The sequence below is a fragment of the Uloborus diversus genome, chromosome 3 (assembly GCF_026930045.1).
Source record: "Uloborus diversus isolate 005 chromosome 3, Udiv.v.3.1, whole genome shotgun sequence".
In the NCBI taxonomy this organism is placed as follows: Eukaryota; Metazoa; Arthropoda; class Arachnida; order Araneae; family Uloboridae; genus Uloborus; species Uloborus diversus.
Window position 1 is genome coordinate 153,707,076 of NC_072733.1, and position 288,358 is coordinate 153,995,433.

The 288,358-nt window shown below is 33.2% G+C and overlaps 1 protein-coding gene across 3 annotated transcripts; it reads right to left on the reverse strand.

Moving 5' to 3' along the window:
- Positions 1-44,872: 44,872 nt before the first annotated feature.
- LOC129219195 (orphan steroid hormone receptor 2-like) lies at positions 44,873-241,972 on the reverse strand. Of its 3 annotated transcripts, none has more exons than XM_054853524.1 (17): positions 241,725-241,972; positions 180,663-180,790; positions 157,257-157,414; positions 153,965-154,214; positions 151,186-151,365; positions 148,865-148,947; positions 112,288-112,321; positions 110,826-110,980; positions 109,073-109,145; positions 98,731-98,887; positions 85,149-85,288; positions 80,846-80,983; positions 71,441-71,567; positions 58,426-58,562; positions 52,579-52,632; positions 52,315-52,357; positions 44,873-46,423 (listed from the first exon to the last, which is right to left on the reverse strand). In XM_054853524.1, the coding sequence occupies exons 2-15, from the start codon at positions 180,703-180,705 to the stop codon at positions 52,583-52,585; spliced, it is 1,725 nt and encodes a 574-aa protein (XP_054709499.1). In that variant the 5' UTR covers positions 180,706-180,790; positions 241,725-241,972; the 3' UTR covers positions 44,873-46,423; positions 52,315-52,357; positions 52,579-52,582. The 3 variants fall into 3 exon arrangements, with proteins under 3 accessions (XP_054709499.1, XP_054709496.1, XP_054709498.1); XM_054853521.1 differs by having other exon boundaries at positions 148,808-148,947; XM_054853523.1 differs by lacking the exon at positions 52,579-52,632 and having other exon boundaries at positions 148,808-148,947.
- Positions 241,973-288,358: the final 46,386 nt, after the last annotated feature.

A 288,358-nucleotide genomic window follows, 5' to 3' on the forward strand; every position in this document is an offset into this window, starting at 1 on the left:
ATTTCCCTGAAAAATTTATCTATTAGGCCTACTTTAATGGAAAATTCTTCACCTCCGTGGCAGACCTTATTAATGTCATTTTTTTGAGGTGAGAATAAATGATGAAGGGGAGGAAATACCTCAATTTTTGAAAATGTACCAAAATTATAAAATACCAATGCATTCTCAAATTTACTAATTTGAAATTATATTAATATTATACAATTTTTAACACAAATTTGAACTCAAAGGATGACTGATGTTTAAGCCGTACTTTAATTAAAAGAACTTAATATTAGATTCACAATAATCAATAAAATAACTGATTGTTTGCACATTTGACAGAATTTCTCCTATGATATTAAATTGACCTACATTTTCAAACATAAGTTTCTTTTTTTTATTTTATTTTATTTTATTTATTTTATTTTATTTTATTTATTTTTTTTTTATTTCCGTGAACACGGTATTTTATTTTTTATTCTTATTTATGAGTAAAATAATTGGAATTTAGCCGAGCCATTGTTTATAGTTACATCTGGTAGGTAACACTTTCATGTAAGACTAGAAAAAAAAACACACACACACATGTGACGCATGAAGATAAATTCAAATTTAGGAAAAAAAAACCTCCTTCATAAAAAAAATAGTAAAGACAATTTTTACATCAAATGTAATACTTAAAAAATGTGCTTACTCCGGTTAAGTTAAAATATTTAGTTTTTGGTGCAAAATGTTAGTGAAATAACTTGATCTTGCAATAGCTTAGAATGTTTCTGAAGAATTCAGACACGTTCCGAGCGATAGCCAGGCAAGTTTATTGAATAAATCAGGAACCTTCGACGAAAAATTAAATATGTTTATACAGTAATAGCTTGGCACCTTCCTGATTTCTTCCTACTTCCTCTCAGGGCCTGAATACCACACAGGTCAAGTATGTCTGGGCCAAGGGAAACCAATTTCCTAAGGGAACCCAAATTTTTGAAAAACCTATGCATAACATAAAAAGATCGTGTATTGTTTAAAAAATAATTAAAAAAAATCAATGATTACTTCATTAAAAAAAAAAAAACTTCTTGGATGCTTGGTTAGCATTTGTCTCATTTAGATGTTCTGTATCAGTACGAAAGCTTCATTCCTCAAATTTCATCCAAAGTATAAGTTTATTATCATTAATAAACTGATAAGTAGAACGAAGAAGACTGAAAAAAAAAAAAAAACTGTTTGGTACATGACCATTTTTTTCTTTTGAACATTAGCGTGAGAGGAGACGGATATACCCCTTCACGATTTGATTGAGCTATAATATACTTATAAAATGAATATAAAAAAGCAGTATAGGATTAATTTATAAAATGACTATAAAAAAGCAGTCCTGGTGCTAGACATGGGCAAACAGCGACTGCACAAGACCCCAAGGTGGGAAAAAAAAACAAAAAGAAGATCCTCTCCACTGAGGAGAAGTTAAGCAATATTTTGTGTTGATATAAAGTGATAGAATGGAGAAGGATCTTCAAATTATTGTGGGCCTTGGGCCTCACTTTCACTTAGTCGGCTCATTTAATATAAAAATATATGTTTTCCTTCATCGGCAAAAACACACACGAAGGAAAAAAAAAATTTAAAACCAACATTTTGGATGCCTGGAAAACAATTAAATTAGTTTTTGTTGAAAGAGCGTAAGTCAACGAACAAACTTACGTCTTTTTCCCAAAAGTAATTCAATTTTAGGCACTAAACTCCCTCCCCTCCCCCCCCCCAAAAAATCGTTAGGCATAATAAAAACTCTGAACGGGTTATGACTTCCAATTATACTTTCAAATTGTCCTTTACTTAAAACCACACTTACTCTGCAGTTTATAATGCTAGTGCATTTTCAGTACCTTCTATTCGTGGATTTATTGCGAATCCTGTATAAATATTCGTTGTGTAATATTAGTTTCCCTCCGATTAAATCGATGAATCTAATGCTGTTCATTTTCGGACTGAACAACGATTTTGGAAAAAAAAAGGAAAAGTCCGAGTAAAAATACGCACGTGCTCGGAACAGGGAAAAATAATCCGCATAGAATTTCCCTCCACCGATTGTCCCCTAAACCAAAATCCCTACAACTAGTTTGAATTCACATACCCCACACTCCCCACTGAGAGATTCCCATCCATCATACTCTCAAGCAGAAATCCCCTTGGGGATTGGGGCGAAAGATAGTAGACACGTGAAATATAGGGGTAAACAATACGGAGGGGGCCCGTAAAAGTCACTTGTGACGGGCCCCAAAATTTCTGTTTACACCCCTGAGTTCAAAATACACTTCCAGGGGCGCAATGAACTGAAATTTTTGGGAGGGCAGAAATTCTCAATTTGCCGAATGGAGCTCCAAATTTCACGAATAATGAAAATTTTGCCGAATGGAACTCCAAATTTTGCCGAATTATGATAATTTTGCCAAATAAAGCTCCAAATTTTGCCGAATTATAATAATTTTGCCGAATCACCAGACAAAATTTGTCCAATAAATTTTTTTGGGGTGGTCACGGTGACCTCCTATGACCTCCCTTAGAGGCGTCATTCGTTATGATTTATATATTTTTAAAAAAATAAAATTATGTTCCTAAATCAATGTAATTTTTTTTTTATTTTTGAAATGATACTATCAAGCTATGCAACGCTTCTGATATTCAAATTATTGTGTAGATCTCATGTTAATGAGTTATGCAGATTTCGTGATTGTATTAAAATCTAAATATTGTTGGAATAGGGATACGATTGTAATGCAAAATTCAACTTATATTCGCAATGGAAAAATGATCCTAAAACAACATTTGTAGGAAAAACTGCTGAATTTGCTGAGAGAGCAATCCAAGAGATACGTGCGGGTAAATCTATAATAAACGTTTAACATGAACAAGTTTAAGAATGTTATTTTTCACCAATGTAAAGATATGTTAAGAGTTTATTGCAAAGATAAATTTCAACCAAGTCAGTAGTTTCTAATAAATGCTTGTAATAGGTGTTTAAATGTTCTAGTGTATCATAAATTACATCACGCAATTAATGTTTCAAAATGTCGCTTTTGATTCATCTGGAAACAATGAGTTCCCATGCGCTTAATTTATTTTGATTAAGCTAACTTCGTAAGCAAATTTCAACCGAACTACAATCCATAAAATAATCATAAAAATTGACTTTAGATTAAGAGTAGCAACTCCCAACTATTTGTAGAATACTTTCTGTCGTTCACACTGAATAAGAAAAATATTAGCTTGAAATTAACACCAAATTCAGATTAATTGGTTGAAAAATAAAGAAATTAGAGAGATTTTCTAAATTTATGCCAAAACGGTGACTTCGAAAAATGATCAAAAATCGAATTTTTGAAAAAGTTCTCCAAACGTAATCTTCATTCAAAAAATCTGACTTTTCTCATGGGTATCAATTCGTAAAAAAATAATGGACAAAATCGGAGACATGAAGGCACATACCATTAGGCCATTTGACGACGTGAAATGACCCATTACATATTTTACGTTTTAGTGATTTTTTTTTTTCATACAAATTCCATACTGGGTCATTTCACTTCAAGTCGCCTAATGCCATGTGCCGTCATGTCTCAGATTTTATCCATAATTTTTTTTCCAAATAGATATCTACGAGACAAGTCCAAATTAACTTTTTTTAGATTTTCTGAATAAAAATTATGCTTTGGAGAATTTTTTCAAAAATTTGATTTTTGATCATTTTTCGGAGACATTGGCATGGCATGAATTAAGAAAAATCTCTCTAATTTCTTTATTTTTCAACCAATTAAGCTGAATTTGGTATCAATTTCTAAGCTAATACTTGTCTCTTTCAGAACAGAAAGTATTCTGTGAATAGTTGGATGTTGCCACTCCTTATCTAAAGTCAGTTTTTATGATTTTTCAATTGGAAGATTAAATAAGTCATATCCCCGGAGCATTATGATCTGCATCAATTTTTTGTAGCATATTTAAATCACTCTCTTGCTATGTAGAAAAAAAGTAGAAGGGTGTTTTTTGTTGTTTTGAAATAAAAAAATTAAGTTGTTATGCAGAAAATACCAAGTTTTTTATTACTTTAAAGCCCTTTTAAGCTTAAAAAAGCGCAAAAACTTTTCGGAATAAGTACTACTGGATTGCCAAAGGATAAAAATTGATTTGTATGAATAAATAAGCGTTAAAAAGTTCTTCACTTTGGAAACGAGTCGTGCAATAACCTCCGCTTCAGACTTAACAAATACATAAATAAATAAATAAAATAAAACACACTTTTAATTGAAAGTATAATAAATATTATGGATAATAATTTAAAGAACATATAGTGTAAAAAAAAAATTTCTAATGGCGTTATTTTGCATCATTTTCGACATTAAAAGATTAATAAACAGTAAAGAATTACTACTGAAAGTTTTCATAATATGAACTTGTTTGAATTACGTAACACCTGACAATGATCCTCCACTCTTGCAGTACTCATGCAGCACAAATCTAGATTTCTCTGAAGAAGATTATTTTTGCTGATTGAAGTATATTTTAAAATATCTTTGAAACTTATTTAAAAATAGATAAAAATTCTGATTTTCTCATCTTTTGATACAAAGGAAATGTGTTCCACCTGCCATCTTTTTAATGAGATCAAACAGAAGATATTGATGGAAATTTTGTAAGCTTTTCGGAAATAAAGAAAAAAGTGAGATAATTTTGAATTGGAATTAAGAAATAGAGTAAATTTTTAAAAGAAATGCAGTGCTCTTAAGCAATCCTTTCATTTAACATTTTATAACCGACTAAAGCTATGTGTCGATTCACTTTCAAAGCATTAGAAGAATGATGTGTAATATAGCCTACAAACTGTGTTGCTTGCATTATGAAAGGAATCCAAACAACTGCTTGTTTGGATTCCTTTTATAATTATTGGTTTGTACCAGGTACAAACCTGGTCATTTTTTAACTATAGTGGCGAAATCATTAGTTCCAGAGGTTTTTCATTTCGTTTTGCAGTAGCTTCATTGTTACCTAAATGATCTGATTCACACTGCCTTGAAAATTAATTTATTATCACTCCTTTGAGAAAAAACTGAAAAAAAATCATTTCGGTTAGAAGTACGTAATTTTTGTATTTGGTATGAGTACAAGCAATTGTTTACGTTGCGTTAATAATGCAAAATATACTGCTGTACACACATTATACAAACATCATATTTTTTCTTTTTTATTTCAAACTAGCCGCCTGCGGCGACCAGCTGGTCCGCCTTTTTACGCCATTCGCCTTTTTGCGCCAGGGTTGCCGCCTTCGGCGACTGCTTAGACAATTTAGCGACGGTATTAATCAATGTGTTTCTCTATATATCAATATTATCATTCACCTTTTTACGCCGATGTTGCCGAGGAGGGGAGACACAAACGACGTACTTTTCATGCAAATTTTGTAGAAAAATAACAAAAAGCACTTCCACTTTTGTGTGAAAACATTGTTCTTTCAAAGTCATGGTGTGTGTGGGGGGGGGGGCACTGACACCCCGTTGAAATTCCTAAAATGACTGGCATGCCTCTTTCTTGCTGTCCATCTACTATATCAACCTTTATATTTGTCTATCTATCAAGCTATACGATCTAGGCATATCTACCTCCTGACAGTGCAATCTTTTTTTTTTTTTAAATGAGTACTAATTCAAAAACATTTTTTGTCCACTCAACCTCTATCTATCTCTGTATCTACCTAACCTAACCGCCAATCCGTAAACAAAAACAAAGATCATGCAAAAGATCGCGGGCTTTATTTATTTAATCAAAATAGGCCGCAAAAAAAAAAAAAAAAAAAAGGGCTCTATGTTCCCCGTAGTGTTCAAAAATTAGCGCTTGCAAAAGGATAAAAAACTAAGAAAAAAAGAAAATTAATTTGAATTCTGAAATTTTGAATTCAAATTATGTTTTTCGCAATCACGAACTGAGACAGGACCCTACTCATTGGAGTTATTGTTTCTAGAAACGGCTCCTGTCCCCCCCCCAGGTCTGCCTCTCCTCCTGGGCGGTTGTGTGTGTGCGTAGACCTGTGTGTATGCACGTAGGTGCGTGTGAGTGTATGTGTTTGAAGTCGTGTGTGTGTGTATGTATGTGTGTGTGTGAACGTGCGTGTGTGTAGGACATGGACGCCTCCGACCAGGAGAAGCGGATAGCTCAAAACCGGAGCAGCCGCGCCACGCCGCCAGCAGAGGATGGTGCTGCAAAGGCTTCTGGTCCAAGTTGAAAAAGGCACGGACACCAAAAACGGTCAAATGAGAACAATAAGCAATCGTTATTGCTCAAAAAAAAAAAAAAAAAAAAATGTAAAGAGAAGGCAAACGATTTCAGTTGGATCACGTGATGAGGTAAGTTCGGAACTCATCCGGCAAACGAACAGCTCGCGTTGTGTTCTGCCATTAAAAAATTGTAAAAAAAAAAACTATTGCGTATTTTTAAAAACTTTTTTCTTCTGAAGGGGGCAGAATGTTTTTACTATTACCAACTAAACTTTTAGAACTTAGGGTTCAATACTTTTTGCAGGATGGGTTTCGAAAAAAATTAAACCCAGAAAAAAATGCAAAATAAAGGTTTTTTCAAAAATTTATAAAAAATACAAAAATTGCTCTATCTTCAAAATTTTCATTCATCATATTTAAAATTAAATTTCCTACACTATATTACAAAAAACATTTGTGTGGTGCGATTGGTTCGGGGTCTGTGAGGTAAAAAGTACTAAAAAGTGCAAAAAAAAAAAAAAAACACATAAAACATTAAATAACTTTTTTTCTAATTAAAATATCAAAAATCAAAGCCCGAGGTGCACAACTTCAGCAAAATCTACACCTGTATACCAAATTTCATCTTTCTAGGCCTTACCATTTTCCCGGGATGCGCGCCACACACACACACACAAACATCTTATTTTATTATATGTATAGAAGATGGCAGAGAACGTGACATATTGGCAAAATACAAACAGAACTAAAACGAAGAGCAGGGAGGAAAAAAAGTCATTGTCTCATTCGGCTTCTTGCCTCCCAGCCGTACCGTTTTACTAAGGAGCTCGCTCGGAGTGCTCTACAGTGGGAAATGTGTGGCCATCCATACAAACATTTTACACATCAATTATTCGTGCATGTGAAAGTGAATCGACACCTAGTTTTTGTCGATTATAAAATGTGAAATGAAAGGCATGCTTGTGCGGACTGCATTTATTTTAAAAATTTACTCTATTTCTTAATTTAATTAAAAGTTATATCACCCTTTTTTTTCTTCATTGAAGAACAACTTACAAAATTTCCATCAATATCTTCTGTTTGATCTCTTTAAAAAGATGGCAGATGGAACACATTTCCTTTGTATCAAAAGATGAGAAATCAGAATTTTTATCAATTTTTAAGTAAGTTTCAAAGAGATTTTAAAATATACTTCATTAAGCAAAAATAATCTTCAGAGAACTCTAGAGTTGTGCTGCATGAGTACTGTAAGAGTGGAAGATCATTGTCAGGTGTTACGTAAGCCAAACAAGTTCATACTATGAAAACTTTTCAATAGTAATTCTTTTCTGTTTGTCAATCTTTTAATGTCGAAAAACATGCAAAATAATGCCATTAGAAACAGTTTAGAACATTTAGAAATATTTAGAAACCATTTAAAAACCATTAGAAACATTTAGAATTATTTTTACACTATATATATATTTCAAATTATTATCCTTAATTAGTATACTTTCAATCAAAAGTGTTTTTTATTCATTTATTTATTTTTACTTCCTTTTTCCAAAAAAAGGAAGTATTGTATTCGCGAAAAAAATTTCACTCAAAAATCGGCCTTAATTTCCATTTTTCTCACCCCCGAAAGAATGTTGTTTTTTTTCGACCCGACCACACGTGGATATATGCCTGGGAACCTACAGACACCCGAAATATCCATTTTGATGACCCCCGAGTTAATTACAACGATTTTTCTCGTGACGTACGTGTGTATGTGTGTATGTATCTCGTATAACTCAAAAACGGTATGTCCTAGAAAGTTGAAATTTGGTACGTGGACTCCTAGTGGCACTTAGTTGTGCACCTTCAATTTTGATTGCATTCGGATGATTCTAAGGGGGTTTTTTGCCCCTTTTTTGGGGGAAATCATTGTAAATTTCGATGTAAACTCAAGTGGTGTTATAATTTGTCGGGCACTTGGCGATATATCGCCAGTCTTTAGGTCGCCAAGTTTTGTCGCCAACTTGGCGTCAAATTTGGCGTTTTTTTTTTAAATTTTAAATTTGATTTTAATTTGGCCACTGTTGGTGATATTTAGAGAGTAAACAATTGAATCACATTAAAATTGCCAATGATGGGGAAATGACATTAAATTGGAGTAAAAGGAAGTCATGTGATGCGCACATCAGCTCGTTTTTTTTTTTTTATAAGTCAGAAGCGGAGGTTTTTCACGACTCTTTTCCAAAGTGAAAAACTTTTCAACACTTAACTATTCATACAAATCAATTTTTATCATTTGGCAGTCCAGTATAAATTGTTCTGAAAAGTTTTGGGGATTTTTTAAGCATAAAAGGGCTTTAAAGTAATAGAAAAGTTGTATTTTCTGCGAAACAAATTTTATACTTTTATTTCAAAACAACAAAAAACCCTTCTAAAGTTTTCTTCATAGCAAGAGAATGATTTAAATATGCTACAAAAAAAAAAATGCAGATCATAGGACTTTGGAATATTAAAGAAAATTTACCAAAAAAGGATAAGCTGAGCTGGAAGTCAATAGAAATTTTATGAATCACAAAAATATTGCTCGCTTTAAGCAGGGTTTGCTCGTTGAAAGCGAATTATATTTATGCTCCAATAGACTTACTATCGCACCAACCAAGTATTTCTGATTTCTTCGCTAAATCCAGGTTATCGTTAAATCAGGGCTCGTAATAAACGAGTTCGACTGTAGATCTAAAATATATTTACAATAAAAAGGACAAAATGGAACAATTGGAAAAAGGAACAAACTTACCGCATTTAAGAAAATAATCTAACTACCATTCATGTAAATTGAAAATTACTCAAAAAATGCAAAAAATAATTAATTCTTTAAACAACATCGATACTACTTTTATACATAATTTTTCAAGTCTACGTGAAAGGATAGTAAAATCATGTGTGGGCACATTTTTCATACACCGCTTGAAATAACGAAGAAAATGTGTATCAGTACAAAAAATGCTGTCAACAAGAACTTGGATTCATTTATATTTGTTGTGATTTGTGGTTACGTTTGATTTTGTCTATCGCCTTTGCGCCAAATTCAAAAATTGCACGTAAAAAAAGTATTGATGGTGTTTGAAAAATGGAATTATTTTTTACTTTTTAGAGCAATTTCCAGTTATACGAACGGTAGTTGGATTATTTTCTTTAATGCAGTTTGAAGTCGTATAAGACAATTATTTTCACATTTAACTAAGCAAATTCAGCAATAAAAGAACAGTTAAAGGGACAAAAATTGCAATTACCCGCTATGAATATTCTGGAAGTTTTCCTTCTTAAAAGTCAGGATGAATGCATCCGTAGTGGATGCATTTCAAAATAAAAAGAGCAACAGAAAGTGTAACCGAAAATTTTCAAGCTGCGTTTAAGAAAAGAGGTCATTTTTTGTGCTTTTCGCACTTTGTGGTCGGGAGGGTATCGTAATTGGAAGGGTAAGAAAGGTTATCTCTACACGAAAGGGGTCATTCGGGACATTCAAGAGCAAAAAGAACAATTCAATCAATCATTTTGAAATTAACGATGAACTTAAAACTAAAAGAGTTTGTTTTAAAATCAATATAGACCAGTGGCGGCTGGTGGGAGGAGCCAGAGAGAGCCCGGGCCCCCTCACTTTTTCAGGCAATAATTTACAACTTTTTATTTATTTTCCTTTTTTTTTTTGTGCGTAATGCTTGAAATTGAAAAATACAGTACAAAATGGATTGTACTGTATTTTCCTGCGTATAATCCATGGATTATCTGTTGAAAAAGGGTAAAATTAATGAGGTGCGGATTATACGCTGCCACAGATTATCTGTGTGTGTTTTTCCTCAATACCAAAGCATTGAACTTCATTATTTATAGCACGATTCGCCGAACCCGTTACCCTGCCTGTATGTTGTTTATTTTACATTGCTTGAAAGTTCTCACTCGATTCAGGCTATGTAAGATAAACAACATACAGTAAAGGAAATAGCCTTCATTTGCACAAGATTAGACCGTTTGCTCCTTTCTTTATTATTTTTCTTCAAGTAATTAGCGTACTATAACGACAATTTAGAGAAGAAATCATTATTTTTCCCAATACCTTACAGCGTTGCTTAAAATTGGGTTCGAAACTCACTTTAAAATTACGTTTTTAGAGCTTCAATTTTGAAAAATTGCTGTCCTTAATGTTACCAAATATGGTCTTACAATCGCATTTTTAAGACCAAATTTTCAGAAAATATTCTGGCAAGGGCCTCCGAACCGCCCTTCTTTAATATCATCTAAAAATAGGTTTTTTAAACAGCTACTTATGAAAAATTTAAGTGGAATAATCTCCGGACCCCTCCTCATAATATCATATAATATTGTGCTTCAATTTATTTAGGGTTCAATTTATTTCTTTTTAGGACTTCAATTTTGAATAAAATTCCAGGGGAAAGCTCCAGAACCCTTTTCCATAAAAATCTTTGAAGTTTGTGTACAATTGCGTTTTTAGATCTGTAAATTCAAAAAGTAGAGAGGGGAGACGGAATTGATTTCTATTTACTTAAAAAAAAAAAAAAAAAAAAAAAAAACTAATAGGGGAGAGTCTCGGAGCTCCCTCCCTTCCCTAACGTCAATAAATATGGCCTATAACCGTGTTTTAAGGTTTCAATTTCTATAAATTTTCTCGGAATCCCTTGTACCGTTCTTTCCAAGGGCGCCCATAAGCAAAATTTTAAGGCGGGGGTCCCAAAAATTTCCCCCATGGTTTAGCAGGATATTTCCCCCATGGAAACCGATTTCAGTTCAGATTAGAGATATTAAAATTTGATATTTTTCATAACTTATTCATTAATTGGTGGAAAAGAAATTTTTATGCATTTTTGCAATGAAAAAAGCACTAAAAGCAAGGAAGTTTTCATTTCAAAGAGGGGCTACTTGAGCCCCCCTTGCTCCCCTATATAGGCGCCCTTAGTTCTTTCCCCTAACATCGTAAACGACCGTCTACAATTTAAAATTGCATTTTTAAAACTACAAGTTTCAAAATTGAGAGATTTGATAAGCAATCAAATCAATCAAATTATGAGATTTTTTTCCTATTGTGGTCCCCCCCTCCCCTTAAAAATTATTTTCTAGTTGCGCAATTGTTGGTGTTGTGTTGTATGTACGTGTGTGCATATATTGTTACAAGACTTTTTTTTATTCAAAAAATGTCTTCCCATTGTTGCACAAAAATTATTACTTGTTTTAAATTACTGCTCATGTAGTTTTAAAGAAAAATGTGACAAGTTATCAATAATTTGAAGAAAATAAAAAGAGTTCGATATTTTTTTTTCTTTGTATGCATTAAAATTCTGAATCTGGCCCATGGGCGCATGTAGATTCATATGCAGAAGGGTACAACCGCATGTATATCGAGACTTTTTTACTAGTTTTTTTTAAAATTATTTTTGGTTTTTCAAAATTTATTTTATCTTTTTTAATTTTATTTATTTTAAAGCGAATACTGGGATGAATTCTCATCTTTATTAAAGTTAATTAATTTATAATTTTTACACATTTCTCTGATCATAATATTTTTGCACTTTTGTAATTTGGTCTTGCTTAAAATAAAATTAATTTTACTTATTCAAAATACTTAGCTGTTAAACGATTTAAAATAATGCTAATATTGAAAAATTACATTAATATTGTTTTTTTAAATTTATTTATTTTTTTTTTTGAAAAGTCATGGGGTGAAAGTGCCTCTCTTGCAGGCCCTTACTAGTGCTGCAAGGGAGGCGTACTGCAGCGCCGGAAAGCGTACTGGACATAAACGTGGGATTAATAATTCTCGTGATGTATTTTGTAGCTTTTCCTATCTGATTAATTAAATTTTAATTTTGAAAGTCTGGAGGTGAAAGTGCACCACCCTGCCGGCAATCATGAACATAAACATGAGATTGATATCTTTCGTGATTTACTTATAGTAGTTTAAGTATTTTGTAGTTTACCGTGTGTTTAAAATGAATTTAATTTTATTTATTTAACAAAAATAATTATTTTAAAAAAGTTTAAATATTAAGAAAATATTTTTAAAATTTTTTCTCTTTTTTTTAAACCTGGGGGGGGGGCGGAGTGGGGGGAGGGCGAGTGCACTTATGATCTGGCCCCCCTCACTTTTTTAATGCACGAGCCGCCACTGATATAGACTTAGAAAACAAGGAGAGAAAAAAAAAATACAAAAACAAAAAACGCCTAAAATGAACGTCCCTGAATCCCAAAGCCCGACTATGACTTTTGAGGACTCTTGGCACGAGCGTTTTTGCCCCCCCCCCCATTTTACTTGTAATATATTCAGTTTAACCCTAATTTTACATTGTCCATTATGTACCTTAGCCTGCTTTCCGAAGTCATTTTTTGTTGGTCTACGAAAATTGATGTTCCGAATTTTACGTCACCCTATTTCAGAAATTCCGTTTAATAATACGTTTTTCCCAAAACAGATCAAAATCAAATTTCCTCTACAAGACTCACATAAACTTTTTTCTGTTTTTTTTTTTTTTTAAATTCAAATATAAATTTGTATTTTAGCTGTTTGAAGCAGTTTTGGCATCTGTCAGTCCCGTCTTATTGCCATTATATTCAAAAGAAAAAAACTCTTTGAAAAAAAATATTTATAAATGCAAATCCAGAAACAAATATGCAAAACAGTATCAGTATAAAAAATGCTTTGAACAAAATTGTGCCTAAAAACGTAAAACAAGTAAAAATTAGATTTCTTCCGCGAACCTATTGGGAAAAGGTCAATTTTTGAACAATATGCTTTGATTAAAATAATCAATTATCCAACGTTTTGAAGCACAAAAATATTGCCCAGATTTGGTGCTCCCCAAGCTGTGGTGCCCTGGGTCTGTGCTCCATGTGCTTATGCCTTAATCTTGCCCTGCTATATCCTGATAGAGAGTGGTTTAATCCTTTCTCAGAACTACTGGTTTATAGTGTAAATTATCGTATGTTATTGTACAAAGTCCCTCACCAGTGGCGATATGTGCTCATGAATACGTAAATTCCCAAGGAAAACGGAGAATTAAATTTATTAAAAATTGGAATAAAATCTAATTAAATACACTACATCATAGATTTTCGGAAATTTCCGTAAACAGACTTCCCACTTCTTTTTCTTTCAGTCCCCTCCCCCTCAGCGCGCTAATGCTTTTTACTATGTTTAAAAAGTGGTCAATTACTGACGTACATTGTAAATTACTGGAAGTAAGTGGTCAATTACTGGCGACATCTCCTTTTTTAACTACTTTTGAAAATAGTAACTAAAAAAGAAAAATGATTAGAAATCGGAAATTTTGCTAGTTTTATTGTCACGGTAGAAAATTTTTTCATTTTTTTCCTGTGAAATTACGTAGAACTTCTATTAGAAAAACTTCCACTAAATGGTCAATTACAGGCGAACCACCTTACATAGTACAAATAATTTTTTATTTTGTAAAATTTATTCTAATTATATATCGCTTTTAAGCTTCATACGGAGTTTGATAATGTATATTTTAAAATTATTTTAAACTTAAGCTTTAACTGAATGAAAATATTTTCTTTTTATTTCACGTAAGTGTTACATAACGCTTAAGTGTAGACCAACTGTTTAGTAGCAAAGGAATTGGAAAAATAAAATGATAAAAATAAATAAATAAATAAATATCCTCATATATATAAATAATAGCCGATGATCGAGTGACCCGCGTGTTTCATCAATGAAACTCGCGCCACGGCATGATAATTTGATAATATGTTTTGGTAATGTTTAACATGCATGGAAAGGTTTTATTGTGACAAGGCTGAACTCGATCCGGTAACTTAAATAGTTTTACTGGTAAGACTGTCTATTCAGGGGAATGAAGAAACGAAAAAATGGTCAACAATGAACGCTACCTACTGGAGTTATGGTTAAAATTTCAAGTTAAAATATCACCAAACAGGCAATTGCTTCGTTCAAATGTAGAAGAGTAGAAGCAATTTTAACCCGTCATGCCTTGACGGGCGATTTTCTAGTTTAATAATAATAATGATAAGTAACAATGAATTTATAATCTGTGATTATAGAAAAATATAATAACTATAAATATTTACACGTTATTTTAACACTTATTATGGACCACACTAATATTAATATTACGGAAGGGATATGTAAACTGCTCACATGTGCCCCGAGATATTGGGCTCACAAGTGTCCCAACCTTAGAACTAATTTGCAAAAAAGGAGAATAATCATTGTCACACATTTACTTAAACATTCATATACTAGTTTGCAATTATAAAGTTAAGTTTAATAGTTACTTTAAAATTTGTTTTCACCAGAAAAATGCTGATAAAATTCACATAACACTAAGAAGTGACTACCAAAGCAACATAGTAAGGCCGTGCTCTAAAAGCTTGATCAACAGGTAGGACTGGTCTTGCCATTACTTCAGAATTTTAAAAGATTTTTTGCTTGAAGTTATCTTATTAAAACATACCATGTTCACATGTCCCCCCCTCCCTATATATACTATATATCAATTAAAACCTGTGCGCATCTGTGTGTCTCTAAACTCTATCTCCTCCAGACTACCAATATCTACCAGGGTACTGGTATCTTTGGATACAGGACAGCAAGGGGACAGTCCTTGCGCCCATTAAGACACCGCCGGTGGCGAACGGTAGTTGGCGAGCGAAGCTCCCTAGTATATATATGTAATGTGCGTGTGAGAGAGAGAGCATGAATTGCCCATCCCCCAAAGGGCCGTGGTCCACGCCCTCCCAAAATCCCCCCCCCCCACCGAAAAATTTCAGTGGTGTAGCCTGCTCCATGACATCCTAGTGAGCACCTCTGGTGATAGACCCCAACCTCAATGCAGTTATATCTGTAGAATTTTCACACGACTTACCCCCCCCCCGAGACCCACGTGATAACAGGCCAGACAACTCCCCTCCCCCCCGCTCCGTTACGCCACCAGTCGTCGATCTATGAACTTGGCGCGAAACTTAGAAAGCAGTGCAGTCTACCAGTTAAACAATAGTGCTTCTTGCTCTGGTTGAAATAGATGAAATAGGAAATATGTAACTTCGGCTGCACATTTTTGAATACAATACTGTTAGATTTATCTCATCCTTTCCACGTACCGGAATGTAGAAGCAATTAAAAAAAATATATATAATATAAGTGTCTGCTAAACGAAAGTGAGTCAGCGATTCCCGCTTCCGAACAACCTGCATGTGAAGAAAAAAGCGGGGCGCCTCATGGAATAAATTTTAAAGTTCGGAGGTAAGTACTTTTCTCAGATAAACAAATTTACATTTTATGCAGTTAAGATTACTTAAGTTTTCCTCCATTACACAAACAATTGTCAGTTTCCTTTCTGATATCTTTGTCTGTAATTTGTAATTTCAGTATACTGCTTTAATATTTGAAACGGTTAACTTGCAACTTTTTATTTCCTTATTTCTTCAACTTTGTACACGCATTTATTCGAAATGGATTTTCCAAGCTGACAATATACATATGTCAAAATTTTCTGCAAATATACTTGTTTCTATCAGAAGCAACGTAACTTGGTGTTGATATTCAGTTAATATGTAAACAAGTTTATTGAAACAGGCTTTTAACTGAACTAATCTTATATTTTCCGTTTCGATTAAATTATTTCATACGCTAGGATGTGTTATTTTGATCAAAAAACATTCCTTGATGGTCTTCCGTAGTTCTGAGATAGAAGATTAGATTTGAACGCCGGAGGTCGTGGGTTCGATACTCAAACATTTCCCACCAACTACGCCCCTGCAATGTTATTCAAACAAGCTGGTTCTGTGCGTAAATTAAAAAAATATATATATGGTTTTTTTTCACTGTTGTCTTTAAGTTTTATGATATTTATGCACACATTGTGGTTAAGTTAACGGTATTCATAATTTCTGGGCTTGCGAAAGATTAATTTTGAGCAGTGGATACACAACGTGTTTTTGCCAAATGCTCTGTGCTTGTTTGTTTATGCTTAAAAAGGGCAAAATATCTTGAACTACATATTTTTTTAACTCCTTGGTTTTTCTGTTAATAAGCTTTCAGGAACTCTGAAACTGTAACATAAATTGAATTAAGGGGCTGTCTATAAAGTATTATGCAAACTTTTGAACAAATTCACCCCCCCCCCTCCTCCTTGTTACATGTAACGCTGTTCAACATGAGCATATTGTTATAAACAACGCGTGATGTCACACTTCTTGTTATCCCCTCCTTTCCCCCTGTCACAAAACTGTCACATTGATTTCCTAAAAGAGCATATTCAGCAAAATGTTGATCTAAATTTAACGTATACTATGAGGTTTTAAGTATTAAAGTTGCTAAAATGGTCATTCTATGAAAAGTTCTTTGAAAAAGGTTACTTTGTCATCAATTAATGCTTTTTAAAATAATTTTTCAAAAGCCTAAAATGATGAACTATTAAAGCCCCCCCCCCCCCCACAAGAATCATTAGCAGCAGAAAAAGCTGAAAATGGTAGAGTAGCCGAATGACAAAAAAAAAAAAAAAAGGCTGTTTAGATATTGAATACATTTTTTTGATGTACAACATACATTACTCATGATGTTGTATATTATTCATTCTTTAATTAACGTTTTTCAAGTTGAATTCCTGTGTAATTTTTCGAGAGTGCCCACCGAAGAGGGGGGGGGGGGGTCGGAATCATAGTCTCATAGTATTGATAGCTTTTCATCGGCTATAGTTATAAATAACTGTGCCCATGAAATTTTAAGGGAGATGGAGATGTTTTGAGTATTTTTTTTTTTTTTTTTTTGAAGTTTTCATAATTGAAGGGGGTAGGGCACCGTCTACTTTGGGGGGTGGCACCCAAGCATTCACGTCTTTTTAAAAGCATAAATTTGCTCAGCTAAGTTAACATTAATAATCTGGTATTATGTACTTTAATTTGATGTTATGTCTTTGAAACATATTGCAGTCATGTTTCCTGTTTTCTTAAGTAAAAATGGTTATTTATTTTTTAAAATTTCATTTAATTCTTATTCAAATACAATAGTAATATTATTTTTTGTTTTGATGTAATTGTGAAATGAAAGTTCATTTATTTATTTGAATACTTCTTAAGACTTAATGTTTCAATACAATATACGAGTAGTTAAAATGCGATTAGTTAAAAAACAATTTCTAATGAAAAATAAAACTGTGTTTATTTATCACTTTGTTTTAACATGATTGTAAAATAAAATCGTGTTTAGTTATTTGAACTCTTTGTAAGACTTATAAATGTTTTTATGTCAAATACTATGAATTAAGCTCAGTGTATTTTTTAATGTATGATTATCGGTTCCTTTTTATGTTTTCAAATGAAAAAGTAGAACTTGTAATGCTACTAAAATAACAGAAGTCAATAATAAATAAACCAAATAGTTTTATTTAACCAAAATATTAATCGAAGTGCTCACTTCCCAATATCATTGTGGATCGACAAACGATGATGTCATTTGCTAGTTGGATGTTCTTCCTATCTCGAAGGCCTCGCCCCCCCCCCCCCCCAAAAAAAAGCGAGAATTATGTTCTATACGTAAGTTGGTTGATAGTGCTGCCCTCTCTCGCCTGTTACCTTAACTAGACTCTTTCGAGTCATTTAGTCACGTATCGTTTACGTTTTATGGGTTTTACGAGAAATAATCACAGTGGACAGACTCAGAAACTTTGGGCAAATCTGCAAAAAAATATCAGGATTCCTAATCTACCACAAATGAATTGCTCCCCCCTCCCCACGAGTAACAATTTTGTAACCGAGTGATTGTTGTTTGCTTTTAGCTGCTTCAATCTTTATGACTAAATTTTGAATTCATTTGTTTAAATGTTTTTCTTTATTGAGCAATGACGAATTGCTTATTTACCTCATCTGTCAGTTTTTGATGTTCCAATGATTTTTTCAGATTATCTTGCGACGAGAATAAGTCTAGCTCATTGTTTTAATATTTATTTGGAGAGACTCGTCGCAATAGTTACAAATCGTCTGCGTTCATTCAAGGCTTAACTCAAGCAGATTTTACATTAAAAAAACTTTTTGTGTGTATCACGTTTTTTCAGGAAAAACTCGATATTGATGAACTTATTGCAAAACTCCATATAAATACAAAAAATTCCCTTGATTAAAGATTGATAAGAAATACAAATACCATAACTGTATACGCTGTCAATATAATCTTTATGATATGTGTACGAGTGCAAATTAGCTATAATATCTATATTTTCATTACCGCATTCTAACCATTGCCATTTCCTCTTTTATGGATATGCTTCGCATTACCTTATCTAGAAAATCACCAGTCATAATGATGGGTGCGAATTTCTTCTCCACACTGTCAAAAATGAAACGCTCAATGGGATACTTTCACGCCGAGAAGAAGAACACCGCGGATACGGCTCCTTATGCAAAACAAACGCATATGGTAATGTTAATGGTATTGGGAGCGTGGCGTTAGCTGTCGAAACTAGGGTTTTTCGTAAAGAAAAATGCTAACAAGCTGTTGTGCGTGTAGATGAACGAATAATGATGATAAAGAAGAATGCAAGGAGCAGGAAATATCCGTGTATATTCTTCCACATTCAGCTACAGAGCTAAAAAAATAAATCGGTTGTCAAGATCAAATCACGATATTCAAGGTTGTCATGACGGCCATGTATGACCACAAGGATTTTATCGGACTAAAAAAGAGTACTGAAAAGTGATGCTGTGTCAACTTTTTCTTTCTTTTTGTGCAAGCCATCTTGTAAAAAGGAGGAATACAGATTTTAAGCCTCGAGCTGCTGAAGCATAGTAAGTTATTTCTTCATTAATCTACACTTTATAGTCGTTATGTTTCCATCAGTTTTTCCCATGTAAAGTCGTTGAATGATATCTATAATAACTCTTGAATTTTCATTTACTCCCGTTAAAAAAATCAAATAATGGAATTTTTATAAACAAACCATTCAATTTTTTTTCACTTATTTATTTTTTTAGCTTTGAGTATTAAAAAAAATGTTGTAAACTTGTCTCACTTTGTGTACAAAAAAAAAAAAAAAAAAAAAACTATACCACCAAGTGCAAAAGAACCATAAATTACTTTCTCTTGTTGAATACAAAGGTTTATTCTACTAGTCCTGCAATAACCTGAATTCATTCTTATTTCCTTCATCCCCGATCATTAGTTCTCAGGTTAAATAAATTTTCAACATTCAAACACAGCTCATGCATTCCATTGATTCAGGTATATTAGTTGTAAATTCATGTGATATTTGTCAAGTAATATAAATACTGTACAAAATTTTAATGATTAAAACTAGTCTTGGAGCTGTGCCATATTTATATCTTTTAAATCTTAGTAATTTCCTGCTGAAGAGATGAGGAACACTTATCATTCTATATTTATCATTGGATGATTAAACATATTTACTATACTGTATACATATTATGTAATTTGCCAAATCTCGTACCATAAATTGAATGCCAAGCAGTGCACCTATGATGCAAAATTACTTTTCTGAGTACCTACAGGTCTGCTTTACTGTTAGGCTATGTTCGGTGTGACGGCCCACGGAAGATACAAACATTTTTGACAAAGCTGTTGAAATGAAATTAAGAAGTGCATTTCAACCATTGCACAGTACAATAGTCTCGTTAATCAAATTTAAAATTTTTTTAAAAACCCTGTTTTTACAAATATAATTTTAAGTTATGAAAGTAAAAATATAACTCCGAGTGCAGGAAAGATTTCATTTATATTTTGATCTATTAATAAAGCATTTTCATGACCGTGCTTCATTGAAATGTCACTTGTGTTTGAAACAGAAGACAAGTAGACTAATTCTTTGTTAGGAAATACAGTCGACTCTCGACAACTCGAAGTCCCATGGGCTAAAACGTTTGAGTTGTTGGTAGCTCGAGTTGTGGGGAATTTCCACAACAATCTCAAAAGTTTGGTATCTGATGAAAACTTCAAGATAAAGGAATATTCGAGTTATTGAGATTTGACTGTAATGTGGAAAGTTATTCATATATTTTTAAATGTCTTGTGAACAATTCTAATTTTTGTAACAAAACATAGTTTTTTTTAATCTCGATACAAAATTGTTATGCTTCTTTAAGGATCTCTTTCACATTTTATCCGTAGTATCCTGATTTTTGATTCTCCAGCGTTACGAACGCAACATTTTTTTCGAAAATCGCTCATTTGTTGTTCATTAATATTCTTGCATTTTCAATAATTGCTTATTTGTGTTATTTTTTTGCCAAATGTTGAATTTTGATAACTTTTCTACAATTTTATTCATTTTTTAAGTGTTCTAACTCAATGAAGGCTTGCACTCATGAATATTTTTGAGAACCAGTCAATTCAAGTAAATGTTTTTCTTGTGGACATTAAAGTATCACACTAGAGGTATTACTTTTAATATCTTTTCTGTTTATAAATGATTTTTTTTTTCAAAGTAAATAAAATATTTGTGTAATGTCCTTACATAAAATTATTGATTTTCCAAACACAATTTTGTATTTTTTAGTTTCCTGCTGCATTTTCAGATGGATGAACATTTATAAATGAAGAAATGTTCCAATTCATACACCTTCATATTGGATACATACCTGGTATAAAATTTTCCCATTAGTTAGAACTATCTAACAACTCTTGTAAATGATTATTACACCATCAATTCTTAATGACATTTTAAAAATAGTAGCAAATAGCTTTTCTTTTCTGCAATGGAAATATACCTCCTGGGGAACCCGCCTTGCTTCTGCAAAAAGGGGTAATGCGCTTATTGCATCATACCTCCAAAGTGGCATCCACACTAGAGTGCTTTTGATCTTAGGTCATGTTCAGAAGCTGTTTTACGATGCTCTAGTCTGGATGCCACTTTAAGGTAGTGTGGAAATTGATGCAGAACTTTATCTTTTTTAAAATCCTTTCATACTCAAACGAGAAGGATTTGCATGCAACATGTATTTCTAGGTTATCACAGTTGAAGTGGCTAACATCCCATCAGATTCATTGGCATAGAGAAAAATTTTGCACACAAGAAGGCTGATTTTCATAAAAGCAATGGATTTTTTTTTGAAAATAAAATTATTTTATTTGAATGTGTCATTGTTATTTTTTATACAAACTGTTGAACATTCAAAATTGTTTTTAAGACTAGTGAGTAATATGTATTTTAAGCACGAATGTTTTCCTCCCAAACAATAGGCAGTCTGATTACTAGTAAGTAGTGAATAGTATGGATAAGAGGGTAATTTTTATCAATTTACTAGTAAAGAAGCAAAGTTTACCAGGATAAAGTAAAATAAAAAATTACAACACACACACATAAATCTATATATACTCAACAATGGCTTGATGTGTCCATGTGGTAAAACTATACTTTGTATAATCCATCATTTGCTGTAGTGAGAGATTTTATACTTAGAACATGCCACTATGTTGTTCTCCATGGCAGAGTAAAATATTGAAAGTCTGAATACTTTTCAGTAAGTTACCGCCCTATAGCCAGGGTTAAGGCGGAAATACGCTGCCAGCTCAGCCGAGGACTGCAGTTTCGTGCTTATTAGCACTCATCAGCCCGGCATAGGAAGTGAGTGAGCTGGAGGTGGAAAACCTCTTAAGGAAGCCTAGAGTGCCAACCAAACTGGTAGCTAATATAGAATTAGCACTGACCAGACGAGTGACCGAACCATTGCTTCGGTCACTTGTCTGCTAGCTAGTTTCACAGCTTGTGAAACAAAATGTGTAAACAATATTATACAGTGAATTTCCATATATCACATTTTTTTAAACTTTTGGTCAGCTTATCAAGCAATTCATGTCTTACAACTGAAAACAATCAATATAAACAATCATTGATAAAATTCTTTATTAGAATCCTATAATATACTATGAATCAAGTGAAAAATAATTTAATCCATTAAATACCAGCACTTAGTAGAGGAAAAAAAATCCTTAAATGGTATCATGAGAAGTTTTTTCAAAGAAATGTCGAGTTCAATGCTAAGCGGAATATCACTGAAAGGCAAGGTTGTCAGATTTTGTCCACCCTGGGAAAAAACCGCCCTATCCACCTTTTTACAGTACATTAAAATTTTCAAATCGAAAACGCTGAGCTTAATAATAATAAATAAATGTGTAATCTGTGTAAATGATGAATCTGTAATGTAGCAGTTAAATTGTCAATTAATGCAATTAAAAATTAAATCGTGATACAAAAAATCATAAATTTTGGGTCCAGTATCAAAAGTTATTAAATGAATTAAAAAGTTGGTGTTGAGAAAGAAAATATAATAGTGTGGCTCTGATAAGTGCTAGCTTGACCTTGAATACTTCTTTTTGGGAACTTCAATGAAAAAGGGACGTGTAATTGCTGCACGGATTTCCGTTGGAATACTTTTGAGAAACTTCTACAAAAGCAACCCAACTCAATTTGGTGCCAGTTACTCTTCCTTGATATCCTAAAAGAATATAAACATTATCAAGGTCAATCTTAAACTTATCAGAGTTGCAATATACATTGAAGTGAAACCAGTACTTAGTAAGACATTAATGTAAATTTAAAGTTAAGCTTTTGTTCCGGTTCAAATTTAATGCATTTTATATGTTTTCACTTTTGGTTCAATATCTGAAGCAAACTTAATCAATCATAACTTCCTGTGATATCAGCCTAGGCTGTTTTAAAGTGAATATGGATTTAAATAGAAAAAATAAATTCATTAAATACAAACAAATATTTTTATTAAACAATACAATGATACAGACATGTACTATTTTTACATTTGATTGCCTTATGATTCATAAAAACTAATGTAATATTAGTTTTCAATGAATGATATTTATTTTCCAATACTCATGCTATGAGAAAATAATCCTTTTTTTTTTCTTGTAATAAGCAATAATATATGAGTTTTAAAATTAAGGTTGATGGTATTATCATAAGATTTAAGAAAAATATAAAAGCAACAAAATGTAACACTGCATCATACAGAAAAATCTATTATGCCGTAGACATTTTGGAAGGTTAAGTCATTATTGGATGGTGAAATTGTAGAATATAAGTAGGCTTGCCAGACGTCCTGGTTTGACCATGACAGTCCCAGTTTTCAAACAAAATCTCGGTGTCCTGGCTGGCTTCACGTCGCGGAAAAAGATAAATTTGATTACAGATGACCGAAAAAGTCCAAAAACTCATTTCTGTACCTCAGAGCCAGACTGACACGAGTCTATAAATCGCGATTTTCTGCATTGTATGTATAATTCTAGTCCATATCGAGTCATGCAAATGTAATTCTAAAAAAAAAAAAAAAAAAAAAATCCACTGTTATAATTTACCAGTGTTAAAAGAGCGCACCCCTTATCCTTTGCATGATCCAGAGACAAATGTTCCTTCTTTTTCCTATAAAGTAGCGATTGAGGACTTAAGTTAGTCTTGCTCTGAGGTAAAGTTGACCTGTAAAATTAATATTGGATTAGCTTGTGAGGAATTTTTACAGCGAGATTTAAAACAAAAAAGACTTTCTAAAACAGTCCTGGCCAATGCAAAGAATTCGTAAATACTGTTCAAATTTTTATTCCTCAATCAAAGTCTTCCTACCTACTAAAGTAACTTAAAAATATTAACGTGTAGGAACTAAAATATTTAAATGTATCTGATTGTGTCATGTATTATTTATTACCCCTGATTTATCCTTAGAATTAGTAACCATTTATTCATAGCATTGAGAATGAACCACCCTCTAAAACTCTAAAAATCAACCAGGGGTGGACAATGTCCTTCTTTTTAATGATCTGTTCACACACATCAGAGGATCGTTCATTCAACTCGTTCATTTGAACTACTTCGTACATTTGAAAAAGTTGCAGATAATCTCTCTGCACAACATATTCACTTAGACTCGAAATGTTTCATTAGATCAGTAATATTCTTTGAAGAGAAAATAACTGAAATTATTTTAAAGTAATAAAAAATGCCTATGAAAAATTGATCAAAAATTTTTATTCAGGTTTAGATGTATAAAGCAATTATAAATTTTTTTTGATCAGATACTCGGCCAATACCGAGTAGTTGCAAAAAATTGAATATTGTCCAAGACAGATACTAAACTTTATAAAAAAAGAGCAAGCACTATATTCTGCAATCATTTACAATTAAAATTTATAAGTCAAATTTAAATTTTGAGAATAATGAAGTTTGTAATGCTTCAATGGAATAAATATTTATTTTAATGTTCCCAAAGTTAATAAAACTTATTTATTAAAATTTATGCAAAAAAGGTAAGTATAGAAAATATGGAATTTTTATATCAAAAATGGATTTTTGCTACAAACAAAAAATATAGTTATAAAAAATATAAAAATACCTTTGCTTAAAAATGAAATAAAAACGTTAAAAGCACAGTGCAGAAACACTGCAGAGACGTGTTTTAGCGTTACAAGGAATTCCTTTTTCAATGCACAAAATGGGAGCTCGTGGATTTAAAGGCATCCGACAAAAGTCGGATTTTTTCGTCAAATATCGTTACATTCTTTAGCTCACATGTTATGACTGAAAAAGACGTTCCTTGCAACGGGGGGAGGGGGGGGGGCAGAAACACGTGTCTGCAGTGTTCCTGCACATTTGTTTTATCTGCTTTTAAAATTTATTTATGTTTGGCGGATTAGAACTATAATTGATTGGTTTACAGTAAAGCCCCTCCTAACGGACACCCCCTCTTATGCGGACAATTTTTAATTTCCCAGTTCCAATGCAAATAACATTATTAAACCCCTGTCCTGCGGACACCTCTCTATTGCGGACAAAAAAAAATTGCCCTGTTAATGTCCGCATTAGATAGATTTTACTGTAATTTGTTTTAATTCCAACTTGATTAATCATACCTTTTATTTATTTATTTTTAATTTTAAAAATAATTTTTTTGCAAAATTTTTGACACAAACAAAATTGTTTATATAATGCGTAACTAAATTTCAGCAGGAATTTAGTTTTAAAAACTATTATATGGACAAGGAGGTCTATACTACTATTCCAATAATTTCAAAATTCATCATATGTCTGTCGCTAGTTCTTCTTAAAACATAATTGGTACTTGGTAACTCGGCCGAGTAGTGAAAGCCCGAGTACTCGGTAACTCGGTACTAGGTTGTGTACTCGGTACTTGGCTACTCGGTCAAAGTGCCACTCGGTACGTCTCTATTTTTTTGTAAGTCATTTCTCAGTTGCTGAAACGAAAAAAGTAACAACAAATGTATCGGTAGCTCAGCCGCAGTACTGAAGAACTTAATTTTAAAAAAAGGTACTCACCTAAATATTAGAGAACTTCAAAATTATTCCACAGTACTGATGGGAATAGAAGAAAAAAAGGCAACACTTTTTTTAATGGGGAACTAATTAGACAATCTTCATTAAAAATCCCTGGATATTAAATGTAAAATAAGCGACTTGAAAATCGCCAAGCAAGTTAAAAATAAAGTAAAATCAATATAGAATGTAGTTGATAGGAATGTTATAGAAGATAAAATGATCACCAGAAAAGTGATAAAAAGTATTTTTAGAAATAACTTTGGTGACAGAAAGCATAAGAAGGATTTTAGCAGGTGCGTGGGACAAAAAGTGGAATGTCCAAACATGTTGTTAGTAGCCCAAACCAGTTACACAAAACATTACTAATGAATACTACATTGGAAAATAGCAAATTAACTGCAATGGTTAAAGAAAAATGATGAATAACGCAGAAAGTAAAAAGGTTCGAAAAGAAGATATTGTACTGCATTGAGAAAAAGGAAATTTGAAATTAATTACCCGTTAAAAAATTAAAGATGAATGTATTTTTGCGATTAAAATGCGATTTTATCACAAGTGCATCAATAAAATTTTCCAAATGCTCACCGTTCAAAGGAATGGTTGTTCACTTTTTAGTGAACAAACGGATCTGTTCATTTTAAGGATTCATTCTTTTTGACTCGTTTGTTCATGAACAAATCCCTACCTTTTTGTATACTTGCTACGCTGAAGGGGGGGGGGAGGAGTTTTTCGATGTTTCGGTTGAACAGTACAAAAATATGGCTCGCCTTAACATAAGCCACATTAAATTCAAGAAAACTGAGGGTTCTCCGCAACAGATTGAAAATTGCTTAGCAAAAAACAGTTTGCGGAATAATGATAATGATCTGCTAGCATCATTCACTGCAGTTTGAATTTTTCAGCTATCAAGGAATAAAGTCCTTGTAACATTGGCATAGCCAGAAAAAAATTGGAAGGGATGTCGCTGCATTTCCGAGGGGGAGGGGTGAAGTTTGTTTCAGTTGTTTTGTATGGTCATAAAAGAAGCATTTCTGCTTTTCCGAGGGATGGATAATCACCAAATGTCACTGTAACGTGACTACCTAACGTCATCCATTACACTCCAGTTACAGAACAGAAAAAGTGGTTGACTTTGAAAGACAAAACCAGCAGAGAAAAATAGGCAACTTGTTTATTAGTTGTCCATTTCATCATAAAATCAAAATTCTGACTCTTTAATGCTTAGAATATCGTCAATAAAAAAGACCCTGTACATAGAGTAAATAAGAAACCTCATGCACTATATATCGATTTACAACTCTAAAAAAACATTATATTGGTTAGGAACAAAAAATCAACTATTTATTTGTGATCACCTTGCAGTTCTTTTTTATTTTATAAGGATGTTTGCTTAATTAAACACTTAATATCATCTCATGATTCTTCTGTAATGTATTAAAAAAAAAAAAAAAAAAAAAATACGGTGCAAAATCTCAGGAAGAATAACTTTTCATTATTTCCGTTCGTAGTTCACTTACATGCTGGTTCAAAACAAACTTTTCTTTACAAATTTCCAAGCCTTTCATTAGTTTTGCAAATTATATTCATTTCGTATGCATCGAAAAAATTTTGCTGAAGTTTTCAGAATGATCATGTATTTCTATTGATCTAAAATCTTTAAAATATTACGGCGAGACTAATAAAATGCTAGTTTTACCCAATTTTTCACTGGTGATGACAAGTAGCTGAAGCTGGGTCGTCAGCAATGGCTTCCAAAACAAAGCGCAAAAGCTGCATAGATCACGTGTCCTATGCTAAAGTCACGTGTCTTATGGACAACACAGCTGCTGTGATGTCACGTGAAAGTATCCCATTTTGACGATTCGGCAATCCTCGAGCACTATTTCGTTGTTTTCGACGATCCTTTCGCCACCAAATCACGTGATATTTGACGAAACCAGAAATCTCAAATTTTTGACGAAATTATTTTGTCCTAATTTCGTTGCATTGCAGTGCATTCTGGGAGTTTTCGTTTCACTCTTGTACTTGCTCGTTAAGTAATCCAATTATCCTAAAGGATTCATAAAAAAGGTTAGTATTAATTGAAATTTATATGTGTGATGCGTCCTCTTTTGTTTATTGTTACATTTTTGTTTATTGTTGTATTGAAAACACATTAAAATTGAAAACGAACCGTTCGATTTGGTTTGGAATTCCGTATAAACTAACTTTGAGTCACCTCCACGTTAGGCTTAACTAGCGTATTTTTTATTTGCAAAAGAAAATGTGTTTTTGTTGACATTTGTTTCCGAAAACGTAGGCCTTTATTTCGTTAGACAATTGACAAAGATGACCAAAGCATTTTTACGAATTTAAACTTACATAAAAAAATTCCACCGTAGCTACAGTAACGCAGATGATAAATACAGCGCCTTGATAAATTAGCATAGAACGTTTGGAGCTTTTAATTTCGACGTTGAATTTGTTACATGGTTATGTGTTTTCATTCCGTCTTCATGAATTTTCTAATATAATTCTGGTCAACAAAGTGTTTTTGTTCAATAATTCAAAATTGTTTTACTCTGCATTTTTATTTTCTTAAACAAATATGCCGCCCCCACCCCCTCTCTAAGTATTGATATTTTTTTCTTCTTCCACTCTACATGTAATATTTTATTCTATATAATAATTTATACAGTAGCCCTCCAAAACGTGTACGTAACACTTATCATTTTCAATGAAATGTCGCTCTACCCATTAAGTAAGATTAATATTTTGGAATGGGTAAACAATAGATCTACTATAGTTAATTCTTAACAAAACTGCATGAAATATGTTAATAGCAAAATAAAATATGATTTTGAAGAAATTAATAATCAAAAAGTACTAAGAACTTTATCTCACAAAAGTGTTCATAAAAATACTTTTTAATAATTGATTAGCAACCTTTTAAACAAAGCCATAAAAATCAAGGGAAAAAAGCTCTTAACGCAATAAAAAATAAATGCAAACTGGCTATCAGCTTTTAGTTCGAACATGATCGATCCCCTTTTTTTTTGTTAGGCTAGTTGACCGGACGTATTAAAGTTGCACCCCATGTTGTTTATGTAATGTCTTTCCCTTCTGCAGCTGTCTCCTGTTTATATTGTATCAATATACTTCATTATTTGTTAATTCTGTTTCTTTCTCTTTTTTTGAATGGTTTTACTTGCAAAATAGAACATGAAGTAAAGTAAGTATTAATTTAATACAAAGCATTGTAAGTTACAAAGAAAATATTAATTTCCATAAAGAACTATATCTTTGTGCTTTGCAGCTAAATATTTTCAATATTTTTTTCAATTTTTCCCAAATTTAAAATAAGAGTTTGAAAGTAACCTTGATTTAAAAAAAGGTAAGATAGCAGCAGGTTGAAAATAATAACAATTATAAGGCGTTCTTTGTTGTTTATTTTCACATTTAGTACGCTAAATTCTATGTTAATTTGTGTTACTTGATTTGTGATAATTATGAATTTTTCCATTATACTTAGTTTTTACAGCTGAAATAAATGCGGCAATAATTTTATTGCCATATTTGCTGCCTCAAGGAATTGTCAACAAAAAAAGGGCAAAACCCTTCAGAAGCACTTCATAGATGAACTACCAGTAAGTCCAAATTTACGTTAGATTAATGATTTTTGCTGTAGACAAAGTAAAATGTTTTTGTAAAATTTCAATTGAAAAATTGAAAGGAAAATAAAAACTATATGATAAAAACTAGCAAACTTTGCTCGATATGCTAGTCAATATTTTCATTACATATCTTTGAATCTCTTACTTGCAATTCTGTCTTAGCGTTGGCCATGGTTGCATTAATGCTTATGGAGCTATCTTAGTAAATCAGGAAGGTTCTAGCCAATTAAGTTACTAAAAGGTACCTAATTTCCCTTGAAGTTCCAGACAGTTAAGTATGAAGTATGTACCAAAGTACTTCAAAGTATGAAGTATGTACTGCATGCAATAATACAGTTCCTGTATTATACATAAATTTTGCTAAACAAGCATTCTACATAGAAGCAAAATTAATATGACAAATAATCGATTGAAAAAAGAAAAAGGTAAGCTTTTTCTCAAGGTAAGCTTTCAGGTAAGCTTCAAGGTAAGCTAAGGCAAGATTATCTAATTTCATTTTCTATGTCTAATTTTCGAACAAAGATATACAAATTTAAAGCAGTCCATTTTATTGCACTATTTCTTTAAAATTTATGGTATTAGTTTGATAAAAATCTTTATTTACTATTATTATTATTATTATTATTATTTTTTTTTTTTTTTTTGGTGGAATTTTTTCATGCAATGCAATGAAGAAGTAAATCCCCAGCAATTTTCCCATGAGCAAATATTGATGTAACTGTGCATAAAAGTGACCTATGTTTTATTCTTCTAGAATCCAATGTCTGCTGAGGAAGTAGCACTTCTATATTCCCAGTAGGGCTGGGCGATGTAGGAATTTTTACATCGTGATGCATCGCCAATCTTACATTGCGTTCAAGCAGTTTGACTTATTCTTCTCGCTATAGGCGGCAAATCCAGCATTAGGCGTGTTTTCCTTGCAAAAATCCAAGCTTTTGTCAGATCTTTCTCAAATTTGGCACGAAAACTACATTATGGAAATTCACAAACATCAAAGGACAAATGTACCAAATTTGGAATAGATCCGACAAAAACCAACGCGAGGGATTCCCCCTGCATAGCGGGACTAAAACGGGGGAATTCTCGAGCATCAAAGGAATTCTGTGCCGAATTTGGAAAAGATCTTATAAAAACTGGTTTTTGAAAAAAAAACCCAGACCCCAATTAGCTGGACAAAAACTACCCAATGAGAATTCCTGAGCATCAAAGAAGTTCTGCGTCAAATTTTTGAAAAGATCCATAAAAACTTGTTTTTTATATGGAGAACCCCAATGGGGGTTGCCCCCCTCCCCCCATAGAGGAAGGAAAATTACCCTGCTTGAATTCCCGAGCATCAAAAGACCTCTGTGTAATTTGGAAAAGAATTGACAAAAACGTGGTTTTTATAACGAGCACCCCCATGGAGATCCCCCCCCCCCATATAGGGACGATAACTACCCTTCGAATTCCCGAGCATCAAACGACCTCTGTGCCAAATTTGGAAAAAAATCCGACGGAAACTTGGTTTTTATAAGGAGAACCCCCATGAGGGTTGCTCCCCCCCCCCCCCCCATAGCGGGACGAAAATTGCCCAATGAATATTCCTCAGCATCAAAGAATGAACCTCTGTGCCAAGTTTGGAAAAGATCCGACAAAAACTAGATATTTTACAGAAAAACCCCCTTTATGGGGGTTTAGTTAGATATCATGGGGAGTTTATGGGACCGGACTAACATGCGGGTTTCCGTTCTTTTTTTTTTTTTTTTTTTGCTTGGATAAAGAAGAAAGCTTGGATGTAAGCAAACTGGTGGAGCACACCGATCTATTGGTTTAGAGGTTTTTACTCTAAACCGGTAATGATGTAGGGTGTACTGTACGTCGGTGTTTTTTGTGATGTATCAATGCACCGCCCAGCCCTAATTCCCAGACATCATTTCACATTGTTCTTTAACTTGAATCTGCAAAAATTAGTTTTATATTTTAAAGAAATTGTCTGCTTGTAATTTTACATTAATAAAAATTTGTTTAACATTTTTTATGTGCCTCTTTTTTCAACAAATACTTGTGTTTTGCTTTAGGCGGGGGAAAGAGGTGCAGGCCCGTTATTTCGATTATTTTTCCAATTTTGGAAGAAGGTGTATACTCTTCCAAAATTTTATAGAAAACCAACTAAAATAACGGCCTTTCGTACGTAAAGACATAAATGTTCAAAAATCAAAGAGGAGTCAACCCCCATTAATGACCCCCCGTAAATGACGGGTTTGTGAGCGTGACTATTCGCATCAAAGTGGGAATTATGGTGGTAAGATTCTGAAGTAAAGATTTGACTAAATCTTACAAAATACAGTCGAACCTCGTTAAAACGAACTTTAATGGATCTTTAAAATCGATTATTCTTAACAGAATTACAGAATTGGTCTTATCCAAAAAACAATAAACAATGGGACAGGACTTACAAAAAAGTCCGTTTTAGAAGTAATGCTTTTTAAGCGTGGTCGAATTAACGAGGTTCATCTGTATTCTCAAAATAATAATAATAATAAGAAGAAGAAGAAGAAGAAAGAAAACTAATCAGCTCAAAAATGAAAGGAAATAAACTCAAAAAATTACGAAATTAACATGCTTAAATATGACGAAATTAATTTGACGAAACTAATACTCTCAAAACTACGAAAATGATTGTCGATTTGACGAAACTAGAATGAAGAAATATTTCGTTACATTTGACGAAATTCGCATCTTCAAACCAGAGACGAAAGCAGTTTCCTCAATTTGACGAAATGTTCGCTCGGAGCATATCCCTGGAAGCGGTTTCGTCAAAAACGAAGAAAGTTCCTTGAAAGTCCATTTCTGAGAGTGCACTTCCATTCCATTTGCAAAAACAAGAAACCTAAACAAGTATGATCGTATCGCAATTCGTTATTGCGAAAAACAAAAGTTGAATTCAAAATTGAAATGAACGCTAGGGGGTTGAATGTTTTTGAGCAATCACGATTGCTTATTGTTCTCACTTAACCGTCCTTGATGTTCCGGTTCCTTTTTCAGCTTAGACCAGGGCCTCTGCAGCACCACCGCTGGCCGTCCTCCAGGCGCGGCTGTCCCCCGGTCCTGAACTTTTCCTGGTCGGAGGCGTCCATGTCCTACACACACGCACGCTCACACACATACAAGCACACGACTTCACACATTCCTACACACACTCATGCCTGCACACAGACAAAAACACACATGCCTACATACACACACACACGAACGCCTACACGCCCACGCGCGTACACAACACTCACTCACACACACACATGCATACATACACTTACCCACACACGCACCCACACACATGCGCCTACACAAACACACACATGCGACTACACAAACACACACGCTCGTGATTGCGAAAAACATAATTTGAATTCAAGAAGCCAAAAATTCAAATTAATTTTTTTATTATTATTATTACTTCATGGGTTTGTTTAACTTGTCTAATCGTTACCACTTCTGAGTAGTTATGTGCGAATTCCTCCCCCCCCCCCTCCAGGACCGGCTCTAGTATAGTTCTGCCGCATGGGTGCAAGTATGGTGATGTGTTCAAGACGGAAAATATTTTCAGCCCCCCCCCCCCTCCCCCGCCCGCATGCGGGCTTAAGGAAAAATTTGTGTATAAATGTTGTAGATTTTAATAATGCCAGTTTTGGAATCTGTGTTTGATTTAAAATTTAATCTTTAAATTGCAATATTTAAGCATTTTGGCATCATAATTCCAAAAAACCTAATATCCGGCAATAAGGGGAAGGGGTCTGGGGGCTCTCCCGCAGACATTTTTCCAAATTTGAGTCCAAAAAACGCTATGGTAGGCCATTTTGATAAAGTTCCGGGAAAGGAGGGGTTCAGGGACTCTTATATCAATTATTTCAAACTGATAGTCCGAAAATCACAATGCTGGGCAACCTTCAAAAAATATTAGGGAAAGAGGGGGGGGGGGAGGCGCTCTGGGCTCTCCCCGAAATTGTAGCTTTAAAAACGAAATTGTACTCCATCTTTCATAACGTTTGTACTCCCTTTTGAATGCACTATTGAAGGGATGGAGTTCAGGAACCCTCCTTCGGCAATATTTCGAAATTGAAGTTCAAAAAACGCTATTTTAGACGATGTTGGATAATGTTAGGGGTAAAAGTGTTCGCAGCTCCCCACCATTAGTTTTTTATCGATCGTAAACATTTTTATTGTAGCAATAAAATCGCTGGACATAAGATTTTCACTTTTGCAACATAAATCAGTTCTGATCGGTAAGTCTACCCAAGGTAGCGCCAACAAAGCACAAAAGAAGGAAAGGTGTGGGAAGAGTATGGGCAACTAATGATAATGAACTGGCACCATTCCCCCCACAGTCTTCATTTGAAAAAGAATTCTTTTATAAGATAGCAGGTGGTGAAATTAGCAATAAAAAAAAAGCTTCAGTGAAGTAGATATATATTTTTTGAACAAGGTACCCCTTCCAATATTCATTAATTAAAAAAAAGTAATAGGGGAACTGAATCCTAACCCCAGGCAGGGTCCCCGAATCGCATCCCTCTTAAGGCACTCAAATATAGCCTAAAGTGGCGCTTTAAATATTTCAGCATCAAAATATTTTCGCTCTGAGTTCAGTACAAATGTCCTAAATTTCAATTTTTAAGGCTTCAGTTCCTATTTTTTTTTTTTTTTTTTTGTAGGAATAGTACCCCCTTTACCTATAAACATGACTTATGACCGCCTAAAAAGTTTTAATACTTTGATTTCGGAAACTTTTTGAAAGAATCTTCCAACACCCTTCCCCTTAAGTCATCCAAACATAGCCCAAAACAAAGCTCTAAAAATTTCAGAAATGGAAATATTTCGGGCTGGGGTGCGGAATACCCCCCCCCCCTTCCATTGTGTTTACTAAACGCAGTGTAAGTGTTTGTTAAGATTTATTTTTCTATTGAGAAAGCAACTCCCCTCCACACATCGCCATAGACAACCCAAAGTTTTAAGATCTCAATTTCGAAAATGTTTCGAGAAAGGCCCCTGAATTCCCTAACTCTTAACTCACTCAAAAATAGCCAAAATAACATTTCAATACTTCAGCACGGAGAAATTTTTCGGGGAAAGAGACCCCCCCCCCCCCGAACTCCTTCCCCTAGGTTCACTAAATTTGACTTCAATTTGCAGTTTCCCACTTTTCATCACTGAAGATTTAAGAATTTAAATTATAAATTTATTGAGATAAAGGCTTCCAATTCCCTCTTCTTCAGTCTTCCTAAGATTACCTAAAGCTGAGTTTCGAATACTTCAGCTTTGAATATTTTTTGGGGAAGAGGAACCCCGAACCCAAAGACGGTTTTAAAGTTGCGCTTTTAAGACTCCAGTTTCGGAATTTCGCCCAAAGAGAGCCCCCTCCCTCCCTCTTGACATTGCCAAAGACAGCCTAAAAGTTCTAAAGGCTTCAATTACAAACACTTTCCGGGAGAAGGTCCCAAATGCTCTTTCACTTAAGTCATTTAAGTATAGCCTCAAATAGTTTTAATACATCAGCTACAAAACATTTCCATGTTAGAACACCAAAACCTTATATCATAAATTCCCCCAAAAATTGCCTAAATTAGTGTTTTTAAGACCTCCAGTTTGATTTTTTTTTTAAACTTCCCCCTCCCCACTTTTACATCATTAAAGAGAGCCTAAAACTTTTTGACTTTTAAATTTTTAAGAGTTTTGCAGAGGAGAAATATCGAACCACTCCGAGGCTTCAAAAAAGGTTTTCAATTCATTTTCGATATTTTATGCTGGAGTCCTTGAGTAGCCCCCCCCCCCCCTCCCCTCAGATTGTCCAAAATATAAACGTTTTAAGACCTCAGTATCGTGGGTCAATTTGCGGACTTACCCTCTTTGCAAGAGCAGCGTTTTTTTCAAACTCGTGCTGCCTTTATTTTTCTCCATTCCTTTCTCTCCCCCCTCCCCATATTTCTATTCTAGCGAGTATTAGATTCAATGACATTGGAATTTAGTGATTCCTCAAGTCTTTGTCAAAAATGCAGGAACGGTTGCCCATCGGTGTTTCCAACCAGCTTGAAATTTTTCCTCGATTATTTCCAAAATTCCCAATTTCATTAAAGTATAAAAAATCCCTGAGTTTCCGTTTTACCTGGTATGCGGATGCCCTTTGCTGTGGCGAAAACATTTCATCTAGTCAGCAATCACTCTCATTCGGTTGTTCAGATTCAACTCTTAAGACATTTTAAGAGCGTACATAGCTTTCATAAATGCGTGTAAAGTTTGCAAAAAAAAAAAAAAAAAAACACGCACAAATGGAAAAAAAAACCGAAAAGATGATCGAAAATAGCATAAGAAAAGGCTAAGTTTTCAATTAGAGCCGATTATTTCGAAAATTCAGGAAGAATAGCGAGCAACTCCTCGGTCTGCAATGCAGTGAGTTTGAAATAACACAGCTATACCAAAAAAGAGACAAACGGCGCGAGTCGAAAAGTCACTCCTCCAAAAGCACGTTACAAACAAAACAAGCTCATGGCGGAAAACCGAGAGAATGTCGATGTAAATTCGTGGTTATGAACGGTCCAGTAATATATTAAAGCATATTATTTTTCAAACACTCAAATTTTCTTTTTTGAGTAAAAACTTAAAGAAAGTCAGCGAATTTATTTCCGTCCCGACCTCCGTCTCGGAAATTTTGTCCAAGACGGAAATCCGTCCTGAGACGGAAGGTCTTGCACCCATGTTCTGCCGCCCTAGGGAATATTGACAAGTGCCCCCCCCATTAAATAATAATAATAAAATAAAATAATGATATTTTAATAAAATAAAAATAATAGTAAAGTGTTCACAATTAGGGAGTTTCTAGTTAAACTCCAAACTGGGTTTTGCATATCCAAGCACTGATACACACTTTAAATTACATTTTTATTAATATCAAAGTAATGCATCTTATGGCGCTGAAACAGATATTAATATTTTCAAATGCTTTTTAAATTGCGCAATTTTCCGCCTCTAGAAGTAAATTGAATTTCTAGTTGAATTCCGAACTATGTTTTGAATATCCAAGCACTGGAACACAATTATTATTATTAGCATTGAAGCAGTGAATCTTATAGCGCTCTCATACTTTTAAAAACATTTCAATTTCGAAATTTGCCGCCTCTAAAATCTGCCACCCTAGGCAGTCAACCTCCAAAGAGCCGGGCCTGCCCCCCCCCCCCCCCAAGTTCCTCCTAAACTTTAATTTCGATTCAGGATTTAAAAAAAAATAAAAATAAAACTGTTCTTCCCTGTTGATCTCAGTTTTGAAAGTGTTTTAATTTTTTTATGAAATCAGCTTAATTTGGTTACGAATTCAGCCTTCGCTTCGTATTTCTTACAAATTTGGCAAATGTTTTTGAGACTGCTTTTCATTTTAATATTTTCTTGATTGTTGCCTGCTGTTTAACTGCTTGAATTTTTCTACGAAGTCTTTTTTAAATTTTGTTCTGTGGTGAACTGAAATTCATGTTAGTTCTTTCGAAGTTCAAATATTTTTTTGGAAAATTCTCCGACCAGTTTTGTTGGTATTTCTGTGGAATTTTATTGAATGATTTGAATCTGCTTTTTGAATTTCATGTTATTCCTCTATTTACAATCGTTAATTTTTAGCGGTTGCGTGCTTTTTTTTTTTTTTTTTTTTTGTCTGAGCAGGAATTTGAACGATTTGTTCTAAAATGTTCAGTTTTGAAGATTTAAATTCTTTTCATCCTTATTATTCTGAAAAGTTCTTGTTATTGAATAATCAAACCCCAACATTACCTCTTCATTGGTTGGCCTCATAAGGCGCTGAATTTTTGCATGAATGACGCTTAACTGTTTATTTACAATTGTATAATTTCAACAACGAAAATTTTATGCAGTTTTTATCACTTATTTCCGATTTTATTTCATGTTTTTCATTTTCCGTAGGTTTGCTCACTTTTGTATCTCGATCATTAGAGTCATAACATTTGGTCCAAAATGCCTGTTTTAAGGCATTTGGACCAAATGCCTTAAGGCTCAATACGACTTTTTTTGAAAATTCGACTTTTTTGTATACCTCCTCTGCCCGCTAACAGGCTGAGCATGTAGGAGGGATCAGAAGAAATTATCCCCCTAGCTTTTAGAAATTAATTTATTTACATAAACGTGGGCGTTGTTTTTGGAATAATATGCATTGAATTCATAACCTTGCCCCCCCCCCCCTTCTCGGAATTTTTTTGAAATGTTGGGCTTGCCTTTTAACATTAAAGCCTAAGGTAGCATTTCTAGAATGCCAGTTTCGAAAAATGTCCAGCACAGAACCGACTTAAAAACATTTTTTTTTGGTGACGTTAGGGTAGCCCCTCACATCATCAAAGATAGCCTATAATCGCGTTTTTAAGATTTCGGTGCTGGAAACAGCACCTGAGGAGTCTTCCCTATTCCCTAAAACCTCCCAAAAGGTACCTTTAAAATTGATTTCTATCTTGGAAACATTTCTAGAGAAAACCTCAGCAGCTTTCTCTCGCCTAAAAGTTGGAATATGATTACAATTGTCAAGATAAAGATTACAACTCGTTCCGCTGAGATCGAAGTCGAAGTATTTCTGGAGCGAGTGCACGAACATTCCCCATTTTCTGCACGTCTCCTAAGATAGCCTAAAATTGTTTTTAGAACTTTAATTTCGGAAAATTTCCTTGTGGTGCCCTTGACCCCTTCACGGGACCAAAGAAATCCCAATACAGACTTCCATTTTGAAAAAAAATCGGGAGCTCTCTCCAACCGGCCCTTTTCTACGAAAAAATTGCGATTCTCGACGAAAATTTGGTAAACTTTTCAAGGAGCACCCCCTCCCCCTCTTTCTTTTTTGCATGAATATGGAATATATGTTTTCTTCCTTAATACAAGTTTTACTTTTAATTTAAACAGCTTTGTTTTATATATTAGCTGTTTCTCAACGAAAGGGCAGCGAAAACTAGCTACTACACGGCATGCGCAGAATGTTAAAAGAGATGTAGATTAGCAGATTTAAACCTCAAAATAACGGCTGCTTGCCCACGTGATTGGCCATGCCCAATAATAATCGAAAGCGGCACAAGACAGTAGAGGAAAACCTTATCGCTAATTAATGTACGATCCAGGTACCATACCCGAGATAACACTTAAAAACCGAAGTCTGACCAGGCTAAAACCCCGGACGCCTGGCAAGAGAACCTACAATTGCGTTTTTCATAGTTCAATGCCGAAACATTTCCGAGAAAGTCCTTGAATTATTTCCATTGCTTAACGCGTCACCGAAGATAACATAAAATCGAGTTTTTAAAACTTCAATTTCGCAAAATTTCCAGGAGGAGCCCCTGATTACCCAACGTTACTAAAGATAAACTAAAATTGATTCAAATTTTGAAAAAAATTCGGAAGGGAATCCCAGTTCCTCTTTTCTCTTAAAGTTAACTGCTTAAAACAACGGTTTTTGGTCTCGATTTAAATAATTTCACTTCAGACGGGCCTTAATTTTCTCTCCGACCCTCTTCATCTAACACCACCAAAGATTGATTAAAACTGCGTTTCATACGTCTACAATTTCGAAAAATTCTCCAATGTCATAAAAAGGATCCTAAAATTGCATTATCAAGACTTCTGAATTTTTTTCAAAGCAATAAATAACATAAAAAGAATTTCTCAGTGAAACTTCTCAGAAGTTTTATATGTTCATTTAAACTCTATTTTTTCATTTTCAAAATTAAAACTTGACCATTTCATTGAATATAGCTACCAAAGAATCAATTCCCAATTGCTGGTGATCATGTGTGTGTGTGTGTGTGTTTTTTTTTTTTTGTTAAAAAAAAAAAAAAAAAAGACAATACGCTTCCAATCCTATTTGTGCCCTTCTCTATGAGTCTCTGGTTAGTGTTATCTTTAGTTCGTGTACAAATAATTTCTTTTCGTCATTTATTTCAGTTCAGATCGAACATTTTCAAATAAAAGAGCAAAATCAATGGATTCCTGGTGTTTTTACACCTCCTACTATAGTATTAAAAATGGGTCCGTTTTTACAATGGCATTTTTTTTTTTTTTTTTTTTTGTGAAGCATTTACGGCTTTTTACAACTCTAAATTCTATGAATAAAAAATATCGTGTCAGGGACACACATTTTCGAACTTATAAATTTAAACCAGTACGACTTCTTACATACTCATTAAGTTTATAATTCCCTATATTTGTATTGTATTTAAAAATTTGTAAAATGTTTCCTTTTGTCGTATGCTAAGGTTTTTAAACTTAAAAAATATGTCCAATGAAATTTTGTTTGTTGTCTTTGTAAAGTTTCATAATCTTTAAATTTGTCGTAAATGTTACTAAATAGCGAGTAAGGTATTTACTTTTTGCACTGAGTGCATAAATTTAAAAAAAAAAAAAAAAAACGCTATTATAAGTGCAAAAGTGGCTACTATTTTTTGTGACTTTGGTAGACAGAGGCTACCAAAATTCCTAGTCTAAAGCTTTAGCTAAAGTGAACAACTACTGGTAGATCACCCTATTTGACTTTCTTTCAGTAAATTCGTCGTAAATGTAGAATGACAGTGAAGGCATTTAAAGTTACTTAGAAACAAATTACAATTCACTTTCCATAAAAATTGATGCATAATAATTCAAAAAAAAAAAAAAGTGCTTATGCTTTAAAAACAAATCCTTCTCAGGGAATCCAATTTTACACAGTCCTGTAATCTTTTTTGCAGATATTTTCACAAAATCTTCTAATACTTAAAGTTATGTTAGGAAGACTTTCTCACTCTAACTACAACAAATGGAACCAAAAATGGAATGGAACCAATGGAACCTTAATCAACAGATGAAATGATAGAAATTCAACTCTTGGTCAGATTGCAGAACGAGAGCATACAACAAAGAATATATTTATCACAAAAACAATCACGAAACTTTCAAAGAATTTGTGAATGTAAATGATTCAGATAAATGATTAAGACCAAAAAAAGGTTTCTTCCTTCATTGAAGCATTTTATAACTAGCAAAAACAGATTCAAAAGAATTAATTAAAAGAAAAAAAGTCTTTGAAAATAGTGACCGAAAGTTCTTAAATGATAAATGTTTAAAAATACCTTTAGTGAAAATGTGACTTACAGTGACCTTAAAGCTGAAATATTTTTAATATATATATATTTCAACTTTTAGGTATTAAAGAGTTCAACTTTTAACACTCATTTAATTTTTTTTTTGTAAAAAACAAGTTTTCAAAGTACAGAGTTACTTGATTCAAATGATCTGACACGGTTCATGAATCTTGTATAAAGCTATTTAGTATTCTGTAGAAGTATAACGCAAATTATTTTCGGAAAATGGGAACAAGAAATTTTCTTCAGTTCAAAAAAAAAAAAAAAAGAGTATATTACATTATATAGGCGAAGTACTTCAACTGGATTAACTAGAGAGAGAGAAAAGTGATACATAATGATAAACCTTTTATTTTTATTATAATACAGTCTAAAAATCACAGAAATTTAACTAATAAAATGAGCAATTATTGAAAGCTGTCAGACACAATGCTTAATTATTTAAATTGTATGTAAAATGCAAATTCAAGTCCAGGATTATTAAAAAAGTCAATTTCATATGTAAGTGATGAATTACACAAAGGATTTGAGACTAAAAGAAACTTCAATCTAACAGAAAAATTACTGAACTAGGAAAAAATTTGAGATCATAAGACTCCAACAAAATTTGTTTTCATAAATGATTTGTTCCCTTGTAGTTAGAACAAAAATCTTAGTTATAAGCATTTTGTTTCGCACATAGAAAATGTCTGAAGTTCATTAGTAGCAATTGTAATTTAGATTAAGAGTTCAAGATAATTTCAAAATATTTCACAAATATGAAAAAGCTCTAGTCTGGCATCATTTGCGGTACTTTTACAACTAATGAGAATAAGTATGTTTTTAAAATGGATAAGTAAAAATGCGCTTTAGTACACGGCTAATTACATATATATATTTTAATACTTTGTATGATTTCAAGGAAAATGAGACATTCATGGAGAGAGTGCATCTTGTGAGAGTAGGTAAAAATACCGCAAATAAATTTAACAAAAAAATCACAACCATAAAAATGTCTTTTATTCAGAACTATTGAAGGGATTTTAGTAAAATATGCCACACATAAAACTTCTTATCCAGAACGAAATACTGAGACCAGGTGATTCTTTTATACAAGGTATTTCAAAATATCAGCATCATCTAAATAACTTGCAAACTTTATAGATATATAACATAATGAAGAAATATTTGTGCTATTAACAAACATTAAAAAATTCATACTTATATTGGAAGTAATAAAAGTTTTTGATTTAATATATGGACTTTTAATGAAAATAGATTCTAAAAAAACTCATGCTAACATCAGAACTTTATGTGGAAAAACCTCGAAAGTCATTTCAGTTTTTCTGTTATTGAAGAATTTCCAATATAGTTCTCTTTCTATTCAACTTAACATTGACTCTCGTCGAATTAGTGCTTTATAGTAAAAGGCTATGAAAGGTTAGGGCTCTCAAATTTAAACCAAAATTAAGAAGTAAACTTACACCTTACCCCCCCCCCCCCCCTTTCACAGTTACTAACAAGGATCACATCAAACATATGTAAAAAGTAATGCACATAAAAAATGTTCCAATATATTGCAGAATGAGCCATTGTAATTTTTAGAAGGGAGGGGTGATTTAGGGGTATTTTTTCAGTGCTCTTTTTTTGGTGTGTGCTCTTTTTGTATAAGGGGGAGCACCATCGTCCTTGAGAGATGGTGCACCTCTGAATAAATAGTAAAATAATACTGTCTCTAACCATTTTGTTAATTTTTTTAGCTTCTTGGGGATTTACCATTTATAATTGCAATTTTGATTAAGATTTTTCTGCTACATTTGATGGTTATTCTATTCATTTGTACTTAATGAATCTTAATAGCTAGATAGACAGACAGATGAAATTAGCATAGATAATCACATCACATTATTTTAAAATTTTGATGACCATTATAGAAGAAGGCAGATAAGAATTTTTCCTCTTGTGATCAACAAAAGGTTGGGACCTCTATTTTAAAAATAAATGCAGCAAATAGTGGTTGGTTAGCATTAATCTGTTCATTGCAGCAAGAGTTCTTATACGCTATGTTGCATTCAAGTAATTGTTGAAGGTCTGAACAAATGGAAAGATAGTAAAAATCTGAAAATGATTTTAAAAAGGCATTGAAACTTCGACTGGAAGTCAAATTGGAGAAGCATAAATTATTATGGAAAAAGAAAACAGAAAGACAAAATAAACACAGGACAGAATAAGAACAGGATTGAAATAATCGAATAAGTAAGCAAAACTCTCGGGAGCCTATATCGAATTTAATTTGGGGGGGGGGGGGGGACCCTAGAGTCACAAATAGTATGAGAACTTTCAAAATGTAAGAAAATATAAATTATAAATCAATTAGAAGCTTGAATATACTAAAATCTTAATTCACAATGAGTAGTTTAAAATAAATTTCAAAACTGAGGACTATGTTCTTTTGGCTTCCTCATTAAATATGCCATTACACGTCCAATGGCTTCGCATTTTTCAGAAACATAATTGTTTCTGCATGAAATGAACTATTAGATGACACCTAAAAAAAATAAGAACAGCGGACAAGAACAAGTTGTGGGGGAACATATTCATTAGAGTTATCTATCGTTGTATTCTATTAATTTTAATGGAAACTTCAACTGCACCAAATTTTTATAGACTCTTTCATTTAAAAAAAAAATCATTGCAAAATTCATGTACAACTCAAGAACCACACCTAATTTTTAAGTCCTTAAGGTTCCTCCAAATAGGGAAAAAAGAATTTGAACTTTTTGAGCCCCATGAAAACTTAGCAAAAATACTAATTGAAAATTCTGATTAACATAACTAAATAGGCAATTTAAGCATTTTAAAAAAGAAAAATGCAACTCATGTACCTGATAATAATTTTCACACAAAACCATAACTTGTTTTGAAGTAGAAACGAACATTTTTCAAATTAATTCTTATAATATAAAGTTAAATCCTCTACATTCACCTTCATTGCAAGACAAAAACAAGTTTTAACACATAAAAACTAAGTATTCTATGTTTAAAATTTTGTTGATATCATAACACACGAAAACCTATTAGTTATGAAACTAAATGAGACAATCCTAAATAATTTCGCTCTAACAGACATGGCATATCTAATATTTTTGCTGTTTGCTTATAAAACATAAGTTTCTAGCATGAAAATTTAGAACTCATTGCATTTCAAATAATTTACAGAAAAATTGCACTTTGATTCAACTGCAAATAGTTATTGTTTCAGCATGTACAGTTCCAAATCTGATCTATATATAATGTAATATTAGTAAGGAGTTCCCTAATATTTAACATGTACTACGTAATAAAGTAAACATCCAACAAATGAATCATTGAACTGAATTACTGTATTAGCAACTGATTTTTATAACTGTATTTTAATAATTCAATCAATGAAAACTTGTTCTAAGCGTTTTTGGTAAGCTTTTCTGCCAAATAGATCAAACATTAACACCCCTATATAATAATACAAATTGTAATTTTTTATTAGTATTTGATTAAAATTGTAGTTCAATAAATAACTTAAGCTTTATAAATTAAGGCTTAGTGATCCATTTATTGTAAGGAACAATACAAATATTTATGAGATCTAAGTAGTTCAAAATAAAAGTATCCCACATTCCCTTATTACTGTGTTTCTGTACTAGCGGATCAGTGTAAGTTTTTGCCTTCAATTATTCACAGATTGAGTACTTTTAGTGCTCTAATTTAAGTTTAAAAAGGTTATCTTTTGTACCGACAGTCTCAATGAGTCAAAAGGAAAGATATTTTACAAAACAAAAAAAAAAAAAAAAGCTTTAGGCATAAATAAGAACATGGTTCGCCGATATATATCACGATATATATCCAATATTTATTTTGAAAATATATTTTCAATATTTATTCAAAAAGTATATTAATCATAGTAATATTGTTCATTTATTAAAAATAACCAAAAAGTTATGTACTATATTTTTATGATGCATTAATACATCATCAATATAACAAAGTAATATAATATTCCTTTTTTACTTTTATTTTATATTCATAAAAGTATTAGTAATATAATAATTTTAATGCATATTAAAAGTGCCTAGTTAAATGTTAAACATAGCTTAGAAAAAAAGAAAATGTCTCATGACTGTGCACCAACTAATGCATATTTTTTATTTTTGAATCATACAACTGTTAATTATAAAGTAAGAAAATAAAGAGTGATTTGAGGATGCATTTACTATTTTGAAGACTTCAGTTTGTGCTAATTGAAAATATCAGATATGTATCAAAATATAGGATATTTTCGAACCCTGAATAAAAATAAATTAAAATTTGTGGTATAAATCTAGTCCAATATTGGTTTATGCTTCTGTGTCTTTGAAGTTGCAATGATACATTGAGTTCAATACAATTCCTCAACAAGTATGCTCATTTGCAAATGCAAGGGTAATTTAGAAACTCTGAAAAAATTAATTTAAAACATCGTTTTATGAATTTTTTAGAACAAATTAGAGACACACAATTATATATACAATATTTATTTACTTATTAGCATGGTTTTTATAGCACAAAATTGCAATTAGTTACTTTTTTCTGGAAACATAATGGTACGTATGGGGTCTAAATAAAAATATCATGACAAATACTTGGCAATTTTAATTTATTTCAAACTAGGATTTTTTAAAAGTTTTATTTGAAACTATATTTTCAGAGGCTACTTAGATGATGGATGTCTTTTGAATCACCTGTATGTATAGCACGTAATCTGATATTGCACAAAATTGTTACAATGATGGAAATTCCTAAAATAAAAAAAATATATAAAAACTTATCATCATTTCACAATTGAATATTGCTTCGATTTCCCAGAGAAAAGGATACATTTTCATATAAAGATGAAGAATTTCGTTTTTATACTATACAAATGTTAAATTCAGTGCCATTTGGGAAAAAAATTAAAAGAACTTTGGCATTTTCTAGGACTAGTAACAGAGATTTTTTTTCTCCCATAAAAAAAAGTAAAACTTAAGGTTTAATCATTCGTTAGATAGTTGATATACACGCAAATGGTATGAAAACAATGTTTTAATTTATTAATTAACTAATACTTCAAATAAATACGTTTTAGTCTCAGAAAAAAAACATTTAAGATACAAATGAACTTGGTTATTTGACAATAAATGAACATTTATGCAACATCTTTGATGTTTAAGATGGTTTTATTCGTAACATAACATACATCTTAGGAATAATACTTCAACAAAATATGTGTAGCACATAATATCACAGATATACAGTTAGTATATTGAATGTGCTTTTCACTATAAGAATTTAACAGAAAAAATACTTCATATTTACCTATATTACTAACAATGATGCTTTAAAAAAATGATTTCTAAAAGAAAGACACATGTTCTCATTTTCAGAGCTAAAAAGTTGAGATAATGGATAGATAATGTAGTCAACAATATTGTGATTCATGAAAAATTTAAAAGAAAAACTAAGCAATTGATGCTCAGCATCTACTTCCATAGTCATGAAAAGAACATGTGTACAAGAATAGTAAGCAATTACATTTTGAATTACCAGATTTAAGTACTAAAGTGAGTGAAAAAATCTCTTTGTAAGTTTTAACACTTCAAACCTGTTGCAAAAATGTACAAACTTAGGACTGTAAAAGTGAGTACATATTAAAAAAGTCGACTTTCAGCAACAGAGTTATCTTATAACACTAGAAAATTTTTATCACAATGTAACTTGCTATCGTCATTAGAAAAAAAATTAAGCTTCAACAAATAAAATTATGAACTAAAAGAAAACATTTTCCACCGGATTTAACAAAAATGAACTTTAACAAAAAAGTAACAAATACTATGCAGCAATCTTTAACATAATTTGTATAAATTAGTCAGCCAACTCCATCGCTACTGTACAATGTAAACACACAATGACTTACTAAAATACACTTTCATATAGAAAACTGGGCATGAACAATGTATTCTTGCTTGGCTACCATGAAGCAATAATGTATGAACAAATTAAGTTCAAAATTATGATTTTACAAGTAAAATATGAACATGATGTCTTGATAGGGAAGGACACTTCATAAAAATCTGAAAAGAAAAAGAAGCTCATAGAAAAAAAGTAAGTTTTCATACATTATGCATATACATGTATTATTGCAATTTGAAGTGAATAAATAAAACTGTTGCAAGGAAGTGTATGTATCAATACTTGATTAAAAAAAAGATATTTGAGAACAGCCCTTAGGGAACCTTTTGTTTAGCTCAACTGTAACATAAAATAAGATATTTAAATAAAATGTAATGCTTTTGTTTATTTTTTTTCCAAAACAATGCATAAAACTTAAATACTATGATAAAAGTTTTATGATAAATAATAATTGAGGTCAGAACTTGTGCTCACAAATGTCTTTTAAAGTTTGCACATTATTAAAAATTTCAGTACACCACCAAATAAATGTATGTCTTGCAAGAGAAACTCTGTATTTGCAGTGAGTTTTTAGTCTTTCAAGAATTTTAACACAGCAAAAACCTGACAATTTGCAACTGCAGAAGCAAAATGGAAAAAAGAAAAACTTAGAACTAGATCTTTCCTTGCAATTTAACAAGACATTTTTGGCAGCATTAAGAAAAATTAAACAAGAATGTCTTTGTGCTTAATATTATTTAGTTTATTTAAGCATTATTTGTCTTGCATATAAAAAAATATTTCACAGGAGAAAAACATAACTTGGATTTGGGATACCATAAACATAGGGAGGATTTTGCTTGTGAATGAAAATCAAAGCTTCGTTGTCTGACACTTAAGTTCCTGGCGCCCCTGGTTGATTTCTGTAAAACTAAGTTTTTATGAAGGCGGTAATTCTCAACTTGTCGAATTTTGTTCCAAATTTTGCCAAATTATGATAATTTTGCCAAATTGTAAGACAAAATTTTTGAACTAAGGAAATTTTTGGGCGGTCACAGTGACTTCCCAGCAGGCCACCCCTGAAATCAACACATATATGTTCCATTACATTCACTGCTTGGTTTTACATGCTTCAAAATAACTATATTTTAGTATCTTAGCAATTGTTTTTGTTTTAAACAGATTGAATTAAAATCAATAACAAATTTTGTTCTTAATAATTTTAATTTATCATGTTATCTTTATACATCAAAAGGATAATAACAAGCACTAAAAGTAAAGTGTTTCTCCTCTATGGGTCATTATACAAAAAATTTAAGTTTTTGAAGTTGGAATTGATGAAAAAAAAATCTTCAATTTTTTTAATAGTTGATTTATATTGTTCCTTTTAGGCACCTTTTTACTCTCACAAAGTTAGTCATATTCTTTATTGGTTATTTTGTAACTTTCTTTTGTAGTTAAAATTTCGGATGTGAACAGAGAGAAATGGATAGTAAATATGTTTTAAATGTTATGTTAAAACTTTTCATTTAAATAAACTTGCATCTTGTATGAGGAACATGTTTTGAACTGATTAAAATGTACACATCTTTCTTAAAATGGATTTTAAAAAAAAAGTTGTACGCTCAATTTCCGATTGTATATCTTCCATTACATCTGTACTGTAACGGAGGATACAAATACTTATGTTTTGCTATGCACATTGTGTTGATTTAGGGTTAATGCAACATATTATTTAGAATTTACTAAAAAAAGTGATTCAATTATAGCTTTTTTTTTTTTGAACACAAGCAATTCTTTCCTTTTTAATCAAGAATGGAGGATACACAAAGTTAAGGACCTATTTGACTTCAAAGAGAATAATGCTGAAATTCTTTCATGCTAAGTTGTTTAGCTTCACTATGAAGACCCAGAGTTGAAAAGGGCTAACTTGCGATTCTAAACCTCTGTAATGAGCTGCAAGTATTGCCGTCTATAGGTATCTATTACTTAAATCCTGAACGGAGGATAAAGAAATACTGTGACAGTGATTCAAAAGATTATGAATGCTATATATATTTTTATTTTATAACACAATTTTTTAAATCTATTAAAAAAACATCAAATGATTCAAATTTCACTATTAAATCTGTTGCATTTTTTGTATTGAGTATATACACTGGTGTAAAAAATTAAGAGAATTTTCAAATATAGTCAATTATCTCCAGAGCTACTGGGCCGATTTTAAGGAAATTTAGTACGTACATACATTGAAACAATGCAAAACAAATAACTGTCCAAGATTTAAAATACACACGCATGATCACAAATAACACTCGTTACACTTAAATGGTATGAAACAGCGGTTGCAAAATTGAACAACAAAATGGGTTAATGGGGGTGTGGCCCCCTCAAACAGACCTATAGACCTTGCAGTGTGGCTCCATACTTGAAATGAAGTAGTTTATGGGATCCTGGGGCAATTGTTTCCACTCGTTCAACAATGCTGTTCTCAGACTATGGATGGTCCCCGGAGAGATGTTGCGAGTTGCTGTTGCTCTGCCGAGAGCGTCTCAGACATGCTCTATAGGATTGCAGTCTAGAGATCTGCTTGGCTAAACCCTCCAGTGAATATCCTCCCCTTCCAGAAATTCGTCGACCAGAAGAGCTCTATGTGGCCTTGCGTTAACATCCATTAAAATTACCCCAGGACTAACAGTACCTCTCAAGAGGTGAGCATAGGGCTCCAAGACCGCATCTCTATTCCTCGCGAGTATCAAAGAGTCTCTCTCAAAGACATGGAGGGGTGTGCGGCCACCCAACATAATGCCTGTTCAGACCGTCAAACCACCACCGTCATAATGATCGATTTCGCGCATATTGGAGGGTAGGTAGTGGGTTCCTGTTTCTATCCAATGAACGTAGGACAATAATAGTCGGTTAAGCTGAACCGGGAGCCACTACCTGCCCTCCAATAACCGCGAAATCGACCATTATGGATAAGGAGGTTTGACGATTTGGACAGCCATCATGTTGGATGGATGCACGCCCCTCCATGTCTTTGAGAGATGCTCTGTTACAGTTGTGAGGTATAGGGATGTGATCTTGGAGCTCTACACTCACCTCTTGAGGAGTGCTGTTAGCCCTGATTTTAATGGATGTTTACACAAGACCACATAGAGTTCTCCTGGCCCATGAATTTTATAAATGGGAGGATATTTACAGGACAGATTGGCCAAGCAGATCTCTAGACTCCAATCCTATCGAGCCTGTCTGGCACGCTCTCGGGAGGGCAATAGCAGCTCGCAATACCCCTCTGGGGACCTTCTACAGCCTGAGTATAGCGTTGGTGAACAAGTGGAAAAAATTGCCCCAGGATCCCATAAACTGCTTCATTTCAAGTAAGGAGTCACACTGCGAGACCTACCCTTACAAAAATAGTTGATATAGCTTAATAGAATTCTATTGAAAACTATATAGAAGTCGATAAGAAAGTTCCTAAAGAAATTATTTCTATATAATTCTATAGATATCCATGTAGAACTTGAGAATAAAGTTTCTATAGAGAATTTATTCTATAAAGTTCTATAGAAACTGCTATAGAATTTGATCATAAGGTTTCTGTAGATGATAAATTCTATAGAATTTGATCAAAAAAACTTCCGTTACTGTAGAATTTTGTAAAAAGTTGAGAATTCGTTCATTTTGTTTACAATTATAGTTTTCATTAGTGTTCATACAATACTTCTAGTTTGGAAAGGCTAAAAAGCCCTAATTAATTAGGAAGTTTAATCCCTAAAATGAAATAGTTTAATTCCTAATTAATCTATTAAATTTTAAGAATAAATAATTTTAACAATTAATTATTTGTTAAGGTCATATTTTTTATTACAATGGCGGATTTAGTATGGTCTTTAATAATAATACTGTTGAATTTTGTAATAGTTCAAAGAAAAAAAATCAAACTTAATTAAATAAAAAAAATCATAAAAGATAAAAACTATTTATTATTTACAATGTTTAAGTTATAGTAATAATAAAACTTCTAAACATTGAAATTAATTCTAAGTGTGTGAGAAATCGTATAACTTCTTGTCACTGTTTAGTAAATAAAATAATCAAAATTCCAAGATGCAATCTCCATATTTTGTTGTGAGAGCTTCCAGCAATATTTCTCTCAATCTCTTTGCGCATGCGCCAGTCTGTTTGTCTGTTTTCCCCTTTCTGCCCCGAACGGCGAATCATCCATTTTGCATTGCACGTGCGATCCAACATAGCGCTGAAAATGGCCGAAACTTGCGGAATTCGTTAGAAAGTATGGATTATTTTTGTGTTGTTTTGTTATATTTATATTTCTATTTTAAGCCAATTGGGAATGAATAAATTTATGAATAGTAGTTATAAAACAAAACTTGAATTTTAAATCCAGAATGAATTTCATTATACATCGGCAATAGCATTTGATTTTACTACATAAATAGAGCTCATGACTGAGTAATGACATTAATTTACTAGTGATTTTTGCATTATTAATTTATATGTAAGTAACAATAACCGAAAGTTTAGACGTGTTAACATTGTTTTTTATACTGATAGGGGTTTTAATATTTAATCAGCACTCCCAAATGGTACCACTGTCCAGTTTTATTAAGTGTCTTTATCTAACAATGATGTGTAATCGTTGTAATAAATTGCTGTACCTAATATTTTTAGGCATAATTTGGTTTTGTCAAACGTATATTAATTATGTAAAGCATTGTCATTGTGTATTATGAAGCTCTTAATAGGATCTAGAGGCTGTATAGGAAGATCTGTAGAGGCTCTATAAAAAGATCTATAGAAGTTCTATAAGAAGATTTATAGAGGCTCTATAAGAAATACCTGTATAGAGTTTTACAGAATTATGGCCCAACTTTCTATAGGACATTTCTATAGGATTCTATAAAAAATAACTCTATAGAATTCTATAAGAAGTATATAGAATTCTATAGAACTAATTTTATAGAAACCTATAGAATTTTTCACTATAGAATTCTCTAGAAAACAACCTATAGAAAATTGGGCCATAATTCTATAAGATTCTATATAGGTATTTGTAAAGATTTTTTTATAGAATTCTATAGACCATTTTCATAAGGGTATATGTCTGTTACAGGGGATCATATCCCCAATTAACCCATGTTTTTTCTTTTTTTTTTTGTTCAATTTTGCACAACCGCTGTTTTATACCATCCGACTATAACGAGCGTTTTTTTTTTTGACCATGCGTGTGTATTTTAAATTTAAGATGGCTATTTAGTTTGTATTGTTTCAATGTATATACATACCAAATTTCATTGAAATCGGTTCAGTAGTTCTGGAAATAATTGACCAAATCTGAAAATTCTCTTAATTTCTTACACCAGTGCAAATGAAAAAGTACATGGGAAGAAATGTGTTGGAACATGTAATAGAGGCATACAAGTATCCCTCCATTCAATGAAAAAAACATTTCGAAAAAAATATTATAACTTTATTAATTTGTATTGATCATTTTCAAAATTTGTTATACTTTTCTAAATCTCATAAAAAAAGTGCTCAAAAATAAATATTAGAAGAATTTTTTAAACTAACCACCCTCGACCTAAAAAAGTGCGTTTTTTGTAGAATGAGCCCTATGTGCTTTTAATTTCTCAAACTAATTTAGAACTTATTACAATGCATATACAAAATTTACAAAGAAAAAGAATCCCCTTTTAAGCAGATAATATTCACTTTTAAACTCAGTTTTATGCAATGATAAGTTGGTTCCATGTAGCTGTGTAACATAAGTTCACAATTTTGTTTTATTACTTTATAACTCAAACATTTTTCTCATTTGTAATTTTAACATATTATTTTTCTATTTTGTCAATTCTGCACTTAGGAAGAACTAAATTAGAAATATACCTAACTTAACCTAAGTTATTCCAGTAATAAAACCAATTTTGGATAAGCAAAACTAGCATAAACCCTGCTCATAGTAAAGTATTGGTATTAATGCTTAGTAATCTAAAAAAGTGAGAATGCTTTAAACTAAGCAAATAATTTCTTTTAGAATAGATTAATTACTTACCACTGTGGAAGATTACTCCCTGGCACATGTCCTCCAACAGAACCTGAAAAATTGAGACAAGAAAATGCTTTAAAAAATTAACAGTAAAGATCCTTTCATCAGCTGATAAAATTTAGCAATATAAATGCACAAACATAAAACAGTCAAGCAAAAATCTATGTAATTTCTATCATTGTTGTGCTTTTGTACAACAACAATTTATACTTCTCAATAAAAAAAGACAAAAATTCATCAATACTTCGTAAAACAGCAACGAGTTATTACCACATTATTTGAAGAGCTTGTTTCCAAATAGCGTTAAGTCAATTTTTTCCATTTCTGAAAAAAAGTGATTTTGTTATATAATATTTATTACTGAATTTTAGGAAAACATAATTTTCCCCAATAATCTATAGCTGGTAATAACACTAAATTATAGGGTTAGAAAATCCTGACAATATAGTTATTTTGAAATAAAAAAGGAAAAAAGACAACCTCTTTTGTGACAAAACTATAAGACTTATTTTCATTTAAAGGTAATTCCAGTATTTTTTCCTTCATGCAAATACAGCATAAATTTTAGACAATTTTAGAAGGTAGTTGACATGAACTTTCATGCATATATCTTCTTTCCTCATCACTATCAGTATTAATATTGTATTACTAAATAGAAAGTAACACTAAGACCCAATTAGCTGTGAATTTTTCACACATGGAGTAGAGCAGGCTGTGGATCTTCTGGTGCTGGTTGCATGAATGTATTTTTGTAGTTTGATTTTAACTTATTTCTTTATTATTCATGTTTATTTCACTTAGAAACTGTATAATGCTCCTTTTATTATCTGAATGGCACTAGATCAGCACAAAAATTTTGTTCTTATTGCTATTTGCTTAGTAGTAATACATTTTTAAGTTGTAGACTAAACATTTTTTAATCATTTCTTTTTGGTATTGAAATCTGATTTTTTATACATTTTAAAAAGATTTCAGTTATGAATCAAGTCAAACTTATTAATCTCTAACCCGCCTATCTCAAACCTGTTGGTTCAAAAACATCCCAATGTCAAAATTTTATAATTTGCTTGCATTTACATCATAAATTCAATATTTTCCCTTGTGTTCATTTCTGATCAATTTTCCCCGAACGCCTTTATGTTTCGAATTCTGGCCACGATGATTTTCCAATTCGATCCCCAGTGATAGTCTTCCAAATCTTGTGGGACATGTAGCTGAGGATAAACTATTCACAAGAAGAAAGTTTTCCAGGAATTGCAAATAGTGCTCCCCCCCCCCCCCAAGACCTTGGGCTCTTGGATTTTTTTCCTATTTTTCTTAAATTCTGACGTATTTAGTTCCGTTGACAAAAACTCTAACGGTGATTCTCTCCAAATGTCCGAAGCCTGTACCTCATTAGCTAATCATTGTTTTAAAAATAAATTTAACAGGCATGCATAATATGATGTTTAAAAGTTATTTTGGTAGTTTTTATAATTTAGATATTTATAAATTAATTAATACTGTAATTCTAATTAATCATTTGCCACTCAATGATACTGTCTCCACACAAGATTTCAAGTTTTAAAAATAACTTCTGCAATATTGAAGTATGAATGCATTATTTACTTTTTGATAATTTGATTTTATGTTCAAATAGGGACTACAATATGACGTTCTTGTGATTTATTATTAAAATTAGTAACTTTAATATCATTATTGCATGATGTAACCACCTTATGTCACTCCCTCACTAACCTATCAAAATTCCTTTAACTGCTACTAGAGCGCACATGAAGCTAGTTGATGAAAAGATAATGTTTGGGTGTCCGTCACAGGACATTGCATCAAAAGAAAGTAACTTAATTTTTAGTTCTACTGTTCCAAGAGAGAAATTTTGAATGAGTGGACTGAAAGTTTTTTTTCCCCTCATCAGTCACTACTGAATACAGGTAAATAGAGTACAAATTTCTTATTACTATTGAGTTATAAGTAAGCTAAAGTTCACCAAGCCTAATCTCATTTCAGATGATTATAAAAAAGTAAATTGCCATTTTGTTAAAATTCAGCACTCCCTCACATTCTTTTATAAATGAGTGAGTGATATAACTTATGAGGGAGTGATGAATTTTGGCTAATCATTTACTAATATATGCTTATCCTTCATATTTGTTCTAAGTAAATAAGACATTGCATTTAATAACTCACCATTTATGCTTGGAATCAAGAGATATCAATTACTGTTTGTCTGAAATGCAATCACTGCCAGTAATTGAACAGAACGGTCAAGTGATGAATTTATTTTTGTTTTAATGCTATTTTCTTAAAACCAAAGAGATTAGGAAAATTTTTGTGCTTAAGATAAAATATAATCAAGCTTTTATTCAGAAAAAAAAAATATTTTTACCAGTAATTGACTTGTAAGGGTAATTAATAAATGCTTTAGGTAAGCCACCAAAAAATTGCCATATCTCTATAATTTATAGTTGCTTTTTTAAAAGTAAAGTTGGGTATTAGTTAGGAATACAATGAGGACTACCCACACAGTATGGCAGCAAGTCTGGAAAGTAGGGTCTAGCTCAGAATTGGAATTATACATCCACATAATCATGCTCCATGTGAGAAACATCACATGATCTCAAAGCAGGTTGTAATTGGTTAAACTTGACTTAATCCTTTTTGGCAGAAAACTTGCTACTAACAATTCCTTCTGCAGAAGTACTTGAATTTCACTGCATTTTCAATACAATTAAACTTAGCTTCGAACTTTTACTTGTTGTAAATACATTGTTAGACATGTGCTGCTACTTTTTCCATTTAAAAGTGTACTTTTGAAAAATTTTATTACACGCCCTGTTGGAAACAAGCTCGTCACTTAATGCTTAAATCCACAACACTGACTTCGCTATATATTTTTAAATAAATTTAATATAAGTTCACTAGTAGATATTGATAAAGGATTAGCTGATTTACAAAGCATATGAAAAGGTCAGAAATGTCTCTTGAAAGTGAAATTTTGAAATGAATCATAAGCAAAAAACAGATGGCCTGCATAAAATCATTGTAAATATTTTCTTCAGTATAGTTGTAAAGAATAGTTTTACAGACAAGAAAAATGAAGTTAAGTGAGGGATTACATTAATAGAGGGAAATATTTGATAAAAGTAACATGTTAGCAACTTCAAATTATATTATGAACTTTTAATGTTCATTTTAACTTATAACACTATTTCATAATTTTTGGCATTTTGTAAATTCCCATAGTTATCTTGCATAGTCACACATGGTAATTCTATAAGTGTGACGCATTTCACTATTTTATGCACATACTTGTCTTGTGTCATGCAATGACAAAATTCTCTTTTCATTTGATTGGCCGCCGTTCTAACATCGTGAAATACATGAAAATGACTCTTGCTGGCTATATAACATTTCCGGGGATGATTTTTTTCTTTCTGTGTAAGGTACCATTTTTTAGTTATTGGGCTAGCCGAATATGTTATTTGTGCTCTCAAATCGGCAATTTAAAAATGTAAACTTTAATAGCTAATCTAATTTTAACTTCATTGGATTTTGATCTGTTAAATGGCTCTACAGTATGTGTCATATTACAGATTGATTATAAAGGTGGTGCAAATTTACTGTATTAGTAACAAAACAAAAATTAAAGTTTTAAGGGCCATTTTTTCAGTATCGGAGGGGGGGGGGGACATTTAAATCAGCTGTGTTTTGTTTTTTGGAATGCTCAATATGGAATTTAACATTGAAACTGAATTTTCAATACTGAATTCCCTAAACATTATTATACCAGCTTCATATTATAGAGGCATTAGTTGCTACAATTGCTACTACACACATTTACTTTGACTATATACAGTACTATATATCACAAGCATCCACATTTGAGATTATCCTATGTGACAAGAATTTTCATGACACCAGAAGTCATCAGATAAGGTCTACACATAAACATTTTAAACCTATTTTCTGAAAAGCCAGATTATAGAATGATAATACTGAGTGCATAAATACAACATTTTATATTCCCCTCTTAAATTCACAAGTATATGTTTTTTAGTTCCATGCACATGAACTTAAAGTTGAAAGCTAATAAACTGTATAGTTGTCTGTTTGGATTGCTTTTATATACATTGGTGGACAAAATTAAGAGATGGAAGGCATTTTCACACATTTCTCCGAAAATATCACATAAAACCTGGACAGTTTTTTGCCTTTTAATTGCACAATGGTGCTGGTGTTGCTGAGATGAATTTATGTATTCTTGTGCGCTTTGCTAAAGCAGCGAAGGTATAAAAGTCTGCAGGCAGCTGCTCAGCTCATTCCTCTCTACAACACAGTTGCCATTTGTATTATTTCTTGAATAATCTTGCTGTTTTTTTGTTGATTTTTAGGTGAAGTAAGTGAAAATCATCATTTAGACGAAAGTATGAGATGGAGAATAGTGGGTAGGAATGAGGCAGAACAGTCCCCAACTCAGGTTGCTAGAGGAATTGGTTACCTCAGCTAGGGAGTTGAGGGTAACTCCAAGCAATGTTTTGAATTTGTGGAGTCAGTTTAAAAACAGTGGGACGGTGTCCAGAAGACCAGGAGAAGGTCGTCTGATAGCAACAATGCCCAATAAAGACCAGAATTTCTTACATACAGCCAAGCGCCAGAGAACGTCTGCAGTAACACAAGTGTGTAGGGACCTTGCATCTGCCACAGGAACATTATTTTCAAGAAAAAAGTTGTCAGGAGTCTTGGTGAAAGAAGATTGTATGCCAGGAAGCCTGCCGTTTCCATCCCACTCTCTCCCTCCCACAAAAGAGAGGGTGTACAATGGTGCAGACAGCACCAACACTGGACACAGATCCAATGAGTAAATGATCTTATCACAGATGAGTTCAGATTCAGTCTACAACCTGATTCTTGATGAATATTAATATGGATAGGAACCAGGGACCCGATACCATCCCAGTAAAGGGACCATTCTGCTGGTGGAGGAATGATGGTTTGGGCAGAGATCATAAAAGATATCCGCACACCACTCTATTTGTTTGACACTTGTGCCTTTAATGTCCAGAGGTACAGGCAAGAGATCCTACAACCCTATATGCGTTTTTTCATGGGTGCTGTTTGCCCTGAATTTGTTTTTATGGACGACATTGCCCGACCACATAGGGCTGTTTGGGTTGAGGAGTATCTGGAAAGTGAAGATATTCACCGAACGGATTGGCCAGACAAATCTCTTGATCCTATCCCCATTAAACATGCTTGGGATGCTCTTGGGAGGGCTATTGCGATACGTCAACCCCCACCCAGAACCATTCTGGAGTTAAAAACTGCTCTGGTGGAAGAGGTGGAGGGGGGGGGGTCTTCCAGAAGCACACCTTAACTCTCCTTATTAATGGCATGCATATTCGTTGTACTTGTCAGAGGTGACTACACACCATTCTAGTAGTGGAAAAACAATCGTACAAACCTCACTTTCATTGCCATCTTTCATTGTGAAGTTCAGTTCATATTGGACTGTTGCCAATAACTCTTGCCAATGAATGGCACTTCAGTTTTTGCTTTGCACACATTACTGTCATACTATAAGTTATATCCATACCAAATTTTCCATTTATTTCTATCCCAGTATTTCCCGAGATATTTGGGAAAATGCCTTCAATCTCTTAATTTTGTCTACCAGTGTACAAGAAAATAGTACAATGATGAAAGCCTCCCTGTCTTTTACGTTGACATTAAGCAATTGTCTATTATTAATAAAGTAGCACTTTACTTATTACAAACACGGTAACAGTCAACATTAGATAGGGAAAAATTATTATTAAAAATCAATCATGAAGTGTCAATTTTAATTTAAATGCATGCATTAAATGAAATATTTTCATAAGTTTGTTACACAAAGAGTAATTTTAATTTAAACATAAAAAAGTTCCAAAGCTATTAAATCTCCAAAACTTAAGCTTGTCTCTCTAGTCAAGTTAGGGCCCTTTGTGCAGTCCTATATAGTAAGAATTATAACAAATAGTAACGACGTTTCTTAACCAGATTGTGTAATCAAACTGTATGAAATATTTCTCAATTATATAAATTTAAAAGATTTCAAAAACTAAAAATAATAGTACAAACCCATTTCTGGGGTATATTCACTGGAATCCATATTTAATATGTATGGAATTATGCTGTCAATCTGAACACTTCCTATAAGGCCCGAAAAGAATAGTTCTTCTGTAATTGATGGGGTTAATGATCGCAAAGCTGGCAATCTACATTCAGGGTAAAAACATTTTATTAGTGCTTATATATAAGAAAAAAATATTCCGAAATTAAAAACCATATCATTAAGTGAGAAATTCTGTAAACAATGCACCTGTCTCCTCACAATACTATGACTGTTTGAGAAACAATCGATAACTTCATAAAATCTTTCCCTTAAGAAGGATTGAATCACAAGTTTATTTTATTTGGTACATCAATGAAACACCTATAAAAAGTGCTTTCAATGTTCATTGCACAATTAACTTATTAGGCTTTGCAAAAGGTCTACGTACCAGTTACTTTATAGACAGAAATAAGTATACATAAGAATGTTCAATTAGGCTCTAACCTTGGTAAATCAGAATGTAATGGAGCACAAAAAATTGCAAGACATTCACATAATTCAGCATGTAAGTTTTCTTTATTTAAAATAACTGCCCCTTTTTTACATGTTATGTCATGTTTTATTCTCACATTATTATGCACAAAATCATTTTAAATACTTATCATATGGAAATTGCAATGGTTAGGGCTGGCATGGAAATTCTTAAAAGCTGCACAAAAAATCTATATATATATAAATGGATGTATGTTTGTGGGTATGTGTGTATGTTCCTTATACAAATCCACAGTTTTCGTTGGATTTCTTCCAAATTTGGCACAAAGGAAAATTGTTGCTCAGGAATTCATATAGGCGGGTTTTCGGAATTTTAAAACGACCCAAAGAGGACGAATTTCTTATTTTGAGTCATAAAATTACTCTTTTCTGCACGAACGAATTTTTGTAGTTATAAATTTAGTCTAAATGAAAAGCCAGTAAAAAACTGCCTTGGGGATGAAGTTTTTTCAAAGATTAACTTTAATCATTAAATTTTGTGAACCTTAGTTCAAAGCAAATGAAAATGGTTGTCAACATCTAACCACCAGGAGCTATTTTAAATGCAATCAACACAAAATGTATCCTGAACAATTGCCGTCAATGCTATTTAGCGAGAGCGTTAAAGCATGTTTGGCGACAAAGCTGTACATCGTTTCTTAAACTGCGACCTACGAAGCCCCAGGGGTCCATTGGTGCTACTTAATTTGAATGCTACCGTTAAATTATAATTTTTAAATATTGTTTCACTATAAAATCCACAACAGTAAGGGTTGCGTGTAATTTTTGAATAGTGTTTTTCCCATTAATAGCAGAGAAAATACGAACATAAGTAAGGTAGTAATATTGCATTCAATATTGACGTACAATCTTCGAATGTTTCAGCATTAGACTACTTCTATTAAAACCACATCTATTTCTTCCTTGCAACAGAAATTTAATTTAATCTATATATATATATAAATGGATGTATGTTTGTGGGCATGTGTGTATGTTCCTTATACAAATCCACAGTTTTCGTTGGATTTCTTCCAAATTTGGCACAAAGGTAAATTGTTGCTCAGGAATTCATATAGGCGGGTTTTTGGAATTTTAAAACGACCCAAAGAGGTCGAATTTCACATTTTGAGTCATAAAATTATTCTTTTCTGCACGAACGAATTTTTGTATAGTTATAAATTTAGTCTAAATGAAAAGCCAGTAAAAAACTGCCTTGGGGATGAAGTTTTTTCAAAGATTAACTTTAATCGTTAAATTTGTGAACCTTAGTTCAAAGCAAATGAAAACGGTTGTCAACATCTAACCACCAGGAGCTATTTTAAATGCAATCAACACAAAATGTATCCTGAACGATTGCCGTCAATGCTATTTAGCGAGAGCGTTAAAGCATGTTTGGCGACAAAGCTGTACATCGTTTCTTAAACTGCAACCTACGAAGCCCCAGGGGTCCATTGGTGCTACTTGATTTGAATGCTACCGTTAAATTATAATTTTTAAATATTGTTTAACTATAAAATCCACAACAGTAAGGGTTGCGTGTAATTTTTGAATAGTGTTTTTCCCGTTAATAGCAGAGAAAATACGAACATAAGTAAGGTAGTAATATTGCATTCAATATTGACGTACAATCTTCGAATGTTTCAGCATTAGACTACTTCTATTAAAACCACATCTATTTCATCCTTGCAACAGAAATTTAATTTAATCTATATATATAAAAATGGATGTATGTTTGTGGGTATGTGTGTATGTTCCTAATACAAATCCACAGTTTTTGTTGGATTTCTTCCAAATTTGGCACAAAGGTAAATTGTTGCTCAGGAATTCATACAAGCAGGTTTTTGGAATTTTAAAAAGACCCAAAGAGGTCTAATTTTATATTTTGAGTCATAAAATTGCTCTTTTCTGCACGAACGAATTTTTGTGTAGTTATGAATTTAGTCTAAATGAAAAGCCCGTAAAAAACTGCCCTAGATGAAGTTTCTTCAAAGATTAACTTTAATTGTTAAATTTGCGAACCATGGTCAAAGCAAATGAAAACGGTTATCAACATATAACCACCAGGAGCTATTTTAAATGCAATCAACACAAAATGTATCCTGAACGATGTCCGTCAATGCCGTTTAGCGATGAGCGCTAAAGCATGTTCGACGAGGAAGCCGTATAGATATAAGAAATGATGCTGTACATCATTTCTTAAACTGCGACCTACAAAGTCCCAGGAGTCCATTGATGCTACTCATGGTGCTACTTAATTTGATTGCTACCGTTTAATTATAATTTTTAAATATTGTTTAATTATAAAATCCATAACAGTAAGGTTTCGTGTATTTTTTTATCAGTGTTTTTCCCGTTAATTGCAGAGAAAATACAAACATGAGTAAGGTAATAATATTGCATTCAATATTGACGTACAATCTTCGAATGTTTCAGCATTAGACTACTTCTATTAAAACCACATCTATTTCATCCTTGCAACAGAAAATTAATTTAATGTTCTATAATCTTTATGAAACCAATTTGCAATATATAAATTTTCTTTATACTATTCCTTGATTTACGTCGAATCTTTAAGTAATTCGGTTCAACTATAACCGATAACTTAATTCGGTTTAATAGAAGTCGCTCCAGGCGGTCAAAGAACAGGGGTACCAATAAAGCAAATAAATTGCAAAATAATCATAGTAAGGCACAATAGCACATTCGGAATTTATCTTTCAAAGGGGAGGGATGTGGTCAAGGCTTTCCTTACATGCATCTATATATATATAAAAATGGATGTATGTTTGTGGGTGTGTGTGTGTGTCCTTATACAAATCCACAGTTTTAGCCGGATATCTTCCAAATTCGGCACAGAGGTAAATTATTGCTGAGGACTTCATATAGGCTGGTTTTTGGAATTTAAAAAAGATACAAAGAGGTTAATAGGCCGAGGACTGCTGATGGCCTTTGAAAAAAGCGAGAAAGGTGACAAATTTGAAAACAAAGGTGACTAAAAGGTGACAAAAAAGTAACTAAAAGGTGACCAAAAGCAATTTGTTAATAACTCAAAAAACTTTTACCTTATACTTTTTGTAAAGATTTCTTGACAATTTTGAAAATCAATATTATAAGGCTAGAAGTAGCAAAATAAAAATTTTAAGACATTTTCAAAAAACTATCAGTGTAAACTCTATTTAACCTTTCTTTAACTGTATGCTGTTTAAAAATCTTTCGGTCGTTGCTGTCTTATTTTCACCAAAAAGGTGATTTGAAATGGAATGTCAATGTCAGCATTACCATGTGATAATGCAAGTGAATCTTTTATCACCTTAGAAACATTAGGGAACTTTAGATCGTTGGAAGTTGAGTCTTTTTTTGAAATGTGCTGCTGCCAGTAGTTATTAGTTATTAATGGTTTTGTTTTCAGAAGCTTCATCATCTTTTTCCAGCTGCAGAGGTTTCCATTCATCTTGCAACCTATCGAGTGGAACATTAAAGGGCATGATTTTGGCAACCTAACCTTTATCAAATCCTTACAGCTTCTAGATTTACTTCTCTCTTTTGGATCCTAAAATTTAAAACTTTTCAGTAACCTGTATGCTATGCAACTTTTTTCTAGTACACACTTGCATGCAGTCACACAACGCTTTTGAGCAGCTCTTAAAAACGTAACCTTTTTATTTTCTTTGAGTTTTGACAGTTCATCTGTCACCTCCCCACTAACAACGAGATCTTCAAGAGGTACTCTGTTACCAACTGCAAACAACTCATCCGTGTCTACGTTTGAAAAATCAACTTTCTTTATAACAGGCTTTTATAACCCGAGCCATAAAAGTCTGAACAATGGTCTCTATTTCTTGGTACAATTTATGTATCACAGGCACTTGGCATTGAAAGCGTTTTGTGAACTGCATAAACAAATCACCAAATGAAATGATAAAATGCAGCTCAGCTTTTATAGAAGGTCTTTTTAAAACATTTGCAACAGCTTTATATGATCTGAATTGCATAGCTGAATTATTTTTTAAAGGCACATGTTTAAAAAAATAATACTGAAGAGCATCCCACTGTTCCAGTAGTCTGTTTGTTGCAGGTACAAGGGTAAGCCAACAGGTACTTGTGTGTTTCAGGAACTTGTGATGAGGTGGATTTAGTTGAGCTTGCACTTCTTCGAAGTCCTCCCAACGGGAAGGCCAACCATCAAAATAGCTATAAGTACTAAGAAGAAGTTCAGATGCTTCTTCACCTAAATACTGCAATGCTTTGACATTTGCATTATTCATTGTATGAACACTGCAAGTACCAATATTTATTAGATTTTTTTCTCATGTCTCAAGGATAATAGTGTCAAACAACCTAAAAACCTTTTTATTAACATAAGGACCATCTGAGGCAAGCATGAGACATTTATTCATGGATAAATTACTCTTGGTAAGTGCTTCACATAGCTTCTCAATCAAAATTTCACCAACTGCCTTGCCCAAGAAGAAAGTTTTGAGATGCCTTGTTGTGATGCAACATTGGCTTTCAGACCAATATTTTATTATTAGTTACAGATCTTTTTTGTCTTTGATATTGGTAGTTTCATCAAAGCTCAAAGTATAATAGGATAAACATGCTTCTTTTAACATACATTCCTGAAAATAAGGAGCAAGTCCATCTGTAATTAAATATCGCACTTTATTAGGTGAAAGTGAGAAATGCTCAGGAAAGTTATTAGGAAACATCTTTTTAAAAACATCACAAATATCTTGCGCTAAATCCATTGAATAGTTGCTGCACACTGATTTCATCGTCCAAATTAGTTCAGCAATAGTCAGAGGCGTAGCTAGACCCGACTTTCGGGGGGGGGGGGGGGTACTTTTATATATATATATATATACATGTGTGTGTGTGTGTAAAATTTTTTAGTATTAAAAAAAAGGGAGGTGAATCTTACATACTTTGGAATAGAGTGCCCCAAGTCCGATATTTGTGTCAAACAAAATAAAAGCAAAGAAATTTTTTTATATATTTTTTAATGTTATGGAAAATTTAACTTTTTTTTTCTTTTCCCCCATTTAATTTCAAGTGAAATTTTTTAGGAAAGGGGGTGGGATCTTGTCAAAACCAGTCAATCCAAACCAATGAGAGTGTTCGGTTCATTTCAGTGTGACTGCTTAATTTAGAGGCTAACACACATCTACATAAGCTAGCATCCCTGAAAGCTAATAGATACTTCCATTTTCCACCTGTTAACTGGATGTTTGACTTTCAATCTCATCGGCAGTCAGACTATAAAGACTATTTTTACTAACTTGGTTTGCACTAAAAGTATGAAAAAAAGAGACTTAAAAAGAAAAATAAAAGAAGAAAATAAAAATATCTAAATAAGAAAATAAAAATATCAGCGCGCTCAAAATGTTCGTAGCGAAAACAAAGGATCTTCGGCGGAAGGCTGCTTATTAGTGCCCTGTGACGTAGGCTCGTGACGTTTCAGAAGAGCGCACTTATGCGCGTGGATTTTTAAAAATTCATTAAAAATCAATTGCGGTGTTTTAAAATTTGGGGATGGTGTATTTTTTAGTTTTGAGGGTAAATTAACAATATCCAATAGTCAAAATATGAACATTTAATAGGTTGCAACTTCCCTATTGGCTTTCTAGGAAGATTAACAAAAAGACAGTCGTTTCGCGCACTTTCTTGGAAGAAGAGTAAAGGGGTGAAATTCACTGTTTTACATTTAGGATGAACATTTCAAGTTCATGGTTAAAGGTCATTCAAGTTAAAAGTCATTTTGCTCTGTTATTTGGATTAGTACTGTTCTTTGGTTGTTCTCTTTCTTAAAATTGTGATTCCTTAGAAAACCGAAATAATAGGAGTAAAAAGAAAGTATAAGATTTTTTCAAGTGATGAAAAAGGAAAATCGTAGAATATTGGCCAAGTTAGATTTGCAGCAATTGCTAACCTCAAGAGGATAAAAAAAAAAAAAAAAAAAAAAAAAAAAATCAGGGACCAAAAAGCAATAAGACTTTTTCTTGAAAAAGATATTCTTAAAAGTTTCTTTTACTGTCGAAATGATTCCTTAAACTCACACTAAAGCACATAATAATATAATAATGGAATAAATACCTAACAAAACTAACACAGAGGAATTTTAATCAAGAGCCCGCATTGTCTTTAGTATCGATTTCAAATTTTCATCATCATATTCCAAATTTCTATGAAGTTTCTTAAAGCTCCCGTACCTCAAAACCTCTTTTTCTTTCCTGTGAAATTCGAAATATAGAGATTCGACTGTATGCAATATTCCCACTGCGCCACTCACAAAATTAAACATATTTAACAACTTGCAGAATCGATGACGAAGAAAGACAACATATTCGTGGATTTAACAAATCCATCTCATTTCTAAAGCGAAGTGTCAAATTTCAGTCAATTATCAAAAAATTGTCACAGCAGAGGGAGGTGTCTATGCTTGAGGGTCACTCATGGAGCAAATTTTCAGTCGCATTGGGGGGGGGGGAGCAAAGTGAATTCTTGACTTTTGTTACTCAGAAAAAGTCGTTTCGATTTTTTTTTCTTCTTTTTTTTTCTTTCTTTCTTTTTTTTTTGAGACAAACGTTTCGGGGGGGGGGGGGTGTCCCCAACCCCCCACCCTAGCTACGCCCCTGGCAATAGTGTAAATATCTTTCGTACTAAACGTGCGAAAGCTGGGTGAAATGGTTGAACACGTAGCTGTTAAATTGTACACGCATGCAGGGGGTGGCGCAAGCTCTAAATGTAGCTGATTTACTCCATTTTTGCTTTCAAAATTTAATTTGTGCTTCAATGTAGCAGAATGCTTGAATACTGTTTGAAAACCTTTAGTTTCAAAATATATATTACTTAAGCATACGCAGCAGAACAGTTCTGTTTCATTCACTTTTCTCCCTGAGGCTGAAACCTTGGTTTTTAGGTGATCTTCCTTTTCTATCAAATCATTGAGAAATTCCCTTTACCATTTTGAAGTTTGTCCAGAAAACAAAAAAAGGACATTAACAATCTGTAATCTTCCTAAGCACACAACGATGAACATATCAATTGAAAAACGCAAAAATGAAAAACATAACTGCAGTCCGACCTTGAAAGCGGCGACTAACACTATTGAACCACTCCATTTTAAAAAGGGGGTGACAGCTTGATTAAGATAATGCACCATGGCAGCATTCCTGCTTATTTGATTTTATTTTATTTTCCATAGGTCTGATTAGCAAGGGGAATAAATTACTAGAAAAAGAAACCATCAACCTATTCCCCATACTTATCAGGCTTAGGAAAAAAAAATAATGCCGAATAAGCAGGAATGCTGTCATGGTCTTTTCTGATTTGACCAATATAGGGGTGATAAAGATAACGATGTGAGGGTACTTTTTTTTTCAATCGGGATTCATTTGTTAGATGGATTCATTTGTTAGATGCGCTGGTTGGCTGTTTTTTTTTCTTTTTTTTTCAAACATAAATTTATTCCTTACTGAATCTAGGAAAATAATATCGCATTTATCAAAAATACTGTCGTAGTGCATTTTGTTTCAAATAGGTTTACAGCAGTTTTTTTTTTTTTTTTTGTTCAATACAATAAATTATAAAATCTCTGGATTATAAAATCAGCTGCCTTTTAAAATAAATGTGGAAGAACCGAATCATTACATTACCAAACCATGTTAAAACCGTGATTGAATAAAATCAATCTCGCCGTTACATAAAATAAAGCTTTTGGAAAGCATCTACTTCTAAAAGCCTAGTTTTTACTGGAAGTAGCCATATTAAGCGTTGAATCCTAATAAAAAAGACTTTTGGAGATTCTCCGAGACACACCAAAAAAGGAAATGTTAAGAAATGTTTACACAGACCAAGTTCACTTCGCATTTGCGCAGCAAAAATGGAACCCGAACCATTTCTGTGCAAACACAAAGTGAAACTATAAACACAAACCAAAACTTTTCTTTATTCCGCGCTCAAAGAAGACATCGAGGCATGCCTCCTTAACCCATCACCCCTTTTTCAAATTGAACCGCTTGTGGGTGCTTAGTCGCGGCTTTAGAGGTCAGTAAAAGTAAAACTGTCAGGAGGAAAAACTAATTAAAGTTCTTGGTGGACCTCACAAATGTGTCTTGGTTGAGTCAAATTAAAAAACATATTTAAGTAAATCATTAACATTTATTAGTACTAAAATACAACATGTTAACAAGAAAAAAGGCTTCTTAAAAATATATTATTCCTGTAGAATCCTATCCAGCAATAATAAAAATATTTCAGCGAACATGAACAATAAATAGAATAGTTATACCACAGGTGCTCCTAAAAAAGTTCATCTTGATAATGGAAGAACAGTCCAGCGATCTCAAATCATCTTCCGCCAGTTGATTCCAAACAAAGTCTTGAAACATCCACGTAAGGCCGGCCGGCCTAATTCATTTGGCATGTAGATCAAGTGGAACGTGATTCCATCATCAACAGGACGGTAGATCTCTGGGCTGGTAGCCCACTACCACAGCTTAGGCAGGAGGAGACATCCAGGTAGTTGAAACAGGGGAAAGAGAGAGAGATCGATGGACGGATGTCCACCACTTAAATACTGCTTCGATGACGTTCCACACAATTTACATTTTCTTGGTTGCAAGTTCGATGAAATTCACTAAGAAAACTCAAAAAAAATATTCTTGGCAACACTTAATTTCGTTGAAACCGTTACATTGACGGACAAGATTTTTTCACTGTGATTTTTAACTGAACCGTCAATCAAGCACCGTGCGGTTTGTTTACATCTCACTTACTACACATGCAGGAAAGAACGAAAGTCTTGGGACTGTATTTAATTAGTGCGGCGTCAAGATATGGAGAGTCCCCTCACATAAAAATAGGTAAGTATTATTAATATCATTTCCCCAGTACCGGAAAGTCAAGAAAACAAATTAAAAAATATCAAATATTTTGACAAAAACAAGCAAGTAACGCGCTCGGCTCTAGAGATGAGCGTGAGATTTAGAGACTCCAGATGACATCACTTGACAAACACAGAAGACAACTTGCATTCAATGACCGCTCACTCAACCAAGTGTGCAGAAACGAATTGCGCAGCTGAACTTTAGTCGAAAAACGCTCTACGGCCAGAAACACGATAGGAAACAGAATGGCGTTTAGACGAGACTTGCAGAAAACGCGTCTGAGGGTCGAAGGGGGATAGAAAGACTGGTTCTGCTCATAGGGTGCAATTGCAAGCGATAAAAAAATCCCCCGATTTCCTGGGAGCATAGCTATTTTTCTTAAACAACAAGGTAGGGGGGGGCATATTTAATGCTACTTTTTTAATTAATTTCACTGTTAAAGCTATCATTCAGATACTTTTCAAGGATTTAATTATTTAAAAAAAAAATTCCTAAGACACATTTCAAGAAAGGTGAGAAAGGTGACAAAAGTTGCAAAAGGAGACTAAAAGTAACCAAATTTTTAAAAGGTGACTAAAGGTGAGAAAGGTGACTGACTCCTCGACCTGAAATAATCATATTTGTGCATAGTAGCGTGTCTGGAATTTGTTTTTCAAGGGGGAGGGGGGATGGTCATAACGTTTCTTACATGCACATAAACTACCATACTAGGATTGCCAATGTGTGCTAAAACTAAAGGTTGTGCACCTCCGCAAAACCACGCGGAAATATAATTCGGCGAAATTCTTACAGTTTGGGAGGGTTGGAGTTTTAAGTTTGAAAAAAATGCAAATAATTATTAATTTAAATTTAAACTGTATTAAACTGCAAAAAATTGCTAAGTTTTTTATGTAAACAAATTTCTTCATTTGAAATTTTATCTTACCTTAACACTCGAGTAATAATACACCTGATGAAGCATCTTCGCCAACTAGCAATAATTTTAAATCTGTTAGCTGGTATGATGATGCTTTTGACAGAGATTACTATTGAAAAAGGCATGATGAAATATTGCTCCACAATATGAAGTTTTTTCTTCATCGTGAAATAAACTGAACAAAGCTACATTCGCAATTACAAAGCTCAGTTCGATAACTGTTATTGTAAACAGTCGAAAAATATTGGAAGTTTGTAGCTACCTCTAAGCATTTCAACCGTCTTTGAAGAAGTGCTGTGAGATATGAATGGAAAATTATCACTGTAATAGTTTAAATTCTCTTTAGCAGTATAGGGATAAGGTGAAACACTTTGTATCTCACGTGTAACCACAATGAACCTTTTTTAAACTTCAAGAGATTGTAATCTTCAGTTAGACTCTCGTTTTCTATCATGAACAACAAGTCATAAGAGCAGTCGATTAAGTGCTGTAGATGCATTTGAGATGTAACTATTTTCGATATAGATAGCTTTATGTTACTTGCTCGATTGGTTTCACTCACAAATGTAATTCTTCTTGCTGCTGGGAGGGGGACTAAGAACAATATTTAGGAGAAAGTTTTGAGTTAAATTTATGGATCAGAAAAATTTGAATCATTTAAGTTTTAAATTTTTAGACTATGTTTCAAAACGGAAAATACATTTCGTTTACTTTTAAGCTGTGGATAAGGGGAACAAAATATGCAACAAGATTCTGTAAAATATAAACAAAAGATTTGTCTATTAGGCAGTTGTAAGTACAAACAAGACGATTTTTTTAATTTCATGGACTGCAAATAATATTTTTAAAAAAATCTAACACGGATATTGACCAAAAAGCGTACGCCTACTTCTTTCTCTATAACGCAGTTTAATTAACGGTTTTTAAATAGTTCCTGCAATAAGTTCACGTCCACTTACTTCTATTTTTATTGTTTTAAATATTTAAAATAATAACTGTAATGTAGTCAATGGATCCATTCCCACCTCTCACGACCACTGTCTCAATAAATTAAAATTTTGGATGTTCTCTAAGGAATACTCTGTCTAAAGCAACAAAACTTAAACACGTGCTCTCTCTACCTGCATCAGTCTGAGATATCATGCATAACATTTACAGCAAGTATTAGGTTTTAAAAATTTGAACAAGAACTAAAATCTTGACAAATTTCAAATCGTTACAAGACATTAATATTACTGTCTAACTATCATTTTTACCTACGAACATAGAAATTTGACGTCAATATAAGAAAATAAAATGTAGCTGACGTGCGTCTTTTTAGGCAAGTTACACTTATCCAATTTTACTCTAATGCATGGCATTAAATCACCATGGAAAGAGTGAGCATACACATTTTGTAAAGTTTTTTATAGTAAGCAGACTTTTTCTGCGAAATGTGCTTGCCTGAAAACATACAAAATAACCTATCACTTGGTCGCTTCATTCGAAAAACATCGCCAAAAAATCCGTAAAAAGGAGTGTTATCGCCTTTTAACAACACAGACTGAATTCTTAATTTTGGACATTGAGGATGATTTTAAATTAATCTGAAAATATTGTAACTATGTCCAAGAAGACTATTTTGTATATATTTGTGCCTGATAATAAGGATTGACTTTTTTTTTTTTCAAGCTCACGACTCTTTCTAAGGAAACATTTAATGATTTATTTCCGAAAAAAATGTATGTGAAAAGAACTGTTCTATTTTTTGATGTATTGGAGAAAACAAAACCTACAAAGGCCGCACAACGCTTTTCTTTCGAAGCATCGCGTAAAAGATTTTCCCACAAGATGTGCGAAAGACAATCATTTGTCTTTGCATTAAGACAATTTATGTACCGCTCGTCTGATTTAACCTCAGACAACGTACCAGTGGACACTACAGAGCCCAAACAATATTCCTCGTACTTTTTTGCTTTAAGTTGATGTTGCTTTTTCGGCAAATGCTTAATTTTCTGTGTTATTTAAAGTATTTTGAAGATTTGAACTTAGAAAGCGGTGTGAATGTAATTTTTTACGTTCATTCAGATAGAATTCGTTCATTTGATTATCCAAAAGATATGTTGCATTGAAAAGCACCCGGGCAACGCCGGGTAATAAGCTAGTGTAAGAGTAAAAATTTTGCATATTCATGAGAAATGAATTAGTTAAGTTGACTTCATTCTTTCTTGTTCTACCTTTACAAGCATAACATTGGATCATGAATGTTTAAGCCTTTCAACTGATCACTCACAGATAAACGTATGGTAAACTAAAAAATCATGAAACCTATGCAGAAACCTAATGCATTTGTTCTTGTTGGCTTTTATTGAAAAACTATTAAGACATTCTGGGGGGGGGGGGAGGGGGGTAGAAGGCAAATAAGCATATCTGTGCACATGTTAGCATTACTTACAAATGCAACAGTAAGTTATCAATTCTAGATCTAAAAATTTAATGAACATTAATTAAATTTGTTTAAGTGTTTGTACATACATTTAAATTTTCATTTCATAAAAAATATTTTTCTATGCATAAAAAGAAAACCTCCTATTACTCAAAAGAAGTTTGTGTTTTCTTATACAGAAGCAAATAAAGAATAAAACAACTATGAGATACCAAAATATTTGACTGGCTAAGAGTTTTTATCTATTCATTCAGTCAAAATAAACTGGTTATCATGCTCACCTCAGCAAAAGCTTTGGAAATCTATCATTACTTTCAGGAAAAGTCTGCCCAATATATGACCGTAATTCCTGATAACCTTTTTCTTGAAACTTCTCTACCTGACGTGCACTTGGTAATGCAGGATGATCTGTAACAAAAACATTTATACATATACTTGTTCATTTAGAAAGTTTATTTATTTTGTACATTGTCCAAGTTGTATCAAGTCAGAAAAAAATGCAAAATTTGTTTCATACATTACATTTTTAAGACTTGAAAATGATTCATATTCATTTAATATAAAACTATATAGAAGAAACAAATGGCATCCGATATAGATCCTGGATTGTTTTAGCAAATGTAGAGTTTGGAATAAAAGCAGACAAAATGTATCGACAATAACAAATTTCTTTATCTACAACTGAATACCTTTTTCAGCTAGTGTTCCAAGATTTAAAAGAAATCTTAGAAAAATAGCTAAGTGTTTCTTTCTCCTTGAAACTCATAAACCGAAAGAGAGATGCCACTGTCAATCAATTCAAAAAATTGTTGCTGATCACACATTATGTATTAACTTGCTGTTGGGTCATATGGAATATTTTTTAAGAACTTGAAGAATAGTTGTATCTAATGCATTCTCTTCAATAATCTTATAACAAATGGCAGAAATTTTATCGCTACCACCATTTAGAAAACTACTTTCTTGCCTATAAGATGATGCATCAATAAGAGTTTTTCAATACATTCTTTATGTTTTACTCCTATTTTGATGATTACATTTTGCTACCTCAACATTCATGGCTGACTACAATCAAGAAATTCTTACATTGTTTTTATTACATATTTAATCCCTGCTGTTATTTCTTTTTCATTCAGGTTTTCACTATGATCACAATTTAAAAAAGTTTCAAGAGCAGGAAAAACTTTTGATTCTGTTGAAACACATATTAACTCTTAATAATCTATACTTTGACAGCAGTATAATTCATTATTTTATTTTATTTATTAATTAATTTATTTTTTAGTTCAGAGATTATAGAACCAGTATACTCGGTCTTGTAAGTTAAATGCAAACTATCTTGAGCAGCTCAATTCCTTTTTTTAAAACTTCCTTGAAACAACAAACTAGCCTAGCATTAACCACATTTCGCTACAAGATCATTTTGGCACATTGGCTCACCAATTTACCCACTATACACAAGCAGTGAACAACTGCAGGATTGTTAGCTGTCTTTGCTTTGTTCAGGTGACTTCCCGATATCATGAATCAAATCAGGAATGAAAAATACCATCACTGCTAATTGCTTAGAAAACGTTACCTAACAAGTAAATACACTCATGGTTAGGTTTATTTAAAAAACCTTTTTGACAGATTGAAATAAAATACACACTGCCTGCTTCCAAAAGTGCAAAAATCGAGTCACATTCTCAAATGATAAAACAAATAATATTTAACAACACTGAAATTTCTCAGTAATTCAAATGTTTAAAAAATGAAGAATCACATAACTTTGCGTTGCTAATGCCATAAGAAGCATAAATTTTACATTTGGGTGGGCAAATGCTTTGAGTTAATGTTATGAAAATTATAGGAACTGCAAATAGTACTATAACAGTTATAAAACTGCAAATAGAAAAATAATTTGGTCATAACTACTTCAATGAATAAATAAATAAGGAATAATTAAATAAAAATAAATAACCCAAAAAACACAATTTAAAAAATTCTAAGAAAAATCACATCTAAGACATTTATAATTCATATTAGAAATAGCTTCAAGTTAATAATTTATTAAATGGCTCATTTACAGATCAGATATGACTTGGGGTGACATTGAATAGTTTTTTTTTATTCTCTAACACTGCATAACAGATAGAATTTGTAATATTATCATCTAAAAGTGATTTTCATGCTATTTCTAAAGAATTTATCTTCAATCATTTGAAGCACCCAAAATTACTTAAACTTTGTTTGGTATATTTATAAATATTTAAAATATAACTCACACATGATTGGTCAACTGTTCAAATGTTCTATGTTGTGTACTATTTAGTTAACATTGGGAATTTTATTCCAAGTGGGATTCAAAGGTTAAAAGTTATCCAAAAAATCATCCTTCAAAAAGAGAGAGAAATGCTCAACACCAAACCTAATCTAATCTAATGCTATTACAGAAAAAAATCTGACCTTAATTATAAGACATTGCTAAGATATTCAAAAGGTATCAGTAGACTAAAAGGACAATGTCGCAAATACAGATGAAAGATTAGAGTTGAAAATCAAGTCGGGGAAGAAATAAAGAGAAGGGGAGGAGAAAAGTTCAAGCAAGACGTAAGATTCAAGGGAAGAACAGATTGTGAGTAATATGCCAAAAAAACACCTTATTATTTTTCCAGGTTTACAGTAGCTCCTACAGGCTAGGGTTTCCTTCTAGGGTTTGCATAAAATTGTAAGATTTTTAAGCTGCTTTATGTATTTCCGAAATTTATACCCTGGTTCTGAAGATCCCAGTAACAAACTAGTAAATATAAAATGATAAATCATAACAAAATTTAATTAGAAAACTAGGACTGAAAAGTTACCAGTTTTGAAATTCTAAACAAAATACAGCTTGATGGTTAAGAAGAAAGGGGAATAAACTGAATTGATTTTTTCCCTTTAAAAAAGGACTTTCGGAAAAAGATAAAGAATAAAGCACAGTGTAAAAATAATTAAAAATTTTAGTGCAAAATTAAGCATTTTTAAGGCTTAATTTTGCACTAAAAGAGAGGTTATCTTCTTCTTCTCTAACTTCTATTTAAGAGGTCATTGAAATAAAATTTTCAAGTACTTCGAAGGACCGACGGGAACCCTACAGGCAAGTGTGGAAAGAATTAATTTCCTTAAAATTTAGATCAAAAAGTGTGCTGTGTTTCACTACCGTAAACTGGGGTAAAGTTCGGACACTTTTAAAAGTTTTACTCTGTTTCCTGTATTTTTCACTTTTTGGGTGGTGGCTCTTGCTTTTTTTTGGGGGGGGGGGCTTTGCAATATTTAGGGAGTGGGCACCCCTGGCATAATTAATATCATTTAAACACTTTATGAAGCTTAGTTTTTGTCACTCAAAGCCAAAAGATTGCTGTAAATATTGCAGCTCTTAAACTTTAAAAATTTCTCAGTCCCTAAGTTACCCCGGGAAAAGATGAAAATTTACAATGTAGAGGTTCTAAAACATAAAACTTATAACATGGTTACTTCTATATTAATCGGTTGAAGAGATGTTGATCAATGTGTATGTTGGCCTGAATGCGATTTGGTGTGCAGTTCTTGGGGGGGTACTAGCAAAAGTTTCACCAAAACAAGAATTTTGAAAAACAAATGGTGAGAATAACTTTGTTGTCACAATAAGTACAGTGGATTAGGGTTCTGACAACTGCCATCAGGTAGAAGCACAATACAGGTTTACATCCTTACTCAGGGCCGACGGCAAGGGTAGGTGTGGGGGAGGGTTGCTACACCCCCCAGTTTTTCAGAAGTGGGGCCGCCAATTTCATTTTAGCGATGCAACAAACAAAGAAAAAGGCAAACTCTTCATTGTTTAAAAAAATTAAAATAGTAATTGTATAAATTAACAATTGAAATAAAAGTGACAAAAAGTATCTTTTCTGTAAAATTTGAATATATAATCTTAAAATACAATTTAGGAATATCAATGATTCTCTTTTACTACGATTATCTAAGTAAGGGCCGCAGAAATGTAAGCTTCAAACATTTTTCAACGCAAAAAAGAGTATTCAGTGCACTATTCACTAGGCCTCAGAGTGGGTATGTCTTGTCTAATCGGAAACTATGGGCCTGGCTCAAATTAAAGTATTGTGCATATAATAAAATTAGCATAAGAGAGGGAGGACTGGCGACAAAACTAACATATTGTACGCCTTGTCTCTCGGCCTCCCAGGTTATACAAAACCATGTTTCATGGTTCTTCAGTTTGCAAAAAAAAAAGATAAATAAATAGAATGGCTTCATAGAGGTCGCCGAAACATTTCCACATGTGATTTTCTTGGTGAAAAATATCGTCCTGAAAATCATTGCTTAATATAGAAAATTGCATGGGTCACCAAAATATATTTGATATATATATATATATAGAGACAGAGAGGAAAAAAAACAGTTTGATGCAAAGAGAGATTTAAAGTATTGGGGTGAATACTCACACAAGAAGTTCTAAATGTTTGAATGTAAAAATCGTAAGTAAATTAAAGTTTGATCAAGAGATGCAGGAGGCACATTTAAAATAAAATGAAGTGGAATAAAAAAGACCTAAGGTATCAGAGAAAATTATCACATCTGTTTAAAATGTTTAAAGTTCTTTTTCTGGTGCCGCAGACGCTTGTATTTCAAGGTTGGAAATTAAAAATTTTACTATGGAAAACCCAAGCAAATAATCGTGTTTGGAAAAGGAAAATTGGAGCACAGTATTACCACAATATGTTGATCAACAATCAAAATTTATAATGAAGATATGGATAAAGCCTAACCGAGGGAAGAGTGGGGAACTCCAAACTCTTCTTTTTTTACATTCCCAAAGCTGGCCTGGAAGTGAGTTTTTAAAACTTAGGGTTGAAAAAATTCCGGGAAAACGTTCTCAAACCCCATTCCTTTCCCTAACATCATTAAAGATGTCCTACACATGAGTATTCAGGACTGCAATTTCTAAAAACCATGAGTGTGCTACCAACGTAACCCCCCAAACCAAAAACGCCCTCTCAATTAATCATTCATGGTTGAATAAATTCTGTCAATTGAACTTTAATTTTAAAAAACTCCATGAGTCTCCCTGAGGTCCTCTTCCTAATATTACCGAAGACCCTTAAAAATTTAATTGTTAAGGCTTCAATTCAGAAAAATTTTAGCGGGAGATCTCCCAAACCCCTTACACCTCTAACAGTATTGAAAGCTACAATTGCGTTAATTGAATTTCAATTTTGAAAGTTTGTCAGGAGAGGAGTTTGAATCTCTCCACCCATAAACCTTGCTGAAAATCTTCTTACTCTATGTTTTCTACAGATCGAAATTTTTTCAAGAGAATGCCCATCTCTCTCCTGCCAACATCATCGAAAAACATTTTAAATCTCATTTTTAGTGCTTCGAAACTACAAAACATTTCTGTGCGCGAGCCCCTTCAAAACTCCCCCTCCCCTTTTATCGAAGGTTGGTTTGTATTACCTTTTAGGAGCTTTGATTGCAAGAAACTGGTGGTGCACTCAATTTTAACGAAAAAGCCTACAATTGCGTCTGTAAGGCTTCAACTTCAAAAAACTTCTGGTGGGTGGCCCCCCATCTCTCTTCCCCTTAATACCACCATAAATAGTCTAAAACTGCATTTTTCGAGCTGATATTTTCAAATTTTGCCCAAGGAAGAGTCCCCAGACCCCCCCCCCTTTACCTGCCACAATCAGAAATAATCACAATTGCAAGCTTAGAGTTTCAAAACTTGGAAAAATAATTGAGGCTGACCCAGAGTCTCTTCCTTCCTTAACATCACTATAGATTTTCTGAAAGGGTGTTTTTAAATAACAATCTTGAAAAATTCCCGGGGGAGAGCCCCCGAACCCTCTCTCTAAAACTTAAGCAAATATAATGTACGATTGTGTTTTAGAAACCTAAATTTGGGTAAAAATTGTCTGGAGAGGAAATCCTGAACCTCCTTTCCCTTTCCTCCCAAGTAAAATAGTCTGAAACTGCATTTTTAAATTTTCAATTTCGAAAAAATGCCCCCGACACCCCCTATTTCTGATTTAATATTATCTTTACAATTTATATTGCTAGTACTAAGGTCTAGTAATATGATTATCCCTGCTAAACCAGAAGCTAAATCTCTCTCTCTGCATATTGGAACATGCGTTTGAAAAAAATTAAGGGGTCGCCAAATACATACCACCCCACCCCCATTTTTTTACCTAGCGACGGCCCAGTACTTGCTTAACAGACATGACTTCAGACTGAATCAAAGCAGCGTGTCTCACAGTGAACCACATAAACTAAAAATTACCAACTATCCCAAGTTAGCCACCCAGTCCCAAAGTTATGTTTTACAGTAGTTAAATAAGGTGGGTGGACCACTGTAATGAAAAAAATTTTATGAGTTCAATTACTGCATAAATGAAAGAAACAAATTATTAATTAACACTTTGTTTCATTGTATATCATATTAATTACCTTGTTTAATTCTAGATATAATGACTACTTACTAAACTTAACTTTTGTTAAGCTCTTCCAAATGGCCTTGCAAGGAACAGGGTTCCTTACAAGGCCAATATTATAAATCAACTTAAAACTACAGTTGTAATAATCAAACTATCAGCGTTTACTAAAACTAAATAAACAGCTCTTTCATTTAAACAAAATATTTAATACTTAACATATTATAATCTTCTTCAAAAAACTAAACGAATATCTCTTCATTGAACACCATCGTATAACTAAGAATATATTAATGGAAATTATTTAAAAACTACAGTAATGAGTATTATATTGATAATAAATAAGTTGCCAATGCATGTTTTAGAATGAAATTATTTAAAAAAAAAATTATCCCAGAATAGCCTTTTCATGGGTCCGTTCTTTATAAGGCCAAAATGTTCCTAAGAAGGCCAGAAAAACAATTACCATCTATGACAAGGTTTTTTTTTTCATTTCAAAATTATTTTAAAAACTACTTAATAAATGGTTTCTAACACTGCATCTTGGAATATTGAATTTTAACGCTGCAGCATTTATATTAAGTTGATTATTTTGTACTGTTTCCATGGCGGGTTTTAAACTATATTCATCTCATGTACTTCCTTTTCTAGGTTTTGATCCTGACATTCTTGAAATCAGAAACTATACATAAAAAATTGAATCATATATACTACTACAGACATATTCTTATAATCATATTTTCAGAAATAACCTTTCCACAAAAGAAATTTAGATATAGCTGTAATAACATAATTGAAAACGAAATTTATATTCAGTCTGACTTAAAAAGTTGAATAACCCCTATAAAAAATATTATAAACATCAAACATTTTTTCAACTTTCCTGGTACTTATTTATTACTAAAAACTAAGTGTTCATATTTCCATGATTTGTAAATGTTTCTAGCAAGGTCTATGTACCATAGCAAGGCCAACTGTTAAATTTTTGATTGGCCTTACATTGAACCACTGGCTTTCATAGGAACACTATTTCCTATGCCTTCAAAGGAGCATGGCCTTCCATGGTCCACTCACCTTATGATCAAGCAGCTATATCATCTCAAAATGATTTTAGTGCTATACAAATTTCTACAAAATATGTTTTAATTTATCTTTCAGTAGTAATATGAAACATATCTAAAAGCAAAATAGCTATAATTGTCCTCTTTGTGTAGGGTCTGAGGCAAACTTTAAATTGATAATCAAGTCAAGTAGAAGCGTAATATGGGTCATTTTTCAAAAAGTAACTTTTCTGTCACATGCCTTTTACAGTAAAAACTTTAAGGAACAATTCATTTAACAATGATGTTTAATTTTATCAAAATATATCTATTTAAATCTGCCAACAATTTTTTAATAATAACTTTTATTTTAATATATTTTTGGTTCACAATATGGGAATTCTCACCTCTGTGGCATGTCACACACCTTGTGTGACTGTTTATGTTGCTTAATAACTTGTTTAATCATAAGTATATACTTATTTATTGATTATTCCTTTCACAAGCATCTCAAATACTAATCGTATATTTAATTTTTTAATATTGTGTTTTAGTTCGTTTTAGTAGGACAAGACGTCATGTCACACAATAAATTCTCACCTCCATTAATTTAAACACAAAATGCCATTCCTCATTAACACGTGGCAGTAACAACATCAAATTTTATTTTTCATGATTCAAGGGAGCCCCGTTTCTATTTTCAGCCATTGCTGAAGTTGTGAGATTTTTGTTGAAAAACAAAAAGATAGATTTTGCTTCAAAAACTTAGTATGGTTATTCTGACTTCTCACCTCCATGAACTTGAATTTCAAGGATGTAAATTAACGTAAAAAAAAGAAGTGAACATGTTTTGATATGCTTAACAAGTGCAGATTGTAGCAAAAGAAAAAAAAATTCCGCCTGAAGAATGTATCTATTAGGCCTATATTAAAGGAAAATTCCTCACCTCCGTGACAGCCCTTTTCAATGTCATTATCTCTGTGGTGAAAATAAATGATGGAGGAGAAATACATAAATAGGCATTCTACAAAAATTAAAAACTGCCAGTATATCCTCAAATTTACTAAATACTATTTTTTAACATATATTTGAAACTACTAATTAAGGCATACTTTAATTAAGAGAGCTTAATATTTTCACTAATCATTAAAATAGCTGATTGTTTACACAATTAACAAAATTACTACTTTGATATTAAATTGGCCTCCCTTTTTAAAGATTAAAAGTTTTTTTCTTTTTTTTTTTTTAATTTCTATGAATAAGGTATTTCTTTATTTTTTTATTTATGAGTAAATTAATTGCAATTTAGCTGGGCCATTGGTTTATGGTTACTTCTAGTAAGTAACACTTTTATCTAAGAACAAAAAAGAAAACTAAAGGTTTCGAAATTGAAAAATATTTGTGCTCAAAAGTTACTTTTTCTGGAGAATGACCCATATAAGTCTACTCAACAGACATGATTTCATACCGAACCAAAACATTGTGTGGCGCATAGAGAACCATGTAAACAAAAAAATTACCTATTGTCCCAAGTTGGCCACCCAGTTTCAAAGTTACCATGTTTTACTGTAGTTATATATAATCAAACAGATATATCGTCTCAATATGATTTTAGTGGCCCATCAATTTTGACAAAATGTGTTTCAATTTATCCTTCAGTAGTAATATGAAACATATCTAAAAGAATAAGAGCTATGATTGTCTTCTTTGTCCAGAGTCACCTCATACTGAGGGAAACTTTGAATTGATAAACATCAAGTCAGTTTTTCGTTATATCAGTTGCAATTTTACATTGTTTATAAATTTTTACTGTATAAACATGTAGTTTTCATTCTGCTATAACTAAGATCCATGGAAAATCCCTAACCATTAAAAACTGAAGCAGCATAATTTCCCAAAATCATGATACGCATTGAAATACGTACTGAATAAAAGTTTCGGGAGCAGAAACTTGTTAATTACTCAAAATCTGCTATTTACACTTTCATTTAATTACATTTTCTGTAAAAAACAGAAGAAAGAAAACCTAACTCTTGAAAAATTCCTGAAGATTTCATTAGGTCATAAGTGCAATAGTTGGTTAATGTTATTCAGAAACAGCAAATTTAAATACCTTCTTACAAATTATGTAATTTCATTTTTAAAAAAAAGCATGGCATTCAGAATTATAAATACAGTTAACTTTGAACACTAAATTTACCTGGACTGAATAGAACTATAGCTTTTAGATAAGCGTATTCATGTTCATCAACTTGAAGTCTAAGCATTGAGTTGACAAACTCTTGCAATTTGCAAATATGATCAGTGACTTGCTTCACTCTTGATGCTGACAAGCGATCTAGAAAGTCAAATAATGCATTATGATAAATTGTACATATTCTTAGTGAAATGTGCAAACTTAAGAGTATGCATGATTTAGATTTTAAACATAAAAAACAATGAACAGGAAATATGCAAGTATTCATATAAAGTAATGATTTTAAGAATGCTTCGATAAATTCCCTGAAATTCGATTATGTACACTGGTGTGCAAAAATTAAGGACGAGACAGTTTTTTCAATATAACTTTGTACAAAAGCTTTCCAAATCAACACATTTAATACCGTAAGATCCCCAATACGTAAGACATGTGTAATGTAAGCAACACTTACTAAAAGAGAAATCAGAGGGATAAAAAGAAGCTTTATTGAAAAAGTAGCATGGAGCGCAATGCGACTGAAGGCCGAAACATCCCTGTGATGGGTGTCCAACAAGAAACATCCAGTCTTTAGTAGGGGATATGATCTCCCCCGACTGCTAGGCAGGTTTCACAGCGTCTGCCTATGCTGAGAATGAGGGTGTCAATGAGTTGTTGAGGCATTGCTGCCCATTCGTCTTGCAGCGCCAATCGAAGCTCCCGGATCGTTACTGGTGGTAAGGTACGAGCTGCCAAGCGTCTGCCTAGAAAATCCCATACATGCTCGATGGGATTGAGATCCGGTAGCTACTGTGCGATGACATGGTGCATTGTCGTCCATGAAAAGGAACTGCGGACCCATAGCGCCTCTAAAAAGACGCACATATGGAAGAAGAATCTCGTTACAATAACAGGTCTCGTTGACTGAACCTGCGTCGAAGATGTGAAGGTCTGTACGATTACCAAGCATGATGCCTCCACAAACGAGAACACCGCGACCTCCATACCTGCCCCTTTCAATGATGTTCGAGGGATGATTGCGGCTTCCCCGCTCTCTCCAGATGAGTATGCGATGAGAATTGCTACTCAGACTGAATCTGCTCTCATCTGTAAAGAGTACTCGTCCCCATTCATTGTCTCTCCAATTCCGGTGTTCCCGGCACCACAGAGAACGCCTTCTCCGATTGGCAGGCGTTAGAGATACACACCGTATAGGGCATCGTGCAAACAGACCCCACGGTGCAGTCTTCTGGCCACAGTAAAACGCGATATCGGTCGTCCAGTCGCCTGTATCGTGTGTCTAGCGATTTCTCCCACTGTCTGCCGCCTGTTTCTTCTGGCCTGTAAGACAATATACCGGTCATCTGCGGGTGTGGTTCCTCGTGGACGACCACTACTGAACCCCCGGATAGCTGTTCCTGTAGTTTTAAATTGTCTCCAAAGTCGTGAAACGATGCTGTGAGCAATTCCAAACTCTGCAGCCACACTTGTCACACTGCGGCCTTCCTCCAACTTCCCAATGGTTCGACCTCGGGTAAAAGCAACCAGATGTCGTTTAACAGATTGATTATTCGCCATTTCTTGCTGAGGCAGCAACTCGGTGTGATTTTAACTGCTATACGGCGTGCAATCTCTTTGCCAGAAATACTGATCTTACACCAACAACATGCTTTATACTACTCAGACACTCCCCCATTACGTCTGCCTGCATATCTGCGCATGTGCTACCGTACATCACCTTACTTAATCTCCTGATTGGTCTTTCTGTCCGCTCTGCCTCTTCGTTCAGCTGATATGCTAATTTTTCGACTTCGTCCTTAATTTTTGCACACCAGTGTACTTCAAGGATCTTACGATTTTTTTCTTGAGAAATAGCTTTGAACAAAGACAATAATTTCCACCTAAGGGAGCTAGAATTTGTAGACAAGCATTCAGTTGACAAGAAAAGAATATTATGATTTTGGCTGCTTAGCAAATTAAAGTATAAAAATAAGAGAGCTTTAAAAAATACCTGTTGCATTTATGGCTAAGTTGGAACATTCTTGATTACTTAGCAGATAAACATAAGAATAACCTTTTTGATGTATAAGTAAGCTTTTGTCTTCTGTTTCTAGATTAGATTCCAATGTTTAGGGAATTTCATTTTATGACTGCAATTTCCCCTCCCTTATCCAAAAATGCAGAGGGGTGTAAAAAGTCAACTTGGAAACAAGGTAAAATCTCAGTCTATTATTATTAAGTGTGTAATTATTAAGTGCATAACAAACAACATTCTGATATGCAAGTGCACCATTTCGAATCCCCCCCCCCCCCGTCCCGGGGAGTGAGGCAAAGGGTATAATACTCGATGTAAATTACACCATAAAAAAGAAAAAGCCGTGTCGACTTGTATGTAAATATATTAATTTCCCAAAGCCGGGGAGGGCGGGGGGGGGGGGGGCAATTGAGTCCCTTCCCTTACTAACAGGCCAATAGATATGTTTTCTAAATTTGTATAATTGTACATGTTAGAGTCTGTAGTTAGATCTAGAATAAAAAGTGATCTCTAACTTATGCATTGGTGAAAGATATTGCAAGAAAAAAACGTGCATAAATGAGACATACACCTAATGCAAACAAAATCTTAGAAATGATATATGACAGCAAAAACATACTGAAAATCACCTTACAATATATGAGGAGGTATCTAGCCTACTTAACGAGTAAATCTAGGATATATGAATTGCTAAAAAAAAGAAAAATACTTAAATAAAATTGATTTCAAAATTAAAATATAGCTTCTTCATTTACTTTTTCAGTGCGAAAAGAAAATGGAAATAGAAAATTTCATTTTTTCCCTTGAAAACAATGTATATAGTTTGGAACACAATATTTTTAAATTCAGATATCAAATGCACTTTAAGGAATTCTTTTTATCTCTGCAACAAATACGACATAAAACTTCATAAAATGCCTTATCAACATACAGTTGAAATTATTAGTATTCGATGTTATTTGTAACAACCGCGAATAAATAAAATTGTGAAAAAAAAATCAATGTACGCATATCTATACTTTAAAAACTATTATTTAATAAAGTATTCCTACTGTTTCATTATTGCTAATACACATCTTGTACTTGTGGTCTAATAACATTGAGAAAATTTTTGCTTACTTCTTAAAATTTATCATTTTGCAAAAAAAAATCCTTTTTCTTTCAGTTATTTTTAGGCCTACGAAATTTTACCATTCACATAATCTCAGTTAAAAACGATAGTGCAATTAGTATATTGCCATTTTCTGGGCGCATCTATTGGGCTTTCTACAACCACATAAAATGTGGAACAATTTCTGAAGGGAAAAAAAAGTTTTTAGTGAAGAGCTCAGAAATTTTTGTTTGTCTTAGCCGAAACTTGCATTTTAATGCAGGTGTTATGCATGAAATTTGTAGTGTATTTAAACAGCAAACCAAACTTTACTAACAGAATGTTCGTTATAGCTGTGATTTCATATTAAGAGAGTTCAACTGTATTATGAGACATATTCTGAATCAATTTTTTTATTAATATCAAAAGAAAATAAGTTTTCATGCACAAATACATTCAGAAAATAACAGTTTGTACAATGATTTTTCATTTAGAGGTTCCTTAACTTTAGTATGACTTTCCTTAAAAAAAATTAATAAGTCACTACAAATAAACTTCCAATATGTCCATTCAACAACTTTCCTTATGATATTGTCATTGTACCAGCGGTTTATTGGGAGGGGGCATATACCCTTTATAATGCAGAAAATTTCTTTTTTTCACAATAAAAAACTATATCCTTCCCACAAAATTTAAACACATCCCCCTTCAAAAATATTTTCTGGTTATGCCAATGTTTTGTACAGTTGCTCAGAAGCAACAAGTGTTTTCTTTTGTTGTTGACGAGCAACAACAATGGTTGGTATTTGTCATAGGTGCTTTATTTTTGTGAATAACCAAAATAAGTGTACAAGAATGATGCACAACTCTCTTTTCACTATATACTTTCAAACATTTTGTGTTTATAAACTTCATGCCTGAAAACAGAGGTACATATTTCAGCTGAGGAAAAAGAATCTTTAAGAAAACAGATAAGTAATTTAATTTTTGGAATTTTAGTAATAGATAAAAAGTCAAGCTGTTGACAGAGAAAAGTATTCAATTACGCAGAATGTAACAAACACACATTCCAAGCACTGTTGTTGCTAATTCTTAAAGTTTATTTCTGAAATTTAGATCAAGATGATAAATTTTAACTTAATTATCTTTAAACAGATCATAAAGCAACAGTTATGTACAACAAATAATAAAATAATACGTACCTTGCTGAACACTGGACTGTAAATGGCTGACAATAGCAGTAAAAATAGTCTTCACAGACATTATTTGGGAACATTGAGCTAATCCTAATGTAAACAGTTCACTCCAACAGCTTCGAACCAGTGTAGCTTGAACTTCTGGTCTATAGAAAGGTCAGAAAAAAAATCACAAAATAGAAACAAAATAAATAGATGAAAACAAAATTTAACTATTTTTGTGAAATTGTTTAAATGAATGAAATCATGTCATTATCATTGTACACAATTATGCATTTTGAAGAATTACTTTTTACTTTATATGAACAAGTGTAAAACAGGGATCTATATGTTGCCATTTATATAACATAAAAGGTGGTTGTTTGTTTGTACAAGGAAAATGGTTAAAGTCTAGGAACATAAAATTTGGCACAATTTTCCCAATAACTACCTAACTTTTAGTGTGAAGCCCTGGGATTGCTGTACAGCATGGGAGAAGTAATAGTTTCTTTTTATGAATGGCATACTGGTGTAATTTTTGTCAAAACAGACCTCTTGGTACAGGTTTTTGTTAAAGTAATAAAACCGTTTGAGCCTGACTTTTGCACGATAAAAATTTAACCATGAAATTGTTATGTCAAAAAATGCTAAAAGAAGTGTAAAAAGAGTTTTTGAATATTTCTGTTTCCCAGGAAACTCCAGGACAATGTTTCTCAACCTCATTCTCAACTGGGACTACTTGTCCTAACCATCTAGTATATTATACTAAAGTTCTTAACTGCATATGGTAAAATCATAAATATTAAATAAAATCATTGGATATTTTATTCTTACAATGCAAGTTACAGTACAATCCAACATATAAATGTTTCATAAAATTGATTTCAGTACCATAAACGCGACTACTTTATTCCTAGGGTCCTTCTTTGGTCCAAACAAAGAAAAAGATATAATGCTCTCTGTTAACCTTCAGAAAGAAACTTTTCAATTTCGACAGTATCCGTTAAGAGCGGCCCAAAGCTCTCAGTTATGAATACCAAGCACTTTGATAGCTCTCCACAAGGAATAACACTAGTGGTTTCGTGTCCATTCTGCTAACAATGTGTCTTAATAATCTCTCAAACTTTTAAGTATAGAAGCAGTTCCATATCTGCTAAGAGTTTGGTAAGTACCTATCTATGAACATTTTTTAATACTTTATAATGCAGTATAGTTATTTTTCTTATATATTTCTTATATATTAATTATATTTCTTATATATGTTAAGGTTTTATTTAAAAATTTCACAATGAGAACATATCTTGAAATCTAAAAATTACAATCAACCATAGTAAAATAAAAATATAAAGTATCTGCAAACAAAAGTAAAAACTATCGGCAGGTATGAAAATCAATACACATTGGGTAGGCAAAATGCTTAACCAGACAATGCCTTTTGCTTTCAATCATGTATCTATGAAAGAAAAAAGAGAATTTTTTCATTAATTTTATCACCTATTTTGAAGATAATCAATGTTTAATATTGATATTAATTTACAATTATCAGGTGATGTACATGTCTATAGCAAATATATATCTGCATAGCAGTAAAAGTATTTGCACATGGCGTGTGTAATAGTGTGTGTCTGTATTATCTGCCGCTGTGACCTACTTTACCCCAGTATAAAGCTTTAAAAAATTTCCTAGGGGGATTTTAAAAAGAAGAGTTAAAAAAGTTAATAGCAAACCTCTAAAAGGAAAAACACAAGAAAAACTCGAAAACTCTCATCAACGGATAAAGAGAGTGATTATAGCCTCAATTCATCAGGACAAAGTGACATGATTTTTACTATGGAAGATGACTAGGAAATGGAAATTTTTTGAGCTCCAGATGAAGTCTGTCCAAATGCATCTACATCTTACAAATTTTTGGAAATTTGTTGGCAAGTTTAGGGAATTTTGCTGTTGTAGAACAGAATGGCATGAGGTTTCCAGGGGGTAGCTGTTGATATGAGGGGTAAGGAACTATTGCTGAGTGCATAGAACACACATGCAAGTTTTGGAAGTGACTGATAATTAAGGGTCCTTTTTTGACAAAACACCATTTGTAAAACGAAGTTTTTCAACCTTCAAAATTAACAAAAAGATGATTGTTTCCCATCAGCAGTTTGTGAGACGGGGCCTACACTTAAACACACATGGGAAGAAAAAAAAAAAAAGATTTTCTTTTAACAAATATATATAATTCAAATGCAATGCAAAGAATGTATTTTTCTTTCAAATAAATAGATTTTCATATGAACACAAGCCTTTCTTTGGCGTTCTGATTAATTATACAATGATTTTAAACAGGGAAAACCATCTTGGGACAAAGTAACACAAATGCAAAGGTGACATTGGTCGAGAGATGCCCCTCCCCCCTAACAGTAAGGGTGCACCCCCTAAATATTGCACACACCCCCTCCAAAAATGAGAAAAATACCCCTAAAACAACCCCTTCCTAAAAATTTCAAAGGCACAGTCTGCACCATGACTACAGGGGTGCCCTAGGTGGGCACCCCTGCATTGGCCAAATAAAAAACTGAAAAGGGTGATAACACTATGAAAAAAAGATAATTATTCAAAAGTTCAATTCAGAGTCTTCTAGATGTGTAAAAAAATTCCACAGATTTGAATTGATTAGAAATAGGAATCGTAACAAAGTATTGAGAGAGAAAAGATGAAAAAGTATTCAAAATGTGAGACAAAGTAACCCATATTCACAGTTTTAAAAAATAGAAAAGTCTTTGTTTCTGTATTTTATAATGAACAGTAGCTATAGGGTTTCCTCTGGGTTTGTTGCACAAGAAATTGGTTCCTTTCATTGTTATCTAGATCTTTTCAGACCTGTCATTTCGAAGATTTCTAAAGGGAGGGGTATACATTCAGTGTAAATTTATCAAAAAACAGCAAAAACCATTCCCACTTACATGTAAACACAAATTATCCAAAGCCAGGGGGAGAGGGGCAAATTATCCCCTAAATTATGAGCCTGGTCTTATGTGCTGTAAAATATTAAATAAATAGACAAATCATAATTTTTGTAATCGGCATCCTCAAAAACGTAAGTACACCATTGCACTGCCAGAAGGCAATTGAAGAACAGCACTCAGTATTTCCGTGTCTTAATTTTACTACTCTCATAAAACTCACTTACACATCTAGTCCAGTCATATTAGACATTAAAATCGCAAAACACGATGTAGTTTTGATTTTTTAATATGTTATTTGGGTCAGTTAGGGTAGTGTAAATCTAAGTTTGCAGTTTTCGAAAACCTGTGCTCACTGTGTCATTTGCGAAAAACTGCAAAAACTTCGAACTTTTTTTAATTTTTCCTTGATAACTCTGAAACAATTCAACTTTTGATGCTAAATGTGCATACCAGTTTTAAAGCACATTAAATTTTGAACAATTTAAGCTCAAGTAGGGTTCTGTACGACCAATAGTTTAGGAGATATCGTACTTCCAAAACTGGCCATTTTTGGCGAAAAATGAAAAAATTATGCTTTGATCACATTCCACGCCAAATATGGACATGAATTCCCACTTTAATCGAAAAAACCTGGATATACTGATATAGTGCATTTAATTTGCTTTCATTTAAGCCAAAAACGAAGTCTGTAGATGCAATAGTTCTTTTACAATCGCAAAATAAACAAATAATCAGAAAATTCGATTTTTGAAGAAATGAGACAAAACACTTTTCAATACAATATGGAAGATCCTATTCTAAAAAAAGGTGGGCAATGAATGATATAAGACTCTAATGTGTGTTTATATAAGTTATGTGTGCTGGCAAAACACGGCGGTTAAGAAAAAAATAAATAGGCCAATAGTTGACAGTCCTGTGCAGGTAACGCAAACATTCCTTCCCCTACTTATTTATGCATTTCACATTGATGAATTTTCGGCCGTAATTCATTTTTGGACTGGAAACCGAGTTTGGTTTTGAATAGATAATATTTTTGAATAAAAGATTTTCAGTACAAAACACTTCCCATTAGAATGAGAGAAATATAAACAAAAGAAAAAAACAGAATGATTTCAAAAGGGTGAAACTATTTACATGTTAGTTTTATCATTAAAACATATCTTAGAAATTAACTACACTTAATATCTTGATAGTATGGTGCCTTTGATGGGTACGATCATACTCCGGAACTGGAAAAAAGAAGGATAGGTCGATTTTTTTTTTCATTTTTCTGTTTTTATTTTTGTCGGTTAGAATGGCAAAGATATTGTGTGAAGTCTTTTCAAATGGCAGATTGCACAAAGCTGAGCAGCTAAGATCAGTTTTGCAACAACAGTATACTCCCATATATCCCTTCTTGCACTAAGAAAAAATCTGAAAAGGATGGGTGAGGCTGGATTGTTTAATGTAGTGATTGGTGACAAACCAATATCAAAATTTATGTTGGTCTTCGACCAACTCCGTTCTGAGGTGTCCTTCTCCCGTGCCAACCATTTGTTTACTTGTCGGTACCTGCGATACAAATGGAATGAAGCTACTCTTTTGGTTGAAGACTAACAAAGACGATTCCCAATTGCATTAGATGCTGCTTTGAGGAACAGATGGAACTGAATACTGTCGCAGAATATCGGGGGGGGGGGGGAGGGGTGTCTCATTTCCATACAGAGCAACCAGCTCCATCTCTATAACTTCAGCTAAAGCTTCGGGAATCACTTCAGGAAGGAAAGCTATGGTGGCCAGGTCAACCTTATACCAGTTTGTTTGAACAACATCGCACAGTTATGCTTTTCTTAGCCAGACATGGGAAGATGTGGTATCACATCCACTAACTGCGTGAAGAAAAAGTACGTATTTAAGAGTCATTCCATTTTTCCTCTGTTGAAAAAAAAAGTATAAAGCTGAATACAAATTAACTGGACTTGGGCACTTTTCTGGAAGGAAATATTTTGAATGTTTAAGACAAAAACAGCACAAAAAAGTAGATCCACATCCTCTTCATCATCGATTACAATCTGTTGAAATGTACTTTATTCAATGGCGGTTCAGTTTCTCTAGTTGTTTTTATCTTTTAAGCCCTCAAGTCCAAACCTAGGGAGCAACATATCATTGAGGTGTCATTTATTACACTATTTGGAAAAGCGTTTCATCAGAAGCACTCTGATGTTGAGAAGTCAAATATAATCAGAATACACTAGCACCCAGTCGTTCTGATGTATCTGAAGACGCTAAACACGTCCCCCAGTCATTCCAGTTTTCCAAAATAATTTAACATGAACATAATTCATTAAATTCACCGAAAAAACACACAACTGAATTGTTTAATATGTTACAATTATGAATTAGTTCTTTCAGGCTCTCCTTTAGTTTCATTAGAACCAGTTCATTTATTACACATGTATGCTCACAAACTAGGCGAAAATTTATTGATTCGCAGAACCGTGAAGTTTCTTCCAATGTACATAAAAATCCTTTGAACTCATCCCGTTTTTCACATCTCTTGTAAATAAAGGTGAGCATTTTTTGCGTAGAAATCGAGACCTGCTAAGTGAAAAAGTGGAAGCATTTTGGTTAATGTTTCTTGATGCATCTCTATTTTCCATACTTTCTGTTTGAATGATTTTTCAATAAGTATAAACGTTCGACAATATTGCCCTTAAAGTGTATAAGGGGTACATTTTCCATCCTAGGTTTCCTGCAGAAGCTTTACGTTTGATATAAGGAACCTGGACAGTTTCATTTGCTTTTGCAAAAAGAATGAGTGAACTTTCATTTTTATTTATTCTTTGTTTCTTTTCTCGTCCATCTTGGGATATTTAAATCTCATTACAAATTTGTCTGATACCAAAATTATTCTCCATTCAAAATAAAATTGGGTGGATAGTTTTCCAGCTGAAAAATGAAATACGGCTGAAAATTCATCAACGTTAAACACATAGATACGAATGCTTACGTTTTTTGCATAGGGCTGTCAATTATTGACCTATTTAAGTTTTTTATAACCACCGTGTTTTTCCAGCACACATATGTATATAAACAGGGATTAGAGTCTTATTATATCATTCTTTGCCCCGCCTTTTTTTAGAATGGGATCTTCCATATTGTATTGAAAAGTGTTTTGTCTCATTTCTTCAGAAATCAAATTTTCCAATTATTTGTTTGTTTTACGATTGTAAAAGAGCTATTGCATCTAGACTTTGTTTTTGGCTTAAATGAAAGCAAATTAAATGCACTATGACAGTATATCTAGGTTTTTTCGATTAAAATGGGAATTCATGCCCATATTTGGTGTGGAATGTGATGGAAGCATAATTTTTTCACTTTTCGCCAAAAATGAACAGTTTTTGATGTATCTCCTAAACTATTAGTCGTACAAAACTCCACTTGAGCTTAAATTGTTGAAAATTTAATGTGCTTTAAAACTGGTATGCACATTTAGCATCAAAAGCTGAATAGTTTCGGAGTTATCAAGGAAAAACTAAAAATAGTCAGAAGTTTTCGCAGTTTTTTGCGAATTACGCAGCGAGCACAGGTTTTTGAAAACTGCAAACTTAGATTTACACTACCCTAACTGACCCAAACAACATATTAAAAAATCAGAACTACATCGTGTTTTGCAATTTTAGCCCTTTTTTTTGTAATAATATGACTGAACTAATCTTTTGTTTTGTAGTAGAAAGTAACTTGATTCCTAACATTTGACTTCATTCTCTTTCAATAAGAAGCAAGCAATTTCAAAATTGACCTATTTGCGCTATTTTTAATAAACCATGTGCAATGTTTTTATAGGGAAGATAACACAAAACCAAAAACCAAAACTACTGACATCACATAGGTTTCATCACCTGTGCATGTGGGTAATTTATAACTATGTTTTAATGTGCATTTGACGCTATTTAGTTAATTATTGTACATAGAAATTCACTTAATTCCATTCAAATTGGAATTAAACATTTTTTTTTTAAGTGGCCACATTTAAAATTGTGGGAATGGTCAATTTTTTTCCTCGGGATAGAGTAAGACCAGTTGTAAAAAAATAAGGAGGTGAGACATTAGGAAAAACAACGTTGAAAATAAGGACCACCCAAATATATATGTGTGTTATTGTGAAAGTTAAGAGGGTTACTCTTTCAAAACAACTCTTTTTTTTTCTTTTCCCTTTATAACTCTGTATTTTTTGTTTTGTTTTTGAGAGCTTTGAGATATCTACATTGTTCTGGAAATTACAATTTTTTTGAAATTCAGAAACTAGTTCGTATGATAAAAGTGGTATCAATATTGACTCATAAAATTTTTGTTGAATAACAACTGCTTGTACATGTTGTAAGTGTGAAGAGCACATATATAAAAAAAAATGTTGTGAGAAGAGTTATCAGAATGATTTTAACTTTTAACCCCTTGAGGACCAGCGCTCGGAAAACGAAGCGCAGCTACGGGACCGAACGTTCTGAAATGGAACGCCGCCATCGGCCCGAGCATTTACAGCAGTTAAGCCTAACTGAACAAAAATATTCATATAAAATCAGCATCTCAAAATAATGGCTTGAAATTTTAATTTTGTTTAACCGACTCACGTATTTGCACGTAATATCACGTTTTGTTAAAAAGCCCGCAAGACGGACTTGCACGTAGAAAACTGCCAGAAAAAAAGCTACCTCCAAAAGGCCCAGGCCGTGAAATTCCTTCTTCGTTTCCCCTCTGATCTCCCGGGGAGAGAGGCGTTGCTTTATCTTCCCCTTCTACACGCTCTGTTAACTCCGAAAGGACACTTGTAAAACCTTTCATTTGTACCTTACTATTGAAGTTGTAATGAACATCTCGGTGGAGACATCCTAACATTTTATTTTGGATTATTTTATTAATTTTTAGGAGCTTTGATGAAGTCGTATTTGAATATGTAATATGAAATCATTGGAATTTATATCATACAGTCAACTATGACTATATCAGTCAACTATAGACGTAATAAATCAGTAGCTATATAAAAGAAGTAACTAATGTTAATTGGAAAAAGTTCTTGAAATAAGTTTAATAGCAATCATCATCATATAAAAGCCAAAATCTGTAATCGAATAACGCTCTAACGTCACCAAGACTGGAAGTCGCGCCATAGAATGCAAGATGGTGTTACTTTGATCTTGGAGCACTTAAAATTTAGTAATTTCATTTATAATTTGATAATAGTTTTTGGCAACACTTGACGAGTAGAGCAGTGCTCGATTTTGTGTGAGAAGGTTTTACTATTTAAAATCCAATAAGTGAATTCGTGAAACATTCAGAAGAGGGAACTTGGTTGTCCGTTTTCAACTCAAGCCATTATGCAAAACAAGACGCATGTTTTATTTTGCTAAGCGTTTTGTAAAAAGTCAACTTATACTACAGTGAAATCCCGTTACAATGAACTTCAAAGGACCCTGCAATTCCTTCGTTATAATGGGAGTTTGATTGCAATGGAATTTACGCCTTGCAATGGCAATTAAAGGAGGAATAAAGGAGGAATTTCAGAAATAAACATTTACTTTGCTAAAACAGATATTTTGTTGCATTGCTATTCGTAGTAACGGGATTTCACTGAATAAAAATGTAACGTGTAACTACAAAAGTATGTATCTCCAGTTCCAATTTTTTCGTTTATGCGACTTTTTCTCTCATTGCAACAACGTCATGAGTTAGAGAGTTTGAAAGTGGCCCTCTATTTTCTTTTTTTAAGTAGCGCCAAACTTACTGCCCTCGAACCACATGTGGCCCTCGAAGCTGATCAACCTGGTCCGAATCTAAAATTATATTTTGTTAGCTTCCAAAACAACCGATTCTATTTATTCGGCACTCTAAAAAGCAGGTGGAAACTTCATATCAATTAAAAAAGCTTGAAATAGTTGATAAAAACAATTCTTGGTTTGAAAAATTCTTTCCTTTTGAGCGTTTTCCCATGGTATCTAGAAAATAAAATTGAGAATATTTAGCTTTTGTATGTGTTCCGGGCCGAGAAATTCATTTTTGTATGATAATATTTTTTTTTTTTTAAGATACTTGCTTTTACAGCCATAAGTTTCAAATTACTTCCCCAATACTTTCTAATTAACAAGTAAATCTAACTGGCATTTGACACATAAAAACAGCCATGCAACTTCGTATGAAAAAAAGGAGAAATTCGCACCCGTCAAATTATGATAGGAGATTTTCTAAATTTGATAATACGAGGTACATCCAGGGTTCGTGATTTTTTTTTTTTTTTTTTTTGATTTAAATCGGTTTTTTTTTATTTAAATGATATTATTATTATTTTTTTTTAATTCTTTTTTTTTGATTTTTTAAAAATCTTTTAAATTCTGTGAGTATTAAGTATTTTACATTTATTAATATAATATATTTCATACTACAGATGAAAAAGCAGCTTTTTAGCTATTTTCATTTCATGGCAGTAACTATTTTTAACAATAATTTAAGTGGATCCGTTTACACCAATGCATGATTAAAATTAAAAGTTATCCCTCCCCCCCCCCAGGCTACAACCACCAATCTTTCAACTATAATTATAGGAAACAGAATACCACCACTTCCTAGAATTGTAATTTTCATACTTTTAAGAAGAAAAGATTCTTAAAATTTGGCAGTTTTCTATGTTCCTCAGCTTAGAGTCAAAAAAAGTTCAGAAATTGATTCAATTGTTCTATTAGGATGAAGGCAAAAAAATAAATAAATAAAATAAAAACCCTTGATATTAAAGCAATCTGAACTAATGAATCCATTCAGCTTACTTTTAAAAATAGGAAAAATACTTTAAATATTCAATATTTTTTAAAGATTTATTAATTTTCAATATTTTAATTTCAAATTTTATTATTATGTTTATCTTGCATGCTGTCAAATATTCTGAAAATTTATTAACAGTTGACGGAAAACTCTGCCTACTATGAACCGAAAATCTTAAAATAAAATTGGCATTTTTGAAATAAATGCTTATATCTCCGTGGGTATAAGAGATACTTTCACAAAAGTATAAAAATCGATTCTACATAGTTTGCACAGTGCTGGCTAAAAAAGAAATATCTCAAAATTTGGTTAACAATTAAAAATTTTACATAACTTTTTCTTGTCGTGATTTTACTTGGCATGCTCCCTTGTGAATTGGCCGAATACCAAATATTCGTCCACAATCTAGACGAATATTCGGTATTCGACCAAATAACTACGAAGCATGCCAAGTAAAATTATAAAAAGAAATTTGCATGCAAAGGTTTTAATTGCCAACTAAATGTAAAGACTTTTTTGTCGGTACTGTATTATGTACGTTAATTTGGTTTGCTTTTTAGTTACATTAAAATTTCGCTCACAATACGTGCGTAAAAGTGAAATTCTCGACTAAGACGAACAAACACTTCTGATCTCTTCACTGAAAACATTTGTAATTGAATACCAGTAAACAGTGGTGACTCGTGGGAGGGGCCAGAGGGGACCCGGGCCCCCTCACTTTTTTCAGGCAGTAATTTATAACATTTATTTATTTTAAATTTTTTTTTGTGCGAAAGTGCTTGAAATAAAAAAGAAATAGAAAACTGGATTGTACCGTATTTTCCTGCGCATAAATGCGGGAAGGGGGGGGGGCGAGTGCGTCCATTATCAAGCCCCCTCACTTTTTCAAGGCATGAGCCGCCACTGCCAGTAAATAGTACAATCGTTAAGTATATCAGTACTGTATGTACGGGGTGGATTTTTAGGGTTCAAACCACCTTCGAAAATTTTCAAGCCATTCCAAAAAATGCTTTTTATTGCTTTTTTTGCTAAAAAATTTGTTATTACTATATATTTCATTCATTTATTTATTTTCACACCTCACTTGAAAAAAATACACAATTGTTATTAAAAGAGTGAAAACTCACGACTTTTATCTTCAGTATTTATTATTTATATTGTAATTATTGCGAATATTCTTTTTTTCCGAAACGATACAGCGAAGCAAATTTTCCTTCAAATTTTAAATACTTGACTCACGCTGACAAAAAGATTAAAATTCTTTAAATTTGAAAGTGCATTTCCATTATCTAACGTATCTTATTCCTTAAAAAATGTGACTTAAAGAGGCATCACTTCGAATGCGCGTATTTAAGTTTTATAAAGACATTGAATAGTTTATCAGAAAAGAAGTAGAACGAATTGGATTTCTTTCCTTCATTTACGAGATAAGTCATTTTTTACATTAGTATATTAATGTCGTTGAAGCAGCATCTCTCCTTTAAATAACCTATTGTAACAAAAATCAATAAATAAACAAATTAAATCAAACTTCATTGATCATATAAATTTAACGAGAAATAGGTTAGGTAAAATCCTCCCCGAAATGAATGCCTGATTACGGTCCTAAAATATGTATTAGAAGTACGTATGAGAATTATGAAAAAAATCCTTACAACTTTAACTATAAAAGATTAGAAGAAATTTTCACGGAATTATTATTTTGAAAAAAATGCATAATAGTGGAACTGCTCAATGTCTTATTTGGAATTTTTTTTCTAACTCCCAACCCCTTCCCATCTGCCGTGTTTTACATTAAATATTTATCGAATTACTATCGTCTGTAACGTTTATTTTTCTTTGTGTTAATTTAATGTCGTCAGCGTTATCTAGTTTCTCTCTCTCTCTCTTGTTTATAATTGTAACAACAAAAGAAATTAGACGGAATAGTGGAAATATTTTTATGGAATGTGAAAATGTTGACGATGTTTTTCTCGCCCGTTGTTGGCGAAAAATTAAATATTTCATATTTTAAAGTAAATAATGTGCTTGCTTAATTTTGTTTTAACCATACAACATTTTTCGCAGAACAAAAATTGCGAAAATTGACCAATATATTATTTGATTATCCGGTGAAATTATTTGATTAAGTGAGGATCCTTTACATTGTATCTATGGAGAAATATTTGATCCAGAAAAGCTTTATTCGTATAGGCGGTGAAAATTAATAGTTTCTGAACGGAAAAATGTACTGTAATTTATAAAAATATGGTTCAACAAAAAAAATATTATTATTATTATTATTATTGTTAATACTTTTAAAAATTGGCTATCTTTTCTGATCTAAAATAATTTATTTTGGAGAAAACTTAAGAATTCTAAAAGACCTTTTCTTCATTGCAAGAAAATACAGCTATAGACTGAACTTCCACAACTCCACGTGGCTCTAATGAAGCGTAGAAGGGAAAGGAATGTGGGCGGAACTGAAACTTCACTTGTCATGATTCAAAAGGGATTATCTCCTTTAGACTCAACCTTGTTTCGTCTTGTTTGGGGGAAGGCATTCCACAGGTGAAAGTACGTGGCCACCAGAATGGCATTGTGAACTGGGAAGCCCTGTGCTAAAAAAAGCATTTTTTGGAAATTCCTGTTTTCGTGGGCGGGTTAAACAATGTACTACTGTTTACTAATTACTAATATAAAGACTATTACATTATTAGAAGGAACGAAATAAGTAGAATACTAAAACTTTAACCACGTGCACAAAATTAAATGATATGTGCACAAAAACAAAGTTAGAGTTTGACATCGTGAGTGTGGAATCAAAGAAAAAGAAATGTAGCAAAAAAATATGTTCCTTATGTAATTTTGATTAAAACAACTTAGGTCAACGAATTTAAACTAGTTATATTTCCCACGCGACAAGTTTCAAAACTGCTTCATAATTCACACGAAAACATTCCCTTTCACTCACTTCGCTAATCATTTTTATTGCCGTTTCCCATCCCCAAATGAAAAAGAATAAATACAGAAGAACAATATCAGAAAGGATTCAAAAATAATCATAAACTTCAGGCCTCTTGAACTCATTCCTGTACTCTCATTGAACGGGGAATCCCAAAAGTATGGAACACATACGCAAAAATATTTTAACCTTCCTTCCCTCCCCCATAATTTATTCAGCTAGATGTATATCTCTTTCAATTACTCGTAAAAAAAAGAGAAGCAACGATATAAGCAAGAGCAATTGAGACCTCATAAATCATATGCGCAGAGCAGTGATTCACTGTTGTTTACATAAAAAAAAAATCTATCCCATTGAGAGGCCCAAATAAGAAACTAAAGCGTGTACATGAAGGTCAAATACCATGTGACTCGAATATGATCAAAGTTATAGCCATTTAGCGCCATCTAGTATCATTTAAATATTCAATTCAATCGTTCCATTTCGAGAAAGCATATACGTGACGCTGGGACTACAGCGTCGATCAGAGCGCGTAGCGGATAAGTGACGCTGGGCTGATAGGAGAGGAATCGTTGCGTAGCGTCCGCGTGACGCTGGGTGCGAACGGGTTAAGATTAAATAATTATTTTTAAGTGAAAAACTTAATTCTCTGTTAAAAAGCAACGTAAAAGAATTAGAAACCATATGATACAGTTACTCAAATGTATTAACACTTATTTGATGCTCATGAACAGTAAAAGAGGTGAGAGTAAACTAGCTTTACATTCTTTCACAGTAGAAAAAACAATCATGTTAAACCATTAATACTAAGGTCTAAATAAGAGCCACAAATATTAGACAGTGACAATATTTATATATCTTTTTGAAATAAAACAATAAAGCACTTTACAATTCCTAATTAATAAAATGCTCTTGGAATACATACGGAAGTAACTGGAATGCTGATATAGATCTTGCCCAGTGAACTGATAAGAACAATAGGCGAGATCCACTTTCACAAATGTAGTGAACATTTAAATATGAAGATCCTGGGTTTGGTGTAGTTAAATGAAAAGCAACATGGGAGTCTAGAAGTAAAGGTCCTGAAAAAGGAAATTATTTGAATGAACATATACTTAAAATATAGAGTTTTCTAAATAATGAAATGTAGCATGCATTTGATTTCATACTACTTTTAGATAATTACTTTTAGGAGAAAAATTAAATAATATAAGCTTCCAAAATACATTTAACAGGGATAATTATATATCAAGTGAAAAAAAAATCTCAATGGTTGATAGATTTAGCAGTATTAAAAAAAAAAAGTTTGCTTTTAAAAAAAAATCAGTTTTCCTAAGATATGACTCCCAAAACTAATATTCTACAATATTAGAAGTACTGATATTCCATAGATGCTCTGCCCACTTGCATACATAAATCCTCATGCCTTTAAATTTAATCTTAAGCTTATTACAACAATCCTAAAGCACTAACTAAGTTTTGTTTTGCATTGTTTGTAACATGACTAAACTCTTAAGAACACAGGAGAAAATATCAAATTATCATACACATATGCATATATAGAGAAGAATGACATGACAAAATCATAAATAAACTTGAGTGAGCAAAGGTTATGATTTATGTCTTCAATAGATTAAAATAACAAGGGCCCTAAACAGAAATGGTCCCATTAACAGTGCACAATTGAATTTCTAACCAATGTATCCGAATTTAATAAAATTAACTGTAAGCCTATTAACCCCTTCCCTCTCACTCCCGTGAAAATCACGGGCTGACGTTCCGACCTCCATTTCTCATGCCCGTGATATTGCTGTGCTGGGGTGTACAATATTATCGCAATGAAACAATTAAAACCATTTCTTTTGCCTAAAATACATTTTATTTCTCTTTTTATACACCAGATGGTGAACCAGACAATTTTAAATGTAATTGCATATAGTTAGTTTTTTTTTTCTTTCACCAGATGTAGCACTAATCGAATATGTGTTCTTGTGACTTGTATTTTGCAATCTCAGTCCAATTACTTCGTTTTCATTACACATGGCATTCACTTGATTGAGAGGCATTTTATTAGAAAGATACCAGCAAATTAAAAGAAATGGGAACCATCAAGAGAATGCAAAGTTTGTTGTTCTAGGAGAGATGAAAACAATAAGAGATGCAGAAAGGAAACTTGGTACTACTGTCCAGATTGTGACGTTCGCCTCTGTATCTCATGCTTTGAAATTTACCACACAAGAAAAATTTTCTAATCTTTATTTATATTATACAAAAGATTAATAGTATTCTCTTTTAATGTTTAAAATACGTATTTCTTAAATTTTCACTGCTTGCTGGGAAAAAAAAAATATTCAATCAAAAAAAGCCTGAAAGTTTGCTTTTCATAAAATTTTAATTTTTTTAAATTTCAATCTAAAAAATATTGCAAATTAAAAATTGAATGCACATGTTGTTCTTACACTTATTTTTATACAATTTTCTTAAATAAAAAAATATACACTTTTATGATCCTTTTCTTGAAAATTATTTGATCATTAAGGGGTTAAAGGATGTATAAACTTGTTTAATAAAGAAAAGAATTCCATCAAAAAATAAAAACTGGATTCAAAAGCATTAAAAATAGTGAGTTGCATTTCTAATCTACTAGATTACTAGTCAGTTTCAACATCATACAACAGTGCTGTACATTAGGGATGGGCGATATACCAATATACCTTCGTATATCGATATATATCTACTACCGTGATAACGATTCTTAGTTTTCTATCGGTCCGATACATCGTTTGAAAAGGAAATATGAGACTTAATTACGGAGAAGTTAAAATACGGACTCAAAACTACTTAATCTTTCATAGCTGTGTGTGATGGGTGAGTGTTTGAAATTTCAAGACATTATCTGCATTTTTCCAACAGTTAATTAATATTTAATTTTTAATTATAGTAAGAGGAAAATGATGGTAAATAGGAGCCCCTTTGTCAGTTTGGGCTACGGGTCCCCTCCTCCTATAAAGTTTTCAAAACTCATACTACTACGATTCAGTGTGGGGGGTGCCCTTCGAAGGACCTCGCCCTTAGTTTCTGACAAAGTTGACATGGCCTCTCGTGGGCTCTTAAAATTGAATGTGTGTTGGTTAAGAAAGAATCTTAATGCAACAATTAAAAATTAACTAATTGAGGTATCAAACCGATTCATACAACAATAGTTATAAATGTATATTATATATTATAATTGAACAAATAGCGATTTTATTAATGAAAATTCACTGTTTAAGTCGGATTTTCGCCAAATACGGCACACAGGTCCTTTGATGGTTAAGAACTCACATAGGGCAGTATTTGTTTGCAATCGGAACCCCCCCCCCCCTCATACCACCGGGGGTTTCCTTTTATGAATTCAGTTTTTGTCGGATCTTTGCCAAATTTGACACAGCAGTTCTTTGACGCTTAGTAATTTTCATAGGGAGTTTTTCGCTAACTATGAGGGAGGGTGGGGGTTGCGAAAATAGCCCATGGAGGTTTTCCTTATACAAATCTAGTTTATGTCGGGTTTTCGCAAAATTTTGCAGAGAGGTCCTTTGATGCTCAAGAATTAACATAGGATTTCGTTCGCAATGGGGGCAACCCTCCCTCTCACAGGGGATTTCCTTATACAAATCCACTGTTTTACTTCGGATCGTTGCCAAATTTGGCACAGCGGTTCTTTGATGGTCAGGATTTGTCATAGAGCTTTTTGCCTACCTAGGAGGAAAGGGGGAGGGTGCGAATACACCTTACGGGCAGTAGTGTAGCTAGGGAGGGGCGGAGGGAGCGGTCCGCACCAGGCGGCAATTTCACACTTTTGAAGTGAAAAAATTTAACGCGTTTCCGAATAAGTAAATCATGCTTTTGATCTTTCTTGAATAAAAAAAAGGTCTTTTAATTCTAAGGTTGTGGTACAACTATGATAATAAAATTACTCAAATACAAAACATATACGCTGTTCTTGTGGACATCTCAGCATTATATTGTTTGTTTTTTCTCTTTCTTCGTCTGAAGCTACAGACTGAGGGTTGTCACATTTTAGAGGAAGAGCAACCACACTTTCCTATCCCTTAACGTCACCAAACAGCCCAAAAATGCAGTTTTATGCCTTGAGTCTCGAAACATTTCCAAGGGATAACGCCCATGCCATCCTCCACATCTCATCTTTTAGCCTAATATTGAGTTTTTAAAATTTCAATACCAACAAATTCCTGATGGCGGTCAAACCTTGACCATTCCTGTAACATGATTTAAGATAGTCTAATATGTGTATTAATGACATCAACTTCGAACTTTAAAATCCCCATCGCATCCAATGCCTCCAAAGTAGCTGAAAGTTGGGTTTTTGAAACTTAAATTTCAGAAAATTTCTAAGGTAGAGACCCCAAATGTGCATGAAATCACCTAACGTCTTTTATACTGAAATCATCATTTTTGAGACCGTTTAATTAAGTAATATGATTAAATATCATGGTTTTTTGACATTAGTCTAAAACTACACCACGTAGAGCGTAACTACAGCTCTTGCTCAAAGTTATCGACTCAGGCGTTATAGAGTAATTGATATAAAACTTTGATTCTTGTTGTTTCAAATTATCAATTTTGAGATCGCGTAATTAAAAAAGTTGATTAGTTGTCATGAGTTTCTAACCTGGACCTTAAACTACACCACTCAGACTATAACTATAGCTGTGTCCCAAAGTTGTTGACCCGCTGCGATCAAAGTTATTAACCTCTAAACTTGGCCATTTTAAAAAAATCATCGACTTTGAGACCGTTTAACTACTAAAGTCAAGAGAAACGAAAGCTACTTTATATTTTTCTTAGTACTATACTGTGGTGAGTAGTTAATCATATGCTTATTTCTGATGGTTACCGACTGCTTTGGAAGATATCCGGGCTCAAACAAGGCAAAAAATGTTTAAAAAATTGCATTTTCAATTGACTTTTGCTCTCAAAGCCATAAAGTGAGTCACCAAAATATTTATACTAGAATGTACCTAGTATCAAGTAGCATCCTTACTTAAAAGAATTGACTCGGTTCACTCACTGCTTTTGAAGCAAAGAAATCATATATATTTAGCTCTTTCTCCTCACGACCCTAAACTTTGACCCTCTACTCAAGGATAAACAAATCAGTTTTTTAAAAAAAGAAACTTCACTTTTTCTTATCATAATACCACTAACCCATCCTGAATTTTTTACGAAAATTGAATACATCAACTATCAAAATGTCTAACTTTTAAAAAATGGCTCTTAAAATGACAACAGTTTCGAAAAAGATTTCAGGTCATGACGTTGTCGGTCAAACAACGACTACGTTTTTAGGACGTCATTTTCAAAAAATTTCATAGGGAGGCGGGAAAACCATCCGACTTTCAAACATTTTTGGAAATAGTTGGAAATTTATGCCAGTCAAAGATAGCCTACAATTGCGTTTTTAAAACTTTGGCATCAGAAAATTTCTAGAGAGCCCACTTTAAAACGTCATCGAAGATAGATTAAAATCGATGTCAAGTGTGAAATATTTCGGAGGGAAAATCTGGTCTTTGTTGGAGTTAGGGGGGGGGGCTTACACCACTAGCTACAGCCTACATTTACGTGTTTTTGAGTTCAGTTGAAAAGCTTTCCAGACAACGCCGCTGAACCTTCCCCAATATCTTTATGTATCCAAAGCTAGCATAAAATTTCTTTTTTTAAGACTTCAATTTCGGCAAATTTCCTTGAGAAGTCCCAACCCCTAATGTCACTAAAAAAAGCATAAAACTGATTTTTATTTTGATAAAACGAAAAGAATCTGGGAAGAGCTCAAAGCTTCTTTTCTATAAGTATTTCCAAAATTGCCTTAAATTCCAAATTTTGACTTAAATTTTTGAATTTTTCGGTGGGGCTCTGAATTTCTTTTTTTTTTCTTATGCAAGAAAAATACGAAGGAAAATCTTATTAAAACACTTTTGAATCTTTACTTTATTAACTTTTTTTATCAAAAGGGCGGTAAATTGAGGAACCGCCCCGGGCGGCAGAAAGCATAGCTACGCCACTGCTTACGGGAGGATTTTCATCATGCAAATACAGTTTTTGTTGCATTTTTTCCAAACATGGCACAGCGGTCCTTTGATGCTCAGGAATTCACATTTTTTTTTTGGTCCCAATGGGGTATGTGGGACCCAGTGGGGTTTCACCAGAAAATCCATGAAACGGAATGATTACGAAAAAATCCGATTTATAAATTTAAACTTTGAGTCCTAAAATTGTTCTTTCTACACATTGACAGAAAATGGTTATGCTACTTTTTTTTTTTCTTTTCTAAACCCGTTTGATAAATGTGTCATTAGACGAAACTTTTATTTTCGAGGTAGACCGTGTAATGCCGATTAATGAAGCTAGTAACATATAAATTAGTAAAGGTATATTTCATATTTCTGTGTGCTTAATAGGTGTATGGGATGATTGTTTTTTATAGCTGCATTCTTTAAAAATTTATTATTAGTATTTTACTTTGATGTTACTCAAGTAAGAAGTAAAAAGTCTTAAAGCAAGAGCAATTAAATGACTAAAAATAAACTATTTAAGACGTCAATATGAAATATAGTTCTAAGTATATTTAAATTATTAAGAATGCTCAAATTAAAATATTTAAACAAAATATTGAAATGAATATTTAAAACCTTTTTGTTGAGAAGCACTTTTGTCATGCATTGAACTATACTATTTGCACGCCCCCCCCCCCCCTTCCAGAAAAGTTTTGAATTAGAGAATATTTACTATATTTGGAAATGTTTTTGTTGTTTTTTGATATAGTATGCAATGAACCTTTGCAACTCACCCCCCGGAAAGTTCTGAATTCTTCCGTGAATATATCGATATATCCAAAAATACTGATATCTGGAGAACACTATATATCGCGGTATTAAATTTCTGATATCGCCCAGCCCTACTACACATAGATGAACAAAAAGAGTTTAAGGAAAAAGAAAATCTAGTATTTTTAACACCTTAACTTAAGCAGCATTAATGTAGTTCAAACAAATGAAACATGTCCATGAACTATTTATATGCATACTGAATACTACACTGATTCATACAAATTTACAGCTCTAATATTTACATCATAAGAATTTATTAACATAAAAAAATAAATTTACAACAGTATTGCTGAAAAAATGCATGTAAATTTAATATGTATTACAAAATGAAGTTCATGGATATTTATCTCCTTAAATTTGCTATCTGCAGCATTTTCTTTAATCCATTATGAAAAACTATGATGTAGGTGGCAAATAGTATTCTATACATTTTGCATAAAATGACACAAAGGGGAAAAGCATGAAGCCAGTTTTTTACAAAACACAAAAGAATGACTCCAGTGTTTTTGGTAAAAAATGTGGAAAAATTTTCTTTCGCAGTCAAGAATATGACTCAAACTTTAATCTTACTCAATATTATATAAGCATCTTTTTCAAAGCAATAAGATGTGAGCAAGGGGCAAGTGCAACAATTGCTTATTCTTGATAAAACAAGGATTGAACTTTACTCAAATTAATTTTGTTCCAATTTTGTAGCAATTATTACATATTACATCATTAAGTACAATAAATCTTTACGAAATTCCAGCAGAAGAGTTATTTTCATAAAGGGACCCAAATATGGATTCATAAACAGGGCTCGAGATATACGGTCGCCCGGTCGCCACTGGCGACCAAAGATTTTTAACTGGCAACTATGTTTTCAGCTTTTCAGTTTCTTTTTTTTTCCATGTTTTTTTTTTTTTTCCCCAGTCTGGTTTGTGAATAGCAACCCCCGGGACAGCGACATCGCATCCGCAGAAATTAAGGTCGCATTTTCCTACGCTCCAGCAGCTCAAAAGCTAAACAGGAGAGCTCTTTCTTCCTTCTCCCAGAGCGAACAGGCAACTCACGTGACTAGCGCAGGGAGTAGGAGGGGGAGAGGGGAAGCGCTCCGCGCAAAGGTGTTTCGGCTTCATAGTATTGTTGCCATGGCAGCCACCCTCGATAGAGCTTTCGTTCGAAAGCCAAAGCGCCATCTAGGGAGTTATGCATAAGATCGTTGCTGGATGGAAGGGATTCAAGGAAAATTAACTGCAAACTGTTAATGCCACCACGTGTTGTTATCGAATCGAGCGTGCGTGCGCTTCTTTGCGTGCAGTTCCCTCACCACGTTGTTTGAAGATTATTTTATCTCAGCCGACCGATTTTAGCTGGACATCGATGGAGCAAAACAGTACCTTATCATTTTTCCAACAACAAACAGCGCCTGAAACATCTCAAACTGCTAGTGGAATACACCAAACTGAAAGCCTGGAAGAAAGTGAAAAAACAAAACCAAGAAATCCAGTGTTAACAAGTCAAAATGCAAGTTGTAAGATGAGTGGAAAAAGAAAATTTCAAGATAGGTGGTGCACTGAATTTCCCTGGCTGATGTATGAAAACAATGTGGCTTCGTGTAAGGTATGTGCAAAATATCCAGGAATTTCTGATAAAAACTCGCAAATAGTTAAAGGTTTTCAAGGACCTTTTAAGATAGAAACTTTTAAGATACACGATAAATCAAAAACACACGCTAAATGTGTCCATCGCGATGCAGCTGTAAATAAACCCGAGTGCACGCCGCTAGCAGTGTGTCGTAAAAGAATGGATGATGCTATGTTTAGCCATTTAAATAAATTATTCAATACAGCATATTACATTGCAAAACATAACAAACCATTTACAGATTTCCAAAATTTGATATTGCTTATGAATAAATTTGATGTAAATGTTTGTTTAGAGCAGTATCAAAATGATAAAAAGTGCAAGGAATTTATTTCCTATATTGCAGAAGACATTAGGCTACAATTAATTGAGGAAATCAAGCAATGCAAACATGTAACACTGCTTGTTGACTCATCAACAGATAAGTCCACTGTTGAAGAACTGATGATATATATCAGATACATAAAAGAGAACAAAGTGAAAGAGGATTTCCTTTCTCTTGTACCATTACAGTCATCTTGTGCTGAAGGCTATTATATGGCTATAGATGCAGAAATGAAAAATTTAGGAATTGATTGACTTAAAGAGCAGTGGATAGTTGGACTCGGAACAGATGGTGCAGCAAATATGATTGGAAAAGACAATGGGCTTGCTGCAAAAGTGAAGAATAACCTTCATGATATCTTCTCTCAACACTGCATTGCCCACAAGTTGAATTTAAGTGTTCTAAGTTCCATAAAAAATGTGAAATACCTGGAAGAAGTGGATACAGTACTTAAAAGCTTGTACAAATTTTATGGAAATTCGCCCAAATGAATGAGACAATTGAGTGCTGTTGCAGAAATATTACAGTCCAAGCTGTTGAAATTCCAATATTTACATAAAGTTCGATGGGTTGCCAGTAAAATTGGAGCACTAACTGCAGTAGCAAACAACTTTAGTTCAGTTGTAATGCATTTAGAGAGTGTAACACATGAGAAAGGAAATGATGCATCTGTAGCAAAAGGACTAGTAAAAAAAATGAAAAGCTTCAGATTTGCTTTAATGCTACATTTCCTACTTGATTTTTTGATGGTATTTAAAAGACTATCACTTCTTTTTCAGAGAGAACAATTATTGTTTGGTCAAATTAGTTTGTATGTTAAACATGCTCTAAATGAACTTCAGGAATTAGAATCTACACCAGGCTCATTTGAAAATCGCTTTAAAAACACGGTTACATTGAATGGGAATTACTTAGACATTCAACTAAGTAATGTTGACACCACAATATTTGAGTCTGATAGGAAGAAAATTATCAATGGTGGAATAGTTTATATGAAGGATTTGTAGATGATGATACTGAACTGAAAAAAGCTACCTCAGTGTTTGACACCTTTACTTGGCTGAAAGAAAATTTAGAAAATTTCTGGAAAACAGAAATCACAGTTCTTGCCAAGCACTTCCTAAAACATCTTTTCTCCCACAATGGAATTCCATATGAAATAAATCTGAAATCATTATTAAAAGAATGGTATGAATTTAAAGTGTTGGGACAAGGATTAAAAATAGAAGAGTTGCTACAAAATATACTTGTGAATTCCAAACGATTTCCTCATCTTAGCCACTTGTTTGAAATCATTGCTGTGCAACCAACTTCAACATCATCTTGTGAACGTGGATTTAGTCACATGAACTTAATTAAAACAGACATGCGATCTTCAATGGAAGCATCAACACTAAAGGACCTTCTGATGGTTCACATGAATGGTCCTTCAATTCAAGACTTTAACCCGCAAAGAGCTATGGACAAATGGTTTTTCAAATCCATAAAATCAAGACATACAGAAGGACATGTGATGAAAAAGCAGCAAACAAATCAATGACTGGAGGAAAAATTCAAAAAAAAACTAAAAAACCTGTTTGCATCCTTTTTTTTTTTTTTTTTGCTTCATACATTTATTTTCCTGCCAAGTTATGTCATTTCAAGTTGTAAGTATATGATTCTCATGTATTTTTTAAAGTAACATAAATGTAGCTGAAAAATTGAAGACTTTGAAAGCGGGGGGGGGGGAGGGGGTTTGCTGGCTACCAGAATTTTCTGCTGGCTACTAGTTTTTTTCAAAAACCTCGAGCCCTGTTCATAAGCATTTTAAACTTTAACTATTTATTCCCTAACAAGTGCTACACGCACAACGAAAGAAAGGAAAATTCCATTGATATTTTTCTTTTCAAAGGCTTTTTGAAGATTTGTTTTTTTTTTACATTTAAACTATTTGTCAACAAATTAATGAATTATAATTAATCATTCAAAGGATTGAACAATGAACACAAACATCTGAATTAAAACCTTTTAGAGGTATACATCACTCCCCAAGGGCCCCTTGTTCCTGTCACCGAGGTAACTTGCCCATTTAGAGGTATACAGTAGAGAGGTATGCATGTGATAAGTACTGTTCAAAGTTGTCCACCAATGCATGCTAAATAGTGTAGCCCAACAATTGATTAACTGAGGCAAACTTTTTTCAATTGCAAAATTCCAGTTTTAACTGTATGTTCTTCAGCCAAGAGAAAAAGTCAATCTTGCAAGTTTACATTGTTCAATATCAATTTCAGATGATAATGTATAGGTCAGTTACAGGATTTCTATCAGAATAAAGAAATTCAAGAAAAGGATTGGATAATTCTCTTTTGCTTAAAGTAGCTTTAATATACAGTTAGTTCTTTTTGTCATTTAAATTATTAAATAAATAATAATAAAGCAAAATTACTTACCATCAAATTCAAATAATGAGTCATTTTCTGGTTCAAGATTCAATGCTAACTGATCACTACAACCACCGGCAACCTGAAAAATGCAGCAAGATTTAAAAAATAGTAACAATGAATGCTTTTTGATATTTTTCATCAAAAAGCCATAACATATTGTATTTGATTAGCACCTAAAACTCAAACAGCCGTGGGCCCCCTTTTTCCCCACTCACAGGCCAATTTCTGTACAGGTCGTGGTCTAAGGCCCTTGCTATTTGGGAGTGCCAAATTGGTTTAAATTGTTTTAGCAAATGGCAAAAATTGTAATGTTTGGCTACAAGAGGGTCCCCAAAAAATGTCTGGCCCGGGGCCCCCTGATATCTCAATCAGGGGTCCAGGACGATAGGTTCTGGGGTTCTAGGGGGCCCCAGAACCAATATAAGCGTTTCAAACTAAGTTTGATTTATGGAATTTTTTTTTATAAAATTGAATGAAATCAAAGCTCAAATTTTTTTGGGCCCCTCCACGATGCGGGGTCATGCGGTACGTAGTTACACCAGTGACGAGAAGCAAGAAATTTGCTTATCCACATTTTGGTTCTTACGGTGAATATCTTGTATTAAGATTTGTGCAATCATAGTCTTTTTTGAGATTTTTAATTCTTTATAATTCTACTGCTTCATGTTATCATACATGAAAAAAATACAGTAAGCACATTTGCATATTACTTAGATGTGCGTAATATTTATACATTGTAGACAATAATTTAGGTTTATTTTTTAGTTCCCAAAAGTATCGAGTTGGCCATAATTACTCTATTCTCTTTCCCCCTTTTATCTCTTTAACTATTTGTACATTAAATTAAAAAAAAAAACTTTGAAGAGACTTGGATCTTAAATTCAATGACTTTTGTAATGGTTCCGCATTTAGGAATTTTCGATTTTAGCGAAAGGATTTTAGGTCCAGATTTTAAAGGGAAATATCTCTACTTCAATTTAGAAATCTATTCAGTACTCTGTTGTCATGTTTTCGATCACATTCCAAGATTTTTTTTTTAATTATTGGGGTAAAATGCTTTAACTGAAACTGGCAATTTCTTTTTTAACCGCAGCTCAACGCAAGGTTTCCAAGAGAAAAAATTCAGATTCTAAAAGTGAATTTCAATCGCTCCTCCCTTACACGCGCCCATACTCTAAATAACTTCGAGCTATGAAGTAAAAACGTACACTGTGTTCCAAAATTGAATATTTACAGATTGTTTTTCTTTAAATAAATTAACTGCCAATTATATTTTTTTCCATATTACATTTGTCTACAAAACCTGACCCCAGGAGTTAACTATATTTTGCTTAAACACCACTGCATGAAGGCGCTCAAAAGACATTTGCACGATGGCGCCGATCAGGCTTGATATGACCCTGCATGTACCTATGTTGTACTTTGATACATTTTTCTTTAGAAATTTTTTTGGATCTTTATAGAATAGAAATCAGTTAAAAAATAATTTAGAGCTAAAGAAAAGTACTTAGTTTTTGAATTTCATCAAATTAATGCAATGCGGTTGTTAAATAACAAATAAATAATGATTTGATTATAGCAAAGTGTAAATTGATTACTATTAAATCTGATACTTAACAAAAACTTTGAATACAAAATCCATGCATATTAACAAATAACTATTAGTACAATAGACCACTGGTCGCAGTGCTTGGCTCTCCATCATTTTCAACAAATAACTACATAAACAAAAATTGTCTTAAAACGCTGTTTAACTCACCTTTACCATGGTATCAAAGGCTTTTGAAACCACGCTATCACGGCTTAGGGCTCGACTTTGAGACTCCCCATTTACAGTGACTAGTGGAGAATCAGGATGACTTTCTTGTTTTAAGGCAACAAGAGAAGTAACTACATTTGCCAAAGTACTGAGGTCTGTAACAATAATAAATAAATATAAAAATAAGTTTAAAAAAATTATCTAATAAAACTAATTTTGTCTTAATTTTTATGGCATACAAATAAATTAACATGAGCAGCGGTAGAACAGGGTAAACAGAAAGTAGGGCGATAAAAGTAGGGACCAATCTATTAAGAGAGCCCTTTATGCATAATGATGATTTTTTAAGATACATTTAACAAGATAAAGCAGTCAAATTTTGTACCTACATATACATGTATAAAAATAGAAAATTATCAAGGAATAAATAAAAGCAATCAGGGTTCATTGATTTAAATCAAGTGATTAAAAAAAAATGATTTGAATCAAAAATTCAGTTTATTTTATATTTATTAAAAAATTTTGCATTTTTATAATGTGTTAATCTAAATTTAACTGCACTGCATAATACAATCTTAACTTCATGCAAAACTACATAGTGTCTGTGAAAAAGGTTTTTAACGCTTGTAATATTGCTTTTACTCCAAAATTACAGTTCAAGTCATACAAAACCAAATGAAAACTTGCAGTTTTTCTTATACACCATCACAAATATAGTTAAGAAAAGTAATTGCTCAACATATTCTTTTACACTAAAACGTACATGGTGATGGAAACCTTCTTTTTAAGCAAAGCATAAAACAAAATCGATTCTTATCTTAGTATTATAATGTATTTATAAATCTTTAAAATGTATCCAATAGTTAGAGAACTTATCTTAGTTTTAAAAGTAATCTAAATGGATTCATCTATTGTATGAAACATATTGTGTTTATAAATGTAAAGTAATTAATAACTACAAATTTTTGAAAATTAAAAAAAAAAATCAAAAAACTCCAATTTAAATTTTAAAAATCAGACTTTTTTGATTAAAAAAAAACGCAAAACCCTGAAGCAAAGTAACTTTTCCTCAAATATGTGCAACGCAGCAATATATTAAGTTAAGTAAATAAGATAAAATAATGCAGAAATTAAAAACAGGACGCAAAAAAAAAAAAAAAAAATCCCACTAGGAAACAATGTAGACTGATGACATATTTTAAAAGAAATTTTTTTTGTAAATTTATTCAAAAATTACAGAAATTAATGGTGAACAATATTATTCAAATTAAACAAACAGAGCTACACAAAATTGTACACTAGTTTTAAATAAAATAACTTAATCATGGTTTTTTAAAAAATGAGTGACAGTTGTCAACAAAAAACATGTAATGAAAGAAGACTAAAAATAATCCCCCCCCCCAAATCTAAATTAATTGAAGATACGTATAAAGTTTTGATACAATTATGGGAAAATACTTACCAGAACTTCCTACATTTACATTACTCCTGGGATCCTAAAAGAAACATTTTTAAAAAATAAGTTCTTTTATAACTGAAAACTTTCATTAATTTTGCTACACAGTTTAACATCAATTAATACAAGTTTAAATGTTCAGAGAATATTCAGTCAAGAGCATATGAACCCTTAAAACAGCTAAGAAGTTTACAAAAAAATATAAGAGAGTATGTAGGGTATGAATTTGGGATAAATGAAAACACTTAATTGCATATCAAAAAATTTAATGGAAGGCAAATTTCATAATTTAAACGCTTTTAGTATTGTTCCCCATGACAAAAAAAAACTAGTAGAAACCAGTTTCTTCATGTTTGCAGATCTTCTGGAGGGGAAATGTAAGATCATAAAAATTTTAAAACAACTTGTTTCTGTTTTCGTCAAACAACAAAGAAACGATGCCTAAAAATTGTTTATAAACAGGCAAAACTCTCAGAATGTGTCCTTTGTGTTGCCTTCACTAGCCAATAATTTTAGTTTCAAAAATCACCTAAAAGTTAATGATTACTAGTTTGTTTCCATTAAGCCCAACAGACCCTTCAAATATCGAAACTATTCACGAAAATACCGACAGTACCTTTCTCTTTCCATAAAGTGCTATTGCTATCAAAAGTAATGCTGCCAAGCCCATTTACAAATTTATTTAGATTTAACAGCGTTAAATTAACTGGTGTGCATATAGGTCACTAGCAGCCAGCTGCTTTTTGCATAGCAACGGAACCTGGCAACCGTTCCTGGAGGACAAGCAACCTCGAGTTCACCGTATTAAGCTGTATGTTACTGCAAGTGAGAAGTTTTTTTTTTATCCTTTTTCTAAGTATAAAATGCATTCAGAACATTGTGAAAATCATGATAACAAAGAAAAACGACGATATTATGAAAAAATCAAGATAATCAATTATAAGAACCCGTATTTATTGAATAAAAATGAACTTGCAACTAAGTCATCTGACTTGCCGGACTTGTTTACTGATATCGTGAATTATTGATGTATACATTAGGTATATTTTTTAAATTTTACAAGGGTCTTAAAATACTGATTTATTGTTATTTGAGTAACGGAGTTTGAAGATAAAGATTGAGAAATCCTTTATTAAATTGCAGCATCACACTACATTTAGGAAGCTTATCATACTTATTCAAAATTTCGAATTTATCTTTTCCACTCAAGTTGTCACAACTTGCTAGCTGACAATTTTAACTCAATGAATATAAAAATGAACTGTGAATCTCTGTAGATGGCTGAATGAGCATGAACTGATTGAAGTTTAGTGGTCAATGAGCAAGTCAAAACAGATCTCCGAAATGCCAGCACCAGCTAAATAGGTGGCTCTGAAACAGCTCTCCTATGGCTGCATTCGTTTTTTTCATTCAACTCCACAAGAAAAAAACTTACAACCTTCACCTTTTATTTTTTTATGTGGAATTTGTAATTTTATTAGTGCGACACTTTTTCAAATCCCCCCTTTAAAGAAAAAATAAAATCCTGATTCCATTCAATGAAGAAAGAAGAAAAATGGAAAGGTTTTGGGAGGGGCCATGCGAGTCATGGCCCCACCCAAAACATTTTGGTTGTCCATTTTTTTTTAAGAAGAAAAAAGAGACAGTATATGTTAAAAGAAGATAACAAAATTTAAGACATGCCTTTTACTTTAAAAGAAATTTAGGTTTTAATTGTAAGAGAAATTACATCCCTCTCTTAGAAACAGAACTATTATTCCCAAAAGCTTGCCCCATCGGAAACAGCATTTCTTATTTCCAACCTTAGACACATGGACGATCTCTAAATACTGTCGTCCTTAGAGTACACCCTATTGCTCACAAGACCAAAGTCTAAATTTGCATTTTTATGGCTTTAATTTCAAAAAATTTCTGAGAGTGGACCATCTTTTCCCATGCTCCTTCCCAAATGCCACGAAAGGTAACCAAAAATTGCATTTTAGGACTCCAATTCGGAAAATTTTTCAACAGAGATTAGCTTACCCAGCCTTTATCCTGAACTTGTTTCTAGCAGCTTAAATGTCTTTTTTGGGGCTTCAATTACAAATAATTTCCAATAGGACCCCTCCTCCCTCCTCCAGTTAATATCGTGATGATAGTTTTCTAATGAGGTTTTTGGTGGGAGAGCTCATGAATCTTGCACCCCTTTCTCTAATACGTCCAAAAATAGCTTAAAATTGGATTTTTAGAGCTTCCACGGCAAAAATATTTCCAGAAAGGGGAGATTCCAAGCAGTCTCACTGTCCCTTTCATGTCAGCAAACATTGCCTAAAGGTGCATTTTTAGGCTCGACTGCAGAACACCCACACCCTCTCCTAATTTCTCAGCATATAACGTCAGAATATTTCGGTTTCAACGCTTCACTTTCAAAAAGTATTTTGGGATCAGCATTGAACCCTGAACTTTCTTTTTACAATATTTAAGAAAAAACCAAAAATGCGTTTTTAAAACCCTAATTTTCAAAAATCTCTCGGAAATTTCTATTTAGACACATTTTTAAATTTTCAAGGGAGATTTCTGAATCCATCCTCTTCAGCTAACGTCTCTCTAAAGATAGCCTTGAATTTTTAAAACATCATTGTAATAAAATTTCCAGGGAGATTATTCAAACATTTCGGATGGCCCTTCCCAAAATGATCAGCTAGATCTGCCACTGCATCTGAGTGGTCTCATTCTATGCTAGATGTCACTCCAGATGTCTCACTTGATGGGAGAGAGTTAGTTTTCTGCTGAACTCATAAGCCTTGTTAAAACAGAGCTAGCAATAACAATTTTATTTTCAAACTTACACTAGAATTAAATATATACATATATATATATATATATAGAAAAATTTTACAGTGCAAAACAAATGAAAACATTCATTTAAGCAAAATTTTGCACCCCCCCCCCCCCAGCTAGTGGTCCCCAAAGTCTGCTTCATGGGCTTACACGTAAATCAAGCCCTGCATGCTGAAGAAATACCTGTGTTATCCTACAGTCTAATTTAGTAAAAAATTTCATACTACGCCATTATGTTCCTAATAGCAGCAGAAAATAACACCTACACCACACAGCAAACGAAATTGCATTGGAGGAAATCAGTACAACAAATGTAAACTAACATTTCTAATTCTTTAAAACAGGGGAGGGGGTATAAAATTTATGACATACTGTTTACTTTGGCACTTTGACTTATCGAATATCGATGTGATGGGTTGTTAATGAGAAGAAATGTTTAACAAATTTCGTTTGGCATTAAAAATAATTGCAACACAACGCGGAGCAAGATGGTGTGTTTGTGTGTGTGCAGTGATTACACACAAAATTTTATAATTTAAGCATTGCATATGATGGTTCAACATTACGCGAAATGTAACGATAAAATTTATGACTAAGAAGTAATATGATGAACAAAAACAGCAGCAGAAATTACTCACAGTACACGGTGTACGTAGCGTTAAATTAAACATCGTAGTTGAATAAATGCAAGCAAACCAAAACTTTACGCAGTGGTTAAGTCACCGACCATCGGGAACCGATTCCTGACCCGACTGAGATGTTTGCGCGATTTTGGGATTTCATTTTCAGTTGTTCCATTTGGGAAACGGGTTTTGATTCTTATACAAAGGCTACATTCGGAAACAGGCACCGGTCGCACTGCTGCGAATGTAGTCCAAATTTAATAGTTCTTTAAATGTTTTCAAAAATATTGTGGCACAGGAAATTCGACGTGGCGATAAAAATATAATCAAATCGTTTTGCAAACGCCAACTGCGATTGCACTATTGAACACATGTGTATCATAAATTTTTTTTAAACGACTAATGAAAAATTTCTTAGCACACAATTTGTTTGTAATTTCATTCTTTCTCGGTTGTTTGACATGGAAACCGGTGCATGCTTTGAATCTTAGGCCAAATTCAGTTCAAGTTCTAATTTAAAAAACGAAAAGAAACCGGAAGAAGAATGAATTTATAAAAAAGAAGAAAAATTTTATAATATGAAACTAGCTAGGTATAATTAGTGGCGTAATCCACAGCTCGGGCAAGGGGGGGGGGACAGTGGCGTATATATGTTTTTATTTTGGAGGGGGCCCATATTAACAAAATTAGCTCTCCTCCCCTCCTCACTTTTTTTTGAAATTTCAATTTTTTTTGGGGGGGGGGGGGAGGACAACAGTGCCCTGATCTTCTCATTTTTTTCGAGGTGGCACAAGGACTTCATTCCGTCACCCATGTACCATGTAGCACAACCAAAAAATAGTTTTAAGAGTGCACTCTTAAAAAAAATCTCTTCTGTTGGCCCGGGGGGGGGAGGGGAGGGATCCGGGGTCCTCCCTTGTGAAATTGTTGTCCTAAGAACACAGTATTAGGCGGTCTCTACTGATGCTACGGAGAGGAAAAAATTCTGTGGGATTTCTGTGGAAGTTTTTAGAAAATGAAACGTTAAAAACGCCATTTTCGGCTACATTTGTTGACGTTAGGGTAATGAAAGGAATGGGGTTTTCTGAAGTTTCCCCCGATCTTTTTTTTTTTTTTTTTTTGAGAAAAGGCTAAATTGATCACCACTCCGCCCAATTTTTCGAAATTAAAGTTCTAAAAACGCAGACGAACTTCGATGATTTCAGACTAACTTCGATGATGTTTAGGGCAGGACGGTTCTGGGCCTTCCCCCAAAACTATTTCGAAATTGAAGTCCTAAAAAACGAAGTTTGAAAGAGATATTAAGTGATACTAGGTGGAGGGATTTAAACACTCTCCACCTTAAATTTTTGGAAATTGTAAGATTTTTCATTTTTAGATTTCATACGCAAGCAATCGGGCCCTTGTCCGAAATTTTTTCGCTATTGAAGTTTTAAAACCCCACTGTGGTATTTGGTAACGTTAGGGGTTCGGCCATTTCAAAATTGAAGCTATTAGAAGATAAATAATTGTCCCCTGGAAAAATTTTCGATATTGAAGCCCAGAAAAGAAGATTTGAGACGCTCTTTTCAGGATTTTGGTAGGGGGGGGGGGGGGTTGCGAAGTGTATCATTTTGAAGCTAGATCGACTAGGAAAAAGGGAAAAAAATGGAAGGGGGGGGGTAAAAGAAATAAGAGGTGTTGGGCGTAACTACCTGATTAATAGTCAGCAACTTACGAAATTTTTCATTTAAAGGTTCTTTTCAAAAGCAAATCAGATTTTTCCCAACATTAAGCGATCATTGGAACGAAAGGAAGAGTTCGAGAACCCTCCCCTGAAAGGTAAAACGCAATTTCAGGTTATCTTTAGAAAATGGAGATGTTTAGAGGTAGGTTAAGGATCTCCTTCCAAAATTTTTCAAAATTAAAATCTTAAAGACACAATTTCAGACTATTTTTGGTAGTAAGAATGGAGGTTCCAGGACTCTCCTCCAGCAATGTTTTGAAATTGATGTTCGAAAAACTCCTAAATACATGCGTTTTTAGGATATCAACTTTCCAATATTACTCCAACCAAACGACAACTTATTTTAAATTTGTTGTAGGGGACGAGAGTAAGGGGGGGGAAACATTTAAGACCCATCTTTTCAGATTGACTGGAAAAAAAGGGGGGGGGGGGACAGTAAAAGAAAGCGAGGGGAACTTAATTTGCTAAGCAATAAAGTACATCTGTTAAACATTTTTAGTTTAAAGTTTTCTTTTTGAAAGTATTGAGATCCCCCCCCCCCCCACAGTATTTGCTTTTCATTTTTTAAAAATAACTTCGCTTTCCCAAGACAAGTTCTTTTCTCGAGAAAGAGGCACCCCAGTAAGCAAAATATCTTGCCTCAGTATTGCATAAAGGTTGACATGCAAGAAAAATCATCTTGCATTAATACTGCCTCAATGTTGTTATATGTTACTCCCTTTATGCTGTCAGCAGGCTGCCACAATATTGACTGACAAGGTGTATGCAGCATAATATCAGGAAAATATCAAGGTAGGCTGCTTTTGTAACATTGCATACGTATTGATATAACAGGATAATATCAAGATGTTGTCATGACAGCATAAAATCAAGGTCTAGGCAAGATGATCTTGCTTTTGTAATCTTGCATACGTATTGATATGACAGGATAATATCAAGATGTTGTCATGACAGCATGAAATCAAGGTCTAGGCAAGATGATCTTGCTTTTGTAATATTGCATACGTATTGATATGACAGGAAAATGTCAGGATACATTGACATGACAGTATGAAATCAGCACGTTTGCAAGGTGTTTTATCCATTTATTTATTTGTATTATTTTCACTTCAAACTCGAGAATTAAATTTCATTCTTTAATTTTTTTCTGTTATGCTTCAAGATAGTTTTCTAGCCTGAGAATATTTTCTTAAAGCTGACATCTGATCGGAAATTCATATAAAGATATTCATAGTACTCGCGATTTAATTTAAAAAATGAAAGTTTCTTCGTTTTGCGTAATACTTGACTTATTTTTTTAATTCATGCTTCTAATTGTATTATAAAGACATAAAATGCTTAGTTAGGAATAATTGCGGAAGTTTTTATAGCACTAAAGGTAGCAAAATAATAAATAAATAAATAAATACAATAAATAAGTACATTTTCAAATGGATGTCAGCATTGAAAATATCCCATGAACAAAACATATGAATTTATCTTAAAGAATAACATAAATACCATTGAATAAAATTAATCTTACGTGAGATTGAAGTGATAATACGAAATTCTGGGCTTCATGTCCTTTGTTTCAAAGTCTAGGGACGAAAAAAAGTTATTTTCGCCATTTCTAACATTGATCGCACATCGTCTGCGATATGACTTGTTTAGTACTATATTAATAAACAAATATAGTTATCAGTCATTCATAAGTTTTTCCTAAAACAATACTATTCCAGACTAATAACTAAGCAACCAACTTAACGAAGCCTAAAAGAATGCAACGCCACGTGCAACACCTCTGAACGTCTGAACCGATTGAGGTCGAAGCAGGAAGAATGTGCCAGCAATGCGAGGGATGCTGGGTAGAAAGAACTGTGCGCATGCGCAAGTATCAACGAAGGTCCACCTGTTCTATTGTGTACTAATTACCTTGACGGCGACAGCATGAAATCAATATCATCTTGACGGCGACAACATGTATGCAATGTTGTTATTGTAAGGTAATATCAATATTGATATTTTAAGATGAATGCAATGTTGCATACGTGTTGTTATTGTAATATTGCTTTTTAATCTTTATGCAAGCTTTATGCAGTATGAAACACATCAATATTGACGCCGTCAGTATAATATCAAGATCTGTCAAGGTTGATGCAAGAAATTTTGCTAGTAGGGACGTTCCCCTGACCCCTTCTGAACACCATTGACTGGTGCCCTCTAACTCAGAGGGCTCCTAAACTTTAACGATTCGTGGCACCCTGCGAAGAATTAGAATTTTCTCACGATACCCTAGTTTAGTTTTATTACATATTATTGTTACCCATGGACACTTCGCAGCACTCCTCACCTCTTCCTGCAGACTCAGTTCTGAAATCCCCTGATAACGTATTGTTATTATTATTCCTATCATTATTATTATTATTATTTTGTAGCTAAAAGTTCGGAAATTATTTGTGAGCAAACTAAAACCAAATAATAACTACTTTTATTAAATTATTTTCCAGATTTTAGAGGGGGCCCGGGCCCCCTCAGCCCTTTCCTTATATGCGCCCTTGGGGGGAGGGGCTAATCTCGGTCCAAGTGTGGGTGGAGTCAGTTTTAGAGGGTCTTTTTCGTCGTTTTTGCGGGTACTCTCAATCTCGGTGAAGGAGGGACACCCCTGTTCAAACAATATGAAATTTTCTCTACAAGGAGACCCTCTCCTAAAAAATTTAGGACTTTAAATACGTTCGTTTACTTGAAATAAACTTATACAGTATACTGAAGAATAAAAATATTCTAGCGAACATTTTAAAGGTTTGAAAACACAACATGCACCTCAGTTGGATATAAAACTACAAATTACCGCCCCACGGCCAGATCTAAGACGAAGTAGAAAGCAAACATCGAAACCCTCAGTCACAGCATGCAAAGATAGTGCTTTAGCTTTGTGCTCATGAATCTGGAGTAACTATAAAACCATGCTCTGGCAAAAAAAAAAAAAAACTCATATAAAGCTGAATAGTTCATCACATTGGTAGATAAAAACAAGAGAGACAAGAAGAGGTGGTATAACAACAAGAGGTGTGCAAACATGGTATGGCTCCTTATCGAAAAAGTGAAACAGGGCATAAACATTATACCCCAGCTATGGCTAGATAAAGGTATAGTAAAAAGAAGCGGATGCGCAAAGGGGGCCAGTACCCTCCCGTAGACATTTGAAAAAAATGATGTCAAAAACGCAATTTTCAGAATATTTTGGTGAAGTTAGGTGAGATGGGGTTGAGGTTCCTTCCCGAGTATTTTTCCTTACCCAAACCCAAAGACAATTTCAAGCTTTCTTTAGCGACATTAGGGGTTCGAATACTCTTTCTAGAAATTTGCACAAATAAAAGGTTAAAAACGCTATTTTATGTCTACTGTGATAACGTTAAGGTGATGGGGAAGATCCAGAGGCTCTCTCTGAAAGTTTTTCGCTGTAGAACTCGGTGAAAACACGATTATAGGCTATCTTTGGGGGTGTTAGGAGAGGAATACTTAGGTGATTTGCTTTGACAATTTTTTCAAAACTGGAGTATTTAAGAAGGAGTTTTACACAATTTCTGGTGAATTTACGTTACTAGGTGACTCTCTTCCGGAAGTTTTTCGAGATTGAACACTCAAATTTAAGGCGACGTTTAGGAAATGAAGAGGGTTCGGAGGCCTTCTCTGGAAAAGTTTCGTCAGAGAAGTCTGAAAGACGCAATTTTAGTCGATGTTTGGTTAAGTTCAGGAAGTTGGAAGTTTTGTAAGTATGGAAATATTTTTACAACTAAGTCTTCAAAAGGCTGTCCTTGGTGGCGTTTCGTTTGGGAAACGGAAAAAGTTCATGGGCTGTCTCTGGAAGTTTTTAACCCTAAAGTTTGAAAAAAGCTCAACTGTACGCCTTCTTCGTCAATGTTAGGGGATCTCCTAACGTCACAAAAGTTATGTCAGGTTTTTATTCTGGATTTTTTTTTTTTTTTTGAAAATTGGGGTCCTAAAGATGTGACTTAAGGTTTAGGTTTGGGAAAAATAGAGGAAAGAGGACCCCCTGCCTCCTCTTGACTCTATCGGCCTCCTTCCCTCCCGAAATCTCTTTCAAGAAGCCATTTTTAGGTTGTATTTGAAGAAGAAAGGTTCGGGGATTCTCTTGATGAATTTTCTGAAACGAAGTTTAAAGCTATCTGTGCTGATGCTAGGGAGGATCGTCCAGAAATTTATCCAAGTTGAAGTCTTAGAAGCGCAGTTTTTGAATGCGTTTAAGGACGTTAAGCGCTCACCCAACAAAATTTTCCGAAGTTATAGCCCCGTTAACCTGAGAACGAAGTAAAATATATAACTGTGTTAATTTGAAACTAATAACTTCAGATTAAAAAACCTTGATAGCATTTGGACGAAGCTATTTCCTCCAAGCCTTCCCATGCTATTGCAAATCACCTTGCAATCTGTTGTAAGTTTTCATCGAATGGGAGAAGGAGCTACAGTTCCTTCAGCCCCCCCCCCCCCCCCCGAACCCATCATTAATACGTCACTGATGAGTCAAAACATTATGACCACCCAGTCAATAACGCGTTGTGCCGCCTTTGGCCTGCAAAACAGCTGCGACTCGCCTTGGCATGGATGTCACAAGCTCTTGGTAGACGTCTGAAGATAGATTGTACCAAATGTTAATACAGCGGTCACGAAGAATTGAGATATCTTGACATGGTGTTGTTTCAGCTTTGAGCTGCCTTTCCATTAAATCCCAAATATGCTCCATGGGATTTAAATCCGGTGAATTTGGTGGCCAGGGCATTAATTGGAGTTCTTCATCATGCTGCCGGTACCTCTTCAGCACAATTTTAGCCTTGTGACAAGGGGCATTGTCCTGCTGGAAGATGCAATTTCCAGTAAGGAAGACCGACGCCATGTAAAGGTGCACCTGAACTGCCACGATGTTAAGATAATCCACAGCCTTCATGGTATGTTCTACCACAACTAAGGGTCCCTTATAGTCTTTAAGTCCCCCCCCCCCCCCCATAAGTGCTAACAACGACAGATCGTGAACAACCTAAAAATTTCGCAGTTTCTGGAGATCAGGGATGAGAGTGGTCAGAGAGCAAAAAGGAGGAAATCCAAAAAAATTTCGTAAAAGGGATGATATCCAAAAATCTAAAATTCCTTTATGTGGTAGAACATACTTTTCATAGTAAGAATTGAAAATAATTATATTTGTATATAAGCGATTGGTTATCTTTTTCCTTGCATTGGAATCCAAAATTTGTTTTTAAAAACTTCCTAATACGATTTCGGCATCAAAAAAACAACTTGCAGCTGCCTCATTTAATCATGAAATCTCAAAACTTTTAATAGGCTGTAAAGCCTAAACCATTTGAGATTCACCATAAATATTTTTTACTTTCATAAATACACAAAAAAAAAGGTAACCATGCCAAGCTTCAATAAATTCGAGACTGTGGGTGCTAAGCCACGTTTTTTGATTGACTTTTGCATTTTTTCTAAAATAAAGAAATAAAAATATTATTGAAATGATGAATAAAATAAGCAGATATAAGATAACATATAGTAAAAAACCACCCAACATTAAAAACAATTGAAATACTTGCAGGATGCAAAAAGATTGAAACCTCAAACGAGGCATTTAACTTTCGGCGCAACACGTGTTTGGCGTCGTTGGCATAATTCCAAAGCATACGTTTTTAGCAGATATCGCGGAGGATGAAGATTCGAGGGGGGGGGGAATGAAAGGAATAAAATCGGAGACCGAAAATTTTAAAAAATCGTATTTTTTCCGATTTTTGAGAAAATCGCCGGAAAAGCCGGAATTCCGTCAAAAGTCGGGAAAATCTCATCCCTGTCTGAGATACTCGTTTCGAGTCCAGGGCCTGATTAAAGCACGGTCCGGCGGGTCCGCGGACCTGGGCACCACAAATTTAGGGGCACCAAAATAGCCTTGCCTAAATTCACTTACTTCTTTTTTTTTCAAAGCCCATTTTATTTTTTCTCAACTTTAATTGAGAGAAGGCTCAAATTTTTTTTAAAAATCAGCTCAAAACCTCATAAAGTTAAAAACATTTCGCGTAAAGAAGTCGTTGTCCCTTAGCTCTGGAATTTCAAAATAATTACTCGGATGACATAGATGAACATTTTCCAGAAGAATTAACACACTTTCAATTTTTTGTAAAAGCTAACCCTTCTCCTGGAGAATGTTTTAAAAGGATAAGATCATAGATCACTAAACATTACACATACATTTCCGAATGTGGATTCACCCCTGCAGCTTCTTCTTACCTTGCCTATTAGCAGCTGTTCCAGTGAACGTTCCTTTTCATTTTTGAAAAGAATAAAAAATCATTTGAGAAGATGCGTTTCTCAGGATAATTTACAGGCGTTTTCCTTATTGACCATTGAAAATTCTATAACATCAAACTTAGATTTCGATTGAAAAGCGAAAGCCATTTATCCAATTTTACCCAATTTATAGATTTCGATTATTTGATCGACACATTTGCCTCTGATTAAGCCAGAAAGAAGCTTTTTTAAAGCTTGATGTCAGAATTAGTAAGATTTTTTTTTTTTTTTTTTTGCAGTTTTAAATTGTTTTTTAACTTTTTTTCGCCTTAAGAGGCAATTTTAACTGTGATTACTTTGGTATTCAAATCCCAGATTTCCTTTTAAATGTAAGTAATGTTCCTTTAAAATGTAGTTTCTAGTAATTAGGTTTCTAGTATGAAACATTGACTTTAAAATTGCGCGGATTTTCTCATGTGGGGGGGGGGGCACCAACATCTACTCAGGACCTGGGCACCAGTTTGGCTTGATCGGGCCCTGTTCGAGTCTTCGAGCCATTACAATATGCCCTCTATCAAATTCGCTAAGATCATTACCCTTTCCCATAACTTGCAAAAGAAAGTGCTCGAATTAAGCCTTACCTTCTCCAGGTCCAGTTATATACCAATCCCACCTCATCATGTGGTCTCCACGTCATCCAGACGCAGACGAGTTCTTTGAAAAAGTTAGGGGTGGTCATAATGTTTTGGCTCTTCAGTGTATATTTATTTAAATATAATGTATACTTAAATTCGCAAAAGTATTGAAGTACAGTGAGCACCGTTTATACGTTTCTCTTTTATACGTTTTTATCAATTATACGTTTTTAAAATTGGTCCCTGCAAAGTCTAATACACATTAAACTATACCTATTATACGTTTTTTCGTTTGTACGCTTTTTTCATATAATCCCTTCAAAAACGTATAAACGGTGCTTCACTGTACTTGAAATCTTTGAAATTTCGGTTTTGTTTAGAGTTATTTCTGACTTCATGGAGGGAGGGGGGGGGAATATAGCCCCTTAACCTGGGAACTAAGTTAAACATATATGGCTGCTTTGATTTAAAAGTAATAACTTTCAGATTTAAAAAAAAATAACAATAATAATAATTGCAGAACGAAACTATTTCCTCCCAGCCTTTCCATTCCATTGCAGATCACAATTTAATCTGTTTTAAGTTTTGACCATATGGGAGAATGGGAGGGGCTACAGTCTCCTAGCCCCTCCCCTTCTATTAATATGCCACTATATATAGCAGTTATATTTAAATGTAATGCATATTTAAATTCGCAAAAGTGTATTGCAGCATTAAAGTCTGAACTTTCGATTTAATCTAGTGCAAGTTCGGACTTTAAGAGGGGGGGGGGGCTATAGACCCCTCCCTTGGATCCGCCACTGGGTACAATTTACATGTTTGAAGAAAGTACAGTAAAACCTGTCTACATCGATACCGATACTCTTGGGGCCTAAAAAAATATTGTTATAGACAGGTTATCGTTATAGACAGTTTGATTATTCATGCTGACATTATGCCCGGGGCCAAGGAAAGTATCATTATAGACAGGTTTATTGTTATAAACAGTATCGTTATACACAAATTTCACTGTAATAAATACCGAAATTTACTAGTCGTAAAAACGCATTTAATAGTCTGTCTTCGGTGACACCAGAAGAGGAACGAAGGGAGGGGAAAACAAGGGTGGGGGGTCGCCCCAAAAATTTTTTGAAATTGGCGTATGAAAAATAGTTTTAATTAATCTTGAGGTTGTGTTTGTTTGCAAGGACAAAAAGAGTCGGGTATAGTACATTCAAGGTCCATGGACAAAATTTAAAAATGGACGTAAAAAAACCGCAACTTAAGGAAATTTTCGAGATCTTAGAAGAAAGTAATGTTGGAGTTCTTTCCTCGTCAATGTGCAGCTATTTTTTGTGACCTAGTTTCAAAAGGATCGGCGCTCTTCCCGAAAATTTTCCGAAACAGAAGTTTTAAACACGCCAATTCTGGGTTATCTTTATTGACGATGCTGGAGGGAGGGAGATTCGGTCGTCTCCTATCGACTGTTTTCGAAATTGAAGTTTAGAACTAAAATTTAGGCTGTCTTTGGCGACGGTAGGGGATCTGATGGCTTTCCTCCGGTAATTTCTCAGCACAATTGTTTCAATTTTAGCTATATTTGGAAACGATAGGGGAAACATGAAAATGTTCCAAACTGAAATATTTTTCGAAACTAAAATCAATTTTGGGATATTTTTGGAAAGGAAGGGTTTTGGAGTTCCCAAGCGGATATTTCTAAAAGCGCATTTGTGTCCTTTTTTTTTTTTTTTTTTTTTGTGACGTTAAGGAAACTGGGAAGCTTCAGCAGATCTTTCTGGATATTTTTCGATATTAACATCTGAAAAATACAACTATTGACTTTTCTCCACCTCACCTCGACGATTGATGTGGGACGTCCTAGCGCCTTGAAAAGTTACTTAAGCCAGGCAGTGGCATTGTTTGACAACGATGGGACAAAGTGCGGGGGGGGGGGGGAGGTTCAGTATGCCCTTACGAACTTTTTTTTGAGCAATCACGATTGCTTATTGCTTTCATTTGACTGTTTTTGACGTTCCTTTGATTTTTCCCACCAGCACCCTCCGCAGCATCACCGTCAACCGGCTCCTCGCGATGCTACACTTCTAGCTAAAACCGTCTCCAGGTTTCGTCAATATCCTACACTTACACGCATACATACACGCACCTACACACATATACATATATACAACTACACACACATACATGCACCTACACACATATACATATATACACCTACACACACATACACAAACACATACACACACAAACACACACACACACTCACATACACACAACTACCCACACACTCATGCCTGCACACAGACACAAACACATATACCTACACACACATACCCCCCACACACACCTACACACAACTACCCACACACTCATGCCTGCACACAGACACAAACACACATGCCTACACACACACATACTCCCCACACACAAACACATACGCTTACATATACACACACACACTCGTGATTGCGAAAAACAGAATTTGAATTCAAGACGACAAAATTCAAATTATTATTATTTTTTTTTTTTTTTTGAAACTGTAGTCAATTTCAGGCTAGTTTAGGCAGGAAAGGTTTGGTGGCTCCACGGAACAGTCTAAAAAGGAAATTTTGAGCTATAGCGATTACGTTGGAGAAAAGGGGGATCCGGGGTCCTTCCTCGAAACTGATGTTTGAAAAACACAATTTTAGTTTGTTTTTGAATACGTTAAGTGAGAGGGGGTGGAATTAAGGGCCTCTCTAAAGACGCTAATTCAGACCATCTTTGATTAGGGAATGGAATTCGGGGCGCTCCACCGTAAAAATTTCGAAAAATGCCATTTAAACAATTTGATATGACGTTAGAAAGGGCTGTCCCCAGAAAACACAATTTGGAGTCATCATTTTTGAGCTATGTTAGATTAAATTAAGGTAGAAAGGGTGAATAAGAGACTTAATTGGATCCTTAAGATCGGTTGTTCAACAAGCGAATTTTTCGGAAAATAAAAGTCCTAAACACGCAATTTTAAGCCATCTTTAGTCTCGTCAAGGAGGTCATGCATCCTTTTGGATCCTCGTTTTGGAGCCACACTTAAATTTGCTACCTACTACCCTGTCCTCCTACCTGATCTGAAACCGGGCAGTTCATTTATGATTTTAAGTAGAAAACAAATTGCTGTAAAAGGGGAAAATTACAAAGTTTTAGTTCGTTGTTCATATATGTTTGACTCTCAGGCAGTGGCGGATATTAGGGAGGGGGGCACGGAGGTCATGACCCTCCCTTCCAAACCCGCGACAGTATCCGAAAGTTTGCTTAAAAAAATTCAAAATTTGATCGAAATATTTTTTTAAATTCATTTTTGGCATAACATGAAGGGGTGAATACAAGTGGGGGGGGGGGGGGGGGTCGTGAGGGTCACGACCCCCCCTCCCTTAATTTGCGACAATACTTTGTAATCGTTATAAGATTCATTGCATTTGAGCAGTGAAAATGACCGCTGAAAAAAATAAACCTGAACGAAACCATAAGAAAAATTAAATAATTTTTGAATTCCTTCTTTTGTGGCATTACATGTCATTTTTCTTATGATATATATTTCTGTTTGAGACAGTTTTTCTACGGCACTGTCTGTCTTCAAGCGCCAGAAAATAAAAGTAACGAAGAAGTGTCTGCCGCCTTGACGCTTTTTATGCATCAAATTTAATCAACGATATTTATTGTAGAACTATTTCCAGAGCTGCAGGCAGCGCTTCAATTGATAAAACATTTGGGCGTGTAAATATTTTTCATGTAAAATATCTGTAAATCATTATTCCTTTCTGTCGTGATTTTTACAATTTCGTTTTTGTTCCTGTGAGTTATTTGTAAATGTGCTGTAAATAGTTAATTATCTTAAATCAATGTTTTGGATTTTGTGTCGTGCAAAAAATAAAATTTTAGTTTCGTGTTAGCGCGAAACCTCGTTATGCAAGGATTCCCGTAAATTAGCCCCTCGTATTGGATGGAAACTACTAAAAAAAAGGCGCATTTTGTTAGAAAAGGTAAAAGGATTACTTATGACAAAAACAATGAAGCTTTTGGGTGACAAAACATTGTTGTCTGTTTTCGCAAAGTAAAAAAAAAAACTGATGAACCCAAACTGATGGAAATATATCCCGAGTTCCTGTACTCTGAGAGACTGCGGCGTCTCCAGCTCGTCCACCTCCAATTTTTCTACAACTGAAAAGATCAATCGCTGAGTTTTTATCAATGTTCGAATTAATTTTAAATTAGATTTTCGCTGAATTTTTAAGTGAGGTTTTAATAGTTTATTTCTGCATACAAGATGGATATATCATAATCAGATATATGAAGGAAATGAACCTTCTTTACGGAGATATCAGTACGTAAAATATAAAAAAAAGAGAGCAGTGACCGTCGTAAGAAGCTATTATCTTTTTGTTTATTTCAATATAATTATTATGAAATAACTTTTTAGTTACATCATTTAGTTAATGTTTAATCACAACTTTTATGCTAAACAGTCGTTCACTTCAGGCCCAAATCTACAACTTCCGTGTTCAACTACAAATATCAACAAGCCCTATACGTTTTATCGACTCGCACCTGAGATATCGTTCAAAGTCGCTATGTAAATTTGAACAGGATTAAAACATTTTATCAGCACAAATTCAAAGTTCACCGTCAGAACTGGAAATATCAAACTATTACTTCACGGCTTTTACAAGATGAATGCCAGAGGTCAAACAAAGTGATTTATTTTCATTATTATTATTTTAATTAAATTTAACCTAAGTTCAAGAAAATTGCCGTACATTCTCTGGGTTTGGGGTCAAAATGTCGCCACCGAAATGTCGCGGGACAAAATGTCGCGGCCAAAATGTCGCCGGGCCAAAATATCGCCTGTCCAAAATGTCGCCTGTTCAAAATGTCGCCTGTCCAAAATGTCGCATGTCCAAAATGTCGCATGTCCAAAATGTCGCCGGTCCAAAATGTCGTCGGCCCAAAATATCGCCGGGCCAAAATGTCGCCGGGCCGAAATGTCGCCGGTCCATAATGTCGCCGGTCCAAAATGTCGCCGGTCCAAAATGTCGCCGGGCCAAAATATTGCCAATCCAAAATGTCGCCTGTCCAAAATGTCGCCGGCCCAAAATGTCACCGGTCCAAAATGTCGCCGGGCAAAAATATTGCCCATCCAAAATGTCGCCGGGCTAAAACGTCGCCTGTCCAAAATGTCGTCGGGCCAAAATGTCGCCGGGCCAAAATGTCGCCTGTCCAAAATGTTGTAGATCCAAAATTCGTTTATTCAGTTGGTAAGAAAAATTTAAATGTCCAAAAATGATGTTTAACACCAAATTTGCAGAATAAATGGTTACTGCCTTTAATGAATGTCTCCGTTAAAAATGGGACTGGACTAACTGAGTTTCATGATAAATTCTAAAAAGATTATTCCGTTTTGATTCGCAACTCTCGGCTGTTTTTCAGCAAACAAATAGAATACAAGCGTTACGTTATCTTATTTCTTGTGACTCGCTATCTACCAACTGTAAAACGTTCTGACGGCGTTCAGTTCTGACGTTCGCTAAATTATTTTAAACTTTTCTTCAAGAATAGTGTGCGTTTGTATGTGACCGATTTTTTTGGGACATTCTACGTCAAAACCTGTAGTAAGAATTCGAACGATACCCGCAAGTACCCATATATGATTTAGGGCTGCGTGGTTTTTTTGCGTCAATTCGTTCAAGATAGTGGAGTAACTGAACGTTTTCATCGATATGCGTGACTGTCATTGCTCAAAAAATGATGAACGGAATCAAATAAAATGTTAGGAAGCAGCCGGGGGACAGATTTTGGGCTCAATAACACCAGAGGGTGGAGCAATCGAATGTTTTTTCCTTTCTTTTTTATTATCTGTGATTGATATATCTCAAAAAGTAATACAGTAGACCCTCATTTTCAGCGGGTTTATTTTACGCGGTTTCGATTATAAGCGGTTGAAGATTTGACACCTTTATTTTATTTACGCAGATGAGTTTCGGTTTTACGCAGATGCGGCAATGCAAACAGGTAACATTTTCCTCTCTTTCAAAACCCAAGCTCCTAAAGATTGCAGATTACACATAACTAACTGCATTTTGGCGTGCTAATAATCAAACTTGGGTCCTTGGAGACATTTTATGCGATTGGTTCCAGAGCTTTTTCCATCAGAAGTAAAGTGATTAAACTCACACAGTTCAGAACTCACTGGAAGAAGAGCTTTTAGGAGTGACAAAGGAGGTCAAAACCAACGCGGATACCGACTCCGGTGACACACAACCAAAAACGCTCACATTGAAAATTTTCGAACCATCCGTAGACAATAGGAATGATCTTTCTGATTTGTTAGTGAAAGAAGATTCTATCATGGAAATGACGCAAGTGATCATGGATGAGTTAATGCTAAGCAAAGAATTGAAGGAAAAATTCTTAATGACTACCAAAAAACTATCATAGTCAGCTCTTCTTCATAAACAGAACACGAAATTAGTTTGTTTTCTTTATGCATATTGTGCATAAAAATTGATATAAGTACACATTAAACTTATTATACAATTAGTCATCACTAGAATGAAGTATTTTTTTTAATCTACGGAACCTAATTCATATTTTGACACTAATATTAGGTCTCAATTTACGCGGTTTCGATTTACGCAGCATTTCCGTGGAACATAACCCCCGCGTAAAACGAGGGTCTACTGTACAAGGGTTAAGACAAAATTTGGTCTACAGGTATATCTTAAAGGGCGAGTTGCTCATTTCTTTTTGGCTTCAGTCATCCCAAAAGGATAGATCACAGAATAATTTTTATCGTTTTATGTGACTGCTATATCTCAAATGCGAGGATTCATGCAAAAATGTAGTATACAAGTGAAATTAAACGAAAACAAGCCTTATTTTCGTTCTAAGTTGAGTTTCGTAATCGTTTACGTGAGTCAGTGTAATTAAATAAACAATGAAAAATATACTGAATTTATATATGAGAGGTTGAGCATGATATCAATAAAATCTAAATTAGCCGTGTATTCCTCTCATTTTTGTAGCACTTTAACTAGCGTGAGTGTTAAATAAAAACTGAGTTTGCATTCTTATATAATTTGCGTAGTAAAAATTCACTAACTAAAACAGCAATTTTTTCTGAGAGAGAAAAACTTATTTGTTTATTATTATTATTATCAATATTCTTTTCTTTCTGAATTACCAAGCTATATTGAGCTGGAACTATTACTTTTTGAAACTCATTTTAAAAATAAGTCTAGGTCAAAATTGATCTGAATAATCTCATTGATATCAGTTATTTCACCCTACATAATGAAATTTTTTTCTTTTCTATTTAAAATTGGAAAATGTGATTAGCTGACAAGCGCTACTTCGCATGCATGAAAGTATCCTCTTGAAAACCTTCAATAAAATAGCTGTTCTGAAATTGTCCCTTGATGTTCTATCGAATATATAAATTTCATGAATGTTGAGAATTGAAAATATTTGTCATCGCGTAGAGTCGTTTTTCAAAAATCTGAGTGAAAGACACCTGTTTTAGCAGTTACGGGTTTCATTGATTTCAAAAGATTTGACGGTGAACATATCGACGTAATTTCAGAATTTTACTCATAAGAGATGAGAGTTCCCACGGCAGTTTTGATCTTACTTTAACCAACGTATATCTTACTGAAAACGTAGTTTTTTTTTTTTTTTTTTTTTTTTTTTTTTTTTTTTACAGTTCTTAGGGTAATGTTGATAAATCTAAGAGAAAATTAAATTTCATTAAGATACTTTTCTACTTTATTTCCACCCTGGCCCGTGATTTCGAATTTTTCCAGTGAAAGGGGAGAGGGAGGATAACGGGCGTATGTATAACCAATGCAAATTTCATAGGATTGCTATAAAAACCACTCCCACTTGTATATAAAAAAAAATTCAAAGTCGAGGGCCATTCCGCCTGATCCCCTAAATGACTGACCTGTCGCTACCGTAATAATATGCTAGAGTGAAGGAGTTATTTGTTTTTACTTCATTACGCCAAAAAATACAAACCGCCTATTCTCTTGCCATATTCAAATTGCGCCTCACTATTCTTTCATTCGCGTTTAGAACAGTTTAGTTTTACTTCTTTTACTTTTAGTTACCAATTTTTTGTCTGAATCCTTGCGTTACATCTTGATCCTTTATGTTACATCTTGAGTATTATTATTAATCAGATTAAACGAGAAAGAGAATTCCGTTGCAGCAGCCTTTCACATGTTTACGTTTGTAATAGTATACAGAAAAACGTATGTTTCTCTGAAAACTATTAATTTTCTGGAATTAATCTGATGTTTACGAATTAAGACAGGAGAAAACATTTGGAATTTTTGAAGGAACTTACTTTGAAAGGCAATTAATATTCTTTTGCAACTTTTATGCTGGAAAGCATCGACATACATTTAAATTTTTCGTACAAATTGAACTAGCGAATTTTAGGCCGGCGACATTTTGGACCAGCGACATTTTGAACCGGCGACATTTTGGACCGGCGATATTTCGGACTGGCGACATTTTGGACCGGCGACATTTTGGACCGGCGACATTTTGAACCGGCGACATTTTGGACCGGCGACATTTTGGGCCGGCGACATTGTGGACCGGCGACATTTTGGACCGGCGACATTTTGGACCGGCGACATTTTGGACCGGCGACATTTTGGACTGGCGACATTTTGGACCGGCGACATTTTGGGACGGCGACATTTTGGACCGGCGACATTTTGGGCTGGCGACATTTCGGGCCGGCGACATTGTGGACCGGCGACATTTTGGACCGGCGACATTTTGTCCTGGCGACATTTTGGACCGGCGACATTTTGGACTGGCGACATTTCGGGACGGCGACATTGTGGACCGGCGACATTTTGGACTGGCGACATTTTGGGCCGGCGACATTTTGGCCGCGACATTTTGTCCCGCGACATTTTGGCCGCGACATTTTGGGCGTATACCCATTCTCTGTACGTGAGACTACATTCTTAAGCATGACCGAGGGGTTTTTGTGATCCGAAATTTTCGAAAATCTTGGGTTGCCGTTTCCAAAAATTTAGGGCAGGGCTGACAACACATTTTAAAACTGAAAAGATATTTAAAAAAAGAAAAAAACTTTAAAAAGGGTTATTTTAATGATTTTTGTATGCAAATTTGAATTTGTTTTACAGGATGGGGAGGGGACTTCCTCATAGCTTCCGAAAATTTCAGATCGTCTTCAAAAGTTGTTACTTTAGTTCACCATGAACCCCCCCCCCCCCCCCCCCCCAATGAAATCCTGTGTATCCGCCGCTACTCTCAGAGGAGTCGCAATTCTCCATTGTCTATCTACGCTTAAACGATTGTTGAACACAGAATTTGTTGTTTTCAATGCTTGCGAGAGTATCTTATCAGTAGAGTTTTTTTTTTTAATACATAAAATATGTCTTCATTGTTTAGGGTCTATAAAAGCTTCGTGTAAGCATGGGGGGGCAATCATGGGCTCCCTTATGCAAAATTTTAGGGGGGGGGGCTCAGATATTTTCCCTGTGGTTTCGTAAGATATTTTCCCCATTTAATCTGATTTCAGTAGATATTAGAGTTATTAAAAGTTGACATTTTTACTAACTTATTCATAAATGGCAGGAGAAGAAATGTTTTTACATTTTTCAAAAGGAAAAAGTACGAAAAGAAAGAAAGTTCTAATTTCCAAGAGGGAAGAGGGGGGGGGGGCACTTGCCACCCCTATATTGGCGCCCCTTTGAGAAGGCACCCTTTCATGCTTCAGGAGGGGCTATTTCCCTTATTGCTTCTCATTTGTATCCATGCTTAATTACCAGTTCTGTCACAAATTTTGCAACCAAATGAAGCATGTGTCTAAAGAGTAGATATTAATGGATAATAGATTAACATAATGTGCTCTAACATTCTATTTTTCTTAAACTATGCAATGCTGTTGGGAAATAGGCACTTTGATAATTGAACTAAAATTCAGCATATTAATTCGACTTATTATAAGTTATCTTATGAAAAATTCTTGAGAAATTTTGCTTGAATGAAAAAACTATGTGATACGGCCTGCGGCCGCCCCTTCCTTTGGCCTCCCGTGTGCGGTGCACACACTGCACACCTGCTAGGATCGGCCCTGGTCAAATTTGATATATAGTCGACCCTCGTTTTACGCGGGTTTATTTTACGCGGTTTAAGATTTGACACCTTTATTTTATTTTACGCGGATGAGTTTCGGTTTTACGTGGATGCGGCAATGCAAACAAATAAATTTTCCCCTATTTTAAAATTCAAACTCCTAAAGATTTCAGATTACACGCAATAAACTGCATTTTGAAGTGCTAATAATCGAGCTTGGACCACTGGAGACATTTTATGCAATCGGTTCTAGAGTTCTTTCCAGAAGTAAAATTGTTAAACTCACACAGTTCAGAACTCACTGGAAGAAGAGTTTTTAGGAGCGATAAAGGAGGACAAAAGCAACGAGGATACCAACATCGATGACACAGAACCAAAAACGTTAATTATTGAAAATTTTGAGCCGTTCCTTGACAATAAAATTGATCTTTCTGCTTGTTAGTGAAGGAAGAATCTATCATGAAAAATTCTATCATTTAAATGATCATGGATGCGTTAATGCTCTGCAAAGAACTACAGAGAAAAATTCTGGACTGTCAAAAGACTATCATAACCAGCTCCTTTTTACAAATGCTAAATTAATTTGAGTTTTCTTTATGCATGTTGTGCATAGAAATCGTAATAAGTACATATTAAACTTATTATACAATTAGTCATCACTAGAATGAAGTTTTTTTTTTACGGAACCTAACTCCTATTTTAACACTAGTATTAAGTCTCAATTTACGCGGTTTCGATTTACGTGGCATTTCCGAGGAACATAACCCCCGCGTAAAACGAGGGTCTACGGTATAATTCTTTGAATGTTTTCAAAAATATTGTGATTTATAAAATTAGAGATTGAAGAATATCTGAAGCGGCGAAAAAATTATATACAAATCGTGCAGTGAACGTGTGAACGTCAAAAATGATTGCATAATATAAACACATATGTATCATAAAGTTATTAAATATGACTAATAAATAAAATTTCTAACACACAATATGTTCGCATAGAGCTATTTTCTTAAGTTAGTTAAAAAGTGACACAGTGCTTTTCTGTTCAATTAACTGGTAAATAATTTACACATTGGTTATAAACACGCTCCTAATCATATCAGATCATTACTGCATCATAAAAGTGCATGGGTCGGTTAGGGTGATTCGCCAGTGGTTGACCACATGCCAGTAGTTGACCATACTTATATGTACAAAACAAGAATAAATAAGTAGATATTTTTAGTCTGATTGCTGGAACTAATTTATAGCATCCCATGAAATGTTCTCTTATAATTTATAGTTGTAACTAAAGTTTTGAATTGAGGTTAGGATGGTAACAATTACAAAGACACATAAAAAAATTTTCAAGAAAATCACTTTTCTTACTAGTGAGAATTGTCATGAGATAAAATGTTTAATCGTATTCTTCGACGTTAAATTTTATTCTTCATGTTCATTTACTGATATATGCTGATCATCCATGTTTAACACTAAGTAAATAAAAAAATTGCATCAATGTACTAATCACTTTATGCTGGGATTGAGGGGTAATCAACTACTGGTTGTTTAAAATGCAATTAATGCCTATAGTTGACCAGAACGATGAAGTAATGAACGCATGTTGGTTTTAAAGCCTTTTTCTAGAAACTAAAGTGATTACAAACATTTTTTAGCTTAAGATAAAATATAATGCTACTTATTTTCAAAAAAAAAAGTTTTTTTTTTGCTAGTAATTGACTAGCCATCTGTCTGCTGAACCAGTAGAACCAAAATTTGTGACATGGTTATTTGAACAGATGTTCTCCTGATTGCCAAAATTTTAAACAACGTAGTACTAACACAGATTCTGTTACAGCAAACTAATTTCGGAAATTTCGAATTGCAACATCCACATTTCTCTTGCGCAAAATTGACCCGCGTATTGAAAAACCTCCAATTGCGTTGTAACGAGTGGCGCGTGACAAAAACTGCACAGATGAAAATTATTTATCCTAGTGACAATATAAAAGAGAAGCATTTTGCGTAACCTCACAGGGTAAAGCACCAATCACTAAACACCATGTGCATAGTTAAAGGAAAATATCTTTAACATGCACAATAGAAAGCGTGTTTGTGCAGTCTCTCTCTCTCGGTGCTTAAATTTTGGAACAAACAATTTTCTTCACACGTCGATCGATCCAACGCCATTTCTGGCTCATCAATGCACCTGATCAATTTGCGCACTGAAAAAGTGGGTGGTGTCATTTGAAAATTTTGAGATTCTATCACTGTAAATACAGCTATGAGATCATTGCGTCGTTTAAAATCGTCAAAAAATCACCAATCTCAAACGCATTCCTTCAAATAGCCGTATCTAAAATTTTGGATCGATAGCTTCAGCAAATAAGCCGCTAGGACTCCGTATATAGGAAAAGTTACTTTTGGACACCTTGTATAAACTATTAAGCATTTTTCATGTAGGGGTTACTTAACAGTAATGTTATAATATTTAGGCATTATTCTGACAGCTATGCTGACTAGATTCGGGTCGACGGTAACGTTCGGGTCCTGCGGCGACTCACATGATGTAGACGTTATATTTGCTTCGAGTGACTGCCATAGACTTGGCGAGAAATTAAAGAGATTTCGCTAAGTTGGCATCATTTTTGGCAACTTTTTTGGTGCCAAATTTGGAGAGAAATTGCTAAATGTCGCCAAATTTTGCGATTTGTTTTTTAATTTAATAGGTCATCCCTGGCAGAGCTTAAAAATATGTGCGAGTGTTGATTTTCTTAGCTATCGCTTTTAATTCATTTTGCGGATTATCCGTGAAATTCACTTATCCGCGGTTACCATGTCACCCTATTCTGCAGATAATTGAGAGTTTACTGTACTTACACTGACTCATAATAACAATGCATTATTTTTAGTAGCAATGTTTTAATATTTAAGCATCATACAAGCGGTCTAGGGTGGCTAGATTTTCCGCTTGAGGTGCCTTCGGCGTCTCATATGTCAATGACGTCATATGCATTTTTAGTCTATAGGCTTGGCAAGAAATTGAAGATAATATAATACAAAGTTGGCACCATTTTTTGGTGACTTAGTTTCGGTGTCAAATGACATGAAGTTTTCACGACATTTTAACCTATTAGCCATCACTGTCGTGTAACCATCATCAAAGTCACGTGACATCTGTGATGACGTCATCCACCCAACAACAAATCAGGGATGACCTTTAAGGAACCATAAGTACACACAAGCATGCATCCAGTCCGGTTTTTATAGTGTAGATTCCAGATTTTAGTGTTTAAGAAGTGGTCAACTACTGGCAGACGCTGGTCAACTACTGAAAGTCAACTACAGGCGAAATCTCCCATTTTAACTTCTATTCAAAATAACTTGAAAAATAGTAAGTAAAAAAGAGAAATAATTAATAACCGTTGATCCTGATAGTTTTATAGCACAGAAAATTTCTCAATTTTTTCCTGTGAAATTCAGTAGAACTTGTAGAAATTTCCACTAAATGGTTAACTACTCGCGAATCACCCTAAATCAGATCTGACCCCGCAGCAGATCACTCTGCGCATTTGCTCAAAATGGTTGGTGTTTCATTGCGGTCTAGGAAGATTTAGCGCCGCAGATTGGGCGCCGTCGATTGGAAGCAGTTTTTGGACACCGAAAATGTTGAACAGCGCCCAAAACCTGGGCGCCCAATGTTGCCGGCCCCCCAGGGCCGGACTGGACAGTTAAAACGGCACGGGCGTTTACACAAAACCGGCCTTTATCTCAGGGATAAATCTACCCCCCCCCCCTCATGTACACAATCTTGCAAGTTTAAGGATTTTTTGAAAATGGTAGGAAAAAGAGCAATAAAATGAATGCAGGTCGCAAGGTCAAAAACTAGGGGAGTGTATGAGTTTGGTGGTACCTGAATTTTTAACGAATTTTAACAGAGAGAGAGCGAGAAAGATTTCAGCTTCTGATTTAAAAGGTTGTCATTGCAAGACTGAAATGTTAGCAATATAAACCTAATCATAAGGTAATATTCTCACAGACATAGGGAGCTCTGCGTTTTCTCCCCCTTCTCAAGTGTTGCCAGAGAAGTTCATGTTGTTTACCTCAAGCTCCAGTGTTATCATTCTCGTGTCAACATTCATTTGTGTTGGGAGGTTTTTTGAAATTTTTGTTTTAGGTCTCAAAATCTCCTTCCAAACCTATATTTGCCGATCGAATTCTCCAAAGGCAAGTTTATTATTACTTAGATATCTAAGATGATTTAACCTTATCAGCGAATCCTGATGTTGTTTTGTTTACCAGTCGTTTTGAAGTAAATAAAATCCGGGAATTCGAGTTGCAACTTTAGACCACCCATTTTTACTATCGTTTGTCAATATTTTGTGTTGTCTTGAGCAGCTTTTTTAGTTTTCGGGGTTTCTTTAGTTTTAGATATGAATCCAGGGAAAAGAAAGAAGGTAGGAGGGCGTCCTTACCTCAACTATTCGCCTGATTTGATGGAAAAGGTGATCCACGAAACAGGAACAACCAAATTTAAACAAGGAAAACAAAAAAGAATAAATTTTGATGTTGACCTCATTCCCCCGATGTCATTTGATACAAAAAAAGAAAAAAAAAAAAGATTATTGCGACAACGAAGAAACTTACCCATTTGGGACAAAATTTGTATCAAGTCCTTATAAAAAAATAAACAAAAATGCCCTTGTAAAAAAATAATAAAATCCATCAGTAGGTACCTAATAATTGATTTTCATACTATCTAACGGTTCATATTTATGTATCTGAATAAATAATTGTATTTTTTAAAATTGATTTTTTTTAAGAGAACCTGAAATTGACTCAAAAAGTATAAAACAATTTATAAATAGGAAAGTACAAAAAATTTTTTTACAATTTTTGCAGTGTACGGGATTGGAACAGAACGATCTATGCATTGTAACTTTAGACTGGAGCGGTTTAGCGGTGCATATCAAGGAAAATATGAGGTGGTCTAAAGTTGTCACCACCATGTGCAAACTTTATACCGCTATACAAAATATTCCCCCTCTCTTTTTGCGTAATTTAGAATTTTTTTCGAAGCGTCACACTACAGCTGAAATGTATGGTAGTGTACGATTAAATGCAAGGGCGCCCATATGCAAAATTTTAAGGGGCGGGGGAGCTCAGATATTTTCCTCATGGTTTAGCAGAATATTTTCTCCCATAGAAACCAATTTTAGTACAGAATAGAGTTATTAAAATTTGACAGTTGTAATAACTTATTCATTAATGGCTGGAGAAGAAATGATTTTACATTTTCGCAAAGAAAGAAAAAAGTACTAAAAGCAAGGAAGTTCTAATTTCAAAGGGAGGCCTGAGCAGTGGCGGATTGGTTGAAAAAATCGGCCCTGGCATTAGATGTAGCGGTCCCATAGCTCTTATAGATATTAAATTTTACCTAACGATTGGGATAACACTTAAATATGAGGAAATTATTTTTAACAACTAAATATGTTTTATTTAAACGAAATTCAACAGATAGGAACACTTCTGCGCTTTATCGTTGAACAAATTGATACAGTATTAGCTAAATCTTATTTTGGGAGAAATTTGTGATTGTAATTGTCCATTTAAGTATTTTTATAATGCCGGGAATTCGAGTGAATATACTTGATAACACTGCTTGTTTAGTATGTCCTTTTCTGCAGTCATAACAAGTAACTTAATTGCCCTGTTTTATGATGTTCATGGGTGAAAGACTAGGGCCCTGTCATAAACATTCCCGTTTTTATACTGCCATACCCTGACGACCCCCAGACTCGATACGAGGTCAAAAACCTGGTGGGAGGGGTCGAGTACGAGTTTGGCAGCCCCTTAATTTTTTTTTCAAACTCATGTATCAATACAAAGAGAGAAAGTGGATTTAGCTTTCGGACTTCTGGGAGTCATTAAAGTATTAGCATATAAACTTAATGGAAAGATTAACATTGAGTTTGAAACAGGGGGGTCCAGGGGGCCTCTCCCTCGGAAAATTTTCGAAATTGTAGTCTTAAAAACTCAATTTTAGGCAATATTTGGTGATGTCAGGGGAGCGTAGGTTCAGGGTTTCTCCTGCTGCAATTATTCGGAAGTGGAAATCCAAAAACAGAATTTCAAATTATCTTCGAGTATATGCTATGAAGAGCGGTTCCGGGGGTTCTCCTCTGAAATTAAAAAAATATATATTAGCTCTGAAAACGCAGTTTTAGAAGATCTTTGGTGATTTTAAGTCGAGATAGATTCCGAGGCCATCCACCAGAAAATTTTCAAATTGAAGTCTTAAAAGCCTTTTTTGGTAGTAAAGACTAGGGCACCGGCAGTTACTCGAAGTTAAGTTCCAAAAACGCAATTTCTGCTGACCTTCAGTGATGTTAGGAAAATGAGTTTTCAGGAGGCTCACCCGGGAAAATTTTCGAAATTGAAGCACTAAAAACGAGATTTAAAACGTTCTTCCTTGATGATGCCGAGAGAGAGGAGGGGATGGGGCACTTTCCCAGAAAATTTTTGATACTGTTAATTTAAAAACCCAGTTTTAGACCATCTTTGGGAATGTTAAGAAATGGGAGAGGTTCGAGTACTTTCCTCCAGCAACTTTCGAAACTGGAATTCCATGTTATGGCGGGAGTGGATTCTGCTGTTCTCTTAGGAAATTATTCAAAATTGAAGCCCAAAAATTTAAATTTTACTCGATCTTCGATGATATTAGGAGGGGGGGGGGGGAGGTTCTGGGGACCACCGGAATTCTTTCAACATTGGGTTTTATCAACCTATTTTCTTTTTAAACTGAGGGGCCCGAAACCGTAAGTTTGTGCAGCGTACAGAATACTTTAATGTTTCGTCAAAAAATGTTTGAAATTCACATTTCGGCGGCCTTTGGGCTTTGATTTGATAATCTTAATAATGTAGAGTCTTTCATGCTCCTCAATGGTATTTTAAAATTGCATTTTCTAAAATAATTTTACGGAAAAAAATATTTTGTCACTTTTATTCGAATAGTTATAAACAGGGTCGCCGAGAGCAAAAAGGGAAAAAAATGACATAGGTCAATATTTTTCACAGGCCCCCTTCTACACCTTTCGCCATTAGGATATTTTACACTCTTCACGAGTTCAATTCCGAGCCGGGCCCCTATTCTCCAACTAAGCTGACATGACCTCACGTCGGCCCTTGTTGTAAGTTGCATTTTAGAGCAATTGTGAATTGTCATTTATAAATAAAAGCGTCAAAGAAACCAAAAGTATTTTAACTTTTTACGACCGCTAAGGTTTCCGTTTTTTTTTTCATTCATTTTTTTATTACACCACTAAAAATGTATTGGCAGCCCCAGGGCCCGACTAACTAAAAGTAAGACTCTAGGCTCACATTAATTTGGAGGCTCCCTGAAGACTATGCAGTGTTTGAATTACATTTTTAAGGCACGAATGCACTTTTGGAGGCCTCTTTGTCTAATCACACAACTATGTATAAATCACTTATGTTCATTTTTGAATCCCGTTTGGGCTCCCTTATAATCGTGAACAAGGAAATTCGTTCCTGGCAGAATGATTAAAAATTCCCCTTTAAAGAAGTTTTTTCCCAATTAATAAGTCATAATTTATAATTATTATTTTTTTAAAAAATACGTGTATTTTTTCATATCGTTGCAATGCTATGCATAATTCTTTGAAAAATGTGGAGCCCTATAGGAACATGGGGCCCCTTGCCTAGGCCTAGTCAGCCTGCTATGGTAATCAGGCCCTGGACAGTTCCATTTCAGAAATTCCCCCTCCCCCCTCTTGGTGACGGCCCTGCCTCCTTCCACCCGTAAGCTTTAGCCCATTCGTAAAAAAGAGCTGAGGCTGTGTTTTGCGCATTTGCGTTATTCTAAACACATGCGCGCAAAATTTACATTTTGCTGTTAGTAGACAGGCCCGAAATACTTTGCTGTTAGTTGATCGGCCCAATGCATGACCGGCCCACCGGGCAAATGCCCGGTTGCCCGCCGGCTGTATCCGCCACTGGGCCTGAGCCCCTTTTGCCCTCCCCCATTTGGGCGCCCTTGGTTAAATGCTCAACCTTTTTTGGCAAAGAATGATGAAAATATGAAGAAAAATACACATATAAAGTGATCTGAAGTTGTACGGTTTTACGATACATTTAAATTATCTAAAAATTTTACATCAACATTCCACAAACTTAATTTGTAGTCATAAATTACATATACTTAAAGGTGTAAAATAACATTCTTTAAGTAAATTTAATTATTTAAATAATCGAGGAACATCATTTTTAAATTTTTCTGCAGGTTTTCATGTCATTCTCCAGTTCTAGGAATAAGATCAATTATTATATATTTAAAAAAAGGAATTTTTAATCTGCCATTTTGTTGGATTCTTTGAGTATTTTGTTAATATGATCTGTCTGTTGTTCTTACTAAAACTTTGAAGTTCACAAATGTGTATGTAACATATTTTTGCTGTAATTCTTCTGGACAACATTTCTATGTCAAAGAAACTAAAAAAAAAAAAAATTCTACCCATAGTGTGTAGTCGAATTGAGAGGTTAAAATGGAAAAATAACATTATTTACCTTAATTATAATCCTGGGCTTACGTAACAAGCAAATTACAAGGAAAATGTTATTGTCCAGGAGCAAAAAAAAAAAGTCATACTCCAGGAAGGAAAAAAAAAAACTCTTCTAGCATTATTTATAACGCACTACACATTTAGTAGAATAGAATTTATTTCAAAACCATGATTTAGAAAATAAGGTAATGATTTAAAAAAAACTGATTTTAGCAAACGATAAATAAAAAAATGTAGCAAGACGAACCTTTCAAAAATAGATTTCTTCGTTATACATTGTTTAATAAATAATAAAAAAGTAAGTAAATGTGAAGTTGCTTTAAACTTTTGGCTTAGATAAATTAGCATACAACTTTCTAGAATTTGGTAAATACTTTTCTAAACTAGATAATTCGAAATAACTAACACTAGAACTCAATGTGAAAATAGTTATTAATTTGCTGGTTTAGAATTTCAGCATAGCAATTGAATTTTTCTTTTCTTAAAAAAACTGTCTATTATTAGGGATGTAAGATATTCAGAGCAAATATATGGAAAAACCTATATAAGGACCGGGACTCGAAGAAATGTTCGTTAATTTGGAGTGTCTGTTACGGGAGGTTTTACATAGATTTTGTTTTGTCATGCAATAACATGCTTTTTGGTTTAGGTTACAGTTACTTCCTATTACTATAATTAAATTTTTGATAACCTTCGATGAAACTTACTGCTTGTCACTCTCCTGGTGTGTGAAAATTTGACCCTCAGTTTTGAGGAGCGTAGGATAGTTAAAGTGAGTTCCCTCTATTTTCCCCATAATAAATTTTCAGATTTTTTGAATCAATTTTATTTAAAAAATATTTGTGATTGAAAATGTCAGGTATTTGGAGAAGCACTCTTGTAGATGATCTGCAATGATGTTATGACTAGAGGGGGGTTCAAAGGCTCTTCCATAGAAATTATGGTTAAAACCGTAGTGGAAAACCCACCCTCCGTTTTTCCTCTTCAAAGCCATTGGACTGCTTTACATCTATTTGGAGTACAAAGTTGTCTGCGGCCCCAATTAAAAGAACTTTTAACATTTTAGACTGAGGTGGCGTACTTAGCAAATGATACCTTAGGTCTTTTTTCCACTTTTTAAACTTTTCAATAGCATACCTCCTGAATCTCTCGCTTAAGTTTTTTTTTTTTAACATTCAAACACTTAGATTAACAGGGGTGCATACTTAGTGCAATATTTTAAAACTCTCCCACTGTATTTGAGCTTTTTTTTTCTATTAAAAATATATTTCTGTGACTCCTGTTTTTATTTATTTATTTATTTTTTTTTCATTTAGGTGTGATTTTCGTGATGATATTTTATGTAAACTATTAAAGGTGTAAATATGTCAGAGGCCCCTATGAAGCTATCAATTTTATTTATCTATTCATTTTTTTTTTAACTGAAACTTACCACGAGTTTACAATATATACTATTTTTCTTTCATTGAAAAATTTTAAACGTACATTTGGTATTCTTTAGTTAGGTAACTTTAATATTACAGTATTTTGGATGATTCTATTTTAAGATTACACTATATTTTAAAATTTTGCAGAATAAATACTTTTTGTTACTTTTATTCAATTACTTCATTTATCATTACTATTCTAATTTCGTAACACTGTGATGGCCTTCTTTTTTTGTGCATTACTAAAATATAATTAGAATGGAATTCTAAAGAGGGGGGGTATCACTCTCTACACCCCTTTGAAGATGGCCCTGAAGTACACTCAGGTCCGTCGAGAGGTCATCTCAGCCTAGTCGGCAACTAGGGGCCTGCAACGGAATCGCATAGGAGGCTCGAAAATCCACAGACAGGGACCCCCGCCTTTGCTCACCGCGGTCCTTAGTACACTCAAAAAAAAACCTTATCGTAGGCACTTCTGGTATTAAACCTATATCCAGTGCCTGGTTACCTCTCAAGGTCCCAATTCTCTATTAAACGTAGGGCAGGTACTGGCACCACCAAATTTGATGTTCCTTCAAATTTGTATTTATTAAGAGAGTGCTGCAAGTTAAAAAAAAAAAAAAGTGGGGAGCTTAACCACAAATCGCTACCAGCCCCGCGACCCAGCGGCCCTTCGGGCGATCGCCTGACCGCCCGATTGGCCAGTCCGGCCTTGGCCCCCAATCTTCTCATTTCGGTTCCATTAAGTGTCCGGTGGTTGGGTCTGTATAACACCTGCCGGAAGCGAAAGGGATGCATCGTCTGCCGATGTTCAGCTGTCATCAGCACTTGGAGCTTGTTTGTCAACCAGATGACGTCACCTGCTAGGTGAAAGGTGAACCACAGCCATCTTAACACAAAGCCTGCGCGCTCATTCAACATGGCCGCCCGGGAAGAGGGTTGGATCTCATAATAGCTCCACCGCGAATAAAAATTTAGATTTTTTTTTTTTTTTAGATGCATTGAGAAAGCAGTTGGTTTTTACATGACATATTCTCGCACATCTCTCAATTAAAAATTTATATCGTTCGAGTTTTATTATCGACACAAATAGTTCTTCAATAGTAAACTATATTAAAATTCATGCATGACACATTAAATATTATATTCGCAATAAATATAGATAAGAAATTAAAATGAAAATTTAATTGAATGGGTAAAAAGAAAATACACTTGAACTTTAAATCATAATGCAAAAGAAAGTACGAAAAAAAATTTCCTTACTGTAAATTGTAAAATGAGTTAAGATAAACGGGAAGTGCATATTTCTTATTCAAAAACTAATAAATATTTTGCATTTTTCACACGAATGATTTACAGTGGTATTGATTTCTTTTGATAAAAATGTGGACAAATGAAATAATAATATAAAATAGAATATAAAAACAAATACTTAGCCATATTTCTAACTGTTACAAACAAAAGAAACATAGATTTTTGAGAAAATATTACTACAATACCCAATAATAATTACAAAACATCTGAACATGAAACAAACTAAACAACTGGTATAAAAGGACAATACTGATATATATATTTCAGAGTAAAAAATATAATTAGATTTATCATGAGTTATCTATTTGCCGTGAGTTTTTTTCTTTTATCTGCTTTTTCATTACTATATTACTCATTCTTTTTTTTTTTTTTTTTTGAAGAGTAATTCAACAGTATTTTATAAGTCGTTTGCATTACATTCCTCAAAATCAAGAAAATGTTGTGAGATTTAAGCTTGTAATAGTCATGTACCACATTTCTAATGCATGGCTCGATAATAGTTGTTAAAAGCTTTGATTAATTTTCATTTGATATGAGTTCCTCCTAAAAAATTTCCACAACATTTTGAAATACTTTTATACAAATAGAAGCTGGGTATAAAAGAAAAAGTTGGTCTTTTTAAAAAGTCGCGATTTAATGTATCTATTGATTTGCACTCTTCAGAGAATTCATGTTAAAAAGCTGCTTGAAATAATAGTTACAAAAAATAATCATTACCCAACGTGAGGGTAAAAAGCTTCGTCATTAAAATCAAAAGTAATAAAACATGAAAAAAAAAAAAAAAACAAAAAAACAAATAAAAATGTGTACCTAAAAATAACAGTACCTTACAGTGATAGAAGTTGTTTTAAAAGTTAAAACAGTTGGTCTTTTTAATGAATCGCGATCTAAAGTATCTATTAAACTGCACTCTTCAGACAATTCATGTTAAAAAAGTTTCTTGAAACAATAGTTACAAAAAAAAAAATCATTACTCAAAGGGAGGGCAAAAGAGTTTCCTCATTAAAATCGAAAGTGATAAAAATGTAGCATGAAAAAAACATACATAAAATGTGTACCTTACAGGGAAAAAATCCTTAAAACATTATTTAACAAGTACAGTAAAACTCCTCTAATGCGGACACTAACAGGACAGATTTTTTTGTCTGCAATAGAGTGGTGTCCGCAGAACAGAGGTTAAATAATTTTATTTACCTTAGAATCGAGGAATTAAATATTGTCCACATAAGTGAGGTGTCCGTTAGGAGAGGTTTTACTGTATTTATTTTTTGTTATCGTTTTGCTTAAAAAATTAGCATCGATAATCACCTTCTTCAGAACATTTTTTAATCCAACAATAGTAGCTTCAAACATATATGGAAATGTTAAACATTTGATATGTTAAATTTTTACTACCGAAGTATCCCAACGGCTTATAATGTAAACTCATGAAATAACGATTTCGTTGCAGAGTCAAATACAAGGAACAAAGAAAAAGAACATCACCCATAAAGACTGCTGATAACGTTAACTAAACATTCACACATTTCGAGTTGTCGTTTTCGAGAGTTGTGAGAAGAAAAACAATATTGCTTCCGCAACAAGCAGCTAGTTGAAGTCCACGACAACTGTTTGAACTAAAGGGAACTTTCCGCTGATCGTAGATAACTGCCTGCTTGGTGTCATGTGACATCGATTGCGCAATACAGCGCGTAGGCCTGATATATAGAAAGCTGTGAGGTGAACACATTATTGTCATCCGTTCCTCTAAATTACAAAAAACGTGTTGAGATTTGATTTTCATTGACAACATATATTTCGAGTTCGTGTACTTCGTCAAGCAGAACCCGTTTATGAACTCTCGTACGAATATGACAGAAAGCACAATGCAGGCACATAGTGTAGGAAATAGTTAACAGCACAGAGAAGGAAATCACAACTAGGACATAGGGAGGGAATCGAACCCACCACCTCGGAATTACTACAATGACGCGTTAACAAACTGCGCTACCGAGGCCCCACGTGGTGAGGTGAAAGCAGAGTTCAAATCAAACGGTTCAAAACATTGAAAGGGTAACTGTATACTAGATGGCGCCACGCACGACGAACAATCATTGCAAATTGAATTTTTCGGTGTTAACAATGTGTTTGTTGATTTTAACGTTCAATGGGCGTGGTACACTAGACTTTTCTTTTCTCCACAACACCCCACCTTTTAGCTATTAGCCTTAGGTTTTACGGTCGTGTGTGGCACGGACGGCATGGCACTTATTGCGCCGGGAAAGGTCCTGGTGCTGGCGTCAGCCCAGCTGGGAGTTTACCCCTTAGTGTGTGAACCTTGCTCACTGTGAGTGGTACACTAGACTGACTTTCGAATCGCTTTGCTCGTCTGCGCAGGTTTTTTTTTTTTCTAAATATTTCGTAAATATTATGTTATTTAGAAATAAAGAATGGAAATTTTGCAGAATATGGCGCTATCAAATTGCAACGTTATTTAATTTATCATTGAATGTAGATAATTTTTTGGTGCCGCTTCTCAATGCTTTTGGATATTTAAAAAAAACATCAGAAAGTCCTAAGTATAATTCCCCTCCTTTTTTTTTTCATTTTAAGCATTGAACAGTTTTGTAGCATAGGTTTCTACCGTTCAGGGCAGAAGCCAAGTACGATATTTTTGTAAGATAGAATACTTTAAAGCTAAAAAAATATTAAGCTACCTCTTTAGTAATTTTAGATAATTCCTGAAGCTCATCCCCTAATATATAATTCCTGATTCCTATTTGCCGATGGAATCTATCTCTGTAACGAAACCAGACTTTCAAATGAGCTTCGTGTTTCCATGAATGCTTTTAAAATGGGATAATTTAATAAAAAAAATATTTTATATATATGAAGAAAAAATTTCATACTAAGAGATACCAACGTGATTTTAAACAAATTTCCTCCCATTCAGTTCGTGTCTGCTGAATGCGTGATGCTTTTCAGTTGTTGAATATCCTCTTAAATAAATAAAACCAACCTTATCAGAGCTGAATGTTGGCAAAGCAGCAAGAGGAGATCGTAAATCTTTACGTACATAAATTCTTTGAGAGCTCGTAGCCATTGGAGGGGTCACAGGTTTCTCCCTGGAGTCAGCAGGCTTTCTTTCAGACTGGACAGCTAAACAGAAAGTTATGCAATGTAAATTTTAATGCATGTTATTTTTTCAATAATGATAGCATTAACTATTTGCATCTGCCTAATAGATTTTTTTAAACAAATAAACTCAAAATTCAAGGCAAAACCCTGTGGTGTGGTGGAGCGAACTCGATAATGACACAGCGTATGATTATTTTCTGTCCATAAATCCTCGACTCAGAGCAAAAGACATCTAATCCCAGAAAAAGCATTAAGATATCATACTGTTGCTCTGAGGCGATAAAATGAGCTTCACAGGAGGTTTCATTGTTGTTTTTAATAACTTTAAATCAGTTTTGAACTGTCAATAATATATCCGGGTAAATATAGCCGGGCTAAAACTAATTTGTTGTGATTTTGACACTGAAGTGGGTAAAACTGTTTGGGAGTGAAAAAAGATCTCCAAAGATGTAATAGCTTATGAAACGCTTCACGCCCAAAGCGAACCAGATCGTAACTGATGCAGCATTGGCGCAACCAGAAAATAGTTTGGGGCTCTTTAATTCTTCCCCCCTCCCATAAATAAACTTCGCGTCAGTTCTGCCCAGACCCTCTCTTTCTCTTGGAGAACGAGGGTCTGAGTTTGCTTCCCTCGAAAAAATTAGGAAAGAGTCTGCTATTACGCGAAGATGATGAAGTTCGGGAATTCCTCTCGAGACACGTTTCGAAATTCTATAGTTCTAAAAAGGCAGTTTTAGACGATTTTTGGTGATGTTAGGGAGAGTAAATGTTTGGGCCGGGCTTCCCGATTTTTTTCGGAACTGATGTATTAAAAACGTGATTTTGATCATGTTTGTTGACATTAAGGGAAGGAATGGGTCTCAAGGTCAGTCCTCGATCAATTTTTTGAATTGATTTGCCTCCCCCTCTATTGTTTCGAAATGAAGTTCTAAAAACGCAAGTGTAGACAATCTTCGATGATGCTCAGGAAGGGGTTTTTTGTGACTTTCCCCTGGAACTTTTCGAAATTGTTCTCCTGAACGACTTTCTTCAGTAATGTTATAAAGATGAGAAATTCAGCGATTCTCAACTAAGTTTTCGAAATTGTAGTTTTAAAAACGCTATTTTCGCTGTTCTTTGGTAGGGAGAGGGTTCGGAAGATCCTTTCCGGTATGTTTTCAAAATTGAAGTCTTAAAAAGCGACTACAGGTCAGAATTGTTAACATTAGGAGGCCGACAATTTTTCGAAATTGAAGCTCATAAAACGGATCTTTATCTGATCTTCGATGTTGTTAAGAGGCTTAGAAAACAATGTGAAGGTTTTCGGGGGCTCTCCCCCGGAAAGTTTTACAAAATTGAAGCCCCAAGAAAAAAAATGAGTGTAATGATTATGGAGGAGTGAAGAGTTAGGTAAATCGACGGTATAGAATTTAGAAGTGTTTTCTTATTTTCAGGGAACTAGAAAAGGGGGAATGAAAGAAAGAGGAGGTAGGGGGAACATAATTAGCTGTTGCATTTTTATCATCTGTTTTCTTAAAAGCTTTATTGTTCAAATTACTGCATTTGGTTTGGCTGAAACAAAAAGAAGGAAAAGAACGTCCAATTCCAAACTTTTTACCATTGTTTGTGCGAAATCAAAAACACATTTCTTCACTCATCTCAAAAACACATTTTTGTTGATACTGCGGTATATCTGCAACTCCTGGAAATTTTAAATTTAAAAATTTCTTTTTAAAAAATTTCGAATTTTTTCCCCAAAATTCTTTTTTTTTCCTCATTTTAATGACTTATTTTTACCAAGACTATTCTTCCCTTCAACAAAAAAGAATACATTTGAAAAACTTTAAACTCGACATTCTAGGGTGAGCCCGAGACGCAACTAAAAGGCCACCCTTTAGTTTCGCAGGATTTTTTGTTAATTTTGTCTAATGTGTTTTTAATATAAATATTGTGATTGTTAATTTAATCATATATGTTACTCAAATTTCATCTTCATAGAGCTTGAAAAGAGATAAAAGAAAAGTGGGCGCGATTACTGAAACATTTTTTTTAGAGCGTTGGTGGGATGAAAGCATACAACTTAATGTGTTTTCACTAAGATGCCATAGAAAATACTACAAAAAAAGTTTAAAAGTAAATTTAGTTAGAGATGGTAGTTACAACAGAAGTATTCGCTTCTGCCATGATTACCTATGTAAAATTTCCTTGAGAAAAATATAATTTTTAACTAATTTATCTAAGAAACACATTTGCAGCACGAAAAAAACCTTAGAAACTTACAATCTGCTCTCATGCCCATGGCAAGGCACTTTTGCAGACGGCAGTACTGACATCGGTTTCTGTGATGTTTTGTCACTTCACAGTCCCGGTTCCCTCTGCAAGCATAGCCCAGCTGCTTGCGAATACTCCTTTTGAAGAAACCTTTACATCCCTCGCAACTAACAGCTCCATAGTGACGACCTGCAAATTACATTGTATAGTTAAAGAATAAATGCTGAAAAAAACTTGTTATAAATATGCAAAGTTGTTGTATAAAATTTTAATTGGCGTAACTCGAAAAACGAGAGCCATATTAATGGTTTTTGTTGAACTCCAGATACACCAGTTCCTGCTTGTGTGATTTTATTAACGCTCAGTTGCATTACGCACAACGAAAAACTAGGCATTCTTCGGGAGGGGGGGGGGGCTTTTAAACAGGCGGGGTGCGTCCCCCCCCCGTCCTTAAAGGGCCTAACGGTCCAAGAAATTGAAAAAAAAAAAAAAGAAATATTAGCTCTAAGACTTTTCAAGACTTTGCAAATATACACTGCTGGCCTCTGGGGAGAGGCCCTACAGATTTTGTTGCAGGGGGTTCCAACATTTATAGATCCGGGCCTTTGAGAAAGGCAAAACAATTAATAGTGAATAATACATGGCGTTATTGGATCGACTACGGGGAGAAATAAAGAAAAAACATCCTCAAATAACAAAGAAAAAGTGCTGTTACACCCATATCACTAGTCGAAGAAAACGATTGTCAAATCGAATGAATGAGTTATGCTTCGTATTAGTTCCTAATCTATCATGTTTTTCAGATCTGTTTCCCAGGGACAGGGACAACTGGTTCTTTGAAGACTTCAAAACGATGCTCTATAGATAGAAGTATGTGTCAATTGAAGAAGTTATTGCAGAAACTGAGAGTAAGGAGAAATGACCTATGAAAACGATATAGAAAATTAGAGGAGCGCTAGACTTAATGTATCAAACTTGAAATTGAGTATCTAGATGAATAAAGTTTAATTTTGCCTGAAGGTTGTTGTTTCATTAGTTATTACTGATACTTATTAAATGATGAGTTAGTTATGCAAAAAAAAAATTTTTTTTCAAAGGAAAAAGGCTATAATATGAGAGTCAACATGAGTGACACCAAATAATTTAACAATATGATACTATATCTTAATGAACTGAGTAATTTTCAAGCAATCATGCAAGAGTCTCAATGGTTTTTCATACGTTTTGTGACGGTTTTAGTATCGCGTGCGCTCAAACTCTTCCAATTCATGGAGACGGGAACCCCCCCCCCCCCCTCAAAAGAAAAAAAAACAGAAAATTTCCCCTCAAAATAACTCTTCCTAAAAATTTCAATGGCAATTTTTTTTAATTAAAATTTTTATAATATTGGCCATGTTGCATATCATATTAAACAGCAAATAATGTACTTTAAAACGCTTTCTACCAAATCTTTCTACCTGTATTAATTTGGTAGAGTTATCGTCCATTTTATGTTCAAGCATCCATGAAAGAAAGAAGGTTTTCCCAAAAATATAAATAAAAATAATAACAAAAGAGATAAAAATCTAAAAATTTGGACTTTTGATAAACTCGAAGGATACAATCGATGAGCCAAATTTCAAAGAAATACAAAAAGGTGACGGAAAACATTTCTCAAATTTTGGATCACCTGACATGGAATGACCCGTAACTGATTTTTAAAGGTTTCCTTATTACTGAGAAAATCCACAAAACTAGACAAGCAGATGATTTAAAATCAAGACAGATAAATTCACAAATTGGATGATTTACACACGGGCAATTAAGAGTTCACTGTGTTTGTGGGTACACTGTAAACAAATTCCGAAACGTTACTGGTTATTTCCGTGTAACGTTTCGGGATTTCACAAGTTTTTATCTATTATCCCCGTATAATCAAGTATCATTGTAAAAAAGTTTCCTGAATTGCTACAAAATGCACGAAGGCAGACTTTTCACCGTTATGAAAAATATTTTTAGCTACCGGTTTAAAGATTGACTGAGCGTGTTTATTAAGTGCATCGGCTGTAACTCGTTCACGGTCTGTCCAGAGAAGTTTCCAATGAGAGCGAATAAGTCATTGGATAGCTGCAGGTTTCCAAAGCAAGAATTGCAATAGGAGGCAAATGATATGATTGTTCCTTAGTTGCAATTTTCTCTTAGCTTTGGCCACAGAATGCTTTTGGAGCCTTCCAGGTACATCGGGAAGGTTCTAATCAATTGCATTAAACCTACTTAATTTTTCTTTAAGGTTCCCGAAACATGACTGGCATTAACAGGGGAGATTTAGCAATTCTTCAGAAAGTTTCGAGGACAATTTCAGAAAGGTTACTGACTTTTAGCGGAAAACGTTCCTGCACTGTTAAAAATTCAGGAAGATTTTCTGGTAATTGTTACTGTAAAATAGCGAACTTGACGCATCGCTGATATTTACGGTAATTTATACCGGAGAAATAAGCGATCCCAGCGCCAATTGGTTGCTGTGGCCTACCGAGGAAACCGTAAAATTTTACAGTAACATTTGATTTTTACGGTAATAGTTACTGGCAACATGGATGCCAGTAACAATTACCGTAAATTTTCCGGAAAATTTTTAACAGTGTGGGTTTTGCAAGATACGTTACTGGAAGAAATTGGCCACATCAGCTGCCTATCATTTTCCAGGAACGTTTCTGAATCGTTTTTACAGTATATAAAATAAAATTTATGCAGAAACTACATAATTTTTGGTTAGCAAATCATTTTAAACAACAATGAAAGTGAGAATTACCAGAGGCTTTATCCCCACAAACAACGCAAAGTTCATTAAACTTTCTATCACTTCCATTCTTTAATAATGGTTCTTCATCTCTCATTCTTGTTAACTGCTCAGCAGTCTGCCACTCTTTCACCTTAGTCGCCCAATCAGAGCTGCACGAACTGCTTCTGTTAGAGCCACAGAAAGGAAGGTTGGAGCCCAAGTCTAGAGGACCAGCGTCTGGTTCCAGCTTCAGGACATCGCTAATGAACTCGTTACTCACCTTAAGAAATGAGTTGAAAATTAGATGATATAATTTTAAAAAAGTTGTTTGATTTCTCATATTTTATTTAAACTTAATCACAAACAAGATACAACAACAAACAATAACAAACCAAGAAATCGTAGCTTATAATCTCCTTTGATTTATATGACACTCAATCAAATACCATTTTAAGCCTGTTCTAAATTTGTTTCTAAAAATACATTTTACAGCTGCAATAATATTGAGGATTTTACTAAATTGTAATTTCTTGGATTTAAATAGTGGAGGGTGGGGTAATATATGGGCGACGCAGAACACAGTGTAATTAAAAAGTGATACAATTACACTGTTAAAAATTCAGGAAGATTTTCTGGTAATTGTTACTGTAAAATGGCGGAGTTAACGCATCGCTGATTTTTACAGTAATTTATACCGGAAAAATAAGCAATCCCAGCTCCAATTGGTTGCTGTGGTCTACCGAGGAAATCGTAAAATTTTACAGTAACATTTGATTTTTACGGTAATAGTTACTGGCAACATGGATGCCAGTAACAATTGCTGTAAATTTTCCGGAAAATTTTTAACAGTGTACCGTTATCAAGAGTCATGGTCATCTAGTGTGCAATTGTGCAATTTTTTAGTTCTGGATCGATAAAAATCAATTGGCTTGAAGTAAAATATCTGGAGATGGAATTCTGGATCTTGGACAATGATTGGAGATTTTTCACATTATAGTGTTGTAGTGGTCAGACTAACAATGTAGATAATGCAAAGTTGGCAAAAGTGACAGCTTTTCATGTTGCCCTGTGATAACTTTAAATGGGGAAAAAAAAAAGCTAGAAAATTTGTACGACATCCAAAATGCCGTCTCCAGATATTTTTCTCCAAAATCAACTAATTTTTCTCTATCTGAAATTGAAACTTTGCACACTGGATGTCACTAATTATTTTTAATGAGTGTAGATGCACTATTGATTGAAAATTAAAAAAAATCTGATAAAATTTATTTGTAGAAAAAATTGTTATTTTCGGCAGTACACATTTTTTTTACAGGCTTCGTCTTAAGCAGTGTAGTCTTTCATAATCATGTTACGAAATCAAGAATTTTCTGTTGAGAATCGCTGGAATAAACTCACCTGAAATTGCACTATCTGATTTCCCCTTTATTCCGATGGCTCTATGACAAAAATGACAGGTGTCCCAAATGCCCATCTCCAAAACCAATGTATAGTTATCAAACAGGGATGGAAAATTTGTACACCAGATGACGAAAGGTTATTGATAACAAGGGCTATTGCATTATTGAATGAAAATATTTTTTAAAATGTTAAAATTTATTTCTTAACCTGCATAACTTTCAGGTTACCTTTATGGTCACCTTTATAAGAAAAAAATCAGGGCTAACGCTCTCATGGCTAACGCTCCTGCTTCATCAATGAGTATTTAACGACGAAATTAAATAGCCTTTCCGAACCTTTTCCTGAAAGCTATATATAAACTCATGTTTATAAATAAATTGCATTTTGTTTTTCATTTGTAAGAATTTTCAAAACTTTTTTTTTTTTTGTTTCAAATACCTTTATTTAGTGTATGTGAAAGAATCCAAATGCAGCCTGAAAATAATAAGAATGTCAGATTAATTTTATGTATGGTTTATCAGTGCAATAAATTTTCGGATACTATCTGTTAGTCAGCGTTTTTTGCCAACTCAGTGAAGCTTCTCCTCTGTTAAATAAGAGAATACCTTTTCAGAGTAAAAATCTATTTTCTTTTTCCAAATGTAGTAAATAAGAGCAAAATAATTAATATCGTTTATATAGCAAAATAATACCGCTTATGTAGCAAAATATATAGCATATGTATGGCAAAATAATAAGTACATACACCGCTTATATTAGAAAAAATAATTTATTGGTTACATATAGTAAAAGAGGCATTTATTTTAAAACCAAAACATTTATTCAACATAGATAACCAAGTAAAGTAAACATTATGAAAATAACCTTTTTTCAATTGCTAAAAATACAAATTAAATGTTAAAAAATAGAAACGCAAGTATGCAGTAGTTGAGGCTTTTTTGGGATTGAGTAATGAGTAGAGGCACAAAGTTGAGCTAGGTTTGATTCAACTTTCTTTGTTTTTATCCGAAAGTGTACTTCTCAATTTGTTTTCAATAACGGCCAGATTCGAAAAATATCCAGATGCCAAATGCATAAGTGGATTTCTTTTGACATGCGCAAAAGAGCCCAGATGTTTCGATTTCAAGGTCAAACTATACATGCAATACACAGCGCACTTAGTTGTGTGCATAGAAGAATTAAAAATTGCTTGGCAATATTGCAGTTTTTTTAAATGCTATTGAAGTACTCAAGAGAATGCGGCCCGTGAGCCACAAGTTGTCTACCCCTATGTAAAATACCAAGGCAAAGTTACAGGCGTCAGATGAATAGCAAGGTTCACCTAAACTGAGAAAATTACACCACAAGTGAGCACACAGACATTTTTGAAAATAGTTTCAGAGAATGGAAAATCTAAACGATCTATCCTTAATGTTGATCCATGAGCGTCAAAATCTTAATGAAAAAAAAACAAAAGTCGTAGAATGTGCATGATAGATTTCTCAATAAACGACAAGAAGAATAGAAACGCTCCCCTTAACATGCACAAAACATTTTTTAGCTTCTTTTTACTTAATGAGCTGTTCTGTAATGCAAAGACATTACATACGCTATGGTATACGTTACGCAAAATGTAGCTCATATTCATTAGAGCCACTTTCAATAAAAATTTTATATTTCGTCCATAAACTAAATAACATAAATTAAATTTTTACTCAAAATAATTTTACCGCAGCAACAAAGTAACCGTCTTGTATAAATTAAATTCATAATATGGTAAGCATGACGGTAAGACTGGTCCAAAACGGTTGGTTGAGCGATTAGTTTTCGAAAAAGATGTTACGTGTGATAGACATTAAAGAACTGAGTAGCTTAGCAAACGATACTGCTCAATGCTCATTTAAAATGAGAAGTAATGTATTTCAATTTAAATAGTATTTACCGGACTGGGGGGTTCCTCTTTGATTCCCACGTCACCGGCATCGCCGTTTCCTTTTCTATCATAGATGTGTAGATGATTTTGTGGAGAACATTGGGGGCTATCTTGGTAGTCACTTTGTTGAGCGGAAGATCCAGGACTTGTGGACTCACAGCTACCATCTAAAGAAGAAGCATATATTATACCACAGGATGTAAAATTCCAACTTCACAAGATACAGATTAGGCCATCCTTATACCTCTTTAAGATTTAATTTTTGTAATTCCAGAATAAATTTTTATGCTGCATGGGCGTGCTACCTTACATTTTGTTATGTGATTAGTTTTGGCTTCTTCTATTATAGTTCAAAGTAGTAAAACAAGTCCACTATAAATGTTTGCTAAGACAATTAAATTTTTTGTCACTGTTAGACGTATAACTCTCACGCAAAATGGGATTTGAGAGCTTAAAAGAGGCTAATAACATTCGGAGTTTAAGTAACCTGACAGGTTAATGCTACTTAACCAATTAATTCATAGTAACTTGGAGAGGAATTGATGGTCAATATACACAATTATAATACTATAGTATTTACAAAACAGTAACAGTAATTTCTGTTTTTTATTTTTTTTCCTAATTTCCTTCCTGCAGGATAAGCACTAATTTTGGAGTTACATATAAAATTATACAGAAATGTTCATCTCTTTAGGACAATGATTTTCGGGTGTCTTCTGCGGTTTGAAGAAGCTGTGTGGTTTTGTTAAATAAAAGATTACTGCTTCTGTTTCTCAGTCCTATTTTTCTCAAGCGCTTTGTATGAATTTATGCAATTTTTTCAGAGTTTTGTTGGCCTATATGTGTCATATTTCCCTAGGTTTCGCGTTCTTATTTCCCAAGGTTTAGGAATGATTGATAACTGTTGGACATAATAAGGCGTATTTCTGAAAGTAGGTTACAAAAATATGGCACATAGTTATGTTCCATAGTTTTACATGCCTATAGAGATACAAAAACAATAATAAAAAGATGTGCGAAAAAAGTGTTGCTCCCCAGTATTTTCTTCATTCATACAATTGAAGAGGGCCCTTGCAGATGCTCCTAGTCCACAGTCCCAAAATTTCTAAATGATCCTCGTAAGATGACTCATTTTATACTTAATTTTGATTATGCCTTTGTATGTTGTTTTCAGAGGTTTATTTATTCTATATTAGACTTGAATCTTAAGCTTAAAAAGAAAAGAATAATAATCCGTAGAGAAAAATTATTCCTCATTAAATTATTTAAAATTAAAAAAAAAACCTCTCATCCTTATCTCTTCTCTCACCCCTATTTTGGTCAAATTGAAACACATGCGCAAAAATGTGGGTGGTTTCAGAAAACAGGCAGTATTAAAAAAATATTTGGTTGTATGGTGAATGAAAAAGGAAAGAGTTAGGGTCACCTTGCTTATGAAAAACTTAATGATGGTGCACGGAGAGAGAGGGAAAATGTCTGAGAAAAGTTGTCTTAAAAATAGATAAGATTTGTTCAAAGACGACAAAGGGTAGGCTATAGCCAAAGCGTTATGTGTAAGAAATTGTATGCTTTTAATAATCAACAACTACGATATAATACCACTTTTTAATGCCCGCGGTAATAAATGAGACGACCTTAAACAAAAGGAAAAGCAGTACAGTCGACCGTCGCGTTATTTTTAGGTCATTAAAAACGGCGAATAATATTTCTCGCGTGCTTTTGTGCGTTAAAGCATCTTCTGCCGCGAAGGATTTTTTTTTTTTTTTTTTTTGCTTTAATTGTTCCCAATCGAACTTCAAGTGACCCGTGACGCCTCAATGTTAATAGCTGCCTTTGAGCAATGAAAAGTTTACTTCATACTTCCAGAGAGTATTTCTCCTTGTGGCAATACTGTAAACTTATTTTTACATTCCATCATGCGTGTCTGCAAATTCAACTTGCCTGGTTCTCCCCAAAAGACTTTACTACCATGATGACGAAACATTTTGACATCTTAAGTTACAAAGCTAGTGGCGGTATATGTTTTAAAATAAAATATTTTTTTAATTTCATGGCTTTTTGAATGAAATATCATAAATGTAAGAGTTTCCACTGGTTTTTACTTAAATCCTTTCAGGACCATAAGTTTTTCGGTAGAGTATGAACATTTTTTATACATAAAACTATTAAATGGCGACACAAGTAGCATGTATGTCAAGTTTTGTGAAGCTTTGTGAAATGGATGGGATTTATGTGTCTGTATGGTCCATTCAAAATGAAAGCTACAACTATTTTCGGAAATTTCATTAATAAATTATGCAGCTCGGAATTATTTGGATTACTAATGACATTAACTACATTTAATCTTTATTTTATCACCATAGTAATGATAATAATAAAAAGTTAAAATACAAAAACTGACCCTGACAGCATATTATTTCATATGAAGGAGCTTTGCGGAAAAAAATGTTATGTGAAAAACAAGTGAAACTGAAAACATTGGCTTCAATTTTTGGCATGCTCTTTGTATTTCTTTGCTTCCCCCAAGCCCGCTTACAATGTTTCAGAAATGATATAAGGATATGGAGCAGAGATAGGTTAGAGTGCCGTTAGAAATTTTAAAAAGTTCCACGAATCAAAAAAGATTCCCCTGGTATATACTTTAAAGTAGCGGCTAGGCCCGCGCCAAGCCTGATCGGCGCCGTCGTGCAAATCCTTTTGAGCGCCTCTATGCAGTGGCGTTTGGCAAAAATATGGTTAACTCCAGGAATTAGGTTTTTCAGACAAATATGACGTAGAAAAAAAAGCGCGTTTAATTTGAAAAAGAAAAAAAGAAACAACGTGTAAAAACTTGTGTTTTATTTTGGATTACAGAGTACGTTTTTACTTCATATCTCGTAGTTATTTCCAGTTACGTAGCTCCTCTGATACGTTTTGGAAAAAGAAAATATTTCAATATCAAAGTGAACGCCACTCTAAATATCTCTCTAATCTCTAATTGTTGAATAGCTAATCAAACTTTTATGCCTCTTAAAACATGACAATAGGGTACTCATTATATTTCTAAATTGAAGTATAGAGGATATCCCACCTTAAAATCTGAAACTGAAATCCCTTCCAGTGAAACCAATAATTATAAATTATGGAAGGCATTGAATATAACATCTAAAACAAATACATTATCCAAAGCTCTTTTTTTTTTACAAAGAAATAGTTAATGAGAAAGGAGGGGGAGTGGAGGAATCGAGTAATTTGGTCAAGCCGTTACTTTTGACCATCCTTTCGTCGCCAAATCACGTGATGTTTGACGAAACCAGAAGTCTCAAGTTTTTGACGAAATATTTTCGTCCTGATTTCGTCACATTGCAGTGCATTCTGGGAGTTCTCGTTTCACTCTTGTACTCGCTCGTTAAGTTATCCAATTATTCTACTGCAATTATCCTAAAGGATTCATAAAAAAGGTTAGTATTTATTGAAATTTGCATGTGCAATGTGCCTTCTTTTTTTTACTGCTGCATTTTTGTTTAGTATTGTGTTTATTGTTGTATTTAAAACACATTAAAATTGAAAACGATTGGTTCTATTAGGTTTGGAATTATGTATGTTTTTTAAACTAACTTTGAGTCACCTCCACGTTAGGCTTAGTTAGCGTTATATTTTATTTGCAAAAGAAAACGTTGGTTTGTTAACATTTGTTTCCAAAAACGTACTTCCTTTATCGTTAAATAAATGACAAACATGACCAAAGAAGTTGGACGAATTTAAACTTACATAAAAAATTCCACCGTAGCTAAACTAACACAGATGATTAAAACACTGCCTTTATAAATGGAATAGAACTTAGAAGCTCTTAATTTCAATGTTGAATAGGTATGTTACATGGTTTTGTGTTTTCATTCGTCTCCACGAATTTTACAAAAATTATTATATTAAACGAAGTGTATTTTTTTATTTTAATAGTTCAAATTTCTTTTACTCGTCATTTTTATTTTCTTAAAGAAATATGTAACCATCCCCCAATAAGTATTTATATTTTTTCTTCTTCCACTGTACATGTAATGTTTTATTCAATATAATAATTTATACAGTAGCTCCCAAAAAAGCGTCCGTACACTTATTTTCAATTAAACATTGCACTACCCATTAGTTAAAATTAACATTTTGGAATGGGTAAACAATAAGATCTACAATTCATTCTTCAAAAAACTACATAGAATATTTTAATAGCAAAATAAAATATGATTTTGAAGAAATTAAAAATCAAAAAGTACCAAGAACTTATAACCCAAAAGTGTTCTTACAAAATATCTTTAAATAATTGTTTTGTAACCTTTAAAACAAACCCATGAAACTCGAGGAAAAAAGCGCCTAATGCAATAAAAAATAAACGCAAACAGCTTATATCAGCTTTAAATTCTGAAATGATGCCCTTTTTTTTTTTGTCATGCTCTTTGATAGGACTTAAAAAGGCGTACCTCATGTTGTTTATATAATTTCTTTCCCTTCTGCAGATGTTTCTGAGTGTTTATGTTGTATATCGATAGTTCATTATTTGCTGAGCCTGTTTTTTTTCTGAACGTTTTTACTTGCATGAAACATGAAGTAAAGTAGCTATCAATTCAATACAAATCATTTTAAATTAGAGAAAATATTAATTTCCATAAGGAACTCTATCTTTTTGCTAGACATTTCAACTGAAGATTTTAAATTTTTCCGCAATTTAAAATAAGTTACTGAAGGTAGAGTTTTAATGTTTAACATCGATTTAAAAAACAGAAAAGATAGCAGCATGTTTGAAAATAATAATAATAAGCATTTTTTATTTATTTTCACACTTAATACGCTCAATGTATAAGTTTTTCTGCGTCAATTTGTGTTTCATGATTTGTGATAATTATGAATTTTTCCATTATACATAGTTTCTATAAAAAAATAATGCAGCATTAATTTTAATGCCATATTTGCCACCTCAAGTTATTGTCAACAAAAAATGAGAAATCCCGGTCTACATTAAACCAGACTAAAAAGCAGAACACTATTCAGAAATTAATTTTAAAACGAGCTGAGAGAAATCATTGTCTCGCTGCCTAAATAAAAATTTTGCCCATCCGCTGTGAAAATAAATAATTCTTGCAATCTACTTCGCAAAATAGCTATCAACATCAAAATAATCATGTATTTTGAAAAATATGAAAACAAAATTAGATGCTCTTTAAAGACACAAGAGAATCTAAGCTTTTTAACTAAAAAAAAAAAGCCCTTCAGATTTTAAAAGAAATCGTGGCAAAATGTTTTATTTCAGAAATAAGCTGCTGCATTTAATCATAAAACGTTCCTCGAAATAGAAAACATGATCAATGTGCATGAGGGCATACACCCCCATGGACTTACACATTTACTTATTATATATATTTTTTCTTTTTAAAACTCCTTTAGGAAGGATCCAACATCGCAGAGATGATCAGAACCAGGACAGACGAAGACTTTTTCAATAATTATAACAATATTCTAAGTACATGAAATACACCGCCAGCTCAGTCATTTCCAGCCGAGGACTGCAGTTTCGTGCTTATTAGCACTCATCAGCCCGGCATAGGAAAGTGACTGAGCTGGAGATGGGAAACCTCTTAAGGAAGCCAAGAGTGCCAAACAAACTGGTAGCTAATATAGAATTAGCGCAGATCAGACGAGTGACCGAAACAATGGTTCGGTTCAACTCGAATATTGAAGGCAAGGCATGGTATATTCAGTAAATTACCGTCCAATAGCCAGGGCTAAGGCACTCTTGGCTTCCTTAAGAGGTTTTCCATCTCCAGCTCAGTCACTTTCCTATGCCGGGCTGATGAGTGCTAATAAGCACGAAACTGCAGTCCTCGGCTGGAAATGACAGAGATGGCGGTGTATTTCATGTATTTCTGCTTGAAGCTGCTTTTAATTTTGCCAAACAAGCATTCTACACAGAAGCAAAATTAATAAAACAAATAATTAATTGGAAAAATAAAAAGGTAAGCTTTTTCTCAAGATTATCTAATTTCATTTTCTATATCTAATTTTAGAACAAAGGTATACAAACTTTAAGTTGTCCATTTTATTGTACTTTTTCTTTGAAATCTATGGTATTAGTTGAATAAAAATCTTTTTTTTCCTTTGGAATTTTTTCATGCGATGCAATGAAGAAGAAAATCCCCAGCAATTCCCCCCCCCCCCCCGAGCACATATTAATGTAACTGTGTATAAAAGTGGCATATGACTTATTTTTTCAGAACCCAATGTCTGCTGAAGGAGTATTACGAAAAAATTTCCAGTAGGGGTGGGCGATGAAGGAATTTCTACATCGCAATGCATCACAATATCGCGATGTAGTTCAAGCAGATTGGAATATTCGTCCCGCTATAGGGGACAACCCCTCCCCCCATTAGGGGAGTTTTCCTTACAAAAATCCAGACTTTTTTCGAATCTTTTCCTAATGTGGCACATAGGTTCTTTAATGGTCAGGAGTTCACATGGGGTAATGAAAAATGCCCTATGGGAAACTATCCTATGTTAATTTCCAGCATCAAAGGACATCTGGGCCGAATCTGGAAAAGATCCGACGAAAACTGGATTTTTATAAGGAAAACTCCTGTTGGGTTTGCCCCACAAAACCGGGACGAAAACTACCCCATGAGAATTCCCAAGCATCAAAATACAAATGTACCAAATTTGGAATTGATCCGATGAAAACTGCAATCTCATAAGACGCTCCCCCCCCCACTCACAGAGTGTTTTCCCCTCCATAGCGGGACAAAAATTACCCTAAGAGAATTCCTGAGCATCAGAGAACGAGCTTCTATGCCAAATTTGGAAAAGATCCGACAAAAAAGTGGATTTTTTTTAAAGGAAAACCCCGATGCCCCCCCCCCCCCTCACCATAGATTGGCGAAAATTACCCTGCGTGAATTCCCGAGCATCAAAGGACCGCTGTGTAAAATTTGGAAAAGATCCGACAGAAACTGGTTTTTTATAAGAAAATCTCACATATGGGGGTTTGCCCCCATAGCGAGACGAAAACTTCCCTATGAGAATTCCTGAGCATCAAAGAACGAACCTCTGTGCCAGATTTGGAAGAGCTCCGACAAAATCTGGATTTTTTGAAGGAAAACCGCATCAGGTCCCCCCCCCCCCACACACACAGGACGAAAACTAACCTGTGTGAATTCCCAAGCATCAATGGACTTCTGTGCCGAATTTGGAAAAGATCCGACTGAAACAGGATTTATTGAAAGAATTCCCCCCTTATGGGGGTTTAATTAGATACATGAGGAGTAATCCGCAATAACAAGTTACATTTTTTAAAGAAATTGTTTATTTGTATTTTTACAGTAATAAAAATTTATTTGACGTCTTTTATGTGCCCCTTTTTTCAACAATAACTTGTTGTTTTTTAGGCCCGGTGGGGGGGGGGGGGACTGCAGGCCCGTTGTTTCAATTCTTTTTTCCTAAATATGGCAAAGGGTCTACAACAAATAAAAATTTTACAGAAAATCAACTAAATCTACGGCCACTCATGTGTAAAAACATTCATATGTAACTACTGACGGCTCGTTAAATCAATTCGAAGCATTTTAACATATTAGGACCAATAAATAACATGCAGGTTGGTCATTCTAAGTTTTTTCCGGGGGAGGGTGCAAAGATAATGTACTCAATGCATATTACATCGAAAAGCAACAAAAATCACACAATCATATCACTCACTCCTTTCTTTAACTTCATATTTCAAAAAACGTGATTTTTCAGGAGAGCTATATTTTAAAAACCAAAACTAAGATATCGTGCAGTAAAACTATATTTCAAGCCACTGATTGAACTTTTTCTTACGCCATAAGGTATTTTTCAAGACAACCTGGCGTTTCTTCTTTGTAAGAATTGTAAAATGTATAATTTATAAAAAGTTACGTTTTATTTATGAAGTTTTTGGCACTAAATTTCAAACATACTATTTAAAGTATCTCAAAATATGTCATTCCTGCTACTAATTTTTCTCCTTACAATACCGACATAAATACAAATGGTGCGTTCTTGATTAAAAAATAAGAATGAAAAATGCTCTTTTTTGTGTGCAATACTGTTTCCAGAACAAATATCTTCTTACACAAAACGACACTGATGTTTCCAAGGTGTGAGATTTTTGAAAAGAACATTCCGAATATACTTGAAAAGGCAAATACCAACACTTTTATTCACTAATAACCGCGAAATATTAACCTATGCAGGTCTTGCAAAGATATGCAACTCATTCATGGCAGTTCAAAAAAAGGCATGTCAAAATCGCTAATTTTTGAGATCGGACGTTTTTGAAAGGAGTGAGTGATCTATGGAAATATATTAATTTCTCAAAGTCAGGGGCCAATTTCCTCCTCCAGACCCCTCCAAAGGGCAGGCCTTTTAAGAAATAACCCGAAAATTGCAGTTTAAATGTACTGCGCATTTCGCCGTGGCATGTGACAAAAAGAAAAACTTGGTGGATTCCTACAGAGAGTAAAAAGCAATTCATCTCGAAATAATAAGAAATATACAGGGTGCCCCATCACATTCGTGTGCACATCCCCCTTAAGAGCAATGGTGCCCCCCCCCCTCCCCAGTACCGCAAAATCTCACTAGAAACGAGAGCTCCTCCAGGCCCGTCATTTGGGCAATCAGAGGTGGATTTTAGACTGTTAATGCAATTATGCATTTTTATATGCATTTTGCTGTTTTTTGACGACAATCCCATGTCCCGCCCTCCAAACCAAGAATCGGGTATTGCCCTGATGGGCAGGGGTATCCACCAATCCAATGGAGGGGAGATTATGGCGCCGATTGCGCCATTGACATCTTAAAAAAGACGTTTTTCGTTTTTTTTTTGGCGTTTTCATCATCCCCTCTTCCGATAGGGGAGAAGCGAAGGTCACGCATTCGACTTCGAAGACGAAACGTAAAAGACTTTCTCCTCGCATTTAACTCCTCGCGTTTCTGGAACATCAAACTCTCATCCTCTCGAAAATATTCGAATATCTCATTGGTGTTACTTGAGGAAGATTATTTAGATTGTGCTTTAACGAATCCGGCCTCCATAGTGTGTTCAAAAGGATTATTGAATTTCTAAAAAATAAAAATATCAGCGCGCTCAAATTGTTCCTAGCGAAAACAAGGGATCTTCGGCGGAAGGCTGCCCAATCGCGCCTTGTGACGTAGGCTCGTGACGTTTCAGAAGCGCGCACTTTTGCGCGTGGATTTTTAAAAATTCATTCAAAATCAACCACGGTGTTTTAAAATTCGGCGATGGTGAATTTTTTAGTTTTGAGGGTCAATTAACAATATCCAATAGCCAAAATATGAACATTTAATAGGTTGCAACTTCCCTATTGTAAATTCCTGCGGAAAGCATTCGCCAAGAGAAAGATAAAACGCCAAATTGTTGCACTGCTTTCGAAAGAGCGTCTGGTTCTCCGGAAAATTCTTGGAAGGTGCCTTGTAAGTGTGAAGCTAGCCGTAAATAATAGGGTGCTTTCATGTGATCGTTTTTCCCCAACTTTCAGTAGTCTTTCTCGCTAAAATTATTTTCCGATACACGATACAGAACTTTAAGACGATTTCTTAGCGTACTTTCTATGTCATAATGTTCGCATACTAATTCCGGTTGGCAAAAACAATGAAAAATAATTATTACTATAAACAGACATGGTACGAAGTTTCGGCTATTTCACCACATCATCGTCCTGGCCGAATCATGAGAAGTGATTCTGCCGCTTCAGCAGATATTTTATGTTGAAATAAATAAAGATTTATGTTGTGAGTTTCATTTTACAGTTATAGTTATATAAAATAGTGTCCTTTAAGTTTACGCAATTATGCCATACAATGAAATAAAGTAGATAAGTACATTTATTTAAATTGATTGTAAGTATTGAACACTTGGAACCAGAAATTGTCCAGAAATTAATTGCAACTTTTAACTTGAACGTCTTTGGAGAAAAATAAGTTAAACCTCTATATTCGAAGTAAATAAGTACGTTGCATTTCTTTATTTTAAAATAGATTACAGTGCCCGCCACTAATAAAATCACTGGATTATAAAATCAGCCGCTTTATAGAATCAAATCTGGAAGAACAGAATCTTTTCTATATCAAAACATGTTAGGTTTATCCCTTAATAAAATCATCCTCGCCGTTTTATAAAATCAAACTTTTGGAGAGCATAAGTTGATTCTTCTTTGAATAGAACCAGGATTTTATTTTTTCTTTCAAGGATTTAAAACATTGCAGTACTAATAAAATAACAAATTCCACATAAACAAAAAAAAAAAAAAAAAGGTGAAGGTTGTACGTTTTTTTTTTTGGGGGGGGGGGGGAGGGGAGTTGAATGAAAACAAAAGAAGAAGAATGAAGCAGTCGCAAGAGAATTTTTTTCAGAGCCATATGTTTAGTTGGTGCTGCATGTTTCCACTCTGCAGAACTGTTTCGACATGCAGCCCTGCTCACTCACCACTGAGTCAATCAGTTTGTGCTAATTCAGCTATCTACAGGGGTTGACAGTTCATTTTTACCATTGAGTTAAAATTGATAGCTAGCAAGTCGTGACGACTTGAGTGTGAAATATTAATTCGAAATTTTGAATTAGTATGACAAGCTTCTTAAACGTAGTTAGTGTGATGTTGCAATTAAATTAGGGATTTCGCAATCTTTACTTTCAAATTCTCTTATTCAAACAACAATAAGTCAATATTTTAAGACCCTTGAGAAATTTTATAAATGTACCTTATGTAAGTTAAAATGTCAACTGTATTTTGCAACTGAACTAAAATAATACAACTAGACTAAAAATAAAATACAACTAATCGTAATTTATTTCTTTTTTAGAGTATTTATACTTAAAAACCTTTTAATTTTTAAGTGCATGAGTGCCGGTTTATAAAATCAGCCACTTTATAAAATCAAATGTCCTCAGAACGAATGTGATTTTAATAAGCGGCGGGCACTGTATTTGGCTGTAAGGATAAGGGGAGGTAAGGATAATCTTTTAAAGCATTTTTAAAAGAGTCTCAAGAGAACTTTTTTCTTTTAAGTAAAAAAATGGGGGGGGGGGGGTAAACTTTTTCCGGCTTCTTTCATAAAATATTTTCCCGTAGAGATTGTTCAAGATTATTAATAATAGTCCTGGATTATAAAACATCCTACGAATTAAGCAAAAAAAGTTAATTGAAAATGAATTTTTATTATTTATATTTTATGAAGCAAAATATAAAGAAAGAGACTATTCTTTGCACAACCACGTTTTATCACTTTAAAGAAAATAGTTATTTATGATTTCTTTTTTTTTTTCCAAAATAAATACGTCAGCTCCGCTTAATCGGGTAACGGATATGCAAATACCCGGCGTTTACGAACCAAATCTCCTGGAACTGAATATTTCCACGTAGAAGCAATGTTAAATATCCTCGCTTAATGCAACAATTTCCCCGGATAATCGAATAATATTAATCAGCTTAGCAAATAACTTTGTTGGGAAAAATCTTGAATAAATTAGAAAAAAATTAAGCAAGAACATTAATTGTCGTTGAAGGCTTGAAAAACAACATCCATATTCCATGAAAACGTTTTCAATGTTTTTAAAAGAACAGTGAAAGAAATTTAAAAATTTCTTTTGTCTTTGTCATTACAAAAAAAAAAAAAAGCAGTCGATAATGAAATTAAATAACGCAAATAAATATACGCACTTTAGGCGATGATGAGGAATCGATAAATATTAAATGTAAGATACGGTACACGAGAAGGGAAAAAAGGGAGTCAGAAAAGTGTTCCAAAAAAGATCTTGATTACAAGCAATTTATGGAATTTTTCAGAAAATAACGTACTGAAAAAAGGTGCCAAAACAAAGATTTCATAACTCAAGCTGTAGGTTACTTTTTATAATTTCCATACGTACTTGTAATGTATTGTACAAATTGTTGAACTATTTTGCTGTTAAATTAAGCTTATTTCAAAAACATTTTAGCAATAACATTTCTTTATGCAGCGATCTATTTATTATTAGTCTAATGTTTTAAGAAAAAGGTTGTCAAATTAGAAAGGTAAATAAAATTTTCCCGCATATTCAAAAAAACCGGTTTATCGAATAATATTTCTTGGAACCGACGATATTCGATTAAGCGGGACTAGTTCCAAAATAAATGCGTTAACTCTCTTACTTAAAGAATTTTTTCTGAAAGATAAGTAAAGTAAGAAAATATACATGTACATAACTAGAACAATTTTAATTTGACTTCGAAAATTTCAAATTAAGTATAATGTTAAGATTTAGTGAAATTAATTTAAAAATAAGACAGAAAGCAGGAAATGTTTTGTGACACTATACATATTAAAATATCTGTAGTACAGTATCATATTGCATGCATTTATTATGAATTCAAGTATTCATGGCTAAAAATTCAAGAAAAGAAGCAGCCGAAGTTTCGGTCATCACTTAGCCGATGCTTCGATGTTTGGCGCTTCGGTTAAACTGCACTTCCGCTTTTTAATTATTAGCAGTAACAATAAAATAAAACAGTAATTAAAAGGCAGGGGCGGATACAGACAGTTTTTGGGAGAGGTCCCGAAAAGTAAAAAGTGCCCCCTTCATAAGAACTTTTTTTTATTAAAAAAAGTTCTAGACCGGGATCCCTTGCCCTTTTTCGTTATTCATTACGAACAAGCTAATTTTCGGTTAGTAGCTTCATTTTGTCGAGACGCCCAACATTAACTAGTACAAAAATTTTGTAAGTGGTAGCTAACAGGGGTATTAAGGACATAGTTTGTTGATTTGGCAGTTATCAAATATTTATAACTAACTGGGTCTATTTTTATAATTCTCATAATAATTATCTAAATTAGCCGAAAAAAAAATTGTCCTACAAAATGCATGATTTGATCAAAGATGTCCCACTTTTGCAACATGTACTATTTACGAAGACATGAAATATAATTACTAACCAGCTGAATTTTTTTGGTCAGTTAGTTAATATTTGTCTAATTTAAAACACACATTGTCCTACAAATTGCGCGGTATGCTTTTCTGGTTCGACACTCCAAAGTTGTCAATACCAACTTTGGAGTGTTTTTTTTTAGTAACCGTAGGACACAAATATCACGTGATAGATTAGTGTGTTTTGTGCCCAAATAAAACAATGTCCTACGAGAAAACAGGTACAGTAAAATCCTTCTAATACGGACACTATCGGGACAAATTTTTTTGTCCGCAGTAGAGAGGTGTCCGCAGAACAGGGGTTTAATAATATTATTTGCATTGGAACTGGGGAATTAAAAATTGTCCGCATAAGAGGGGTGTCCGCCTTTGAGGGGTGTCCGTTAGGAGGGGTTTCACTGTATATATCCCTAGTCCTACAATAATTGTTATTTTCGTTTTCCTTTGTGAAACATAGCGTAAAGTGAAAATATATTTATTGAAATAAATCAACTTTATTATCTTATATAAACAATTTTTTTTTTACTTTTACACACACAAAAAAAAAATAATAATAATAATAATTTTCATCTGACTCAGACAAATATTCGTCATCGTCGCTGCTGGTATCACTCTCATCTTCATCAGTATCTTCTTCATTTAGATTGCATTAGAATGCAAATTCAGGGTCCTCCCCCCAAGCGATGGCGCACCCGTTAAGTGTGACGGAGTACCCATCCAAAATAAAAGCCCTCAAAAAAGAAAGAAATACCCCCTGAAAAAACTGCCTTAAAATTTCCAATGACGCAATTTGCGCCATGCCCCCCCCCCCCCCCGTCTGTCTCTGTGCATTCCAGTTAATAAGAATGTTTTTCTGTGAGAGTTTATTATTTTACTATTATAGAGTGTGGTTTCTGCGAGTTTTAAGTTTTTATTTTTATTTTTTTTTAAAGTAATAGAAATTATTTGTATTTAAAAATAGGATTTTTCGTCCCCCTCTTTCCCCAAAAACCCTAAGCGCAAAGTGCTTGGACCTTTTACCCCCTTTTTTGCTGGAAGGGTAAGAAGTAATTTGCAACAGGTTTCAACTTTTTTTTTTTTTTTTTTTGGATGTTTGGGTTTGGCCATTTTTTGGCCTAATTTTACTGTACTATAGTGCATTATACTCCAAATTGTTTAGAAAAATATGTAAAGTATAATGTACTTACTAAAATGATTGTTTAAAAAAAATAGCAATAATTTTATCATGAAATTACTCCAGTTTTTTTTTTTTTTTTACATAATTGCCGTCGAAAATTTCTACTTAATAAATTATTTTTCATATATTTTAAAAATAAAATGAAAAAATAGTCAATCGGTTTATCTTTCATAATATAAATATTTTGATTTCACTCTAAATTCTTTATAGCAAGAGGAATGATACCCGATTATATCGTCATTCCAATTTTCCGGTAGTACGACATTACAATATTTGTTATTATGATGCTTTCGAGCTGATAGAAAATTTCGACAAGAAAGCAAATATTTTGAGAAAAATTCTTGATTTCTTCGCGTTTCTCTCGAAAGCGAGGGTTGTCGCACAATATACTGCATAAAAAAAACACTCCATTATTTTGTAGCAATTCACAAAGTAATTGAAATTATTTCATAGTGATAAACACGTGGTCAACATTTGTGGTCGACTCCAACGTAAAATACCTAATACACAGTAAACAATTTTGTGCGCAATGCGTACTAATATAACTGAACTCCAATAGCAAAATGTAGTGAATTAATCTATTTTCAGTGTGAATGAATTTCAAATTACATTGGAGGATCGGCAAAACGTACCACGCAATTTGTAGGACAATGTGGGTGTTAAATCACATAAATATTAACTAACTGATCAAATTCAGCTGGTTAGTAATTATATTTGCATGACCTCGTTAATGATACATGTTAGAAAGGGGGGGGGGGACCTCGTTGATAAAATCTTGAATTTTGTAGGACAAATATTTTTTCGGCTAATATCAATAATTATTTTGAGAATTTAAAAAATAAAACCCAGTTAGTAATAAATTTTTTATTATCATCAAATCAACATATTATATACCTGCCACAATCGAGCATTTTTGCAAAGGAAACTGTTGTGCGTCTCACTGAAACGAAACTACTCACGAAGATTCAACTTGATAGTAATTATTTTTATATTTGGGATTTGTACTACAACTTTGGAGTGTCGGACCAGGAAAGCATACCACGGCAATTTGTAGGACCAAAAAAATTCAGCTGGTTAGTAATTATATTTTCATGTTTTCGTAAATAGTACATGTTGCAAAAAGTGGGACATTTTTGATCAAACCGTGCATTTTGTTGTACAATTTTTTTTCCGGCTAATTTAGATAATTATTAAATTATTATGAGAATTATTTAAAAAAAAAAGTTAGTTATAAATATTTGATAACCGCCAAACCAACAAACTATGTCCTTATTACCCTTGTTAGCTACCACTTTTAAAAAAGAGGATATATATATATATATATATATATATATATATATATATATATATATATATATATATATATATATATATATATATATATAAAAGAATTATCTTTTTTTTTTAAATTTACTAAAGAATTAATGAAGAATTAATAAACAAATCGTGAAACTATCCCTTGACTTCGAAATTCGTAAGTCTTATGTATTCTTATAGATTCACTGCCGACTGCAATATTACTCTCATAGCAAACCAACGTAATTTTATTAAAATTTGTCTCTTGCGTAGGTGTGTGTGTTTTAAAAGAAATAATTTGAAATTGTGAATACTGAAATGAAGAAATCTCTTTATATTAAAAAAAAAAGTTAGGTCAAAGAAAATTTTGAAAGGAAGTCTGTGGCGGGACAGCGTCAAGGAGACCCTATAGCACCTACACACTTACAGCCTTGAAATTTTGTACGAAATTACTTCGAGTCCCGCTCCGGTGGTTTGCTCCTACGGTTTTGTTTTTTAAAATTCTAATTAGTTTTTCTGTAATTAATTTTTTTAGCTCAAATTTTGCGTGAATCGCCTATTATTGCCTAATAAAAGGGTGAAAAAATTACTTGTATATATAAATATTACATATCGTTGGAAAGGGTAGAATTTTCCGCGTTCTACGCAATTTGTTTCAATGCTCTAACGTAATTACGGCGCTAGTTATTGTTTTTAGCTCGAATTTGTTTAGGCTAAGCTAAAATTTAGGCACTATTTTCTTCATTAAATTTATCAGTAAAAAGTGAAAGAATTGTCGCACAGTTTTTTTTTTTTTGGACACCATTGGAATTAGTGGCTTTTTTTTATTCCACATGTAACTCGACCTATGGTCGAAAAACTTAGCTTCTAGCTCCAAAGAAGAAAGAGTTATAAGCAGTTTTTATCAAGTTCGAAAAATCTCATTTCCATTCAAATTATTGATGATATTTGGCGTTGCCATAATTACATCTTTTCGATTTGTTTGTTTCTTCTTTCTTAATCCCAAATTTTAAGGTTGTGATTTTAACGGAAAATCTTAGGCTCAACTCAATTCAAGTCCCGAGCTAAGGTGCAAAATATATTACTAGAGATCATGATTATGAACGCGATTTTTCAAACGTATACAACTGCAGTTTTGCAATGCGCAGGAGCCTCTTAACTAATGAAGTGCCGGATCGTTAAAAAAGTAGATCCGCGGATACGGACCCGGATCATTAGTGTCAAGATCCACGGATACGGATCTCAATTTGTTTTACCCAATTCAACTATCCAAGTGTTTAATTTGTTACGGAAGGTATTCCCGTCAGAATAATAACACTGCTTCTTCAAAATATGTCATTTACGGCGAAAATATAATCAAGACTATGATTTACTCTTTAAAGAAATATCCGTTAAAATTGAAGGAGAGTTGGAAGGAACGGGTCAACGCTGCATTAATGCCTAAACAGAATGTGAAGAATTATTTCTAGCTTCCTCGGTACATGTAGAATACAGGAGCAAGAGTGTAAAGCTGCTACTGGGCAGGCTAGAAATAATTTTTCGCATTTTATTTCAGCATAAATGCAGCACTGACCCATTCCACCCAACTTACTCCGACCGACAGAATAACAGAGACGAGAAAACCTTTACAAACAGTTAATAGAGAATTTAGTTTCACTTTTTTTGAAGAATGCCGAGAAAAACCGAAATGAAGAACAACAGAAACTCCAAAGCAATAATAAAAACTAATGTTAAACTAAAAATTAAAAAAAAAAAAAACATGTCCTAGAGGGCCGACCCGATATTGAGATGGATTTTGCGGGTCAAAACACACATTGTTAACAAATATGAACTGACAGCGGAAAGAAATTTTAAATCATTGAACTTTTTCTCCTTATTTAACAACAGATTATTAACAAGATTATAGCTTTTACTGCATATAACTTGGAGGTTCCAAACAAATATCAAATGCAGAAAAACTTAGTTCTTTCAATTTGAGGCCATATATTTTTAACGTACGGTTAAGTTTTTACTACCATAATTCTGAAAAACGTTAAGTCGGTTTTTATTAATATCTCCGGTTTTGCAACGGGTGGTACAAATTTGTTTCTGAAATGATACCTTATAATTTAAAAAGGGAATAAAACCTAATTTAAACGGAATTTAAGAGTCTTTTATTCAAACATTTAGGAATTTTTAGAATAGAAAAGATCCGTTTAAGATCCATCAAAAAGTAGCGGATACGGATACGGATACAGGTCTTTACTTTCCCTTGGATATCCGCGGATACGGATATCCGGAATATTACTACTCCTAATCCTTATCGCTCTGCAAATTAGTACAAGTTATTTTGAAACCCGGGGGAAGGGGTGCTTTTTGTTTCAAAGAGAGCTCATCATGCATTTTTAACCTGTTTCTTTATAATTGACGTTTTAAATCGTTGCGAATCAAATAAGATTGCTAAGCAACCTTTGGGGCTTGGTCAGCGTTAACGAGCGGGGACAGAGCTCCCTAGTATATTGAAAAATAGTTAATGGTATTGTTAAATTAATCCCGGGAGGGGTAGGTTCGGGACCCTGTGCCCCCATCCTAAAGTCCCTAAATGTTATAAAGTTAAAGGTTTGTCAAAAACATTTCATGACTAATGGGCCATTTTAAAATTTTTAATTAATGCAGGTTTTCGAGCATTCTGTGATTTAGTTAATAAGCACTTTTGCAAGCTTTTTTCTTTTTCACTAGCATTTGAAATTCGAACACAAAAACTTTTAGAGCAGATAATGGTACACAATCCTCTCTTTAAGCGAAAATTTTTTATTCGAACAAAAATAGGATAGGTAGCAAGTAAATATGTTTTAAATTTCAAACAGTTTCGTCTTAAATAGGTTAGATTGAATAAATGATACATCCGTCATTTTGAAATCGTAGAAACTGTATACACGTGCTTTTTTTTTTTTTCCTCTTTTCTTTTCACACACCCCTGCTTAAGAATGGGCAACCCTTTAAGACGCCAAGAATTCGCCAACTTCATTTTCAATAGTAGAAACTTTTAAAAGAGTGAGACTTAATGGGAAAAGAACAGGAAAAACAGCTTGGTATTTTCAAACTTCTTTCACCCCTCAAACCCCACAGGAGGTATGGCTGGAGCTCTTCGACTGCGATAAGCGCTATTGTTTGCTCCCCTAGTTCCTCTGGCATACCAGAAGTGTGGAAGAATTTGGACGACACCCAAAGTTTCTTTCTGTTTCAGTCATCATGTGGGCGACGTGAACAAAGGTTTCAGTCAGCATTGATTAAATTGAAGTTTTCTGAAAAATCATTAAAATAAAATTAAAATTGGGGACGGCATTCACATTACAACGAAAAACAACTTCAGGGTTTTGATTTTAATTGGAATACCTTATTTTTGATAGCTCATATTAATTTAGAGCGTTCAACTTAGCAGGTTTTTATCACTACCGATCATGCTATTTCCAAAAAGACCATCATTACTCTTAACTTGCTACATCAGGTGAAACCGTTCATTGAAAATTCTAACTTTATAAATTAAATTTTGAAATTGCGTACTCAACCGCCTTGGTCGACATTTGACAATGACAGAACGACAACCATAGTCCCCTCGCCAACAAGTTTGAATGACATTGCAAAGGAACAGTTGCGAACAATGCTGCAAGCAGAGATTTCAAAGACTGATCGTTTTTCATTTTCAATGTCACACCACACCCAAGCTAAGAAAACTGAGATGGCTTCATTCGCGCCACCGCACCTTGAATCTGGAAGGATGCACTCTGCCATCACTTGGGCTTAATGGTTAATATTAAAAGTCAAACGTTGTTTAATTAGCTTTTTTATTTTTTGATCTGATGTTTTGCTTCATGTTTAATTTTGCATTTGTTATTTTATGTAGTGTGAGTCAGGTAACTTGATGCTTAACCTTCACAAGCTCATTAATGTTACAATAATGACAATAATACAACACCAATAATTGTTATCGAAAATTCAAATGGGATCTCCTCACCTCTATTTCAACAAAAGGAGTCATTTAAGCCTCGCGGATCGAAAGACAACTTATTAGATACAAACTCTAAATCGAGTTGTTGTTCTTATTAAGGCCACTTAAGGATCCTAAGCACCATTCGCATAGCGAATGTGGATTAAAGACTAAGTGAGGGTGTGAAGATGAGGCCACAAAATTTTGGCCTGGATAGATGGCAGTATCACCGCCACAATTTAGCTACATAATAGCTGCGACCATAAGATTTAATTACTTTTGCTTAGCAACCCTATACCGTTTGTAATGTTTTTTTTTTTAGATTTTTATATGTAACTTAAGAGGTAACTCAATAAGCGCGTAATCAGGAACCAAAGTGATCTTCTGAAAAAATATAGGTTATGTTTGAAACAGATATAGGACACAGTAAAAAAAATTATACATATATATATATATATATAGAAGTGAAAGGACATCTATATTAATAATATAAAGCTGAAGAGTTTGTTTGTTTGTTTGAACGCGCTAATCTCAGAAACTACTGGTTTGAATGGAAAAATTCTTTTTGTGTTGAATAGTCCATTAATTTTTTAAAAAATCAGATTGACCGAAATATTTGTAATTGCAAATTTAATGTTTAATTAATTGTTTAGTTACATGAATTCCTAATAGGTGGCGGGATAAGTTAACTCATCGAGAGGGCGGTGGCCGACAGTGTAGATAGCGGAGAGGAACCATGCCGCACGGCTCAGACGCGTGGTCGGCTACGCTATTGTGGCCAGCGAACTGATTTTTTAAATGCGTTTTTTATTTCGATATTCGGATACATAATTTGATTTTGTAGGATTTTTCTATTGGGTTTTGTTTTCCTTATTTCTTTAAAGTTTCTTTTTGTTCTTGTAGTTGAAGATAGTTATTAATCTAAGTAAATAATTTGATTTGTTATATTATTCTATTGTGATTGTTCAACGTTTTTATTATAGTATTGTTTATTTGATGAAACACTTTAAATTGCAGAAAAAAAAATCGCTTCACTAGCTTAAGGGCAGGGTGTACGATAGCGTGGTTGCTTGCAGCGTTATGCGATGAACTATACAGTAGAAGAATTATTTTGAGGTTTAAAGCTACAGTTAATCTTTTTATTTGTTTTGGCGAATAGTTTTAATTCCAAAGGGACTTTAATAGGTTTTTAAAAGGTGTGTAAGCATTTCAGTTGAAGAAAAATGATCATTTCTCATCAGAAGAGGGGGGGGGGGGAGGGGCGTGGATTTCTTTTATTCAACGGACTTCCTTTAAATTCTTAGCACAGGCATCGCCGTGCGGTTTCTGCTAGTTTATATATATATATATTAAGGTGTTATCATTTTTCACCTTTTTTTAATTAGGTTTTTTTAGCATTATTTTGAGAAAAACACAAGTTAGCTGTTCAAAAACTGAATAAACATAAAGCTCAATCAAATGTTGAATAGCCAAATGTAATCAAAAGTTGTTCTGCTAAACATTATGTCGGTATTTCACCTCTACCTCTCCTTATTATGAAGGTGTCCGGATTTGGCCTGCGTAAATTTAACCCTACCTTAGTCAGGAACGTTGAACTGAAATCGAAAAAAGTCCCGATTTTCTGACAGCAGAGCTCCGATCTCATTTTCTTTTTTCAACTTTTTTTCTTTTTGCATGAAAGACAATCCTCTAAATTTGCACTTTACTTGATGCGCTAAAAATCACGATTCATATGCGAGTAGTATCGTAACCAAGCAGTTTGTTTGAAGTAATGCGTTTTCAAAATAGCTCGAGGAACTTTTGTAGTAGAAAAAAAAAGTTCAAGAATCTTCATTTTTATTACTTAAAATGAAAATATCCGATTTGAAATTAATGATTAACAAGAAAAGTAAATTCAGAAGATTTTTTTTGTACAAATTCAAATGAAAAGTCGAGTTGCGTTGAATCATGTGAACGCGATCATGTCTAGATTGCGTTAGCCGACATTCTTTTCTTTTGATTAATTAATTTTATGTTACCTATTATTAATTAACTATGTATTATTATTTATAAGAGGAAAGCGTGCGAAAGTTTGGGAAAAACAGAGTTGTAATTGAAACGATGGATTATTTTTGCCATTTTTTATTCCTTGGTCGAGAGAAAAAAAGTGAAAATGTTGGAAATAGATGAGCTTTTACTGAAATGCCATCAACTAACCATGAAAGCCTTTAATCGATTGTTTTCTACTTATACCATTTAAGTGCCCCCGTCCTCGTCAGTATTTTCGTAGATTTAGAAAGGCTCATTCCCAATTTTAAGGTACTTTTATTCCACTCTGTGAGTTAAATGATCCTTCGAAAAAATCAGAATGAAAATTTCTGAATTGTGTAATGTGTATCTCTAGTAACACTTGTTTTTTCAAATGAAATCGAGTTATCGAGTGAGCGACATTTTTGCAACAATATTTTACCTGCACGAGAAAAATACCAAGTCGCGAATTTCACCTGTTCTCGTGCTGTAGTGAGAACAATGAATTCATGCGATGCTTCCACATTTACGCACACATGGAAAATTTAAAAATTTACATTAAAAGAGATTGTTGCTGAACGGTATGAGGACAAAAAGAAACAAACAGATGCTGTAAATGGAAATGAAAGACGAAACAACTCAAATAACAAAAATACGATTGTAGAAAATGTCGGGAAAAAATGATAAAATTGAAAACTAGAGATTAAAAGAAACAAATATGAAAAACACAAAATCAAGTGATCAAGATACCTCTAAGCCATATGTCTTTCTCTAAGGCTTCTGTCTAAAATTTATTGAAAAAGCTCTTTCAACATCAGTCTATCTTGGGTTCAGGATTCGAAATTTTAAGCACATCACAAGATGGAAAAAAGAAAAACACTTAAACAAACGCACGCACGTATACATACACATAATTCGCGCTTATAGAGGGATGAGAAAAATAATAAAAATCGGAAACAAACCGAAGAGGCGAAAAATCGTGGAAGATCAAAGAAGCGGAAAATCGTGGATCCACGGAAGAATTTCTTGCCTGTGTAATTTAACTTTTAAAGTAATTTAATGATTTTTTTTGTTTATTTGGCGTATTATTTTAAATTTTTAGGATACCTTTAATATTTTTATGTTTTTTGTGACCATATTCATTTATTTATTGGGATTCTCATATTTTAATGGTTCTTTTACCGTGTTGCCAAGATTTTTGAAAACTTGCCACGATCATGTGATGGTGATCATCACTCTGCGTAATATTACAATTGCGCACATTTCTTACTGCACAGACGATATATTTTTCAAAAAGATTTCTTCGTGTAGTATGGTTATAACGATTCATTAATTTTCTTTTTTATGTTCTTTAATATGAAAAAAAAAATTCAAAATGTCTTCAGAAATTTATACAAAACTTTAACTTTTAGAAGTACGAAACAATCACCAAGTTGCAATTCCTGATTGCAAAAACTTTAATTAGACAGAAACGGATTGAAGTTTTTAATTTTTTTTTAGAAATCAAGGGAACGATTGACATCCGAGCCCCCTTTCTTTATGACTGCAAGTATCTTTTCCACTTCTAGGTTATTTTCTTTGAAAAGTAACATTTGAACCAGTTTCGCTTGCCAACATTTTTAGACAAGCAAAGCGAATGAGGAATATTTTAGCGAAAATTGAAGTTCTTATAAATCAAACTCCGAGTTTCTCTCAATTTTTTTTTATACTATACGTCCTATTTCTTTTCTGTGAAAATTTTACATACAAATTTGTTTGCCCCCTTCCCTGAAATTCATGTTTTGATCTTTATGTATTGAAACTATACAGAGCATCTGAAAAAATCTGATAAATGAAAAAATTACAAAAATAAAAGGAAAAAAATGTGATCCATTCATTACCATTCTCCCCTATAATTTTATGAAACAACACTGACAAAACATTTTGAATGAAAAATGTTATTGTTCAAAGCGGGAGAAAAATCCTCTCAAAAGTGAAGTCATATTTTGCATAATGAAAAGCAATTACCTATTGTAGATGATATAATAGGACCATCTGTAATGGATGTCATGGCAGAGACATCATAATTGTGTTGGTCATATGGTCGACGGAAGGAACACAGAACGAAGGAAGTCCAAATGTTCTAAAATTTGAATCTAAAAAGAAAAACCATCAATAAGTATTGAATAAAATGAATAACCTTATTCAATTTTATTATTTTTAGTTTAAAATCAATTCATTCATTTCTTCCAGTAAAATTTCGAGTTTCAACTCCTGATTTTAAAATATGTTTTGAAGTAAAAGTTTCTTTTTTTTTACTTCAGCTATTATTTTTTACTAACTCAACACACATCTCTAAGAGTGCTATAGTGCTAAGTGAGCTACTTTGGTTTTCCCTACCTTATAGAAATCCAATCCACATTAGTATGCATAATGCATTAGCATGTAGACTGCATTAGTATCTAATGCATTCCCTTTCAATATATTTTAAAGGGTATACGAGTCTTGCGTTATGTAAAATTCACATTAAAATACAATAATTAAAACAAGGAGTTCTAAGTTTTTATGACATAAGTAAAATATAGTAAAAATGTATTGATATAGTGTAGAATATTTAACAAAAGCCTTGTCCGATCTTCGAAATTAGACGTGCATTTTTTTTAAAATCGCCCTCAGAAGTTCTTTACATCTGTAAGACCTATGGTTTTCGGGAAAATGCGAAAGAAAAGTATGATGTCATATTCGTATACTACTAAGAAAATTTTTTGGACAAAGGGCCATTTTTTAAAATTTCTCGAGACTCGCTGACCAGTACCCAGACTAGGGATTTCAAGGGAATGTCCCGTATTTTGAAAAATTGTCCCGCGTCCCGGGGAACTTCCATACGGGAAGGCTAAAGTCCCGTATTCTAGTCTAGCTGATAACAATATTTTACAGAACGAGACATTATTTTAAGGGAAAAAGTAAAGTAAAACAAAAAATGTGAAGTAATGAGCAATAAGAAAATCATGTGGCAGCAAACGCAAAAATTGTTTTTGTTTTGATTGAATGTACAGCGACGTCTCAAAAATACCCCTACCCTTTTCATTCCTAGAAGCCTGTCCCGTATTTACTGTTCTTAAATCTGGCAACCTTGACCCAGACAGAAATAGTTTATCGCGCAAAATGTAGTTCAGAATCACATTTAATATTTGTATCAGAACTAATTGACACGTGTTAATCATATTATTAATGGTGAGTTGTTATGGCATTCCAAGAATTAAAAAAAAAAAGTTTCAATTTTTACATCCAATCTTCAGTTTTTGTCCGTTAGGTGTCGGATTAATCCAAAACAGGAAGAAAAACAATTTCCTCTCTCAGCGTCAGAGCTAACATTCATTAATGACTGGGTTAAAACCATTGAGAAGAGATTAAATGGAGGGAGTGAAGACTTTTCATTCGTGAAGCTAAGACTCCAAGTCACATGATAGATTTTAATGCAAAGCATTGGAAGAAATCATGTTTATTTCGCTAGTTTCACGCAAATCATGTCATCCATTCGTCGTTCAGTCACATGACTTGGGGTCTTCTCCTCAGCTTTTGCTAAACCAGTGATTGATTAGACTAGCTCCCTCCATTTACTTATTCCTGCTCTAAGGTTAAAACATTAAACAATCACGATTGCTTAAAAATTGAACCAAATTAGTTCATTTCAGTAGTTACCTACTTCATGACATTAAAATTTCTCATTTAATTTTAATTCGTTATTATGCTTGAAAAGAAAAAAGCAGTTCACTGCCTGTTAGAAACGTTTTATATAACCTTATTAAGTTCCTTATTGACGTAAGAATATTCTCCAACATCTTTCCCCAGGACCTATTCATTTTAGGTCTTGCTATGCCAAATTTCAAATGAAACAAAGTCCAAAAAATTATAATGATGTTTTTTCAAAGTTAGATTAAGAGAGAATATAGGAGCTGAATGACATGATAGTATTGAATATTTTAACAATTGATACTGCATTTATCATAATACGTGCAATTAGAAACTCATAAAATGCTAATAGTAAATAAGAAAGTTTGACAGTAGTATTAAACATATCAAGTAATTATGACTTGGGTAATTTCTGGAAATAAAATCTCGTCCACTGCAGAGCACAGTGGGGTGAAAACGGCAAAAAGCGCTTAAAAATGTATTTAAACCTCTCTCGTTTGTTTGTTTACAAAGGCGTGTAATAACGAGTTTTTTCCATTTGTATGGGCTCAGGGTCCAAAGTTCGCAGGTTTACGCAGCTAGTTCATTTTCAGGATCATTCTACAGACCATTTATGACTAATTAACATTAATTTCTCAGAGGACATAAAAGGACATATTTTTGTAGAGTGTTTTGAAAAAAAAATAATATTGAATTCTCTAGTTTTCGGTGTTGATCAAAACCGATTTTCGGATTGAATATTCAATTATTCATTTTTTTGCTTTCTATTACTATCGTTGGGCACCAGAGAAGTTAAATATACCCGTCTTTATTAAGAAAAAAAAATGCAGACTGCTTAAAAGCAATTTCTGTGAATTCCCGCACTCATGGTTCCTCAATGTATAAAGGCTCCCTTCAGCTTTGTAGTGGACGAAGGGCTCTAAGATTCCAGTTCTGATTGCCTAAGTAGTAGTCCTGTGTAAATTTATTAATCCTTATTTGGTTGAAGATAAGAAAAAAAAAATTAAGCGCTTTTTGGCGTTTTCGCCCCACTGTGCAGCGGGCAGCAAAAACAAAAATCAAAGTTCGACGGCAATTAGCTTTCTTACCGGTAATTAGTGTTCTTCATTGGTTGTAACCAGGGGCGACTCGAACTTAAACTTTTGAGAGAGCGAAAATTCTCAATTTGCCGAATAAAACTCCAAATTTCGCCGAATGATGATAATTTGGCCGAATCGTCGAAGTTTGCTGAACAAGGAAATTTTTGGAAAGTCACATTAACCTCCCATCGGGACGCCCCTGGCCTTAACTATGAATAAAACTAACTGAACTACTCCAGTGCAATTTTAATCTGAACTACTCAGTGTAATGAAATCAAATGTTTGAAATGAATGAAACCGAAGAACTTGAGCAGAAATTTGAGAAGATACTTTAGGGCCAGGGCGTTTCAGAAATTGAAAACGAAATAAATTACAAAATAAGCATATGGTCGACATGATGTAACTGATGTTAGAAACATATTTCGCACTTATACCTTTAAAGTAACTTGTGAAACTCAAAAATTTAAATTTTTGCGATAGAAATCAATAGTTTTTCTTCCATTCTTCATTCGTATAGACGTAAAAAAGGGAATAAAAATTAATTATATTCCTCATCTGATGTTCTAGGCAGCTAAAATTAAAATTTATGCAATCATAAATCAAAAAGAGCAACTTACATATACATAAAAGTAGTAAATATACTTATAAGAGTCAATGATAATCGAATAAATCAATAGCGATTCGGCATCCGCTTTTATAATAATTTTGAACCTCACTGTGTCTTGTATATTAATGTACTGTCAAAATCAGGTGTACGTCATTTCTAGATAGGATACTCATACATTATGTTCTACATCTACTAAAGGAAAAAGTTTCGTTACACACTTGCAGATGAAAAACACTTCGTTCTACATTTACTGAAGACAAAGTACAATTAATAGATATTTGCATTAAAATGAAATATTGTGTATATATATAACATACCGTTTTACACAGCTACACGTAGACAACAGCTATCAAAGCCCATTACTTGGTTTCATTTTTTGATAAATCAAACAACCATACAGAGTTCACGACTTAAAACCTATTTCAGAACTAAGTTTTTCTTACTTAAAAGTATTTTACGTGAAAGCATTTATCAAATATAGGCAATCCAGGAATAAACTTCATGATCTAGACAGCAACTTTATCCAGGAAAAAAAATACAGAGACAAGAAAACATTTTCTTACGAGCTTAAAATCTTGATCTGCCATAACGGCATCAGAAATGTAATCCAACAACTGCATAAGTTTTACACAAATAACTTTCGTTGCCCTTTTCTGGTGTGACTTCCGCCGTTTCCGCTGAACTTTGAACTCTAATTCAAAGAAATGAAGATCAATCCATTATGTGAAAGAGGGAGGGGCATAAATATAAATGAGGGGTGATGTGGCACCGGAACTCTGTTCCAGTTCTGATTTTCTGGAAAAGCAAATTCCCCTTTCCCATTAAATTGATCACGACTCAGGATTTAAGAGGCGTTCCGACACTAGAAAATTTCAATGTTCTTAATACTATAATCGTATCAACAACGGCAAGGCTGCCGAGTGCCAAGGAGTCAGTTTGGTCATTGGACCCCTTTTTCACATAAAACGTATACTACTCTGATTCCTAGCCGGATCCTCCTAAATGACGGGTGAGAAATATATTATTGTACACGATATTTCTCAAATGCACAAGTAGTTCTCCTTTAGTGTATAATGATGTGCAAATCTTAGTGGCCGAAGCCATATTATTCTGTTATAATAATAGATAATCTTCTTGAAAACATATTTTATATCAGGAGATTCCCATCACCTAAAGCAGCAATCAGCTACTGAAGCCCCTAGGTTCGGGCCGCGGAAGGTCAAAAACAAGACCGCCAAAAATTTTTTGAGTCTAAATTACACTATTAAATTATTTAAAAATAATTATGTAGCCAATAATGTCTTTATGTGCAACTTTCATAGTATTTTAATATTTTGGCATACATTTCTTGTCTGATATGAGTTTTTAACGGTTAGTGTAAAATATGAGTTTTTTCTGAACCTCGATAAAATTTTTCAAAAGTGTCCAAACCCCAAATATGTTACTTGCTAACCCCAGACCTAAAGCAATACTCCCATTCCCCTATCCCATACAAATACCATGATGTCCCATCCTCCCAAAAGAGAATAATATCCGTAAAACAATACCTAGAACTTCAATAGCGCAATCTGCGTCACCTCTATGTATCAGATTTTCTGCAGGTAAGTTATTTCCTCTTAGTATCCTCAACAATAATGAGTTGAAAAAGAACCTCTAACAACATACTTATCGATATGAGAAATACTTAACTGCTTAAAATATTCCGTTTGTAACACCTTTAACGTTCAAACACGTTTGGAAAAAAAAGAGAAAAACTATGTTTAACACTTAAGAGCATATCGTTTTGAAAATTTATCAGTTTCTTACTATCGGTTACTTTTGGTTTTAATTGAAAGAACCTGACCCTTCCCCGATGAATTTCAGCACTAAAGTACTCCTTTACACGTTACTCTTATCAGATTTATTTATGTCTTTGAATGTCGCTTCATTTTTAAGCACTTCCTGCTCTTAGAAAACCTTCTCAGCTTTGCTTACTTTTTTCTTTATACATATTACGCAACTTATTTTGTAACTTTCCCGTCTGGGATAGTGATATCTTTTCATTCATTTAAACATTTTCATTAACTTAAGTGAATGAAATCTTAAATGGTTAGTTGGTTTTAAGCTTACTACCACTACCTTAAAAAATATTTTTTATCTATCTATTTTAAAAAACAGCTATCTTATTCCTCTCATCAGCAACATTTAAAAAATAAAATGTTAAATATGTGTAAGATTTTTCTCTGAATATTACTTTTGAGGTGATCGCAGAATAGTAACATCACACTTAGTGGCTGTTACCCCCCCCCCCCCCTTCCGCTTTCTCTTCAGAAAAATCAAAAGAAAAGTATGATTTATAAATATGCAGTCAATATGGTATATTTTGGTTACCAATAATATATTTTACTACACAAAGGAAAAATTCCTACTCAAAAAATTAAATTAAATCGTGAGTATGTTAAGTGCAGTTATAATAATCTTGATTGACTTCAGGTATATCAGTGATGCTCTACAGTTTTTCATTCGAGGGCAACAACTCATATTCTTATGAATTTCGTGAGCTTTTACTTTATTAGTTAAGCTTTATAAATCTAAAAGAATGAATTATCAACAACTTGTTAGCTTATAGGACATGTTGTGGTCACCGCCAAAGCAAAACTTCGTTCTATACTGATTTGAAATTCATCAGGTGGGAAGAGAAAGGTCATTTCGTTCAGGGCGAGTTTGTTTGGAGGAGACTAAAAAAGAGCGCCCTCAACTGAAGCCCTCTAACGGGTCACGAACAAACAAAACTATATGTAGCCTAAAACCAGATTTTGTGCAACTAAATAAAAAGCGTCATTACAAACTGCTTTTAAAGGTTACGAAGAAGGAATATCGATGTTAAGTTGAACTTGTGCCAAAGTTTACTGCAAGCGTTTGGAAGATAGAATAAATATTTAGAAGGATAAAAGTTGAAAGTTTTTTGTCGTCAACTATTTTAAGCTCTTAAAGGAAATATCACGAATAATATTTTTATGCTTGCAAAAATAAAGGCATTTTTACCATAAAACCATAAATCCTCTGATCAGGACAACTTTATACATTTTTGTTTTCCTCGTACACTCTGATCGTCGTTAGTGAGCATACTACTGGATAATGTATAAGATTGGAGAAGATATGTCATAAATTCTAAAAATCTAATCCGCTAGTTACATGAGAGTTTGAATGATTAAAACTTTTTTTATTGCGAAAAATGATCAAAAACGTATCAACTCAAAAAACAGTTTATTGTACATTTCAACGTCATAAGTAGTTTCTGACAAAGTTTGCTCAAAATAAATTTGCCTGTTAGATCAGGATACATAAGATTTAAAATTTCTCGCTGGGTCTAAATTTGAGTTCTTCAAAATTCAGTGATAAAGTTTAAGAATGAAAGAATGAAGTTTGGGTTTCATTAAGCTCTAGCTGTACTCTTAAGGCGATGCATGTGCTCAGAATTTAAGGAATTTCTCTTGAATATATGAAAATCTCCTCTTCCCGCACACACCATTAAAAAAACAATAAAAGTTCCTTTGCAATGTAAAATATTTCCCCAAAGAAATAAAAAGCATTAAATTACATTGACAGTTGCTTTAAAATAAATAATCCACCAACGCAATTGTTTATCTCCTATCTCGCCAAGCGACCAAACTGCCGAAACCCAGTCGATTAGCGAGCGAAGCGAACTCCAATAAACTAGCGATTTGATCTTTTTAATTAAAATGTTTAAACAAAAACCCCTCTCTTTCCCCCTTTTACTTCGAAGAAGAAAGAAATTAAAAAACATATCTAGAACAAAGGGAAATACGATCCCCCGTAGAAAAAAGAATTTAACTCAAATACGCAACGCTATTTACATAAAACCAGAAGCGATAAAAGTATTTATTTTGATGCAAGGATCGCGCATGCCAGAATAGCTGGCAGATGGCCGAGTTTGGACAATTCACACAATATCTTTATCAAGTATAGCCTATGGGTTATTCTGATGCATATAATCTATATTATTGTAAAGTTTCTTTATAATCCATTCAGTAGCTTTTGCGTGAAAGAATAACAAACATCCATACATCCATACGTACAAACTTTCGTGTTTATAATATACTAGTAAGATGACGGGAGCCTTGATGAATACAAAAAATGCTGTTGCCGAAAAATAAATTATATAATTGAATCCGAAAACTAGTCACCTCCACGTTTTTACCAAATTGAGATTATTTTAAATACTTTCCAGTTGAACTGATGTGGACACACCTTTCAGTCTGAAAACGAAGTAATTCCCACTAGTTATAGACAAAATTAAGCATTGAAACCTGTATTATATTGATACTGAAGAAGAAAGTATTGAAGCAAGTACGACTCAAGGTAAAAAGTTCAAAGGGAAGGGGTCTGATTCAGTAACGCGAATGTCAGTTACTAATACATTTTTGAAACGCTAGTGACCAGGTGCTGGTCAAAACCATAATAAGTAAGAAGAAAAAAACAACCTTGGTGATCAACCTTGGTGGCCGCTACAACGCGATTCGACTTACGCGAAAGGGCTATAACGCGAATTTTTCTTGAGTAACGAATTTTAGAGCTAACGCAAATTCCTCGTCGACAACACGAATTTTTTCGGAAGGAAGTATCGGCTTCGTTATTGGCTACTAAATATTGATTTTGTAAATGTTATTACATCCTTTTAGCATCACTGACAGCGAAAGTTCTCACATCAAACTAGCCTACGCATCGCGTCGTTAATGCATCAAATAACCACTCAGAATATTTCTTTTTCTTTTTTTCATTCTAATTATTAAAGTTAATGAAATATAATGACACCTTAGTGCGCGGTTTCGTCCAAAGTTTGAAGATGAGAAGAAAAAGAAAGTTTCTGTGAAAAAAAAAAAGGTTAATATTCTCAATATGCTTGAACAACTACAAAACTTCGACGGTATCCCGACAATAAGTATGAGTGAATTTTCCATACATATAGTTAAAAGTCAAAACAAAAATATATCCGTAAAAGTTCAGAACTTAGTTTCAATATTTAAGCTTGCAGAGTGGTGTCTAAGCAAAGTAAATATGTATTATGAAAATGGAAGCTGCTCTTGATGTACTGTGGATTAAAGAGATCAGGAAGAGAAGCTGTTACCATAAATAGAAACATTATAAAAGAAAAGGCGAAGCAATCGTACTTAAATATGTACAGTAGAACCTCCATTAAGGGACACCTCCGAATAAGGGACACCTCTATTTAAGGGACATTTTTTCCGGTCCCAGTCCCTTTGAATAGGGACTTCCATATATTTACCTCTAATTAAGGGACACTCTGTTTAAGGGACAGTTTCAAAGCCAAAATAATGTATAAGCGCATAAGAAATAGTGAACTCTTCTGGAATTCAAGTTTCACTTTTCCACTAAAAATTAATTGAGGCAAGTTTGACAAACATATGTGAAGGAAACAAGTAATGCATTGTAAAAAAAACTTGCTGAAATTAACATGCATGATTTACCCTCTCAACAACTTATTCAAGTAGGTTCAGCCGACGGAGAGTGCACATCAACTAATTAGCTTTATATACTATAAAACGTAAAATTTGAACATTAATTGTAATTCACTTAGTATTACATTGTAAATTACATAACATAAAGCAAATATATGTAATGAATTACACTTCAAAATTATTTTTGTATGCTACAAACGTTGTCATTACAAATTTTTTTAATTAAATCTTAATTAATAGAATAATAGGAACTTAGAAATTTGAATAATTGTGACTTTTATTTATCATATATGAAACATTTTCAGTATTTAATCATAAGTCAATGTTTATTGTGATATTATGCTACTAAGTACACAGCATACATCAATTCATCCACCTCCGAATAAGGGACACCTCTATTTAAGGGACAAAATTTCTGGTCCCCTTAGTGTCCCTTATTGAGAGGTTCTGCTGTATTAGAAAAGAACAAAGATCTGATCATGAAGCATAAATCATCACCATCTTTATTTTTCAACTAATGAATATTATTACTGTATCTACTGTGCAGTTCTCTTAGTGCCAGCATTTTATTATTACTACATACTGTGCGTGCCATGTTTGATTATATGTTCTCCCTCGCATTGATCATTTATTTTGTGAATATTAAAGTATTTTATGTTGAATAAAACGGATTTTTTTTTATTTTTTAAAAGCAGTAAAAGTTCAGTTCTTTATGTAAGGAAATGTAATGTATAGTTCAGGAAGGTTTTACAGCAGTTTGAGGGGTGTTTATAAGTGTCTAAGAGTTTTGTATGCTTCTAAAAAAATTGAATACATACGTTTTTCTACAACGCAAAATTTCGACTTACGCGAGGAGTCTTGGAACGCGTCCCTCGTGTAAGTCGGGACTCGACTGTATTCGACGAAGCCATAAAGAGCATAAACTTATTCGGAAAATACATATCCGTTGGCGACGACCACGTGCTATGTAAAATCATGGAGAACAAACAAAAAATTAATGCGTAAAATCATTCCGGGAAAAAAGTTAACAGCATATTTCTTTTCTTTCTTTTCCTTGAGTTCTGCACTTCATCTAATATGGAGTCATCTTCAGAATAAAGTTGTTGAATTTATGTCTTTTTTCAAAAAAAAAAAAAAAAAAATATTTTACACGTTGTCTAATCATTACATAAGCATTTTCATTTCTCAATGGATCATTGTCCAACTTACGTAAAAATACCATTTCATTTCAGCTGGTATTCATCTACTGAATGTAGAACATTCTTTTAATAGTATGCACCATATCAGGTTTTAACGTTAAACAAATATCTTTAAAGGGAATTTAATTGAATAATTAGAAGTTATTGATTGGTATTAATTTCTAAAAAAGGTAGTTTTGAGCCAATGCGATAAAAACTCCCTTTCCTTCTATTTTATCGGCAGAAATGATATATGGAGCCCTCAGGATATACTATCTCATTCACAATCGTATTTCTTTCTTACTAAACGTTTAATCAAAATCGCAATTATAATCCTTTCGGTAATGAGCTTTCTAGCTTTAGTCGGTGCATAAATCATGACCTTTTCTTTTTTATGCATTCAGCTCCTTTCTTTAATTCATACGCTGATTCCTGGTTTCTTACTCATAAAAAAGAATTGAGGATGAGTGAGTTACATCAGAGTTATTCTAAAAAAAATCTTGACCTTCGCATTACTGCGGGGATTATATTTTAATTATTTGTTTGTTAATGTTATACCTGTAACGACTTGCGCAGTTGAGAAACGTTCTTCGCAAATGATACTGTTTTTGTTAGAAAGGGAAATTTTAAATTTCCATTCGAAGTCCAATACGAAAGAAGTTGAAGTAATGAGATATAAAAATCTTGAATTTGAGCGGAAACAATTAGTGATATAACCAACGTATTAATAGTACAAATTACAAAAACTTGCGTTGCTTAGCAATAAACAAAAATCTACAATTTCAGAATGCGCCAAGTCCTACAGACACTCCAAGATTTCAGAAAATGTAAGCAGGACGTGGTGTGCCACTCACTGTCACAAATTACACCAGTTATAAAATGTTCATAGTGTCGGTCCGAAGTCATGAGTTTTATGACATCGCCTTCATAAATTGACTGAAGTCAAACTGTCCCAGAACAATTGTTAGATATTACGAATAGCAAATGACAATTGAATTTTTCAATCAGTAATCTTAAATAGATAAATCAAGGTGCCCATCCCTTCCTCCGAAAAGCAATAGTGCATACTCCCCCCAAATACCATGAAGAAGCTCCCAAAAAGCGATAACCTCTCGCCCCCCGCAGAAAAGAGAAAAATACCTTTGAAAACACTAAAAATTTCAATGGTGCAGTCTGCGCTATGACCCCCTTCCCCTCCCTCAGTGGCGCCCCTGATTAAATAATTCAAATTCAAGACATTATGCAAGCAGTCCACACTGCGTCATCATGAGGAGGATACTTCTTCAAATATTATTTTTGTCCGTTTTACTAGAAACAAATCATAGATATGCTCCACTGTCAAAATAAAGACACAACTCACATTTTGATTAGTTTGTCCATAAAACGTTTTATTCTGTTGTTGTTTTTTTTAAATTATGCATTTCTGGGGCTGTTAACATCAGAAAACATGACACAAGCGCTGTATAACTTTTTGAAAATAATGCTGCAAACAAAGTAATAAATGCATCTATTTTAATTTATTTTGTTACTTTATTACGCATACTTTTAGTGTATAGCATACCGAGATGGATACCTATTAGCTCAGTTGGTAAGAGGGCCCGATCAATAACGCAAAGTTCATGGGATCGATCCTTCATTGACCAGAAAATGAAGTTGTTGAATGACGAATTTTTCACAGCTGAATTCTGATCCAAATTTCCACGAAAATATAATATTAACTCATTGGGGGGTATGATTTAAAACCACAGCTGGTGGTTGCATAGAAATTAGAAAAATATGTCTAATTTAACATGGTAAATCGCTGTTTCACATAAACTATTATTTCCCAAAGGTGTTCTTAGTTGGTACGCCATAACTTCCTTAATGCTTAATCAAACTTCAAAATGAAAATCATTCAAATCATTTCAAAGATTTTAAACCGCTATCCAATAAAGCAATCGAAATTCCAATTTTTGCTGTCATTCAAAATATAACTTTAAAAACCGGGTTTTTGAATTACTCCTGTCGAGTACGAATGCTTCGCATCGGTTAGCTACTATAATATATTCTTAAAAAATTCTGTAAACTAATAATAAAGTTTATCTTTCAAAGAAAACGATTAATATAATTTGTTCAAATAAGCAAAAACTGCGTTTTTTCAGTCATTAAATCATCTAATTTTATCTCTAGAAGTTTTCCCAAGAAGACAATAATTGCCTATAAGCGGAATAATCCTCTATAAGTGTCGTTCCCTATAAAAAGTGATTATTTTTTTGTGTTTCGTATTATCTCATGTGGGGAAGGACAAACGAGCTACGTATTGACAAAATAAGAAAAAACTCTATTTTGCTACATCCCATAGAAAAAGGAAGCGCATGCATTTTTTAAAATAAAAGAACTTATTCTTCAACAAAATTAACTAATTAAATTTATCTGTTCGTAAAGCATAATAACCTGAAACAATAGGGTCTGGTGGGGTAAAGTGGTCATAAAATCGTAGGTTTTCAACTTAGAGAGGTGAATAATAAATACAATAAATTCTTTAAACACTTAAACTTTTTTTATTTTTATTTTACATTGCATTATTAAAGAACACGGTACATTGAGTTTTAGGAAAATAAATATTGATTTAAGTAGCGTTATAACACTTTCTTTTCCCTTTGTATTTATGACCACTTTACCCCATGGGGTGGGGGAAAGTGGTCATAACATGGAGTAAAGTGGTCATAGTTAAAAATAGATGCAAAACCATGATAAAAACCCCTAACATTTGTATATTTCCGTTATTTTTATAGTTAAAAGTATATGCACAAGCATATGTGTGTATACACGAGTATATACGTATCGCGTAAACATTAGTAAACACGTTTATATATGAGTAGATACATGTATGCATCAGATACATGCATGCACGTGCCTACTCAAGTATATACGTGTATACGCGAGTATATAAGCATGTATACGTGATTACTTACAGAAGTGTATACGTGTCTAGACGAGTATATACGTGTCACGTGTATGTACGGGTATATACGCGTGTAAACGAACATCATATGAGTATACACTTGTATCTCGAGTATATACGTGCATACATGAGTACATACGTGCATATATACGTGTACAGTAGACGTATACACGCATATATAAGTGTACATACACACATATACGGGTATACACGAGTTAATTCGTGGATACATCCAGTGTGTGTTTGTACGTGTCTAGTCACATTGTGAAGTACGAGTTATACGTATGTATACGTGCAAACACGATCATATACCTGCACAGACGTATATACGCACATTTACATCTATACACCAGTACATGTATGTATACACGAGTATATAAGCTTATATACATGTGTGCCTACAGAGTGAATCCAAGCTCTTGGGAAAAAATCTAAGGGGTGTGAGAAGGGAGGATAAGAAGCAAAGAATTATAAGGAACTTGCGTTCGCTGACGCACTACATGCACACAAAGCAAGAAACTAATGGATGTTAAACAAATCACAACTTTGTTACACAAAGATGATTTTACTCAAGATTTTAGTTTTTAAGAAATATTTAGAGCAGTTGTTAAAAGTTACGACCTGTAGTAGCTCTAATACACGGATTGCAACAAAGGCACAGCGGCTGATGAAAGTTTTTCAAAAGTTTCGTTATTGCAACAGAGCGTGCTTTGTGATTGCGACGCACATGTATCACAGCTGCAGGCCGCAAATTTCATCAATCGCTTTAAAATTTTCTTGAGACCTAAAATGTTGTGTAAAATTGTCTTTGTGTAATAAATTTGTGACCTGTTTTGCATCCATCAGTTTCTGGCTTTGCGTGCATGTAGCGCGTCAGTATTGTGTTTGTGACCATATGTTCCTTATGATTCTTACTTCTTATCCTCCCCTCTAACACCTTTTAATAATTTGCCCAAAAGTTTAAACTCACCCTGTATACTTGTATATCATATACTCGAATGTGTCTACTCGAGTACGTATGCGAATGTACGTGTCTACCTGAGTATATAAGTGTTTATATATATACGAGTATAAGCGAGTATATACGTGTATAGTCGAATGTATATCTGTATAGAGTAGAAATACTTGCAGACATCCATATACGTATTTATTGGTGCATTTATGTGAATACGTCTATATAACGTGATTACACGAGTATATATGCGTATGCACACGCATATACTCGTATATTTAACCCCATTTACTGTAAAAACAATACATATTAAGTGAAATTAATATTTAATTTATATCTGCCTTATACTTAATGATAAAGTGACATTAGAAGAACAATACTTGTTAAGGCTAATATTATGACCACTTTACCCCATCTTACTTAAATTATTCTAAAAAATTATCTAAAATATATTTAGCTAACTGCTAATGGGTAAGAGTTTTTGAGACATGTAGGAAGCTTCCTATGCAGTCAATCTGTTCATAATTCTTACAAACAAAATTTCCCAAGGAAGTTAAAAGAGGTATTTAGATTTGAAAACGTTTCATATTCACACAAAATATTTTTTTTACCAAATAAAATTTTGCCAATAGTAAAATTTTGTACTCAAAATGTAGTTTCTCACTGCTCTACTCTATAATAAAATTTTCACATTCATTCGAACATTTATTTCCAATCTATAGTCATTTATTTGACGAATGACCACTTTACCCCATTGACCACTTTCCCCCACCAGACCCTACCACTTGGATAGAAGGGGTGAAATATATTCCTGCAAGTGCCCTCAATTCAAATAAATCGGGCATTGTTTCGAATAGCGAAAATTAGGACTATCAAAAGATAGCTGATTTAAGTAGGAGATCTACTTAATTGACTATAGCAGTTTTAAAAATTGATACCCACATTGTAATATTTTGTGGTTTAACAAAAAATAACTTTTTCTGTTATAAAATGATAATTTTTTTTTTTGTAATTAACATTTCAAAAATGTATTGAGATCTACTGGTGTCCAGTGCAATACTTATTTAGTTAATATTTTATTCAGTTTAAACTTTGGTACGTAATTTGGAAATAATGTACTGATTTTAATATTACATTTTGATTGTAATCTGATAGTTCAATCTTAATAAACGGAACCACTGTCAAAAATGAACCCGTTTTTACAAGAAAATAATTTGTTATAGGTTACTATCCGCTAAAAGAAGAAAGAAAATCAAGGGAAGACATAACTTAAATGAAAGCAGAATCTCAGAAAATCAATGATTTAAAGCATTGGAGTATCATAAGTAATCTGTGCTCTTTTTTTTTTAAATTAAATTTTCAGCTTTTGACCTTTATCTATATCTGTCCATGTATCTGTTCTATATAATATACACACAAGAACGAGTATGTGTGTGTGTGGGTGGGTGGGTGCACACATGTATATTCGAAATAATTCTATTTGGTAATAAATCTGTTTCAATCCAATTTTTACTCGATTTGGTAGGTTTCTGATCTTTGCCTAAAACTTAGAACAAATGCAGTAAAAAGTACAAATCGTTTAGAAACTTATTAAGTTTTTTATACTGTGACTCCCAAAAGTTTTCGTACACCTACGACTTTCAATGAAATAAGTCCCTATCCATTGGTAGGAATTAATATATTGGAACAGGTATTTAATTATAAGATCTATGATCAATTTTTGGCAAAACGTCATGAAAAATTTTAATAACATATCAAAACTTAATTTTTAAAAAATCAAAAACCAAAAAGTGCAGGAAATTTTATCTCACAAAAGTCTTCGTATACTTTAAAAAATGTATATATATTATTGAATAATCTAACTTTTTACAAAGTTATTATTAAGTAGAATATTATTCAACCTTCACACTAGCTTTTGAACGACTGCGAATAGATTTCAATGTTTTTTTTTTTTTTTTTTTTTGTGTGTGTGTGTTTATAATTTCTGAGTAAATGTTCAACCACACTTCGAGTCTTACTGTTTCTAGCTCTCTTTTCGTTTCAAAGCCGAATTTTCGTAATCTAGCCTCCCGATATCTCTAAATATGTTTCATTAAGTTCAAATCTGGAGATTAAGGGGATATTTTCTACACTTTAGCTCAATTTTCGAGGCACTAGACGCAAACGATGAAAACTGTGTACTTCTTATCGTTATTTTGATAAAAAGAAAAGTTGTTTCCGATAACCATATTTTTGGCTAAATGTTTAAAATTGTTTTTTGAAATATTTTAATGAACAGCATAATTCATTATTTCATCAAAAAATTCCTAACTACCAAGTTCTGATGCTGATGATATGCACGCTCACACAAGAACACCTTCACCGTCCTGATTAACTGATCCAACTTAGTTTTTAAGATTAAGTTCCTCATTTTTTTCTTCTATTCACAATTATACAACATTTTAACCAAAACGATTGAATTAATTTTCATCTGTAAGTAAGACGTTATTACAAAACGTTTTGGAACTTATTTATCATTGATTTTGCGATGAAAAGCGTAAGCTTTCTGTTTTTTGCACGAACAAGAAAATTTCTGCGGGAAGAGGTCCCATTCAATCCAGCTAATTAGAGAACTTGGCGAACAATTTAAGGTGAAAACTAAATGTAAAATTTTTCATTAAATTCTGCAGAAACTTTTACAGCACGCAAATGTGCATTTTTTTAACTGTTAATCTCTGATCACACTTTGTTAAAGTTGCCGGTTGACCTTTTCTTACCTTGTTTTCCGTCCTATTCTTTTCTTTAAAGCATTTTATCAAAAACTTTACAGTAGAATGGAATAAATTAACTAATTTAGAGACATTTCAAACCAATTTACCGCTACTGTGAGGAAAAAAATTCGAAATTTGAATAGTGTTTGTTGTTTTTTACGAATGTACCAGCCATTTTAAAGTAATAAGCAAAATATTAGGGAATAAATAATCTCAAAATTAACGCCAAATACTTTTAAGGGTCAACACAATGCAAAAATAATAATAATAATAATAAAAAAAAACGACATATGATACATTTAATAATGAATTTATTAGGACTCGACCGATGCATCGGCCTGGCCGATGCATCGGCGCCGATGGTTCAACAATTTAGCCATCGGCATCGGCATCGGCGGCCGATGCTAACTTGCGGGAAACATCGGCCCATCGGCCTTAAAAAACATCGAAAAGCCGATGGAATTGGCCGATGTTTTTGAAAAAAAAAAAAGGATCTTTGCTGTTTTACTTTTTAATACAAAGTAAAGGGGGGTATTGTTTTCATATAAAATTATTTACTTAAATTTCAGTATGAATTTCTATTTTAGTAACCCCTGAAAGAGTTTTTAATACTGCATTCAGGTACCAAACAAGTTAATTATTGCGTTGTTTCTTTCGGCTGGATGTACGTATGTCTCTTATAAGTCATAACTCAAAAAATGGTAAGCTGTAGAAGGATAAATTTTTGCATGTGGAGTGTGCGTACGTTCCAGTTGTGCACTTCGCTTTTTGTTTTCGATCGGGTGTTCTAAAAAGCCTGTTTACTTATTTTTTGTGGCTATTAATTACTTATTTCAATGCAAAACTAATATAGCGTCTCAGACTGACGATCATGGGGTGATATATTGCCGAATTGGAGACTATAGAAACAAATATGAGATGGCAAAACTGGTTTTTGTGTCATTTTATTAGATTCTCGTTGAACCGACGGTAATTTTTAATTTTTCGATATTTGTAATATAAATCACAGTAATGCAGTCTTTTCTGTATCGCTTCGGCGAAGTTTGGGGCCCGTCGAAATACATTTAGGGTCCTTTTTTCTCTATCACAGAACTTGTAAAACATTTATCATAAGCATTTTTGTAACTCCTACGGTGACCCTATGGTTATGGGGTCTCTCGCGCAATTGTAACATTTGCTAAATTTTAAATCCGCCACTGCACGTCAAAACAAACTCGGGTGCAAGTTTTGAAAGAGTTTTTCTGCTCAATGTTTATGATTATTTTAAATTCTATTTTTTACGACTATTTTTTGAATTTCCGAGAACACTTGCGTGCCCCTCCTCCCATTCCCCCAATTTCTGAAATTAAACTCTAGTTGTACTTCTGAGTTATATAAAACTAACACCATTCATAAAATTAGGCATTATTTTTTTTCAAACTTTATCTATTGTTTAGAAAGAATTTAGAGCATTAATGTAAGAAATTGATTAAAGACGTTTTGAATGGTGACATAATTCGGAAATCAAAGGGACTTTTGAATTTTTTCTTCGGAAGTGCTGAAGTAGATTCAGAAACTCTTCCAAGGTGTTGGTGGTAGCGGTTCTGTACTAAAAAAGTGAGGCCGAGGTTGGAGCCGAAATGTGAATTACTCCAAAATCAGAGGTGACCCCCTAAACCTACCTCGTCGTTTCAAGCATTTCTCAAATATTTAGCGATTATTAATTTTGATCAAGAAATGTCATTTTGCGTATTTCTCATACTTGTTTCACCTATATTTCGTAATGCGCCATCTTTTTTGCATCATTAATAGCGATCGATTTTTTTTTCTGTTCTAAGTAACTATTTTATGTATTATATAAAATCAATGAATAAGTTATTTTCGTTTTTTATAGAGAAATTTCAAGGATTTTCTATTACGCATTTTTTTTTAATTTCAGAAAATTGTTGTTCAATTAAAAAAATTAATTCGAACTTGTTTGTAAAGCTTCATAAAAGATTAAACAATTAAATTGTTCAATATTATGTTTGCAAACATCAGATCAAGTAGTATGTATTGTTATAACTTGGTGTAAATATTGAGTTTGTTTATTGTAGCTGCATTTTAAGAACCTCGCTCTTTTGATGGCTATTTCTTTTTTCAGCAAAATTTATGTCACTGTTATAGCTTTTATGAAAAATGCAGACTTTTCTATTCATAAATTTTAAATAAGTATAAAAATATCCCTATTTTGATTTAATATTGTAATTTATCTGTTACCTTTTTTGTTTAATTTGATGACTAAAAAATGTCTACGTTCAATCTTTCCACTTTAATTGCGTAATTTATTGACGGTTTCATAGTTTTATTTATTTATTTTTTTTTGAATGATTAAACAACAGAAATTAATGTTTTTGAACTATATTTACTGTACCTATAAATCCATACATTATTATAATATTACTTAAATCTTAGTTATATGTTCAATTTAAAAAAACAAACCAATTGGTTATTAAACAGTCTCTTTGTTTTTCTTCCTTTTTCTTTCTTTCTTTTTTTTTTGGCAGTGTTTTTTCTCTTATATCATACAGCAGTCAAAAAAGAAGAAGCATAACTATACCCTATACAGATTGTACGTAGTACGATCCAAAAGTTCGGGAACAAGCTGTATAAAACCTTACCCTGAATAGTTCACATTACCGAAGCACATCCACCTTCAAAAGGTCACCTTGAGGGACTATGTACTTCTGCCAGTGTTCATACAACTTTTGGAAACTTTCCTGGAAGCCATTTTTCGCTACCTTCTATGATGCAGCTTTATCTTCTCCTGACGGAAGAAAACGGCGTCCATGCAAATGTTTTTTTGCTGGGAACAGGTAAAAGTCACACGGAGCTAAGTCCGACGAAACGTTATGTTATCTGTCATATCAGAGTATTGACCAATCGAACCGTGCATCCTCAACATGAAAGTCGCCTTCTTCCCCACGATGAAGTTAAAGCAGCAGCGCAAGAGGCCTTACAGGAGATTGCGAAAAATGTCTTCCAGGAGTGCTTCTAAAAGCTATACGAACGTTGGCAGAAGTGCATAGTCGTTCAAAGTGACTATTTTGTAGATAAATGTGCTTCGGTAATGTGAACTATTCAGGGTGAGGATTTATACAACTTGTCCTCGAACTTTTAGATCATACTACGTACGTATGAGTTTTCAACTTACTATTTCATAGCGTTTTTGAATGACGCAAGTTTACACGCATGAAGACATCACAATAAAATTTGCGATTATTTACTGAGGAAACGTTCAAAATGGATATTTCGGTCATCTGTATGTTCTTAGGTACATATGTACAGATGTGCCCAAAAAACTTGTGAAATATAAATTGGGTGATCGTAAAATAGAAATTTAGGTCGAAATCTGATTTTTTTTTTTTTTTTTTTTGTGATTACAATTCCTTATTCGTAGAAAGGAAGTAGAGTGAAATGAATCAATGATATTTTAATCCCTGACAATCTTATCAATTTATTTCTGTTTGATTTTTTTTTTTTTTTTTTGCCATCGGCCAATGGCATCGGCCATCGGCCATCGGCCATTTGGAAGAAAACAATCGGCCATCAGCCATCTTTGAACAATCGGCCAACAATCGGCATCGGCCCATCGGCCAAAAAATGCCATCGGTCGAGCCCTAGAATTTATTCGAAAATATTTGTGCATACGATGACTTTTGTGGCGTGTTATTTCTCTGTCTTCGTTTTTTGACCCATTTCAAAAAGATCCGTCAATATTTATTTACTTCAGTTCTATTTTATTACAGAAGAATACGATCAGCAATGGTATAGCGAAAAATGTAGCATTTTTGCAAATCTTTAAAGTTTAGGCTTCAAACTTTGACGCTTTTAAAGGTATTTACCTACCCTCCTTACTCGGATAAAGGAGAGAAACAAGCATTTTTACTGTCACTACATTCAAAAAATAAGCTTTAGAATCGTATAAAATGCAAATGCAGAAATCATGTGTGATTTACATGAACGTTAAAAATAAGTAACCTAATTTAGACTACTAATGATGTCTAGACAGTTTCTTTAAACGTGTTTGTAGTCATTTAGAGCTTACTAATATGTATTCAGTTCGAAGCTCTAAAAACTAATAAAATGGCGCAGTCATATTTTGAGGCAGTAAAGACTTTCAGTGATAATACTTCCAGTGAATTTTATGATTCCTTTTTTAAACTATTATAATAAATAAATTTGTTGGACAAACTTTCCTGCCAGTGCACGTCTATGACTCAAAAATAGTCCCATTTATTTTTTAGCTACATTAAAGGTTAGGCAAAATGATTTAAAAAGCATCTTATTTATTTTAAATATATCTTCAAAACAAGGTATAAGGTTGAAACGTGAAATAAGTAATACATTATGTTACTAACTTATGGCTATACATATTGCACGAAAAAAGGTTAAATAATGGACATACTCGTACGTAATTAGGAAAAACTTTTACAAATAAATAGCAACCGATCGAACTACAACTCATCAGACATTCAAGGCTCTTTACAAAGACCATGTAGACGCTAACTTATAGGAAAACATAAATAGGTAGTTAAATTTGATCAACTAATCAATAATTTTTTAACGAAATAATGTCATTTATTTCCAATATATCTTCAAAACAAGGTTTAAGGATGAAGCGTGAAAGAAACAAAGATAATAAGCAAAAGCCTATGATAATTTGTTACTTATGAATTATATTAAGGTTGTACATATTATACGAAAAAGGATTAAATAAGGGAACAGCATATAGAACATAGGGATGAAAAATAGTACTTCAATGGAAGTTTTATTATGAAATCATTGATTACCAATTTGTTGATTTTGAAAAAGCTAAGTAAACTTAACTATTTTATTTTGCCACCAATTCCTCTACCTTCATAATCTCGTAGGAAAAGAAATAACTAAAGTTTAACCGAACATAATCTTATTACTGTAGACCAGAATTTCAAAGACGAAAGCATTAAAATACAATCAAAACATCAATTGAGCTAATTTTTGCTACCAACGGCTTTTAGAAATGATAAAAAGCTTAACTGAAAAATATTGAAGTGTCTAAAATGTATTTTTTTCGCAGCTTAAATGAAAAAGCAAATTAATGTACCATATCTACCAATTCATAAACTATTAACATCTATGGTGTAAAAGCACTCCTATATCTACGAAAGTATTCATCATATGAATATAAAAAATACAAACATTTGTTGTTTATTAAAAGAGAGAGAGGGAGAAATTTTCAATCCAAAGTTGTTTATTTGTCCCAATAATGTCTATTTTTTGATAAACAAATGAAGACAAAAATATTTAAAAAGCAAATGATTTACAGTCGATAGACGCATGTTTTGGTAAAAAGGGCTCTTTAACAATAATAATAAGCAGAAAAAATGAATGTTTTATCACCAGCTGCACATTTAAAATGAACTAAAAGTCATGTAAATGTAAACATCATGTTATTCTTAGTCTTACAGAACGCGAATTATAAACAGATAAGATAAAAAAAAATAAAAGAAAGAAAACACGAATTGCTGAGTGGAACATTTAACGAGCAGATAAATCCGTCGACTGTTTTTAACACATAAGTCTTCTCTTTAAAACACCATTCCATTGTTCGCATTGATTTTTCGTTCAAGGTCAAATAAATGGATATTTTAAGTAGCGTTTCTCCATTTTGCCGTTACGTCTGTGTCCGATAGTAATCTTACCTATCGCAAAATATCTCGTACAATCTGATTTTTAAGATATTTTAAAACTAATTACGCTGCTTTAGTGCAAGTCTATCCAAATAAAAAGCCGATAAAATAAAACTGCACAATAGATCAGAACCACGTCCGTCATTTAACGGGGTTAGGAGGGGAAATTCCCCCCCCCCCTAGGCTCTGAGAAATTATTGTACTTACAGATATGTGGACATGGTATTGTTAAATTTGAAATGTCCGGTGTTTGATGAGATATATGATTTAATAATTTCATACTGGGAAACGACGATCAAGATTGGGAAATTTTTCTGGTAGCCAGAGTATAAGAAAATTTATCATTCGACACTCTTTTTTTCCTAGCCGCTACTATTTTATGCATATTCTTACAAATGTTTTCATATTTTATTTATGAATTCATTTATATATTTTTTCCTATTATTCAATAGTAGTCAATTTGTTTGATTTACAGCCTTTTTGTTTTTGCAACGACAGAATTGTGAAATATGTTTCAAAAACATTTTAGTGTGCACCGAATGGCGGAATATTTTTCGAATAACGTTCTTTTTTATAGTATTCCGGGACTTGAGCAAGATAAAAATGTCTAGCACGAAAAAAATCATAGTAAAAAGTATTTCATACAGCAAAGATATCACTTTATTTGGATAATTTAAAGCCATATTTGCACATTTAAGTCAGATTGTTTTCCCCTAATGCATTTGATTTTTTTTCCCTTTATGTAAGAGAGAAAGAGAACGAAGTTCTAATGTACAAATTGCAAGTTACTTTCTACACACGTTTTGGAGCGCAAAAACGACTTATACCGTTTTGGTTTACTTACATGTAAGTAAATTCGTTTTCACCTCTTTTGCTCTGAAAGAAATTTCTAGGTTGGTTGAAAAGAATGGTGTTAATTAAAAAAGTTCAGTGCACAAACATTTAAAAGCTTTACTGATTGACTCATGCTCTATTAATAGTTTACTTTAGTTTGTACTTGAGAGAGGTGCATTTTTACGATAGTTAAAGTATTTGAACATTGAAATCTCATTTTTTTTTTTTTTTTCACTAAATTTTTAGAAAGCATGATTTATGACTTTCAAATACGTTCCTTCTTACGGTATATACAGTTGGCTCTCTGTTTAACGACTTTCAAGGGACCACAAAAAATCGTCCTAAGTAGAAATCGTCCTTAAATAGAATGCTTTTAACACTCTAGTGGACCATCTGGGACCGTGAAAAGCCGTCGTTAAATAGAGAAAGTCGTTAAACAGAGAGCCAACTGTATTTTGTTTTTCTTTCCGTTTTTTTATTTTTTTTCTATTTTGCCTTTTAAATGAAATTAACTTTACGAATGTATTCCGTAATCCTGCAGTTTTTAGTCTCGGAAGCAGTTAAAAAACTCTTTTATTAAATTTAAAAGTTTAAAAGAGTTTTCCATCAAAAACTTTAGATTTATTATTGTTGTAGCACATTAGCCAGTTATATTAAACTATACGGGCTTTTTACATTGCGACCATTCTTTTCGCAACATTCTGAAAATGAAATACATTTTTGATCGCGGTTACATTAGAAGAAAAAAAATGCAAATACATTTAGGATTAAATCTATATAACAAATGCATATATACAATTACATGCAAATTACATATATATATATATATATATATATTTGGCTTTTGTCCTATGTATTTTCATCCATAAGCTCATTACTTTTTGTATTGATAAAGGCGTTCTTTGTAACGCCGAAGCAAGTATCTGTAGTAATCTGCAATTTGTGCTTTTTGGCGTTGTTATTTCTTCCTTTACAATTACATACTTGGAGTAAGTTCAAAGCATTTTTTTTTAAACATGCAAATATGAATAAGAATTTCAAACATTTGCTTTGGAGTAAAAAAGAGCTCTTTTAATGCAAAAAAAAAAAAAAAAAACTTATGGATAAAAATAAATCAGGCAATACCCAAAAACTTTTTTAATAGACCGTAAAGTAAATTTATCGTTAGCAAAACAAATGTATGTCGGTAATAAAAATGCATAAAAAGGAGTGTTAAGTGAAATAAAAGACAACGTTAATTTATTTTAAATTCCCTATCATATTTTTATGGTCAATTTCACTGCGGATCGAATCATTTCAAATTGAATAACAATAATTTAAGAAAAACAAACAATAAAAAATCAATTGTACTTCAATTTAAAGAAATACAAGAAAAGTATCTTAAATGAAATTAAAAAGGAAAAAAAAAAGGAAAAAAATCCTTTCTAAAAAAAGTGAAACACATATTGTATAGCTTTCTTTATTTTAGAATCGTCATTACATATAGGATATTTGGTAAAGTGTTTTTAAAGTTAAAAAAAAAAACATTTCTTTTTTTAAACTAGGAGTGAAAGCTCGCTAAAAAATAATTTAATTTAAAAGAATTATTACTCGACTATGCCGGTTTTGCTGTCATAAAGACTTTAACAACTACGCAGATTCAAAAGAGAGAGGGAAAGAGCTATTTTTGGCCTTCCAATTTTGAAAAAAAATTATTTGAAAAAATTTTGCAGTACCGATTTTAGGCCACTATTGAATTTTTATATGGATTTAAAGTAAATATAAAGCACACTGTTTGGGCTCATGGCTCAGTTGCAGCCTAGCTTTTTAAACGCTATTACAGATCGCAGAGTAATTCTTGTCTTAACAAAATGAAAATTTTATGTAAAAAAATACTTGAATGACCTTATTAAACACATATCATACAGAATAAGAAATCAAATTTCGGGTAATTAGTCCAATAATGAATTTTAAGTTTCAGCAATATTAACAATACACAGGAAGAAGAAATTGCAGAAAATAATGTAGTTCCATGTTTCTGAACGAAGATCAAAAAAAAGTAAATCATGATAAAGATTGATAGTATAGATTGTTTTGCACAATAAATCGAAAGTGTTGATATTTAAAAAATTAAACTTTCCAAAGTTTTAACGAAAGGATTTAAATGAAGTAAATAAAATAAGATATTCTTATGCAATCATCCTCTCCTATTTTTTTACCTATACAAGGGTCTTTCTCAGGAAAACGCTCATTTTAAACTCAAGAAATTCAATAAAATTGAAGACAACGAAAACCGTCGAAATATTTTATATACACACAATGTATGCGATGACTTTGTAAGATTATATATATATATATATATATATATATATATATATATATATATATATATATATATATATATATATATATATATATATATATATATATATATATATATATATTAAGGATGCACCGGATAGTGATTTTGCCGGATACCGGATATCCGATGCTCCCTTACCTGCCGGATTCGGATATCCGGCATTTCGATTGCATTGCATGTTCGCATATTTTTCTACAACGCCACTTCAAAACAATAAATCAAACTTGTTCCACATATCATTTCTTTAAAAACATGTTAAGTACATTCAAATGTACTTTTTTAGAGCCTCTATATTTTAATTTAGGAATTGTGCTATATATAAAATGAAACATTAAAATATTGTTTTATTTCGACAGATTTTTTTCGAAAGAGACAAACTTTCGGCAAAAATTAATTCTGTATGTAATGTACACATGGTTTACACTTTTAATTATTCATAGTTGAAATCTTAAAGGTCGTATAATGAGTTGTATTTGTTATTAGATTTGCATCACGTGTAGAAATTTTTTTAAACTTCATCATAAAGTAATACATTTTCTTGTTTCCAATTTAGAAATAACAAAAAATAAAACTTTGCTTTGAAATCATTTTTATTACAGATAATACACGTGTAAAATTTTTCTAACATACAAGTTAAAAAAGAAAATATTAAAACAGGGCCAGTTTGACTCAAAAAATAAATAAACTTAAAGTAAAATTTTAAGTTGATTATTTAATTCCAGAAATTAAGGTACATTTTCTCTAAAGATGCAAATCAGCATCTTAAATACAGGGGTGCCCCCCTCCTAAGAGCAAGGGCCCACCCCCTAAAAACCATAAATACCCCCAAATCGAAAGCCCCCTCCCCAAAAGAAAATACCCCTAACCCCCCCCCCCCCCCTAGGTGGGCAACCTAGTTAACAAATTAATATACTTATGCTACAATAATCAACTGAAAATTTTACTTTAATTCCAGAAAACAAAGATTCACTCTCTCTAAAGATGCAAATTAGCATCTTAAATACAGGGGTTCCATCCATGGAAAGGAGGGTTGCCAGAGCCTCGAAAGGTTGGACTTCTACCTGTTGGTCCGCGGAAGGTATTTTATTTCCCTTGTACCACCAGTGGAGACCACTGAAGGTATTCCCCTATCCGCCACCCGGGGACGCGCTCTCTAATGAAAATTCTTCCCGACAAAACGAGAATGCACCGATGTCCAACTGACTCCGGATCACATTCTTGAGTGCCCGGCCCTTATCCCACATGTTCTGCAGCTGGGTATGGTGCCACTGGCTTCAGAACTTCGAGAGGTCCTCTACAGCACAGATGCGTTGCAGCTAGCGGACGCGGTCTTGAAGACACACGGAGCCATTTAATTGTCCATGGACACGACAAAAAAAAAAAAAAATACAGGGGTGCTCCCCTAAGAGCAAGGGCCCACGCCCTAAAAACCATAAATACCCCCCCAAATAGAAAGCCCCCCAAAAGAGAGAAAAATACCCCTAAAACATCCCCCCCCCCTGGGTGGGCATCCCAGTTAACAAATTAATAAACTTATGCTAAAATAATCAACTGAAAATTTTACTTTAATTCCAGAAAACAAAGATTCACTCTCTTAAAAGATGCAAATTAACATCCTAAATACAGTATTAAGAGTCATTCTCAACGCGTTCACTTTTTAAAAACAAATTAATAAACTTACGCTTAAATAATCAACTTATCCCTTTAATTCCAGAAAATAACGATTCATATTATTAAAAAATGCCAATTAATATCTTAAATATATTATTAAAAGTCGTTCTCAACATGTCAACAATTTTTTTAAAACATAAATAAAATTATACTTAAATAATCAACTGAAAATTTCATTTTAATTTCAGAAAATAAAGATTCACATTCGTAAATGATGCAAATTAACATTTTAAACAAACTATTAAGAGTCGTGTTAAACACGTTAACGCTTTTAAAAATAAATTAATAAACCAATTCTTAAATAATAAAGCTTGAAATTTTACTAAATTCCAAAAAATAAAGTTACACATTCTTAATGATGAAAATTAACATCTTATATATAATATTAAAAAATATGCTAAACATGTTCAATCTTTCTTAAATGAATTTATAAATTTATATTTGAACAATAAACTTAAATTTTACTTTAATTCTAGAAAAAATAAAAATACACATTCTTAAAAAATACAAATTAAATTCTTAAATATATTATTAAAAATTATACTATACAATTAAAAAATTAGAAAGAAGAAAATGAAGCAATAACTTATAGCTGTTATTTCTCACCGCTATATTCACCGTCTATTTTAAATGCTAAATATCAGTTGAAAGTCTTAGTTAAAATAATTATTCTGGGAAAAGCAATTATTACTTTATTCAACATTCTAAAATTTCCATTGAACTCAAGTTAAGATCGGCGTTGAATATGACAGTTAGAATTATACTTCATTTCATGCAATATACACTTAAGAATCTTTATTTATCAATGCAGGGGAATATTTTAGATTTTTCATTACAAACAGAAGTTTTTCTGCATTATTCGGTGATAGTCGGTTTGTCTGTTTTCTGTATAAATTTTTTTCGCTCCGCTAAAAGCATCATCGAAAAGTTTATGAAACAGTGAAAGCTTTAACTGGAATTTTTGCAAAAGTAAATTCAAAATTAAACACTCATTTCGTACCGGATAACCCCACATCAACCCCGGATATCTCTCAGCTTTTTAACCGGATAATTGCCCGGATATCCTGCAAAACACTGTCGGATATCCGGATCCGGAGTGGCTTGCCGGATCGGATACCTCATAGTTCCGGATAGTTAAAAAATCAGCCGGATAGGCCAGATACCGGATAGTTACCGGATATCCGGTGTATCTCTAATATATATATATATATATATGTGTGTGTGTGTGTGTGTGTGTGTGTGTGTCCCGTAGAAACCATATTGAAAAAAGGAGCAAAAAATTACTTCAAATAAGATAAAGAGGAAAAGAAATGTATTTAAAATTAAAAAAAAAAATCTCTTTACATTCATCCCTCACTTTATGCATAAGTGAGGGAATACCAAATCCATTAACATTTAATTCTAGTAGATAGACCTAATTGATTTCCGATATGATTTTCCAATTTTTACGTATCCCTTTATTTTGTGTTAATAATAATAATAATAATAATAAAAAGATGAGAAGCAATGGCAAGTGCAAAAAAACGTTACTTAGTTTGATGCGTTCAAATGTATTCTAGAGACATTTTCAACAACTGGAAGACGAAAACATGCTGCAAACATTCCTGAGTTGACACTTTTAATAGCTTTTTCTTATTTTTTTAAAATTTCATTGTTATTTGGAACAATTAATTTTCTGAAGTTGTGAGGGAATGACTTAAAACTCTAGGGATTTTTTGTAATAGATTATTCAATATTCTAACATGAAACATATAAATGTGTATTTATTATTTGTTTGCTGAGAAATAATTTTGCCCATTTATAACTAAACGTGGAAATAAGTGAGAGAATGAGATTTTGAAACTTTACACTTGCATAAAATGCGTAAAAAATATAACGCTGAAGTAGTACTTTTACAATATTGTTAAAATTTATTCTGAAAAATAGTTAGGCCGCTAAAATTGTGTACAAATCATAATAAAATGGGGAATTATCATGAAGACAAGAAAATGACTGTTTCTGTGAGAATAACCCCATTTCCAATACATACTATAGCTCTTTTAAATTTTGCTCACTGTTTTGTGACTTGATACATTTTGCCGAAGATACATTTTAGCAAAAAATATTACTATTATTTTTTTCAATCAGATACTTGATGAGTGCTGATAAAACTGAAATCAGTATGCTGCCGTTAAAGATAAAGAGCAGTATCTTCAGAAATGAATTTTTGAGATATTTGAAGAAACAAGTTTTGGATTGCATACGAACTATAGGGAAATGTTGGTATTTGCCGTTTTTTTTTTTTCGGGCTTTATTTTCAATGGAAACCGAATATGCAAGCTTGTAAAATAAAGCTAAAGTACAATGGATGGAAAAAAAAATATTTTTTTTTAAAAAAGCAGTTACTGCCATTTACCTTCCTACGGCAGCACTGAAGTAAGTATGAAAAGAGCAATTCCTCTCTCAGTATATATTTTTAACTACTTTAAACAAAAGCGTTTTTATGCCCAACAACGCTTGAGGATTAGTGGGAGCAATTTGTTAAAATAATTACAACTATTGTTCAAAGTTATTGACTCGTGGTTTATAGAGTAATTGATTTGTAATTATTCCAATAGTTTTTTCTGAGGACCACTCATGGCATTAACAGATATCTGGGCAGAAACAAACAAACAAAAACAAAAAAGGAAAAGCGAAAACGGCATTTTCAATTGACCTTTGCTCTCAAAGCCATGAGTGATCCACCGAAATGTTAATGCTAATATATATCTAGTACCAAATAGCATCCATATTTAAAACATTGTCATAGGTCACTCATTGCTTTTGAAGTGAAACCCAAACGATAATATAGTCAATAACACATCGCTCGTTTGGAAAAAAGTGCCACAATACAAAATTTAAATTATTTTTTTTTTCCGCCTAAAGGTCTTCAAAGAACGTTATCTTCTTTGGAAAATAATGACAGATTTTTTGTTCGAATATTAATCGCTGGAGAGCACAGCAAAATTACTTTTCTTAATGCAAATTGTCTGAAGAGTTCAACTTCAAACGCTTCTCCAGTTAAATTTCATTTCTTCATATTGTAGCACTCTTCTTTCAAATGAGCGATATATTCACGACTTACAACTTAGACCTCTACTCAAGGGCGAACAAGTCAGATTTGGGAAAAAAGAAACTGCACTTTTTTTTTACTACCACAATATTGAAAGTATCAGAATGGGAAACCATCAGGTTTCCATTCACTTTGTCCAACTTAAAAAAAATAATAATAATAATAAATAAAAAAAACCGGCACTTAATTCCTAAGATCTTGATATGAATTTACCTCCTGCTGGTTTCTACATAATAGTTCGTTTTTTTAAAAAATACACTTCACACCAGCACTACTGCTACTGCACGATTCATCTTATACGCCTCTGTATATCATCAATAAAATTTAAAAACATTTACAACCATTACAATTTAATCTCAAAGAAAATAGTTAAAGTGTCTCAAAAATTTAAAGATTTTAAAGCACTATTAATACAAATAAACAAAACAATTTATAATAATTTAAGGAAACTTGAATCTTTATTGAAACAAAAGTTTTGCATTTTATTTTGAGTGAAAGTTTGAAACTGGTGCATAAAATTCAGTAATTTTCTACGAATTAGGTTAGGCAAAGCACAGGGGTGCCCAAAACGGGGGAATATGGCGCAAGTTGCGCCATCAAAATTTTTGGGGAGGGGGATTTTTTTTTCCAGAACTTTTTTTTTCTTTAGAACATGAAATTTTTGAATTTTGGAAGGAAAAAATATTTAAATTTATTCAACAAGAAATAGATGCATTAATAACACTTTTTTCACGTACTCTTCAGGGCCGTCGCCAAGAGGGGGGTGCTACACCCCCCAGTTTTTCAGAAGGGGGACCGCCATCCAGCGGGACCAGGGGGACCGCCCCCCATCCAGGGGGACCGCCATTCATTTTAGCGATGAAAACGAACGAAGAGAAAGGGAAACTCTTCGTTGTTTAAAAAAAAAAAAATAGTAATTATAAATGAACAATTGAAACAATAGTGACAAAAAGTATTTTTTAGTAAAATTTGAATAGAAAATGTAATCTTAAAATACAATTTATCCATGATTCTCTTTTATTAAGAGTCGCGGAAATGTACGCTTCAAACATTTTTATTAACCAAAAAAAGTATTCAGTACAGTACACTCTTCACTAGGCCGCAGAATGGGCATGTCTGCCTAGTCGGAAACTATGGGCTCGGCTCAAATTAAAGGATTGTGCATAGAGTAAAATTAGCGTAATGGGAGGGAGGAAAGGCGACAAAACTAACATGATGCACGCCTTGTCTCTCGGCGGTCATGGTTATACAAAACTATGCTTCATGAATCTTCAGTTAAAAAAAATATAAAAAACATAAATAAATAGGACAGCTTCATTAGAACAGCCCATAGGATAGGGTTCGCCGAAACATTCCTATGCGTTTTTTTTTTTTTTTTTTTAATGAAAAATATTGTACTGAAGATCATTGCTAAGTTTTAAAAAAATGTATGGGTCACCGAAATAAATTTGAAATAAAGAGAAAAAAAAAATAAAAAGTAACAGTTAAATGCAAAGAGAGATTCAATGTAATGCAATGAATACTCACACCAAAAGTTCTAAATTTTTGAATGTAAAAATCGTAAGTAAATCACAGCTTAATCAAGAGATGAAGGTGGCATATTTAAAATAAAATGAAGTGAAGTGGAATAGAGACCTAAGGTATCGCAGAAAATTACCACATCTTTTCAAAACGTTAAAAGTCCTTTTTCCAAGGCCGCAAACGCTTTTATTGCAAAAAATCAAAAATATTAGGGGGGAAATTGAAAGTTTTATTATGGAAAATCCAAGCAAATAATCGTGTTTGGCAAAGGAAAATTGGAAGAAAATATTACCACAACATGTTAATCAGCAACTAAAATTGACAATGAAGATAGGAGGGACGTAGCCAAACTGAAAGGAAGAATGGGGAAATCCAAACCCTTCTTTTTACGTCCCCAAAAATCCCCCCTTCTTTTTACGTCCCTGGAATTGAGTTTTAAAAATTTAGGTTTTGAAAAAATCCCGCAAAAATGTTCTCAAACCCCATCCTTTAGCCGAACGTTATTAAAGATGGACTACACCTGAGTATTTAGGACTGCAATTTCGAAAAACTATGAGAGTGCTCCCAACGTAACCTCCGAGAAACGCCCTCTCAATTAATCATTCATCCTCATTCAAGGTCGAATAAATTTCGTCTTTTGGATTTTAATTTTAAAAAAAAAAACTGCCTGAATTGTACCAAAACTGTCGTCCTCCAAATATTACCGAAGATCCTCAAAAATTTCATTGTTAAGGCTTCAATTTAGAAAAATTTTCGGGGGAGAGATCTCCAAAACCTTCTACCCCTCTAACAGTATTAATAAATCGTCCACGATTGCTTTAATTGAATTTCAATTTTGAAAAATTGTCGGGGGAGGACTCTGAATCTCTCCACCCCATTAACATTAACAAAAATCTTCTTTAACTGCAGTTTCTGCGGATCGAAAGATTTTTCGAGAGAATGCCTCTCTTTCTCTCGCCAACATCATCGAAAAATGTCTTAAATCTCGCTTTTAGTGCTTCAATTACGAAACATTTCTGGTCGCGAGCCCCTTCAAAACTCTCCCTCCCCCCTTCATCGAAGATTGGCTTAAATTACGTTTTCGGAGTTTTGATTTCAAGGAACTGGCGGTGCACTAAATTTTAACAAAAAAGTATACAATCGCGTATTTTAAGACTTAAAAAATTTCAAAAAGTTTCGATGGGGTGGGGAGCCGCAGCATCTCTCATCCCCTTAATATCACCATAGATCGTCTAAAATTGCATTTTTCGATCTATAATTTTCAAATTTTTCCCGGGGGAGAACCTCCGGACCCCCCCCCCCCTTTACGTGTCAAAAATCAGAAATAATTCACAATTGGGAATGCGTACTCTTGAAGTTCGCATTTTGAAAAATTATATAACGACGACCCCGAGTCTCTTCCTCCCTCAACATCACCATAGATTGTCTAAAACTGTTTTTCAAATAAAAGTCTTGAAAATTCCTGAGGGAGAGCCCTAGACCCCCTCTTCATAGGCGGATTTAGGCTGTGAATTCTGGGGGTGCAACAATATAGCAGTGGCGTAGCTAGGGAGGGGGGAGAGGGTGGTCCGCCCGGGGCGGTGTACTTTTCGGGGCGGCGATTCAGCACTTTTGGTGTGAAAAAAAAATCGAATAAGGGAATCATACTTTAAATCTAATACTGGAGGCAAGGAAAAGAAAATCCTTTGAAATGTAAGGTTTTGGTATGACTGAACGGTCATTTCAGTGTTCAAAGTTGAAATATTTCCGTAGTGAGCCCTTGAACCTTCCTCATTCACTTAATGTCCTTAAATTGTAATTCAACACTTAAATTGTATTTTTTTAAAACTTAAATTTCGGAAAATATTCAAATATGTAATATCAAACATATTTCTAAAATATATAATCTGTTTATAAAAGGTTTTCTCCAGGGAGTAGCTGATATTTCTTCTAAACTTGATTTAAAATATGAGACTGAACAATTTCCTCCCTCCATAAACCCCATTTCTGAAAAAGGTTTCTCCATTCGCCTTAATTTGATCAAGAATGTGTTCAAAGCGGAAACAAATGATGTAGTGTTAAGAGCTCTTGCTCTCGAAACAATAGAATCCTGTTACCTCAGAGAGAAATGGTTGAGAATATATACTGACGGCTCTAAAGTGAATGGATGTGTTAATACTGGTGCTGGTGTTTACTGTGAATTATTTTCCTTTTACACCCCCATTGGCAACCATAGATCAGCTTTCGATGGCGAGATTGCTGCCATTTGTCAGGCCCTGTCGCAGCTCCAGCCACATTTAGACTCTTTTTCAAAAGCAGTTGTATTAACGGACTCAAAGGCTGCACTCCAAGCTATCGATACACCTAGCCACTCCCGAACTTTAACCACCGATAATTGTTTGAAGCTCCTTAACCGGCTTGCCAGAAATAATAAGACAGTTGTTTTTCAGTGGATTCCGGCCCACTGTGGAATCCAAGGTTATGAGGTGGCCGATTTTTTGGCCAAAAAGGGAGCATCGGTTCTTTAGAGAACCAATCCTAAGCTTCCATTTAGTAACATCAAAAGCGTAATAAAGAAAATCTTTAAAGACACTTTTCACGAAGAACTTAAAAATCGCAACAGCAATAAACCATGGTTTGAGCTGATTCTGAATGTTCCTAATTGGCCTAGGATGAAATCTGTCGCCATGTTTCGTTTATTATCTGGCCATGATTGCCTACGAAAACATCTCTGTCGTATCAACGTGCCTGACCCTTTCTGCACTTTGTGTGATCTCCACGAAGTAATGGACATGCCTCATTTGTCCAGATGTCCTGCTCTCCCTCGGACATCCATCTGGGAACGCTATTGGATTGCTCGTTTTCATTTATAATTTTGTTGTTATCCTTTTGATATTCAACTGTCTTTAAATGTGCCATTGGAAATTAAAAAAAAAATAATAATAATCTATTTATGTATGTAAATATCAAATATATTTCTGTAAAAGTTGTTTCTTCGCCAGTACTGAGTTAATGCAGGGAAAAAATTATTGAAACTTTGTTATGGAATAAAAGCTGACTCTTTATTGTCCCCAAAGGCTTAAACTGACTTCAGTTTTGATAAAGATTCGGTAGAGAACCCTTTTCCCCCAGAAGTTACTTTTAACTGCAATTTTTGATGTAACTTCAGAGTATTTCTCCGAGATAGACGCCTGACCCCGCCCCCTTTATCTTTGTAGGAAGAATACGGATCAAATCAGTTTCCTTTTGCTACCTTAAATGAAGTTTTATATTTTGAGCGATAATTTTCAATGCTTTAATGTATTAGATATGTCTCAATGAAAAGATGGCAAATAGAGGAACTGCCGCGGGCGATAGAAACTAGCTACGCCATTGCAATACAGGGAATGGAAGGGGGGATACAGCACTGCAAATGGCGACTAAAGCTGCTATTTTGACCGCAATTTTGATGACAAAAGCGAGTATTTTGCAATCAGTTGTAAAATACAGCGACTATTTTAGTAAATGTAACTAAAAATAGGAAAAAAGCTAGTTTTTTTTTTTCTCCTAAGAGAAAAAATTTACAAAAATAAATAAATAAATAAATAATTACTTTTGAGTTTACCCCCTAGTTACCCGGAAAAAAAGGAAAGTTTTACCACGTTTAATTTTTGAAAACAATCGTTTTGAAAAGTGGGAAAATGAAATGTAATAAAACATTCACGATCAGAAAAAATGTGAAATTTATATTTTTGTATAAAAAAAGCTTTGTAAAGTTTCGTCGCGATCGTAAAAGATCGCAATTTTCGTAACGGTATCGTTTTTGTGAGTGCGATTTTTGTAAATGATTAGTTTTTGCAATCGCGATTTTTGTTTCTCAACTACTTTTTTTTCAAAACTGTTTTTTGGTTCCAAATTTATTTTATTTGTACTATACATTCATTTTTTTTTAAACGAGAGCTAATTTTCTTTCGATCGGAAATATGAATGTGACGCTTCGAGCTCTTTTTATACAGTCAGTCTTTTACTGTTGTCTTTAATATTAAGTCAGACAGTGAGAAAAATATACTAGAATGTGTCAGTGCTAGTTTCTCTAGTGTTTATTCGGGGTTGGGCTAAAATTTGGAAAATATTTTTTGAAGTTTTCCTTTTTAAAGGTTGTTTGGAGAAAATTTACCCCACGTAGGTCTGTCCCACTTCATGGCATTTAAATGATATAAATGCTTTTTTTTTAATAGGAGACTATTTTAGAAATTAGTTTCTGTATTTGGTAACTATTTTGGAGACTATTATTCATATTAAAGGTAACAAAAGTAACTAATTTTAGTAGCGGAACTCAGTGATAGCACTGCTCCGCTCCCTTCAGACAATTTTGAAATTTTTAGTGGAAATTTTCGTTTTTACTTTATTTCAGAGTGATTTTATTGTATTGTTTACTGGAATGATGTGTAAGGACTTTATATTTTTTTTTGAGGAAGTACATCACAATAGCCATATTTTTGGTTGTTTCAAAGAAAAAGAAAATTGTAATGTTATGCCAATAAATACCAAATTGCGGAGCATAAAATTGTTATATAATTCAGTTCTGAAAAATAATTAATGGAATGTTTCTATTTGATTTATGTAGTTATTTATCATCTTTCTTTTTTTTTTAATGGAGAACTTATTAATTCGTATAGTGCAGTTTCTCTCGCACTGGCGATATGTGGTTACCGGGTCACACAATAAGCTGCCTAGTATTTTATTTTTGGGTTTGCTTTCAAGTAAATTAACTTTTGCATTTAGCTGTAGAAAAATACAAGTTGTTTTACAAAATTCCTGAGGAGAAATTTATATTTTCTCCTGATAAAATATATTTCATTTAAATTTTCTTTAAAAATCCAACCAAAATTGTTGGGGGTGCGGCGCACCCCCTGGCACCCCCGTAAATCCGCCTATGCCCCTCTTCTAAAGTAAACATAATTAAATATAACGTACGATTGTGTTGGGAACTTAAATTTGGAACAATTATCGGGAGAGGCTATCCTGGAACTCCTCTCCCCTTCCTCCCAAACTTAAAATATAGTTTAAAACTGCGTTTTTATGTCTTCAAATTGCGAAATAGTGCAAGAAGGTAGCCCTCCGACACCCCCTAATTCTGATTGAATATTATCCTTACGATTATTTATATTACTAGTACTAAGGTCTAGTAATATGACTATCCCTGCTAAAGCAGAAGCCAAATCTTTTCTCTTTCTCTCTCTGCACATTTGAACATGCGTTTGAAAAAATTAAGGGCCCCCCAAAAGCGTACCCCCCCCCCCCCCAAGTTTTTTGAAATAGCGACGGCCCTGGTACTCTTTCCAAAATTTTATGACCGTGTCTCTTTTTCAATGAAAGAAGCATCACAGACGGCATGGAGTTGGTGTCCATTTCAAAGCTGGATCAGAAGATTTGATTTCTTTTTAATATCTTATAAATTTTCTGGAAGTAGCACAATTCTGCATGATGAATACGTGTGACAGTGATGAGAGAGAGGGAGGTCAAAAATGTTTTATTGTTTGTAATAATTCTGACCAGTATGCTCCAGTCTTTCATTGATTCATTTGCACCTTGACAATCGTTGAGAACTAGTTTTGAAGTCCCTCCAATAACATATTATTTATCCCTCCAATCGACAGTTAATATATGTTCTCCATTAACTACCTTAAGCTTTATGAAGAATTTTTAATTTTATTTTACTCCCATCTTCTCTACCATTTTTAAAGTGATTGTTTCAATTCATCATTAGATGATTTTTATTAAAACTTTCAGTGTTGTTGGTTTTCGCTGATGGAAGTAGAACAGTCTGTTCTTTAGGTGTTTAAATTATTTTTCGTAAATCATATTTACTTTCTTCCATACCTGATATATATAGAAGGATATTTGATTCGTTAAAATTCTCGAGTTCTGATTTTCGATGTGTGCAGAATAGCTGAATCCATTTTTGAGGATTTCCGAAAAATATCTGTTATGGTGTGTGTGATCCATCGTTTTTTGGCTATGCGACTTCAATTTTTGGAAAACTTCCTGGAGAGCGCCCCCACTGTAACGCCAGAATGACACTCTCTTTATCGTCAAGAGTCATCTAAAACTGCGTTTCTAGTAATGCAGTTTTGAAAAATTTATAGGAGAGAGACCCTGATTTCCCCCTTTTTCCTTAACATAATCCAAGACAAGCCTAGAATTACGTTTTTGGAGTATCAATTTCAAAAAAATGCCGGGGGAATGGCATCGAAATTCGCCTTCCACTAACATAATCAAGATATATCAAAACTGCGTTTCTAAAGCTACAAGTTCGAAACTTTAAGTTGAGCACCCCTCTTCCTCCCCCTCACTCTCGTCAACATTATTAAAAAGTCGTCTTAAATTTGGTTTTTAGGGCTTCAATATCGAGAAAATTCCGGGAGAGCTTCCGAAAATTCTTTTTCTTAACGTCACAAAGGTCGGCTACAATTGCGATTTTAGAACTTCAATTTCAGAAAACTGCTTGTCCCCCAACCATATATAGCATTTTTAAGACTTTAATTTTGAAATTTTTCCAGGGGCAAGCCCTAGGATCTCTTCTTTCCTTAACATTATCACAAATAATCTAAAACTGTGTTTTTAGAACTACAATTTTGAAAACAAAGGAAAGTCCTCCTAAACACAACGGTAGACAATTTACAATTGCGCTATTAAAGTTTCAATATTGAAAAATTACCGGGAAGGGGCCACCAAACCTTTCATTCTCCTAACATCCCTAGAGATTGTGTAAAACAATGGTTTTAAAATTACAATTTCGAAAATTTTCCGGGGGAGAAACTCCCCGGACCCCCTATCTAATTGACAATAAATTTCCGTTTCACGGTTTATGTTGTATACATCTAGTAATGACTCCCTCCCAAGCCAGAAAGTTGTCCCTGTAATTATTCATACGTTTGAAAAAAAAATGGCGTAGCAAAATTCAGGGGTACCCAAAACTTGTTTACTAAAGGTCCACGTTTTAAAATTAGGGAAGGCAAGACGGGTCAACAATCCAACAGCATTTCAGTTCAAATAGTATTTGGTAGCGCTACCCCCCCCCCCCCGTGAATTGGACTGGAAATTAAACATTCTAAAAACTTATGTTTAACCCAATTCGAAAGCGAGAAAATTTTTTTTTTTTGGGGGGGGGGGAATTTGCGCCATTGAGCTTGGGGGGGATGGGCACCCCTGGGAAAGCATAATTGAGGGAAAAATCAATTGCTATTATCACAGACAGAATGATACATTAGAAACAATTTAAAACTGCCAGAAAAGTAACTATTCGACAGAAAATCAAAGCCCTTCCCGCACTCCCTCGACGCAATGAAAAGCTTAGACTAGGGATGGGAACTGAAATGCTATATCAAATTAAGCCGTTTTAGCAAAAGGCCACACAAAAAAATGTTAAGAGCTATTGTTTTGCATTTATTCCATTACTTCCGTAGAACTACCGTAAATATTACTTTTTATCAGACAAATCAAACAGCTATAATTTCCTATAAACAGTTGGGGGGGGGGGGGCGGAATAAATACGCATAACTAGAGTTTAATATGAATGCAAGCTCAGTTCCTGTACTTTATTTTAATTTTACTATTTAATTATTGAATTTTAACACTCATGCTTAGCGGCGGCAATAGTTGTTTATCGGAGGCAACTGATTATATGGTGCATACGCCACCACGCACTAGCTATTTAATATAATTTTGGGACAGTTATGTGATAAGAAATAGAATTAAATTTAGGTTTTTAATCAATAATTACGATGCTTTTGCAAAATTTTGAGATGTGCCATAATTGTTACTGGTGGGCGATATTAGACGGAATTCAGACATTTATGCAGACTATTTTACCGTCATGAAAAAAGTTCTGAAGACCGCAAAGCTCCCGCAAATCTTTCGTTAGAAATTAACCTCAAACAAAAATATTACCAGATTTTGAAGCATGGTCTTATGAATCATTTTTTAAATACAAATTGAAAATACTGTCTCAAAGACGGATGCCCCCCCATCTCTTACCTTAGAGCTTGCTTGAGATGAAGAAAAGCATTTCTTCCCAATTCCCAAAAAGTTCTTGCACAGAAGAATACTACGTGACCCCGATTGACCTTTGACCTTGCGCGAAGAGAAGTTGAGAAGAGGATTCACGGTGGGGCAAGTTTTTGGACACCATCTGTGGGCAGCACTAGGGCTTTAGTCCTCACGAGCACAGGTGTGGATGGGATGTCAAGTGTAACAAAAGGGAATTTTCTATGAAAGCGAAAAACTGGTTTTGATGTACTACTTTCTCCTCCCTACCCTTTGTGCACTCCCAACAACTTTTGCTATCATCGAAATTCCGAACCCTTATTACACATTTTCCAAGAAGATATTGCAGTTATACAGACTAAAATGGGAATTTTGCGAAAACCATGCTATCTAAAATTGTTATAAAAACATGATTTATGTTTCAACATTATGAAGTAATAACTATTTTGAAGACTATTCAGCATTTTTTGCTGGGTTTCTGTCACGAGAATTCTTTTGCTTAAAAAGGGGATTTTTTTCTGAAATTTACACGAAGTTTTAGGAAATTATTTGATTAGACAATTATTTACAAATTGTGAATAGAATTTATGAAAATACCGCAAGACTTGGTGGCATATTCGAAACCAATATGTTTATTTCGAAAGTAATTTAGGCATTTGAACTTTCGTCTGCCAATTAATTCATTTCGAATATCGAGAACTACTCAAAATATCGCACGTAGAAATTACGAGGTTTGATCGGACAGCAGTTTCCAACAACTATCTTTAACTAATAAGATTTCAAGTATTATCTCTATAACTCTATATGAACAAAAATAAAACTTCAAATGTATGTGTCCGGTGTAAACTCGGAAACTACCGGATCGATTTCGCTGAGATTTTCAGTGCGTGTGTTTAACCCTGGGAAGGTTTTTATAAGCCATTTAAAAATAAAAAAAAATAAAAAGAAAATCGATAATTTTAATTGTATTCCAATTTAAGACACAATTTTCAGATAAACCCCCTAATAACGAGGGGAAAAATTACTCGCACACATTTATACTATCTATTGTTCGAAAAAACGAAATTGCGTCAATTGACGAGTTGACATTGAAAAAGAGTGATTAAAGCTAAATTTTACTGGAAGAGAGGAAAAATGACTATGAGTCATTAAAATAACTGCCAAAACCATACTAATAAATCGTTTATAGACTAAATAAGTTTGATAAAGCGAATCATTATAGTGCGACTCTGGGTAGGGTAACATGGAAGGGTAATTGGCGCCGAGTTGAGTTGGATTACTTCCGCAGTTAGTTTTGATAACGCCCCCCCCCCCCTCAATACACACCCAACCCAAAATTCCAACCCAAATACGCACGCTTCAATAACACGTTCCTTTTTTACTGAACTCCTAAAAAGAGGTAAACATTGCCAAGGTCATAGCTCAACTAACCAGAGCCGCACCTATAGTATACCTTTTAATCAGTTATTGTAATGAAAACTAGTCTTCTTTTTCCTTCTCCTGTAAAAGTTTACTTTTGTCACTTAACTCCTGTTCAATGTCAACTCCTCAATTAGGAGCTCGAAACACAGCATGAGATTCTAACTACCGAAAACGCTTTAGCAAACATCCGGTAGTTTTTCCGCGTTGTGCTCACGTGTCTCTTATTTGTTCCACCAATGCCTCCCAGTTACAGTGGAAGATTAAGCGGAATAAACGGTCTCGCATGTATTCTTATTCCCACACTTTAAAAGCTGTAACTTTGTCAGTAGCGGATTTTGGGGGGGGGGGGGGCAGAGGGGGCACGTGCCCCCCCCAAAAGGATTAATTAATTTCACTATTTTATTTATTACTTTTTAACTGACCTTTCCTTTACACTTTTTTTACGTAGCTAATTAAAAAGAACACAAAACACACACACCACACAGCATATTTTGAATAAAACCTTTTTTTGTTTGTTAAAGAGGTATTACTGGAGTCAGAGGCCCAGAGTTGCAGAATACATTTAACTCATTGGCTTCAAATTCAAGAGACCGCATTATCGCGATTCGTCCATTAATTCTTCTTCGATGGAATCAATAATTAACATTTTTTTTAATGTGTAGGCGCACCTAAAAGAGTCATTTTGATCTAAGAACCTATTTGCGAAATAATAGATTTCTTTTTCAGCTAATAAAAGATGCAAAATGAAAGAAATCATGTGGTAGTTTCTTAGAAAAACCATGATTTTTAATAGAAACGGCATGTAGTATCAATATGTTATCTCAACTGTATCATGGCTTTAAGAACAAATCAGCAATTGTTTTGAAATTCACACAGAAATAGTTTCGGAATTCTTCAGTGAAACTTATATATGTTATGAAGTTATGATTAAATTAATTTTAAAAAATTCAATAGAGGTATGGGTTTATTTACTAACCTTGCCCTCGTGTTATAATCATTATGACAATGTTCCTAGTTAAAGCCGCTCATTGTCTAGCATCTTGGTGACATTATATTGGGTTTAGTATTTAAATGGCTTGAAACGTTAAAGATGTATTCCGTCCACATTCAAAGTATATTAGTGCATAATATTCATGTACTTAGAAGTAGATTCATTGACCTTAAGGAATCCTAATTAAAAAAAAAAAAAAAAACACGCACATTTAAAAATGAAGTCGTCAAAACTTTGTTATGAAACATCGAATGGGGGGGGGGGGTATTCAATTTCCCGTGCCCCTCCAAAAAAATTTTCTGTATCCGCCCCTGAACTTTGTGTTTGATATCAGGGATTCAGGGGCGCCCCCGAAATTAAACTTTTAGGAAGGCGGAAATTCTCAATTTGCCGAATAGAACTCCAAATTTTCCGAATGATAATAATTTTGCTGAATCGTCAGAAAAAAGTTGTCGAAAAAGGAAATTTTTGGAGGTCACAGTGACCCCCAGTATCTTCCCATCGGAGCACCCCTGTTTGCTACGGGTGATGACATCCTCCCTCCTTTTTCTTTTCCTATGTCTGTGTGCGTGTCATGAATTCGATAATTTTTAGAATAGGAAAGCATTTTAAAGAAACGTTTTGACTATTTTGCTCGAGATGCAATTAAATAATTTCGATTGAACTTTAACCAATTTTTGTATGAGGTCTTGTTTGAGATATTTTGTATTCTTACACATTAAAAGCAGCATTACTTTCGGGGAGGTGTGTCCGTCTCCGGCAGCTACCAGCGTGTACTTACGAGACGGCGGAACCGAATCTCGTAATCTCTCTGGAGACGTAATTACTCTGTCTGTGATGTTAATATTTTCTGTTTTATATTATCTGCGCAATGGAACACCGTAAAATGTATCGCCCGAAATGAAAATTTTGCAATCTATTTTCACAAACAAACGAAACTATTTATGAAATTATCGAACACAGGTTCCTGTACCATTTTTGTAGGAATATATGAATTCCAGGGGAAAAAGTATCATACTATTAGATGACACTAAAACTTATACGATAAAATTAGGTACTCTCTATGTACGTGAAATCTCCATTTATGATCTATTTAACAATCATCTTATTGAATAAAATATGACAACGTATATAAAGTACAAATTCAAAATGAAAAAAGGTTAAAAAAACCGACGTCATCGTTTCCGGTACTGCTCTCATATCTTTTACAACCTGTCTCTCATTCCAATGTTCGCCTCGACTGTGTTTTAGTCGGGTTGAACCTGTCTTCGTTTTTAATTGCACTGATGATGGCACTTGTATTTTAGAGTGCCGAAACAGCTGTTTGCTGGTTTTTTAACCTTTTTTCATTTTGAATTTGTACTGTATATACGTTGTCATATTTTATTCACTATGCAGTACAAAGTTTTCGACTACTTTTTATGTAATCATCTTATTGCTTAGAACTATGAAAACCAGGTTATTAAATTAAACTAATTTTCTAATCTCTACGGTTCACGCATTTTGTTTTATCGATGATTTTTAGCTGCTTTCCGCAATTAAATGCTGAGAAGGATATGGAAAACAACTTGTCGTATGAAAATGAAAGCTTTATTTGCATTAACCAAAAGCTAAATTTGAAAAAAAAAAGAAAGAAATATTTTTGAAAAGCACAATTGACGCAAAAGAAATCTTAATAATTTGCCTTAAAATAAATAAATAAAATGGCTAAACTTAAGAGTATTACGCAAGGGAATGTGACGTAAAGTGAAATGGTAAAATATTTTCAGTTTGCAGCTCTACCTATCTAGAAATATATTTGTTGTTAAATATATACAGTAGATTCTCTCTATTCTGAACACTCATGGGACCGAACAAAATTTCTCAGATTATGGAGGAGCTCATTATACAGGGAGACTGGATAATGCACATGTATTCGTCGGGACCATCAAAATGTGTTTAGAATATCGGGATGTTCACATTAGGGAATGTTCAGATAGAGAGAATCCACTGTACAGTGAAATCTTGTTACAACTAACTTCAAAGGGTCGCAAATTTTTCTCTTTGTAACGAGAATTGCGTTGTAACGTATTCAAGGAATGCAGTGGAAATTAATTCGGGACGGAACATTTATTTCTTTGAAATGGATATTTCGTTGTAACCCGTGGTTACCCCATAGGGTAGACTCCATATGCGCCGTATACTCTCAAACTTTTTTTTTAGACATATAGCGTCAGTGGCGGATCACCACATAGGCGCATGAGGCGATAGCTGGGGCCTCCAGAAAAGCAGGGGGCCTCGGAGCTGCGAAGTAGCCTATCCTTAAAACCAAAATTGTTTGTTTTGAGGATTTGCCGCTGACAGCCATAATTTTGGGTGAAAAATGCTCAAAACTCATGAAAATTGATATTTAATCATGAATTTTAGGTGAGGGATGATTGCTTCCAATAGGGCCCCCTGAGGCTTAGGGGGCCCCTGGCTTCAGGTGCCTTTGTTTGGATTTTCCCTGGAGTTGGGATTTTCCTCTTTCTTCTCTCAATTTCAGCATAAAATAGTGTTTGTAAATGCTCGACAAAATTATTCTGATAAAATGCACAGTTAGTCTTGCTAGCTGGCCCGGATCTGCGTACCCGCAAACCCCGCAGTGCAGGGGGGGGGGGACATGACCTAAAAGGGCCCAACGTCATAAGAAATTGAAAAAAAAAAAAAACTAGCACTAAGTTCTTATTAACGGTACGAATGTTACACTGCTGGCATCTGGGAGTGGCCATACAGAGTTTTTGCAGGGCCCCCCAAAATTTATAGATCCGGGCTTGCTTTCTAGAAAAACTTTTCCCGTTCCAAGTAGTTCTTTGACCACTTACTAGTCGGCTTCGTCTGAGTAAGGAGTATGCATCTTGTTTTAAAAAAGCACTATTGATATACACATAATGATATTTGCTTTAATTGGAATAGTCATATAGTTAAGAAGTGTCGAGAGGGGTGAGGCACCCCCTCCCCTTCCCAAACAAATGATAACCAGTCGTCATTTTTCCCACTTTCCCACCAGTGACCAACTCGTAACAAGATAGTTTTATTACCTATTTAACTAAAATATGTAATTTGAAAAAGGCGGGAATTTTTCTTTCTTTCTTTCTTTCTTTCTTTTTTTTTTTTTTTTTTGAAGGAAGAGCGAAGAAGCTATGTTATTCGCTGTTTTGATTCACTCGTGAACGTGCTTTTGCTCTGTGTCTTCAATCAACGACAAGACCATTCCTTTTGAGATAAGTTTAATACGTTTTAATAACTATTTAATTTTTTGAATTATGCTGCAATCTTGGTGTTAAATGATAAATTTTGAAATATAATAAGCTACAATTAAAGTGGTTCAAAGGTATTGCTTTTGAAAAAAAAGAATATACTGTTAATTCTTCTTTAAATTAAATTTCCATTACAGAGAAAAGGACCATTTGTTAATTCATTACAAATACGCTTTATAAAATTACCATAAAAATTTTAAATACCTCTGCAGCGAAAGTAGTTGATTTTGAGTGTTCTCCTTCTTTCACTGGTGCCATTTGTTTGTAATATATTTTACAATTTCAACTTCATTAAGATTAATTTACTTATTAAAGACAAACGTTTTATATAAAAACTGTAGTTGGGGCAAACGTAACCTGATAGCGTTGCAATGCTATAATTAAGATCTACGTTGCTTTCTTAATGCTGCCAGGTTAGGTTCTCCCCAACTATTGAAGTGTTTCAGTTTTATTTTCAGGAGTGTACATTAACATTTGCCATGTACTAAACAGCATGTTTCACTGCTTCAAAAAAGAAAAAAAAATGATGGTAATGATTATAGAAAAAAAACATAGGCTTTAAGATTTGCTTGAAAACTTCTGAAGAATCAGGATTTTCAAACATTAAAGAAAATTAAATTATGAAAATTAAATTATGAATTTTAAATTTCAGAAGTATATAAATATTTTAGGAAAAGTAAAAATATGAGAGTAAGAATTTCACTTGGATTCATTCATCATATTTGCGCGCGCGCGAACTCATTATGCTTTTCTCCTCATCACCCCATTTCATAGCGTATGCCATAGAATTACCATCCGGGGGACTCCGAAGGCCGATGAACTCTTTGAATTTCAGAAAATACTCGAGTAAGGGTCCCCGAACAGACTTTTTCTTTATCATAAAAGAATTAAGTTTTTTAAACTACAGTTAGAAAATATTTAAATGGTATAGCCCCTGAATATAAAATATTACTGAAGTTTCTAGGACCATAGTTTTGAAAAAAAAAAAAAAAAATTCACGGAAGAGCCCAGCACCTCTTTCCCGTAAAATTTTTTATCATGTAATTTTTGTCTGCAATTGCGTTTTTGAAACTACAATTTCGAAGTTGGGAAGGGGGGAGGGGCATAGAATTGATTTCGATCTTTTTTTTTTTTTTAAATGAGCTCCATCCCTTACTCCCAACGTTAAATGGCTTATAATCGTGTTTTTAAGGCTTCAATTTCTAATACTTTCCGCTGAGACAACTGCATCTTTTTGTCCCCAAACATCAGCAAAGAAAGTCTAAAATGGCTTTTTTAAACCTTCAAGTTTCAAAAATTTTTCCGGAGGAGAACCCCCGGACCCCTCTTTTCTTAGCAGATCAGAAGTTTTCTCTCTCTCTCTTTTTTTTTTTTTTTTTGTTAAGTGCCTCACCTTACTTGGACTTTTTTCTGATAGCACTACTAAATTATACTTGCATTGGAAAACTGGAATTTTGCTAAATGCCCAGGGGTAGGAATTGTCCTAAAATTCCTAAAATTTCGAGTTTTGTCCTAAAATGTCTATAATTTTGACACTATATTCCCAACTTGTGTGTAGAAAAATTAAGCTTTTCATGATAATATGCCTGTATTTTAGGACAAAATAAACTTCGTAGACCTTAAGATTTTTTTTTTTAGAAAGAGAGAAATACCTTTGCTGCTACTACTTTTTTTCTAAAGAAAGGCGGGGGGGGGGGGGGGGGTGTAGTTAACAAATACAAATGCTCAATATAAAACTGTTTTATCTATACTTTCTAAATCTTGCAGTCATTCCTCTTCTACAAAACAGCTATAAAATAAAATAAGAACTCAAATGTAAGCACTTGGTTCAAAAGGTATATTTAAAACAAAATTTAAATGGTTTGTCCCCATGTGTACTGGGAAGTAATATTTATTTTTATAGTGCTTATCTTGCGTTGTAGTCTGAGCATTAGCTTATTCTTCCAATACAAAGAGTCAGTTTGCTTTGTGTTGCTGTTTAGTGAAGTTGGATAATTTCTTGCACATATAATTTTTAAATTTAGTCACTAACTTTTTGTTTTAAAAATGTGAATAGTAATTTGTGTTATTAAAATGCCATGGGAAACGAAATTCTCTTCCTTGTGGTTGAAAAAGCAGGCAGAAATAGATGCAAAATTAGCACATGGGTGCCATGCAGAAAGGGATGAATTTAAAGCATTTTATTTTCACAGGTATTGTCTCATGCTGATGCGGCGAGACATAAGAAGTTGACAAGTAGCTTGAAAAATCAAGCTGTATGCTGTATTTTAAATTCCATGTTCTTTGTCTTCTACTGAAAACAAATTGGTTATGATGAAACAATTCAAAGTTTGTATTTCGAATTCAATCCAAGATAAAATTTCGTAAGCTCAGGTTTTCTTATAGTTTTAGTTGTCATAACAAACAATTATTCATTTGCATCTTTAAATGGTTTACCTGGAATTTACAGGGATATTTTTGATGATTCTGAGATACTAAAAAGTATCAGATTATCTGATAAAAAGGAAAGTATGCAATAAATTTTGGACTTGCACCTTGCACTCTACTTTTAATCCCTCCTTATTAAGGACATTTTTTCAACAACAACAAAGCAAGTAAAGAAGCAATTGGACATATGTAGAGTCATTCCATTTCAAATCAGGCAGGCAGGTATGAAAAGTGTCATATGACCATCACAGATTTTTTTGAAAAAAATACAGTAGTTACAACTAAGGGACATATGAAATATCCCAAAAGGATTTTGCAAGAAATTTTTTTTTTCTTCAGTTACAGCCTATTAAAATTTTGCACAAAATCCGCCATTTAGGAAAAAAACGGCAAAACACTCCATTTCAAATGGACATTATTTCAAAAGTATTTAATCTATTTGAATAATTCTTTTTTCTAAAAATAAATAAGGACCCATATATCCTATAGACATCGTTTTTGAAAGTTTAGTTAGGTTTTTTGATAAAGAAAAAAAATCATTTTTGTCGCGAAAAAACTGCATTTTTACCGATTTTATGATTTTTTTTCTCCATGAAAAAAAAGTTCTTTTTACTAAACGGAGATGGCAGTCTAAAGCCCTTATATGATAGTTTCATAACATATTTTATTATAATCCTTGGATGCATACAGCCTCGGAAATAAAATTTGAAATTTTGAAAATTTTCAAAAATTAGCGATTTTTGAAGTGATTTTACTCAAAAAACCCATTTTTTAAAAATCTAAAAATTGGCTCACTTGAACCCCATATAATGCTTAACAAGTGGGTAGACACCGCATCCCGTATTTTTTCCTATAAAATGTTTTATGATTTTTTGAAAGTGACCGTTGAGCTTTTGAAAGCATCGCCCATGGCATGCATGTAAAATAAAAATGTGTAATAATTTCAGTAACTAAAATTCTGGTTATATTAATGCCTAATAACTACAATAAAGGTGCCCTTTATCAGGAACAACTAAAATCTTACTAACTTTTAATAATATATTAGTAACAAACCGCTGTTGATGACCTAGTCAATTCGTCTTTTTGTAAGACTCTGTGTGTAGCCTTTAGATAGAAGAGCCTTTGGTGATTATATTAATGACTAATAGCTACCATAATGATGTACTTTATCAGTAAAAATCTATATATATATATATATATATATATATATATATATATATATATATATATATATATATATATATATATATATATATATATATATATATATATATATATATATATATATTATAAATGTTCCTTTTTTTGTCTCCAAAGCTATGCATTCACCGTTACTTTCATATGCAGCAACGAATCATATTTTTTCTCTTTCAATTCTCTTTCTCTTCAACTCAATTACGCGACAGGGGAAACCATCAAAGGGAATAACAATACAATGCATTTAAAACGATTAATTTTAATTTCGTGCTTTGGTTTGACATTGGCGAATGTTGTCACATAATTTTTGGATCCTACCTAGTATGATTACTTTTATACGTAAGAATATGTATACTAAATTCATACCGCAAAACCCACTTGTAGTTTAAGAATTTAAAAAGCCCACTGTTTTATGAGAGAAATAATTAATTGAACATGGTTGTAAGTTGGTAAGAACCAAACAGATCTCACCAAACGTAGCTATTATAGCCAGGGATCCAATTTCTAACAAAAGAAGGTCAGGATCCCTATTGTCTTCAGAACTTATTTTAATGCTTAAGTGGCCTGAATTCGGTCAAAAATACAAAAATTTAAATGAAACAAATAAGGAAGTATGAGATCTCAGCTCCCATAACAATTAGGCGCTGATCAGCAGAAAAATATATTCATATAACGAAGTACAAAAAGACGAACTGACTGGGTCATCAGAAGCGGTTTGATACTGCTACATTATTAAAAGTCAGTAAAATTTTATTTGTTGCTGATAAAGTGCACCATTATTGTAGCTATTAGGCATTAATTTCATCAGATTTTCAGTGACTGAAATTATTAGAAATTTTTATTTTACATGCATGCCATTGGCGATAAGGTCACTTTCAAAAAATCATGAAACACTTTGTGGGAAAAAATACGGGATGCGGTGTCTACCCACTTGTTAAGCATTATATGGGGTTCAAATGAGCCAATTTTTAGATTTTTAAAAAATGGGTTTTTTGAGTAAAATCACTTCAAAAATCGCTAATTTTTGAAATTTTTTAAAATTTCAAATTTTATTTCCGAGGCTGTATGCATCCAAGGATTGTAATAAAATATGTTATGAAACTATCATATAAGGGCTTTAGACTGCCATCTCCGTTTAGTAAAAAAAACTTTTTTTCCATGGAGAAAAAAAATCATAAAATCGGTAAAAATGCAGTTTTTTCGCGATAAAAATGATTTTTTTTCTTTAACAAAAAACCTAACTAAACTTTTAAAAACGATGTCTGGAGGATATATGGGTCCTTATTTATTTTTAGAAAAAGAATTATTCAAATAGGTTAAATACTTTTGAAATAATGTCCATTTGAAATGGAGTGTTTTGCCGGTTTTTTCCTAAATGGCGGATTTTGTGCAGAATTTTAATAGACTATAACTGAAGAAAAAAAATTTTTCTTGCAAAATCCTTTTGGGATATTTCATATGTCCCTTAGTTGTAACTACTGTAATTTTTTCAAAAAAAATCGGTGATGGTCATGTGACAGACCCTGCCTGATCTGAAATGGAATGGCTCTGTACATTTATTTTTACTTCATACTGGTCACTGTGTTAAAGAATAAAAGATTGAATGCATTGTATTGTAATTTTCAAGATTGAATTTGAAACGTTTCATCATCCTTTTCGAAAATCAAGCTTATGAATTACGTTTAAGTTAAAAAAAAAAAAAAACTTGATATTTGTTCTCCTAAAATTACTAAGCTTTTATCAAAATTGTGTCCTAAAATTTTTGAAATCTCCACTAAGCCCCCTGTAAATGCCAGAAAGTGGGGCTCGGAGAATCTCTCCCTCTGTACTGACTAAATTACGAACAAATATAGGAGGCAAAAATTTTCACTGTAATGTGTTTTTTTTTTTTTTTTTTTTTTTTTGTCAGAAATGTTTTTCCCCCTTTTAAATAAGAATGTAACTGTCCCCTCCCCCAAAACTTGTTCGTTTATCCAAAAAATAAAAAAAGTTATGATTTCCTGCATTGTTAATATTAGTAAGACTCTATTGTTTTTGTTGTGAGGGCCTCGGGATCAGGCTGCGCCTGGGGCCTCACAATCCCATAATCCGCCACTGTATAGCGTATACCCTCAAGCTCGAAAAAGTTTCATATTATGGCATATTATGGTATATGATCGCATACACATATTGTGCGTAATGGATTAGTGGGAGTATACCCTCAGAAAAATTGATGAGAACATCACTGGTTGTAACGGGATTTCACTTTAGTTGATTCCAATCAAAAAAAAAAAAAAACCCTAAAGATCAAGGTATATAACTACACAAGTCATTTTCATAACTTGACACACATTTTGTAATATTTTGTGGTTTATCAAAAATCATTTTTGTTATTATAAAAGGAATCAGTTTTTGCAATTAACATTTTAAATATAAATGAAATCTATTGATATCTAGTGCAGTGCTTATTTATTTATTACTAGGCATGTTTTGGTTTTAAATGTTTAATACAATTAGTCAGATACATGGGGGCAAAGTAAAGTAGTTTATTTCGTTTGCTTGCTCATTCATTTGTTAAATCTTTTATTCCTACTCTTTATTTTTCATAATTAACGATTAACCAATAATCCAACGCTTCTGAAATTCATTCAAAAATGAACAAATAGAGTTACAATTTCGTACTGAATCAAGAACTTAGATTCCCAACACCTTCGCTTTTGAATGACATTACCACGCTATTCATCACGTGATTCAATGCCTTTGACTCATTTCTGAAACTCTCATTTTTTCTAAATTCTTGCTTTGGAACAGCTCACGTTTTCTTTCCTTCTTTTTTAAAATTGTAGCGACGATTTTTTTTCTGTTAGCTTAAAAAATATTATACAAAAACAAATATTTGAGGAATTACTCGAGGCATTGAAAAAATTCCACTATTTTCTGAGGCACGTATTTTCTGCCAACACTGAAAAATAATGTTTCAATGCAAGTTTTATCATAAAACACATTGTTCTTCCTGTATGTTCAGTATTTTCAAAACAAATTTCAAATTTCCTCGTTTCGAAAAAAAGCAAATTATCTTAACTATTTCACTTCGCACCCCCCCCCCCCCACACATACATTTTGGAAGTAGTATACGAAAAACAGCACATTTTCCATTAAAACCGAGGCGCATAATTTCTCAGAAATCCTATTTGAAATCTACTAAGTAAAAACAAAGAAGAAAAGGAGAAATAAAAAAAAGAAAATTACCTGCACTAGGTCTGTTCTTAGGAAAGAAACTAAAACCTAATCTAATAATCTTTGTAAGGGCTATTTTTCCTTCACTAGGAACAGATAGGTCCGTAAGGCGAACACTATTTTTAAACGTCTGCTACTGAACCGGCGGAGGGTTATTCTCGTCCCGGGGTCTCTGATGTCTTTGAACTCTGACACGCCCTCTGCTACAAAAAGGTAAAGCTATCAGCACTTTTACTCGAATTTCGAGGGTACGATATTTTTAGGACATCATTTTTATACATCTCGATTTTTGAGATTTGTATCGAATAAATACATTGTCGCAGGTGTATTTACCATACACAAAAACGGACCAAGAAATACTTTTGGATAAAAACACAAGGCTATTTTATGATATGTGAACTGTAAAACAGCCCATTAAGTACTTTTTTATGGTTTAAGGTTAAGTGCCTTAAAGCTGACCCCCCAAAAGCAGTTCTTAAAGCTGACATTTTTAAATAAAACAAATACTTAAAGCAATACTTGCTTTCTCAAATAAATTAGAATGGGGTTTTCTTCCTTAAGGAATAAAGCTTACTTTAAATAGTTTTAGAAAATTTGTATTGTTTTATGTATGTTTTATTTAAAGATGTCAGCTTTTGGATATGTTTATGGGTGTCAGCTTCAAAGCAATTAACTTTTTTTTATTAAATAATTAAAACTATTTCATTGTTTAAATTAGATAGCTCAGTGTTAAGAATCAACTAACATAAAAACTTATGATATCCTACACCATTAGCGTTTTTTTTTTTTCAATATTACATATTTAGTCATTAATTAACGAAATGACGTAGATGACAATATCAAATAGCTGTGTAATACGGATTAAATTTGCATGCGGGAGCTCGGGTTCTAGTTTTGAATTTTATGGGAATTTATACATATTAGACGAAATTCCGTAAGCTATTAATGTTTGAAAATGATACTGCATTTTCTTAAGTTATTAAATTAGGAATTAAACTTTCTGTTCAATTTAAAAGGATAGAAAAACAGCAAATTCATTCTTCACATACAAAAAATTGGTAACGACTACTTGTTGTATGGATTCACTAAACTACAAAGTGTCATTAATTTTAAACATCGAATAAAGAACAATAGCGAAATATAGCATTCATTTACTTTGCCATAATTGTCACATGTGTATGCATGGGGACAAGTGCAATTCCTCCCGAGGGTGTTATTTTTCCTGATTTTCCAATTTTGTTAAAATAAAAGCAAAATATTTCTTTTACCGCAAAAAAGTTATTTGCATTTTAAAGGTTTAATATAAGACGAATAAATACGCATCACTAGTACATTTAAAGGTTAAATAGAAACTTGCTTCGTATATTTTTAATAATAAACGACTTCCGATTTTAGTTCATGTTTAAATATCAAACTCCGGTTACTACGACGATTCAAGCTATTTAAATAGGATCAACTTTTTTCTCTGCTGAAAATCATACTGTAAAATAATAATAATTAACGGAAAAGTTTATGGTTGGAATTACTAGCGAGGGATGATGTTTTATTGAATTAGAGCAAGAGAGGTGAAATAAGAGTTGCAGGAAAGGAGAAATACAATTAGAGTTGAGTGGTTTCTGTGGGATGAGTGACAAGGACAACATTCCTAAATACTTTCAAGGTCATTCGAACAACATAAAGCCCATAGCCCTTAGTTTTACAGCCATTGGAAAAAAGTAAACTTTTTAAAAGAATCATCAGTATGGCCTTTTCAAAACTCGATATGACAACATGAGCCATGAAAGTTCAATTAATAGCTTTTTTTTTTTCTTTTTTGTTTTTTACGAAGACAATTTTTCGATGCTGTTTCTGAGCCTCCCGCTAATGATTTATCTGATGAATTAGAAGAGATTCCGTATTCACTAATTTTTGAGAAACATCTAAATTGTGAAGATGTGTAATTAAAGAGTTCTAAAGATAACCAATTAAAGAATTATTTCAACCTCATGATGAAGAATGGTTTCCAATGTTGTTTCTGAACACTTCAATGTCAATTTTTTCATTCACTGTTTTGTTTTCAAGCGAAGAAAAATATCTACCAAAATCAGAGCTTTTGCACTACGATTAATGCTACAGAAAGAGAAAAAAAAAGTTTCTTACGTTTCTGAAACTAAGAGAAAACGTAAGTAATTGGTAATCAGTTACTTACATTAAGTTTTAGGTTAATTATGTTATTAATTAAGTTATAGGTTAATTATGTTATTAATTAAGTTATATGTTAATTAAGTTATAGGTTACATTAAGTTATAGTTAAGTTATACTTACATTAAGTACATTAAGTTATATTAGTTATAATATAAAGGACTTCTAACCATCACATTGGTGTAAATTATCAACACGAAATATTGAGGCACGACATTAAAAACTGTAGTATGCATACACAAATTTACTCTAACATTACATTATTGATGTTTGATCACACATGCACTCGAAAATACATTACCCACTGTAAACTGACAACGCGATGCCGGAAACCAATAACAGAAACACCTTCATCTTTGATCATCAAAGTGTAGTCAAAGTGTTTGATCATATTAGTGTATGTCACCGAGAAAGCTGGAATGGTTGAGGTATGACATTATTAACTGTGTGACACATATAAGAGTTTAACTGGTAGCTACGAGCGAATATGAGTTTACCGTAATTACTGAATGAATACAATGAGCTAGCTGTGTACAATATGGCCACCTTTTTTTTAATAGAGAGTAGAAAGCCTATTTTATAACTTTGTGAGGTAGTTCAGCATTGGGTCATCTATTTTTTTTTTATAAACAAATATACTAAAAAATTAGAAGGGCGCAAAGTTACTCTAAATGACTGTAATGATTTCCTTAGTGGCTAAAGGATTTACTAGTTGCCCTTTTGTTTTCCTATGTCAGTCTCTTTTCAAAGTTGTTTATAAAATATGTATTGAAAAACATTGCTTTTCTCAATATCTTTAGACTGTTGGCTTATAAGTTTTTCAAATGAGATCCTTGCCTTTTAACTTCCGTTTTATGGATTTTTAAATTATAAACACAGCTGACTACTAGACAAATGTCAATTTACCTATGTTGCCTTTTGTGCCAAGGCGAGTCTTTTTTTTTTTTTTTTTGCAAGACAAAAGTAATATTTCATGGGCATTTGCAGTTATATTTCTCCGTCGGAAATGAAGTGACTTCTTGAAAGAATAAAAATACGGGGGAACTGATGAATGATGTTTGCGCAGGAGGGAATGCAAAAGCAGTAAATTAAGAACTGAAATTATGAAATTTGTTAATCGTTTGCTCTTTAGTGTTTCATCAAGCACTAAATAGAAAATCGATAGGCGACACAGTCTTATGAAAAATATAGTTTTATAAAATAAAAAATCATAAAAAGCAGTATAGTAGGCAGTAAAATTTCTTTCCTTGAAAATGCTTACATTTTAATGCAACTGAAACAGCGAAAAACGAGTGTAAAGTACACAATTTTTAGTTGATAGATGCATCTAGCAATTCCGTTTAGGATGTTTTCGGCTTACATTTTACTAACAAATGCAAATCATGAAACCTAAAACTATTTCCCATTTAAAGCTGCTGAATTATGAATAGATTTGTATTTAAGTTATTGAAAGAATACTGAAGGATACAGGCTTAAAAAAATGAAGTTGCCACTTTTAAACTTTTTATTAACCCAAAAATGAGATCAAATAAAAAAGAGTCGACATGAAGAAATTTTACTTTAAAAAAAAGAAGGCAAAAAAAAAAGTCATTTTGGCACCGAAAACATTGGTAGAATACATTGTGATAAATGCTAAAGAAACATGCCTAATGACCCGTTCAATAAAGAACAAGCCATTACTCATAAGACTTTACGGACAGTAAATACGAGTAAACATGTCTGAAATAGATTCACGAAAGTTTTTTCAGTAATATCAAATTATTTTCAGTACTCAAGTCTTTATTCAATGAATTACGACTGCTTTAATATAGTCTAGTGCATTTACATGACTTATAAAATGAACTTTCAATTTTAAAAAGAGATGTTAAAGTAATCAGTTTATTTTCAGTAAGAAAATAACATTTTTAGCGGTTAAGTTTTGCGTTTTAAATGCAAAACGTTTTGTGAACTAAGCAATTTTAGAAGCGTTTATTTAGTTGAATATATATGAGATGGTGATTCTACAAAAATGAGAAAAATTCACTTCCAAGCACTTGTTTTTGTTTTGTTTTATATTCCTGAAAGCGAAAAACTTTTATGCATATTTTTATGCTTTTTTATTTCTTAAAGTCTAACATTCGCCTATGGCAAAATTAAATATTTTGTACCATTAGAAATATATTATTTCAGTGAAATATCATCCACATGATCTATTACGCGCTAATTATTTGTTTTATTTTGCATTCTGAAAAAAAAAAACTGTCTTACATATATTTCTATACTTCTTTATCTCAATAGTTCTAATATTCACCTATGCCAAAATTAAAATTTAGTTCCATTAAAAATAAACTATTGCAGGGAAATATCGTCCGCGTGACCTGTTTTGTGCTGTTTGTTTTACATTGCATACTGAAATAAGAAAATGTCATTTATCAGTTGCGTCTCTACGGGGGAGGAGGGGGGGGGCGTCCACCGCGTGTGTCACCCGTCTGGGGGTTGATACCCAAAGTGGAATTGCAAGTTTTTGAAAAATATGAATCTAAAATGCATTTTTAAGACAACAAATTTGAAAAATGTTTGGAGGAGGGGGGTGACACCACAAATAACCGTCCCGGGTGTCACCCATGCTAGATACGCCACTGCATATATATATATATATATACTTATTTTGACCTGTTATTCTAATATCCGTCTGTCAAAAATTAAAATTTTTGATCCATTAAAAATAAATTATTGCGGTGAAATGCTCCATTCCTCAACGCATGAAATTATTAGTGATTTGATTCCCATTTGTTTTCTACTAGTTATACGTGTGAAGAACATCAGTTGCAAAACTATCAAATCAATACGAAAATACCACCTCAAGAAATGAGCATAAACATTGTCCGTGTCCCAAGGGCTATTAACTATCATTCAGAATAACACATTTCTCAAACGTAAAGCTTTTTCACCTGTAAAAGGTTTGTTCAAAAAGTATAAAAACTTTTTAAAATATGAAAAAAGTAACTTAAAAAAAAGGAAAAAAAGAGCATGCTAGCTTATTTTTTCAGCCTAAATTTATTTTTCTGTTCCTCAAGTATTCGCGATTTCTAAAAAGTTTAACAGTAAGTGTTATAAATCTCTGTCGTTAACATGAAGGATTATATATAGCAAATAAAATGTGAATCGAAATAATTTTTGATATTATGTTCGGATGAATCTTGCAATTGCAGCTTGTTGATAGAAAAGAAGTCTATAAAGCTTCACAAGTGACTAGTTGAAAGCTGAGAAGATAAAAACTGAGTTTTGTCAACCACGTACCAATTTGCTTAAATCATCCACACGCCTTTCATTGAAACACGTGATAAGTATTATTCAAATTATTCTATGCCGGAGTTGTGTCTGCGTCTTACATTCGATTTCAGTGATGAATTATTTGAAATGAAGCAAAATGGCAAAACGAACCAATGGTAATTTATGTGATTCAAATCTGTTTCTCAATGAACTTATAAGTACGAACTTAATTATTAGTTGATAGGTTACACTACACAATCTCATCTGAATGATTAAATTGAAAATGAAAACTGCAAGTATCATGTTGGTTCTAATTTAAGTTACCCGTTTTAGACCTACGTGGAGCTCGTTTTTATAAACGTATGCATTGAAACTTGGTATATAAGTTATATGGAAAAAGGGAAAAGATATATGCAATGAAAAGATGTTATTTTACACTTTTTACCATCAGGTGAGAGTTGAACAACAGGTGAGGCCTCTTTATCAATGGCCATTGTAATTCACTTTGCCAAGTTTCTGTAATTAATAGAAAAACCGTTCGCACTATAATCCGCTTTGAATATAAGATTGGAGCAAAAGAAAGCATATTAAACAAATTCGGTGTCACAATATTTTCATCCCATATTATGCAGATTTTTCTTCATAAAATCCTTTCTCACCTGGTTGTAAAAATTTGAACTTAATTTTTAATATTTACTTTTTCCCATAGTCTCTACATAACTTGTGCACCAACTTTAAATGACTAACGTCTGTTAGAACGAGCTCTACATAAGTTCAAATTAGCGATAACTTAGGTTGTACCACCATCTTACCAAACAATACAATGTTCCGCTTAAACATTTGTTTACATAATAAAAGATTCCTATCTTAGTAAACTGGAATGTTAACTAAAGTTGTAATCTCTAAAAATTCCTTAGTACTAACAACAGAACCATATTTCAATGAAAATGAACACATGAAAGTTTCATTTGAAAATGTTCTAGATCTATGTACTCTCTACCTCATTACAAGGAGAAATTTTTATGATTGTAAATAGGAATTCGCTTTGAAAATAACTCAAATTGAAGTTTACTTTTATACCACTCAACAAGTTTTTGAAACGTAAAAATGTGAAGAAATAACAAAAATAAAAAAAACCTTATCACTTCATCAAAATACCAAAATAAAAGTTACCTGTACCTGCATTTACACATAGAAGTGATTCAAGATTATCGACATTAAGTTCGTTCAGTGTAGAAGGAAAAAAAATGAATACAAATGGTTTAAAACTCTTAATGTATTTCCATAAATTATTTTCATGCGCTAAGATATACAGTATCGGAAAACCAGTAGTTTTTCAATCTAATAAACACCCGTTACAAATATACTATAATTCGATCTTGAATCTTAATCGTTACTTCAACTATTTTGGGAAATAAACTCATTTAAGTTTCTAATGTGCTGTTGTTATGTCAAGTAAGATCGCTAACTTGAACATCGGTATTAAATAGAGCGCGAAATGTGTTGAAAACTTACTAAGTTTGTTTTTGGTCCGGCATTTCAAGTGCAAGCAGAGAAAATAAGTGAACGAGTTTTGATATGATTGTTTCATGGATGTTAAAACTGAAAAAGTTGCTAGTTTGCGTAACAAGTTTTAGCGAAGTTTTAAAACAAATTTTAAAAAAAGAAAAAAAAAAAACTGTGAAGGTCAGTTTGTTCATGTGAGATATTGTATTTGCAAAAGTTTTCTAAACTTTCGACTTTAATTCGAAATAAACTGCATTGCGATTAAATAAGTTGTAAAACAAAACGTATTACAGTTGTCCTAAACATTAACAAAAATTGAACACTCAGGCAAATAAATTAATTAAAAACGAGCGCATAAGTTACATAAAAATAATTAGTATGTTAATCAAAGCTTTTTTTTTTAGAAACAATTTTCAGCTTTCTAAGCATTAAAGTTGCCCCTAATTCTTAACTATTTAGGCAAAACTATTGTTAAAATTTTTATTTAAAATCTCTCTATTAAAGAATAAAACATACGTATTACAAAGAGTAACTTTAAACATTGAAATACAAAGTCATATGTTTATTACTAAATTTAAAAGTTGAGTTTAGTGTTATTCATTACTTTAAACAAAATCGAAGTACAGTCTTTGAAGGTGAAAGATATACTATAAACAACAGTTTTCTGTTTGAAAAAAGAAATTAAAAGTTACATTAAAAAGTTTATTATTATCTTTATCTGAAACATATGTTGTTATCAATAAAGAATATTGAACACTAAGACATTTTTGAAAGCGCAAAAACATATTTTCCAGAATTGATAGTTAAAATAAGAAACTACTTCAGCAAAATTTTAATCACTTACCTATGTTTATATAAATAAGATAATCAAATCCCTTCAAGTTGAGATGTAATTAGTTCAAAGGTCGAGATTAAAAAAAGAAAAAAATACCAAGGGTTTGGTCACATTTTTCCTCCTTCGTTCCCTCAAATTTCCGAAGTTTCTCTCTCTTTCAAATCCTTTTCTTTTTTGATCAATAAATATCAGAGCGGGTGAATAAAGAATATTCAATACTAAGAAATTCTTTTTGAAGAATTATGTATAATTTTTTCCAGAAATGAGAACAAAAAGAAAAAATACTTGAACAAAATATTAATTACTCACCTTGGTTTACATGCTTAAGGTAATCCAATTTTCCTCGACATGAGAAGAAATTAATCCAAATGCCGAAAAAAAAAAAAAGAAAAAAAAGTAATACAACAGTCATTCATATTTTCTTTTTTGTTCGCTGAAATTTCCAAAGTTTTTTTTAAATACCGTTTTTTATCAATAAATATCCGAGAGCGTGAACAAAGAATATTCAATGGAAAGAAAAGTTTTTTTTTTATTTTGAAGAATTACTTAAAATTTTAAATAAGGCAAAAATATATTTAATTAAAATGAAAAATCATTTTTTTAGCAAAATATTATTACCTATGTTTACATACATAAGGTAATCAAAGCCCTTCGAGTTGAGATGTAATTAATCCACAGGCCGATATTTAAAAAAAAAAAAAATCCTAGAGTTAGTCACTTTTTTTGCGTTCATTCAAATTTCCAAAATTTTTTTTTAATTAAAAAAAAAACTTTGGAAGTTTGGAATTTCGGAAAAAACTTCGGAATCAATAAAAATCCGAGCACGTGAATAAAGTTCAATACCAAGAAAATTCTATTCTGAAGAATTACTTACAATTTAAAACAAAGTAAAAAAAAAAAAAAACATTAATAAAAAAAATTAATTTAACAAAATATTAATCACTTACCTATGTTTACATACATAAGGTAATCAAAGTCCCTCGAGTTGAGATGCAATTAATCCAAAGGTCAAGAGTTACAAAATTAATCCAAGAGTTTGTCACATCGTTTTTCTTCGTTCACTCAAATTTCAAATAATTTTTTTTAATCCTTTTTTTTAATCAATAAATATCCGAGAGCGTGAAATCCAAACGCAGTAGAGGCGCAGAAAGAGAGAGAGCTACCCCACATCGGCGCAGAGCGAGAGAGCTACCTCACGCTCGGCGGCAAGAGAGAGAAGAGGTCGTGATGCAACGAGCGCAGTTGCGTACTTTGACCACGAGCAAAGGCAAATCTGAGGTCAACGGAGGTTGGCTGTGCGACAGATGCTAAAGCGAGAGAGGACTTTTGACGCAGTTCAGTTCCACCGCCTCGTCACAGGTACACTGCTTAAACGTTTACCTACGTAGACAAAGGTTGAAAGGGGAGGGGGACACTGAGGTATCTACCTCTCTCTCCGTTTTACAAACTAAATGTCACGAGAGTTCACATGCGTTTCGGCAGCTGATAATGCTCTGCTAGCTTCACCTTGGCTTGGGAGATAGATTTCTTCGCACGGAGCAAAACGTTAGTCATACATTTATTCATGTCACGAAGTGTGCGGTACGACCAGCAAATTTAGTGACACTTAAAAATTGCACCGTGCACCCTTACAGTGACACAAATTTACATCATAAATCAGTCGTTCAAATCTTTCCGCCTGACTGCCAAGGACCGTTTCAACTTTTTCTCAACAGTGTTACAGAATCTTCTTGAATAAATCTTCGACAGTCGAGTTTGGCTCCGACGGGTGTGTCAATCAGTCAATCAAAGCGAAATTGAAACTCATGAGAGATACATTAGCAAACATGAGAGACCAAAACGTGAACTCCGTCATATCTTTTTGACTGCTTTTCTTATTTTTCGTTCCCCATAAAGGGCAATATTTTGTTGCAAAAATGAAATTTTAAAGAGTTTTAATTCTATATCACTTAACAAAATCCTAAAAAATCGAGTAAATCACCCACAAACAGTACTATAAGTTTCGATTTCTCACACTTTTTATTAGTTTCGCCAATTCGTCTGGATAATTCTTCCCTCCATCCCCCCAAAAGCGAAGATCAATATCGCTCTTGGCACAAACACAACTCAATTAAGTCCAGTGTGGAGCTTCGCGTTGCATGGTCAGGTGCTTTAAGGGGAATCAGGTGTAGCTAGAGCTACCCAGGTGCAAATACAGCTGGCGAGCTACTTCAGAGTCTGACCTCCGAGCGTTTTGCTTGGACCAATGTAGAGGTGGGTGCAAAGCGAATGGCCTTGGCCTATCGCCACGTTCTAGTCCAGTGACCACACCTGCCATCAGCAGCACTATTTCTCTACCAAGCAAACGCATTCAACTTACCTTCCCCTTCTGGTCTGGTTAGATTATTAGCATTTTTTTCTGCGCCTTTTTTCAGCTAGTGTAAAAGGTGGAGACAAGAAAAACTCTAACCTTTATAAAAGAGGGTTGATCTTACCCATTAATGATTGACGCAGAGAAAATTGAACGCGTGTGTAGATGAATTAGTACTTTTTGTATAGAATAAGTTGCAGTTTCAGACTTTCACTTAACTCGTTACGAAACTGAACTTAAATATTTTTGAGCTACTGTAGAGCTTCGTTTGTATAACGTAAGACGAAGAAAAAACTCAGACGTTATCAAAGAGAGTTAATCTTTTTTCATCAATGATTGGTACAGGGAAAATTACACACGTTTGTAGGAGTTCGTAGTTTTTGAAGACAAAACACCGCAATTTTATGCTTTCACTTACATTCGTTAACATATGAGTGAGTCTACAAAAACGGGAAAGTTTGCGGTGCATTTGTTTCAAAAACTAAATAAATTTTCTTCAAAAATTATGAAAATAATTGAATGTTTACGTAATTAGTAAACATTCAATTATTTTCATTTGACATCAGGAGAGCTTACTTGTTTGTATCCTATAGTGTTTTTATAATAGTGCTTCTCGTATGCAGGTGAATGACGTTTTTAAAGAGCATCAAATTTAAATAATTCTAAATCTTATCTTTTCAAACCTAAATAATTATAATATAAACAATCCTACACTTTTTTCGACCAAGATCTTGAATCATTCACAAATAAAAGCTATACTTTTGACATGAGATACAGGGCATACCAATAATAAAAAAAATATATCAAAATGTGTCTCAAAAAGTTATTTTAGCTTAATTTTTTGGCTTAACTTTTATCTCTGATTATGTTTCTCGTAGGCAGGTGAATAACATATTTAAAAGCATTAAATTAAAATAATTTATAAATCTTGACTTTTTAAATCTAAAGAAAAAAGACAATCCTACACTTTTGCCGTTCAAGGTCTTTAAATCATTTACATGTTCCAATAAAGGCCACATCTATGATAAAAGGCATACCAATGACAAAAAGAGTATTAAAATTTCTTTCAGATATTTAGTTTAAAAGTTTTTCAGGCTTAATTTCTGTCAAGAACTTAAAATTGCAAGGTTTATCACTGTATATTTTCAAAATTTAATGATATTTATATTTTACTGGTTTTCTCCGAGTCAAATCAGTAACAGGGGGGGGGGATAATCTTACATAAGATTTAGTCAAGGACAGGCCATATCAAAGACACTTCACTGAAAAAAAAATATTTTTAATGGGAAAAATTTTGGCAAAGTTTAATTTTGTAATTACAGTGCTAGAGAAGTATAAAAGTGTCCAGTTTTTAAAGAAATCAAAAAGAAATACTAGTGTGGAACACAATCTTTTACAGTTTTTTAGAATGTTAATTTTATTAAATTTTAATAAATGTTCAATCACTTCATACAACTTCTTAATTAAAAAGTAAAGACTCCGACCTTAAAAAAGAGAATTGATTTTAACATTTAACCACGGTTAATGCTATTGACGCAGAGAAAATTGAACGCAGATCAAGAGATGAATAGTAGGTTTTAAAAACAAAAAATCGCTTTTTATGCTTTACATTTAGTTTTAATAAGTTTTTTAAGTTACTTTACAACATCGTTCCTAAGATAATCGTTCTCATTTCTTATGCGTCGCGCTTTTATCTAATCTCATAAAACGTCTTACTTCATATCACTAGTAAATAATTTCGGTATGTGTTACAGTTATTGAGTTAAACGTTTTTCTTAAAATAACTATGGAGACTTAAATGTTTTTTCTCATCAGAACTACATTCTCCGAACCAAGTGCAAAATGTAGGAGAAATTTGCAATTTTCCACAAATTACTTGGTCTTATCTTACAACGATTACACTACGAAACATAAATGATTTATTAAATAAAATGTTTTATTTTTGCAAAGCGTTTTTCTTTTTTGAAGTGGAAAAGTTTTAGATGCTGATTTCTTTAATAACCATAAAAAGAACTCTGTATTATTTTTGTCATCTTCGATTCTAATTCGATTTAATATAGTAACAGCAATGTAAGACATTTAAAATAAAAATACAGCTAAGATTTTTTTTCATGGTGAAAAAATGCTCCTTGACATTTTTTAAAGGAGTGAAAATCAATTTGGAGGAGTGAAATGTACGAAAGCAGTGAAGACCATAATAGTCATTTATTTTACATTTAAAAAAAGGGGGGGGGAACGTAGATCATACAAAGAAGAGATTTGTACTACTTTGGTTTTAGCATTTAAAATGTTGCCATTATGAATAATAATAAGATGCAATATTAAAAGTTCCAAATATTTGTTTTCTCTTTGTTTTGCCCTGATGCTTGTTTTGCCTTTCTATTTAAATAAGCTACATGAAAATATAACTGACTAAATTTTCGCCGCATATTTTCAATTTTCAATGCGTGAAATACGCTTTTAGAGGCGTTAAAAATGTCTCTGTTCGTAACCCTATTCATAGAGGTGATCAAAGACTAAACCAGTGAGAACGACATTTTCACAGATGTTGCTGACGAAGTTTCAGGTTATGACGTTCCGGAAACTTAAAATTCGTTTCCAATTTACTTTTTAAAATTTGAATTCTGAAATGAAAGTGTTTTACTTTAGTGTGTGAAAGGGTTTTGTGAAATTTGTTTTAATATGATTGACTTTTACTTTAGCTTTAGTATCGCAATCCTGCAATCATTTTAAAAACATATTCAGAATCTTTTCTCTTACACGACTCTCATTTTTCGTATTCATAATTTATTGTCTGTTAAGTTTTTCATTAAAAGACTGAAATTATGCTTTTGAGAAATACCTGTAGATTGGTTTTCTTGTCTCTCTATAATAACTTTTCAGGAAGTATCTGATTCGATTGTTTTTAATTCATGAGATCTAAAGCTTTTTGTACCTAACTTTTTCAGAAAGAAGAGCTGTGTAATGTTTTGATATAATCATTTAAAATCCCAGCATCCCCCCTAGGGAGGTTCAAAAAAAAATTTTTTTAGCTTGAGTCCAGGACACTCCCTATTTTTTTTAGACTTACTAATAGTATTCTTCTGTAAAAGTGTTAGCTTCTTACTCCAATTTAAGTGGGTGCTCAATGGCCCCCTCCATTTAACATTAGCCGTAGCATAAAAATGTTACAAATTTAGAAAAATTTCATTTCCACAGCTTTTTTTTGTAAATAATTATTTTATTGCAATGAATATGCATATGACTCGAGTATGTGATAAAATGTAGCATTGTTTTTTCAGTTCAATGTATTTTTTCAACCCTCCTCCGCATACGCATGAAGTTTGGGGCATGGGATTGAGCACCCTCTTTCAGTTGAAATATGAATCTGAAATTCTCCCAGTATATTGCTATCCACAATTCTAAAAATATTAAGGGGTGTCCTGGTATCTAGGAGAAACTTTTTTTACATGTATTTTTAAACCCCCCTAATCACCCCCCCCCCCCCCCATTTTCCACGCTGTTAACTTTTTATTTAAAACAAAATACATGAAAATATAATTGATTAAACTCTTTCCGCATATTTTCAATTTTTAAAGCCTGAAACACGCTTTTCTCTTGCAGAAGCATTAAAAATATCTCTGTTTATAACCCCTATCCGCAGAGGTAATTAAAGGCCAATGCAGTGAAAACGAAACATTTACTCAGAAGTTACTGAAGCAGTTTTAGGCTATGATTATATATATATATATATATATATATATATATATATATATAAGAAATGAAATAGGTTTTGTTAAGCAGAAAATATTTGTTCATTAATATTTTTAATGAAATATATGAGGCGTCACGTGCGGGACAAAATCACCGTTTTCTGTGGAATGGTCCAGAAACGTTTTAAGCAGAAACTTAAAAATAAAAAAACAGCAAATTTTTTTTTACATGAAATAGAAAAAAGTTATGAGCAAAAACCAAAAATATATTAGTAGTTTCAACATTGATGGGTTACATTTCAGACTCGGCTAACGAAATTCGAAAAATGTTTAAAATAATTTGAGAGTCATCCGAAAGGTAAGAGTGAAGAACGTGCTTGACCGCAAAATTTGAGGCATTGAAGCAAAGGGATGTAAGTGCCAAAATTAAAAATTTGGAGACAACCAGGACAAATGGTAGGAGAACCTCGTCACTGCTTTGGGGCAAAATAACCAGTAACAAATGGTTGAAACCTCTTCTCTGTTTTAGGGTAAGCTATAGTACTATAGTAACAGGGTGGTAGGCGCTGCTACATTAGCATGATTTAGAAAATAACAATCTATGAAAGCCTACCAAATACCTAAACTTTAAACGCGTTTTACTCAAAACTTTAAAATTAAAACATCCACTTACATCCCTTGGCTTCCATCACTGCCTAATTTTTGTTTTTATTTTCCAATTTTTAGTATCATTACACATGTTTATGTTTGCTTGGACAATGATTCAAAGAGAAAACAAAAATCATTTTGAACTAAATCAATATTATTTTTTTGTTCTGGATCTAAAGTATGTTTTCCGTCATTAAGTCCCAATTAAAATTTTAAATTAGTATTATTTATTCATTAATTTTTCGCTTCTCGCTTGAATCATTTTTGTTTTAATTCAAAACTTAGTTCACTCGTTCTGTTTTGGGCATCCTCTTGTTTTTCTATTTTAATTTTTCTATTTCTTTTTAAGTGCATACAGAGAATTGTTCAAATATTTAACTTAAAAAACAATAAATAGCTACAATTACTGAAATATAATGTTGAAAAAATTGAGATCACATTGATTTGATTTAAAAAAAAAATTGATACACAAAATTTATGTTATTTTTAACTGTACTGTAACCCTAAAAAAGATATAAACTAATAGGAAGTAGACGATTTGTAATAACTATCGTAACAAAATAAAAAATGATATAAGGGAAAAGAAGGTTCGTTTAATTTCGGACGAACTTCTTTCTTTTTTGCTCTTGCGTTCATGCGAAGAAGTTAAATTCAGTGCTTCAATGCTCAAAGACGAAACAACTATAAGATGTGCCGTTTCGATTGACATTGATGTGAAACGTGTCTCCCCCTCCCCTTTTTTTGCAGAAACACAAATTATTCCTTATTCTGATATCTTTTAACTGCATTCTGTATTTTCGCACATGAAATGCGTACATAAGTATCTTTACAAATACAACTTAAATAATGATAGATTTTATAGATTTTCTAGGATAAATTCTCATTAATTCTCTATTGCGTGTTATAGCTTTTGCGACAATATTTGTTAAGTAAGTACATAGAAAGAACCAGATAGAAGTAATGATCTGTAACGTATAAAAGTTCAGAAGGATAATCATTTCTAAAAAAAGTGGTTAAGAAACTTATTGTTTTATGATTTTTACTAGCTGTATTGCCCGGCGTTGCACGGTTTACCTCATAAACAAAAGTTGTGTCAAATGACGCATATTCAGAAATCAGGCAAAAAAAAAAAAAAAAAAAGTAAAATTACAATGCGTAAAAAAGAGCAATTTTATGACTCAAAGTTTAAATTTAGACCGCTTTGATTTTTTTTAAATCCCCAAAATTCAGTCATTTTTATACATTAACCAGCACTTGGCGCGATCTTTCCCCGTTGACAGCAGCATGTATTAATGAATTATGTTCTGAAATTTTCAAAAAAATATTTAAAGATTTAAAAAATAATTATAAAACTTGTTCATTAACTTAAGAATTTTTCCAATCGACAAAAACTATTACAACTGGCAGAAAGTTCAGACGACAATATAAAACTAAACCGACTATTTCTTTTTTCTGTTTTTTTTTTTTTTTTTTTTTGAATATAGAAAAAAAGAGTGGTTACTAAATTTTTCAAATACCTATAATTACGAAACAGACAATATTAAGTTAAGAAAGAGAACCTTTAATTTTTGAATTCCTTATGCTTATTTTTAATTACTTTTTTTTCACGAAAATATCAGCTGCTACGAATCAGAAGTTCAACTTTATTCAATTTCTATTCTGTGACCGAATTTCTGTGTTCAAATCAGATGATACTTCAAAAGTGAAGGTAAGCCTCGTATAAGAATATGAAATGTAATAACAATGAAGTATTAGGGAGTGTCCTATAGTTATCCCTCGAATTTCGGGTAAAGTTCAAATTGCGGAGCTTTTTAAGGGCTTTAACATGCTACAAAAATCGACAAATGGATGCTTCAGTTTCCAAATCGATTAACTCCACTTTTTAAAAAAATCCTCATTTCTGCTTTAATAGTGCTTAATCAATGCTTAGCATGTGAATTTATATTAAACTTTTGGTTCAGTACATTTCTGATCCTGTAATGGCAGAAAATGTAACACGAGGGCCCATTCACTACTATAGAAAACACTATCTTCTTCATCACTTTTCTCGACTTTTTGTTTTATGGAGTTAATTGACTTGGCAAAGTGAAGCATCCAAATATGACTTTTTTTCGATGAGATATCCGCAAATTTCTGATTTTCTTTAAGGGGTCACAGTAACTTTTGAACTTTTTTTTTTTAATTTATGAATATTGTATTTTTCTTTGAAACCATAACATATACACTCATTTTACAACCAATAATTTATTTTCAAATCTTAAAATATTGCCCACATTTTTTAAAAATTCAACAAATTTAGGAAAATTTCCATTTTTTAAAATCCCTAAGGCTTTTTTGTTTTTGCACTTATTTAAAAAAAGATTTTTGCTAAGCATTCACAATATTCATCTCTAAAAATCTGTGCATTCATTTGTTTATATATGTATTGGAACATTTTCCGTGATTAATTATGTAAAAAATCGTAATTTTTTTAAAAAATTTGTTTTAAAAGGTATAACATGCTCTAAACATTTGCGTAATTTATAAAATGCTTATCCAATGCACAGTTTTGTTGAATATATTATCCTGACTGCAAAAAGTATTACTTTAAAGCTGTATCTTTAATAGAAAAAAATCCTTAAAGATTCTAATGACATAAAAACACACACACAAAAAAAAAAAAAAACGAGAAAAAGCAATTTAAAATTTTTCTTTTGCATAAGAACACATAGCGAGGATGACCTAAAACTACTCATAACTTTTAAAATATTTGAACTAAAGCGATGAAACCTTTCCCCTGCGTTTGGAATAATTCGTAGTTTTTAAATAAGCAACAAAATATTTTTTGATCGTTTGATCATTTTTGAGGCACCCCTTAAAATTAGAAAACAAATCACGGAATACTTATTTTCCTTAACGAAAAGTACCCTACGTTCTCCGCGACACCCCGACAACGTGCGTACAAAATTTTATAATGATCGGTTGAGTAGTTGCAGCGTTAAAAGTTAAATGAAGTAGTTGCGGCGTACATTACAAACAAACACACTTTCGTATTTAAAATATTAGTAGGGTTCGCTGTATAAATATAAGTGCAGGTATAGTTTCCTCAAGTGTTTAATCTCCTTTTGCTGAGGTGAACTATATGAGCTGTTAGTGAGATACAGTTTATTAACTGATCAGACAAAACTCAAATTGTAAATATAAATCGAACACCTATGCATCGAAATTTTAACGATGTAGTTAAAACAGCAGAAAATAGAGTTAATACAAGTGAAATAAAATACAATATTTAAATTTTATTGCAACATTTTTTACGATTAAATCTAATAATATGAAGTTTGTACAAATAAAGCAAGAAAAAAAAATCAACCTGCCACAATGTTCAGCTGAAACTAAGATGTAAACTGAGCGGGAGCAAAACTATAAAAAGATATAGAAATATTTAAGTGAAAAATGCACAAGTTTAGGACAATAATAGCATGTACGTATTGATATATACGTTAATGTATAAATTATACATATTAAAAAAAACGTCGAAACATTAATTTTGTTTTCCAAGTTCTAGTTTTAGTTTTATCTATTTTGCATTAAGAATATAAAATATAGTAAAATTATGCTTAATATTAGGACAGCATTTAAATATGAAATTACTAGGTTGACAGCTACATAAATATATAACAGCTAATATTTTTACACTACTTGAGTAGGGGAAGAGCGGGTACAGGGAGACACGAAAATTCAATTTACATTTTTTATTATTAAAAAACACACAAATCAGTTTCTTCCAAAAAGTACAATATTTGTTACTGTAATAGATATTATAAAAGTGGATTTAGAAAAAACTAAGAATTAACACAAACGAGAAAAAAAAAAAAAAAAACGGAATGCAATTTTGTCTCAATGTTCCTTGAGTAAGTGGGAACAGTGAGACATATTTTTTGAATTAGCAAACCGTGAAAGACTAAAATTTACTTGGAAAATTATGAATTTTGCTGTTAGGTTTTTGAATGAGATATTGTCGAGGAAATTTCATGTCATCTGGACACAAAGTAGGGACGTCTACTGCGTATTTGTTCGTGACTGAGATAGAATGATTTAGACGATTTTGGATTTGTAGATTAGTTTAAAGTGTCATCTTGTGATGTAGTATTTGATAAGCATTTGTCTATCACTAGTACAACAGCAACTTTCCTGGCTGTTTCAGAAATTTTCAAAATAGCTTATCTGACTTCTATGCATGTTTTGAAAAGTGGATACATGTTATTGCATTTAACATATTGCAATGAAACAAAAAAAAAAAAAAAAGGCTACAATGGAGTATGGAAATGATTTTTTTAAAAAAATTATGAAGATACAGTTTTGAAATTTTTATGAGTTATAGACATTTATGGGGGGAAGTAGTAATGTAAAGTTTTGTTGAAAAACTCTGAACAGTTTTGAAAATACAGAGGATATGGTATTTTTTAATCGTAAATATTTGAACCACAAAAATCACTCCATGAGCACCAATTTTTTTTTTAAACTTGATTTTCTCTATTTTTCTAGATGCATATTTCATATTTAAAGAAAACTTGGGGAGCAAAATTTCATTAACCTCAATATTTTCTTCAAAAGATGTCCAAAACAGAGTTTTTGTTAAATTTTCGAATTTTTCTGAAAAAAAAAAAAATCAATAAAAATGAGATTTAAGCCTGATTTAAAACAAGAGAAAAGATGGTATTGGAAATTTGCTTTCTCATTTTTTAAAATTCGTACCTCATTATAATCTATACATATAATAAAATAAGATGTTTGTGTGTGTGTGTGTGTGGCGCGCATCCCGGGAAAACGGTAAGGCTTAGAAAGATGAAATTTGGTATACAATGGCAGTTTTTGCTGAAGATGTGCACCTCGGGCTTCGATTTTTGATATTTTAGTTTAAAAAAAAGTTATTTAATGTTTTATGTGATTTTTAGCCTTTTTTAGCACTTTTAACCTCACAGACCCCGAACCAACCACGCCAGACGAATATTTTTTGTACTACAGTGTAGGAAATTTAATTTTAAATATGATAAATGAAAAAATTTTGAAGATAGAGCAATTTTTGTATTTTTTATAGATTTTTGAAAAAACCTTTAATTTGCATTTTTTTCTGGGTTTAGTTTTTTCGAAACCCATCCTGCGAAAAGTATTGAACCCTCATTTCTAAAATTTTAGTTGGTAATAATAAAAACGTTCTGCCCCCTTCAGAAGAAAAAGTTTTTAAAAATACCCAATAGTTTTTTTTTTTTTACAATTTTTTTAATGCAAAACGTAACGCGAGCTGTCGCTTGCCGGCTGAGTTCCAAATCCAACTGAAATCATTTGCCTTCACCTTTTTTACACTTCACCTTTTTTTATTTATTTTTTTATTTTTTTGCAAGCGTTACTTTTTGCTACACTACGGGAAACATAGAGCCTTTTTTTTTTGCGGGCTATTTTGATTAAATAAATAAGGCCCGCGATTTTTTGCATGATCTGTGTTTCTGTTACGAATTGGCGGTTATGTTAGGTAGATATAGAGTGGACAAAAAATGTTTTTTTTTTTCGAAATAATACTTATATAAATAAATAAAGAGTGTTAATTACTGCCAGAGGTAGATATACATAGATCGTATAGATAGATAGATAGACAAATATAGAGGTCGATAAAGTAGATGGAACAGCAAGAAAGAGACATGCCCGTCATTTAAAAAACTTCAACGGGGTGTGAATGCCCCTCCCCACACACACCATGACTTTGAAAAAACAATGCTTTCACATAAAAGTAGGAGTGCCTTTTGTTATTTTTCGACAAAATTTGCATGAAGAGTACGCCGTTTGTGTCTCCCCTCCCCTCCTTTAAAAGTATTCCAAACGACGGAACTGGAGATAGGTCTAGAAAATATTTTATTCAAACTACTACTGATATAGAGAGATATAGATTGATTGATAGCGCCACGAAATTTATTTAAGCAGCCGCCGAAGGCGGCAACATTGGCGTAAAAAGGCGAAGACAATATTAATACATAAAGAAAAACATTAATACCGTCGCTAAATTGTCTAAGCAGCCGCCGAAGGCGGCTAGTTTGAAAAAAAAAAAAAAAAAAAACTCAAGTAATTAAACAAATCCTGATCTGCAGGGAGTATTTGAAAGATACACATGAATTAAAATTTTACGATTATGAGATATTTGCATTTAAATGAAACATTTGTTCATAAATAATGTATAACCACACTGACAGAACAGCTTACAATTTCTGTAAAAAATAGTTCGAATTGAAAAATTTCTTTTGCTATGAAAAAACCACAGTTCAAAGTTTAATTTTAGGAAAAAAATGAAAAATCAAAATTTTGATCGGTTTTTCGTATTTTAAGACTCTATTGTAGTCTTAAACAGAATATATACGAAATGGAAATATTTATGTGATATTGAATAGTAATAAAAGTCGTAATTCCATTCATGCATTTTTTATTTTCTTAGTACAAGGCTTTCAAACTTATTTTATATTTATTTTCATCAACAGGCTAGTTGTAGTTAAATTTCCTTCAACAGATAACATTATCCACTTTTAATATAAAAATGCCGCGGGAGCAGTGAGCATCGAATTAATGCTGTCTCACTTCACCCTCATTGCAAAATATAAACTGAATAGCTGTCATTCTAAGACGAAGAAAATTAACAATTTCATTCTACTGATAAATTTGACGTTAGTTATATTAGGCTAATGGAAGATTAATAACACCAATCTGTAAAGTTAATCTAACACTTTAAAAACAGTGCAACAAATAATGGACATATTTTCCTTCGATGGGTTCAAACAATAAAAACGTTTTTATTTCAGTTACATGGTGTTTGAAAGCAACCTTTTTCTTATAATATTGTTCGCAGTATGTCAACTTTACTTTTCAAAAGTTTCACCAGGCTGGAAATATCCAAGCAGAAAATATATTGCTGTTATCTCACTATTCTACCTATCTCGCTGTACCTACTCTCCCCTATTTTTAACTTTTCTTCAAAACTACTTAGAATATAAGAAGTTTCAGTTTTTAGGTTATGAGGCTTATTCCGGTGGAATCATTCCGCTTCGGATTGACGTTATAAAACCTCCCTCAAACTGTCCTTGGATTGAAATTCCGTAAGCAGTTGTCACGACGCTGCTCCTCTTGCGAAAACCGTCTCCAGATTGCGTCCACATCCTACGCACACACGCATACACACTCATGCTTGCGCACAGACACAAACACACACTCCTACACACACACATACACACACTCATGCCTCCACACAGACACAAACACATATGCCAACATACACACACACACGCGCCTCCACACAGACACAAACACATATGCCAACATACACACACGAACGCCTACACACACAGCACTGCATACACAACACGCACACACATGCATGCATGCATACATACACACATACGCATCCACACACATGCGCATTCATACACACACACGCTCGTGATTGCGAAAAACATAATTTGAATTCAAAATGCCAAAAATTCAAATTAATGTAATTTTTTTTTAAACCTTCTTGTCAGAAATACTTTTTACCTGACCGGTAAGAAGTAGAACATAAATGAACAATTTAAGCCCATTTAGTTACCACTCTTAATTCAGGCCTAAGGCAGAACTACGCGTAATACACCGACAACCCGGTTATGCTATCCAGAGACTGTAGTTTCATCCTTGTCATATACTCATTAGTTTGGAATAGTCGATAATCGTGCTGAAGGCAGATGTCATCTCATTGAAGCTGAGAGTGCCAGCAAACAGGTAACTAAAGTAAATTTAGCACACCAGCGAGAGTCTGCAGCAAAAGTGCGGTTCAACTCGTCAGCTGAAGGCAAAGCTTAAGCAGCAGTACCAGGCCCGTGTCCAGATTTTCATATAGGGAGGGGCTTTAAAACTAGTACATCCTTTACTGGGGGGCAGGGAGTTCAATCCTTACAAACTTTAGTTTTACGTTAAATTGCCGATTCCAGTATGACATTTATTCACCTGTAAACACTGCTCCCCCCCCCCTTCCCGCACTTGAAGGATAATTCTGGCTGAGAAAGTGACAGCAGTACTCCATCATTTTACAGCTTTTTTTCATTCAAACTTTAAAAAACCTTGCTTGTTTCTTTCTATTCAACTTTGTTTACTATGCAGTATATGCAATAAAAATGTTTAAAAAGCTTTTCACAAGTTCTTTTATAATGCAGCATGTATATCAGGCTTCATATTCTGAAGTAATGCTTATTATACTAGACAAGAAAAAGCTTATTGCAGATGCAAATTAAATTACCAAACACAATCAACGCATCTTCATTGCTGCAACATATAGGTACAAAGTTCATAATGCTTGGTATTGACAAATCATTCTGTGGTTCATCCTCCATAGTTTTTCCAAAGTATTATTCTAGTTGATAAAGCTCTCACAGTTGTAAATTGCATAAAACTTCAAATTAAAAGTTTTATTTCTTTTGCTTTTTTTCCGATATCGCTGCACACTAACTTTTACATTTGTGTTAATAAAAACCAAATACACATTTTCTTAATTTGGCTTTCTTAATTTTTTCTCCAATGGGAGGGGTTTAACCCCTAAAACCCTCCCCTTAGACACGGCCCTGAGCAGTACGTTACCGTCCTTAAGCCAGTGCTAAGGCAGAACCATTTGCAATATACCGACAGCCCGGTTGTCACATCAAGATACTGCAGTCTCGTTCTTGTTATGGACTCATCAATCTGGAATAGACAATTCCAAGGACGTAAACTGCAGTCTCTGGATGGCATAACCGGGCTGCCGGTACATTGCAAGTATAATTGAAAGTTGTTTTTACGTCGTTGAAATCTTTTAAAAAAAATGTTATTTATGTCAAACAGTTGTAGAACATTTTCCAAGCACGAAAAATATTTAAATACACCTACATCATCAACAAGACGTTCCTGCCACGGAAAGCATTACCACGTAATGTAAACAAGAAATTAATGGACTTGAGAAATAAGAAGGAAAACTTTTTTACTCATCAAAATTCTGCTGTAATATTCAACTTTCCATTGGTTCGTAGTTGGAAAGTGGAAACGTCCAGTACTGTTTGCTAAGTCGGATTACTTAAACGTTACGCTGTTCACTGGAGTAAAAGGCAATATCAGCATTCAGCAGCTCTAGTGATCATTACGAATTTCGTCAGAAGTAATGAAAAATCATAGCGCTGATTTTCCAAAAAAATGATATACGTTACAAAGCTGTAAGTTTTTTTCCCTTAAATAGCTGGGCCCCCAAATTAAGTAAGTCCTTGAACAACGGTACAAGTGTTATTAAAGTACATGTATGTCAGTTCACATTTCGCATCAAGTTACAAAATTTACATGCTGAATACAAGCAGCGCAAGGAAAAAATTTCCACCATCATCGATACATAAATTATTTTCTTCACTATAGAATAAGTTCTTGCACAACCCGTCTCACCGTTAATAAATTCACCCCAGGAGGTACCGAAGGGGTGGTGGGGCTTTTGTGCACTCATCTGCTAGACTCCCCCATTCAAAAAACCAGCCATGTGTACTGCTAGGAGGGTAAAAAGGGACAAAGAAAGAACTCGGCTTGAATAGCAAGTGCAAAAGATACTTCCATAAATTTCATCAGATACTCAATAAATTGTAATTAGATGTAGGCTAGGCAAAGCAATTTTTGACGATAAAATATGCAGGAAAACCTATCGGAATCGATCTAGGCAGCTTCAGCAGCCATTTTGTCTCGAATTGCTGGTCTGGTAGGTCAGGTTCGAGCCCCACCTGTGACCTTGTTCAGAGTTCGGACAAGAGCGAACCGTAACAGAAGGTGTACTATTCGTAATCTTTGTAGGATTTTTAATAAGGTTATTTTTCTTTGAAAAGATCCGAAAGACCTTCGACGATCGAACTTTCCCAGCAGGAGGAGCGAGTTTATAAATGGCAAACAATGGAGGTTTCTCGGGCGATGTGGAGAGCACTTGTAGGACAACGAGACAAACGATTTTTTTTTTTCTGGAATGAAAGTTTTATGGTAAATATTTATTAAACACATTTCACTCGAAGTTTTGTTGCACAGTAAACTCCCGATTGTCCGCAGGATAGGATGGTATGGTAACCGCGGATGAGCGATTTCTGCGGATAATCCGCTAAATAGGTAAAAACGACACTAGAGTTATGCAATAGCTTAAAACAGAGGTTCCCGAACTTCAGACTTCCGCGCCCCCCCCCCCCCGGACGCACGCAAAAAAAAAAGACTTTTTTTTTCTAATATATTTTTACGTTTTTTTCCTTTAAAATTTATTTCTTCATTGTTCTGCATATTTTTCAGAGCTCGTGTCTAGTCTTCATTTCTTACACTGTTTTTTTAAGTAATGGACAGTAAAATTCTATTTGAATTTCAATTAGGGATAAAAATGTTATTACCAACTTTCTACAAGTTTACTAATAAAAATGAATTTTTGAAGTTAGTGAATTGTTAGTCAAGTTTAAGTGCCTTAATTTTTCAGATGAGTTTATTTTTATGGCGTATTAGGATTTTGATTATTAGCTATGGATCGGGCAAACCTACCCTGGCAACGTCGTAACGCTGTGATTAGAAATGTGCTTTCCTTTTAGTTAAAATATCGTTACTCGTCCTTCAGTCTCAATTATATTTAACGTTTTAGCTGGATAGCACCCCGGACCCCCTGGCATGGACTCGCGGACCCCCGGGGGTCCGCGGACCATAGTTTGGGAAACTGGCTTAAAAGAATCAATTACATTCGGAGACATTTAACCTACAGCTACAAACAGTAACAATATATGAGAAAAGGTATGTAAAATTTAAAAGATGAAAAAGGATTGCTCATATATTGCAAACAGGATGCACACATTAATCAGCAAATCATGCACACGTTCTGAGTCATAAGATTCAAATTTTCCCGTACAACCAAATGATTATTTTATTTGAATTCTTCAAATATGAACAAAAATGATCAGATCAAAGATTCAAGCACAGAAATGGGATGTCCTGCCCAAAATCAATCAAACGGAAAATGTAGAAACTATATATAAAAAAAAAAAAAAAAAAAAAAAAGGAAATGGAGGAGGAGGGGGGGGGGGGCAGCAGACAGTCACTAGCTCCCGATCTTTTTTAAGTTTTTACTTTTCAATAACAATTGAACAATTTAATTCATTTTGATTCCATTTTTGTGATGCTTATAAGATACATAAAGTCTCTCACACTTGTTTGTAAAAACCTTTACGAGAAGTAGGCTAAAAAGCAGACGAGAAAAGGCTAATCTATGTAAGCAAATCGAACATTTTAAAATGAAAAGTGGGAATAAGATTTGGAAAACCTAAAATATAAGAACATAAGAGAGCAACGCTATGAAGGACAATAAGTAAAAAAAAAAAACCACATATCTGTTTTGGGATTACAAGAAATCATTTATTAATGCAAAAACTTGTCAGCTTCGGCACAGAAGTCGTCCGAACCGGCCTAAATTGCTAGGATGAGTCAAATGTTTTGAAATATTTGACATACGTAAATTTTCGCAATGTAGTGTTGACTGTGTGCGCATGCACGCCAAGTGCTGAAGATAACTATTAAAAAAGGCCGATATTTAATCTTGCTTGTGATACGAATCATCTCAAGTAAACATGTTAAAGATGAACAGCCAAACGAAATAATTCGGACACTTTTGCTTTATGAGCTCAAGTTAAGCCACGACGCAGCTAAAGATAGACTCGCTGGATAGTTATTGTAACATCAATATTGTTTTGTTGGTTATGATTAAAATCATAATAATCGCAACAAAATGTTGTTATTTCCGTGGTATCGAGGAATTAGCAGAAAGATGGCTTAAGAGAGCAGAACATAATGACCAGTACTTGGAATCCTAGGTTTCTTAAGCTAGCAATGCATTACTTTAAAAATAAAGCAAGTAATTTATTGCAAAATGTTTGACTCACCCTTGTTCTTATGTCCTAAAGCACACAACTCTTTTAATTAATAAAGTGTCTCTGAGAAACGAGCTCCTATTATTCATATTGTGCAGTTCAACACTTCTCACTTAGATGTGTTATTCGTGTAATTCCGAATAGACGACTATTGCGCGTCAGTCACAATGTTGTTCCCTCACATTCAGTTTCCGCAAAAAGGTAGCGCACTACTCAAGTACAATATTCGAGTATCATGTCCCAAATTCTAAAAATAGTTTGATTAAAGCATCTAAATTTAGTCCACTAACTAAACATTTTTTTTTTCTTTTTTCTTTTGATTTCAATACAGAGCAATTTATCCTTATTTATTTCACGAAATTCGAGCCGTGCTTGAAACAAGTTACCAAATAGTTATAACAAAGCGGTTATAAAAGAGTCCAAAATTAGATTTCTAATAGCTTTGAAATGTTTTTTATTTCATACCTAATGAAGCATAAATGACATTTTTCATTGCACGCAGCTTTACGAAGACCTATATCTGTATTAACAACAAATATATATTGTGAGTGTTAAGTGATCCTTTTAGTGTTTATTTAAACCAACACATATCAATTTTAAATTTCTCTACTCAATTATCCTAGTTACACGCTTCACTTCTTTAAAGTAAATAGAAACTGAAAATATTTTTGAAAGCTACATTAAAATAAATAATGTCAACCGATCTTTTTTGATAACGAGAGTAGAAAATGAAAAACTTATGCCGTCAAAACAATACGTCTTCATGAAAAGAAAAAACTGTAGAGAAATAATAATCAGGAAAAGGATGTTATTGACACATTCCTTGCATTTTCGGATTATTTCTTCCTTCATAGGGCATCATCTCTGATTTTGTAGGTCATTTGAAATATTTTTGGATTATTAAAAATTTTAGATATTTTTTTTTTGAATCATCCAACCGGACATGTGGGAAGGGATCGGCCAATTTTCACAAGAAATATTTCTTACACATTATTTTCTACTGCAACAAGATTGTAAATTTTAGAATAACAAACAAAGATACTTTAACATGATTAAAAATATAAACTTGACGGCAATTATTAGTTTTAGTTTAAAAAAGAAATTAAAACTAAAAAAATCGTTTTTGGCACGTTTTTTAAAGTTTAAATGCGCGCAAAATTTTCAAAAATATTTTGAAAAATGTATTAAGGTCTGTTGAATATTAATTGAAATCTATTTTATCTAACACATCATTACACTTTAATAAGCCCAAATAAAATGAGAAACACTCCTGTACTCTAATTCCAAAAAATATTTTTGGCTGGAGCAACTTTGCAATAATATGCTTTTATAACCGGGTTTCGTGAAATACAGAAAATTGTAGATGTCGGTTATTCACAGTTAAAACTGCGCGTTGTATTTGGTACCTTTTAGGGTGAAACGCTTGTAGCACTAGCGGCACCCCCCTCAAAGGTGCCATTTTGGCTCCTTATTGCACCCTTTTGTCACCTCCAAGTCAAAATGGCACACTTTAAGTGTGCCATAGGAATCAAAATACACCCTTAATGGGATGCCGCTGGTGCTACAAAAGTTTGACCCGAAAAGGTGCCATATACATGCAATCAGCATATTTAACAGTGTAGGTCCTTCGCCAACGTCTTTAGCATGTGAATGTTGGTGTTTACCGGGAAGTGTGTGTGTCAACGTTTATAAGAATTCGGACTCTCACAGTATCATTTTTACGAGTATGTATATAATTAAGCATAATCATTCAGTTTCAGTTGTTCAAGGAACAGACGGTACTAGTCAGGTACTAATTCTTCCCTGTGTTATGCTGTCCCAGCCCTCCCTTTCCATATCATTTCAATAAAATGACTTATTGCTAGAAGCATGCTATATTTAGAGGGTTCAACATAACTGCTCTTTTATGAAAGTATTATTAGCTGTACAAAATAACAAAAGCAAGCGTGTTAATGATTGTGTGTATGAAATTGAAAACTTAATTTGAAAAAAAAAAAAACAACTCGGTTATTTACTTTTGGTAATGTGAAATAGTCTTCTATGACAAAAATTGATCGAATAGCCCTACAGCTAATATGATTTACTACTGCAAGAATGGAGCATTATTTTTCCTAAAGTGGAACAGTTAAAAAGTAAAAATAATACTTTAAGTGTAATTTTAGGTCTGTCCCACCCCTTCTTACGATCCCCTGCATTTAGGTGGAATTATTGGAATTTAACCGACTCAAAATTAGTTTCCTTTCTGTGGATCTAGTTCTTGGAGTACCTCAATCGTATCACTCGTCTCAAAATTGTGGACAAAGGTAAATCTAAATTTTCATTTGAGGAGATCGATCGATTTCCAATTACTCTGGAGTCGATCTAAATCATTTCTTCTAACTCAAGTCCCAGAAGAAAAAAAAAAAAAAAGGACGCAAATTATTTTAACTTTTAAAGGAAGTGTGAACATTGAAGGAATGTAGCTATTTCTTTATTATAATTGCATCCATGTGATCAATTGGTATTTATAATATTTTGACTTAATTGTGCTAATTATTTAAAAAATACAATTACTAGAAGTTTCGTTTGTTGAAAGGCAAGGGTGGCATTTCAATGTCTGTAAACTATGAACTGAAATAATTGGCAACTGTCAGTTGGAGAGTCTGGAAGCATGCAGTTCAAGCCCGTCATTTAGGAGGTTCGGGAGGCGGTAATTGCCCCCCCCCCCTCCTGACTTTGAGGAATCAAAGTATTTCCATATATGTGTGGGCTTTGTTGTTTTTGGTTTAATATGCATTTAGTACATTCCCTTTGACCCCCCCCCCTCCCCGGAAACATTTGAAATGACGGGCTTGATGCAGCTATTGTCCCAAAATCGGTCCAGAAATTCTAGAACATTAAAGAAAAAAAAATAGTGTATTTGCCACGCATCAACAGCGTGATGTTTACTGTTATGTTTATTCTCTAGTCATTACTATAAATAGTAGTCCATAGTGGTAAATAGAAACTGGCATTAATTTTATAACTCAGTTCATCAAAAGGTGGAAAAGCATTTAAAGGTGTAGGACCAAAACTTCCTTTACAACTATCACAATTGTAAAAGAATAACTTTGAAAATCCAAAGATTATAAAGAAATAGACGCATCGAAACATTTAACAAGGGAGAAAACAGTCGTTAATGATGTGTATTTCTTTTTGTCATGTCAAGTGGAATACGAAGGGAAAAACGCATTTTTTAAATAAAATGATCACCCTGTAATTGATCACATCTTCAACAGTCCAAAAGATAAAAAGCATATATGAATGTGACAAATAGATGATGATAGATTACAGCTGAGAAATTACAAATGGGGTAATGTCGTATTCAACATGTTTAAAAGTTATAAGCCATTGCAAAAAAATAAAAAAAGATGTTACATGTAAGTCACACTTGTAAGTCCTTTGTTTGGAAGAAAAGAGAGAAAATATTGTGACGCACATACAAGGTGTATCAGTACAGCGTTTACAGACTTTCAGGGCAGATAGAGAACACCTAGACGATGGGAAACCACATAGCAATGCATGATCGGAAACGCTTTCCTGGAGCAGTATTGACGACACAAATCACCAAAAAAAAAACAAGACAAGAAAGAGAAGAAAACATGTTTATTATCCTTAATACAGCAAAAAACTAAGGAACAAGAACATGAAGGAGCCAACGATCATCATCAAAGTAGGTGTTCGAAATTACGACCCCGGGCCGTGATACATGCCTCATATCTCCAGCGCATTGAAGATTGAACGTCAAAAGGGAGCGAGGCAACAAAAACCGCGTGTGCGCGTACACCGTCATCTGATGCTTCGGTTTACGTAACAACATCTATCATGTACACCAGACGAAAACTTACCAGCATTTTTGCTGTATTAAAAATAATATAAATGTTTTCTCCTCTTATTCGTGTCCTGTCTTTCTTGTGCTTTGTGTCGTCACTATCGCGTCAGAAAAGCATTTCCGACCATGTAGCGTTTCCGACTATATGTGATTTCCCATCGTCTAGGTGTACCCTATCTGCCTTGAAAGTCTGTAAACGATGTACTGATACGTATATTGTGTATTTCATACAGTTTCGAATTTACTAGGTTCCTCTTTTTGAATGGAGATCAACTTTGAGTTTTAGGTTCTTCGCAACCGGAAACATTGTGACTTCTCTCCCGTAGCTGAAAATTAATTTCGAACTGAAAAAAAGGTTCTTTCTAATCCAGAATCAAATGTTTGCAACATATTTTGCCATTCGTGCTTCATAACGTTGTTATCTCCCTTTTTGTTTCCTATATACTTTCAATTAAGATTCTGTTTGTTTCCAAATCTGTTTTTCGCTTCTTTTCAGAATCTCAGACATGTGTCAAGTGAAGGAATGAAAGAATATTCGCTATCCCACAAAAGAAAATTTTCGTCACAAAGCTCTACAGAAATTTTGCTCTTGAGCCATTTAAAAGAAAAGTAAACATTTTCCCCTGCATGTTCCCTGGAGCTTTAAATTTCACTCCAAGAGTAACAATCAAAATGTGTAATAAGCAAAAAAAAAAGTCTCAGAAATCACACTCGTGACAAGCATATTTCCTTTTAAGCATAACATTTAGAAGATATTGGAAAAAAAGTCACGCAAGTAAAGTAAGACAGCAAATTTTTAATTTTTATGTATCAAATCGTTAGCAAAATATTATGCTAATTGCCTCACATGTGACAGTGGAAACACTTTTAATTGATTAAATCTACCTCAGAGTCAGAAGGACGTTAGTCACATTATGATAATTTTACAAGAGAAAGGAAAAACTTTTTTCTGGCGCATGCTCTTCTGGCGCATGATGGGACGCGCGCTCTTTTAACCCTAATAAAAAAATTTAAAAAGTTTTTTTTTTTTTTTTTTGCGTTCACATGGCTTGATGCGGAATAAGCTTTTACATACAATGCACTAATAAACAGAAAATCGCAATTTACGGACTTGCCTCCGTCTGGTTTTGAAGTACAGAAATGATTACGTTTCTAAAACATGTCAAAAATGGCATCAAAGTCAAAAGAAAGTGTTTCTTTAATTCTTCTGTAATATAAAAAAGGTGGGGTAAAACTGAAGTAACCAAGTGATTGATTTAGCAATAAAATTATTGACTAAATTGGAAATTGGACTAAATAATGTTGAAGAGTTAAATGGTAATTGCTTCTTTTTCATCTTTTATTACATTTAAAATTATAGGAAGTAGCTAAAACATTTTGTTGTTTCGACGGAAACATAACGCAACACTTTTAGTGGTTCGTCTTATGATTTTTAACTAGAACACAGACATGGCAATAAGAGCACATATATACTAGAGTTTAGGTTTCGGAAAATATAAAATGTTGGTAGAGAAAAAAATCGGCTGAAGTGGAAAAGAAAGAGAGAGGAAGAAAACGAGGCAAATGGAAGAAATAACAAAAGGAAGTATTTGCAACAACTGATTAAACAGCTTTCTCCATTTCATGAATACTAATTCTTCCCGAAAATTTCTGATACGTCTGAATGCATACTGACTAGCATTCGTATCTGTATTTCAGCAATCAAGTGAGATAAAACAATCAAGGATTTTATTATAGGTCAAAATGCTTCTTTAAACCTCATTAATGCAAATGACATTTTTGGTTTTACTGAATACGATTTTGTGTTTACAAACCCTACAGCAATATATTTATTTATTTATTTGAAGCTTTCAACACGACGCTATGTTTGGTATAAGAAGGTATTTTTCATTTTTGTTCGCCTTCTGTATCTTCGCTTAAAGTAATAATATTTAGATGTTCGTTTACTTTAATAGTTTTATTATGTATTTGTTTGCATAAAAGGAAGAAAAATATTCCTGAATTATAGTAAAATAATCAAAATTCAAGAAATAATAATTGTTAAATCTTTTTGAAATGAATTAGCCTGGTTCAAGGCTACATTATGCCATTTAGGGTAACTTTGAGTTACTTCAGAAATGGGATGCTAAATAAATTATTTTAATAAAAGTAGTGCAATTTCATTCAACAAATTAAAATTTTTAAATGTTTGTGATGTGTCCTTCACATTAAAATAATATTTATCATTAGATCATTTATAATATTGCATAGAATATTGCAATGGTAGAACACTTTCAATAATTTCAAAAACAGCTTTCAAATAGTAACTTCAGATTTAAATATCCGGTAGCTCTTCCGCATCTCGTGGCTCTTTCCTCCTTTGTTTTCCCACTGATTTCGCTCACTCATGTACGGTGACCATGGCAGTGACAAGTATTTAGAGGTCTAAGAAATTGCTTGCGAAAAAATTGTTTAAGGGGGACCAGAACACAAAAATCGTCAAATTTTGCATTTTTTTTTAATCATTTAAAAAAATTTCCGTTTTTTCTGCTTAAGAGGACAAAAGGATGTTTGAATCTTGTTTCTATCTTACTTAGAACGAAATATATAATTTTTTGTTGCATGCATTTAACTAACATTATATTTAACTTTCAAACTTTAAACGCGTTATTCTCCATGATGCAATTTTTCCCGACTTTTTTCATTCAAACTCTTATAAGTCAAGATCTGATAAAGAAAAAGTAATAAAATTCGGAGCATATCTTTTTCAAACAGTTACTTTAGCTTTTATTCGGCAATTAAAAAAAAAAAAAAATACAGCAAAAAATTTTGAATTTTTTAAAAAAATATCTTCGAATTTTTCGAAATTTTTTTTCAAATATTTTCTATTTTTCATTGAATTAATATTTTTTAAATCACCGAATAAAAACTAAAATTTAGATATTTGTACATATTTTTTTCAAAAAAAAAAAAAAAAAAATTGAAAATTGACCAAGAATATTTTGAGTTTTAGCAATTTAAAAGCGACTCTTTTTTTTAAATAATTAAATGTGAATAACAATTTTTTTTTATAATTATGTTATGATTTTGCTTATTAAATAGATGGCGAATCAGTGCAAAAAATTTCAAAACTCTAAACTGTTCAAGAATTTTTTTTTCAAAATGTTTCCCGGACCCCCTTAACCCCATAAATAGTATGGGATCTATAAGTTAATGCTTATTGTATAAATTATCGAATTCAAATAATTTGAAGAAAAAAAACCTATTTTTTATGCTACGTATAAATCATCAAAATCTTTATATTAGCAAACTAAAAAGTACTGTTTGAAAATATACTGATATATACTGCAAGCTTCACTATTCTACTTGAGAGCTTATGGTTCTTAAAGGAATGATTAAAAAAAACACAATTGATAACGGAACCCTTCGAATTACGAATTTTAAATGCATGTTTTTAGCCATGGAGTAAGAGACACTTTTCCCAATGTGTAGGTGTCACAAATGATGCACTTCCTGCGAATATTATAGTCAATGAGCTAGCGTCCCAAATTTATGCAAATAATATTATTTCAGTGGTAAAGCCGGGAGAGGAATGATTTTTTTTTTCTTTTTCTTTTTTTTTTTTTTTGCGAAAGCATCATGGTGGACCGGGGCACGTTTACGCATGGGGCAATGTTACACAGTTCCCCTTTTTCAAAACGGATTATAACTGGAAAGTCAGCTGTCATAACAGATTGATGCTGCTCCCTAGCACATATCCCATATCCTCACTAGTTTTTGAGCATCAGTCGAATTTCGGTCTAGCCTGCAGAAAGAATAATCTTAGTATCGAGTCGAGTAAGTTTTGAGTTGAACGTTTTGAAGCTTATTATGAATAAATAATACTTAGTTAAGAAATAACAAATATATTAAAATTAGCAGAATTTAATTCTTTTTTGAGAATTGCATTTGTATGAACTGAAATGTTATTAAATTTTTTACACGTTAAAAATGAATCCAAATTTGACGACGGGATAAGTTTACGCGCTGACGTCTGAGCACCTTTACGCACGTTCTCACTGTGTCATAACTTCTAAACTTGCCTTGACGCTCTTTTTGCTCTGAACTGTCTCAAAACTTTAGTATTTTCATGCTATTTAGTTTTGAAACTTACCATTCAATTTTTAATTGAGTTACAAATTCGTACCTTATAGCTTACAACATTGTGGCGCTGTCTTCATGCCCCTTCAGCTTTTACTTTAATACACTATTCAGTTTGTAATAAATTTTTTCTTTATTTTAACGATGGTAAGACATTATGTTCAAAACACTAACAGAACCACGTTAGATCTCAAAATAAGTATGCGTAAACGTGCCTCGTGTCCAGGGCAAGTTTGCGCAATCGACTTGGACACAAAAGTATTTTTTTTTAACGGTTAAAAACACAAACTGAGCAACAACTAAATATACCAATTTTGACTCCATTAACTGCTTCATCACAGTGCAATGTCGAAAATTTCCTAAGTTAAAACATAAAATTTAGAAAATTAATTGATAAAAATCCGCGTAAATGTGCCGCGGTCTACCCTAGTTTTTAAAATTTAAATTTTTTGTCAAATTTTTTAACAGAAAAAAATCCAAATATTAGTTTTAGTGAACATGAAATAATTCTTCCACTTTATACTTGCATGGCTATTGCCAACGAACTGCTTTTACTTGGTTACTGACTCTGCCCACCTGTAACGATTTTTATTTAGAGGTCTGTAGAGAAATCGAACGTGGCTTATAAAATCTGACACAGTAACAGGTGTTTAACACAGAAGATAATATATTAGCATAATAGAGTTAGAAAGGTGCTATGTTATGTAAAACAGCACTTAACTTTATCGTATATTTCTAAGATTACAAAATATCGAGGTTAATCGCAATGTTTGACAATTTTTTTTGGAAGGGGGGGGGGGGCAAATCTAGAGACATCGTTTTACGTGTGGTGATTTTTTTTACTGCATTGGCAGGGAGTCTCAGCATGTTGTTCTAAAAGAAAGGAAAAAACCTCTATGGAATTCCTAATGAAGAAACTGTCCTACATAAGCGGAGTGAATGCCAAAAAAAAAAAAAAATCCCAAGGCACGTGGATGAATTAACAACGGTTCACTAAGTTATTGTTGCCGCATTTTCCCATTCTCTTACTTTACTAATATATCTTGGAGGAGGGGGTGGGGAGCTTTGGAAAAGCAGTAACTTTTCACAGCAAAAAAGTAAATGTTTTTTATTCAGGTGTTGAATAAAAGCCTAATTGGAATTGGAGTTTTGGATTGTCTTTAGATAAGATACCAACACCCGTTGCCATGCTTTGCGTGACTACGGCCTTGAGCAATTTCACACAAAAAGGCGCTAAATCTGCTATCATTATTTAAACTTCTTTACATTTATGCAAAAATTTTCGACTTTTTATCACAATTGAAGGAGAAAATTCCACGCATCACGTCCTAAACAGGGGTCGGCAACCTGCGACTAGCAAGCCGCATACGGCTCAGTAGAATCATACTTAAGGCTCATGTGAAGTTTAATACAATATTGAAAAATTATTCGCAATATTGCTACAGTAAAACCTGTAAAGTTGACCACCCTTGTAAGTTGACCACCTGTCTATGTTGACCGCTTTTCTCAGGAACGGAATTAGTCCTATCTCATACAATGAAGGAAAACCTCTGTAACTTGACCACCTCTCTATCTTGACCACCTGTCTATCTTGACCACTGATGTACACCAAATTTGGTTTGGAGTATTGTAAAAAACCCTTTGTAAGTTGACCACCTGTCTATGTTGACCGCTTTTCTCAGGAACGGAATTAGTCCTCTCTCATACAATGAAGGAAAACCTCTGTAACTTGACCACCTGTCTATCTTGACCACTAATGTTCGCCAAATTTGGTTAGGAGTATTGTAAAAAACCCTTTGTAAGTTGACCACTTGGTTTATTTTTTTTTTTTTAACTTTCTTCAGCAAATTATTTTATTTTGTTATTTATTTTTATTATTATTATTATTATTTTTCATAGCTTTCCAAGAATGTTTTTAATGCTTTGATGACGGAACAGCATTTTACTAACTAAACAGCAGCATAAAGCTTAACGCTGCTCTTTATTCTCCAAACTTGTTTTTCATTTGTTGTTCTATTTGAGATAGCGTTTTGTACTCTGTTCAATGAAAATAGGTGTCAGTAGTAAAGTTCAAAGTCTTTTCTTTCAGTTGCAATTGTTGTGACAACACAGGAACTGTGCTAAAAAGAGAAGGCCCGGATCTATACATTTTGATTCCCCTGCAACAAAATATGTAGGGACCATACCTGCAGGCCAGCAGTTTCTCTTAGTAAAGTGAAGAAGTCTTAGTACTATTTTTTTTTCTATTTTTTCTTCAATTTCTAGGGCCTTTAGCCCCTTTAAGGACGCGGGCCTCTCGTACTGCGGGTACGCACATCTGGGCTTGCTAATGAGGAAAGTTACATGTTTCTGGTGCAAGAGATTAAGAGATAGGACATTTTGATTTTGCCTTTATGAACTGGGAGAGTCGAGCTTGTTGCTCTTTGTGCTATAAGTTTTACATAAAAGGGCTCCAAAAAGAAAATTAGCTGAACTTGAGATTAATAAAAAGTATGAAATATTAAAATTAACTGAAAATGGAAAAAGCCAGAGAATATTAGCTGGCATATGAGGAATTTCTAAAACTAAGGTGTCTAATATAGTTAAAAACAAGGAAAAACTAACAAAATTATTTGAGTAGTATTTTTAATTATTGTTTCCCTTTCAATAATATTAAACGATGAAAATGAGTTGAACAGAAACAGTAAGGGTGAATTCCTCAAAAAATGAATACATAGTGCAAGAAATGACAAAAAATAAAAAAAAAAGTATTACCGCCCTTTATAAGTTGACCACCTGTCTAAGTTGACCGCCAAAGTACTGCACCGCGAGTGGTCAACTTACACAGGGGTCGACAACCTGCGACTAGCAAGCCGCATACGGCTCAGTAGAATCATACTTAAGGCTCATGTGAAGTTTAATACAGTATTGAAAAATTATTCGCAATATTGCTACTGCCAATCAAATTTGCATGTAGGGGAGAGCTGGGCACAGTAGGAACTTTCATTTAATTTGTTATAATTTTTTAAATTTTAGTTTCAAAGACATTTTAATTGCAGAACATGCAGTGGCGTAGCTAGACCCGACTTTCGGGGGGGGTTACTTCTTTTATATATAATATATATATATATATAATCGCTTGGAATTTTTTCCTTTTCTTTTTTTTTTTTCTTTCTCTTCTCTCTTCTTTTTCTCTTTTTTTTTTTGAGACTAACGTTTCGGGGGGGGTTTTGTCCCCAAAACCCCCCCCTTAGCTACGCCCCTGAGAACATGATTATAGAAATCTTTAGCTATCAATGTGAGTTTTCTTTTAATAAAATTTCCTTATTAAATTCTCTTTTAAAAATGATTTTTCAATGGTTCTTAAGTTGTCCCACTGTGCCAAATGTGGAGGCACAGTGGTACTAGGCAATGGGTACAGGGGGATACTACGAAAGGTTCATAAAAATAAGCTATATTATGACAACATATTATTGCTGTTAAGTACAGGTTCAGCTGTACATAGCACACAAAACATATCAAAGCAGTTTTAGAACGACAAGAAGAAAAAAAATTATAATAATAAAGTTCATGTGAGAGTTGGAAAAAATATTTGTAAAATAACGTTTGATGCACTAAAATTAATTAAGTAATGTTAAATAAGACACATAAGAATGAGAAAATGGGAACGAAACAATGTAAAAAATAATCAGAACTTAATTTTTACTCAGAAAAACACCATAAGTCTTCGAGCTTATAATATTTTCTTTTGTTGTTTTTGAATCATCAAAAGTTATAATTTCACAGTGCCATTTACATGTTTGGAAGCAGAAAAACTCGGAATAATGTATTCAGATTACAATGCATAAGAAATATTTATTTGTAATAATATAATAGTATCAGCAGATAAATGGGCTAGTAAATGCACTTTTCAGTCACTGAAAACAGTTTAAATAATACCTCATTAAAAATCAATAATTATTAATAATTTAATTTTAAATCTTGATATTCTAAAAAACTTTGCATTATTTTAAAATGTTTACTTTATAGTAAAGAATATTGGAAAATTAACCGTCCAACTATATCCATAAAGCAGTATTTCTAAATCAAGAATCAAAAGCTGCGTAAAATTTATTAATAAAACAAAGAAAATTACATGCATGCAATTAAAAAAAGTTTCAGTTTTAAATTAATGCAATGATATTGATTATTGAATAATAATTTATATCTCAAATTCAAAAAATTAAAACTTGTATAAATTAGACAACAGTGGTAACGAAAATAAAAAGAACTACAGCTTCTCTACAGGATGAAATGTGGCAGGAGCTAGTCTATATGGCATTTTCAAACATGTTAGCTAAAATATAGCATACTTTTTTAAATTTTTAATACTTGAACTCCAGGATAAATTTCATTTGTGCCACTGTATCCCTATCTCCGCTACTGTTTGACCATTGAACCGCCGCAACCGGACAATTCTTCGCATGGCAAAAAAGGATGACATAATGAAAATGTTTGTTACTGCTGCAGATATAATCATTGTTGAAAAGAAATTAAGAAATATGCTTGGTGGAAAAAGCCTCAAAAGTTGCATGGAGTTAAAAATTTCTAAATATTCACCATATCTGGAATATTTTTGGGGCTATACTCAATCCCAAAAGTCTCACTAATATTGCATACTTGTGTTTCTATTATTTGTTACATTAAATTTGTATTCTTTTCCTATTTATATAACCCATAGAAATTAGGACTTCATTATTAGGCTTATTTTAATTTGGTTTTTAAAAATCTTATCCTTTTTAAGACGTTGAGTTATATGTTTTGTAAAACAATTTGTTAAGTAAAACAAATGCTTTGGTTCTAAAATAAATACTTTTTTTTGCAAGTAAACATTAATAATTTATAACCATATTAATAGTATGAAACAACTTTCATAAAGAACATGAATGTTATGTTTCATATTGTTACTTTGTTGCAGAAAAGTATTTATTCATTTCGAACCATTATATTATTTAATATAAATAAATACCTTTGTTCTGAACAGTAAAGTAAGAAAAAACAACGTCAAAAAAGCACAAATTGCCGATTACAGCAGACACGTGTTTCGGCGTTTCAATGAGGCGCCTGAAAAAGGCGTTCCCTGAAACACCGAAACAAATGTCTGTTGTAATCGGCAATTTGTGCTTTTTTGACGTTGTTTTTTCTTACTTTACATTATATTATTTGTTCTAATATTAGTGATGTAGAATTAAAGAAAATACCAAATTTATACAGCAAATACTCCTTACTCCAGAAAGATTGCCTACTCCCGTAAGGACCATGTTAGTAAACGTAGGGCTATGATAAAACAGGACGTTATATAATGATAACATTAACTGTGTCGAGAATGTCGAGTATGAATTTTTTGAAAAGCCATAAGGATGCTCAATGAAAAGCAGAAAAATTTAAGGACAACAAAACATTGCAACGGACTTGTTACCGTTACATTTCACTTGACTTAGATAAAATATTTCGCTGACTCAATTCACTGTTACAAAATTCCTAACTCTACCGATTATTGCAAGTTGAGATAGAGGATGCCTTAGATAGAAGATGTGAACGAGCAGAAGATCACAATATTAGTTCTGTATCACAACTGCCAGTTATCACAAAATTAATTTTTTAAAACTAATTTCCAAGTTTTTGCTTAGAAGTTCAAAATTTAAAATTCTTAAAAAAGATTAATTCAGGAACTAGCAACACAGTAAAACTCATTCTTGTAACGAAAATTGCTAAGTCTGCTTTTGAAGATAGGAATTTTGAAATAGGTTTTCAATTTTCTTTGAAATGTGTTTTAATTTGTCATTTTCGTCCCAATAAAGTTTGCTGAAGAGTAGTTATTTACGACGATCAAGCTCGATAAAAAAAAGCTATGTTGTAGAATATTTTGATCCGTGATTCTCATCAATGTTAACTTTTGTTAGAATATCGTTTAGAGAATACATGAAATATTGTTCTAGTAGTATCTTCCAGTTTGAAAACAAAACAATTTATGAAAAAAATATAATTTTGCATTATTTATACGTTCTCTCTCTGTATATATATATATATATATATATATATATATATATATATATATATATATATATATATATATATATATATATATATATATACACAGGGGCGTGCACAGGGGAGGAGAAGGGACATCTGTTGGCCCGGGCCCGAGCCTGAAGGGGGCCCAACTTATTTAATACTAGGCGTGAAATATTGGGTTAAACAATATGGAGGGGAGCCCGGAAAAGTCATTTGTGACGGGCCTCAAAATTTCTGTGCACGCCTCTGTATATCATATATATAAATAACAAAAAGCACTTTCACTTTTATGTGAAAGCATTGTTTTTTCAAAGTCATGGTGTGTGTGTGGGGGGGGGGGCACTGACACCCCGTTGAAATTCCTTAAATGACAGGCATGCCTCTTTCTTGCTGTCCATCTGCTATATCGAACTCTATATTTGTCTATCTATCAATCTATACGATCTGCGCATATCTACCTCCTGACAGTACAATCTTTTTTTATTTATATAAGTATTAATTCGAAAACAAAAACATTTTTTGTCCACTCCTATCTCTGTATCTACCTATCCTAACCGCCAATTCGTAACAGAAACGAAGATCATGCAAAAAATCGCGGGCTTTATTTATTTAATCAAAATAGCCCTCAAAAATAAAGTCTCTATGTTCCCCGTAGTGTTTAAAAAGTAGCGCTTGCAAAAAAAAAAAAAAAAAAAAAAGTGAAGAGAAGGCAAACGATTTCAGTTGGATCACGTGATGAGGTAAGCTCGGAACTCAGCCGGCAAGCGAACAGCTCGCGTTGTGTTCTGCCATTAAAAAAATTGTAAAAAAAAAAAAAAATACTATTGCGTATTTTTCAAAACTTTTTTCTTCTGAAGGGGGCGGAATGTTTTTACTATTACCAACTAAAATTTGAGAATTGAGGGTTCAATACTTGTCGCAGGATGTTTTTCGAAAAAAACTAAACCCAGAAAAAAATGTAAAATAAAGGTTTTTTCAAAAATCTATAAAAAACACAAAAATTGCTCTATCTTCAAAAATTTTTCATTCTTCATATTTAAAATTAAATTTCCTACACAATAGTACAAAAAATATCCGTCTGGCGCGATTGGTCGGGATCTGTGAGGTAAAAAGTACTAAAAAGTGCTAAAAATAACATTAAACATTAAATAACTTTCTTTCTAATTAAAATATCAAAAATCGAAGCCCGAGGTTTAGATTTTCAGCAAAAACTGCACCTGTGTACCAAATTTCATCTTTCTAGGCCTTACCGTTTTCCCAGGATGCGCGCCACAAACACACACACATACACACACAAACATCTTGTTTTATTATATGTATAGATATATATAACATTAATTCTTTAGTTGATAAAAAATCCAAGTATATAAAATCCAAGCTAACTGAAATAAGAAACACACACTTTTATCTGTCATAGGTAGATTACGCATTCTTTCTATCCATAATACGTTTATGAATTTCAAAGAAATTGGCAATTTGCCGACTTTCTTTTTCTTAACGAGGGAACGTTTTGCCTTACAGGCTCGACGTGAAGTCTAGTTTGAAGCGATTTTCAGTAGGCAGGAATCTGTATCCCGACGTTTCTACTTAAAGACATTTGGTGACGTTGGTAAAGAAGCCTTATAAATGCAGGCTGGTACCCAGAGTTTTAGAAAGTTACGGGTTCAAAACAATTCAGAATTTGTTGACTGTGTGTTAGAAATGAGTTAGGTGACCTAGTGAGAAATTTCATTTTCGTTAAAAGACAGCTGTGTTTATGCAATCTAGCATTTTATTTCCAACAAAAACTTCCAGTATATCACTGCAACATTAAAACAAAGTATTAAAAACGTACACATTTTATTACACTGTTTAATATTGGTTTACACTATTAAATGACCCTTACTAAAGTAAACAGTAGCTTAGTAACAGAAGTAAGCACGTAGATACAGCAAAAATTATCAAATTGATAGTAGACACATATTTCAGGGTTTCAAGGAATACCTTTTTCAATGGAAATAAGTGTGAGCTTTTGGATGTAAAGTCTCCGAGAAAATCAACGGTGAAGCTGACAATTTTGTATAACATTTTACGCATATTAGTTGTAGTTAAATTTTCTTACTAAATTATTAATGAATAGCATAGAAAACCTCATTACTTAATTAATCTAGTTTGCTTGTTTTCTGAAATACCTATGTGTTGAAAATATTTATCATAGATTTCAATCAATATAATTTTGATATGAATTTTGATCAACGTCAATCAATGACCTTAACTATTAATTGAATTCGGAGCAAACTAATTTTGTTTAAGTGAGAGATAAAGAAGAAGTTGTAAAAAACTTTAAGAATTGCTTTACTTCAATAGAACTTATATTTGCCGATCTGTTTAAATATTTAGGGGGGAGGGGGGATTAGAGAGGGTTTTTGATCTCATTTGGGGGTGTGTTCTTGTTCTGCATTTAAGGCAGGCGCGAGGTTAAAGTGGCTCATGACCTTCACCAAAAGCGACCAAATTCTGCCTAAAACTGGATTTTAAAGACTGATTTTTAGGAAAATTTGCTCTAAACCCCCTTTTTGAGCCCGAGCATTGCACTTTGACCCTCTCCCCTTTTTTCCGTTAATGACTTCCTCCAAAACCAGAAGCTGTATCAGCCCATGATTTGAAGGAGTCACCATCACCCGTGGGGGAGGGAGGGATGGGTACCCCCGTGTTATGTATATCTTTGAAACAATTTGTACACCTTTCAGAAAAGTTACTTGAAATTTTATTTTGTACAAACTATTCTTCAGAGAGAAGAACGACTTTTTCTAGAGTTGAATTATCAGAATAGATAGAATTACACACAGTTATCTACGAGGCAAAATAAGTTTAATTTAGGTCCAACTATATCACGAAGGAGAATCGCGTGGAAGAGAAGTCATCGTGATATTTGGCGAAACTAATTGTAATGACCTTGCGCAAAAATCTGCTTTCTATTCGTGCAGCGTTGCTTTAGAATTGCTATTTTCTTGCGTTTTTCCAGAAGCTTTATTCCTGTTTTGCTAACTTGAAACTATCGAGAATTTAGTCCATCCTGAAAGTTTTTTAGGCAGCACAGCAATTTATGTTTTTTATACAGTAAAGTTGCAATATTTTGCACGTGACAGTGAATTCGAGTGGAACCTCTTTAACGATTATCCTTAGAATGTGAACTGTATTATAAAACTACTCGGGGAATATAGTTCGAATCTTGAATTTCTTATGATTTCAAAAGCATCGGATTTCTTTCTTTTCTTTCAATAATCCAGACTCGCAATTCGCATTAGATAAAATAAACGGCGCACAACACAAACAATTTTTACAAGTAGAAAAGTTCTATAAAATGTCTCAATTGTTCGAAATGGTTCTTTATTTTCAAAATTAGGCAGGTAAAAATCCTTATGTATCTTTTGCTTAAAAAAAAAAAAAGCTCCTGTAAAGCTATGACTAGACCCATTTCCTCAAGCAAGCAGTGATGTTCCCGTTAATTTTTCTGAGGGTATACTCCCAGTAATCCATTACACAATATGTGTATGTGATCATATACATAGTATGTCATGATATGAAAATTTATGAAGCTTGAGGGTATATGCTATATGTCTAAAAAATGTTTGAGAGTGAATGGCGTATATGGAGTATACTCTATGGGAATACCACTGCAAGCGTTTTCATAAATTGGGGCTATCTTGCAAGTCTCAATAGAATCACAGAATGTAAACAAGACGATTCTAAGGGTAAAAATGTGAGAAATTCTTTAGTCGCCAAGCGCCAGAGGCCAACAATTTCATTAGTAGCCACTGATTTGAAACATCAGCCACTTAAAAAAAAGAACCCTTAAAGTAGTAAGTAATATTTATATATATTTTGTTTGTTGAAGTAATCTTATATTCATCACTTCATGTAAGAAATATATTTTAATAAATTAGTGCATAAACGTTGCATCCTCATTTTGCTGTAAAATATTTAATCAAGTAATTTATGCCATTTGTACATTTAAGGTCATTAACTTATTTTTTGAATGGGGTTGTTGGGCGGTGGGTGAAAGATAATCTTTTAATCGGCATTTTTTGAAAGTCATTTTTATCATTTTGCGTATACGAGTAGAAAGCTTCGTAATTTCTACTAATGCAGTTACCGATTAAGATAAGAAGATGAAAATGGTCTTGATACATCAGTTTCCGTTCAATGAAATGTGATTAGCATATCTTGTTTAGTTAAAAAACAACCACAATTAGGTAAACCTGATTTGGCACTTTTAACTCGCTTAGCATTCTACTATTGTGGAATTTAGAGAGATACTCATGTAGGGGAAACTAGAGAAGTTTGACCCATAGGGAGACTTGAACCATGAGGAATTTATTTTGCAGGCAGAAGCAATTTCAGAATAATCAGTGATTTTTAAGAAGTTCAGAGTTAAATGGTACTGTACCTTTCAAGTAAAGTCTGAAAAATTTGGAATCTGTTATTTTCTAACTTTTAGTTTTGGGGGAAATGAATTTAAAAGTATGCTTTTTTTTACTCACTTTTCTATAGCTACGTATTGATGTGCAGTAGTTTTATATTACTTTAATCTAAGTTGCTAAAAAGTTTAGTTAAATAAAAGAAAGCTACCTAGGGATCTTCGACCCAAGCTTACTAGGGAGACCTGACCCAAAGACTAATTTGATGTTTTTATTTAATTTTATGTATTTTTAATGAATTTTTATTTATGAATAGCAAAAATATTATGATTTAAGCCTAATGATTTTATTTTCTTTAAGCAGTAACTCTAATATTGTGAATATGAAGGCCTGATTTTTTAAAAACTTAATGAATAACTAAACTATATAACAATTTGGTTTAATAAATTATTTTATCTTCAAGCCTTATAATTTGTTACTTAATAAGATAACTGAAACATTGTTACGGTCTGATCTGATAAAGTTTTGAATTCGACTTCTGTTTTTTCGCTGATGTGGAGTAAGATTTATTTACAAAATTAAAGTAACACTTCACCTAAAGAGTGAACATTTTGTACATTCACCAAGCATTACTTATTAAAACAAAAAACGCCATCAAACTTGCGTTTTATATTTCGATATCTATGAAACTTCTTACATTCATGAAGGGGATCAAGACTCCCTTGATCTAGGGACTCTTGATCCATATGCAGACTTGAGAAACATCATTTTTTTTTTGCATCATTTCTACTTAGACTTATGCTATTATTTTTAGCCATAATAATGTGCACAATTACAAACTGCTTATGCATATTTTTATTTCGTTTAACTACTATACAAAAAAAAAAAAAAAAAAAGAAAGAAAAAGAGGAAAATAAAAAACCAAAAATGAGGTCAAGTCTCCCTAGTTTCCCCTAATACTAGTGCTTTTCTTTTTCCTTAGTTCTTGAGGCAAAAATAAGAAATGCAGTATTTATCGAAAAATTCGTTTTGGGTTGAGAGTAATTCATACACATTCTAACTATTTTTTAAAAAATACGGGAAAAGACAATTTAAACTTGAAGTCATTACCTAATGTAAATGTACGGACTTCTTAAACTTGCTTTACATGAGAAACTCACGCACAAATTACATTTAAAAAATTATTTAAACATTTCAAATATTTTTTCATTTAACAGCAGGTTTTGTGAAAAGTTAAACTCGTTTGAAAAAATATAAATATAATTACAAAAATAAACCGGGCAAAAAAATTTAACTTTTTGATTTGTTTTGTTATAAAATTATGTAAACAGAGAAAATTTGGTTTATGGATTATATACTCTTCAAAAAGTTTATATCGTTCAACTTTTTAACGAACGAACCAACAAACACTTAATTTCCTTACTTTTCATCATTTGTTTTAAGAGGAATATCGACATTTTATACGTTTTGCGAACATATTTCTTACTCCAAGTTACATCTTACACAATTAAAAAAATAGAATATATATTTAATGTTAATCTCTTAAACTTTTTTTTCCCTCAAAATTCGTGGATAGAACTGCCACTTGTCCCTGCCAGACCCATTTAATACTTGGCTTTGATACTTAGATTGCATTTATAGTTGAATTGTTTCTGTGCAGTTTCCCTAAATTTCTATTTAAAGATGAGCATGATACTATACTTCCTGTCGAATGAACAAATAAAGAGAACACATGGCTAGGCCAATAAGAGTTAAAACTTCTAAAAAAAGCCTTCGTTTCCTTTTCCCATAAACCACACTCGGCTTTTTCCTGGGACTTAAATTACCACCGTAAGCATTGCATAAATCAGTTACTGAAAGTTTCTGTGGTAGATGAAAATAACAAATAAAAATAACGTCTCGTTTGCGAAGCTTTTGATTTTGGTGAATTTGGAAGTTTACGTATTAGAAAATGGCTAATTCATCTGCTTGTTTTTGAAATTCAAGCTTAATAAAGTCAACTGCTGTATCTAAAATAATAGTATAAACCAAAAACATTTGAAACGAGCTGATGTGTGCATCATATGACTTCCTTTTACTCCAATTTAATGTCATATTCTCATTATTGGCAGTTTTAAGGTGATTCAATAGTTTACTCTCTAAATATCACCAACAGTGGCCAATTGAAACCAGATTAAAAAAAAAAAAAATTAAAAATCGCCAAACTTATCGCCAAGTTCGCGACAAAACTTGGCGGCCAAAAGACTGTCGATATATCGCCAAGTGTCCGCCAAATTATAACACCACTTGAGTTTACATCGAAATTAACAATGATTTCCCCCTAAAAAGGGGCAAAAGACCCACCTTTGGAGCATCCGAATGCAACCAAAAACGCAGGTGCACAACTGGACCTACTGGAGTCTAAGTATCAAATTTCAACTTTCTAGGACATTCCATTCTTGAGTTATATGACATACATACACACATCCGCACATACATACGCACATACAGACGTCACGCGAAAACTCGTTGTAATTAACTCGGGGATCGTCAAAATGGATATTTCGAGTATCTGTACGTTCCTAGGCATATATCCATGTGTGATCGGGTTGAAAAATAAACTCAACATTCATTCGGGGGTGAGCAAAATAGAAATTAAGGCCGATTTTTGAGTGAAAATGTTTTCGCGAATACAATACTTCCTTTTTTGTAAAAGAAAGTAAAAGCAATATTTTCATCAAATCTACACGCACCATTTTGCTCAAAATAACTTTTTACTTCATTTTTTATCAATTAATCAAAGGTAATGGAAAGGTGAAGTGCAAGAAGTTAGTAATGTTACAAATACAACATTTGAATAAATTGAATTAAAATCTTTTCAGCTTTGTTTTTCGGATCTATGTTATACATTTCGTCGTCTGCTTACTTATTTTGCAGAAAATAATTTTCCATTTTACTTTTTATCAATAATCGACGAAGATAAAAAGGTAAAGTGGAAGAAGATATCACGATTACAAATACGAAATTTTAACAATCTATATTTAAAAAATTCTGAGGGTTGAATCTATACTATACGTATCGTCATCAACTTCATTTATTTTGAATCGTATGTACTTGGTTTCTACATAGTCTTTTCTCGAATATAAATCTGCTTTTGTTTTGAATGTCCTTACATCTATAAGCTCATATCGTTTTGCGTTGACAAAGGAGTTCCTTGTAGTTGTCTGTGGTTTTCTGCCAAACTGTACTTTTTGAAAGTCGTTCATGTTTTTAAAGATATTTATTTCGTACATGAAATATGACTCAGAATTTCAATTCCAACGCTTTTTTATGAGCAACTTCTACAAATAATTAGACACTATCATTAATTCTACTGCAGAAAAATGGAAAAAGAATTATTAACAAAAGAAAAAAAAGTGTTTTCAAACAATGTAGTAATATTTTGATAGAATGGAAATGAAGACCAACATTGAAGATATTGGTACAATTGGTCACTATTGTATTGGCCCCAAACAGAACAATTAAGCTTCTACATGAACAAATAGAACAGAAAGAAAAGAAGCAAAGAAAAAGCTCGATATTTTTATTTTCCATGCACTCGCCTCGGCACTTGTAGAAACAAGGTATAAGATAAAGCAGAACCTTTCATTACAAATGCAATCTTAGAAGGTAAGGGTCTTATCTCTGATATCTCGACAAAATTGCTTTAAGATGAGAGAGGGAAAAAGCACGAAGAAATCTAAAACAGCTAAAAATGCGGTATGGTTTTAAAAAGGTTTGTACTTTGATGGGCAAAAGAGGTACCACCATAATACTTGAAGCAAAAATAAAGAAAATATATCACTAGTTTTTGAATTCAGAAAGGGGATTCATTTCCCCCTTCAAAGACGATGGCGAATCTCCCTCAAATGATACAGAACGCCATATAAAACTCGACTCCAATTAAAACGAGATCTTAAAAGCCTCTAAAATTGGTCCCTTAAAAATTTCTACGGAGCAGTCAGCTCCATGAACCCCCTACTCTTGTGGGTACCCTCGAATCAGGAACATATGTTTTTAGTGCAAATGCTTGAATCAAGATATAACTCGTATTCCATCAAAAACTTCTTCTACCAACAATATAGCCAGTGAAGCCTGCAATCGTTTTACAGTAAAATAATATTGGTATTAGTGATGTGCCGGATCGTTAAAAAAAGTAGATCCGCGGATACGGATCTCAAAAAAAAAAAAGCGGATACGGATCTCAAAAAAAAAAAAAAAAAAAAAACAATTCAACTATCCAAGTGTAAAATTTGTTACGGAAGGTGTTCCCGTCAGAATAATGGCAGTTTCTTCTAAAAATGAAGAATAACAGAAACCCCATATCAATAACAAAAACTAATATTACATTAAAAATTAAAGAAACAAAACATGTCTCAGAGAGCCGAGCTCATATTAAGATGAATTTCGCGGGACAGAAGACACATTTGTTAACAAATATGAACTGACAGCAGGTAAAAATTTTAAATAATTGAGCTTTTTCTCCTTATTTTCCGACTATGAAATCGCTACCAATAACGCGCATAAAGGCTTAAAATTGCATTTGAAATTACTTAACAAGATTATAGCTCATACTGAATATAAGTTGGAAGTTTCAAATAAATATCAAATGCAGAAAGCTTCGTTCTTTCAATTAAGGCCAACATTTTTAACGTACGAGTAAATTTGTACTACCATAAATGTGAAAAACGTTAAGTCGGTTTTTAATTAATCTCTCCGATAATCATCTGTTGAGGAGCTACGATGCCACAAAAAGACACACCGATACACACTTTTAAAAATTTATTTCCCCTTCCTTTTTGCAACGGGGGGGGGGGGTACAAATTGGCTTCTGAAATGATACCTTATAATTTAAATAGGGAATAAAACCTAATTTAAACGGAATTTAAGAGACTTTTATTCGAATATTTAAAAATTTTTAGAATAGAAATGATTAGTTTAGGATCCGTCAAAAAAGTAACGGATACGGATCTTTATTTTCCCTCGGATATCCGCGGATACGGATTCGGATATCTGGAACATCACTAATTGGTATTACAAATTGGAAACTTGTTAGGTGTAATGGAACCGCGGCCAGTAAGGTACGCATTGGAAATTCAGGGTTGCCTGCTATAGAAGTGATATATCAGATGGCTGAGACCCCTGAAGACACAGCTCAGACTTTTTCCATCTGGAACAGGAGCATGGCAACCCCTTTCTTAACACCCAACAGAAGCATTCATTTGTAAAAGAACATCAAGTATTTTGTGACCACGGCAGATTTAGCATGCACCATGTTCCTTTTAGTGCCACCGTTGACTTATGCAGAGAGTCGTTGACTGGTCGGTATCGAACCCGCGACCCTTGAAAACAAGACTAAAAATAACTTAAAAATTATTAATTAGTAAATTTATTTATAACATAGCTCTGAGTTGCAAAAGTGATGCATCTTTTATGATATTTTCTCGCCTCATAACTGACCAGTACTTTATAAGACCAATGGTGGCACTTCTATGTTCATTTTTGGATCCCTCGTTATTTTTGGACCCATGGTCTTCTATTTTAACCAATACACAAGACCAAAAATGACCTAAACATGTCTTGGTAAGTCTCCCGTGCATATAAATACTAAGCGAACTAGCAAAAACAAATGTGTTGGTGTTAAGACAGCTATCGCATTTCTGGCTCTCAGGGCTCGGCCGTGGTGTTCCACTCTCGGCGATTAGCCTGATATTGTTTTCGTAGTAAACAAGTTGTTGAGACAATTTCCAGACGGGGAGTGAACAGATTACGAGCAATCCCAAACGACATGCAATGATACAGTTCAAGATTTCGAGAACCTTGATTTGGGTCGATGTCTCTTTTTCCAGACCCCAACAAAGGTATAGGTACGCAGCTCCCACACTGCAGGGTCACCACGCCCCACGAATGTAGACCACAAACAATCCTTCCTTCAACCTTGAAAATCATAAGGAAGTCGGACCGGACCTGTTGATAGTGATGAAGCCTGGAGGCAATTCCTGTCCCTCAGGCTGAGTCCGACCTCGTAACACTTGCACGACGCTGCACATTGGGAAGGTCAACTCGACAATCTCACTTCTCGTCGTAGTGATGCATTATCGTTGCAATCAAGCTCAAAAACTCAACTTCGTTGAAGAAAAATTAGAGCGGAGGTTGCTTTCGGATTTAACCCGTTGATGACACTAAAAGCCGATTTCGAGGCGAGACGGGTTAGTTAAAAAAAAAAAAAAAGATTTATTGCCCGTAAATGATGAGCGATCTTGCTGAGTGGGGTTAAATGCGATCATGGAGCTTAAATCGGAACAGAAATAATTAAATAATTAGATGTTTCCAGTGGCATACTACTTATTTTGTAAGGAAGGATTTTGACCTTCAGAAGGTTTTAAAGAATCCGGCGGCGTAAAAAGGATCAGAATGTCACACTGGAAAAAAAAAAAAAAAAAGAAAAAGAAAGAAAGGCAGAAAGAAAACAAAGAAAACGACGCAACAAGTAAAACTGGAATTCTAAGAATTGTTAAAAAGTGTTGAATTGCTTTATAGCTTTTTCATAGTAGCTATTCGGGATCCTAAACTAATCAGTAGCATATTAATCTGTTTTCTTTCTCTTTTCTTTTCCTCAAGTTTTAATATATTTATTTTGCAATATCTATACTCTGTCAACACTCATTTTACTTCTTTCATTCATATTATTTATTTCTGACACAGCTCTAAAAATCAAAAAGGGCATTGCGCTACCCCCTTCATAAAACGCTAGTCCGCTGTATTCCGCTGGTTTCTGCAATAATATTTTTTGCCCCTCGAAAACTGGGGATTGAGGTAAATGAAATGTATTTGCTTCCATACATTTTAAAATTTTACAATGATTAAAATTGATAACTCTTTATTTCAATGAGCCATTCAGCACATAAAAATAAACTAATAGGCTTTTGTAATGTACTAAACCATTCAGCAATGGTTAAACTGCATCTAACCGTTACGTAGAAATTCTCAATTTGCCGAAGGATGATAATTTTGCCGAATGGGGACTCAAGATTTCGCCGAATGATGATAACTAATTGTGCCGAATAAAACTCCATTTTTTTCCGAATTAGGGTAATTTTACCAAATTGTGAGACAAAATTTGCCAACTTTTTGGAAGGTCACAGTAACCTCCCATGACCTCTCACCAGGGCACCGCTGCACAACATAAATGAAGTTTTCAGATCTATGGTATAGCTTTCTGATGTGTTTTTACCTTACACGAATCTGAGTTTATTGTTTTAGATGAGCTTTTCGGTAAAATTTTACCAATATTGAACTACCAAAACGTTAATAAGCGAACAACAAAAAACAAGAACATTGATCAAAGAAACAGGAGCTTTGTTAGACGTATCAAAAACTAAATATATTTTAGGACGGTTGTGAATTAAAAATATATAAGTCCAGAGAGAGAGGGAGAGAAGATAGATAAGGCAGTGTGACAATGATACATTGATACGCACATTGTAATAAACATTTTCTATCATTAAAAACAACGAGAGAAATCTTGAAACTCTACAATGAAACTAACCATCCATTTCCGGTTATGGCTAAGAGGATGTTTTTGCATGCTCTTTTCTAACTCTCTCTCCCTTTTTTTTCCCCCTTTCCGCTACTCGAAGAGCTTCAATTATCAAATATGAAGTATCTAATTTGTCGGTTAAAAAGTTAATGGCGCATTAAGTAGCTGAAGAGGAATAAATGGTTAAGTACTTGTAATATGTATATTAAAAATTTTTGTCGTGTTAGTCTTGTCAGAAATTTTGTCGAGAGAGCTGTCAATTAAAGTATATTAATTTGTAATTTTCAACGAAAGAATTAAAAGTAAAAGTAAATCTTATTAAACGATTTTTCGAGTAGCCTTCGTACAGAAATCCTTGTCTGTTGATTAGTTTGACTTTAAATGAACCGTTAGCGTAGCACAAGTAGTTACATTGCTAAAAAGTAACTTATTATTATGGTTTAAATAGTTCTCCAACATGATTGTGCACGTCACGCTCCAATTTTCAGATATCGTTAAAAGACTAAACGAGTACACTCTCCAGGAACCGAGCACTTGATTTCTTGTGTTTTCTTAGTTAAAAAATTCTATTTATTTTTAATGTTTTACCTTTCTTCATTGAAATAAATATACACACACAAAATCATGATCGAGATTATTTCCTTTAAAAATTTTTTAAATCAAATTTCAATAAAGTGCCCCTAATATAAAAAGACAACGTTAATAAAAACATTTAACAGCAGAATCATCATTAATAAGACAGTCATTTAAAGTAAGTTTGAATCATGTGGTTTAACTTTGAGCTACTGCAAATTATTTAGTATACCTGACTTAAAATAATATAGTAATGATAATACTAACAATAATAATTAGAAGTTTCAATGTTACAACCTCCTGGCAAGATCATGAAATAAGCTTTTACTTTTTTATTTTACAAAAAAAAAAAAAAAAAAAACAATTCAACTATCCAAGTGTAAAATTTGTTACGGAAGGTGTTCCCGTCAGAATAATGGCAGTTTCTTCTAAAAATGAAGAATAACAGAAACCCCATATCAATAACAAAAACTAATATTACATTAAAAATTAAAGAAACAAAACATGTCTCAGAGAGCCGAGCTCATATTAAGATGAATTTCGCGGGACAGAAGACACATTTGTTAACAAATATGAACTGACAGCAGGTAAAAATTTTAAATAATTGAGCTTTTTCTCCTTATTTTCCGACTATGAAATCGCTACCAATAACGCGCATAAAGGCTTAAAATTGCATTTGAAATTACTTAACAAGATTATAGCTCATACTGAATATAAGTTGGAAGTTTCAAATAAATATCAAATGCAGAAAGCTTCGTTCTTTCAATTAAGGCCAACATTTTTAACGTACGAGTAAATTTGTACTACCATAAATGTGAAAAACGTTAAGTCGGTTTTTAATTAATCTCTCCGATAATCATCTGTTGAGGAGCTACGATGCCACAAAAAGACACACCGATACACACTTTTAAAAATTTATTTCCCCTTCCTTTTTGCAACGGGGGGGGGGGGGGGGTACAAATTGGCTTCTGAAATGATACCTTATAATTTAAATAGGGAATAAAACCTAATTTAAACGGAATTTAAGAGACTTTTATTCGAATATTTAAAAATTTTTAGAATAGAAATGATTAGTTTAGGATCCGTCAAAAAAGTAACGGATACGGATCTTTATTTTCCCTCGGATATCCGCGGATACGGATTCGGATATCTGGAACATCACTAATTGGTATTACAAATTGGAAACTTGTTAGGTGTAATGGAACCGCGGCCAGTAAGGTACGCATTGGAAATTCAGGGTTGCCTGCTATAGAAGTGATATATCAGATGGCTGAGACCCCTGAAGACACAGCTCAGACTTTTTCCATCTGGAACAGGAGCATGGCAACCCCTTTCTTAACACCCAACAGAAGCATTCATTTGTAAAAGAACATCAAGTATTTTGTGACCACGGCAGATTTAGCATGCACCATGTTCCTTTTAGTGCCACCGTTGACTTATGCAGAGAGTCGTTGACTGGTCGGTATCGAACCCGCGACCCTTGAAAACAAGACTAAAAATAACTTAAAAATTATTAATTAGTAAATTTATTTATAACATAGCTCTGAGTTGCAAAAGTGATGCATCTTTTATGATATTTTCTCGCCTCATAACTGACCAGTACTTTATAAGACCAATGGTGGCACTTCTATGTTCATTTTTGGATCCCTCGTTATTTTTGGACCCATGGTCTTCTATTTTAACCAATACACAAGACCAAAAATGACCTAAACATGTCTTGGTAAGTCTCCCGTGCATATAAATACTAAGCGAACTAGCAAAAACAAATGTGTTGGTGTTAAGACAGCTATCGCATTTCTGGCTCTCAGGGCTCGGCCGTGGTGTTCCACTCTCGGCGATTAGCCTGATATTGTTTTCGTAGTAAACAAGTTGTTGAGACAATTTCCAGACGGGGAGTGAACAGATTACGAGCAATCCCAAACGACATGCAATGATACAGTTCAAGATTTCGAGAACCTTGATTTGGGTCGATGTCTCTTTTTCCAGACCCCAACAAAGGTATAGGTACGCAGCTCCCACACTGCAGGGTCACCACGCCCCACGAATGTAGACCACAAACAATCCTTCCTTCAACCTTGAAAATCATAAGGAAGTCGGACCGGACCTGTTGATAGTGATGAAGCCTGGAGGCAATTCCTGTCCCTCAGGCTGAGTCCGACCTCGTAACACTTGCACGACGCTGCACATTGGGAAGGTCAACTCGACAATCTCACTTCTCGTCGTAGTGATGCATTATCGTTGCAATCAAGCTCAAAAACTCAACTTCGTTGAAGAAAAATTAGAGCGGAGGTTGCTTTCGGATTTAACCCGTTGATGACACTAAAAGCCGATTTCGAGGCGAGACGGGTTAGTTAAAAAAAAAAAAAAAGATTTATTGCCCGTAAATGATGAGCGATCTTGCTGAGTGGGGTTAAATGCGATCATG

Coding starts and splice junctions, on each gene's coding strand:
- LOC129219195 (XM_054853521.1), bottom strand. CDS start 180,705: ATGACATCCATTACAGATGGTCCTATTATATCATCTACAATAG. Junction 157,415..180,662: donor TATTATATCATCTACAATAG/GTAATTGCTTTT, acceptor CTTCTTCTTTAG/ATGGTAGCTGTGAGTCCACA. Junction 148,948..151,185: donor CATGGGCATGAGAGCAGATT/GTAAGTTTCTAA, acceptor CTTTCTGTTTAG/CTGTCCAGTCTGAAAGAAAG.